This window comes from Carassius auratus, unplaced genomic scaffold (assembly GCF_003368295.1).
Source record: "Carassius auratus strain Wakin unplaced genomic scaffold, ASM336829v1 scaf_tig00217246, whole genome shotgun sequence".
Taxonomy (NCBI): Eukaryota; Metazoa; Chordata; class Actinopteri; order Cypriniformes; family Cyprinidae; genus Carassius; species Carassius auratus.
The window spans coordinates 1-259,163 of NW_020528962.1; the positions used below are offsets into that span (position 1 = coordinate 1).

Here is a 259,163-nt window from a genome sequence, read left to right on the forward strand (position 1 = left end):
GCAAGTGTTTCAATGTGTATTGCAAGTGTTTCAATGGGTTTCGTCTCAAACGGCATCCAATAGGATATCTTTAGCTTACCACTTTGAATGCCCGATGAGGTTCCTGTACCCTTACATTTACAAATTATGCTAATTGTACCTGACAGTTTGTCACGTACGGCCCCTCTTGGTTGACACCTGCTTTTCCTGTTTCTAGTGCCTTTCAGGGAAACCTTCCTACACAAATCGCCGGCGCGTGACCGGAGGCGATCTACTGACATCATCACGCTTGCTGCCTCGCTCCGCCTCCGACAACAATCTGAACAACGTGGCTGACACAGGCCCCGCCCACTCGCCCGTGCCGTCTCTGGGAGCCTGCCCCTCTGGGCACACTGGGATCGACCGCGGCGGCCGACGGCAGCCTGCAGAGCACAGGCAGCTCGCTCTCCTCACAATCCCGTTCACCCTCCCTCCAGCGCATCAGTCAGGAGCCCGGCACGCAAGCAGTACGCCGACACAAACGCCCCTCACGCACTCCCACAAGCCGCGGACGCCTCAGGTGAGCATCGCACATCCCCAGTCCTGATTTGCACCTGCAGATTTCCACCCGTCCCAAATTGCCTGCCCATTGGAAGTTTGATTACTCAATATTTTGCTAATTTGATTATGCATTTCATTATTCTTCAATACACTATAAAAAAAGCTGTGTTTGAAAACAACCCAACCCAATTACCAACTTAGTTTAAAAGAGTTAAACAAATTGTTTTATAAAAAGTCTATGAAAATGTTTGAATGAGCCAAATTTGACCAATTGTTTTGTGGATTTGTTCTTTTCCGCCATGAGAAATAGTCCCCACTACAGGCAAAAGCCTCAGGCTTAGCCTCTAAGAAACACACAGGCTAAAGTTAATACAGTTTCCATAGCCAGCATTGGGCTTGAAAACAACCCAGCATTTTTTGTGTGTACTAGTTTATTCATCTTACCACAAATTGTTCCATGTTTAATATCCATTCCATCAAAACAGTTCAGAAAAGTCTGTAGATTCAGTCTGTGTTTGGAATATTTACTCCTCCAGCAACGTCACTGTCAAATGCAGTTATTAATTGTAATTCTCAAACATATCAGTCAGACATCGGCCACCGCAAGAGGGGTCAGGACAGTGACAAACTGTGATTCGATTTCTAAAGCATTCACCTGAAAAAAAAAACAAGTCCTTGTGGAGGCACCATGGTTCAGTGTACCATTGGATTTGGACTACGGTATTTTTTTCCCCTGCTCAGGTTGAAACTATTAAAGGAGTAATTTGAAAATACAAATAGTTAATATATAATATAATTATTAGTACTGTCAGTAGAAAAAAATTGAGGGGGGGGGTGTTCTAATCAGTATATTTGTCTTGTGTACTAGTCAATTTTCATTTAAATTTCCTTTAAAAATAGAAATTACTTTGGTACTTTAAAATATACCATGGTACTGAAATTCATGTTGAATGCATTAAACATGGTATTTCCAGAAACACTGTTATAGTGGCATGCCCACATGTTATTGTATAATACTATAATATAATACATAGTGTTAAGTACCATAATACTTTGGTACTTTGAAACATTACCATAGTACTTCCAAGAACAGGATACCTCTACTCAGGAACATGTTCAAAAGTACCATAGTATTCCATTCTTCCATTCCAGTATTTCCACCACTGTACCACATGAGCAGTCAAAAGCTATTTTCTGTAAGAGTAATGCCATGGTAGTGGCTAATCATATTCACATACCATTGTACATGAAAGATACTGTAAGATATTTCATGGAATCCCATGGTATTTATGATTAAACAGCTTGTTTTCCATGGATGTGTTTTTATGATAATACTGTAGTGTTTTTCTAAGCCGGTTATGTGTATAGTTTTGTGAGTGTGTTTTATTTATGAGCCCTTTTTATTTATGGCTGCTGAGACCTGTATTGAATGAAGTCACTCGGATTCCTCGTTTCTCGTCCATCTAAAACACTCACACTGTTGTAATCTATCACATCTTCATGAAGCAGCATTCGATCGGCATTTGCTGCTTTTAAATTGTGCTATTCAAATATTTAATATATATTCTGATTAGACAGAGCTGCAGGACATCGCTGGACTCGACTGTGTTTTGGGACTCCAACAGGCCTTTTTTGAATTTCTCAGCAATATTGCTCTGAATCTCATATTGTGTATTTATTGCAGGGAGATGATTGACAGGTTTTTTGACAGTTTTTATAATTGTCGCTTATAAAGGGAAGAAAATGTGAAACTTACTTGGATTCATTTGAAATTCAAACCTTTAGTGTTGGCGTCTGATGTAAATAAGAAATACTTTGAATTCTAGCAAGGGTTGGTGAGTACTGGGTGTTTTGCAGCGCTAATCAGCACAAATCTGTCATTGGAGACGCAAAGAGTGGTTGTTTCTCACCACATTGCCTTTTATAGCAGGTGTGATTTTTATACTTGCTGAAACACTCATCTGGAATGTACTGAATCACACCATTATGTGTAGGGTTGTCAAAAATAGTGACTTCAGTACCAGTCAGTACTGAAATTAAATAATTTGAGCGCTGAGGAGTGGATAGAAGGAAATAGAAAATAACACAGTTTGCACAGTATTAAAACCATTATGCCTATGGAGAGTCCCTGTAAACCACATGCTGGCATGTGTGTGTCGAGAGCATGTCTGTGGTGCCTTAAAATGTTTCCTAGATAGGGATCTTTCTACAGTCCTAAACAGAATATTTCAAAATGGCTGAAAATTCAGCAGGATAGATCACGCTGTTTTGTAGGTTATAAGAGTGAAGTCTACTTTCTGAAGCAGTTCTTCTGTGCTGTTAACTTCACTTCAGTAAAACGAGTGGCTTTGTGTGCTAATTTGGACCTCAGGACTCTAATTTTACCAGCAGGTGTAAGTATTTCTGCCGCAGAACAACACTTTAGGGCTCACTCTCTTTCTTTGTGTGGCCCTGAGGGGCGTTTGCTGTGTTCTGTTCTTATTGTCCATCTGTCAGTATTTCCTGACATCTGACACTAATAATCAGAACAACCAGTGCCTGTTTGTGTGTGTTTGTGTTTAAAACACACAATGTGATGATACCAGCCTTCCTTGGTGTCCGGTGCTCTATAAAAGTCCCCTCTCTTTCTCTCTGGTCATTGGCTTTTGTCTGGCTGTGTCCAGCTGTGACTCCCTGAGGAGAGCGTGGTGACCAGGAGAGTGTTTAATTAATGCCGTAGCTGTGCGGTCAGCACCGGCCGCCCACTTCCTGTTCAGGATGAGATCTGAGGCCATGACACATTGTACTAAAAAATGTCGAAGGGAATTTAGAGATCACAGGTCGCTGAGTGCACAAGAGGAATCAAAGGTCAGAGGTCAAATGCAAGTGTACAGTATTATATCAAGTTAAATTTGGCCCTTGCTATGATATGAATCCTTAAGTTATGAAAAGAAAATATGAGGTTTAGTTCCAGGTGATGTTGTCACTGAATACATCTCAAACTGTTTGCCTGTAGCTCAAAGTCCTTGGCAAATATTTCAACCACCATAGTTGTTCGTGTTTAACGAGCTAGAATAATATAATAATGAATTGGGAATATTTTCTGAAAAATCTCATTTCAAAATCAAAAAGACTTTATGGTGAATACCAGAAAAAAATATCTGCCAGTGGTGTAAGAAAAATAAACAAAGAATCTTATTTGAATTGTTTTTCTTCATATCCCATTAGCAGATATTTTATAAACTCACTTAAAAAACAAACAAAAAAACATTTTAATATCATTTTGCTTCTCATAGAAATTTATCTTGATTTAAGATTGTTTTTGAGAATATATATATATTTTAATAATGTACTGTATCTTTTTTATATAATATAATGCAGCTTTGCAGCTAAATGGAAGTATTTCTGGAAGCTAAAACCAAACATGTTTTTCAGGACTGACTCCTGTGTTCTTAAACACACACACACACACACACACACACACACAATGCTAGTTTATCGGATTCATTCCTATATTTAAATGTCATCGTCAGTCCCTAAATGTTGGCCCTTTAAGCAGCTATATAATATAATATATGAGACAGCATCTTGATGAAGTCTTTCATAGACAGAGTGTTCAGAAATAATGAACAGTCTGGGAGATTGTTTTTTTGGATGTCATTGAATAAGTAAAGGTGACATGCACATTACACATTTTTGCTCAGCTCAGTAGTAGCTGTTTGAAATAGCTAGCTGACGACAGCCATATTGGTCATATTGTTGGTTTAGAAATTCATCTTTGTGAGTGAAAAAAAAAATTCTCATTAAAGCTCTGAATATCTGATGCAGTGTTCCTAATGAATAATGCACAGTGAAAACTGTGTAAGTTTTCTTTCCTGTGAAAATATGATTATAAATGCATTCCGGTGGGCCGGTGTGACTGAAAGGTGCTCATCACTCATCATTACCCTGTCTCTTTTACCACCAGTTAAGAGGCAGAAATTTAGACCTCACCTTATTTCTGCTGTTTCATTACTTTGCCGATTTATCAGCTCTGTTTAGAGAGGAAAAAGAGAGAGGGAAGGAGAATTGAGCGATTTATTGATGGCAAAAGGGAAATCATTTTGTTTGTGCAAGGCAGGTAAATGAGGTGTCACTCTGAAAGAGCATGCTCTCAGTCTGGAGCTTTCCATGATGGATTCCTTCCTCAGGACATCCAGACCTGCCCCTCCCTCGACACCCACCTATAGACAGGAGTGCTGGGATTAGAAGAGGGAGCCTGCTGATTTCCTATTGGACGATGGGAGATTTAAGAGGCAGTGATGAGGTCAATATCATCTGTGTTACTATTTTTGTTTTTTACCTCTGACCTATTCCTTATCCACACTTATGGTCATTCTCAGTTTAAGCTTGACATTAACAGACAGTTTGAAAACAAAGAAACAGTATTAGATGCATTTCTTAATGGGTGAATCTCACAAGTAAAAAAAAAACACGTCAAGGTCACAATAAATACAGCTTATCAGATTTAAATATAATATTTCTGTATTTTATTTTTATAAGAAGTAGGATATATGAAATATAATTATGTATTATAAAATATAATAAATATGTTTTATTTCTATTAAATATTTTGCATATTAAGTAAAGTCTATTTTAGTTTAGTTTAGTTTAGTTTAGTGAATTATAAAGCACATTTAAAAACAACAGATGTTGAAACCAAAGTGCTATACAGGAAAATAATTATAAATTATAATAATGACATTAAATCATACTTTATGATTTTACTTCTGTGGCATCGGTGTACATCCATACAAAAAGAAAAAAGAGTGAAAAAAAACAACAAAAAAACATTTTATTTGTTTACATTTTTTATTTCTATTATTTTCAGTGATAATTCTCATTAAATTCAATTTTTACTATTAACAGTAAAAATTAAGATAAAGCTGTGATACTGTAAAATGTGATTGTTTTTATTTAAATTAGTGTAAATCAATAATAAATAAATAATTAGTGTAAATATCTTCAAATAGCTCACACTTTTGGTTTTCACAATCAGGAATAAGAGTACAGTTTATTGATCAATGTATTTATTTATTTGGATTACATTAATCTGAATTTGAGGTAGAAGTATTATATTTGGTGTGAAAAATGTCAATGCGAATCAGCTTAATGACTCATTAACTTATTAACATTAGACTTATATATCTATTCTGTATATTGTATTTATCAGTACAATATGTTTTTGTATGTGTGTTAGTTTTTTTGGTTTTGGTGTGAAATATGTCCTTTCTTGACAAGTTTCAAGTGATTCACCCAGGTCCCCGTCTGATAGAATGACTGTCTTTCTCATTGCAAAATATTCTGAAAGTATTAAAAGTGAAAAAATGACATGAAGGAATTGAGAGAAGGAGAAGAGAAAGAGTCATTTTTTGTAGATAGTGGTGTCTTCAAAATTGCTGGGAGGATAGGATGACCCAGTAAACACACACAAACACACACATTTATGCTCTGTCTGAGGAAAGGCTTCACACCGACTCAATTACACTCAATTAACCCCTAAAAGAGGCGAAGTGAGAGAGATTCAGAAAGAAGAATGAAAGAGATGATGAAAGAGAACGAGACATAGCTCATTTCAATCTTTCATCCTAGTCTGTCCTCAAAGACTATTTTGTGCACTCATGCAAATAACCGTTTGTGAGATAATGACTGATTCTGATGCTTTATTCTGTTATTACAAAGAATTTGAGTCTCTAATTGTGGCTGGACTGGTTGGTCTTAACATCATTTTCTCAGAGCTCGAAGGGTCATTTATTACAGATTATGTCTTTTATTTTTATCCCTATTGTTAAGTGCAGATGAAAGCTGTTTAAAAATTGTTACAAAATTTCTATAAAAACCTAGTTTGATAGCAGCACGATACAGCTGATGGCAGAGTTGTGCTAAAAAAGCAAGTCACATTGAATATATTTTTGTGATTTAAAAGTGCCAATGACATTGATTTTTCTTAATAACCTTAGTTGTAAAATATGCTAAATAAGCCATCACAACAAATGCACAAATATGTTTCCCTCAAGTACTGCAAAATATTTCACATGGATTATTTTTTAAAGCAGTCTCTGTAGCTTGAGAATAGTATTCTATAACACAAATTTATATTCTAAAATTATAAATATATAATACTTTATTTTAAATATTCAGTTTTGTAATTGTAGTTATTTTTAGAAATTGTGTTTCAATGTGCTTGAACACTATAATTTTCTTTCATGTTCAGTTATAGATTTATCTTTCTTTTGAAATATAGTTACATTTGGAAATTTAGTTCTGATGTAATTTTCTTAGTTTCTAGTTTTTTAAATATTGATATTTCTATAGGTTAAGTTTACATATTCATCTAATATTAATGTATTATTTCAGCCTTATTTCAAACAAAGAAAATGAGTTTTTATGAATAGTTTGAGTTAACAAAAAAATATATATATATATATATATATATATATATATAATTTTGTACAAAGTGCACTCTCAGGAAAAAAAGGTACAAAAGCTGTGACTGTGGTGGTACCTTTTCAAAAGGTGCACCTTTGTACCTTTTAGGCACTAATATGTACACTTTAGGTACTTATACGTATGTATCTTTAAGATACCAATATGGACCCTTTAGGTACAAAGTTGTGCCTTTTGAAAAGGTACCGCCCCAATGACAGCTTTTGTACCTTTTTTCTGAGAGTGTGGAGAAAGTTGAGATGCTTCTGTCTGTGACCCAGATACCACACGTATGACATGTGAGTTTGTTGAGTTGTTCACTGCATGATGACAGCATGGAGACTTTAGTCTGTGACTTTTGATCAAGCTGCTGTTTCCTAAAGAGAGAGAAAGAATCGTGAGAGACTGCGGAAAAGAAGCCTCTGATTCATTGTTGACGCGAGCACCCGGTGAATCAAGACAGTTGCTTTCAATTTATCTCTCCGTGATGGCAGTTGCCAGGGTTACCGAAGTATAGTTGGTGTCCAAGGAGGCAGGCGAGAGGATGCTCAGGAGAGGTATAGTGCCAGTAAATCACTTTGTCACACCCTTCAACAGGACACTGTATGCCTGGTGGGTTTAGTGTGGTCGATTAGGGCAAGGTTGTTGTTGATGTGTGTGAGAGTGTGTGGGGTTCTGCGGGTTACATTTGTCTGTATTTGTGAGTTTATACGTAAAGGTGCATGTCAAGAAGTTTGAAGGAGCTCAGACCTTCATTTATGACCATAACAGGAGTTTTTTTTAATGTTTTAATCTAACATTTTAGCCATCATAGACATATTTAAATGTCTGAATCAAATGTAAGTTTGAACATTCAAATTAAATGTTTTTAAAATGTAATGCATTTTTTGTATCATATGCATTATCTAATTGCATACTTTTAAATCCAACCTGTTTGGGCATTATTATAATGCAATATTAAAAAAGTCTCATTAGTTAACTTAAATCAATGCATTAATATTAACTAACAGTATTTGTTAATCTTTGTTAACACTAGTTACTAAAAATACAACTGTTCATTGTTAGTTCATGTTAGTTCAGGTCTATTAAATAATTCTAACATATACAACTTTACTAAGATTAATAAATGTGACCCTGGACTACAAAACCAGTCATAATTAGCACAAGTAAATTTGTAGCAATAGCCAAAAGTACACTGTATGGGTCATAGTTATACTTTTTTTATGCCAAAAATCATTAGGATATTAAGGAAAGATCATGTTCCATGGAGATATTTTGCAAATAAATTTCCTACTGTAAATATATCAAAAATGTATTATCATTAGTAATATGCATTGCTAAGCACTTCATTTTTACAACTTTAAAGGCGATTTTATTTCGATTTTTTTGCACCCTCAGATTCCAAATTTCAGCCAAATATTGTTGTATCCTAAAAAAGCTTACATCGATGGAAAGCTTATTTATTCAGATGATGTATAAGTCTCAGTTTTAAAAAAAATGACTCTTATGAATGATTTTGTGGTACAGGCTCAAAAGTTCTATCTAAGAATCATGTGTTTGGTTGTAGAGATTAAATACTTTCAGACTGAATGATTGAATCAAATATTTTTGGGTTTCATAGGTACACCTGAATGTTTGAGTGAACACATTTAAATCAGACATTTTTGGACATCATACACGTTCAAATCATTTATGAAATTCTAGTGAATCAAGCACAGTTAGACTGAATGTTCAAACTGTCTCGGTAGGCAGGAAGCTCACTAGATTTTGAGTTTTGAAACTCAGCACATGTCTTTGTGGATTCACACAGCCTGTGAAACTTCCTCATGCATGGGAAGAGTCAGATCGGCCTGAGATCAGACAGAGAGGAGTGCGACATTAATGTCATCTACAGGCTGCCGTTCCTCAGGCGCCGCTGCACTGCTTCAAATCTATCGTCATACAAATGTCCTAAATAAAAAGAACACTTGTCAGAGGCTGTGTATGTCTGTTTTTATGATGATTGATGTGTGTGAAATATGGTATTACTGCAGATCCCGCCGTTGATTTTCAGTGTTGTTTATTACAGGCTTGTGGCGGCTCTGTCTGATCAGTACTGAGTCAGAGGAAACTGTGACGACAGGACTCCATACCTCTCTGTCTCTCATCCATTCTCTCACTTCTTACAGCCTCTGTCCATCATTTCTTCTTTGCATTACGGACCTTTTCTTTTCCTCTCTCTGTTTCTTATCATCTCTCTGCCCTTCAGTTCCTCTCTCTTTCTTGTTACTCTGCATCTACATGCTGCAGTCACTCTAGCCTCATACCGCTGCAGTAATTGGAAAGCCGTCACTGAGCTCGATGAGCGAGGGATAGATGGAGAGAGAGAGAGATAGCTGGAAAGAGTGCGTGAACATGCATGTGTGTTCGGACTGACTGATTTTGAACGTAAAGGCACAAGTTTAAGGGTTACACTTTACAATAAGTTTCCAGATTTGTTAACTTTATTTAACATAAACTAACAATAAAAAAAATACTTAATAAAGCATTTATCAATCTTAGCTTGATTCCAGCATTTACTCATACATTATTAAAATCAAAAGTTGTATCTATTATTATTTAAAGGACCTGAGGTAACATGGACTAACAATGAACAGCTGTATTTGTATTAACTAATGTTAACAAAGATTAAGAAATACTGTAACAGTGCACTGTGCATTGTTAGTTAATGTTAGTTAATGCTTTAAATAAACAAATGGAACATTTTGGTAAAGTATTCACGGTTTTAAGAATTTCCTTGCTCATGCTGGAAGATATCAACTTCCTTTGGAGATATATATATATATCTCCAAAGGAAGTTGAAGTTGGGGGGGGGGTTTGCTGTGTGTGTTTTGCTGTAATTCTTGTTTCGTTCCTGACTGGTCTGAAAACAAAATGTGTGTGCGTGTGGAATGAATGGGTGAACGATTTTTGATGAATGAGAGAGACAGGGCTAAAGCCATTGTACCTGCAGCTGTATTAACATTCAGAAGCTGTCTTACTGAAAGAGAGAGAGAGAGAGAGAGAGAGGGAGACAGGGAGGGCAGAGAGACATTGGAGGGAGTGAGGGAGGGAGAGGAGGACTTGGAAGGCAGGGAGAGGGAGAGAGAGGGGAATAGGAGGGGCTGTTGATTACAGCACTGGGAGAATGTGTGTGTGTTTGTGGGTGCAGGGCTGTTTTAGGGGGGTGAGGTGATTCGTGCTCAACCCCCCCGCACACTAATCAATCCGGACCCCTGGTGTTGTCGTCGGCAACCATCTGCGTACAGATAGAATGTTCAGGGTGGGAGCGCGCCAGCCCAGCCACGGGAAAACGGCACAGCCGCGTCACAGCGTGTGTGCGAGTGTGTGTGTGAGAGCCACGGGGAGTGAACATGCCCCACTCGCGGCGAGTGCAGCCCGAGCGCTCGCCACCGTTCGCGACAGGCAGCCGTTAGCAGGAGCGAGGGGGAGGGCGGGAAGTGCTCAGAGGGAGGAGAGGTGGAAGAAAGGAGGAGAGAGGAGCAGAGGAGGAGAAGAGGGATAGGAAAAGAGGGAGTGAGCTGCTTTCACCTGACGGCCCTGGCCGGTTCGGGAATATCGAGAAGGGGACCCGCGCATGCACGCACGCTGCCGCCTTCTCGCGGGACCATGTCGTTGACCACTGGATTTGGCTACCAGTTGCCGGGCATTACCACCGTAACCTATGTTTTTGTTTACAGCCCGGGGACAGTCCAACGGGACCCCAGCCCTCCTCCCGCGGGGCCCTCGCACACACTCTCAGGAGCCCGGGGCCCTAAACGGAAACTCTACAGCGCCGTGCCGGGGCGCACCTTCATCGTGGTCAAACCGTACACACCACAGGGAGAGGGAGAGATCCAGCTGAACCGCGGAGAGAGGGTCAAAGGTGAGTGCCCTTTCCCTGCTAATCACTTTGCACCTGACAGCTGTCAGTCATCTGGAGAAGGGGCGGGGTTAGGCCAAGTATGCTCTGTGATGCAACAGTCATGGTTTGTGCATTGCAATGTGTCTCTCTTGCTAATGTGGTTGATTTGTTGGTTCTTTATCATTTTTATCAGGCTGTTCGGGAAGACTTGTGACGTTATTTTCCCAAAAAAATGTGCTTTTCAAATAATTGTGCATTGGCCCCAAAAAAAAAAAAAAAATGCTGTTTAATTTATTTGAGTTGAACTCAGTTTATTTTTAGAAACTAAAACAGGGAAATATTGGTTATAGGTCGACATCAACATACATAATACACAATATTCTGACTGAGGACCCAATATGCTTACATATAATCTGTTGCATACAGTTAAATATAAACAGAATATGATTTGAGACAGCCTGTAGAACTAGATCTGCTGTCTAAGTTATGAACAGGACTGGGACTTGGATCCACAGTGACCTACAGATTGTCTGTTTTGCAAGATGCACACGATTTTCCATCTTTTTACATGTCATCTGCACTGGTATGTCTCAGAACAGGGAGACGAAGGTTGTCGTCAGTCAAACACTGCTCTCTGGAGACCGTCTCTCAAATCACACACACACAGGCACACCGGCTTGCTCACTAGCTTACATGCTCTAGCTAGGGAATCTTGATCCAGAGGAGCTTCAACTCATGTATTCATGTCTTTATGTTGTGTATATGCATTGTTACTAAAATATGTGGTTGTAACTCAAACTCATGTTTGAAACTCTGTGTGAATGAATGCTGTAGAAGTGTGTTTGTGTGTATGTGTATGTGCTCATGGCTTAGGTTCATGGCTTATGTCTTGTTCTGTTCTTGTCTCCATTCATGCCTCAAACCAGACTACCACTCAAACGCAGTGGAAGGTAAAGAACTCTGCATCCATCCCACAGCCCTCCAAGTGTGTATCAAGTGTGTGTGTCCCGTTCACAGCCCCCTACAGTGGTGTTTTTATCCTTCAGTAACTCTTTCTTTCCACTGTGCTCTACCTGCATGCTCACACACCTGTACCCAACACCCCGAACACATACATGGCAATGTGACTGTGTTTCCTTCCTCCCGTTGTACGGATAAATATTGAACATATTTTGATATTTTGATCACATTTAATGCTTAAAGCATTTTAATATAGTCAAATTTCCTCCACTTGTACCCAGAGTCTGTTATTGCTCCGAGGTTGCTCAAGAGTAGCTCAGAGAACTCAGTGGCGCTTCAAGTGTTAACTTTGTCTCAGATGTTTCTACTAAAATTGCTTCTGAGAAATCCAAATAGACATGCATTACAAAATTATTTGTATGTAGTACGAGTAAAGAGTTATATAATTATGCTACTGGAAAAGCTCAGATCATTTGGTTTTGAAAGAATTTGAATGTGATTATTAATGCTCAGATGCTGCCTTTTATTGCTTAATAAATGTCCTAGTTATGCTGCATTTAGATATTAGCTTTGTCTTAGATTTTTCCCTATAAAATTCCTTGTGAGAAATACAGATAGAAATGAGATGTTGTATATTTATTCCGCTGGCAGAACTCCGATCATTTGGTCTTGAAGAATTTTAATGGATATAATAATATTAATAATTATTATTATTTTTATCATTATTAATAATGCTCTTTTGCATTAATTAAACTGTCTGAAGGTCCTAGTTATGCCACATTTAAGTATTAATTTTGTCTAAAAATGGAAACAATTAAGTCAAAAGTTTACATACAGTAACAGAACAAAACTATAAAATTCATGTGGATTGAATAATTCATTTGATTTGATTTTGGGTGGATTTGATTAGAAATGTTTGAGATCATATTGAGATCTTTGGGATCTTGAAAATATTAGCTTAGTTTGTGATACTGCTGTGATCTTTTCTGAATGTCTTGAGGAAGCGTTACTATCTCTTTCTTCTACTAAAAAAATTAGCAGACGTCTCAATTTACTTTCTGTTTAATGTCATTGCTGTCTGGGAGAAATATCTGAGATATCATAGAGATCTTATTTGTAATTGAACTGTCCTATGGGGCATGTCATCTTTTAGTCAAGAATAGCTGCACGTATGCTTCACCTTCCGAAAACGACATCCTGGCTCACATTCCTGTGCTGGGCAGCAGGTGCATTAGTGTCCGTGAAGTGCCAGGATGCCCATGCTGGTGGAGATGGAGTTGCCACTATAATCTGATGGCACCATGATCATGCTGCTTGTGCCAGCTCAGAAACTGCCAGGACAAACCATATGCAGGACCCACAACACATCTCTGACGTAACAGCACCATATGTCAAAAAACATTCATATTTCCTGTGTACTTTCTGTTCTTGTGGCACCTTTGCAGCCTTACAAAGAGACTAGCGAGCAACCAGCAGTCTCTCTTTGACTCCCAGCTCCTGATATATTCATGATGTCTCACTGATGTTCATTAATGTAGGAGTCACTGCTGGCAAAACAACATCTCGTTTTCAGATTCAGCAAAGCTATCTATGCAGTGAATCTCATTCGTTAACCTTTAGGTTTATATAAAATGTATTTTTATAAATATGTATATATATATATAATATATTATTCAATTATTTATGTTAAGTTATCACATTATACATTTGAAATGTATTTATTTTTGTACATTATTTTTTTAGATACACTACCAGTTGTTTTTTTTTTAAATAAGTTTCATATGGTCATCATGGCTGCATTTATTTAATCAAATTTCATAGTAATATTGTGAAATAATATTAAAATGTATAATAATTGTTTTCCATTTAAATATATTTTAAAATGTAATTTATTCATGTTATTGCAAAGCTTAATTTCCTGCAGCCATTTTTTCAGTCTTCAGTTTCACATTTTCATCAGTTTAATGCATCCTTGCTAAATAAAATGATCAATTTCTTTAAAAAATAAAATGTATAGTAATAGTATAAATGTATAGTATTGAATAGTAATTTATAATGCAGGGTGCATCTCAAACAACTGAACTATACTAAGAGATGCCTGCTATTTTTACTCTATGCATGGAAATTTAATTCAACTCAAAATTAAATTTTACATATTTTTTGTCTGTAATTATCTGCATAAATGCTTAAAACATTTTGATTTACATGAGTCTAGAATATAGCAAAATTCCACTTACTGAAATAATTTATTAAAAATATTGAACCTGTACATAATATGTTGTAATATTTCAATATTTGAAATAATATTTATTGTGCAAAAAAAAAACTTACATGGACATGGTGGCTGTGTATTATGGTAATTAATAACTGCAGGCACATTTTTCCTCATCTAGAATAATCCAGAGATTTTGTGTAATCACCCCAATCACATTAGTTCACCTTTGGAGACTCTCACTCCCTGATAAAATCACATTTGGGTGCACAAATGCCTACTAGACCTTGAGGACTGAATAAACCCACTCGTGACCTGAAGTTGATAACCTTTAGCGTGCTCATGTGAGAATGTTTGCATGGTCCTTTGCCTCATACAGATGTGAAATACATTTAAACTGTGTGGTTTCAGTTCATTGGAGCTTACTAACTTCAGCCTTGCTTTGAGAAGAGGGCTGGAAATGTATCCCCCTCACAGGGCTCTGGCCTGCTACTGAGGGATGATATTTTTAGTGTAGCATTTTTAGGGCAGATTGAGGGTAAAGTCACATCTCAAGTGACTGATACATTTGTATAAAACCAAAGGTTAGAGCATATATTTTTACCCAACAGCTTCTGGTGCTGAGCTAAGTTACATTATAAACGATATAAAAACAGGTTGCATGATATTCACTGATATATGCTTTGAAATTATTACATAATTTTAGTATGACAATTGAACCAGAGCATTTGATATCCTTACTTCTGATTACTCCATACTCAAGTTGAATACAAGAGTTAAGAACCAATCTATAATTACTCAGTCATCATAAACATTAGACATCAAATTTGGAAGCACCAGCCAAGGACTTCCAGAATCAATTCTGAGGAGTATAACTGACTTTCCCAATAAGCTCTTGTCTTTCTGCTCGTTTAAAGAGACAGTTCGTCTAACACTTTATCTCTTTCTGCCTCTCTTACAATGCTGTTTATCTGCGTATCCTTCAGTCTCCATTTTCTGTCTTTACTTTGACTTTTCTTTTCTTATCTCTCATTCCTTTTTCTGACAGAAGAGAATGTTTATCCTCTTCACAACTCTATGAATAGCTACAGTATATGTGTAAACTCAGTAGATATTGATAGTACAGTCATAGTTATCTTTAGAGCATAATACACTGGTAAAATCAGCACTGGAGACCCACAAATGCACACTTTGTCTTGTTGTAGAGCTCTGATGTACTGTATGTGTGTCATCTCTCCCTCTGGCAGAGTCTATGAAAAAAAGTGAAGAGGAAGGTAAATTCATTAGTGTAGAGCTCTGTGCACTGTGCGGCTCCTGCTGGGCTCTCTGTAGACTGCTTTAGGTCAGACAGAACCAGTTTGAGACTGCAGACCACCATAGAATGAAGCTCCCTGGAGATCCAGTGCAGTAGGTTCCTAGGCTTTAGTGAAAAAGGATGGAATGATGGATGAGGTTTGTAACAGTATGGGCCTCTGTGCGTGCACTGGTATGGGTGGTTTTTGAGGACACAAATTTGTATAATGACATTGGTATGACACAGGTATAACAATATGATGTTTTTTTTTTTTTTTTTTTTGAAGAAAAATCCCTGTAATTCAAAAGGCTTAAAAAAACTTTAGGTAAAAGAAAATACCGTTTGTACAGTATAAAAGGGTACAGTACATTTTAGGAAGCTTACCATTATATGAAGGAAAACGACTTCATAAAGGCATTGACTTCTGTAATATTTCACATGTAAAAATCAAACAATCAGGGTCCTGGTTTGGGCAAGGTTAGTCTGTAGTAATTATATTTGGCTAAATTAATATGGCAGATTGTTTGTCCCTAACAGGCTCAGGTTTAGAACCAGCAGAATATATATATATATATATATATATATATATATATATATATATATATATATATCGGTTTTTCTGGATTCATGGGTAGTGTAGTTCTTCACCTGGAAATTAAAAATTGCTGTGTCTGTAAAAAAAAAAAGAGAGAGAGAGAGATTTTATTTCCAAACGTAACTGTTGCATATTTAGCCTGTGTGCTTTAACAGCGAGAAAAAAAAAAAAAAAAAAAAAAACCTTTCAGAGGAAGGCCATGTTATATTAAATTTTCTTTGAAGATTTAAATAAGTAATTTTTTTATTTCATTTTGACCATGATATTTTGTTGGGCGTTGTAATGGTGTGTCAATATGGTTATATTTTTTAATTTTCTGTTTTATATCCCAGTGCTGTTTAATTTCATTTCATTCATTCATTTCATTTTTGCCTTTTTCCTTTATTGTCATCAGCAGAATCTCCCTATGTAGACCATTATGTAGAGCATGAAATTAAGGAGGAGGATGACCATGGTTCTATGGATGATAAAGGTAATTTTACCCATGTTGCTCAGCCGCATTTTCTTAGAAACAGTAGGTAGAGAAGTACGCTGTAGGTGTACTGTAGATTACAATAGATTTGCTTCTGTTTTCATATCTGTGATGTTTAATATTTCTCCATCTCTTAATGCTGTCCTGCATGATCTTGAATGCATTCCCTGCTCACTTCATTCCATTGACATCCAGGTAATATTAAAGGTTGTATCCTGTTAAACTCAATCAGAATGTCAACATCAATTTGTTGGCACTCGAGAGCGAGCAGATAAACATGGTCGCTGGTCTTACAGGTTTTGTTGTTTAACATTAGTGGGGTTTGATGCATGCGATAGTCTTACAGCGTAACGGAAACGTGTCTGTCGCACACATCATGTTGTTAATATTCTATGAGCATTGGGAGTGTCCCACAGCCATTAATCATGTTTGTGAATGTCTAATCTGGCTGTTATTTGCAGCAATTCCATTTTCATGCCTGTCTTAAAGATTAATAAGGAGAGGTGTACGAGACTAGAGTCTGCTGGGAAAACATGAGCTCACATTGATAATCTACTTTGTGACAGAGTCATGGCTGGTTCAATCAGGACCACGTGACAGTATCATTTTAGAGTTCAAAGTCTCAAGGGCAGTTTGAGTTACACATCTTCACCTGAGTGGGAGCAAAGCTGTCAAGTTTCTTTTTAAATTGGCCTTTATCGAAGGAATGGATAAAGAAAGCCTTCCAAAGGACCATAGCAACCCTTCAGATTCTGTAGAACATAATTAATAAAATATTTAATGGCTACAGCACTTGTTTACATATCAAATTGCACACTTACAAAGGTTTGACACTTTTAAACTATTTTAAATCAGAAACATAGGAAGTCTTTGTAATAATTACAAAGAAACAGTAAATACACATTGACTTAAACATCCATTTTTGAAGTAGAAAGACTGAAATAGTATTTCATTAAAAACCTACTAAAATAATTTTATTTAAAAATTTGAAAAAAAATTATAATTTTAAAGTGTATATCTTCAGAGCTGGCAACAGCAAAGTCATGTGTTTGTATTTCAAGGAATGCATGAACTCATAAAATGTATTAAATGCAATAATGCCAAATGTAATATAATTTTTTATACCTGTAGATACAGAATTAAAAAAAATTCAATTTATTTATTTATTAGATTATTGATTCATTATTATTGAAGATAAAAAAAATTCCCAAGACAAACATTTGATCTTTAGAATTTTCTGATGATTCATTCACCATAGGACCAATAATGTAAATATGGATTTCATGACTTTAATGATTGTCTTTACTCACACTGAGCATGGAAAAACCTCTTTAAACAAAACAATTCAAATAGAAATTGCATTCATAGATGGGCCACCAGTGTTTGATTAGCTCCTCTAACATTTTCTCGTGTGCTTGTCCACCTCATTAAAGATTTCCCATCGGCCAACAGTAAAACTGTAATTCTTTTAGTCAATTAACTTTAATTGTGCTTCTCCGCTAGTTTTGAGGCGGTGTTGCCATGTGGACGGTTTGCCTGAAAGAGTTCTATTACTTTTTAAAGCAGCTTAATAGAATTGGTATTTGAAGAGGCCACTAGTTCCTAGTATTTGTCAAGAAGTTTGTGTTGCTGTGTTTAAAGTGAACATTTGTAAACAGCCATTCGTCCTGGCAGCCCGCGGGCAAGATCTAGCACTCTCCGTGCCAGGAGCACGATCTCTTGCTTTTCGCAGTTGGTACGCAACTGTGTCGAAGGCAGCTGCAGTTATTCAGGAAACAAGAGCACATCTGGCTGTCTCTTAGCAACAGGTGTCTGTGCTTCACTATGATATGTGTGCTTGCCAAATGATGTGGCGTTTCAGTGTCAGAGTTTAACTCTCAGTGATATGAAAATATTTGTGTTCCCTCGAACTCTGCCAAGTCGTGTGGTGTAGACACAATGACCTAAATAAATACCCACAATGCACTGACGCTCTGGGCGATGCATGTTCGACACAGTGTAATCGCGCTCAAATGTGCCACATGTATAAAATATTCTTTCCCATGCATGCAATGTATGCATAAAAATATGACCCAGTTCTGCATCCAAAAGCAGTCAGGAAACGATCCCGTCATCTGAAATGTGATTTAAAGTGTACATAAATACAGATGTTTGCAAGTTGGACTAGTCTTTTGCAAGGTCATGTCGCAGATCAAGCGGCAATTTTGGATTTATGTTTATCCGTCTTTGTTTTTTGTAGATGTTTTATGGTGTTTGACATTGTAATGGATGACGGTTTTGATGTAGGTTCCTTTTGTCCCGTTGCAGCTTTAGGGAGCCCATCTCATCCTGCTTATGGCAGTAAGAGGCGTTCTGCTGACTCATGCCTGTGTATCAAAGGCTCTATGCATTTGTGCTGACTCACTCACAACTTTTATTAAGGTGACAGAGTAGAACATATGTTGCTTTATGGTGTAGATACACTGAGTCTGAACATCTGCACTTACACACTCACTCAAAGCTTTAGGATATGTACTAGTCTACTAATTGTGCAGCTTCACAAGGTATTTGGCCTTTGTAACTAAGATTTCAAAATATACATATGTACTGTATATGCTGACATAAAATTGAGTAAAGGCATGTGTATATAGATTGATCTAGATCTAGATATAAAAATATTTTTCAGCTTTAGTATATGCCCCTGTTACAGTGTTTTCTGTCAGACTAAGAGATGATGCAATAAAGTCTGATGAAGCATACAGTGTGTGTCAGTGTGTACTTGTTTTTCTATTCTGGTGGGGACTTAAACCTGAATACACACAGACTCATGGGGACTCGTGTCACGGTGGGGACCTAAATTGAGGTCCCCACGGGTAAACAAGCTAATAAATTACACAGAATGAAGTTTCTTGAAAATCTAAAAATGCAGAAAGTTTCCTGTGAGGGTTAGGTTTAGGGGTAGGGTTGGTGTAGGGCGATAGAAAATACGGTCTGTACAGTATAAAAACCATTACACCAATGGAGAGTCCCCACAAGGATAGCTGACCAGACATGTATGTGTGTGTGTGTGTGTGTGCGTGTATCATTCTGGCAATTTGAAAGACATCTTTAGCCTTCTAAGCCAATTAAATTGGAGATGCATAACAAACACACACACACATTTGTGTGTCCCTCCCACAATACCAGTAAAATGTGGGAATATCTGTTGTTAGTTGATTTGTTTATTCATTGACTTCTCAGTATGACTATTGCAACTTTGTCAAAACAGCAAGCTCTATTTGGGGTGCCATGTGCATTTGATTTGTTTATGGAGGACTCCTACTGCTCTAAGACTTTAAAATCAGTCATTGCTATCTACCATCGAGAACCTTGGATACATATGGCAGCTTATTGTGCTGGTGTTTGGTAGTCTAGTTCATGTACACAGGCTGGTGATCTGTGGACTTTGCATTGGGGGCTTTCTAAAATAAGGGCTAAACAGTTGGCAAAGTACTGTTCAATCTCAGCAATTATAAGGAAGCATGTTTATTTGGAAAAGGCGAAGTTTCCTGTACCCAAAGAACTGTATGATCCATAACAATGAAATTACATTTGACTGTAATGTGGAATCAAATAAAGTATATGAAATATGTGTGTGTGCTTGTCCTTCTGCCATTTTGAAATATATATTTAGCCTTCTAAGTCAATTAAATTGAAGCTCCATAACAAACTGACACACATTTGTGTGTTCTTCCCACAATACCAATAAAATGTGTGAATATCTCTTGAGTTGTTTATTCATTGTTTTCTTAGTATGACTAACAGCAAGCTCTAAACTGATTGGCTGTAGTTTCTGAATGCACACGGTTTTATCCATCTGACTTTTGTTTGAGACACTTAGTAGCAAGTATACAGGGTATCTTTAAACGCACCTGGATACTCCTCTGCTTTGTATTTTAAACTGCGATTGGATTACATCATGGAAATGTCGGCCTCCTGTCTAAGTGGGTGATTCTTGGCCAAAATAAGCTGCACTTTGAACTGCATTTGTTTCATATGATCAGAACTTTGGCTATGAGAGTTACTATAAGGAAGTACATGGTAGTTATCTCTGAAAATCATTTCAAATGTCAGTTTTTATATCTGAGACACTGATCAGTGCTGGTGTATGTACTTGTGTTAAGTCTGCTTATAATGAGTCAACGTTTCACTTAAATCAGCTTGTGAGTGTTTGCATGTGATATCTTTGATCCCAAGGTTAATGCGCCACTGACTTTTTTTTTTGACTTTTCTGTCACAGCTGACCACCTGTATTCTTTCTCTGTCACCTTTACCTTACCCCAAACTTTTGCCCCCCACCATCCAAACCACCTGTCTTGGCTAACACACAATAGCCTTCTGATTATAGCATGTTGTATATGCACTCTGTCCTCTCTATGATTCTATGATTCACTCACACTTTGAGGGTGTGTAATTAGAGGTTTTATCTTGTGAAAATCATCTAGTGTTTTTTAAAGACCTCTATTTAAAGAAATCTTAAAATAAATAATAATAAAAAAAAAAAAAAAAAAAAAAACAGTTTTTCAAATTTCTGTTTTTCTTTTTTGGAATAGAAGCATTCAATTTAGCATGTAGACAAACATTAATATTCATAATTAAAGGCTGCAAAAAGAGATTATTCTAAATGTACATGCTTGTGACATACATAAATTAAAAATTATTGTATTTATACTGTATAATGTATTGATTTATTTTTGTCTAAATTAGTTTATTTTGTGTAAACATTTATTTATCCATTCATTCATACATTAAAATACATTTTGTACCATAAAATAATTGACTTACCTTATACGGCTTTATTTATTTATTTATTTATTTGTTTGTTTGTTTGTTTTTCTGTAACTTAACAATAATTAGGTTATATTTTATTTAATTTTGTTTGAATTTATTTTAAATTTTGTTTTATAATTTATAATATTTATTTATTTATTATTTATTTATAAAAAAAATTTAAGTCCCATCTAAAAAATTTCTCATTGAATATACTTGGAAAATTCATTGGAAAATATCACATTGTGGATGTAAAACTGATTGTAAACAGTCGACTTGTTGACTTTTAAGATGCAGCTGCATATTTAGTTGGAAAATGTAGAAAACTGTCAAGTAAAACTATAATATAAGACCTTGTTTAATGTTAAAAGTGGGTAGAAATATGACAGAATATAGTAAAATATACTTTCATACTGCCAAGAAAATGGTAGAATAGTAGGATATAATTTTTAAATCCAGTTTATCTTTATATCCAATAAAAATAGTATAACAGGTAACATGAGCAAGTTCTTTCACCCATACCTTTATGATTACACACATGATATGCTATTGCAACAGGCTTCTGGAACAAGGCTGTGTTGTTGTTTCTAAATGGTTAGAGCTCATGTGAAGGCCCATTGTTCCCGAGGGCAGTCTGAACACACCAACAATACGCCATCGACCAGGAGCTCATGATTGATGTTCTGATAGCTAGGGACTAATCAATAGATTGAAGCAGTGTGTGAGTGTGATGGGGCAGAGAGGGGCTTCCTCTGTCACTGCTGCTGACTGCACACTCCCACCTCCATCACAGCAACACTCCTGAGTCTGACGGTGATGGAGTCCCTCCATAAACAATCTGTTGTTTGCTGACCTGAACCTGGAAAAACTGTGCTGACAGTGAATGCGAATGAGAAATAGTTCACCCCAAAAAGGGAAATTCAGTCAGTATTTATTCCCCCATTATTTAAATCAGCATTATTGTTATTAACATTATTACATTGTAGTATACCCAATAGTTGTCAATGATTTAAAATATTCTTGTAAACTGGGATAGGATAGGATCCAATTTAATTTGGATCCAAACCCAAACACTCGCACACCTACAGTACAGCCAATAATGCAACAACATGAAAAATCATCAGTCTCACACGATTCTCTCAGCACATTGTTTTTCACCTCAGATCACTCAAAGGTGAACTTCGCAATCTTTCTCTCTGATTAAATTCATTAAGCAGTCACACAGTGTTAACAAAATCACTAATGCAGGAGAATGCAGGGGCAGGGATGATGGACAGAGCATTTCCGTGGGACTATTGTACCTGTCGACCTGCTGTCAGAGAGAAATGCTTTAACTGTGCGTTTAATCTTCTCTAACTTCTTTTATCTGGTGCTTTCAGAGAGATGGAGAGGTAAGAGAGTGAAGCTGGAGAAAAAGTGGCTGCTAATAATGTTCTGGGTCTAGCTGTTTTAAATAAGGTTGCTTTAAAGGTTGCTTCTGTACTATGTTGTTGTCACGATAGGTATTGGGGAAAAACACAAAGAGAGGGTAGATCCAAATGCAGGTAAGGGTTTTATTTAAACAGAGGGGTAAATACAAAATAAACAGTCATGAGAGACAAATCAAACAAAAAGGGAACCGGATGAAACGGGGAACTCGGAAGAACGGAAAGGTAGAGGAAGTCTGGTGGAACGAGAGAATGAGACACATAGGGTAAGACAAAGCAAGACTGATGGACCTGAAACACAATGACATCAGACAAGGACTCCGTGACATAGACTAAGACAGACTGGGTATTTATACACAGAAGGATAATTGGGAAACAGGAGACAGGTGGGGTGAACAATCAATCAGGTAACAAGGAGGAAGGTGACCATATAAGGGAACAGGAAGTGATCTGGGACAGGCACCGTGAGAAGGAGGACATCTAGTGGAACCCCGGGGAACAACAACCCAGACACTGTGACAGTACCCCCCCTCTACGGAGCGGCTACCAGACGCTTAAAGACAAAACATGACACAGAGACCAGGAGGGAGGCGGACAGGTGGAGGCTCAGGGGGAGGGACGGAGGGCCAGAAAAGGAACACATGGGGGACAAACACCAGAAATGATACATAAAACCGGGAGATCAGGAGGGAGGAGGACCGGAGGAGGTACAGGGGGAGGGACGGAGGGCCAGACTAAACTAAAAAGAACAGACAGAAACAGAACTCAAAAAACACAAAACATAAGTCCATGAAGGACATGTTGAGGCGTCCACTAGGACGGAGCAGATGACCACCACAGCCGTGTGGTCAAGGCCAGAGCCCTCCAGGGCGGAGCGGAAGACCACCACGTCTCTGTGGTCGAGGCCGGAGTCCACCAGGTCGGAGCAGAAGACCACCACGTCCTCATGGTCATCACCAGAGTCCCCCAGGGTGGAGCGGACGACCACCACGTCCTCGTGGTCACCGCCAGAGTCCCCCAGGGCGGAGCGGATGACCACCACGTCCTCGTGGTCACCGCCAGAGTCTCCCAGGGCGGAGCCGAAGACCACCACGGCCTTGTGGTCACCGCCTCGGGAACTGTAACGGACACCGCCCCGGGAACAACATCGGGCACCGCCTCGGGAACAACCTCGGGCACCGCCTCGGGAACAGCATCGGGCACCGCCTCGGGAACAGCATCGGGCACCGCCTCGGGAACTGCATCGGGCACCGCCTCGGGAACTGCATCGGGCTCCGCCTCGGGAACTGCATCGGGAACTGCATCGGACTTCGCCTCGGGAACTGCATCGGGCTCCGCCTCGGGAACTGCATCGGGCACCGCCTCGGGAACGACCTCGGCCTCGGGAACAGCATCGGGCACCGCCTCGGGAACTGCATCGGGCTCCGCCTCGGGAACTGCATCGGGCTCCGCCTCGGGAACTGCATCGGGCACCGCATCGAGCACCGCCTCGGGAACTGCATCGGGCTCCGCCTCGGGAACTGCATAGGGCACCGCCTCGGAAACAGCATCGGGCACCGCCTCGGGAACTGCATCGGGAACTGCATCGGACTTCGCCTCGGGAACTGCATCGGGCTCCGCCTCGGGAACTGCATCGGGCACCGCCTCGGGAACTGCATCGGGAACTGCATCGGACTTCGCCTCGGGAACTGCATCGGGCTCCGCCTCGGGAACAGCGTCGGGCTCCGCCTCGGGCACCGCCTCGGGAACTGCATCGGGCACCGCCTCGGGAACTGCATCGGGCACCGCCTCGGGAACTGCATCGGGAACTGCATCGGGCACCGCCTCGGGAACTGCATCGGGCACCGCCTCGGGAACTGCATCGGGCACCGCCTCGGAAACAGTATCGGGCACCGCCTCGGGAACTGCATCGGGCTCCGCCTCGGGAACTGCATCGGGCACCGCCTCGGGAACTGCATCGGGCTTCGCCTCGGGAACTGCCTCGGGCTCCGCCTCGGGAACTGCCTCGGCCTCGGGAACAGCATCGGGCACCGCCTCGGGAACAGCATCGGGCTCCGCCTCGGGAACAGCATCGGGCACCGCCTCGGGAACTGCATCGGGCACCGCCTCGGGAACTGCATCGGGCACCGCCTCGGGAACTGCATCGGGCACCGCCTCGGGAACTGCATCGGGCTCCGCCTCGGGAACTGCATCGGGCACCGCCTCGGAAACAGCATCGGGCTCCGCCTCGGGAACTGCATCGGGCTCCGCCTCGGGAACTGCATCGGGCACCGCCTCGGGAACAGCATCGGGCTTCGCCTCGGGAACAGCATCGGGCACCACCTCGGGAACGACCTCGGCCTCGGGAACAGCATCGGGCACCGCCTCGGGAACTGCATCGGGCTCCGCCTCGGGAACTGCATCGGGCACCGCATCGAGCACCGCCTCGGGAACTGCATCGGGCTCCGCCTCGGGAACTGCATAGGGCACCGCCTCGGAAACAGCATCGGGCACCGCCTCGGGAACTGCATCGGGAACTGCATCGGGCTTCGCCTCGGGAACTGCATCGGGCACCGCCTCGGGAACTGCATCGGGCTCCGCCTCGGGAACTGCATCGGGCACCGCCTCGGAAACAGCATCGGGCACCGCCTCGGGAACTGCATCGGGCTCCGCCTCGGGAACTGCATCGGGCACCACCTCGGGAACGACCTCGGCCTCGGGAACAGCATCGGGCACCGCCTCGGGAACTGCATCGGGCTCCGCCTCGGGAACTGCATCGGGCACCGCATCGAGCACCGCCTCGGGAACTGCATCGGGCTCCGCCTCGGGAACTGCATAGGGCACCGCCTCGGAAACAGCATCGGGCACCGCCTCGGGAACTGCATCGGGAACTGCATCGGGCTCCGCCTCGGGAACTGCATCGGGCACCGCCTCGGAAACAGCATCGGGCACCGCCTCGGGAACTGCATCGGGCTCCGCCTCGGGAACTGCATCGGGCTCCGCCTCGGGAACTGCATCGGGCTCCGCCTCGGGAACTGCATCGGGCACCGCCTCGGGAACTGCATCGAGCACCGCCTCGGAAACTGCATCGGGCACCGCCTCGGAAACTGCATCGAGCACCGCCTCGGGAACTGCATCGAGCACCGCCTCGGGAACTGCATCGGGCTCCGCCTCGGGAACTGCATCGGGCACCGCCTCGGGAACTGCATCGGGCACCGCCTCGGAAACAGCATCGGGCACCGCCTCGGGAACTGCATCGGGCACCGCCTCGGGAACTGCATCGGGCACCGCCTCGGGAACTGCATCGGGCTCCGCCTCGGGAACTGCATCGGGCACCGCCTCGGGAACTGCATCGGGCACCGCCTCGGAAACAGCATCGGGCACCGCCTCGGGAACTGCATCGGGCACCGCCTCGGGAACTGCATCGGGCTCCGCCTCGGGAACTGCATCGGGCTCCGCCTCGGGAACAGCCTCGGGCACCGCCTCGGGAACTGCCTCGGGCTCCGCCTCGGGAACAGCAGCTGCCTGTCTCCTCCTCCGCCCTCTACGATGGGGAGTCGGTGGCGTTGAGTCGGCCATCTTGTGCTGTGGTGCTGGGCTGGCGGCCATCTTGGGCTGTGACGCTAGGTTGGCGGCCATCTTGGGCTGTGGGGCTGGGCTGGTGGCCATCTTGGGTTGTGGGGCTGGGTTGGCGGCCATCCTGTGCTGTGGGGTTGGGCTGGCGCCCATCTTGTGCTGTGGGGCTGAGCTGGCAGCCTTGTCTGGACACTCTGGTGTGGTTGTTGCATCCCACTGGGCACGATGGTGCAGGTAATTGGTAAACCCCCAAAAGTCCAGTATCTCTAACCCCTTCATCTCCCATGAAGGTAAAGGATCATCCAGGCAATTATTAAATAAATCCTTTAGTGCTGCATCATTGTAACCTAGCCCGACTGCCATAGTCCAAAACAATTGCGCCAGGCCACCCACCTCACTTCCCTCTTGATGAAGGGTGATTAAGTTCTGGTATCTCCCCCTCCGTTCCTCCATGGTGGCTGGGGAACCGATTCGAAATCCCACACCGCTGGATCTAGGCATGACGGAGTCCTTCTGTCACGATAGGTATTGGGGAAAAACACAAAGAGAGGGTAGATCCAAATGCAGGTAAGGGTTTTATTTAAACAGAGGGGTAAATACAAAATAAACAGTCATGAGAGACAAATCAAACAAAAAGGGAACCGGATGAAACGGGGAACTCGGAAGAACGGAAAGGTAGAGGAAGTCTGGTGGAACGAGAGAATGAGACACATAGGGTAAGACAAAGCAAGACTGATGGACCTGAAACACAATGACATCAGACAAGGACTCCGTGACATAGACTAAGACAGACTGGGTATTTATACACAGAAGGATAATTGGGAAACAGGAGACAGGTGGGGTGAACAATCAATCAGGTAACAAGGAGGAAGGTGACCATATAAGGGAACAGGAAGTGATCTGGGACAGGCACCGTGAGAAGGAGGACATCTAGTGGAACCCCGGGGAACAACAACCCAGACACTGTGACAGTTGTTGGTAGACGGGAAGTGTGCTTGTTAAACAAGATGGACCGATTGTTCTCTAATAATCATGGTGAATTCTATCATTTTATATAAATTAGAATATTAAAAAAATTCTGTTGTATTTAGTGTACAATTTTTTCATGATGTCATTTTAATTGTTATTCATTGATCATTTATTCAGAAACCTTTATTATTAACTCTTTCCCTGCCATTGAAGGAATTTTCCAGCTTTTCTGTGTTTTCACCGATGTATTGTGTCTTCTGAAAGAGTATTGAATGTCAGTCAAAACACTGCAAAGAAGAAGCAGAAGCAATTGATAGCGTATAGCAAATGCACGTGTAAAACAATGCAATCATCAAACATTAATCATTAAATAAATCAAAACTGCCTAACATCACAAGATGAAATGGCGATCCAGAAAGTGGTATAGAACCATGCAATCTATTCCACCTTTGATTTGATCGTCGATCTGAATCTGATCTAGATGTAGTTTTTACATCGAACTTTTTGTTTAAAATGTTGCTTTTTTCATGAAACTTACCCACATTCAAGTGTTGATAAAAATATATATTTATATTGCATAAAGCTTGAATAAATTTTTTTTGTTGTTGTTGTTTAAAAACAGAGGCTCTGTTCTTTGCTTAGACATTTGTTTAGTTTAAATTTAGTTTAGCTACTTTTTGTTAGTAACTTTTTGTATGGCTTATTGCTTTTTTGTGATTTGACAATCTAATGATGACCAGTGGGATTTGCAGTGCATCTTTACTCATTAGTTTTACAGAGCGACAGTGACCAGACATGAATGTTGTATTACTGCGAGCAGTTAGAGGTGAGACACAGGAGCTTTTTCTTCATTAGGACATCACTATGATTGCAAACATGCCCTTCGCAGCACGCAGCTCTCTTTTTCCAGCTAACCCAGAGCTGTTCATAAAACTGTCCAGCTTCCAACACACTGCGATTTGCTGTAAAGGCTGGAAACAAAAAGCAAATCGCCTAAATCCCCTCCATGGGATTTCTGTCATTAACTCATAGAAGAAAGCCTGTCGCTCCGTCTGCCGGTGCACATGCTGTCCGCTCCCCTTCCAGATCTTTCCACGATGGCAATTAGGTTTAAGAGAAACACGCTGTTACACATCCGTATATTTACATTTACGTGTCCGACTGTGCAGCCATCATGACAGTTTAGGCGCTTAAGTGAGAGATGCCGTGATTTCATAGTTCAGGCGATCATCAAGGTCGGATTCTTACGGAGTCGTAGATTGTAAACATAGCCGGTGCATGTGTGGGTAAGTCAGAGGCTGAGAATAGCTCAGAATTCCCAGAGTGTGTCCATATGGCTTTTATTGGAAAAGAGTGGAGTCATGCGCAGGTGACGGGTCCGACTGTGATTAGATTGAACCCAGTGTAGAAATGCTTTGATAAGCCTCCCCATGAAACAGAACAGTGTCTGACTCATCAATGAAGAAAGCTGCCCAGAATTAGTGAGAGGACCAATTACACATAACAAGATCAGCTCAATATAGAGAAACAAGGAAAGATAGGAGGGAGGAAGAGGGGGAAACAAAAGGTGTGTTTGTTTGTTTCTGGCTGTGATAGTTCATTAGCACGCTAGTAGGGGAGAGGGCAGCTCTCTGGGCATGTAGCGTGCCTGCAGACCTGATGAAGCGCATCTTTTATATGAGCCAAATAAACAGCTTCTCCTTTGTGTGTTATAGGACACCTATGCATGATATGATACAGTAAATGCATATTATATAAGATTCAAAATTAAACTGATTGCTGGTAAGAACATTCTTGTAAATGATTGTCACAAAGCTCAGCCTGATTGTTTTAAGCTGCTAATGAAAGCAATGGGACTGGTGATCATGCATGGAACAAAATGGTCATAAATCTAGCAATCCAAAAAATTATAATATTTGTGTATTCAGATATTTATTTAATCATAGCATGTAGAAGTAATCATTTGCATTTTTTTTAATTAATATAAACCATAATCAAGGCTTTAAATGAGATTAACCGTGATTAACCGAGATTAACGAGATTGAGTTAACTAAAGTGAGTTATTTCTATGCTAAATATTTTTCCTCTTCGATTTTCTTATCATAAATTGAGCTTTTGTTAAACATATTAAACATATTCATAATAACAGACATATTAAATAATTACATCATTTACAGTAGGTTTGCCAGCCTGAAAGTTTCTGATGAGATCAGCTACAGTAACTTGCGTCATACTATTACTACAGACTATTATTTTAACCATTTTTAAAGAAGTTTTTTCAAGTGTTTGTGTCAAAATGATGAAGATTAGCTCCCAAGAAGATCTTATCCAGTAATCTTAAACAACTGGGAATGTCATGGAAATTCATTGGTCAGAAGTGATGGGAACTCCTTCTATAATCTCATAACACACTCTGGCCTTACATTCTGATTAGGGATGGGCATTCGATTAAATTTTCTTAGTCGATCGTCGGGAGAATTAACGATCGACTATCGATTAATCATTAATATTTTTTTTATAATATAATTATTAAATTTTTATAATTAAAAAATGCAATGAATACAAAAATACAGCGTGTTTTTCCTCGGTGAGACCTTTATTACAAGATCAACTTGTGGCAGACAGTTAAACTACGTTCAGGCAAACCGAACATATATCCGCGTGCATATGCTGTGCTCTAAAGCAGCGGAACCTGCAGCTGCTAGCAGGCGTTCTTAAACAGAGACCTCATTTGTTCCAAAACAATAATAATGATAAAAGAATCATGTTAAACAATAACATAAAAAAAACATTATAATACTTAGATCTGACAGATTTTGTCAAAATGTAACTCAAAACTATCCAAGCCAGAAGAAAAGGCCAGATATTAGCCTTCCTAACAATTACGCTAACGTAACAAATTATGCTACTTATAGCCTCATGAATAATAACTAACTTTAGTAACTAGCATACAAAGGCTACGGATTTTTGTTGAGAAATACCGTATAAGCATGTTGATATGATCTGGTGTCAGACGCGACCGCAACCATGGTGACCGTCAGTCCAGCCGCCGAAAACACCCGCTCTGAGGGAACTGACGTTGCCGGGATGCACAGGTACATCATTTGAGTCGTGGCCGAGTTGTACTTAAACACCCCATCGCAATGTTTGTAGTTAACTAGTTCGCTTTTTAAATCAAAATGGTCCCACGCCACACTTAGCCGTGACATCTTCATGATTACTCTTTGAAATCAAAACGGAAAATCACAGATAACCGAGTAGGGTGTCAAATATTGCACCCTGGTGGTAAAATATTTAATTGCTGCCACACAGTGAAATTCATGTAATTTGCTTCAAGACTCGTACTACGCAACGCAACCTGCATTAGATAAAAAAAATGCTTTAGATTAATCGATAACAAATTAACATGATCGAGGAAAATCTTAACGATCAATTATCGATCGTCGATTAATCATGCCCATCCCTAATTCTGATTTTAGAATTTTCTGTAGGAGGTAATCATTGGTAGCATTAATAATCATGACCACCCAGCGGCAATGTGCATGCAGCTCTGAACATTTTCAGTCTTCAGAATGAGAACAATGTTAAAGAGGGTGACTTTGGGGTATGCTGTTGTGCTGGGTTGCTTTTTTGAGGCTCATGGGCTTCGTGCTTTATTTTAAAGAGTTCTCTCTGCACGTCCATTAGAGATTGCTTCACAAAAGAACCTTCCCAGCTGCTCGTCGCGCTTTCTTACATGCTTTCTCCTCTCGTGTTCCATGTGTTATGTGTTCTCCCTCCAGCTCCAGCAAATCCATTGCTTTGATATGCAACTCATGTTTGCTTTTTAAGGGCACTTTCTCTTCGTTTTTCTCACAATCTTCTCTCACCTTCTCTCTCCCTCTCTATCCAGCATCTAAACGTAATTGCTTGGAGTGAATGTGGTGGAGACGCAAGCTGAGTAATGCAGAGTGCTCAGAGACACTGCAAGGAGACTCGTAATTATTACCAAACCCTCTTCCCTGATGTGGACAGATAGCCTGTCTCTCTCTTTCTCGTCCTCCCTGACGTTTTCTGCTTTCTGTTTCTGTGGCTTTAGGTTATGTGCTACATATCATTTTATTTTATATTTAATACATATTTGACTAAAAACAAGAATGGGATAGAAGTTCAGTGTCTATTGGGTTGTACTGTTGTATCCCATATGCAGCACCCATTTACTTTCAAACGTATAAAACTAGTTTAAAGCTGAGTATTTTTGTCCAGTTGAAATGACCGTGTGCGTATGATTATTTTGTGAATAATATCATGTGAACAGAGATCCAGTAGACACACACAGGGTTCCTTCGGTGCACAAATAAAGACTCCAGGGACCTGCAACCCCCTGTGTGACATTGTATGTCATCTTTTTGTAGCAAAATAAATATTTAGTTGAGTATTACAGTTTAACATTGTTTGGTTCAGTTATATGAAATATAATCTTTTCTTTTCAAATGACATCTTCCAGATTCCATGTGCTGATTTGATCCAATCAAATTATAGAAGTTCAGAAAATGTTTAATCATTTTGAGTAGTTTGCAGATACCCTTTGTAAGTAGCTTCCCAACACTGATCTCAATATTTCACATCCAGTTCATTAGTTGTGTGGTTATCAGTGGCTCCCAATAGCCCAGCAGCCGTTGTTCACATCTCACATCATTCACTTTATTGAGTTGTTTGTGTGTGCGTGTGTGCGTGTGTGTGTGTGTGTGTGTGTGTGTGTGTGTGTGTGAAGGAGAGGTGGTGTCGTGAAGTTTGGGCATGCAGTGAGACTCTGAGGTTGGAGTAATAAAACTTCCAAGCCAGGCTATTTCAGGCTGCACCCCTGGGGCTCCAAGAGAGATGGAGGGAAAAGGTAAACACTGTAAAAATAGAATGAAAGAAAGACAGAAGGAAAGAGATGAAAAGAAGAGGGATTCCTGGACATCCAAATCACTATTTCAGTCCTAGTGCCTTTAGACGGCTGATGATATCATTGAGAAATGCTATCATTCTCTCTCTCTCTTTCTCTCTCTTTCTCTCTCTCTCTTTCTCTCTCTCTCTTCATTGAAGGTTCAGCATACCAATGAGCACAGCGCTGCACCACTGCACTTCTCCTCTGTGGAGTCGTGACTCTCTCTCATCTCTGCTGTTCACTCTTTACCTCAGTGACACTCGCTTCTGTGCCTTCTGCTTAAACTCCGTCCCAGTCAAAGAGAATAGGATTATTGTTTAGAGAATTAAGAGAAGTATTGTTCTTTATTGTGTCTTCTCTTTTTACCACTTACTGTATCTCTTTTGTCTCTTCTTTTATATGCTCATCCCATTACTTCTTGGCTCATCTCTTCACATCTCTCTTTAAAGTGCTTTCTTTCTTTCTTTAATTTATTATCTCATAGTGGATCGTGTATTTTAGTCTCATTCCTCATCTCATGTTGAATCATCATCTTGTTCCTCATCTCCTTTCTTTCTTTCTTTCTTTCTTTCTTTTCAAATCTCATATTTGATCAGGACTCTCATCTCATGCCTCATCTCCTTGTCTCCTTTCTCTGCACTTCTCATCTTCCTTCTTTTCATCTCATCTTGTCTCTTCTCATATCTGTTGTATATCTATTCTGTTGTCATCTTGTCTTATCCTATATTTGTCTCTTCTCTTCTCTTCTCTTGTCTTCTCTTCTCTTCTCTCACAGTCTCACACCAGTGAGTTTAATGTCTTCTTTCTATTCTGCTCTTTTCTGTTTTCGCTGAACTTCAGTTCCCATAACTCCCTCTGCGACAGGCTCTGATTTCACAGGGAGTTATCATCAGGCAGTGTATGGCATGTGGGCTTGTGGATCAGCGGATTCATTTCATAAGACCCCAGCAGTGGTGTATGTGAGAAAGGCTGTCGGGGTTATTGAATAAAGCACTGAGCTTGTTGTAATGCGCCGCACACACACCACCAGAGTCAGCACTCTGCTGCCCACCGCTCTAACTACACAACACACACACTCTCCATCCGGCCCGCTTCCTGTTAGCTTTTAATTATGATTGTATGCAAATGAGATTATTACATACACCAGTACTCTCACTGCCAGACACTGCAGATCTATTAGATTACAGTTCATACATGCTGTACAGACATGACGCCATGGACTGCAGTCAGCTGTACCTCCAGCTACATAGGAAAAAGGGAAAAAAATGTTAACGAGTATCAGTACTATTATTGACACAGTAAATCCAATTATCTCTGGCAAACCATTAAATCAGCAGGAAACTTTCCCTAAACAAAGTGTCCTTGGGCGATGCTGGAAAATGCCCACCACTGCATTCACAGCCAAATGAGACCAATAGTCTTTAATTATCACAATCTGGAAAACAGATATTCTAGTGTTAATAATCAAGCAACTGGCTAAATATGTGAGGAAGTATTTTAGGACCGTCTGTTCTGAGGGTTGGTGATGTAATGCATGCAAATATTAAAAACACTCAGTCACCCGCAAGTTCTCAGTAGTGTGCATCGCTAGATATAATAATCACTGAAAGGATAATCACGTATGGAACAGATAGAGCCAAGAACACTAAATTGAGATGCATACTCAACATAGCCGTAAACTGTTTGGCACTTGCAATAGGCTCAGTGCGGCTTTGAATTTCTAAAAAGATGTAGTCGGAGATACTGTACAGAGCTGAAAGAGAAAGGCCCTTCTGTGCTTTCAGACAATACGGCCCAAATACACCGAAATGATCACTTTCAAAGATAGAGCAGTGTCTTTCGAGAGTTTTTGGTTGTGAAAATGAATGAAGAGTGTCTATTTATTCATTTAAAGGATGAATATCCGTCTATCTATCATTTGTTTGTTTGTTTATTCTATCATTTTATTGCTCTGTCTATATTTTGTTTGTTTGTTTGTTCATTCTATCATTTTATTGTTCTAGCTAACATATATCATATATCTATCGTTTGTTTGTTCATTCTATCATTTTATTGTTCTAGCTTTCATTCTATCTATCTATCTATCTATCTATCTATCTATCTATCTATCTATCGACAGACACAGTGGGCGTGGTGTCAGGCTTTTATTAACAGAAAATAAAACATAAAGTGGGAGTAAAAATGGCCAAAGTGGAGAAGTGGCAAAAACATACAGGGGATCTGGTGTCCTCGCTGCGGGGTTTGTGTGGGTCGGCAGTGTTCATGGAGGAAGGGTTCAGTCAAAATTTCCAATCATTTTATCAAAAGTTCAAAAAGGTTCTGTTGAGCTGTACTATTTTACTTTAGTAATATAACTACAAAGTACTCTTGAATTAAATTGGAAGAGAGACCATCAGCGAGCACTTTGCCATATCTGTCAGAGGCAAGTGTGTGTGTCGTGTGTGTTGCAGTAGAACACTTCAGGCATTTTTCTTTCATTAACCGGACGGACAATCAGCCGGAAAGCCTTCCACTGAATATCAAATATCTCTGATCATTTGGCAGCTCTCCCAGCAGGTGTGTGAGTTCTGACTGCCTGTCTGCTGATCAGATGTTATCATACTAACTGTGCAATATAGCAGTCTGTGTATGAGAGAGAAAGTTTGACCTGTATTTAAAGGTGCATCTTTCACTTAGCTTCACACATAAAAAGATGATGACGTTTATATCTTTATAAAAGACTTCTTTGATGATTCTGGTGTGACTGAAGTGAGCACAAGTCATCTGATATTTCAGTGGCTCAGAGCATCGTTGAGGCTTTTATAGAGTTGTGTTTTCAGCTTATTGCGTTCTTTAAGTGTTTCCGTTTGGAAATGGTTTTTTGATAAATGCCGAAGCGCAGGTCAAAGCACTCTCAAACTCACTCACACACACACACACACACACACACATATAGGTAATGGGACTGGAGTACTTGACTTTTTCTAGGATTTTTACATTTTCTAGGATTCATACTCTATTTTCAATTCATGCAGATCTCACTTTGCATTCATACTGATCTGGTCTCCATTTCTATTTACCCAGTGTTCATTCATTCCACTGAGTTGTTTGTTTGTTTGTTTGTTTGTTTTGTCCTTAAAGGAATAGTTCACCCAAAAAAAAAAATTCCCAAAAATGTACTCAACATCAGGCCATCCAAGATGAGTTTGTTTCTTCATCAGAGTAGATTCTTCATGAATGAATCCTCTGCAGTGATTGGGTGTTCGATTTTCTCTTAATTAGATGTTAATTGATGGACTGAATCACTGTGATTATTGTAATGTTTTATCATCTGATTGGACTCTCATTCTGACGGCATCTATTCACTGCAGAGGATCCATTGATGAGCAGTCTGATCGGATGAAGAAAAACTCATCTACATCTTAGATGGCCTTAGAGTGACTGCTTTTTCAGCAAATGTGGCAAATGTCTGTAATGTGAAGGTGTGATGACAGGGTTGGATCCAAATGCAGTTTTGTCAAGAGCATAGTCAGACAGCCAGGGTCAAACACCAGCAAAACAGTCAAATCCAAGGCACAGGCAAAAGAGTAATCCAATACACAGGCAATGGTCAGGGCAGACAGTTAGGGGTCAAAAACACAAAAAGGCAAAGAAACAGGGAAACTAGGAAACACGGAAACTAGAAACATGCTACAGGATATCAGTCATCACTGGTACTGAGTGCTCATGAGTCTGGGCAAAAGGTTATGGGAAAAGTCAGGGATGGAGTGCCCTCTGGTGGAGCTCATAGGCATTCCAGTTGGTGATCATGACCCCTCTGGGGTCAGAGGTCATTTTCGGATCCTTGAGATGTTTTGACATGCCCTGACATTTGTGCTTATTTTAACTACGTGGAGACTGGGAAGACAGAAAGTGAACCCTGTTTGTTTTCTTCATCTAATATTAGTTAAAATAACATTGCAGTTAACAAAACAGCAAAGTTAAACCAGAAATATTCAAACATTTCTGCACAAATACAGTAGGTCAATGTCTTCATTATGATTGGATCATTTGAAACAATCATATTTTCTCAAAATTATTCTTGTTCAAAAAATTTTGCTATACTGTGGCAATATATATACGTTCCAGCCCACCTCTTTTTTTCCAGGTCCGTAATTACATTAATTCATGAGAACATTTCTGGTTTTACGATCCTAATTTACACTTGTTTGTGTTTAGGTTTTTTTCTTATTATTTGAGTGATAATTTCAGCCAATTAGGTGGAGCCGTGTCAGACTGGGACAAAAATGCTGTAGCCTTTATTTCAGGCACAAGATTTGATTGGTTCAGCGAAAAAGCATTACTTCACCTTGCACATATTGCACATTAGTATAGTAACAAGAGCAATAAGTAAATGTAATCACAGCCTGTTATTGAACACAATTACTAAGTTATGAAATCATACCATTACTTAGACATTGTATTGTACTGTAATTAGTGTGAGCAAATGCTTAATGTGACCTTGCTTTTACCCATCAAGCTATTTAATGCATAAAACAAACCAGATATTAGACTAGACATAACCTTCCTGAGCTGGTAGTTTTTGCAGTTTAGCATTTGCCATTTAGCTTTTGGTTGCTTTAATGAAAGTTATTGAGCAATGGGATTCATTAGAGATATATGATTAGATTTGATACACCCTGTCTCTCTCTCAGAAGAAGAGGCTTATCACAGTTAAGTGGCCTGGAAATTTAGAGCTGCGGCTATCACTCTATTTATTAAAGCTAAAGAGAGTGCAAAATTGAACCCAGTTGATTAGCATGTGACTGACGTGCATCTCAACTCAGCTCAACCGGTGATGTGGTCACACAGATTAAACTTTATTACATATCAAGTTAATAAGATGGTTAACAGATCGGAACACACATACACACTTGCTTTCATATACTGACACACACATGTACTTCATACTAATACTCATGAATGCAGACATGCATTAAAGTATAACAAAAAAAAAACATCCCAGTACAATAACTCGTACGAGTATATATATATATATATATATATATATATATATATATATATATATATATATATATATATATATATAGCATTTAAAATAATGTACTGTACCTGTGAATAATGTATTAAAAATGAAAGAGCTGAATTTGACTTCAAAAATCATTATAATAAGCTTCTTTGCTGCTCAAGAAAAAAAAAAGCATATTTTTAGCCATGTTGAAACGGTTTAATATTTTTGTGGAATCCGTAATAGAATAGAAAGAAACAAGAAAGAGCAGCATTATTGAAAACAAATCTATTCGTATTTAAATGTCTTTACTGTCGCTTTTGACCAATTTAATGTGTCCTTGCTAAATAAAAGCACAAACTTCTTTTTAAAAAGGTTTAAATTGTTCATAGAATGATAGTTTATATTCATTTAAAAAGTTGTCCAAAAAACATCATTCCAGTCATTCCATAGCCCTCCTCCTTTTATGTAAGCTTTAAAACTCTCTTTTTGTGTCTGTATCGATCTTTTCCTTTTAACATCTCTTTCTGAGCTGTAGCTCGTTCATGTGTGATTTGGCTCAGTTGTGTCATTTACCTGTGAATGAGCTGTAAATGACTGAATGAGCAATAGAAAGTCCTAACAGAAAGTCCTTCACTATATCCAGCTACATTCATTCACTTCTGATTTCTGCTGAAAAGAAATGAACGAATTGCGCTCATTACACTGTGTCTGTATTTGTTGAGCTCATATTGTGCACAGTTGAAAAGTTCCTTGCTGGCTGAATTACTCATTTTCCTTTCATCTTTTTTAAGACTCTTTGGGGCTTTGAAGCTGATAAGAATGGAGATTTTTGATAGTATCTCAACATCCGAAAAGCAACACTCTCCTGTGTGCTTATACACACACACTTCAGGCCCTTCTCCTCAGAAACAACGGTCCTTCTGTCAAGAACTCGCCGTGGCACTTTGCCTCAGTCGGCTGCTGGTTGATGGTCAGGGACTGACACTGAGAGCTTGGCAAGTGTTTCTCCCATGGTGCTGTTTTCTAGTATGTGTGAAGGCCTGTTTTCAATATGCCAAGCGTGTCCGAGCACACGGCAGAGCAGGAGAGGTCTGGTGGGCCCACTTTGTTATTAACACACTAGATCGAGTCCGTTGAGTGATCAGTTATGTAAGACACACGCAGATCTAAAAACGTCTACACAGACCTGCTGTTCTTTGCAGTCATTGTGGATGAAAGAGCATGGGTTGATCCTTCAGGACACATCGAAAGGATTGCACACACTTCACTTATGCTTAAATATTCTGTAAGTAAATTTGTGGCTTTTATTTTCTGTAATGTTAGCTTCTTGAACCAAAAGCAGCCATTTTTTTTGGACAATTTCTATGTTCCCTCTCAGGCTTAAAATGTAACTAAACTCTAAACTTAAATGAAATACTTGGTTAGAAAGACCAAGTCCATAGGAATTTTGGCATTGTGTGACATTGTGTTTATAAATATGTTATAAATATGGTGACTATGATGTAAGAGTGTGTGTATAATGTAAAATTCCAGCTGTAATTGAACATTGTTTTACAGTTATTGTTGTTAAGAAATAAATAAAAAAAAGATTGATTAAAAAAAAGTTGCTTAAAAGTTAGATCTTAATTTGTCTATATAATATATCTACATAATTTTAAGTGGCTTATATATATATAGAGAGAGAGAGAGAGTGTGTGTGTGTGTGTGTATAAATTATTTAAAAAGTACTAAGATATAAAATAATAATAATAAAAATATATATAAAACTAAAAAATGTAAAAAACATTTCTTATAGTTCTGACATCATGGTGACACATTTTGAATTCAGCTGTTTATTTCATGTTCATATTTTCATATTTTAAAGATCTGGCTTCTTACCAAAATGTACTGTTCTGTGTTACTCGGGGCAGTTGTTTCCACACACATCCAGCAAATCTGTCTATGAAACACTTATATTTGCAAAATTGCCTCTTTTCATGCAGCATGCCCAATTTTTCTGCCTAATATCCATAACTGGTCAGTCTGTGTGGACTGGGTTATGGGCAGATTGTGTTATGAACATTAGATTACGTTGACAGCACATCAAACTTGAGGAAAATCCTGTTTTCCATGAAATGTCCCCTCAACACAATAACACACTGATATCTCTGGACACAAATATTGAAAACATTCAAATGAGAAGCACCACTGATGGTGTGCGTATTTTTTCCTCCTGAATTTATTACAAGACAAGCCCAATTTACACAGGTGTTTAATTGTGACATGCAGCACAGAAATCCATTTGTATGTGTCTGGAGGCACGTGTGTGTGTGTGCGCGTAACCTCAGTCACTAGCATTGAGGTGATAGTTTTCTAATGGCTGTGCTGCCAGCTAGATCATCACTAAATCCACTCAAAGAACTTTGAATCTCTTTTTTAGAGAAATTTAGATGATTAGCTTTGATTCTTTCTCAAAAGAAAATTTAGTGTGTGTGTGTGTGTGCTCTTGTTTTTGTGACATATCAGGACACAATTCTGTATAATGACATGGGTTTGACACAGCTATTACAAGGAGAGGGTGACTTATGAGAACATAACCCATGTCCTCATTTTTCAAAACGCTTATTACTGAAATGCACCGAAACCCGAACCGGCGACCTTCTGGTAACTAGAACAGCTCTCTAACCATTAGGCCACAGCTTCCCCATTATAAATCATACAGAATGAGTTTTTTTGAGAAAGTAAAAATTCACAAAGTTTCCTGTGAGGGTTAGGGTTAGGTGTAGGGTTGGTGAAGGGCGATAGAATATACAGTTTGTACAGTATAAAAACCATTACACCTATGGGATGTCCCTGCTTTTCACAAAAATAAACGTGTGTGTGTGTGTGTGTGTGTGTGTGTTGAGGAGTAATGGAAGTTTTGTATTTCAGTTGAACTTTGGTTACACCTTAACTAAAAGGATTTGTATCATGCTTTTTCACTTTTTTTAACATTAGTGTGTAATGCTTCTGTTTGAGCAAAAAAGGTTACTCCAAAGGGACATATTCTCATTAACATAAAACATCTCAAGAACTACAACAAACATCTCATTCTGACTACAGGACTCCTGTTCTGGATGCTGTGAAGTCACAATTTCATTTAAATAATTCCCGCCCTCGGAATATGCAAAAACAGGGTCGAGACCATAGACTGTAAAACAAATTGTAATGGCATAATTGACAACATTATTAATATTTACAGCTGAGCAGATTAAAATAGGAGCCCTTTAAAAGTATTACTGACACAATCATGCCATGGCAACTGTTTGCCTCTGTTAAGGTTTTTTTTTAATTTTCTATAAATTAATAATTAAAATAATGACAATTCTGTGTTGATACAAAACTCCAGTTCATTTCCTATGGGATGTTCTGAAGGTGAGCATTGGCCTTAAAGGATAACACTTCAAGAGCAAGAGGAACGAGTACTTCACTTAGAGGCTGAAAGACACACTGAGAAAAAGTGTGTGCTTTGTGTTTGTTATGTGCTCTGTTTAAGCGGGGTTTCACTTATATGCCATTTCCAGTTAAAGATCTACTTTAGTAGATCTATACAATACACAGCACATGCTTACTTATTGATTTATGGAATTCAAAATTGCCATCCTGGTTTTTTGCACACCTTACACATTGGATAAACACACACACACACACAGACTCGTACACACAGTTCTTTTAAACTGCAGTATCCTAGCAACTCCAATGCTGAAGGACTTGCATGTAACTTTATATGTTTTTAGCGTGTCTGGTGAGGTCACACATAATTAATTGTGTTTCTTCAGTTAGTGTAGAATATCACTATATGAATCAGTTTCCGGTTGAACACAATGTTCTGCACTGTCTCAGAGTTCACTGGTCATTCAACTCACGTCACAGAATATTTCATCTATCGGTTCTCTCTCTGCAAGCTTATTTCCGAAAGCAAAAAGATGTTTGAATGCTTACTGAGATCACATTCATGCACACACCACACATCTAAATTAGAAATGTACCATAGACTTCTAATAGTGTAAAGTTAATTATAACTATTTCCATAAAGGTAAAATGTTTGCATTTTCAGAATAAAAAACAAAACTGTTTGCTTGATACAAATGTTTTTCCAGTTGATGTAAATTCCATCAATTACTAATTTGATTGATTGATTCATTGTTATTATCCAGGCATTAACACCTACAGCTAACTTTTACAGGGATCTATGTCTGATCAACAGATAAATGTGTGTTCATGGGATAATTATATAATAATTAATGTCTCGCTCTGTGTCTCTTTCTCCGACAGTGTTAAGTATAGGAGAAGGGGGTTTCTGGGAAGGGACGGTGAAAGGAAGAACCGGATGGTTTCCTGCAGACTGTGTGGAGGAGGTACAGATGAGACAGTTTGATCCTCGACTTGGTAAGAAGTGGCACACAATTATACGTTTGCATACAAATACTGGCCAATATATTCCATATTTATACTGTATTAAATATTTTTCTGTAGGCAAAATAAATCAACCAACATTATGAGAATTTTTATTAATTTTACATGTTTTTTTGCCTTTAGAACTGTGCCGGTAAACTAGTTTTTTATCCGTAATTTGTTTGATTAATTTCTGTGAATCGGTTCTTTAAAGTGTAAATTTCATTGAATCAGTTTAAAATGATGCATACTCAAGAATTTTAAAAGTGGTCATTTATATTATATTGTTACATTTTATTATACTTTTATTGTGTTAAATGTTATATTTATATTATATTATTACATTATACTATATTTTAGGGCATTTTTATGCATTTTTTTGTAGTAGCTCCAAACATTTTGAATCTAAATGCTGAAATAATAGTTTAAAATCAAACTCTAGAAACTCTAGATTGTCTACATGCCTAAAGTTGTTGTCTCACATGCATGGTTTTCAACAGTACAGTATCTCTGTAGATAAAACTTATAATCATATAATCCACACAAATAGTCCTCTCTCCGTGTGTTTTACTCTCTTCTGTCTGTTCGATCGTGCTCCCTCCCTCTCTCTCTCTCTCTCTCTCTCTCTCTCTCTCTTTCTTTTTCTAAATGCTGTTTTTGGAGGTGTTTGTCATTTTTAGGGCCATTTATTGAGATCAGGCAGGCAGGACAGTGTCTGTACTAAACATCCCATTTAAATGCATTGTGAGAGTGTGAGAAAGAGATGAAAAATTCTCACACACCTTTTCAGACTTGGCAAGTGTCCAATAATTCAAACACGCACACATAAAGAAACAGGTTAAAGGAGAGCTCTGAGTGATGTATTGCCTCCATCCTTTGAGAGCTTTCTAGAAATGAAAGATCTAATGATGCCAGGAAACCACTGGCAAGCCCCTGTAGATGTGTCTCCTGTAGAGCACCAGGGTGTTTCCCCATCAGCAGAGACTGGTTATATAGCAGAATCCTTCCATTTTCATCATGTAAACATGTACAGTAATAATAATTCCTTACGGCAGCCATATTGCGCCAGAACGCCCACCACACACCAGCTTATTGGTGGGGAGGAGACAGCATGATGAAGCCAATCAGCAGATATGGGGATTGTTAGGAGGCCATGATGGTCAGAGGCCAATCAGCGAATTTTAGCCGGGATGCCGAGGTCACACCTCTACTCTTTCCGAAGGACATCCTGGGATTTTTAATGACCACAGAGAGTCATGACCTCGGTTTAACATCTCATCCGAAGGACGTTGTTTGTTGACAGTATAGTATCCCCATCACTACACTGGGGCGCCAGGACCCACACAGACCACAGGGTGAGCACCCCCTGCTGGCCTCACTAGCACCTCTTCCAGTTTTCCCATGAGGTCTCCCATCCAGGTACTGACCAGGCTCAGCCCTGCTTAGCTTCAGTGGGTAACTGGTCTTGGGCTCCAGGGTGATATGGCTGCCGGCATGTATAAATTGGCAAATCGACTAGTTTTGGTTTTATGCTCTGAAGGAGCATGTGTTTAGGATTACTATTTAAAAACCACAGATATATAACTATATAATATTTCACATTTGTTTCGGTTTTTACAGAATTTTCGCTCAAATACATGCATCCAATACATGAGCATACAAGAATTCTTTTAAAAAAAATAGACCGACCCCAAGCATTGTAACGCTGTTGGTTTCTCCTCTCTCATTTCCTGTAGTTTCATAAGAAAACAGCATCGATTATCCTGAGAGCAAATATTGTAACAACCAGTAAGATCCCTTGAGACCACACTTAATTTGTAATGTGTCTCATTTTTTTCCATTAGAATTAAATTAACAGTTTCTCTCCTTTTTAGCTTCAGATCACATGTATACACAGACACACACAGAGTTGCAATTTATGATGTCTTTCTAATGGAGCATGCACTGCTTGTTTTGCCATCTACATCCTCTTTATGGGCATCTGTGTTCACATAACTTTGAAGTATGTGCGAATATAGTGATTATCAGTGTACACAGGGCAAATCTACACACACCCTATGGAGTCCTTTTGGATCCATTAAAAAAAAAATCTAATTTTAGAGGGGGTTTTATTTTAAAAACCAACATGCAAAAATCTCTGCTAGAAAAACAAGCATTTGTGTATTTGGACCTTTAACTTAGTTATTACCCGCTATTACTACTTACTACCCTGCTGGTAGAAGTTGTAACTAAACCATTTGGACCCAAAAGACATGCAATTTAGAGCTTAATGGAGTTACACACCAGTTAGAGGTGTTTCCCCAATTTGTTTTGCCTGTTTTGTTTTTTAGTAATAATGCACATACAGTTCAATGGCTTGTCAGTATTCTCAAGTCATCAGCCATTGGCATGTGTGGCAAACTGTAAGTTTAAGGCCCTGCTTACAAGCTATTCTGCTATCCTTGGCATGCTAACAAGCAGCTTTCTCCAAGTATTCCGGTGCTGTTTGAGTTCCAGTGGTGTTTCAGCACCAACTGTGGTGGACAGCTCCCTGATTTTACTGGACAGCTCCTGCATGTCAGGAAACTGGAGACTAGTCCAGAACTGCAGAACTGCAGTGCTTCACTGTATGACAGATGTACTGTAAAGTGTGTGTGTGTGTGTGTGTGTGTGTGTGTGTGTGTGTGTGTGTGTGTGTGTGTGTGTGTGTGTGTCTACATCTGCACACTCCAGTCTCTAGTATCTCTGCTCTAAATCTGGTAACACTAGGGGTTCTGTAATAGGGATTGCATAATGCTGCTTATGATAGTGTGTTGATGTGTGTCAGTGTCCAGACACTCGTCACAAGCTATCAGTCAATTAAACCATGTGTGATGATAGACCTGTCATCTGTCCATCTCCATCAAGACCTGCAAGTGTTAAAATGAGCATGTATGTGTGTCTTTTGTGTTAGTGTTTATCCAGCAATAACAGATGAAAGCTCTTTGACAGTGGAGGCAATATGTTTCACCTCAGTGAAGTGATGTGTACAATTAACTTACCCAAACAAATCCCTTTATGTGCTTTGACTGTGTGTTTTTGTTTGTGTGTGTGTGTGTGTGTGTGTGTGTGTGTGCGCTCTTGTTTTTGTGACATATCAGGACACAACTCTGTATAATGACATGGGTATGATGACACAGGTATTACAAGGAGAGGGTGAATTAGAAGGACATAATCCATCTCCCCGTTTTTCAGAACGCTTATAAACCATACTGAATGAGTTTTTTTGAGAAAGTAAAAATGCACAAAGTTTCCTGTGAGGGTTAGGTGTTGGGTTGGTGTAGGGCCATAGAATATACAGTTTGTACAATATAAAAACCATTGCGCCTATGTGATGTCCTATGTTTGTGTGTGTGTGTGTGTGTGTGTGTGTGTGTGTGTGTGTGTGTGTGTGTGTGTGTGTGTGTGTGTGTGATTTAACATCGATTACTGAAGCCATTTCAGTCATGCATGTCATATTCTGAAGCCTGAACTAATGTTCATTCAGATTTCTCTCTGAGGTCACTGCTGTGTCGTGACTCCAGTGACATTAGTCTCGTTCTCTTGAGCTCTCTCATCCTCTGTCTTTCTTGTTGGCTTCTTTTCATCCCTCATTCTCTGTAGTTGACCTCAGTACTGGAATTTTGAGTTTGAATAGACTAATAAATAAATGTGTGTGCATTCTGTATATGATTTGGTGATAAAGACTGCTTGATAACGTCAGATTGCACATCATTACAACAATACTTACCATATTATTGCAGATGATGCTGTATTGCAGACCCCTGACTTGACTTGAGTGGGAAATGAAATCATCAGCTGCTGTGCGCAGTGCGCTCTTGTTTGCACGTGAGAAAAGGTGTTTTTTTGGGAAACGCCAGACCCCTGATTCGTCAAATTTTATTTAGGAAGTGTAGTGGAGTAAAAGTTGAAAGACTCCACCACATGAAATGACAATGAATACATGCACTCATCATGGCAATTCATCTTTTACTTAATTAAAACAATTAGTTCATTTACTTGAAGTCTTTAACAAGGCATTCATTTTAATAATCTAAATAACCTACATTTGTCAACTGAAATAAAATTCAACATAAAAGAGTAGAATACTTATTTTGAGTGTAGACTTGATTTAACTTTTAACTCAGAAAATAGTCTTATTTAAAGAACTGCCAACCACATTCATCTTAGCAGACGGTCTGTGTACTGCTCTAAAAGGAATTATTCCAGACTTATGGCTCTGAAATGTTTCCTGATACCTGCACACTATTTAGAATGCTGTTCAGCTAGTGTATATTGCATTTATACACATTTACCAACAAACTAGAATTTCCATCAGCGCTGCTGCAGTGTGCAACGGGATCTGGAGGACATGTCTGGAATCAGTAAACGCCTACAGATCCACACAGACTCTCTCTCTCTCTCTCTGCCGCTGCCTCAGTTGATGACTCATCCTTCTGAATCACCCAAATAGTTATGTTGCTATTTTAAGTCTCATTTATGGGTTTGGGTGCAGAAACTCCCTCAGTTTTTTTCTTCTTCTTCTTTCTCTGGTTTGATGTTGTTTTAGCAGACTCTCATGACCCCTCTTACGTAGATGGCAGTCAGTTTTTTATGTTTTCACATATTGACTGAGTTTAAAGGGTTTTTTATGGTGCCTTCTTGTGTCATTTGCAGAATTTTTTTTTTTTTTGTTCACTAAGGTAAGCATCATTGTTATTATTAATAATAGTTTAAGTTAGTGATTTTAAATCTTTAACTTTAAGTATGTACAAGTAGCGTTTAACATCCTGCACCATTGGGGCTACAGACTTGAATGATTACCAAAATCATGCCACTTAAGATGTGCCATTACTTTTCCAAACCATCAGACCTAAAATTTTCACTTGTGGGCAATGGGGGGGGGGGGGGGTTCCCATTTACTTGCACTAAAGAAGAGACCTGATACATTGCGAGAGACCAGAATATCAAAGAGACACACAGTAGTTACATTGGTGCCATGACCCGGATGGGAGTGAGGTTTAGGAGGGTGAGTGTAACGGAGACCAGCTGGTAAGAGCTACACAGGCAAATCACACTCCCCTAATCTCAAGGGGTGCACTTGCAACTAACATTAGAGGCTGCAGTCTTTAGCATCCCTGTTAGTGTGCCCGCCTCCCACGCCAGCAGCCCAGGTTCGCATCCCGTTCAGAGCAGGGTGGTTAGGACAGGCAGGGTTACACATAGAGTGGTGAGCTCTTTTGACTGAGGTCAGTAAGTAATAACCAGAAGACCACATAAAAATCTTAGCAAGCACCCAGAACATCCTAGCATATTGTTTTCTTTTTGTGTTTTTAAATGTAGTTCATCTTGTAATTGTGTAATTTTAGAATGAGTGTAAGTGTCTAAATATGGTACCTTTAAATTAATTCAGTTCTCCCAGCAGGGTCTCTCTCTCTCTCTCTCACACACACACACACACACACACACACACACACACACACACACACACACACTGATGCACCTCAATTGATTTCAAATTACAGTTACTTTTAGGTCTTTTTTTTTTACCGTTTTACTGAGCAAAATATAATACTTTTATTTTTATTTTTAATATATGACCCAAGAGCATGATTTATAAAGCCATCTACAGTAGGGCAGACCATGACCAGATTTCTGGATTTAAAAATCCAGAAAAAAAGTGTATTTCTAATTCAGATGTCAATATATCATTAACATTTCAAGTGTATGATAAAAAAATAAAATAAAATAAGAAGTTCTTTACAAATAGTTTATCCATTTGAGGTCATCTCAGCATTTCCCCAATGGCTTCTCAGCTAGTGTGCAGTGTGTTGCTGTGTGTTGAGGGTTGTAGGTTCCTGGTCCGTTGCTTATATCTCAGCTTCTTACACATGAGCTTTGTTCCAAACCGTGCTGAGATGTTGAGTCTACTGCATACATCAGCAGCTGTCTTCTAAGGGATCAAATTTACTGAAACGGAATCTGATAAGTGTCTGATTTGGAATGTGCTACATAGACAACAGCGCTTAGATTCTGTGAATAGTGCCGTTATTACATTACATTGGGTAATATTACAAATAATATATAAGTGTAGCTCACTAGCTTTTGGAACAAAGCTATTACACTGGGGAAAAAGGTGCGAAGACTGTTTTCAGTCAGAAATATCTAGTAAATCTCACAATGCAAAAGTAACACACTGAATTAAATGTGAAATTTTTAAATAGAACAACTAAAATGCCATTTTCTTGTAAAAAAAAAAAATACCCCAGTTACAACTTTTGGGAAATCATTTTTGATAGTGTATGTGAAACACTGAATATTGAGATAAGCATATCTGTGTCGCACACACACATACTGTACATGCATATTTTCTCCAGTACACGGAGACTTATACATTTTCTTGAGTTAATGTTTTGGTCTAGAAGATAAGTTTTAAAATGTATCATTTTTTCTTTCTGCGAGGCTAAAAACAGTCAAGGGGGTTAAATTGTCTTTCGTATCACTGTCACTCTGTTAAAATATGTCAGACCCAGTCAGGTTGTCAAAAGGATTGTCAAAAACATACTGAGAAGTGTTTGAATCTGTAACATTTTTTTTCCTGAACTTTTGATAGAGAGTTCAAGAAAACAGCATTTATTTAAAACATAATTATTTTGTAACAGTATTTATGCTTTTTGCTTTTGATCAACTTAATGCATCCTTGCTGAATAAAAGCATTAATTTCTTAGAAGACACCATACTGTTAAATGGTAATGGGTTCGAACACTCGGAACACTCATACTGATCAAATGTATATCCTGAATGCACTGTAAGTCACTTTAGATTAAAAATAATAATAAAAATAAAAACTTCTGGCAAATGAATAAATGTGCATTTAGAAAATCAGGAAGGATGAAAGAGAGACAGATATCATCAGTAAGTGAGAGAGAAGTTAGTGAGATAACAGCAGGAATGTATTCCATTAAAATTAGCTTTCATGTTATTAATTTCTTTTCTGCAGGTTAAATGTGATTTCATTGTACGGTGGCTGTTTTGCATACTACTCCGAGATAGTTACCATGGGAAACACAGGATAGTCTGAATATGGATGTATATGTTTAACCATGCTTATCCTGGAAGGAAAGTTATATAACAGATCCAACTATATTTGTATCTATGTACTGCAATGTGGTTGCAAGTGTGTTTCAAGTGGTTGCTAAAGCATTTCAAGATTGTTAGGGTGCTCTGCATGGCTGCAGAAATCAAGAGAAAAGAAATGTGGTGTAAAAATAATTTTCACTCAGAAAATGACTAGTAAGTTTTACAATTAATTACAAGAAATGGCAAGTAACATTGAATCAAATGTTGTTCTTAAATTATGTTCTTATAAAACATACTACAGTGATATTTGTTACATTATAACTTTGAAAAACAATTTTTTACATTGTGGGTTCTTTGATATGGCTTTAGATAGGAATAGTGATGCTGGCATTATCAAACACCACTTATGATTATGTGCCTGGCTGCACAGCCTGAAGTGAAGTGAATGAGGTTTGTCATATGATCAGATGTGTTGAAGCGTAGACAGGTTTGGCTTGGTGTGACTGTCGAGCAGGTGAAGGTGAGAGCGTGGAATCTAATGAAGGCCTGTAATCTGCTCTGATGCATTTCTGGGAGGTTAGAACTCATTCCCAGGGCTCACAGTGCCGCTGTTGGTGATTCTCTGTTATTGTGTTGCCATGCCTCCAGAGTTACCATGACAATGCATTTGATGAGATAACAGTCCTGGATTTTGACAGAGTTACACTTCTCTACACAGACACACACACACACACAAAATAACATAGTGCTTGTATATACAGTGTAGTAGACAGATTGATTGTAAACTGTCCTTGAGTTTTCAAAGGGCTCATTCTAAACACAATTAGTAGTAGTAGTAGTTGAATAATAAATGTAATAATAACTTTGTTTTTAATAACTTTTTTCTGATATAATCTGTGTAATGTGTAAAGTATCCTTGAGTTTTGGAAAAGCACTATATAAACAGTAATTAATATTACATTATTTTTACTTCTGCTGTTATTAATAGTAGAATAATAATATACTTTTTATTAATTAATCTGAGTGTAAAGTTTTTAAAGGATCCCTGAGTTTCGTAAATAATAATGTGCCTCATAAATAATAATAATAATTATTATTACTTTTTATGAATTAATCTGACTAATCGTAAACTATCATTAAGTTTTAGATAGGCCTTACATAAAAAGCATGTATAGTAGTATTGTTTTTTTGTTTATAAAATGCAAAATAATATTAATAATAATAATATAGAAAAAAGTTTTTTATAGACCTATTTTCTGCATTAGCATACATTTTTGATTGTTTGATTGATTAATTTTTTTTTCTCTCTCTGTTCACACAATCATTGTCACATCAGCAGAAAAGTCATTAAGTGACAGAGAAGGGTTGATTAAAAATTATCAGCCTTTTGCCAGAGATAAAAATTTAGGAATTTCTGCACATATGTTCAGTAAGTCTGGTAACACTTTATTTTAAGGTCCAATTGTGACTATTAATAGTTGCTTATTAGCATGCATATTACTAGCATATTGGCTGTTTATTAGTACTCATAAAACACATATTAATGCTTTATTCTGCATGACCATATTCTAGATTCCTTTACCCTACTCCATAGCCCAACATCTACCTTATAAACTAATTATAAGCAGCAATTTAGGAGTTTGTTTAGGGAATCCTCTTATTTAATAGTGAATATGTGTTCCCTATTCTAAAGTGTTACCATTAGTCTCCTTACATAGAAAAGCTTTTGCTGAAGTGCTGCTTACTGCTCATGTGCACCGCTGTATGTTTTTAGTGAAGGAAAGTCTCCTAGATTCATCTCTCTCAGGTCTCACCATTCATAATCCACATCTTATGACTTGGGAAAAATGGGCTGCTTGCTGTAAGAGAGACAGTCAAACACAGCAACCCCTTTCTTTCATCTCGGCACAAAACAACTGGGTCGGCTCCATGCAGGGCAGCCAGAGGCCATAGAGAGACAGAGAGATGTCTGGGAGAAAGCAGGACAAATGAAAAAAAAAAGTGTCAAGGATGGAGGGAGAGAGTATAAGCGTGAGGTAATGGCGAAATCACATCAGCAGCTATTGTACTTCTGAACACTCTGCTCAAGCGTGGAAAGAGACCTGCCGCCCCATTGATCTAACCTATTTACTGCACTGTGTGTGTGTGTTTTAGAGTAAGTGTGGTTTGTTTGAGTCTAAGTGGACTATCGTCTTGGCTTTCTAAACCTTGTGAGTCTCCGTTGGCCAAAGCTTTTGAAATAACAGGACAGAACCCACTCAGAATAAATCACGCGTCTGTTCAATTAATCATCTGATATTTGGTAGAGATTAGCAGCAAATATCAGTATAATATTAAATATTAAAATAATATAAAATATCAATTTGTTTTTTTTTTTAATCTGCATATTAGACTTCTATGGCTTTAAGTGTGCTCTCATTTCAAAATCGCATACCATCTGTGGCATATGGACAGTTCATTTAAAGCATAGTGCTGTTCATTTAAAATAGGAGCATATTTTACTAAAGCGTTTAGCACATTAGACTGTTGAGTATGAGGGTGAGTGTGATTGGTTAAAGGCTGCAATATGCTGCAGTCATTGATCATGTCACCAAATTACCACAATGAAGCTTTGAGACTCTGAAGACCTTTGTATCAAGGCTTTACAGAGAGTCATTTTTGCTTCCTAAGTATGTGATTTGCCATTGAAGTCATTGTCTGCTGACTGGTTATTTCTCCCAAGGTGACTTGATTCTCCTGTATGCTGTTGTTTTGCTCTATTCTTATGCAGGAGTGTTTGTCAGGTTACTCTTAATTTTTCTGACAGCCTTTTTATCTCACTATGAGTTCAGTGAAGCAGTGTCTTGTTGTATGTGTGTGTGAGATTGTCTTCATTTGGCCACTGTATTGGAATAAATGGTCTAGTTTTTCATTTAGCTATCTGGAATGGATGTGACTTAGCTGTGCTTTACAAACTTTTAATCTCATTTCCGGATCCTGTCTGTATATGGCCATTCATATGACACAAACAACTGCATTAACATATCCCATTCCTGAAGAGATAATAGACTGATTCATATACAGTCTGTGTTTATGTAGTTTGTCATTTGACAGATGATTGCTGCGTATAGCCCTCAGAGATCTCTCTGTCTTTCTTTTTTTTCTCTCACTCCTCTTCCTGTAAGAATGACAAATGTTTGCATTATTCTTACTCTGGACAAAGATGGCAGGGACCCGTGTAATCACCTGCGCACACATGCACTTGTTCATATGTTGATTATATATTTGTGCAGTTATTTATGAGTAAAGATTATGCATTATGTGTAAATCAGATCAGATTTTCGTGTATATTTAAATAACTTGCTGTCACTGACAGCACATTGTATTATAATCATATTTTTAATCAGATATTTATTTATATATAGTTTTTTTATATAAATATGTTTTTTATAAATTAGTTGTATAAATTTGATCATTTATAATTAGGTTTATAGTGTATTTTATATTAGAATGTATACTTTTTAATCATTTCATTTTTTTAATATATATTTTTATGTATTTATATTATCCATAAAGTTTGTTATATAAAATGTATATAATTTTGTATAGTGTATTATATGTAAATTAAATTAAATTAAGGTATAATATAATGTATAATTATAGGTATAATCAAGAAACACGCCTTTGCAATGTCATAAACATTTTTAGTAGAAACCATTATTACTTGTGGAAAACCCAAAGCAATGCTAGGATGTGCTGGTTGGTTGCAAGGACATTGATAATGGTTACAGTAGAATGTTGAGGGTGGTTTCATACTCGTTCAAGTCAAAAAGTGCAAGCTTACAGACATATTTTAAATGTTTTTGGTTCAGTCTGTGTTCAAATCCCTGTAGGCAATAATAATACCAGTGCTTATATGTGTGCTTATACATCACCCTCTTTCTCTCTCCTGTGAATTTGATCTGTGCATCCTTCCTTGCCTTCAAGTCATTAAAATGCTAATGTATGCTTTAACTTCTCAGTTCTGTGGTGACAGAGTAGGACACTGAGTCAGTAGATGTAACTCTCGCTTCTCTCTCTCTCTCTCTCTCTCTCTCTCTCTCTCTCTCTCCCTGTCTCTCTTCTTTCTTTTGAAATGTAGTCAATTATCAATATACTGTAATGTAATTATTAATCACATTAGTCTGAGTGAAGCGACTAAAGTGTGAGCATAGCAGGCAGATTTAGACTTAGTTATGGAATTGTGAATTAAGAACTGTTGTGTTAAAAGAGCTCAGTTATTTTTTAAAGCAAGTTTTCCTGTTTGCTATCAACATCTATTGTTGTAATTTGATTTGTATAATTTATAATTTACAGTTTTTCTATTCTGTAATTTAGCATAAATTATTTGTCATTTATTTATTTATGATTTATGTAATTATATTTATTTTTATATGTATATAAATTAAATTTAAATTTATGCATTTAGCAGACACATTTATCCAAAGTGACTTACATTGCATTCAGGCAAAGATTTTTTCCTAACATCTGTTCCCTGGGATTCAAACCCCCAACCTTGCTCTACCACTTCAGCTACAGGAACACTAGGTCAAACTTCCTTCATACTTTTTGGTTAATAATATAATGTATGATATAATAAGTTTTTCATGACCATTTTTCATCATCTCTCTCTGATCCTTTGTCTTTTGTCAGAAGTAGAGCAAGTCATATGCAACATGAGGTAATAACGTTGGGTAGCATACCACATTTTACGTGTATTATTAGTTTTAACTGTATCTTTAAGTATACGTATATATCCAACTTTCACCTTTTTACCTACTGTAAACATCACCAAAAATGTAGAATAAATGTATGCAGTTGTACATACAATGTTCAGCTTTCATTCTTTTTTAGGCTGAAAGAAAGTTGAGTTTTACATTATGTTTTCATAGTACACTGAACCTGTTTATTTCAGAGCTTTAATTTATTATAATATGACTAAATACACTCATGACAGCCGCAGAATGTCACATGAAGAGAGGACTGAAGAAGAGCAGACATGTACAGAGGGAATACTAGAGTGTGATACAGGAAGGAATGGAGAAAGGGGACGGAAGAAAAAGACAGAGGAAATATGCATAAATAATCAGACCAGAGCAAGTGGGTCAATGAGTTTATTAAGAAAGGGGAGAGAGAGAGGAAGACATGTTGAATTCGATAACACTGAGAGCAAAGTGTAATTCAATAACCGCCGTAACACAATTTCTAATGTATCAAGGAAAGAAATGCGTGTGTTTGACTGTTTGTTCTTGCCAGAAAATGTTTGTAAGATTCATTATTTGTAAGATTCTCGGGGTGTGTTTGTGTATGAATGTGAATGTGTGTATACGTGTGTCAGCAGATTGGACTTCTGTAGGGAAGCGACGCATTGATTTCCAAGCCCAAAGTCCAATCACATAAATCTAGTCTGGCTTGAGACACCAGCCCTATTAGCCAGAACCTCAGACTGGATAAACGAGACTACATTCTCTCTCACACATACAAATATACAGTTGACCTTGCCTGTGCATTTAATTAAGATTGTCTGCATTTTTGCACATAAACAAACACCCACATTTTCACAGAAGGCTGATTAGAGACATGTGATCGGCTCTGAAATGCATTGCAAATATGATTAACGGCACTTAAAATGAAAAATATAGTTGTTATGATGATTAATGCCAATTTGTGTCATGTTTGTCTTTCAGAGACGAGAGAGGACCGAAACAAGAGGCTGTTCCGACATTACACTGTGGGCTCCTATGACAACTTTACCTCATATAGGTAATGTTTATACAGTATGCGTGCATGCATAAATAATTATATAGGCATTTTGGTCATCAATAGTTCAAGCGTAACCTGTGAAGTCTGTTATTTGAAGGATCGAGTCTCTACTGCCATCTATAGGATATAGATTGTGAACACACATTACGTCATGTTTTTGTTTTTTGCCACTCATATTTGCTTTTAATTTAAACACACGTTTAGTCCTCATTTCACGTTTGAATGCATGCAACATATTTCTTTTCAGTTTGTTTTAGAGTGCAAAATAAATGGTTAAGTACTCGATTCCCTTGAGAACAGAGAACTATATTAAATTCTACAGCTGAGTGTAATAAACAACAGTCAGAGCATGCTATTAAAGAAGAGGCCATGTTTTACATCATGCGCAGTGTTACAGTGTAATAGGATATGCAAAGCTATTTGTGAATAATATCTACTGTGTTTCAAGGGACGATCAAATTAGGTGATATGAATGCAGTTTATTCTGTCTCACCAATAAATATGAGGAACAAGATATGATGTCATATGCTTTAATATAATAAATAATAAAATAAATGTATTTTCTATATTTTATACATCATTTTATAATATTATTTTATCCATTTACTTTATTCAAAGTCAATACATTTTGGTATCTACTACAATTTCTCACAACATTGCACAAACAGCTTCTCGTTTCTTTCTTTTATACTACAAAAGTAGTAAAGGTTTGTATATTGTGAACTTATATTGTTGCAAAACTGCCTAAATGATTTGATTTACACCCAAGAAGTCTTTCCACTGTACAAAGTTGCAGGTCGGAGTTGTGAAAAAAAAAAAATCATTGTGTTTGAGTTCTATGCAGCTATAGACCTTGATCAGACTAGTGCATATTTAATTTTGAAGGTTCTACTAGTATATTAGACCGCAACACATAAGCTAGTTTTTGTTGCTGTTATTGTAAGTCCGTTGATTCTGCATGTGTAATATATTTCACAAGTGTTTTCGAAATTAAAGACTGATGTGGGACACAGGAGGAGATAGGATGAGTTGTGGAATAGAGTAAGAGAGAGAGAGAGAACCAGAGAGGATTAATTACTGGAGTCTCTCTGTCAAACTGATACTCCTCACTCCATACGTCTTCTCTTGCCAGGCTGCTCAACAAAAGCAAACAGGCCTAGAACAGCCGCCTAAAGAACTGCACCCAGTCAAATCAGTTACCTTCTGAAATGGACTTGAAACACACAAGACAAATGGTGTTAAAATCATAAGATATGAATAAATGACCATCACTTTACTGAAATCCTCTGTGAGATGCGTTTAGACCAACAGTGATTAAACTGTTGGAAGTTGCAGAGATGGCGATTCAACTGTGAACTCCAAATTCATTTTAAGCTTAAAGTTTTAGGTTTAAAGTCAAATTAAGTGTAAAGTCTACTATTTAATTTAAAATGTAAATATTAGTATATGAGTATGCCAAACTGTGTTCAGGTAATATGAGAAGCCTGTATTTCCTCAGCGACCAGCACAGATCAACTCTAGGCATGACGAAGCGAATATCGTCCTCTTTAGGAAGGCCAGACAAAGTAGTTTTGTCACACACAGCATCTCCACAACACGGCGGCACGGTACAGCAACAACAATACTACAACGAGAATCAAAGTTGTGCCTTCTTTCTTTGCGTGAACATTTGGGTGGCATTATGCAAATCTTCTTTTTTTAAAGAATTTTATAAAAAATATCTCTTTGGATTGGAGACTTTAGTCTTTGCAACTTTACAGATCTTATTTATGCAACAGGGGCTTGTAACACTCCAAAGAGAAATGAAAAATGTCAATCTCATCATATTACCCCTTTAAACCATAAATGTTAGCATGTGAGTATGCCAAACTGTATTCCGCTAAGTCTGTTCATTCAGAACAAGTTAGCGAACATTGACCTAGCTCTGAAAAGCTAATGCTGTCAAATGTGTGCTGTCAACTCCATCTTCACTCTCCTCCCAAGTATTCATTATATGTGAATGTTGCTGTACAGAGGTGTATCTTCATTGACATGGGAAAAAGTGGAGCTAACATACTCATGCATGTTCCCCTCGGCTCAGGAGATCATTTTAGGGAGTCCTGTGCACTACAATAACAAGAAGTCAGCGCTACAGGAAACCTTCTTCCTGAGGTCTAATGGCCATTATACTCATTTTCACACTTGATTCTCTTATCATTAGGCACTAAATTAGCTGAACTTGGCTGTGAGGGCTTTTGTAAGTTTATAACAAATATTTGAAATGTTTAATGCTTTTATGTAATTGAAATATTACATAAGGCATGAACCAACCCAGACATGTACACACACACACACACATACACACACACAAACACATATATATTGTGGTGGGAGGAGCAAACAACAGACACAGTGGGTGAGGCATCATGCCTCAGAGAGGCTTTTATTTAACAGAAAATAAAACAAAATTATTATTCCAAAATGGAGAATAAATAATCCAAAGGGGAAGGAGTGTCCAAAATAAACGGGGGGTGGGGGGGTTGTCCTTGTTACCACCAATAAATGTGGTGTACTTGTTGTGGTGGGATTCGTGAAGGAGAGGCAGTGTTTAGAAAGGAGGGGTCCAGGTAAGGGGCGGAGTCCGGCGGCCGCATGCACTCCTCTCTGTGGTCCGGGGGCATGAGAGGTGGTGCCTACATTACAGTGGCTCATCTTCCTTGGCCCACAGCACTTGAGGGGATTATCAGTCCTCTCACACACCCACTGCTGTCAGGAACCTGGTGCTGGGCAATCAAAAAGATGGAGTGTCGATGATAATTAGCGGGGGCAGCCGTTCTATTACTTAATAATATATATATATATATATATATATATATTAGGGTTGTAACAGTACGCAAAAATCACGGTTCGGTACGTACCTCGTTTTTAAAGTCACAGTTCGGTTCATTTTCGGTACAGTAAGGGAAAGAAATGCAAACATTAAACTGCAGGTTGTTTATTACTATAAACATTTTTTAACAATTTGTTTACACTTTTTTTAAATACTTTTTAATAAAATATAAAATTAAAAAGAATAAGAAATAAAATACTGCTGCAAAGTTCTCCACTAAATAAAATACTCTCAGTCTCAAACCAATATCATATAATAAAATATAATGTAATAATATAATTTTTAGTAGGGCCGGGACTTTAACGCGTTAATTGAGATTAATTAATTACACAAAAAATAACGCCTTAACTAACATGAATTAATTACAGAAAAAAATTCCCGCATTTTAATAATTTATTTTTGCATCGCGGAAAGTTTCTCACTGGATGAGTTTCGGCGGACCGATTATACTGGAGCACCAACTAGCGTTAGCATATCACCGTAGCACATCGAGCCTCAAGTATCACCTCAACGCAAAACATATAGCAGCTAGCGTGGACTTTACACATTATGTTGAACTATGTATTATTGTGTTGGTGCAACAGTTTATGTTGAACTCTTTATTGTTTTGGCCAAGGTTATTGAGAGTTGGACTTAGTATGTTATGGCTTCTGAAGCAACAGAGAGATGTTTTCTAATAGTCAGTGTTTCCAATGTTCTGAATGTAATTGACAGTATTGTGTTTTACTTAAAAAAAAACTATTTACAGAAGGTTCCAGCACCTATAAGCTTCCTGAATTTCTGAAATGTACTATTTCTAAATTGTTTCTGAATATGCTATTGTTACACTTCAAGGCAAAAATTGCACTGGTCTGCTAGACTTGGTTGAACAAAAATAAACAATATTTTGTTGCTTAAGCTTATGTATTCAGTCATTAATCAATGGTATACTATAAATCCATGTGAAAAAAAATTACTTCTCACTGTTCTCAGGTCAAATATTTATCTGCGATTAAAATGTGATTAATTACAAAGCCTCTAATTAATTAGATAAATTTTTTAATCGAGTCCCGGCCCTCGTTTTTAGACCTGCTCAGATTTCATTATTGCGTTGGCATTTATTAAGAACATAGCATTTGGTGTTGAGACCAAATAATTCAGTTTTATTCTAGTCCGTCCATAACACCTTTTTCCATGTGTCCTCAGAATCTTCAAGGAATGTTTTGGCAAAGTTCAGTCATGACTGCATGTGGCCTTTTTTTGAGGAGTGGCTTTTTTCTTGCAACCCTCCCATACAAGACACACTTTTGGAGAATGTTTTGTGATTTTGTCACATGCACACAATGACCACTCTTTGACATAAATTCCTGCAACTGCTTCAGAGTTGCTGCAGGCTTCTTGGTCGCCTCTCTGATCAGTCTCTTCCTGGCTTTTTCATCCAGTTTTCATCCATTTTTCATCAGTCTGGAGTGATATTCTGATCCAGGGACGGTCTGTGCTGTACCAAATACATTTCAATTCTTAATAATAGACTTCCCTGTGCTTTTAGGCATTGATAAAGCCTTTGAAATGTCTTTGTATTCATCTCCACAACTTTATCTGGAGATATTTTGACAGTGCCTCAACATCCATAGTTCATTGTTTGCTTAAGTTGCACTACCACGTACTGAAATGCTCCAGGAAATCTGTTTTCATGCTGAGCTAATCAAAATGTGCACTGCTGATCACAGATGAAAGTCAAATGGCCTTGTTGTGCCATTGAGAAGGTGATTAGCTACACCTGATTGAGTATACAAGTCAATTTTAGGAGTGGGTGATCTTTTTCCAACTCATTGATCGGGTGTTTTTTTTTTATTTTTATGGTATGTTGATGTTATATCTTTCACTTGGATGGTATAAGTTGCGGGTAAATACAGCTGGGTAATACAAAAACTGTGTCTATCTTCATTTCAGACTGCAAGTGTTTACTTGTACATTTATTAAATAGATAATGGGAAATGCAACCCAAATATTCCACTGTCCCAGTTTAATGCAGCTTTTTCATAAACAAAGCCACAGCAAATGAAAGTTCCAGACGCCCGACCCTACACTGATGTTATCACAGCCGTGACTGCTGTTCTGTAGGACAGAGCATTTCGTTAACCCGAGGCGCTAACGACACCGAATCATCTGTAATTTATCTAATTGATTATCCACTGCTTAATTACATTCATCACTCCTAATGCATCAGTGATGAAGACCCTCAGGGTACGATGAAGAAAGAGAGGGAGAGAGATGAGCTTTCTTCTTATAGTTTGATGACACAGACACCAGTCGTTGCTCTGGTCTCATGTGATCACATAGACAGCTTTTAGTCATTTTGTGATAATTATTCTGCAATCAGCACACAAACAGCTGTTCACAAGGACTTTAATATGCTCTGTTTATGAAACAGATTTTTAGATGGTATTGGGTGTTGTTATAAATGAGGTGATGTGTTTTGTGTTTTCATATATCATTCACCTGATTTAGAATTGAAATCCTTAAAACGTGTAAAAAAAAAATAAATTCAGATATCTGGAGTAATAAAAAGAGAAAAAACATTCATTCTAACATGTTCACAATGAATGAAATATTCAGTAGTCTGATTTCTGTTCAAGTAATGTATGCAAATTGGTGCATATTAAATTGCATAATGCCTCTTTTGCAAATACAAACGTAACATTTCAGAAAACTTGTTATACAGAACAGTTATCTTAATGCACAGCGATTAATCATCTGTGAAAAGTACAATGAAATCTGTCAATTACATTTTTTTTTTTACCCTTTTCATCTGTAGTGTGTTGCCTTAAGCATGAGAAGCCCAGTTGTTTTATTTAGAAGCGTCTGCCACGTAATGCAAATGTAGAACAGTTAATCATAGCAGTGAGGTTAGTGATGTGATATTTGTATGTCTAGAGCACTGTTTGTATGTGTGTGTTGGAGGGGGGCTGATGGTGTCTACAGGCGGGTTACTGTGGCTCACATGAGTAAGGAAGAACAGATTTGTCCCTGCTGTTCGCACTGATGATAACTATCTCAATGCATCCAGGCAGATGGACCATGTATGTGTGTTAGGGGGAAGAGACCACCATAGAAAAAGATCCTTTGTGTGTCTCTGTCTCACTTTCTTTTTTGTCAGTGCTCATCCCATCTCTTTATCATTGATGGGCTGCACTTTAAGGCATAAATGCAGGGTTAAAACTGTCCTCTTACATTTCTGGCTTTTAAAGGACGTTTTTTGTCTCTCTGCTGCATTCGGATTTGGACACGGCCCTCGTTTTTCTTTTCTTTCATTTAAAAGCATGAGAGGCTGGATATTAGCATTTGGTCCAATCTCCTAATGCAGTTAAAGAGGCTGCGCTGGAGTCAAACAGAAGGACAGGAGCTTCCACCTGAGCTTTTTCATAGCATCCACACTCTCACAGCCACTGCTTTTAACCTGATTGGCTCATCAGCGGAGCAGGACAGGGATCAGGGAGAGTAGCTGTGTGGGGGTACGTCCCGGTGGTCCAGGCGTGAAGTGCCCGGCCGTGGTGGTCCTGATACAGGCATGGTGCTGGAATCTGACCTCACTGTCCTGCTCTCTCTTATGCTCAGTGATTACATCATCGAGGAGAAGAACGCTGTGCTCCAGAAGAAAGAGAATGAGGGATTCGGCTTCGTCTTGCGGGGAGCGAAAGGTAAGACATGACTGAGTTCATGGCCTCAGTTTGCTCTTACAGTCAGAGTTGCAGCTTCTTTCACAAAACTGGGTTACAGTACACACTGTTTTTGGGAATTGATTGGCTTGTGAAAACTGACTAATCCGAATAGAGCCAAACTTGAATGCAATTTTACTTCTATCAAGTTTAAATAGTTGTGGTTATGGATTAATATTATCCAACAGCACATCTACATTTAAAATAATGAAATAATCACATAATAGTCTAAACTCATTGCATATCAGTAGTGCAAGAGTGTGTGTGCTTTACACATGCAGTTCAGTGACGGCATAAATTTAGAGATAAGGGAATAAGTGAACTTCATTACTCACAGTGTTATTAGACAGTTTGTAAGTTGTGTGTGTGTGTGTGTGTGTGTCTATGTGTGTGTGTGTGTGTGTGTGTTAGTGCCCAGAATCTGGGGTGGCACCATCCTGTGTAGGAGTTATGAATTACTAATGCCATCTGTTACCCACATGGTGCATTAATATCTCTTACTAATATGTGTGTCAGCAGTCTCTTTATTGCTTTCATAATTCCTATACTATGACTTCCTCAAAGATTAAGAGCAAAACACTTACAGATCTATTTAGGCATATGTTTATATTAATAGAATGGCTCATCAAGGGACCATGAAATATTTGACTGTTACTTATCCCAGCAGAATTATGCATAAGCAAGCCATTCACTGACTCCTCAACGAGTCTAAACACCAACAATGTGATATTGCATGTGTTTCTCTGTGTTTGTGTAGCGGAAACACCCATTGAAGAGTTTACACCCACACCTGCCTTTCCTGCACTCCAGTACCTGGAGTCTGTGGATGTTGAGGGCGTGGCCTGGAAGGCGGGGCTTAGGACTGGTGACTTCCTCATTGAGGTATATGATTGGTTTTATATACCATATCTTTCTGTATCTATTCATCATGTTCCACATTTTCAGCACATAAAAATGCATTAATATTTGTTGCAGCTGTGTAATGACCTTGTAGACTGAGTGTAGTATGAGATGCTGGGAATGTACCAGTGGGATGAAAAACACTTATGACTTCTCTGATTTTTTTCTCTCAGGTAAATAGTGTTAACGTGGTAAAAGTGGGACACAAGCAGGTGGTGTCACTCATCCGGCAGGGTGGGAATAACCTCTTGATGAAGGTAGTGTCAGTCACACGCAAGCCAGAGTCTGAGGAGTCAGTCAGAAAGAAGGGTAAGTTTGTTCATGTCAAACAGAACTGTTCTGTCCTAGATAATAACGCTGCTCTATGTTATGTTATATATTATTATTATTATATTTTGTTTATTTTATATTTTCCTTAATTTTAATTACATTTTTGATTTTATTTAATTTGAAAAATAAATAATTTTATTATATATATATATATATTAGGGGTGTAACGGTTCACAAAATTCACGGTTCGGTTCGATACGATACACTGATGTCACGGTTCGGTTCGGTTCGATACGTTTTAGATACAGCAAAATGTAAAAACATCTCAACTTTTCAGAATGCCGCAAGCGCACCGCGGGTCATGTGACAAGAACTAACCAATCAGCTTCATCCTTTCCCGTAACAACGTTGAGAGCTCAGCCAAGATGAAGGATCAGCTGATCATAGTTGTATATGGATTGCAATTTTGAAATAAATTTAGTAGCAGAGCTACTGCAAGCGATTTTTAGAGCTGCAAATCCATTTATCCTTCGCTGAAATTTCCGCGTCTCATGGAGAGAGCACGTCATTGTTGCTTAGCAAAGACAGACGCCTCATGAGCGCTTCTGCCCGAGCGCTTTGGAAAGGAGGAGAAAGACGCGCTTAGCGTTTTCCATGCGTTTTTAGGCACGATATGTGAACGGCCCCTAAGGCGCTCGCTCACTCAGCACGCGCTGAAGGCTCGTTGCAAAATGTCGAATGCCTTTAACAGACCAGAAATATAAGATCCTAAAATAACCAACAGGTCTGGTGTTTGGGTTGGATTCCCTGTAAGCTATAGTTTCTAAATGCTGCAGGGATAGTTTGCTGCGTGCATGTTTCTCCTTTTTTTCGTCTTTTCCCAGATAGTACTGACGCATATATCCTAGATATTCACGCTGGTGTTTTTTTTTTTTTTTTTTTTTTTTTCCCACTGGTGTACCCTGTCATGTTGCAGATGCGACATACCGTTGTTTTTTTATCCACCACTCTCTTGCCATCACCATTATAGCTTAAAGGGAATCCAAAGTGCACCCAAACACCAGACCTGTTGGTTATTGGAGGATCTTCTCATTTCTAGTCTGTTAAACGCATTGGCTATTTTGCAACGAGCCTTCAGCGCGTACTGAGTGAGCGAGCGCCTGCTGAGTAGCCTAACATAAACATATAAGATGGTGTTTTTTTCTTCTTCGGGAGTGTCAGGGGCGTTGCCTGTTACGTTGTTTGGGTTATTGGGCTACCTTGTTGAACGCATATCATTATATTTCTTTCTCTCTCTTTTTTTTTTTTTTTCAAATATAATTAATTACTCCAACGAACCGTTCGGTATACATAATGCGTACCGCGTACCGAACCGAAAGCGTCGTACCGAACGGTTCAATACGAATACGCGTATCGTTACACCCCTAATATATATATATATATATATATATATATATATATATATATATATATATAATAAATGTTTAATAAAATGTTTTTTAAAATGTCTTTTTCGGGCAGCATTCTGTGTGTACAGATCTAATTTAAATTTTGGTTTTCAACATAGCATTTAAAAATACAAAACCATTCTTTTTTTTCATCATGGTTAAAAAACAAAAAACGAATGGGCGCAAAAGTACACGAACCGAAAATGCAAGTATTAATTTTTATTTGATTTAATTTAATTTTAATGGGTTTTCCAGCAATCAGGGTATACAGGGTATGTAACTTAGAAACAAGGTCTGCCGTTTAATACATTGCATGATTATAGTTCATATGTGGTGTTGTAGTTGAGTTATAGGGAATGTGCTGACTGCTGGTTTTGTTTGTTTATTGTGGGCGGGGCTACTGCAGTCACACTGAAGAGCTCTTAAAGGCATTGGTTGCTGGGAAACCAGTCTTTGATGCTCTATACTGTATGTGATGATCAGACTTTGAGAGATTTCTCTCATAGTCTCAAACATGAGGAAAAGAAATGCTGCAAGAATGAATCAAGAAGTGAGTGTAATGATCATAGCCGATTGTGACGGTAATGCCTGGGTTTGTCCGAGGAGAAAATGTCAGGAGCATTAACTAAATGGCAGGGTTGCTTGTCACCAGGAATTGTGATAACTAAACAGACTGAAGGGTTTTCTGTGCAGCCTTTCCACATACACACATTTGTGCGTTCCTACTGTACACCCACTCAATCGATTAGCAGCTCAGTGAGTGCCGATAGAGTTATTAGAACTATAGAAAAACCTCAAATCCCAAAAGAAGTAATCTATTCAGTATCCATGTAAACTATCAACTCCCACACAGTATCTGAACCCTTCACTGACCTGTGTTTGCCTTTAGTGGATGATGGAACAGCATAGTAAGACAGTCGTTTAGCAGACACTTTTATGTCTTACAGAATAGATTGAATTAGGATGGTCGACTATGTTGATCCATAAAAATAATAATAATAATTCAAAGCACTTAAATAAAACAGATAAAATGTAAGTTCTTGTATTCAATATATGTTTTTTTGCAAGTCTCTGTAGAACCATCAGACATGCTGTCTTTTCAGTATCTCACTCAATGGATATGTGTAGGATGTGTTTTATTATTATTATTATTTATATATTTTAATTATTTAGTTGCTGGATTTCTCACCAAGGAATATTTATTTATTTAATGGATTTAGTATTAATAACAATAATCCACAGCTATATGCTTTAGTGTAGTTCATATATGTAAAAAAAAATTGTCTTACTACTCTTAAACTGAATGCATTTGGCAGATGCTTTCTTCCAAAGCAAATTTTAAAAATCTTTTAAATTTTATTTATGTATTTACAAAGGTCATGGGTTTTTCTCCAAATAAACCATTTAACATGCTCCTGAATCATGTTTATTTATATATATATATATATATATATATATATATATATATATATATATATATATATATATATATATATATATATATATATTATTTTTTTTTTATTATTAAGTTAATTTATTGCCACTGAAAATGCAAGTATTATTAACAAAGATTGTAGCTTATAAATAAGATCCACAGCTTAATATATTGCTTAAATGTGCAAAATGCATTCTATTTAATATGCATTTGTAATTACATCACATTGAAGTTATACACTTGATTTGTTCCTGCATTCCCTGGGAGTCGAACCCATGACCTCAGTGTTGCTGGCAGGTTGCTCTACAGCAGGGTTGTCTAACTCAATTCCAGGAGGGCCGGAGCCCTATATATTTATATTCAACCCTAATTAAACACACCTGATCCAACTGATCAAGTCCTGCAGGCTTATTTGAAAACTACAAGGTCTGTGTGTTGAAGCAGAACTCTAGGAATTGAGTTTGAAACACTTGCCCTACAGCATGTAACCGAAATGAACTATCCCTGCGATCAGATGGAAGTGATGTGTTGCTTATGCCCCAAAGACAGATCCTTACCCTAAAATCTATAAGAATATTGTTCTTGACAAAATCACGGTCACCTGCAAAGTTATTGCAGGGTTATTGCATAACTCTGGGCTATGCAAACTACCACACACTACTGATGAAGTAATAATAGAGTGTCTGTTGTTAGTTTTGTGGCTATATCCTCCCCCACACACATATTCTCACAGTTGAAATGCACAAAACCCAGGCCTTGCTCCTGCCAGAGTTGCCATGGTTACTACAACGCATGTTTGAAGTAAGTATTGCATTAGTGCCTTGGTATTTCTCTCCTCGTCTCTCTCTCTCTCCAGCTCCACTCCAGTCTGAAGGTTGTTAGCTGAAGGAGTGAGGAGTTTTACACCGATGTTACTGAGACAACAGAAGTGTCTGATTTTCTGGAACTCTGATCGTTTTCTTGTTGCTTCTTGTATCACTCCTTGGAAGTTCAAAACATGCTTTGGACATAGCAGCAGGTTTCATTTCTGAGAGACAAAGGGAAACTCGCCCACCGTTTGCATTGTTAAAGGCTGAATGTGATATGAAGGGTTTTAGGAGACGAGAATTGTTTTCTACTATCGGAGAGCCACCAAGAACGGAAGTTGCTTTCTGGTCGTGCAATTACACAGGAGATGTCTGATAGTCGCATGATTCTATGTTGCATGTTTGAGAGAGAAAGACGGAAGGAGAGGGTTTAATCGTGGTGTAGCTGTGTGGTACCGTGATCTTCAGATGAAGATGGTGAAGAAGCGCTGGCAACTGCTGAAGGGCAGCAGCCGTGAAGGCCCATCACCACACCATACTATCTTCTCATCTACTCCTTGCCTTTCCTCCACAGCGCCCCTGCCTCCAAAAAGAGCGTCCAGCACCACCCTCACCCTGAGGTCCAAAAGCATGACTGCTGAGCTTGAAGAACTAGGTAAGACACCCACAAACAAACACATGCACTATGTTGTGAGGTTGAATAGTTTTTCTAAATTGTTTAAATTTTTTGTGTTGAAAGGAATCGTTCATCCAAAAATGAAAATTTGTTGAAATGTACTCCAAATGTAGGTTATTCGCGAAGTAGATTCGTTTTTTCTTCAACAGAACAGATTTGGAGAAATCTGGTTCAACAGTGGATCCTCTGGAGTGAATGGGTGCTGTCAGAATGAGAGTTCAAACATCTGATAAAAACATCACAATAATCCCAAAGTAATCCACACAATTTCAGTCCATCAATTAAAGCCTTGTGAAGGGAAAAGCTGTGTGTTTGTAAAAAACTGATCCATCAAGACATTGAAATTTAACTTAAGACTGTTGTTTCTGGCTAAAATATGAGTCCTATATCCATAATACTACTTTCTCCAGTTAAAAAAAAAAAGCCATATCTTCTGACTCAAAAAAAAGACCAAGCTTTGTTTACAAGCGAAAATTGTTCTAAACAGTTCTGAACAAATGTTGGTGTTTTTGATGTAAAAGGACAATGGGATTTTTTCACTATTATGGATTATGGACTTTTGACTGGAAGCAACAGTTTGAAGTTAAAATGACTTGATGAATTTGTTTCTTACAAACCCACAACATTTCACTTCACAAGATGTTAACTGATGGACTGGAGTGGTATGGATTACTTTTTATCAGCTGTTTGGACTCTCATTCTGATGGAACCCATTCACTGCAGAGGACCCATTGGTGAGCAAGTGATGGAATGCTAAAGTTCCAATGAAGAAACAAATGCTATAATTTACCCTATTGAAAGGCTGTACATTCTTGGATCCAGTGTGCAATTTTTAAGACTATGTGCACGTGTAGATGGACATTTTCGGGCAACAGGGTTTCCTCCAAGTAGTCAGATTATCATTCGGATTATGAAATAGACGATTAGGAAAATAGATTGTTTTACACATCCACACACACTTGGATGCAACATTTAGTCTCTATCTGTCTCTCTCTGTAGTGTGTTGCTCTTTCTTGTTTATTTATTAACTACGTCATATCCCTTGTGCAGCCATTTGGGCTGTTCAAAACATCAGCTTTCTTTTCCTCTCTCACTCTATCTGTGTACTGCGTTTACTGAATTCATTACACACATTCACACAGACAGACATATTCGATAATTTGCTGATGTGAGACTTTACATTTATTGCTCTGTACATTTATTTCATGCTCAGCCTCTGCAAGGAGGAGAAGAGGAGGTGAGTTATACATTGAGGTTTTTAGAATCCAACAAAATCACTGAAGTATGCAACGTGTATCCAACAATCTTCACCTTGCTCATGCTGGAATATGATTTATTTAGCTCTGTTCCAAAACCTAGTGAGCTGCCTACCTAACCGATATTTTTAGGCATTCCCAACACAATGGCAGTAAAATTATGCTCTACTTTAAAATATCTTGTTTCTGATGTCCCATAATGTTTTGAAAAAACTCAAATATTCAAATTGCTATTCTAAATTTAACATGTATTGATTAATTTATAAAAATAAAAAAGTGAATTTCTGTGCAATGTATTTTTCATGCTTTATTTAAATGTAATCTTTTCCTAGCAACATGTGCTAATGCCAAATTGGAAATCTATTGTGAGTTCCACTTCTCATGTGCTTCACACAAGGAATTCTATTTGTTACAAATGAGTCACTTACGGGGTTCTATTTCAGTTAGAATGCTGCCTTAGGGACTCTTTACACAGGATACATTCTTGCCTCCATCTGTGATGTTTTTTAATTGTTTTTCTTTGCAAACATGCATTAATATACAAATGTATCCTGTCTATGGCACTGCTCAAGTAGACAGTAGACAGCCAGGAAGGTCTATGGGTTGGAACCGAGCTTGTCACATACAACTTTTGCATAAAATAAGGAGCAATGATGCATTGTGGCATTGTGTTAATGTCATTAACATTCCCATTTCAGGTTTCCTTTGTCTTTTTTATTTCAATGCATGTGATCAAATGTGATCCATATTGCAAACTGAGGAGCACTATTTGTGTGGGTGTGTATAATTAACATGGTTTTATATGTGTTTCTTAACAGAAAGGCTAGATGAGATTTTGGCCTCTCAGGAGACAGTACTGAGGCCAAAGGTAGAAACAGACTACAGAGCAGCCACAGTGAAGCAACGTCCTAGCAGTCGCCGTATTACACCAGCAGAAATCAGTGTAAGATACAGTATGTCTTCACACTCAGATGATCAGAAAGTGTCCTATTTAAAGCTTCTCACAAAAACAGTAGCCAGTGGAAACACTTTGTTGAAAATTTGTCAAAATATTCCTGCTTGACCCTTTTAAACATAAAAGTTTTCTTTGTGCAGTCTCTTTTTGAGCGGCAAGGACTTGCTATCCATGGTGCTCTACACCCAGCGTTGGAAAAAGCCCACATGCAGCTGCCAAAAAGCATGACTAGAACAAAGTCCTTTGGTAATTCTTCAGGGATCTTTTACATACACTCCTCAATTATTCTCCTCGATTTTAAATAGCAGTAAAGTGCTAGGCTTTGTTCTAGTTTCTTTTATCTATCTGTCCTTTGATCCTCAAATCTGAATGCAATGAAATGCAGAACTTTGACACATAGTTACATTTGTAATGCCAAGAATAAGGGGAGATGTTAAAGGAAAGAGCAAAGATCAAATCTTTAAAATATTGCATACTTGTTCATCATCAAAGCTCAGCCAAACCCAAAATACATTTTTATAGATCTATCTGTCTCTCTGTGCAGGAGCAACTGAAGAAGATCGACTGTCTGCCCTGGCAGCGGAACACAGGTTTCCACGGAGCTCCTCCATGACGGACAGCCTGAGAGACAGCCATAGTATCCCTCCACCTCCTCAAATAGCTCCCCCACCTCCCCCATCGCTTTACTATCTAGATACTGGACCCCCTCCATCGTTCTGCCCACCCCCTCCTCCTGGCCGCATTCATGACCCCAGCCGTTCCAGTTTCAAACCAGGCTCTGAACCAAGACTGCACATTTTGCCACAGACAATGTCTGCTGAGCTGTTTGAGCCGCCTCGCCATGCCTCCCACATGGATCGACAGAAAAAAGCCCGTTCCATGATCATCCTGCAGGACTCCACCCACCTTCCCGTGGAGCCTACTGACATCCCCAGGCCAGGTCCAGTTTCAACTCCACCCGAAAGGATCAAGCGGAAAGGTCGAGTAATTGATAACCCCTACGCCAATGTGGGCCAGTTCAGTGTGGGCTTATTCACGCCCCCTCCGAGCAAGCCACAGCGGAGGAAGAGCCCACTTGTAAAGCAACTGCAGGTGGAAGATGCTCAGGAGAGAGCCTCGCTAGCACTGGCATCCATCCATGCGAGAGAGCACTCTCCCTCTGGGCGCCTAGCTGCCCACCATACCAGCAGGGCTGATTTCTATCAGCAGCAGAAGCAGCTGTTGCACGAACGCAGTAAAGCTCACGCTGAGGGACTGTTGCAAGGAAAGGGTCCTTTTGCAGCAGCCATTGCTGATGCAGTGAAAGACCGGGAACGTCGTCTGGAGGAGAGGCGGAAATCCACAGTCTTCCTATCTGTGGGCACTATGGAGGGCAGTTCGGCACCACCCACAGAAGCCCCTTCACTCACACCATCCCGTTCGGTGGATGAACGAATGCTCACACGTGAACTTGGTCAGTTGCCTCCTCCTGCCTTGGCATTGCGTCCCTCTCCTGGGGGCACCACCTTCATTCACCCACTGACAGGCAAGCCCCTGGACCCCAACTCTCCATTGGCACTTGCGCTGGCCGCAAGGGAACGGGCATTAACCTCCCAGAGTCAGTCCCCTTCAAGCAGCCCTGAGCCCAGAACTAAACATGAAGCTGCTGGAGGGATGCTGTATATGGAGACCCAGACCAAAGAGACTGAGCGGTCAGAGCGTGAGGGGGATTTTGCCTCACCTCCCTTTTCCCCTGCCACAAAACGAATTTATGAGACCTCCGCCCCCACCAGCAAAATTCAGTGGGGAAGTCCCATATCCACCAGGAAAGAGTTAGAAACAAGGACAGAAATGAAGGAAGAAAGGAAAATTGAGGACAAGAAGAGTATGATCATCAGCATCATGGACACATCTCAGCAGAAAACTGCTGGACTTATCATGGTTCACGCAACGAGTAATGGGGAGGCAGTGAGGCCCAGCCCAGAGCACAGGGTCTCCTCTCCTAAGGGGTCATTGTCAGAGAGCCCGAAACCCATGTTGGCCCAAATAAAAAGAGCTAAGTCCCCTGGTCCCGATGCTCCTTCGAGATCCACCCCACCTCCAACCACAGCTCCATCTTCCCACCCACCTCCCAGCCCATCTTCAGATAAAACCCTGGCACAGGGTAGTTCTGAGGAGGACGTGGAACCCTATACGGTCACATTGCCACCTGCCATGCTTTCTTCCAGTGATGAGGAGACACGTGAGGAGCTCCGTAAAATCGGTGTGGTTCCTCCACCAGATGAATTTGCAAATGGCCTTCTTGGAAAGACAAATGCAACTGCAGTACCTCCTGCCTCTATGTTGGCGCAGACCACAACTTCTGCCCTGCCCTCAGCTCCACCCCCATCCCCTGCCCCTCCAGTAGCGCTTGCCACAGCAACACAGGTCCCCGCTAGCAGTGGCCCACAAGCAGCCTCAGGGAAGCCATCTGAGTCCCACCTGGGCCCAGAGTCTGCTGCTGACTCCGGGGTGGAAGAGGTAGACACTCGTAGCTCCAGTGATCACCACCTGGAGACCACGAGTACCATCTCCACTGTCTCTAGTATGTCCACACTGTCCTCGGAAAGCGGCGAGCCCACGGACACCTACACCACCTACGCAGATGGCCAGACGTTCATTCTTGATAAGCCGCCAGTGCCTCCAAAGCCAAAGCTCAAGTCCCAGCTCAGCAAGGGCCCGGTGACGTTCAGGGACCCCCTGCTTAAACAGTCATCTGATAGCGAACTGCTCTCACAGCAGCACGCGGCTGTACTGGCTGCTGCTGCTGCGGGAGCCTCAGGCCTGGCCAGACCCCGCTACCTCTTCCAGAAACGCTCCAAGTTATGGGGGGACCCCGTGGAACCCTGTGTACTTTCGGGGGCAGAGGAAGGAAAGCCCACTGTGATAAGTGAGCTCAGCTCACGGCTGCAGCAGCTGAACAAGGACACCCGCTCACTTGGGGAGGAGCCGCTCGGAGCTTCACTTGACCCCGGAAGAAAATCACCCGTGGTCGGTGCAAGGTAAGGTGTGAATCCTGGATAAGACCGAATGCAAATCAACTTTACAACCAAATCAAAACTTCCATTACAAAAAAATGAACACCTTTTCTATAGCAAAATCATAAAGAGAATACAGATATTGGCTGTTTATACTGAAAAAGTGTTATTGATTAAATGGCAGTAAGAACACTGCAATTCTTTTCCCATATCTGAATAACAATGTTTAATCGAAACTGATGGTTTGTGTTTAGTAATATGGAATAAAATTTACATAAACAATATATTAAACATCCTCATGAAAATGACATCTCAGAGAATACCAAAGAAAATCACCTGTGTCTGTGTTCACAAGATTTAAAGAGCAGTCATCTTTAACTTTTATTTAAAAGTTAATTCAGAACCTTAAAATGTCTTATTCATTTAAAAGAATTAAATGTTAATGTTTAACATGCTTTCTTCATTGAGACGATTGAAGCCCCAGAACTATCTCAACATTGGACGACCACTGGTAAGTAACGTAGAACGTCCTGAGGCTGATCTTACAGCTCTACCATATAAGCCAAAGACCATAGTTGAATAATAGTTTGATGAAATCGACCAGAGCTACAGGGACAGTTTGAGTTCAAATAAATGAAGTATCAGTTGGAATAAGTAATGTTTTATATAAAAGAACAAGAGGCGATGTTTTTTCTGTCTGGATTTTTTTAAAGCACCAGCTATATTCTATTTTGCTTATATCCTCAAATACAGCTGAAGTCCTTTATATTTCAACAGATGTGACAAGGACATGGAAGACAGTAAACCTTAGCTTTTAGCAACTAGGGTAAATCAAATGTCATTTATTTTCTATTCTTTAATATCCACTAATCCCATATTCAATCACTATTGCTGGCATTGCTCTGGGTTTTATTAATCACTTCTGCAGGTTCTGTGTTCCCTTGTCCACCCTGGCAAATCAACCAAAATGTCTGTCCCTTGTGACAGTATCGTCAAGTATTCTCTGTGCATCTGTTTTGGTCATCGGTTATGTCATCTTTTTCAGTAAACATGATGTGACTTGAAAAAACATTCTTGATGACATGCAGTAGGGTAATTACATGACATGAATCTAATTTTAACCATGAAGCACTTCTTTTAGTCCCTCTGTCTTGCCATTTGGGTGTTCACAAGGTTACAGATGGCCTGAGGGCATGCAATATCTCAAGCTTTGACCTTTCACCTTCCAAACTCTTGTTACATCTGAGCTTTTTCCTTGTGACCTGCTTCTCTACAGCAGGGGTTCCCAAACTTTTCCCTTCCACGACCCACCTAGACAAGCGTAATCTATTTCACTCCCTACCAAAATATTTAAGAAAAAAAATGCTTGACATTACTTTAAGCCTAATCTTACTTTTGTTTGATGACAGAAATTATTTAAGAAAAATAACCATTTTATTTTAGAGTACAACTGAAAAATTTCACTACTTGTATCTAAGTTTTCATTTTTGTTTACAGACGTCAAAATATGAAATGTCCATAAAACTGTGAAACAGGCTCACTCCAGTGAACTGTAATCTGCACTGCTGTTTTGTTGCAGAAAATGCATTCATGATCCTTCCGTGTGTGTCTGCGAAATGGAGCACAATCCAACACTTTTTTAGAAAAGCATAAGAAGCAAAGCAGAACTATCTAAAGCAGTTTGGAGTTAAAAATAATTGTGAAATAGGTTAAAAAAATAATAATAAACAGATGTCTCGTTAAAAAAAAAAAACTGGATGACAGTTAAGGCAGAAATCTATTTTTGCAATGGTTAAATGTTCAGCAATATCTTCAAAAGATTTCTGAACTTTGGCCAATTTTTCTCTAAATAGAGATGATACGTCAAGGAAATATTGCAAATTTTTTACATTTTGTCAAGTGGAATTGTTTAAATCTTGTAGTGTTACAATTAACCCTGCGTTTGTGCCCTGCTCACCCTGTACTTGTGAAATGCTTTTTACAAACCGTTTCCCGAACAAAGACAGAGTTAGAAGCAGAGTTCAAACAGAGGATAGAAATGAATTAACATGGCCTACATGAAACCGTTTTTGTAAAATTAGAATTTTCTGGTGTATGCAATCTCCTGCAGAATATAGTGTATTGAAGTGAGCAATTTTTTTCTCTTTAGTATTGCGGACCGATTGAACCTTTTAATAACATTGCTCGGAGACCTTCACTGTTATTATAACTCGTGCGCGCCCGCGCTTCAAAACACGCACCGCACGCGGACTAAATTGCAATTCGAAAATCACAGATATTCCTTTTTGTAATTAATGTTGGTAGACTATATCGTGCAGCCCTAGACTGAACTTTGTAAGTGTGTGTGTCATTGAAATGCAAATTTAGCTGCAGGCCAAGTGACTTTGTGCGACCCACCTTGTTCCATTCTGTGACCCACAAGTGGGTTGCGACCCACAGTTTGAAAACCCCTGCTCTACAGCACTGTGCTAGCAGTATGTATGTGGGTCCTTGTGTGACTGATTTTTTATTTTTTATTTTTTTTCATGCAACATCATATGATAGAATGTGTTTGACCCATGTTTATCAAAATAATTTTGAGCTATGAGCTACTTGTCCAACCCATTTGTCCAACGCTCGATAAAGTTCTTTTAAAAATGGATTGTATTTAAATTAATCATACCATCTGAAAGTTGTCATTTTTCACTGGATTATCCAATATAAAACTAACATATGCATCACAGTGTCATCATTATAATAATTTACAACCCCAAATCAGAAAAAGTTGGGACAGTATGGAAAACGCAAATAAAAAAAGAAAGTAGTGATTTCTAAATTTACTTGTATTTCATTGCAGACAATATGAACACAAAATATTTCATGTTTTGTCTGGTCAACTTCATGTCATTTGTCATTCAGACCTGCAACACATTTCAAAAAAAGTTGGGACAGGAGAAATTTAGGGCTAGTAATGAGGTAAAATGGTTAAATAATGATGTGATTTGAAACGGGTGATGTCAACAGGTGATTGTAATTATGAGCGGTACAAAAGCAGCATCCAAGAAAGGTCTAATCCTTTAGGAGCAAAGATGGGCCGAGGATCGCCAGTTTCGAATACGTGAGAAAATTATTGAAATGTTTAAAAACAATGTTCCTCAAAGAAAGATGGGAAGAGATTTGGATATTTCACATTCAACAGTGCATAACATAATTAAAAGATTCAAGGAATCTGGAGGAATTTCAGTGCGTAAAGGACAAGGGCACAAGCCTAAGCTGAACAACCGTGATCTCCGATCCCTCAGGCGGCACTGCATCAAGAATCATCATTCATCTATAAGCGATATCACCACATGGTCTCAGGACTACTTTGGCAAACCTTTGTCAAGTACCACAATACGTAGTTACATCCACAAATGCCAGTTAAAACTGTACTGTGCCAAAAGGAAGCCCTATGTTAACAGTGTCCAGAAGCGCCGTCAACTTCTCTGGGCTCGGAGGCATCTGGGATGGACCATCACACAGTGGAAACGTGTACTGTGGTCAGATGAATCAGTATTTCAGGTATTTTTTGGGAGGAATGGACGCTGTGTGCTCCGGACCAAAGAAGAAAAGGATCATCCAGACTGTTACCAGCAACAAGTCCAAAAGTCCCGACCTTTCTCCAATAGAGAATTTGTGGCGCATTTTGAAGTGCAAGATGCGACTACCAAGACCCCGTACTGTTGCCCACCTTAAGACTTGTTTGCAAGAAGAATGGGACAAAATTACACCTGAAACACTTCATCACTTCATGTCTTCAGTCCCTAAACGTCTTGTAAGGGTTGTGAAAAGGAATGGCAACATTACAAAGTAGTAAATGCTTTACTGTCCCAACTTTTTTTTTAAATGTGTTGCAGGTCTGAATGAATGGAAAGGATGCATATTTACAAATGACATGAAGTTGACCAGACAAAACATGAAGTATTTTGTGTTCATATTGTCTGCAATGAAATACAAGTCAAAGTAAATTTAGAAATCACTACTTTCTTTTTTTATTTGCGTTTTCCATACTGTCCCAACTTTTTCTGGTTTGGGGTTGTATCATTCCTCTGTGTGTTTGTTATGTTTCTGTCTCTCCATTCAAACATGCTGTCCAAGTTTACTGTGTTTGCTAAGCGTTTCATTTCTATAGTTTTGTGACACTTTCATCCTTTAATCATGCTAACACTTTGATCGCTCCTGCTTCTTCTTAGAAAAATGGTTGTACATTGTAGTTTTATGCATTTCTTTTATTTTTCATGCATATTTGTTCATTTTACTAAATTTCTGTTTCATTTGACCAGAATGGCACCTTACCCCAGACAGAGGATGTAATGAAATAAATGCTGTATTTGATTTCACATCATTGTTAATAAAAGTCAGTCTTTATTGATCTTGTTTATATGTGCACGTTCCACCATTGAAAGCTGATGTCTGGGGCTAGCTGCGCTCTGGTCTGTGTTGCTATACATTTGGTTTGCATTCAATTGACATTGTTGAGGATGTGAAGTGTGTGGTGTTTGTTTTTGTTCTGTCACGGACTGATGCTAACCGACCACTCTCTCTCTCTCCCATTGCCCCTCACTCTCTCTCTCTCTCTCTCTGTTTCTCCATCTCCCTCTCTCCCTCTTTCTCTCACTCTCTCTTTGCATGCTACCCAGCTCTGTCTAGAGCTGAATCTGAGGCTAAGCCCAGAAGAGCCGGGCACCTGTGTAAGTGCGCATGAATCATCTCATCTCTCTTTATTCTTTTTTGTTGTTGTTGTTTTTCTACACCCCTGAGTCAAACCTTGATCATCATCCATCCTTCCTCATCTACTGACCCACCTAATGCTAATTTGGTCAGGCCTCTCTCAACCCCAGCTTTTCCTTGTTTTTCATTGGCTGCTTAATTCTCCTCAATCATCAAGTTACATAGGCAAAAGGATTTAAACAATATAAGTATAGGACATTAGTTTTCATTTAGATTTTTCATAGATTGCTTTTACAGACATGATAGGTAATGATCAGAGCTTGCATCTATATTGCTAAATAAGTTCTGTTCTCTTCACCCAGGGTGCACCCAGAATGGATAGCCATGTAAAAACTAAATATAAGGGCACTTTCACTTAAGATTCTTTTATTATTACTGTTTCGGCAAGTCAAAATAATGAAACCTATATATTGTTATATATATATCACATGAAGTAATTTGAAGGTTGAGATGTTATGCATGTCTCCACATCTGTCTTGTGTTATTTCTCATGTGTTGCATGTTTGGTTTCGCTTTCAGTGTTCTGCTGTAGTGCTCATAAAATTGGTGTAAATCTGTCCATGTTTTATTTTCAATTCAAATTGCATTTAAACTCATGTAACACCTCACTCATTACCATTGATTGTTAACAGAATTACATCAGTTCTTCGCTTCATTGCTCACAGAGGCAAGTTCTAAGTGGAGAGCGAGTTTCTTCTGCCTAGTTACATTTGTAGTGTGCAGAAGTTGATTAACACTTCAACTTTATACACTGCTTTTAAAACAATCTTGATGAACATAATAAATTAATGAATTTAGTGTCAAAAGCTGAAATTTTTATTTTTATTTAATATTGATATGCATCTGGTCAGTTGTTCTGAATTTAGTGTTTCTCATTAACTAAATTGCATTTATACATGCAATAATATAAATAATACATAATACATAATCTTAAATAATTTAAATTAAATGAAGCTTTTTGTCTAATTTTCTTAAAATATCTAAAAATCCTTCAAAAAAGAAAAATTTACTTGAGAAGCAACACACCATAAAATGTCTTACAGTATTGGATATTTTAGTAACACTTTGCAATAAGGTCCCATTAGTTTACATTGGTTAATGCATTAACTAACAATGATCAATACATTTGTTACAGTATTTATTATTTTTGTTAATGTTACGACTGTTCATTGTTAAGTCAAGGTCCATTAAATGATATTAACAGATGCAACTTTTAAATAATTAATGTATTAAATGGTGAGTGACATGAATATCTAACATTTAAAAATGATTAAGAAGTTTAGATGTTCATGTTAACAAATATAGTAAACTAATGTTCACAAATTAAATGTTATTGTGAATTGTTCCCAGTATTTTTAATTAAATTTATCTTAAAATCTGCCAGTGCAGTAAGAGAAAATACACTTTTATTCAAGATACAATGCATGAAAACATTAATATTATATGTGGTTTGCTTCACAAGTAAATTTAGGATTTTTTTTTATATTTTCACTGGTAAAACAATCAAAAAACTAATTAAGAAGTCATTTTCACATTGTAAATAGGGTGAATTCTGATGTCATGTTGACTAAGGAGAAAAGACTTTAAATAAAATTTTAGTTGTATGACTGAACTATATCAAAATAAAAATAAAAAATCTAAGATCGATTTTATGATGTATTCTCTATCTTTGCTCCACTATTGAGGCTAAACGCATTTATTAAGCATCTCACTAACTCTAGTTTAGTGTGTTTGCCACATCTAACTCAAAGAGCATAGAGTCCTAACATAGCTGATGCTTTCTCTAAAACTGGGCGAGAAAGAGCCACTGAATTTCTGTTGTTTCGCACAAAAAAGAAAAAGTTGTCTTTCAATCTTTTATTTCTTCTGTTCCCTACTTTTAGACTCTTCAGCAGTCTGGGGGAGCTCCATACTATCTCTCAGAGAGGCTACGGCACCACCTACACCATCAGACCAGGTAGCCGCTACCCAGTGACCCGGCGGACACCCAGTCCCGGTTCCCCGGACCGCTCGGATCCTCTGGGACCCATCCGGGGCTTTGGTCTGGCCACTTCTCCCATCACACCCCCCACAATCCTTAAGTCGTCTAGCCTCAGTCTCCCTCACGAACCTAAAGAAGTGCGTTTTGTCATGAGGAGCTCCAGTGCACGGAGTCGTTCTCCCTCGCCTGCCCCCTCCCCGGGCTTGCCCTCCCCCCTGCTCACTCTACGGCCATTCCACCAGAAGCCCCTCCACCTGTGGAACAAGTACGATGTTGGCGACTGGCTGGCCAGCATTAACCTGTCTGAACACCGGGAGCAATTCCAAGAGCATGAGATCGAGGGCTCCCATCTGCCTGCTCTGACCAAGGAGGAATACGCTGAGCTGGGCGTGACGCGCGTCGGTCATCGCATGAACATCGAGCGCGCCCTTAAACAGCTGCTGGAGAGTTGACCACGCGCCTCCCTCTACCTGTAGCTAGTCTCAACACAGTTTTCTTTTATTTTCTTATTTAATTTGTTTGTCTTGTTTTTTTTTGTTTGTCTTTTTCAATTCCTGAGCTTTACATCCGAAGTGTGTCATTTCGATGTTAAAACACTTATCCTATTACACACTTTTCGTGAAAAACTATCACTGGGGTGGTACTAAAAGATATTAATATCTACCATTAGGTACTAATATGAACATTTTTGGTACTAATATGTAAGGCAGTGGTGTCTAAATTTGCTCTTTGAGGGCCACTTTCCTGGAGTTTAGCTCCCACCAGTTTCAACACACTTTGTTTCTAGTGATTCTTTAGACCATCATTAGCTGTTTCAGATCTGTTTAACTGGAACTAAAGATAAACTCTGCTGACAAGTCGCCCTCCAGGAGCAGGATTGGACACCCCTGCTTTAAGGTACTATTATGCTTCCTTTAGGGCTAAATAAGTGGGTTTGGAAAGAAGCAGTACATTTTGAGTCATTGCAGAAATTTTTGAAACTTTTAGGAATTTTTTGAAATTTTACGGAAATGTTATGCCCCTTTAACCCTGGGAACCCTTATGCCCAAAGGTTTACCTTTTGAAAGGCTACTGCCCCAGTGACAGCTTTTGTACCTTTTTTTACAGGAGTGCAGTTTAATATTCCCCTTTAAACATTGCTCTGTTTATTTAAACATACCAACCAATCTGACACACCAACATTTGACCAACAGTTTAAACACAACCATTTTCACAATTTTCAATCGCCCAAGAAATTACACACTTCAGTTTGGAATAATTTCGCTATTTCCTAAATCCATCATTAGTGTAGTGGGTGTTTACTCAATGCTGTTTTTGCAGCACTATCCTAAGCCCCTCCCACACTACCACCAGCAGCCAATCACATGGGTGCTGTTTGTTTGGGAGGGGCTGTGAATTTAATGATTGAATTGGCTTTGTTCACACTGCACAAAAATCAGATTTGTTTATCTACAATTGTGTCATGGTATCATGCTGCTGAAATCATGATACATTAAAGTATTTAATTCATTTATGCAAATACTGAAACTGCTCATTGATTACTATTCATTATTCAAAATTTGTGTATTTGCAAAGTAAATCTCATCCCAAATTAAGAGATACTTGAAATTCAATTAGACAGTTCACGCTTTATTTTAATTCGATTTCAAACCACCTATTGTACAAATGTGGCTTTAAACAGTTTTTTGAGTCCAAACTACAAAAATACAATAAAAATAGATTTTTTTGCTCTGTCTGAACAAAGCCTAATGAAAATAATATTAGTTTCATTAGCATGATAAACACCCTTAGTCCCAAAACCAGTTTTTCTATTTTCTTTCCACTGTGTCATTCATTCAAAAAAGGAGGGATGCTGTTGAGAAAAGGAAGTTCAGTTGCCTTTCAGAGTATTTTTTTAGGAGTGGATGAGCAGAGTGGGCGTGGCCGGATCCTCTCTGTTTACCGCCTGCCCCCTTCTGGCTGAGGGAGGTACTACACTCGGAGAATGTTTAACCAACACTAGTGGCTTTTTCATAATCAGACTCTTAACTTTGGGGTTCCAAAGGAAATATGACAGTAGATAGAATATCTCAATGTATTTAAATAGCTTTGAAAATGGAGAGAGACAGCAAACAACAGAACGGACCGTTCTGTCTCTCTCCCTAGATGATTTATTCCACCAATAATTTACCAGTTTTTACCAATTATATACATATATATTTGACAGAAAAAAAGTATATAGATATATGAATATAAAATTTTTTTCATAAATATAAAACATATATATATATATATATATATATATATATATATATAACACTCTTGAAAAAGATTTTTGGTTATCCTTTTATGATGGACTGTAGCATGAAACGTTACATCACCATACGGAATGATGGTTGACTGGTTTGTTCGATTTGCATTGTACCAACCCCTTTTTTGCTTTTGTTTGTTAAAGTTTTACTGAACCTGGTCTTCCATCTTTAATTGAACATCCCACAGTGGGCTGTCACACACACCACTTGTGTCTGTTATTCGTTTGTAGTTTTTTACATATAAATCAAAAAAAGTGTTCCCAATATAGTTACACACTTTCATGCACACAGCCAAACCAGTTTCTTATCCAAATTTGATCTAAACGAGTCTTCTTAATTTGGTAATAAGAGATTCTGAATAAGAAACTCTGCAATAAGTGTGCATGTAAACAAGTGTGTGAACAAATGTGTGTGAAGTGTGCATGATACGACCACTGTGGGACGAGAAACATCTGGAATATTGCAGCTCATCTGGATGGTAACGACTTGTGTTCGACATCTCATTAAGAAACTAGAAGACAGAATCTATAATTGTAAAAGTTTCCACCGTATGGCTTATATGTTAACCTGCTGTAAGCACTGAAGCATTTGGCCTATTTGTTTTGGCCTTTTTGATTTCTTTATTTTGATTTTTAAAAAATTTCTTCTCCTCATTGGTGGATTTTGTAGCTTGTGAAATATGATGCTTAGAAGAATTTTATGAATTCATTTAGAATTCATTTTATGATGACAATTAGTTGAAAGTAAATGCTGAGGACAAAAGATTGAATGAAAAAACATCAATGAAAAAGATGCCCAGAGATCCTGCAGCTGTATATATGGACAAATTACTAAAATGTTTGCTTTTTATATCAATCACAAGCAATGTATATATGATAGTTTTCATATAAATTTTTAAAAATCAAAAAATATATAGATCTATATATGAATGTTTGGCATATATGCATAGTTAACCACCTGTAAAAAAAAAAAAAAAGGTGAAGATTTTACTCTTTGTATGGAGCTTGGGGGTGATTTGCACAAAACAAGGTGCTAGCATTTCAAGCCATTCATTCCCACCCGTCCCATTCAACCCTCTATTAGGGCTCAACAGATGCATATATGACCTGTTTGCATATTTAAACGAAACCTGGGATCCAAACACAGACACACATATGCTAATTTCTCTCCTGTGCATCATCAGTCCTGTTTTTAATACCTAACGTATGTGTGTGTCTTAGACTGTAACAGCAGAAAGAGTTTATGCTTCACCGTTGGTCATCTCTTCTCTTGCATCTGAAATCAGGCCGCACAATAACAGCCAAGGATGACGAGACCTCAGTGCATCATCAGATGAGCATGCCAGCAACACTGTGTAGGAAAATTCCCTTTTGTAGGAGCAGCATTCAGTCGGAGTAGATGCCATATTTATCATGACATGAGCTAAGAGAAGCTGTGAGGGACTGAAGTACAGCCTGTTCACACTGCAGCTAAGAACAGATGTCACTCCTCTTCTTAATGCTGTTCTATACAGACTGTTAAATATGGGAGTGGCATTCTAAACCTGAATTTACTAGGGATACAAAACCAATTGTGATTTTAGGCATTATAACACATTGTACAGAATGAAAAATGGATATAAATATTGGAATTTTCTAAAGATCGTATTTTACAGTTATTAATTTATTACTGGTAAAGATTCATTTTTAATAGTCCTATATACACATATATCTATATCTATATATACATATATATATATATATACACAGACACACACTAGCAAAATTTTGAAGGTAATCTTTTTATGTATTCTTTTTTTTTTTTTTTTTTTTAAAGTGACAGTAAATACATTTATAATTTTATAAAAATATATATATTTTTAATATATGCAAATATAAAAAAAATTATTTTAAATTGTAAAACAAAATATATATATATATATATATTACGATTTAACTGTATGTTTTGATCCTTAACATGCAGCTTTAGTGACAATAAAAGACTTCAAATGAATTAGTTTTTCTTAATCTGATAACTGATATTGTGTTGATAGTGACTCATATATATATATATATATATATATATAATATATATGTATGTATGTGTATATATATATATATACATATATATATATATATATATATATATATATATATATATATATATATATATATATATATATATATATATATTCCAATTGATTGACATTTAAAATATACAAATATCCAGCATAAAATAAAGTGTGACCTATGACTGAGCAGACTGTACTTTTATAACCTCATTTCTGTTCTGTAAATATGGTGTTTACTCTTTAGATTACATTTTATTCTCCCATCCTAGATGAAGACTAGTTAGTATGTATCACATTAACAGAGATCCTGCCCTCCCATCCTAAAGCAGCCGCTCTGTGTTAAACCGTCAGTCTGTCTGACTTTACAAGGGCTTGAATGAAGGTGTTGAGGGGCCGTTTGGAGTCGGGCCCCAAGATAACTGTGAATTACTTACTATATCCTCGGATGCAGATGAGCCCGGAGCCTACTACACACAGATTTCTTCATTCCGTGGTAGACTTGTTAAATCCACTTAGTTTTTTTTATTGAAATCTTACAGAAACGCTCCATTTTCAGTTTAGACCTTTTTCATTTTTCATCTCACTCAAAGTCATGTTCCAACCTTCAGCTCATCCAGAAGAACAAAGGCAAGCTTGCGTGTGTTTTTGTGAATGTCGTCCCACTCTGGAGACTTGGAACTGCATTTCTGAGCCGTATGTACCACAGTTTTCCTCTTCTCATCTTCTGAAAACTCGCGAGCTGAGATTTTCAGTCTATACACATCACTTTCATCTTTCATAATATTGGTGTTGCTACATTATAGTTGTTCTAGCAGGAGATGAAAGGACAACAACATGAACAAATTTGCCAAAAGATGATTATCGTTTTTTAGCTTTTCTTTGAGGTTGATTGGAACTAAACGCTGTTTGAACCAGCACTAGGGTGCCACCTCCTGGACATTGTGAGACCACACACATGTCGTGTTTCTTTTTGCTCTCTGGTTATGAGTTTATGTACATTTTTTATGTTTTTCAGTGATTTCCATACGTGGCCCGATCTATTGTGTTTTTCTTGGGCACATTCATGTCTGGATTTAAGAATCTGTTCTGTTTGGCTTGAATTCCAGAAAGTCAATTAGTGACTGACTTGCACATTAGGTGGACACTCTCCCTGACCCTTGCCCTTTACTCTCTCCCAATGTAGCGCAGACATCAGTTCTGCATATTTAACCAGAATGAAAATTGCAGTTGATTTCTTTGTGATTTTACTCAACCGATGGCAGGACGAAACATGAAATAAAACACATCATTTACATGACTGCATTATGTTATAGGGTTGTCCATCTTGTTTTCTGACCAACAAAAGCACAATAAAAATAGCAAGAAATGCAGTATATACTGCTTGTAATGAGCATTGTTTTCTGGTGGGTTGGTTGCTCAGTTGAGGTTTATTTCACTCAGTATTAATGTATTTATGTATTAATGTATTACTTAACAAAGAGAGAGAAGCACTTTCTACAAAGATGTGTAAAAAAATATGGTTGAAACACTGAAAAGTTATTCATTTTGTAACTGAGAGACTATAGAATGCTTAACCTTCAGAAAATATTTTTCCACCTCAAATAAATGTAAAATAAAACTTCTCGTATAGTATTTCGTTTTATAGGTTTGATTAGTATTATATATATAAAATCATGAGCATTAAATATATATATATATATATATATATATATATATATATATATATATATATATATATATATATATATATAAAATCACCAGTATGGGAAACAAGGTTGCAGATTTCACTGGTTATAGTTTTGACTTGAATGCTTATTTTTAAATGACTTTTCACATACATAAAAATACTTGATCTTACCATTTTTGTATTGTATGTACATTTTGTTTTTTTCTTGCAAAAAGATACTTTTACAATTCACAAATTTTATGGTAAGTTTCAGAAGAGTATTGGAATGGTTGATGTTTGATATTAAATCTAGCAACTTCTCATGCATAGATCATTTTCTGTTGTCAGTCATGGTCCATTCATGGAAAGTGCTAATAATTGCTGAATGTTGTCATATGTGAGATCCTGCTTCATAATTCTTTAATATGAACACCATTCTGCTCACAGAACAAGAAAATGACTGTACATAAAAACACCTAGAGGCTTCAGAAATAAGAACATTTTTCTAAAGAGATGTAAGTTGTTTCCAGTTCATTTACACACATTCATGTTCAGTACAAAGCTGGTTCTATTTCAGTTCACCAACACAGATCTATGTTTGATATATAAAGCACTTGTGCAAAACATCACAAAACACGAACTAAATGCAATAATAGAAAAATAAAACTTCACAGTTTGTGCAATATGAATAAATGCTCTTTACAGTAATGATTATTTCTGATTTCTAAAGGGGAAACTCGTGAATAAATATCTGGTTCATGTTTTACTTCAAATATAATTTTGCATAATGAAATTGATTAAACGTTGATTTTTTGCATGATGTATTTTGGACATAGGTTGCATTTTTATGACAATCCCGCATGACAAACATCTGTCCAAACATAATTGTTGACCTAAAAAAAATCTGCACCAATTCATTAGAGAACAAATACTTTAAAATGTAAATAATTTACAATCAGTAATTTAAAAAATTTTGAGGGATGGTGTGTTTTGGTTGTGCTGTAACATGATAGGAGTGTTCTTGACATTTCTTGAGATGTACTCCTGAACTTCCCCCCAGTTTCACTGGACAGCATCAAACAGTTGCATGTGGAAGTGGCAATGAATGCTTTACAATTGGCTTGCATGTCCATTTGACTCTCTTTGAGATGTCCAGTGAGTGGGTCAAAGAATGAAAGCTGCACATTATCAGGTAAAGTAAACACAAGTCATTCGTCCTCTTTTTAAGATAAAAGTCTGGATCTGTAACCTGAAGGTTTTGTCAGTGATCATCAGAGTAGTCACTGCTCTTTATTTGCTCTGGTTTTCACAAACACATTCATCCGCTACACTGAGTTTGCATCATGGCTGTCTCATCCATTCCTGAGAAGAGTTTGATCCTATTCTCAGATATTTTTCTAACAATCTGCTTTAATATAAAAATCAGGTTAATTGGCAAATGGGATGAACATAAAAGTTTGCGTTTTGTAAATGTATAAGGAAACATGCTTATCCTAAAACGGTATACGGTAATTGTTTCAGCTTGTACAGTATAATCAACTACCCTTGTACAAAGATCAAGTACTTTATTGATACCAGTGAGCATCACCAATTGTTACTTGAAATGTGCAAATGCTATAAAATAGTACACTTAAATCTCAGTGGCTCATAAATTTTTCACCGAAAATTTCACCTGAAATCAAAAAAATGTAAATTACAAATATTTCATGTTACATTCGGCACAAAGCTTCACATTCCAGAGTTTTACAAGTTTTAGATCTACATGCTAAATCTGCATGCTCCACAATTCGTATCAAATCAAAGTTCAGAGTGCATTGTGATTCCATCATGTCCATCATCTGTTAATGCCAGCTGTACATTCACCGAAGCATAATTTATTCCAAAATCAGACACACTTTGAGTGGTGTGAGGTAGAGTTCAGCTGTTCAGGATGGTGAGAGGACAGCCATGATCTGAAGATCTCATCAGTACAACTGCAGAAGCAGTGAAGACAGAGAATAAGAAAGGTGTGATGAGTGGTCACGCTGAGTCCAGTTTTCCCTCTTGTGTCTCTTCTTTATCAGATGATTCTTCTTTACTCTCTAATTCAAAGTTCTGCAAAATAACATGAATAAAATCGATCGGTAAACTGCATCATGAAGAGTAAGCATTTACCTTCAAACAAAAACACACACACCTCTAGCTCCCTCATGACTTCATCCATGAAGTCACTGGAGTTCTTCTTGTAGGACAGAGCCATCTGAATGGCATCTTTAAACACCTGTGAAACATTTACAGGACATCAGAACCTCACAGTTCTTAAAACATTCAAACTATTTTTTTGTCCATTCCTCAATTTAAAAAAAAATAAAATAAAAAATAAACGACCAAATAAAATATGTAACAAATAAATAAATAAATGTGTGTGCACTATTCATTTTCATAGAAAAAAAAAAATTTAATTAAATAAAAATAAAAAAAACAATGTGTGTGTGCTATTCACTTTAATACAAAATAAAATGAACAAGAATACATTTCAAATTGCCCACATGTGATGACATATAAATGACAATGTAAAGGGAAAAAAATTACTAGCAAATCCTGAACACAATTAATTTACCTAATTAAAGAGACCTTAACTGGGGAATTGTCATGAATGGAATGTCAGATGAAAACCCATTTTATATGAAAAATATTCATACACCATAGTTACAAGATGAATCCAAATTCATCACAGCAAACAATGGAGAATGTATTTAATCCACACGTCAGACTTAATCAATCTGTTTTAAGAATTCAATAGCTAATGCAGTTTTTTTTATTGCATTCTCTCCTGATATCGGTTTACTGTATCTGTCTAGGACGCTCTGCTTTGCATCCTCACCTTGACCACATTGGTCCCATCGGCAGCAGATACAAAGTAGAAAGGCAGACCTTGTTTCTTAGCGAAGTTGAAACTCTTCTGGGTGACCTTAATGTCAGCTTTTGAAGAGCAGAGAACATAAAAGGACAAAAGATAAGAGACATGCAGAGCGTAACACTGGCTAATCAAGCTCTCATCTGTAATCTCACAAGCCAAATTTACCGTCTATCTTGTTAGCGACCACCAGACAGGGAATCTCTGGACGGTACTCCCGCAGTTCTTTGTACCAATTTGGGAGATTCTTATATGTGATTTTCCTCTGGACATCAAACACCTGGCAAAAGCAATCTTATTCATTCTGAGAGCTTTTTGAGATCTACTGTCTATAAAAAGCAGTAATTAAAAAATAATAATAATACAAAATCATAATAATAATAATGACCTACACCAATTTTTTTCCAACAATTTTAATTTCTACTTATCATTATAAGAGGAGGTGAGTGTGTGTGTTGCTGTTAAATGGCTATTAATCTAAACTACGGCAGCATATAAATAAATATTTATTTCTCTGATTCATGCAAGTAGTTTCAACTTAGTTATTATTTACTAAACATAAAAACTAAAATTAAAGCTAAACAAAAAAAATTTAAAGCTACTACAAATTGAAATTATATCAATATATACTATAGAAATAAAAGGTCATTCAAAATATTAATAAATAGTGGTATTAATAACATTAAATAAATTATACTAAAATAAGACTGAGTGGTTTGCGTCTGTCTCTTACCATGACACAAGCATGAGCTTTATGGTAGTAAGACGGGTGCATGCTTCGAAAACGTTCCTGCCCTGCAGTATCCCAGAAATCTGTCGTGCAGATCAACAAATGCTTCAGGGCTCAGGTTAGACACAAGCATTAACGGCATTAAAAAGTCATGACTTCTTCTCTATAACATGAAAAACAAAAACACCTGGCATTTCTAAATTAAAAAGTCAATTATGCAATACGGCCAACTTTGCAATCATTGACTAAAATAAGACACTTTTGCATGCCAAGCTTACCAACCAGGACGGTTTGTCCATTGATGGTGGTGGTGTATTTGTACAGAGTCAGAGCGTATGTGGAGAGCTGCTGAGGCCGACTGACACATCATTAAGAACCTGACAACTCTGAATCAAACACTGGCACAGAGAGAGAGAGAGAGAGAGAGAGAGAGAGAGCAAGCAGATCTGACTGACATGAAAAAACACAAGACAAAGGATACTATCCATCCATAAGGAATCTCTCCATGAGCCTGAAAAAAAACGATCAAAGCCTTTAGAAAACAAATCGAAAACCCCTTGGCAGTAGTGAAAGAGAGCATACTTGGATTTGCCCACAGCGCTGTCTCCGAGGCAGATGATCTTGACTTGTTCATCAGCGTCATATTTGTCCAGGTCTAGATCAGAGATGCCTCCTGAGTCCATCGCAAGTCCAGCAGGGATGTAAACACTGAGCGTTTTCCCGCACCGGGATTAGATTAAGTTAGATGAAGAAAACAGCCGAAACACCGGGATTAGATTAGATGAAGAAAACAGCCGAAACACCGCTGCTTTTCTCCATTAAATCTAGAGATTGCGTTTAGTTCATCTTCACAAGCCGTAACGCGAATAATAAAGTCTATTTTCCCAAAAATACGTCGAGCGTGTCTGAATCTCGCTTTGGCTAACTGGCTAATTAGTTAGCACATTAGCCTGATAACCCAAGCTAAATCTAAATCATTATTCACGGCAGAATATTTTATAACAATTTAGTGCAGATATGTTTAAAGCACGTCGTAAATTTGTTCGCATTCACGACTGGATAACACACTAGACAAACATCGCTATTTTGTGAATAAAATTTTCGGTTTGTTTCCACAAAAATTTACTGTGGAGATGCGCGACAACAACGCGTCTCTAAGCAACGCCAGGACCCGTAAAGGTCGAGAAAGCGTCGGGCTGTCTTCGAAGGTGCCTGGCTTTTTGATTTTAAAGTACTTTATTCTAAAGATTGCTCTAAAATTAATACAACTAGTGTGAGTGGCAGAAAGGAAATACTGTTATTACTGATAATAATACTACAAAAAATGCAACATAAAATGTAAATGGATGATCACCCGTTCACCCCGTTCAGTTGTCACGAAGGGACAATTATATATATAGACCAAAATAAATAAAAAAAAATTGTACCAGGCTGTAAACGTTTTTTTCTTTTGTAAAGTTTAACATGAGGAGTCTATGGGACTGACTCTCTTTTGGAGACAGCCTCTAGCGGCCAGTCGATGAATTGCAGTTATAGTCACTTCCTTGTTGGTTTCGAGAGGGAGTGGAAGGTTGCCTCTTGATCTAACGTGATTATTTTGACGTGATTATAATTAATGCTGTCAAATCAATTAATCCAATCCAAAATAAAAGTCTTTGTTTACAAATTATACGTGTCTGTGTTTATATGCATGTAGCCTATATTTATTATATAAATACACACACATACATGTATAGGCTATATTTAGGAAACATTTACATGTATACATATATACATATTTATATATAATTTATATTATACATAAATATATATTACATATATTTCTTAAGTATATACATGGTTACATACCAATCAGCTATTGAACTCAAAACACCTGCAAAGGTTTCCTGAGCCTTCAAAATGGTCTCTCAGTTTGGTTCACTAGGCTACACAATCATGGGGAAGACTGCTGATCTGACAGTTGTCCAGAAGACAATCAATGACACCCTTCACAAGGAGCCACAAACATGCATTGCCAAAGAAGCTGGCTGTTCACAGAGTGCTGTATCCAAGCATGTTAACAGAATGTTGGGTGGAAGAAAAACTTTGGAAGAAAAACTGAGGACTGAGGCTGGGGTCAAGGCATAGAGACGTGTCAAGGAATTACAGCTGTTGTATTCCTCTTGTTAAGCCACTCCAGAACCACAGAAGACGTCAGATGCATCTTACCTGGGCTATTGAGAAGAAGAAATGGACCATTGCCCAGTGGTCAAAAGTCCTCTTTTCCACAGTCTGTGATGATTTGGGGTGAAATGTCATCTGCTGGTGTTGGTTCATTGTGTTTTTTGAAAACCAAAAGTCACTGCATCCGTTTATCAAGAAATTTTGGAGCACTTTATGCTTCCTTCTGCTGAGCAGCTTTTTGAAAATGCTGATTTCATTTTCCAGCAGGATTTGACACCGGCCCAAAGTTGGTTAAATGACCATGGTGTTGGTGTGCTTGATTGGCCAGCAAACTCACCAGACCTGAACCTCATAGAGTATCTATGGGCTATTGTCAAGAGGAAAATGAGAAACAAGAGACCGAACAATGCAGATGAGCTGATGGCCACTGTCAAAGAAACCTGGGCTTCCACCTCAGCAGTGCCACAAACTTATCAGCTCCATGCCAATCCGAATTGAGGCAGTAATTAAAGCAAAAGTAGTCAATACCAAGTATTGAGTACATGAACAGTAAATGAACATACTTTCCAGAAGGCCATCATTATAGTAAAAATTATTTTTTTTTTTTTTTTGGTCTTATGAAGTATTCTAATTTGTTGAGATAGAGAATTTGATTTGAGAATTAAATTTGAGCCAGAATCATCACAGTTAAAAGAACCAAAGGCTTAAACTATGTACTTCAGTCTGTATACATTGAATTTATTTAATACAAAGGAACTTTGAACTTTAATAAATTAACTTTTCCACGACATTCAAATTTATTGAGTTGCACCTGTATTATGTACGGTACAATTTGACAGCACTAAGTTTTAAACATAATTTTTCTCAATTATTATTCATTTCTGTAGATGTAAACTTTGACCTATATTTGTGCTTTCCAGGAAACGAATCCAGAAAACAATACCAAGAATGTCTTCTTTGACAAATTACCTGTCAGTAATATCAAACGCAATTATCTTCCCTACTTACTTTTGAGTGTGAGAAAGCAGCAGCACATTACAGAATGTTGTCTTGGTCACATTCTTGACACGGGAATACACAGAACAGAACAGAACAGAAAAACTATAAATCTGCTTGTCAGATAGGATGACAGAAAAGGCTTTTTTTCTTCTTTCCCCCAGAGGTCAGAGAGTACATGACTAGAATAAAATAAAAAAGCTAAAAAACATAATGAATCTAGATGGTTCACACAAATTCTATACAATATGATGCATGCATTCCTCATATTAAATATTTATTTTTTTAGTTTTTTTTAGTTTTGAAATAAAGCCAAACAAGTTGGAGTACTAAAACTGAAGATAAATTAAATTTAACTTAATTATATTAACTTAATTACATATAAATATATTAATTTAATTGATATAAAGTATATTATTTATATAAAAATAAAAATGATAAAAAAGACTAAACTTTAACATAAAAACTGAAAATATAAACGTGTGCTTCAAAATATTCATAAATACTATAACAGAATATAAATGATACTAAAAATAACAGAGATACTGTATAAAGACATTCATATTTACTATATATATATATATATATATATATATATATATATATATTGTAGCTACATATTTTATGCATATATAAACTAGTTTTGGTCCATATTTCTTTGTCACCATATATATAAATATATATATATATATATATATATATATATATATATATGTATGAGAGCGAGAGAGAGAGAGAGAGAGAGAGAGAGACTAGCACCACGTGAAATTGCACTTGGTGAATTGGTGAATAAAGAGTCTAAGTCTAATTTATTATTGAAATTAATAGGGTGTTACTGTAGAAAATATTGAATGCTATGAACAATAGATGGTCGTGCTGAAATGCTGTCTTTGCTCTTATAAGCTCCTCCCTGATTTGCAGTCGTCTGGTATGTAAACACAGCTGAGAGACACTCTTGTGCTCCAAGACAGCTGGACCAGACACAGAGAGGGAGAGCCAGAGAGACACAACTTTTTAAAACATTTAAATTGAATAGGAGGCAAAATGGCCTGTAGACTGTCCCTTACAGAGGAGGATTTCTGTTGCCCCATCTGCTGTGATATCTTCAGGGATCCCATTCTTCTACCCTGCTCTCACAGCATCTGTAACGGCTGTGTGAAAACCTTCTGGAATCGGCGAGGAAGTCAAGAGTGTCCCATCTGCAGAAGGGTGTCCTCCAACCCTAACCCACCCATAAACATCGTGCTGAGAAACATGTGTGATCTAATGAGAGAAACAACAACTGAGGAGCCTCCTGTAGAGACGGTGGAGGTCTGTAGTCTTCATGGAGAACCTCTTACTTTCTTCTGCACTGAAGATCAAGAACTAGTTTGTGGGAAATGCAGAAATGCCAAATCGCATAAGAACCACTGCATCCGTTCAACAGAGGACGCGTCACAGGAACTCAGGGTAAGAACTCAGAGTGTCAGATAGTATGGAAACAGTTTTTAACAACAGTCAATTGCTTGGTTGAAATAACTTGTAGACTCTAGTCAGATTTCACTGATTGTTTGTGTCAGATTTAATGGACCAGAAATGGGTAAGATATGAAAGCTGTCTTGTCAAACAGGTCTTATCACACTAATGGCCCTTATATGACACTCATTCTCAGACTCACAAAAACAAAACATCCGTGGGAACTTTGCTGATAAGTCAAAATCATCAGTCATACCACTGACACATCAGTGCATCACAGGCTGAAGTGAGCACAAAAATAAATAAACAAATGTGTGTGCTGTATAGAAATATTTGTAATATTACAAAAGCACAGAACAAAATTACTAAAACTGAACACAAAAGTTAATTTGAAATAGTAATATTATATATGGTAATAGTATATAAATAATAAAAAAAATAACATACGATATAAAAAATATCCCTACCCTGAAAGAGCTTAGTTTAACCTAGTAAAAATTACAATGTGCCCCAAATTAATTTGTCTCTTCTTTTTCTAACATTTTTTAGCAAGCGCTCCGGCTGAAACTAAAGGCCTTTCTGGAGAAACTCAGAGTCTACGAACAAATTAAACAGTCCTGGGATGAAACAGCAGAGTATATTAAAGTGAGTACCGGGAGCATATTTCAACATTAAAACAGTTGAACTATTGTATGGATTTTGCAGCCTGAATTTGCTGATATTTTGTGCTTAGAATCAGAGCAAACAAACCGAGACTCACATTAAGGAGGCGTTTGACAAGCTGCACCAGTTTCTAGAAACTGAAGAGGCAGCCAGGACGACTGCGCTGAAGAAAGAAGAGGAGCAGAAGAGTGAGATAATTAAGAAGAAGACTGAGGAGATTCGATCAGGGATGTTATCTATCTCACACATTATTGAGTCCATCGAAGAACAGCTGAGAAGGAATGACTTCACATTTCTTGTGGTAAGAATCCACGAGTTTCTTGAGCAGAAAATCTGAATATTATAATGATTTCTGAAGCATCACGTGACTTGATTACCTTTTAAAATGTATAAAATTTGTAGATTTTCTAAACGCATAATATCGCTTCATCTTTGTTTTTATCTACATTATTTCTAGAACTACAAGGCTACAACTGAAAGGTAAGATTCTCACCCCCACCCCCGAAACCCAACCCCCCACTCCCCCCACCCAAACTTCTGGTGAAACCAAACTCATATCAGTATTGACTATTCAAATTTGTTTCAGAACAAAGTGTACACTGCAGGATCAGACCGGACCTTCAGGAATGCTCATCAATGTAGCAAAGCATGTGGGTAACGTAACCTTTGAAGTATCCAAGAAACTACAAGCCAGCATTCGATACAGTGAGTACTGAGTAGATAACATAATCATCTGTACTATTAGCCATTCACACAGAGATGCAGAACGTGTTTTTGTTTTGAAAAACTGCAGATGCAGAATCAGAATGTGAGATATAAACTCTGAATTATGAGAAAAAATTGAGCACTGAAAGACATAAACTTGACCGTTAGTTACTCATTCTCACGCCACAAATCATGTTCTCAAAATAAAAATAAAAAAAGTCAAAATTACCTTTTTTTATTTTATTTATTTTGTATTAATGGCCAAAAATAACTGTGAGATGTACTTTTAGAATTCAGAGTGAAAAAGTCAGAATTGTGAGATATAAATGATATAATCTTGCAAGTCGGAAAAGAAAAAGTCAGAATTGCAAAATGAACTAAATTTTAAGATATACAATAAAGAATTCAGAGGGTAAATTGAAAAACAAAGAAACTGTGAGACGTAAACAATTCTGAGAAGGAAAATTCAGAAAATGTGACTGTTGACATTTTTTCACAGAATTGGGATTTTTTTCTGAGATTGTATCTCAGAATGTCAATTAAGGAAACAAAGAAAACTGGAGGTCAGAGTAGATGCAAATAAAAAGTCGCAATTATCTTTTCTTTTTTTTATTCCATGCTGAAAATGGGATTCCATAGTTCTAAAAATGTGCTTAAAGTATTAAAGATTAAAGAATCATTAAATGTGTCGTGACTTTGCAGTTTACCCCAATTCCACTGCCAGCGTCTCACATTTCACAAAGCAAAATGCATTGTGTGTGAATGTCTTAAAAGTGATTATACATCTCTATCTCTTTCTCTCCAGCCCCAGTAACCTTTGACCCCAACACCGCCCATCCTTATCTGGTCGTGTCGGATGATCTGACCAGTATAACTTACTCTGATGAGCACTTCCCACAGCTTCCAGCAAACCCAGAGAGATTCGACGGCTACACAAGCATTCTAGCTTCTGAGGGTTTTAACTCGGGGACTCACTGCTGGGACATTGAGGTGGGCGACAGCACAGCTTGGGCCGTGGGAGTGATCACAGAATCTGCATACAAACACAGACTGACCCCCTCCAAAACAGGCTTGTGGTATGTGGGCTTCTGCAACGGGAAATATGGGAAGGGCTATTCTCCACAGATCCTCACCCTTCTACGGGTCAATCAGAGAATTCAGAGGATCAGGGTCCAACTGGACTGGGACAAGGGCAAAGTCACATTCACTGACTCAGGTCGCAATATCGGCCTGCATGTGTTTAAACACACGTTCACTGAGAGAGTGTTCCCTTACTTTTATAGTCACTGTATGCAACAGCCAATGAGGATCATGCCAATAGAGACAACTGTGGAAGCACACATTTAGGGGCAAAACTACTTTTAAACTGGTGAAGTTAAGCTGATAGGTTAACTGTGAATACAGTATCGATAATACAGCAATATAAAATCATCCTATGGAGACAATATCAAGAACAGTTCTGCAATTAAAGGTTACCATTTGACTGCAAATGTTCAATCCACCTACACTACTCCAAAACACAACAATGATTCTGCTTTATTATTTTTTTTTGTAAAGAATGCTTAAAGATTTACCTAATATTCTTTGAAGTAAGACTGCATATGTTTTTCAGAGAAAGTGTATTTTATTAAGAAAGACTCAATAAATGTATTATAGCATGAAGAAAAAAAAGTTTTGTAAAAAGACTAAAAATAGAATGTAATAATGAACTACTGCACTGTCCATGTAAATATTGTTCCTGCTTTTGTCTGCTTTGCATTGAGCAAAGCTTACATTTTCAGTTGACTGAAGAAAATAAAAGTTACAACAATAAAGTATTTTGATTCAAAGATTTACTTTCTTTCTTGATTAACACAGTAATCATCAGTGCCGTTCGTCAACATCATGCCATTCCAAAACTTTGTGAGCAGACATGCAAAAATTCAGCTTTGCCAATCACAGAAAGAAATCATATTCTAGAATATATTTAAACAGAAAACAGTTATTGTAATTATATTTTCACAGTATCACCGTTTTTCCCATATTTTTGATCAAATAAATGCAGCCTTGGTGAACATGAGAGAATTTAGATATTATTGTATAACTAGTTTGTTTTTGGGTTTTTTTGGGGGGGGGGTAACCTTGTTTTTTTACTTGGACTGCCATTATGAAAGAACATGGACTCGACAAGGTGCAGTCAGACCAAGAACTAGTAGATTGTGTCTCTGATGTGTTAAAATGCTAGTCTAGGTAGACTTGGTTCACTTAGTTTTGGAATGGAGCTTATTTCTCATGTTGTGGCAGCAGCACAAATATGCATCTTGGAGCCTTTTTAACTGAAACACCATTAATTCAAGTTATGTTTTAGCAATATTAAGACCTGATATGAGAGACCGTAACTTGCTTAACAGAATTCACAAGGACAGAACAGACCCATTTAATCAGCCCCATCCACAATTATGGGAGCGATGTACTCGGAGTGACGAATTCCAAAGGAATAGCTGGGAGCTTTGGTTCCTGTGAAAGTAACCTGTGGAGAGAGACAAAGGGAATCATTTTAGTGGACTAATTCTCATTCATTTAATCGTAGTTTCAGTAGACAGCACTGCAAAGCTAGAAACTAGAGTTCAGAAGTTTGGGGTCAGTGGGGTTTTTTCTTTTGTCCCAATTGGATGTTTACTCTTTGGCATCTTCTTGAACCATTGAATTGGCTGCTTGTTTTTAACTGCAACCAAAAGCAGCTGTGGCTAAATAGAACTGCTGGATTCAACAGGCATGAAGATGCTAGTGAAAAACATAAGAACCAGGGATACAAGTAATGAGAAAACTAGTGCTAAACAATTAAATATGCTTAAACTCTATCATGTGTCTGACTGCTGCTGATTGAGCAGAAATTCAGTGTGTGTGTCATACATATAAAACATGGATGTCAGTGCTGGTGGTCTTGAATTTTAAATGTACAGACCTTTTCTGGATGGTGGGCTCCAGGTCCAGGTTTCTTGGTAAAGTCTCCAGGTGTGAAGTTGCGTCCAGTGATGCTGTACTCAGGGGACTTGTGTTTGTACACACATGAATCCACCACTTGGTAGGTCCCTGGGCCTGGAGTCTGAGAAAACGAATGTCACCATCTTTGCAATGTACATACAAAGAGGTAATTACTGTAATATTATGTGTCCACACCTTCCGTAGATCTTCATGGAAGCTGCCGATAACACTACGACTGCAGAAGGAGACGTTTGGGGCGGATGCTTTATTCACAACTCTTGGCCCCAATACTGGGGGAAGCATGTATGCAGCTGGACCTGGAGACAAGATAATGCATGAAAGGAAATGGACCTGCTCCAGTAGTGTTGTTGTGTGGATCTGTGGGAATCTACCTGGTGTTTGATCATTACGGAACAGTTTAGTCCTTGCAGACAGAGAGAACGCAGGAGCCAAGTAATAAGTGGTCTTTGTTGCATTTTCAGGGGAGTAACTTCCTGAAAGAATTACAAAAGCCAGCTTAACTTTACTCTGTTCTACCATGTACTACATTACAGCACAGCTACTTGTGTTTATGTTGTTTAAAAGACCTGGGCCAGGAGTCTGGAAGGGCTTAATATCCTTGGGTCGGCCATAGACAGAGTATGCAGGGGTTCCATCCCGACCCACCCTGGTGATGTTGGAGGGAACGAGGTAACTGGGACCTGGGGAAGAGTTGGTCTGTAAGCCACGATGACGTGTGCCGAAGCTAAATGCTGGGCCTTTCTGCATCCGCGGGTCATGGTTGTTTATTCCTGTGTAGGGCACAGAATTGCCTCAAAATCACAGCAAGGCAATAATTTTTCACTTAAAAAATTACATTTTGAAAAAGTTACAGGTCCTCCAAATTGGAACTTTGTCTTTTCTCTTACAGGTCTTTCCAGATTGCACAAGGAATCCAAGCAAGGAGAATATCACACAAGTAAGTAGTGATTAGCAGTCCTAGTCACTGATGAGACCAGACATGGCCCGTGTGTAGGTGATAGCCAAGGAGGATTGTGGGAGATGTAGTGTGCAGAGGTGATAGGTAAGGTGACTGGTGATCCTGACTCTGGTTGTTTTTATTGTAAACTTTGTATGCATGTACCCACTAAATATTTTGTGGACAATTTTGTTCCCAGAAGTGATCTAAACCTTCTTTTTGGAGACGCAATTATTTGTAACAGTATAAAAAATAAGTACAAGAATGTTTTAGAAACTGTGAAAAAATGTCAAATGTTTTCTCATAGGGTGTGGATTAGGTTATTGCATTTATTAATAGCTGTATATAAAAACATTAGAATCTATGCAGTGTACCCATTTGTGTGTGTGTGTCTACCTGTTAAGCTACAGTATACTTAGGGCCAAATATCCTCGTTTCTATAGTAATATAAATGTCAAACAACAAGTGGTGACATTTTAAATGGTTTCACTAGACTCACAAAGCAGTCAAATAATGTTTATATTTTTAAATCTGCTGATTTGCAAAAGTTTCTGTGAGGGTTAACGTTATGGGTACGGATCTGGTCAGGTTAGGCTATATATCATTAACCTGATATTAAAATTGGAAGTCTAAAAGATGTCTTCATTAATATAGTGAATCCAATGTGTGTGTGTGTTTGTGTGTGTGTACCAGTTGCCCCTGGCAGAGCATATGTTGGCCCTGGACTGTTATACATTGCAGCGATGGGGCCCCTTGGTCTGTGTGGCCTCCAAGGACCCACCCATACTTCCACAGGTGACATGATATCTGTTGGAAAAAAACTTAATTATTATTATTTACAGAATTACTAAATCTGCTTGTTAAATAGTAATAATAAAAACTTAAAAAGTGTTAAAATAATAGCACGTGAATATCAGCATTTTAGCCTTTAACTTGACCACATTTACAAATAAGTAGTAAGGTAGTTTTCTGGAAGTGGTGACACATACGAACAGGTTACCATGACACTTTTTTGTTAGTGTAGGCAGCTGCAAAACACTTAATTTGCATTTAGCCTCATTTAATTTGAACTGTATTTTAATAAAATTATCATACAGATACGTAACTGTTGAGAGACATGTTTTCTGTAGCATAAAGCATAAATATAAACACCAAACGAAGGAAGCAACTTACCTTAAATGCAAGATATTAAAAAGTGCGTGAATTTAATAGACTGCCGAGTGAGTTTGAAATAAATGCTCGTTTTAAACCTACCTGATGTAATATTATCTCTTAGAATGTTTTCAGTGCGTTGATGATTTTTAGATGCGAAACGATAAAAATGTACACTTAGATAACTGAAAACGACAAAATTACGATCCAGACGTACAATATCTGCACAAAACTATATTATTGACAAATAAAAGTACAATTAAGCAAAAATGTAGCTCGTGAAGAGCTCTTATCAAACTCTCAGCTGCTGCGACTGTGTTTGATTGTTTATAATTGTTTCTTTTGAATCTCTATGACGCCGTCGCCCGGGAGATTCTTTGATGTCCTTTTGAGTGACATTCCAGCGGCTCTGCATGCAAATCCAGCGTAATCCGTGCAGTACTGTTAATTATTTGACAAATTAAGGTATAACTAAATTCAAAAAGTGAGATATTTCAAATGCTAGTTTAATACACATACTGTATTAGGTTCCTCTGTCCTAAAACCAGATTACACTACTTTAAAACACTTATAAAACATATTCAACAGTTTCAAAGTAACAACAATTAGCCTATATACTAAAAAAGTATCTAAAGTAAATCAACCAACACTTAATTAGTGAATGAATAAATAAATAAATAAACATTAAAAATTAGATTTCTAAGAAATCACAATATATTAAGTTTAGAAAAGGGAAAGAATATTTTCTTGAATAGTTTATACTATATATATTTATCTTTTTGCCATTAGATTTTTGTATTATGTCTTAGTTTTGTAAAATGTTGTTTGGAAAAATGTATGGAAAACCAATGATGAATTTCAAAATATCTTAAGTAGGCCTATATATTATTTGATGTGACGCTTCCAAAGAAAATTAATAAATAAACATTTCACAAAAATATGTTTTAATTGAAACCGCAGTCCTCTTTAGCAAAAATGACTAGAACAATTAATTTGGCAGATTCTCCTTGGTTTGAGATTTTGTTAACTAATGCAAAAACTTTCAGACAGTTTTACATGTGATATAATAAGCGTTTAAATGTTTAGAAAGAGTACTGTACACATTAAAATACAAATCAATAACTCAATCAGTCATTCAGATATACCATCAAACAATGGTTCTTTCTACAGAAATCTTTATTGGTTTCATTAGCTGAACCACTACTCCTAGCACTTTGGTGGTTTTGTAGTATTTGGGTAGTGGTTGTGTAGGTACTGCTCTCTCATTGTAGCTCTGAGGACCCGTGACAAGATGTTGTTTCTCTCTATTTCCTCTGGAGGGCGCTGTTGTAATACAAAATCATGCAAAAGTGACTTTAAAATACTTCTGTTATTTATTTTTTTTTACAATCTCTTTATTTGGGAAAATTAGCACATGCACAAACACACTTACTCTTGTTAAAGCTCGAATGAGTCTCTGTAGTATAGCATGTTCAAACTGAGGACACTGAACCGCCACATGACCCACACAGTCCAGCAAACAGCAGATGGTGTGCCGCTGATACTAAAACAACACCGAATTATAACCACATGAAGCTGTCAATTGATGTACAAGTTGTAAATACTGGAATATGGAAAAACTATTTAAATTCTTCTACTTCTTCGATTCTTCAAAATGCAATTTCTTTGTAATTAATAATATTAGTTATTAATATTTAGCTATTTATTAATTATATATTTTTTGTCAAATTTACTAACAAGTATGAGTGAAAATTGTTTTTTCAGTGTATAAGATGTGAAATATGTCTTGCACAAAAAAAAGTGCAACAGAAATGTAAGCCATTTCTTGTGGTTTTATGCTTACAAAAATGTATTCACAAATTGTATATAATAGAGTTTAACATCAAACCATGTTTTGTAGTGTGTTCTGTCACGAGTTGAGACTTTTTTCACCTTTTGCAGTGAAATAAGGGGGTTTTGCACAGGCCAGGTTGAGGTCAGCCTCTCTATGTCTTCTTTATTCAGAACAGGATCCTGTTATGATAAAGTGCAACAGCTAAAATACTGCATACAAAACAATGACCAAAACGTAAAACTTCTTAAAAGTTTAGTTTTAAACAGTTCTTAAGCATATTATGTTGTGTTTTTCTAAATCTAGTACTTGCATCATATTGTGTCGTAACTACAATGGTGACCACTGACCTTTAGTTTTTCCAGCCAGATCCATAACAGTGTGCTCAGAACATCTGGATCTGTTTCCATGACAAGTGTAGCCCAGCCACATTCACTCAAGTTGAGCTCTTCCTGAGGAGCATTAAAACAGGGTAAAGAAAGTGAAAGTTACGTGACATTCAGCCAAGTATGGTGACCCATACTTGGAATTCATGCTCTGCATTTAACCCATCCAAAGTGCACACACACAGCAGTGAACACACACACACACACACACACACACACACCCGGAGCAGTGGGCAGCCATTTATGCTGCGGCCCCCGGGGAGCAGTTGGGGGTTCAGTGTCTTTTCTCAAGGACATCTCAGTCGTGGTATTGCCAGCCCAAGACTCGAACCCAAAACCTTAGGGTTAGGCATCAAACTCTCTAATCACCAAGCCACGACTTCTCCACTAAAGTCTCTTACATTAACACAGCATTCACTGAATGAACTGGCTGAATATGGGATAAAACAAAATGATATTATATCAATTATGAATTCCTTTTGGTTACTTAGAAAGAAAAACATTTTTCAAATATGTAAAAAAATGTTTTGAATAATTAAAATTAGAATACAGAATACAACAAACAAACTTCTAACAAAACAATGATGGTAAAGTCATACAGACAGAATAAGGACACTGCTAGATAAATATTATTAAATGTAAAAGCTAATATGGTTATCTGAGCAATTTTAAAGCAACAAAAAATAAATTAATAAATAAAAATGAAAAAAAGAAAGAAAGAAAAAAAATACAGATTATATACCATGATTTTTAAAAATGTTTTTAAGCATTGTTCTGTGTAGACCATTATGCAGTCATATGACCAATGAAGTGAACCTTGAAACTCTTTTTCAGTCCTGAAACTAACAAGGGTGTGGATCCATGAACATATTCTACTTGTCAAAATCAAGTCAAACATGCTTTACCTGCAAAACCGCTGCTTTTCTCAATACAGTGTCTAGTGGAAGGCGCTGTTGTGCCATTGCTTCAGCGACGGCTCTTGATAAAGACGATTGAACTGATGTGTGATAATCCAGCCGCAGCTTAAAATAAAATATCAACAACATTTGCACGGACAAGAAGTAATTTAATACAAAATAAAAGTTCCCAAACCCCTTCAGGCAGTGATAATGGTGGATATTTTATTTGATCTCACACTGACCTCGATGTTTGAGCTGTACTTTAGGTAAGCTTGAGGTTTCTTGGTTGTGCATTTTGTCTTTTTATTCACAGTCTCATGTTGTGTGTGAGGAGTTGATTTTGGATTAGGAATGCTGGTCTCATTGCACTGGTCTGCCATTGGGGTGTGAGGAATCTTTTGGGATTCTGTTGGGATTCTCTGATCTTTTAATGGACCGATTTCTCCATTGCTTAATTTATGGTGTCCACCAGATTTAGGAGAGTAGCGTGAGAACATAAAATCCTGGGAGGAACAAAAGGATTTCATATATAAATATATATTATATTTTATAGCAGTTTTTCTGAAAACTGATTGGTTCTCACCTCAGTGATAGTGATCTTGCTGAGATCTGAGTCGCTGTAGCTTCGCTTGTTTAGAAGGACGTCTCTCTTTCTCTCCAAGAAGCCAAATGGCTCGTCCCAGGACTCGCAGGAGTACGCTCTGCACGAGCCTCTCCTTTCCTTCAGAGCAGGCAGGTTTCTCTTCAGAAGTGTCACCTTCACTGCCTTCTTCAGAGTCAATATTTTCAGCCTCTTCTCCAGTTCTCTCTGGACCTCTGGAGGACTGGGAGCCCCCTGGGTGAGAGCGATCAGCATGCTGCAGAGGACGTGCAGGATCTTGGGCGTGTGTTTGAGGGTTCGGGCCTCGTCCCCGTGCAGCAGAAGTGCCTGACGAAGGAGATACTGCCGGAGACTGAAGGAGGAACCGTGACGCATGTTCAGACATGGGTATTGGGCCAGCTGAGGGCCCACCAGCCGGGCAAAATCAAACACCAGATTGATCTGGGATCGCGTCTGGATTGAGCGAGGCCTTTTGATCCGAACATAGTGGACAGCTTCACTAGCGCTGATTCGACAGGTGTAGACCAGATAACATGCGATAAGAACACCTGCAAAGCAGGGCAGATATTAAGCACTACATTCAAATAGAATATCACTAAATTTAGACTTAAAGTAATAATGCATGAGTTGCAACTTGCCAGTCCTTCCCAGTCCAGCATGGCAATGAACAGCCACCTTTCCTTCCTGAACAGAGAAGGCCAAGACCTTCACGGCATCCAGCATCCCCTCCAGAGATGACACACCAAAATCAGACATCCCAAAATTATAGAAGTAAACTGTCAGACAAAAGGGAACATGATTCAATAATTCACCAGTTCATTTATTGCTCAACATTCAGGTATATTTAACCTGAACAAAAAAAAATATTTTGCATGGCAATGGCATGGAGAAAAAGAGCATTCATATTTGAAGGACCAATACGTATAGCTTTCCATTGTGACGTGATAATATATATTAAATATGATAATATATACAAAGTATAGTTTTATTTAATATAAATTAACTTGTATTCATAAAGGATGCATTAAATTGTTCAATTGTTTTTTTATTATTAAATAAATGCTGTTTTTCATGAATCATGAAAGAAAATGTATCACAGTTTCCACAAAAATATGAAGCAGCACAACTGTTTCTAACAGTTGATGATAAAAATAAATATTTTCTGAGCAGCAAATCATCATTTCTGAAGGTTCGTGTAACACCTAAGACTGGATTAATAATGCTGAAAAATCAGCTTTGCATCACAGGAATATATGACAATTTAAAATACAGTAAAAATTTTTAAAAAAAAAACACATTCTGACTAACCACAGACATTTGAACAGTAGTATATTTAAAACTTGATATGGTAATGAGAATTAGGAGTGACACAATGCAAAACATCTTCAATTTCTTATATAATGTTTTAAAGTATTATTAATGTTCTTTCATTAGTTTTTTTTTTCATTCTAGGGTGTAATATGAAACGGACACTTGCTTGAGAGATTTTGCGAGAGGTTCACACTATTATTAGAAGTTCATGACTTTGGCTCACTTTGGCTGTCCATAAAGATCTGAGGTGAATATGTGAATCCACTGCCAGGGTCCAGAGGAGGGCCGCAGTGAGCATGTTCCCCGGGGAGCTGCATATTAATGATGGATTTGATGTTTAACCTAAAAGCAAGTCAATTATTAACCAGAAACAGACACACACACACACACACACACCCTGCCCCACTGCAGAGCTCAAGTAAATATTAAATCTTTTAAACAAAGCCTGTATTAAATAACACTCACTGTTTAAACTGATCTATGATGCAGTATCTCTTGATGAGATATGTAGAAGGTCGTGCCAACGCAATGATGTCATCGGTCACCCTAAATACAAAGTGATAAACACATGCAGTAAATATATAAATGGCTATTTTGTAAGGCAAAAGAAACAGGGTCTGGATCAATTCGAAAATCTCTCTATATTTTATTTGGGCCTTTCATCCACACTCGCACAATGTTTTTGACCAACAAAAACAGCTTTTTGAAGATGCTTTCCCAAGTGTGTAAACACTTTTTTCATTCTGCATTTGTGGACTGTGGAAACAGCGGCATTCGAAGATGGTTGTTGTGCCTGCTATTTGATTAATAATCATGTTGCTAAAAAAAAAAATAATTGGCAATTGCGTCTTTAGACAATACATAGATCTTAGTCACAGTAATGGCACCATATTTAATTTTTTGACAGGAATGAAAACGAAACTGAGGGAATTAAAAACTGTGCGTTCAATGGATTTTACTTTTGTTTTACAATATACCGATTACTGACGGAAATTATTTCCAAAAAACTAAACCCCCTTTAAGCTAAACTTTAAAACTAAAGTTTTGAAAATTACATGACAGTGTGCGCCATTAAAAAGACTGAAGGCTAAGCCTATTCTTCCTGGACTCATTTTTTTTATCTGTATTCAATTCAAAGTGGTGTCTAACCTGATTAAGGTCTATGGAATGGTGATTGATATTTGCTAATAAAATGATCATGCCAGAAGAACATCATGAGACCTTTATCATGTCTGGAAAGTCTCTATATTATCTCACTGAGCATTACACTTTATCCATTCGCAGCAAGATCATTTAAGTGTTTTCAGACATATCACTATGAGCAACTTCTGGATTAAAAATGCTAGTGTGGATGGAAAATGTCATTTTCAAATACATCAAGATTAATGTGGATGTCGCCCAAATCATTCAGACAATAAAAACACTGTAGACCTCACCAGCTAGAGAAGACCCCTTTAATGGCCTGTTGGCTCGTGCTCCAGCACGCCGGACCCTCATATTGGCAGTCTCTCCCCCCACAGGCAAAAAGACAGATGATCTTAGAGGGAATAGCCTTCACTAGACTCTCCCTGGCTTGAGAATATGATGGTCTGGGTACTGGAACCTGCGGCGTCATGGAGGACAGAAGAGAAACTAACAGCAAATGCCTGGGTCTATATGCACTAATGGCTTAACATTTAGCAGGCTGCTTTGTGGATGAGCTGTGCATTGGGAAATCAGCTGAGGAACATGGCAAAGAGATAGAAAACATGCAGTAAGTGACCAATCAAATTCCACCTACAGCCAACATGTCAAGAAATTGATCAAAATTATAGTACAGCAGTCACGCTAACGCACAATAATTAATAACTGCGCCGTCGCCATGATAGCTGACCTACATTTTAAGCCTCTTGATATATTCATGGCCCTGTACTTTTATTTTTTGATAATTAAAACTGACTTACCCATGTGGCTCCATCCAAATAAAGGGTTAAAAACTGAAATGTTTACATGTAGATTCCATAAACATGTAGAGAGAATCTAAAATGAATATGCTGCATACAGAAACATGTTCATGCCTCAAAGCTGACCCAGCAATTGGTGTCTAATCCTTATTAAGTGTCATTAACACATCAGTGGATAGATTCACGATTCATAGTAAGCCTAATTATATAACGCTGAGTCTGGCAGTCTGTACATACAATATACCTACCAAACGAAAATATCTCACGTACACGTTTTTTTTTTAAGCAGTTTTCTTTGGTCTTAAAGGGTTAGTTCACCCAATAATCAAAATTATGTCATTAATAACTCACCCTCATGTTGTTCCAAACCTGTGAGACCTCTGTTTATCTTTGGAACCCAGTTTAAGATATTTTAGATTTAGTCTGAGAGCTCTCAATCCCTCCATTGAAGCTGTGTGTACGGTATACTGTCCATGTCCAGAAAGGTAAGAGAAACATCATCAAAGTAGTCCATGTGACATCAGAGGGTCATTTTTTAAAGCATCGAAAATACATTTTGGTCTAAAAATAGCAAAAACTACGGCTTTATTCAGTATTGTCTTCTCTTCCGTGTCTGTTGTGAGAGAGTTTAAAACAAAGCAGTTTGTCATATCCGGTTTGCGAACTAATCATTCGATGTAACCAGATCTTTTTGAACCAGTTCACCAAATCGAACTGAATCATTTTAAACGGTTCGCATCTCCAATACGCATTAATCCACAAATGACTTGAGCGGTTAACTTTTTTAATGTGGCTGACACTCCCTCTGAGTTAAACAAACCAATATCCCGGAGTAATTCATTTACTCAAACAGTACACTGACTGAACTGCTGTGAAGAGAGAACTGAAGATGAACACCGAATATAAAAATGAACAAGTCTTTATATTAATCGAACAGCAACAACAAAGAAATTACTCACTTTAAAAAAGAAAAATCTTTAATTTAAACAGTCCAATATGCAATGCTCTTTTACATTTGATTACTTTATTTATGCTAGACCTACCTTCAAAAAAAACACTGAAAATCAGTGTTTATTGTTTGTATCTTTGTTGTATTTATTTGTGCAGTTGGATAGAATATTCTTCTTTTTTTTATTAGAAAGTATAGTTTTCCATAAACATATATAGCACATACCGAACTGTACTGAAACCCGGGACTCACTCACTCACTCACTATATATATATATATATATATATATATATATATATATATATATATATATATATATATATATATATATATATATATATAGTGTTCCCTATTTATGGAATTGGTGCTCTGCATTTATCCCGTCCAAATGCACACACACAGCAGTGAGTAGTGAACAAAAACACAGCTTGAGCAGAGTGCAGCCATTTTTGATACTGTTCAGTTGACCGAAGTTGTTAATTCCAGCTGCCATCTGCTGGATTGATGCAGTAATGCAACTTACAACCTACAGTACAACTGAGACATTTTCTGATTTGTCTGTTCTTGAGAAAATTATGCTGAACATTGAATGGGTGAAAACACAAATCAATTACTATTTGTCGCTCCCCAAAAGTGGAACATCTGAATTTAAAATCTGCATTTAAGAAGCAAAATAGATTGATCACATTCAACACAATAATACGTTCATGATTATGTTTTATTCTAAAACAATATCATACATAATATATAATACACAAACAAATTTATCATGATAATAGGGTAAAATAGATTGTATCTGTTACACATCCGTTTAGGAAAGCAAACAATTTCAACCAGAATTGGAATTCATCAATACATAAAGTTTTCTTTCAGATCCAGACATAAATAATGTGAAGCTCAAGAAACGCCTGAGCAAAACATTCCACATGGCATGACGGACATAAAACACATCAGTTGATTTCAACTTTAAATTATAAATGGAAAGAACTGAATTGCATCGAAGAATATCATGTTCCCTTTAACTCTGGGGGGAGGGGGGGGGCTCTAACCTAGTAATAGAAACTTAACCATTTCATGCCATGTGCTGTTGATGAGGAGAATTTCAACCAAGATCCAGAATGAAGTAAACTCATGCAGACAAGGATAATATTAAGAAGGACCACAGGACTCCATGGCACTACAGTGGATAATATAATTTAACAAACTTTACACAGCGTCTTATCTATAAGTACTGATGGAACAGGCATGGCTTTGATTCGCCAAGCATCTCCACAGATAAAGTCCAGTTCCGAAATATTACTAACCCCAGAGATTTTCCAGTGAGTTTGACAACAAATCCACAGATAAACAATGCTGATCAGACTAAAGCAAAACCAATAACCCTGTTTACTGATCAGAGGCTCCAGTGTTTTTGGCTTTGCATGAGAAACTGAAAAAGCCACAGTGAAGGAAGGTCCTTCAAAACATTTTACCTCTCACAAAATTTGATGGATTTAAAACAATAATAAGAAGAAAAGACTTGGGCAGAGAAGTATATTGTAGAAAAAGAAAGCTAAGACAGCCGCAGAGTGTTTGATGGTTTCTCCCCAGTTTCCAGCCGTTTCACACACTTAAATATTCTAAGAGGAGTCTCTAGCCTTTCCATTGGTTCATATGCACCATCTCACCTCTAATAGGCTCTCTAGCGTTTGGAGAGCTCGTTGGATAACCAATCCAGTCCTTCATAGAGTCCAGTGCCCTGTGTAGCGCAGGTCGCTTGGACATACCACTGCAAAGAAGCCCAGACAAAGAAGAGAGTTGCTCTCAAGAAAAAAAATATATATTTTTTAAATGTCATGTAAACACACTGTACCAGCTCAGTTTCAGTTTTCATCACAGGAATATATGACATTTAAAAAATGTATTCAAATAGAAAACAATAAAAAAAATTTTTTTCAATATTACTGTTTTAACTGTATGTTTGATCAAATAAAGCCTTGTGAGCATAAGAAATGTCTTTAAAAATAAAAAAATCGTACTGCCCACAAACTATTGACCGGTAGTGTATTCACTTTAATTAAAAGTTAATCAGACATTGTGCTGTTTAATCAGAGGCTGGCTCTGTTGAAACTAGAGAATAGGTAGTGCATGCTGGTGTTAGTGTGTACCGTTCTACTGCGTAGATTCTGCAGTCCAAGTTTGTCTGTGAGTTCACTGACGGCCATGGCGTTAGGCAGATCCTGTTTGTTAGCGAAAACCAGCACTACGGCGTCCCTCAGTTCATCTTCCTGCAACTGCACAAACACACAGGAAAAGACACAGATGAAGCAACTCAACCACATGAAGCGAAAAAAAAAAAAACACTTCCACAAATGTCCTGATTCATTGCCATTTCAAAAGATCACAAAGATATATGCTTACCATTTTAGAAAGCTCCTCTGCAGATTCGGCCACTCTCTCTCGGTCATTGCTGTCTACCACAAAGATCAGACCCTGAGGACAAAGGGAAAAACAGAAAGAGCATTAAGTATTTTCAAGGACTATAATAAATGAGCCTGAATACTCATCAAGATCTTACCTGTGTGTTCTGAAAATAGTGTCTCCAGAGAGGACGAATCTTATCCTGGCCACCCACATCCCACACAGTGAAGCAGATGTTCTTATATTCAACAGTCTCTACATTAAAACCTGCCCAAAGGAATACAGTGACAAAGTACACTGAGTGGTATAGTTCTGCTTTTTCGTGAAACACTGGCTAAATATTGTAGTGGTGTAAGACAGGACAGTCAAGCAATCACTGAAACCACATGATTGACAACAACCAGTAGAAGTTAGCATATCATAAAGGGAGACACGTACTACAAATTCTGAAAAATTCCCTGGGTGGAATATAAAATACTCATATGACACAGAACACAACACAAGACAATGACCTCAATCTACCCATGATAACTGCTTCAAGACCACAGTCCTGTCCTCTTACCTATGGTTGGAATGGTGGTCACAATTTCTCCAAGTTTGAGTTTGTACAGTATTGTGGTTTTACCGGCAGCATCCAGCCCCACTGTAAAACAACAAGTATTCATGATGAGAATAAACTTTCTAAAAACATAAGACAGAAACAGCCTAAAAACATATTACTCTATAGCATACTACTTTATGTACGTCATAAACTAGAGCATGATTTAAACTGTACTTGTACTATATTTATAAATATTAAAATGAAAAGTACACTAATATATATAAACACTAGTATCAGCCATGTGCTTTCATTCAACTAAAATTTAAACAATTATGCATACGCAAATAAAACAGAAAAATAACAGTACAGAAAAACTACAAAAATACAAACATTACACATACATACACATGGATACGCACACACACACATACATATACACATACATATACATATATATATACATATATATATATATATATATATATATATATAATAGAAAATAAATCAGAATAAAGTCAGGTATAAAAAAGTAAATATTTTGTAAAGCTGCGACCTTTTAGTCTTTATTCTTAGTTTTATTTATTTTAAGTCTTATTCAAATAGTCTCTAATACTATATTCACTCTTACTTCAGTCAAAAAAAAATTATAAAAAGTTATTTTTTCTATTAGTAAACATGTATTTATGAATGTGGAATTTGTCCGAAATAATTAATAATAATTTAATAATAACTTAATTGCATTTAAGTATTTTTCTCTCTTATTTAAAACATTCAGTGAAGACAAAAAAGTACATTTTCCCATGAAGTTAAAGAGGTATTGGAAAATGAATTTGTTCGTTGACAAATTTCTATATCACACGAGTACAAAATGCTCAAAAAAACGAAAGGAGGTTTCATGAGAGTTATTACGGTAATTAAGACAATAAAGTATACTAGAATATAATGAAATATAATATACGTTTCGCTCGAATTTAAATTATACTAAACGTCAGGTGGCTAATCTGTTCCTGCTCATGAACTGACGTTTAAATTGTTCCCAAATTCAAAGATATTTTAGTAGGTAAATAAACGTCCACTTGACTTAGCCGTGTCTCTGCATGGTAAAGAAAAGCATACATTGAATTAAAGCAAAGGAATCCGCTAAAGCCTTTGTATTTAATCGGTTATATTCCAGAGAATGACAGAACTGCGAAAGATGGCTAACGCCGCTAGCTTAGCTAGCATGAAGACTCAACACTCACCCATGAGAATTCTCATCTGTTTCTTCCCGAACAGCCTGCTAAAGATCGAGGATATAGTCAGGCCCATGATGAAAGACACAAATCGCCTACAACTACGGGGTTTATCCTAATGTCTGAAGATTTTCGGTGTGATGCTCGTCGAGTGTCAGGAAATCTTGTCGGCTGTGCGCTTGCGTAATGCCACGTCACGGCCGCCGTGGAAGAAATGACGCCAAGCCACTTCCGGTGAACACATTTTAGAACAGAAAGCTTGTCTAACTTCACGTGAAGAAGAAAATGAGAAAACCGAGCATAATGATACAGACAGGTTCACATACTGTTATTATCATTAATAATAATACAATAATTATAATTATTTATAAAAACATTTTTAAATTAAATTAAATTAAATATGTCAGTCAAAGGTGTGACGGTAAACGTGATCAATTAACGGATTAAAGATATGAGAAAGTACTTTGGTTCTTACGTATTACAGTTAAAAATAGTTTAAACAGTTGGCTTCTTGGCAGCCTTCATTATTCTATTGTTGCGATTTCGTAAATGATATATCCTAGTAGTGCCAGAATAATTATTTTATTTACTAAAATGTGTTTGGAACACATGCAGAAAGTTTTAAATAAACCACCAAAATTAATCTCTAACAAGACGTGCAATATCAGAAGTTTGTGAAATGTAATATTGATCCATAAGGGTTGAACTATAGGCCAGTGCCAAAATATGTTGTTATGTTCTTATAAATGTACAATGTCATTTATATTGTATTTACATTAAATGTTTACAATAAATAATAACTGGAAAAAAATATTGAAAAAAAAATATATAATATTGTGCCGTCTACATTACTATAGACAGTTTTCTATTTACTTTAGAATTGTATTGGAGTCTTACACACATGCTGTACAGTTCATCTGAGTCGTGCATTAATTGAGTGGCTTGATGGAGCGAAAATTTGACCATTAAGTCAATTTTAATTAATGCAGTCACCTGACAAATTTTTTTCAAAGATAAATTTAAATGAATTGCTAATTACAGCATTGTAATAAAAAATGTAGATCATGTACAAATACTAGAAATCGTGAATTTAAATAATTATGAGTCATGTAAAAAAAATGTATATATATATATACACATTATCGCTGCACTGCTGATTGTTGTTTGAACACGAGAACGCGCTCTAATCTCAGACAACTTAATCCAGATATTTTATTCAAATCAGCAAATTAATTTAAAGAACCAAATAAGCAAGAGATCAGTTATCACGATGAGAAGATCTGGCATCTTTCAAATCATCCCAGATGTATTAAGCGAGGTACGAAGAAGGGGCCCTGGTGTCCTGTGTATTACCTTGTAGATTATGGTGATATTTTTATCAGCAGTTTGGACTCTCATTCTGACGGCACCCATTCACTGCAGAGGATCCAGGGGTGAACAAGTGATGCAATGCTGCATTTTTCCAAATCTCTTCTAACAAAATTGAAACAAACTCCCCTACAGCTAAATTAAATTTTGGGGGGAACTATTCCTTTAAGAATGGAAAATTCCAGAGGTATGTCACCAGAGTATTTAAATGAAAAACCCGCAAAGTATCGATTTAGTTTTCACCAGATCTTTATTTTCTCACAGGGGTGGACCTTGTGGCACAGTCGGAGCAAGAGTAGGGCACTTGCCGCAGTAGGGAAGTGTACAAGATCATAAAATCCTGCGAAGGAAATGAGGACCTTATTGGTTTACTGGAGCATCCCATACAAAATTCTCACCTAATGCACCTCTACGCTGATATTAAAGGTGCCAGCATACATACATACAGCCGTTTGACATGAAAAGAGAAAAGAAACATGGAGGAGCAGATTGAAAAAAACGATTCATCCTGGTCCAATCTACCATGTCCAACCCACCTCAGAAAAATAAAGCAAGGTACAATGATCTGTTCAAATGCTTTCAACTAAAACATTTACTCACATATTGTTCAGTGGAGGTATTAAACAGAGATCATTAGGCTAATCAATCACAGATGACTCCTTATTGCTGTCAATACTTCATGTACCATTTTGTTCCAAAGAATCCGTTGGTGGCAGAGTCCCAGGAACAAGACTTAGGAGGTCTTGCAACAAAAGTTAATGTGTAGCTTTGTAAAACAACCCCCTGGAATCAAATCAACTGCCGTGAAGTGGAATGTTCATGGAGCTGCAAATCCTGCGACTCACTAGTCGAGTTAGGCAGCACTGCAACCGGGATCTCGTAGTGAGCGTCAGTGCACAACGGCTTCTTCCTGGAATTTAACTCGCTCTTAAGCTACAACTACTCCAAACTCAAACGAGAGGGTCGCCTCGACCTGGAATTCCTCCCAAACTTCCTTTCTGTTGTGCCATAATGCTCTCACAGTTAACAAGTAAACGTGCAATTAAAGCATTATCTTACAGTCATGAAAAAAAAAAGATTCTAAGAAAAATATTTAAAAAAGAACATTAGTAAGAATACAGCATAGAAAAAGACAGATCAGATAGATTAGACATGATGCTGAACACTTGATAGCCCCTTCACACACACACACTCACTCAAGTTCTTCAAAACAGAGTCTATCAACCGGCACACTCCATCTTTTTAAAGTACACACACATCTCGCCACTATCAGAAGGGTCACTAGCGTTTGGAGAGCTCGTTTGATAACCAGTCCAGTCCTTCATAGAGTCCGGTGCCTTGTGTAGCACATGTTGCTTGAACGTACCACTGTAGAAGCAGACAACACACAATTAAAATGCAGTCAATGTTTAAGCAAGTGCATGCTAGAGTCAATCGAGTTAAGTGTGTGTGTACCGTTCTGCTGCGTAGGCTTTGCAGTCCAAGTTTGTCTGTGAGTTCACTGACGGCCATGGCGTTAGGCAGATCCTGTTTGTTTGCGAAAACCAGAAGCACGGCATCCCTCAGTTCATCTTCTTGCAACTGTATAAATGAAAAAAGGTTCAATAAATCAAGACAATTTACAGAGCTCAACAATAAGAATGGCGGAAAGAAAGCATGAGTTGCAGGCCACCCAATATACATTAAATAACTAGTATTTTTCTAGACATTTCCAAGTTAGTTTTATTCCAATGCAATTAACATTAACTAACACATTTGGGACGCTAGTCACGACCAGAACACAACATGGGTGTAAAAATGTCAAACACAAGTGTCATGTCTTTTTTCCACCAAGTACATGAATGCAAATGTAAATACAAATGCAAAGATAATCGGGCTGATTTTGGGCCGATTTCCCTCCTTCCGACAATCCTAGCTATGTCCCAGTTATCTTGATGGTTCTACAGATTATCTCATCAGATTTTCTCTTGGTGTAAGGTGTCCGAACCTGATCGGAATAATGTCGGAGCCACCCCGATCACGAATCATTAAACGTTTAATATTTACGATCTGACATCCTGATGTGTGGGGGGAACCCTGAGGACAAACACGCGCACGCTCTGGAGATTATCACGTGAAACAAATCAATATCCAATCAGAAAGCAGGATGATGGAAGACGGAAGCATTCATGGCACAGCACAAAGTGAAACTGATGTGGACAGCAGAGATAGAGGATCTGCTTGTTGATTTGTGGCAACAGCACAACACAAATGTGTCGTGTATTTTGTGAGAAAATCATTCCAAACACTATCATTGCAATTTCTTCCTGCATATCGTCCACCATGCTTATTCTGAAGTCTCGCGACATTTCCTGTGTTCACAGTCGAGACTCAGGTTGAAAATCTGTTTGTGTGTGGTGTGCGGTCTTTGTCACATCATGGCACACCACACACTATAGGAGCAAAACGGTTAAATCTAGGATTTTTTTATCCTCATGTTTGTGGTCGATCACATTTTGAAAATCTAATAAGATGTAAACAAATCTTTTGGGGTGTACCCAGCATTAGGTCACTAAAGATGACAGGTTCTTGAGCATTATACAGATTTTATGTAATATCTAAAAATTAAACTGAATGCTTTAGACAGAGCAGTTCTTTACCATTTTAGAAAGCTCCTCTGCAGATTCGGCCACTCTCTCTCTGTCATTGCTGTCCACCACAAAGATCAGACCCTGAGGACAAAGGAATAAAAAAATATAATTAAGATGCTTCAAATGAATAATATTCACAAAAGCACTTGATTACAAAGATTACATTGCATTTCAACGAATATCTCTCTAAAGAGAGATTTCACACCAGGATTCTCAAAGGGCATGGTCCCTGTAACTGGTCTTTCAGAAACAGCTAAGAGGCACTTTGGCCAGGTAAATGGCTCTAAATAAAGATCTTACCTGTGTGTTCTGAAAATAGTGTCTCCAGAGAGGACGAATCTTGTCCTGACCGCCAACATCCCACACAGTGAAGCAGATGTTCTTGTATTCAACAGTCTCTACATTAAAACCTGTCCACATGCAGCAAAAAAAACAAAAAAAAAACATGCATAATAATATCAAGTATTTTTGATTGGCTACAATGAGATTTGTGATATCATAAATATATCAGCCAGAGCAGTTCACTGGTTGATATTTGGCTGTTCAATTATCGCAATCAGATTATGACTGTCTAATTGACACTTTGGTCCATCAGTTACTATAGTTCATCAAGAAACAAAGTGAAAGTGCACCTGAAACAGTTTTACCATATTATCTAATGCGGCATAGAGCAACAGTTTTTTTTAAGGCGAGGCTTAGTGACAGGTATATTAAACGCACTTATGTCAGCTCCAATACCTACTGTAACACTTGTCAATGGATAAAATACACTGTATTTTCAAATATTCTGATACATTTTGAATAAAAAATAAAAGTTTATTTAAATGTCAAGAATTTCATTTTATTATATATGCTGTCAAATAAGTGATCAATGCTGTAAAAAGTCGCTGATGGATCACGTGATACTGAAAATTCAACATATATTCAAATAGAAAAGTTATTTTAAAATGGTAATATTTCACATTAATACAGTTTTTGGATTAAATAAATGCACCCTTGGTTAGCAGAAGACACTTCTTTCAAAAACATAAAAAAAAAAAATCTTAATTATTCCAAACTTTTGTCTACCAGCTATGTTTTTTATAAATAATAAATCACACAAATGTTAGTGCTAATCATCATCAAGTGCAATTTCTCCGCAATTAAGATATAAATATGGTGGCAGTGACAGTGACAGAGATATTGGTCATCAAAATGATTGGAATCTTAAAACATATTGACATTAGTCACAAGTTAAGTTCTTATAAAATAATCAAGGAACAATGACAGTAATAATGGAGTAATCTCACCTATAGTAGGGATAGTGGTCACAATCTCTCCCAGCTTCAGCTTGTAAAGTATTGTGGTTTTACCTGCAGCGTCCAAACCCACTGAAAAATAAAACAAGGAAGAAAAAAAAGCTTTAGCTGTCAGATTCATTACAGGGTTGTGATTTATCTCTGATTTCATACAGTTATTCATACAAGCTCTATCTGAAGCTAGCAAGCTAACAATAGCCATTGCCCAAGAAATATCACATTAATTGTTGAATTTCAATCCGTAAGTTAATAAAAATCAAAAATTTTCAAGTCATTTAATCTTACACTCAAATATTAACGTTACCCCTTTTGGCTCAAAACTGAATATTCATCACAGAAACACATCAGAAAGACTGTGCTTGAAACACTCACCCATCAGTATTCTCATCTGTTTCTTGCCGAAAAGTCTCCCAAAGAGCGACGAGATGGTCAGACCCATGGTGATTTAAGAGAAAAACTAAAGCCTAACAACGAGCGAAACGGTAAAGAAAATGTGAGAATGTGTTTTAATGAATATTCTGTCTCTTTGTGCTCGGTGTCTCGCGGTCGCTTGACGCGTTGCCACGTAAGAACAGAGGAGCCACCGTGGAAGTCTTGGCGTCACTTCCTGCTGCACTCGCACTCAGGGCAGTGATGTCATAATTATTCATAACTTCAGATATTTTCTAAAACGCCCACGTGTTTTTTTGATCATGGGCAACTAAATTGGTTCTATTCTCAGTTCTTTTTAAAATATAATCCCAGTGTTCACGCCGAAATCTGAGTGCACTGGACATTTTTTGTTATCTTATTTTATGTAAAAAAAAAATAATAATAATAATAATAATCCATGAAATAATAAATTCCTTCCTTCATTCATTCATTAAATTCATTAAAATCGTTAGTACTGTTGTTGTTATTGTTTCAATGATTAATGTTGGTCTTCATTTTCCAACAATTATGTTGTCAACAATTAAGTTTTAAATGTTTTTAAATTATTGTCGTATTTTTATATTATTTCGAATTTATTTTATATGCTTTTTGTAGACATTACAAAAAGAATGTCTCGGTTTTATTTTCTCAGTTTAATAATAATATTTTATAGTATTTGCACTGGACAGCAATGATTTCAGTCAAACTGTTGCAAAAGTCTTTTTGACCAGTAGGGGTCATTGCATTCTTGCATTTGGGTCCGAATATTTCCAAGACATCAACACATATACACACACACACACACACACACAGAGAGAGAGAGACAGACAGACAGTCAGACAGACACACACACACACACACACACACACACACACACACACACTTGTAAAGCTTGTAAGCTTGTAAGCTTGTAAAGTATTGTGGTTTTACCTGCAGCATCCAAACCCACTGAAAAATAAAACACGGAAGAAAAAAAAAGCTTTAGCTGTCAGATTAATTACAGGGTTGTGATTTAATTCTGATTTGATACAGTTAATCATACAAGCTCTATCTGAAGCTAGCAAGCTAACAATAGCCACTGCCCAAGAAATATCACATTAATTGGCTGTGTGTGTACACACACAGCACTGCACAGACAGACACACACACGTTTGTTTTTGTGAAAAGTGGGGACATCCAATAGGCGTAATGGTTTTTATACTGTACAAACTGTATATTCTATCGCCCTTCACCAACCCTACACCTAACCCTAACCCTCACAGGAAACTTTTTTTTTAACTTTCTCTCAAAAAAAAAAAAACTCATTCTGTATGATTCATGATAAAGCATTTTGAAAAATGGGGACATGGGTTATGTCCTCATAAGTCACCCTCTCCTTGTAATATGTCATACCCATGTCATTATAAAGAGTTGTGTCCTGATATGTCACAAAAACGAGCACACACAGACAGACAGACACACACACACAAACACAGACAGACAGACAGACAGACAGACAGACAGACAGACAGACAGACAGACAGACAGACAGACAGACAGACAGACAGACAGATAGATAGATAGATAGATAGATAGATAGATAGATAGATAGATAGATAGATAGATAGATAGATAGATAGATAGATAGATAGATAGATAGATAGATAGATCTTTTATGTTGTATCTCCATGGTGTCACACACCACACAACACGAATGCAAGGCTATGAAAGACATGAGAGGAGCGCAGGTGAGACGACAGACGTCACGTGACCAGAGGTTCAGCGTCCAGGTGAGACAGCTGCAGTACACGACAGTTGAACAAACAACAACGAGCTGGCATGTAGTTCACGGCATAAATATTTTCATCATGAATTCAAGCGGTGGATTATCAGATGATGAAGAAAAGGTAATTAATCACTTCACAATTAATTATTTTCCTGAAGTCAAGGCGAATATATTTTAATGTGGGAAAAGAGCTTAGTTGCCACTGCACTGCAGAGACTGACGACCGTCATTTTGATTATTATTAATAACCTATATATTAAACCTATTAATGTTCTTCATTTTCGCCTTGGTTGCACAGATTACGGTTTTGTCTTGGATCTACGTTTCGACTTTGAGTTTAAGGTGAGAAATACTTGACTGATTTGATTCTAGCGTTGTTTTAGGTTAAGCGCTTGCGATCTTTTGCTTCAGGACGCGCAAAGAGAAACTATTACTTGCAGCTGAAGTTATGCATTTGATTTGTGAGACAGTAACTCGCCTGACTCTCAGTGTGACTTCTGAAAAGTGAAGTAAGGATTTGGGAAATTTACATCTGACATAATAATAGGAAGACACGATCTGTTCTATTATTTAAGCACAGTCCCCTGCAGAGCCCGTAAATCTGAGCTAAATAAATATTATAATTTAATTGACATTACATTTTATTATAAAACACTGACTTAAAAAATATATATTAATTTTCAATTTACAATTGAGTCAGTATGTATGCAATTTGCATTTTCTGTAAACATTTTACAATATGTTAAATATTTCTAAAGAATTAATCCTTTTCAGTTTAACGGGAAAATACATAGCCAGAAATCACTGCACAAACCATCATTTAAATGTTTAGATGTATTTTTATTTTTGTTCTTAATCATGCAGATTATATGTGGCATTTTATGTTGTTTACGGCAACACCATATATCATTATATCGTGTCATGTTGTGTCTTTTAAAATCACAAAGTAGAATTCTTAACTTGTATCACATGTGTGCATGTTGTGTTAGACTTCATTACATTTATCACATTGCTGCACTCATTGTTCGCTGATTGGAATCTATCTAGGTTTATTATTTTAACCACTTTTTCTTTTTATTGCAGTCTGATAGGTAGTTTTTCTGTCGTGGTGGTTTCCGTCATAAAGAGAAAGCATCTCAATGAACAGGTGAGTCACACAGAAGAGAAAGAAACGTTCTGTTGCTGTTGTGCTTGGCATCGGTATATCTGTTTCAGTGTTCAGTATATATATATATAAAACGAGTCACTAGTTAAAAAAAGGTTAAAAAAGGTTAAATGTTTAATCGATTTTAAGGATTTTTTTTTTATGGTTTCAGTTTTGGTTAACTATAACCCTGATCTGTATGCAATGGGGAAATGAAATCTTGATGATGAAATCTGATTAAGCCACCACACTTTAAAAACCAGTTAACAGAACACTTTCTTTGTTTTTTTTTTTTTTTTACAATGCAGCCTCTAAATAGACAGGTAAAATACCTATTTAAATATTTCCAGCAGATAATCTGAATTTCTGAGTGGACAAATCGACTGAATTTGATGGAGCTACTACATTCCCCAGCTAAATGTAGAGTACATACATTTCCCACTATTGCTGCAAAGGTCAACAGTGATGGTCAGCAATGACTAACAGTATGCCAGAGCACTTTAGACACAAGCTGAGAATGAAAACGAAGTCCTCTGATTTCATCGATGCATACAACTCTCTTCATCAGCATCACATGCTTTAGATAACTCTTTTTCAAAGTTCACCAAAACATGTGTAAAAATATTCCATCAACAGTCTCATTAAATCAGGCCTCATGCAGCATGTTCTTCATGTTTTAATGTTTCTCTGTCATTGTTTTTGTGTAACAGGCAAAGCCTCTTCTTCAGCTGGCGCTGGCAGATTTCCTGGCATCACTTGTGTTGATGATCACCACCTTAAGTAATTTAACCGATGAAATTTGGCCGTTCAGTAAAAAGATGTGCAACCTCGGATTGCCTTTGTCTTTGGTGAGAAACTGCTGACAAATAAAGCTGTTATCTAATCAACACGATTTAGGATAACCTGCAATAAAGTCTGACAGTAATTGTCAACATCTTCAACCACTGCTGGGGATACTAACACTACATACTGTCATGATTCTGCCCTCGTGTCCTTGATTTTTCCCTAGTCTTGAGGCAGGATCATGACAGACCCGTGTTTTGTGTACAAGCTCATGGCCTTGTCTTTGGGCCATGTGCTTGTGTTGTTTCGTTCCCTTGCCCCGCCCCCCTTGTTATCCTAGTCTTGTCGTGATTGTCCTATCTGTGCCACCTGTCGTGTCTTAATTAGTTCCCCTATTTAGATCTCCTAGTGTGCTCTGTCTTTCGTCGGTTCATTGTCCCACATTTGTGATTGTTTACCAGATCGTGAGTGTCTCTAGATGTTTCTGTATCCTTGAACTCTTTGTATAACCTTGAGTGTTTGTTTGTAGTTAGTGTTTAAGAGTTTGTTTATCATGTCAATCCTGTCCTGTTAAGTTGTTTAGTTTCTGCCCTAGCCGTTGTTTTCCCCCTCTTGGGTTTTGTTTTCCCTTTTTGTACAAATAAATCCTTTGTTTAGTTACTTCCTGTCTGCACCTGAGTCCCTCCTTGCCATACCCTGACACATACGCCCATTCAGTGTGGAAAAATAAATATCTCTAGTGTGTACGACACTAACCCCTGTACAATGAATTTGTTGAATAATTGCCGTTAAGCAACAACTTCCTTGAGCAGCTAAGAAATATTTCTGTAACAGCGAGATGTTGGTGTAGAGTTACAGACTAGATGTGCTTTGTGTGCTTTGGAGATTTTCTGCATTATATATATTCTACAGAAATCCATGCACCTATGTCAAAGCTAATCTGAAGCAATGCAACATAAGCCTTTGAACTGAAATTTCAAAACAAATTTGTTTAAATTGAGCAGAATCAGTCATGTATGTCCTTCACTGTGGATCTGTACAGAAGTTGTGATGAACTCTCTGTCTCTCCTCAGGCCTTCTACTGCACCTCGTTTCTGCTTGTCATCATTTATGCCTACGAGTCAGCACATGCGTTTCAAGGATGGAGAGAAAAACCAGTGCAGGAAGCTTTTGAAACCCAGGTAAAGCAGGGTTTCTGCTCATTAACATTCACTCTCCTGCACTCTCGGTCACTTTTTTTCTAAATCAAATCAACGTCACTATTACCTAACATCACAGCAGTTATGAGTGTTTTCTGATGCAGCAGATTGAAACCAGTCAGGCTGTGCCACATTCCTCCTACATTTTCCTTTATGTAGTCACAAGCAAATACCTCTGTGCAGTACTTTTCTTAGAAATACCCTAAGGTGTTGTTCACACCTGATCTAATCCTAGAGCTTTTTAGTTACCTAACATTTATTTTTATGATTGTTGTCTATTAATCAAAATGATTGTCATTGATTAATTTTATACATATTAAAACACACACACACACACACACGTTCCATTGTACTAAATCTTATGTACTCATTCAGTTCACACAGTTATCACGCAGAAGGAGGAAATTTTGTCTGACCTATGTTATTGCGTGGTGAGTAGTTCCAGTTTGCTTTCATAAATGCATTGAAACATGATTTATGTAAAACTGTAAATATGATCAAGCAATGCTTTCAATTTCATTGCAGTGTATATGATCTGTATGTGTGCATATCATTGCTTTAGGCTTGTACCAATAATTGGATACTTCATCTATATTCATACCGTCAGTTATGTTGAAGCTACTATTGCACCAGAAGAGATACCAACACTGACAACCGTCAGCAGAGATCCCGTCAGGTTCTGCAACAGGTATGTGAGCATCTGTACCTATATGTCAGTGTCATTTCACTTAATTCATGTCCGATTCCTCTTGCAGCTGCATTCTCTTCCTGCGTCTCATAAATGAATCCTGCATAACATTGGTAAGAAATGTACAGACACCATCAAACAAGTTCAGCTAAATCACATCTGAATGTGTTCCCATCACGCTGTCGTTTGCCCAACAGGATCCAGGTCATGCTAAGTTCATTCAAATTTTCACATTGAGCAATGTGTTGATCGTCCTCATCATCTGCACAGTGAGTACACATGTTCATGAATAATACTGACCACAGTATTACAGATATTCTATTATTTAATGGAATGACATTCAGAAATGTTTAAGTGTCCAAATACTTTTGTTCACTGTAGGTGTTTAATGTAAATAATCTCCTGTGATATGCATCTGTCATCCTGTAGGTGTTCTACTGTAAGTTAGACAGCTCTTATAGGCATTATGCGAACACAAGGATGATCACAATGACACGGAGACATCGAGGTGGGATTTGGTCCTCGGCTCGATACATGATCCTTGTTGTCATTTTCTGCTGGACACCAGGTCAATACAACAACACACACGCGTTCTCAAATGCTACATGTATACAATATGTCATATGTATTTAACTGAAAGGTTAATTCTTTTATTAACCTAAATGAAATGTTTTATTTTTCAGCGCTGCTTCTCATTTGTCTGTCTTTCGCACAACCTAAGATAAAATATCTCTTCCCTCTCTATGTCACGCAGGTAAAGCATGTTGTCTAAAGCAGAACATATTATGTTAAATAATAAAATATACACTATTTATGTAAGATAATGCATTAGTCATGCATCTTTGCATAAGAACTGGGGATTTTTAATGGATTCTAGCAACTTTATGATTTAAAAATCACTTTCACAGGAGTGTCCCAGCCAAAATGCGCAGCAATACAATCAGTTTCATCACCAATTACCAAAACAAAAACAAACTAAGATCACTTAAAGGTGCTGTAGGGAACTTTTGTAAAAAAATATTTTTTACATATTTGTTAAACCTGTCATTATGTCCTGACAATAGAATATGAGACAGATAATCTGTGAAAAAATCAAGCTCCTCTGGCTCCTCCCAGTGTCCTATTGCCATTTGCAGAAACTCCGTCGCTCCCGGTAAAAATAACCAATCAGAGCTGCGGTCCGTAACTTTGTTTGTGTTCAAAATGTAGAAAAATGTATATAATAAGCGAGTACACCATGAATCCGTTTTCCAAACAATGTTTTTACCTTGTCCTGAATCGCGAGGGTGCACCTATAATAAGTGTTTATATTCGGACTATTTTAGATTGCTTCTGGGGTACCGCGGCGGAGTAACCCAGTACCTTTGTGATTCTTCATAGACATAAACAGAGAGAAGTAGTTCCGGCTACGATGTTCTTCCGCAAGACGCAAGCAGTTCTGTTTATTAACCGCTAGAGCGTCAAAAGTTCCGTACCGCAGCTTTAAAACAATTACAATTATAGTAAACCATTACATCAGTAGGTGGAGACAATCTTTTCTAATGAGTCATTGAATCATCCACTCAACCAATTCATTTAAAAATACTGATTCAAGTCATTGAATTGTCCACTCAATCGATTTGTTCAAAAACACTGATCGGTAAAGTATCGAAACAAGTGACTTTCTTTTTGAATAAGTAATTGAATTGTTCACTCAACTGATTCATTTAAAAAAAAAAAACAGCCCTGTCTTTCAGGAACAAGAGTGACATGCTGAACTCGTAACCCCATACTAATTAGTCTTACTATTTTCTACATGAAGATATTGTAAAAATATTAAGAGTAGTATGCTAGTACGCAGTTCTGAATTTAGCCATGAGTGAATTATTGAATCATTCACTCAACTGATACATGCAAAAACGCTGTCTTATGCAGCGACAACTTATGAGTGACTCATTGAATTGTTCACTTAACGGAAAAAATTTTAAACATGGATTCGGTCAGGAATTAAAAAAGTGACTGACTGTATGAGTGACCCCTTGAATCATTCACTTAACCAATTTGTCCAAAAATGTTGATTCATTCTGGAATTAAAAAAGTAACTGACTGTGTGAGTGACTCATTGATTCATTAACTTAACCAAATTGTATTACAAACTCTGATTCATTCATGATGACAACATTTGTGTTTACAAAGCAAGAAACAAACCAATTAAATATTGTGTCTAAAATATACAGTAGGCCTGAGTAACTCAGTTCAAACTTGAACTGTTTCTATAATATTGTTTGAAATTCATAGAAATAGATGCTAAATTATAGACGTTTTATTTTCTCCCATGTGCTGCTGTACAGGCGCTGTCAGTGTCACTCCAGGGTTTTCTGAACAGTATTGTGTACGCATGGAGACGACGCAATTTCAGAGACGCCGTGCTTGGGGAACGTCTGCCTCTCATGGCCTACTCTAACAGAGCCTTCTTTGACCAATCATTAAATGAGCCATCATGAAATCACAGCATGAAATCATGTACGTGTTATGTGTGTATAAAATACAAGTTTTCTTTTACAAAAATGTTTGCTTAAATGATTTCTTTTTATTTATATATAATTATAGGAAATGCTATATATTTGCTGTCTGCAGAACAGTACTTTCCTTGAAATGTATAAACCAATAGTGGAGCCTCAAAAAGACAAATTATTAGTTGTTTTTTTTCAAACCATACTTTCACCTTAATTACAATAGTGATATTATATGGAAACTGTATATTTGATGTATCAGATATTCAGCTTCAGTTTTGTTCAATAAATGTCTATGTACAGCCATGAGCCAGTACGTCTAGTTCTTGACTGAATGAGTTTGCTAGCTCATCTATTACCTAACAATGACAAAACCACATGCCACAGGGCTGCGGTAGTATAATGTTTCTCCTGTGTGATCTGATAAGTTTTTCAGTACAGAACAGTCAAAATTGTGCTAAACAGAATGATCATGTCACATGTCGCATATGTCACATGAGTCTACATCATGCACATTGCTTTGGTTTCAGAGTGCAGATTATCCAATACGAAAAAATAAGTTGTGTAATTGGCCAAAATATACTTTATCTTCATGGATGAGAACTTTAGAATAAAAGTACTTGAACAAAATCAAAGAATGTGAAAAAATGGTACAAAAATCTGATATATGTTAGAGAGAACCAGAGGAGGGGAAAGGGCATAACATCTCTGTACAGTTTGGATCAGGACATAATGACATAAAGGTTATCTACAGTCATCTTTTGGTCATAAAAAAGTCCTTTGGCTGCACAGTGATGTCAGACAAGTCCATAAATGTGGAGGATGTTTTCAAATGCATTTGGGAAAAAGAATCTCTGAAGAAACTGTTATTATATCTCAATTATCTGATAACATATTTCCTGTTTATTTATTTAATTATTGAAAATAGGCATTTTACATTACATATAACATTTCCATTACAATACATTTATTCATTTAGCAGAAGCTTTTATCCAAAGCGACTTACAAATGAGGACAATGGAACCAATCAAAAACAACAAAAAGAGCAATGATATATAAGTGCTATAACAAGTCTCAGTTAGGTTGACACAGTACACATAGCAAGGGATTTTAAATAATATAATAAATAAAAAGAAAACAAATAGAATAGGCTATGTAAGAAATTATAGTCTGCCTCGACCCAGCTTCCACTCCGTAATATGTTTGATCATGCTCATTTCCCAAAATGGCTTAATTATTATAGAGAAGAAGAAAGTCAACAGTTATGTTGTTTGTAGACCATTTGGGATGATCACATCCTGAGCAAATGGTGACCAATCATAGAATGTATGGTGTGTGACACTGAGAACCACCTCAGACAAAGGGGTGTTAGAACTTAATTAACACAGAGACTTCAGCTGTTACAATATGACAAATATGTTACTTTGTCACTGCTACGCTGCAATAAACATCAAGATCTTCAACGTGCTCCTCACTTTTTCTTACAAATAGAAAAAGAATAGAGCAAGCTAGTGTTAGAGGTCTTATACACACACACACACACACACACACATTATTGCATAATAAATTAAAAGAAAATAGAATACAATTTTTTTAGAATATAATTAGAATAGTGAGTGTTAAAGTTAGAGGGTCAAATAAAGATGGAAGAGATGTGCTTTAAGCCGGTCCTGGAAGATGGCTAAGGACTCGGCTAAGGACCGGCTGCTCGGATTGAGTTGGGGAGGTCATTCCACCAGGAGGGAACGTTTAATTTAAAAGTCCGTAAAAGTGACTTTGTCCTTCTTTGGGATGGCACAATCAAGCGACGCTCACTTGCAGAACACAAGCTTCTAGAGGCCAGATAAATCTAAAGTAATCAATTTAGGTAAATGGGTGCAGAGCCAGTGGTGGTTTTGTAGGAAAACGTCAATGCCTTGAATTTTATGCAAGCAGCTATTGGAAGCCAGTGCAAAATTGATAAATAATTATCACAATAATAAAAGAATGTAAGACTAAGGGCTGTTGTTTTATGTGAAGAACTTCATACTAAAATAAAAAAAAAGACAGAAACAGTAATGTTTAAACTGCAGGTTTGCATGTAGTTTAAAATCGATAAAAAAATACATAAAGTTAAAAAATTAGGAAATAAAGTACTACAGCATGTGCCATGTGAATATATTCATTAAAAACATGCAAATAAATATCACAATATAGCATGACCTTGGGTTCCTTTTATGAAGTTTTTTAAATTAGAAATGTCAGTAATATAAATATTTTCATAATTTTTGTATACCTTAAAAAAATGCAAGTGTTATTTTAGTATCACTGAGCTACCACTAGTTTTTTAAAAGGTATTATATTTTTTAAAGATATAAAGATTTTTTTGTCTTTATATATATATATATATATATATATATATATTATGTCTTTATATATATATATATATATATATTATGTCTTTATATATATATATATATATATATATTATGTCTTTATATATATACATATATGTGTGTGTGTGTGTGTGTGTGTGTGTGTGTGTGTGTGTGTGTGTGTGTGTGTGTGTGTGTGTGTAAAAAAAAAAATTCAGTTTTATTTCCGTTTCAAAAAACATTACTTATATATTTATTTATTTTTCAGTGTTTTTTGTTTTTGTTTACTGAAATATACCCTGATTCAAGAGGTGGCCAATGAAAGAATAATTTGTTGAAACATGAGGTTTATTTCCACAGAATGGTGTTTCATGTGACAGTCCTTTCAGTAATCCACCATGTACAGTAATATCTACAGTACGTCATACGTCACACAACCACAACATCAAACATCACAGCACACTCCAAACTAAGTCTGATGAGATCGGTTCAAAGAAAAGGGGAAAAGAAAGCAAAACTGAATAAATACAGACACAATCCACAGTCCTTCCCCCCACCTCTCATACAAACCGTCTACTAAAGAAACAACTTTTACTTCACAAAGAACAATTTCTGATGATTTTTCAGTGGTTCTATCTCTAGAACTCAATATATACACTATGATATGATATGATATCATATAATTTATTTATCAAATGTGACAGTAAATATTATACATGTTATAAAATATTTCCATTTCAAATAAATCTTTTAAATTTTAGATTAATTATAGAACAATGAAAGATGTATCAGTTTTTATGCAGAAAATTCTAAAATAAATTACATTTAAAAATATATTCAGATAGAAAACAGTTATTTTACTGTACCACAAACAGTTTGAATGGTAGTGTAAGTGAAAAATTCTTTGCATTAAACTATCAAAATTAATTTATTAGTAACAGAATCTTCTGGCTCATGGTGACATAAAGACATGACCTGCTGGTTATGAATATATGCAAAAAATATGGACTAAAAAAATAAGACCTACATGTCTATTTTATATAATATGCTTTGGGAAATTAGAATAACACCGATAAAAAATGCTGGACTTGGCATAAAACCAAGTATAGGAATGGCAAAGGAGGTACTGAGAATGAGAAGAAAATCACTGAAATAAAATATAAAAAAAATAAAATAAAAAAGAAGGTGTGGGTAAATGTAAACGTACAGCTATGAATGATATTATTTTTTCACATGACAAATAAAGTGTCAGCTGACTTCCGCTCCTCTCAGAAGTCCATAGAGAGGGAGCGGTGTTGGACAGGGTTGGCATGGTTCCGTTCCATCACAACGTTGTGTCCACGGGTGATTAAATCATTGTAGCCGATCTCCTCCATCACCCGTCCCTCCAGCTCCTCATTTTCAAGTGCCTCTTGCAGACTCTGCGCGCTGTAAGCGTGAGCTCGCGGGTCGTCCGTGAAAGCGTGCGAGTGTGAGCTGCTCCTGCGTCCATGGAAACTGCCCCAGCCTCTGGCTCCAACAACCGTACTCATCTCATCAGACGGCTGAGAGAGACGATGGACTCTACTTGCCATGACATAGGAGGCAGCGCTGCTCGGAGCGCCACAGTGATGCTCGTGGACGCAGCGGGACACGCTGGAGGAGCGGCGGAGTTTCTGCAGACTCTCCAGCTCCTCCGACAGATCCTCCGACAGCTCCGCTTCCCTCACGGAGAACAGCTCGTACTGAGGAGGCTCCAGCACTTCCTGCAAACCTTTACGGCTCAAAACCTGCAACAGATATGTACACATCAGCAATGTCCCCTTCTAAGTTGATCCATGTAAAATGTTCATGCATCAAACAAATATGAAGAGATTTAATGCTTAAAGACAGTGCAGATTGACATTCACAACCCATTCGACTTTGGTAAATTTGATTTCATATATTCAATGAGAAAAAAAAACATATAAATGTATGGTTTTGATTTAAAGGGATTTGTGTCATGTAAAAAGGAAGTTTTAATAAAACATGTTCCATATTTTCCGGACTATAAAACCCACTTTTTTTCATAGTTTGGCTGGTCCTGCGACTTATAGTCAGGTGCGACTTATTTATCAAAATTAATTAGACATGAACCAAGAGAAAACATTACCGTCTACAGCCGCGAGAGGGCGCTCTATGTTGCTCTCTGCTCCTGTAGCATACACTGAGCAGCATAAAGCGCCCTCTCGCGGCTGTAGACGGTAATGTTTTCTCTTGGTTCTTGGTTCTAAATAAATGCGATTTATAGTCCAGTGTGACTTATAGTTTTTTTTCCTCGTCGTGACGTATTTTTGGACTGATGCGACTTCCGAAAAATACGGTTTGTAAAGATGTTGAGCATCACTGAGCATGCACATTTTGAGTGGGACTGTGCATTAAATATATAAACTATGCATTTTGTAATTGTTCTTTAATTATTAAATTTAATTAATTACTTTTTTTCTATTATTACACATGCTGCTTAGTTTGGGCAAAAATCATAATCATGATTATTTTGGTCAATATTGAGTTCATGTTTATATACCAATATGAATACTTATATATTTATATGCAGTTTATTTACCTCATTTTTAATTCCATAAGTTTTAAGGTTAAATTACATTATATTTATAACTGCCCAGGCTTACACAATGATGTTTTTTTTTTTTTTTGGAATAACATTTAGTGATGCATAATTTACAATTAGTTCAGGAGGAGCATGTACTTTTAAGTCAATGGTCAGTTTAATTACTTAATATTTATGTTGACATTATTTAGCATACTAGTGAAGTCCTTTCAAACTGCAAAACTGTTGTTTTTCCAAAAACCTGCCCTTGCCCAAAGTCAATATTGCTGTGTCAGGAAGCTCAAATAGATGAATGCACTAGTAGTGTTTAGATAGCACCACAGTGTTTACTTGTTCCAGGACAATCAGTCTGCAAAATTTTGTGTATTTGTAGCTGACGCATAAAGAAAACAGAACATAGAAAAGGTATATAATCTGTACGTGTATTTCTGACCCCTGTGGGAAGCTGTTAATGTCTCATTCTAAATGGTGATTTCTCTATTTGAATAGTAACCTTTTTTCTTGGCTGCTTCATTTGTATAAATACAGATATGATGAGAAGAAGCAAGACCACGCCAGACGCCACTCCAATCACAGTGCCATGAGTTTTATTCATATGTTGGAAGAAACTTTTGGACTTCTTTTCTGTGAGAGACAAGGACAACAAAGGCAAAAGAGAGCAGAGTAAGAAAAATGTAGATTTCTCCAGCTAAATGAGAACAATGACAATAAAACTGAATTTATGAATAGTTATTACTGCTTTACATAACCAGGATTCATAACATTTCTGTACTCCATAATAACCCTTTAACCCATGACGTCCGTTCCTTCATAGAATAATAACTTTAGTATACATGTGCTTTATACAATATTACATTAGCGAAGATCAGTCTGTTGAGGTCAAACCCCTGAAGAAGGGAATTCAGTACTCTAAAAGATATGGAAAAAAGCATTTGCTTGCTAAACTATCCTTTCAAATTCTCTAGAAAGCTTTCATTAGCGACTCTGGAGGGAAAACTGGCATGTGAACGCACACTTTTACCTTTACAGTTGTTCTCATCCCAGGGGAACATACAATTCTGAACGCCGTTACAAACCAGAGTGTTGTTGATGCACATGTTACTGTGACAGAAGAATGTGTTGGCCAAACACGGAGCTGCAAAACAGAGTTTTGTAATGAGATGAAAGCCATAGAAATGCAATACTAATAATGTCCACATGATGGACCTCTCACACAACATGTATGAAACAAGTATTCCTAGACAAAGGATTGAAGCTAAAGCAAGATTTCATCCAAAAAGTTTAAACATACAGAATGGAATATTACATTTTTAAAAATCTCCATTTGCATTTAATGGACAAATAACAGCGTATGGGTTCAGAACAACATGAGGATGAGTAAGTAATGACAGAATTTCCATTTCTGGGTGAGCTATTACTTGAATGAAATTGCAGAATTTAAAAAGGTAGATGAGCACTTACGTTCAGCAAAGACCGTGAAGAGCAGACGGAAGCGGCTCATTTTGCTGCTCTCGTCGGCCCACATTCTGACCACTCCCACAGTGTTGTCAAGCGTGACGTCGTTGGCAACGGTGCTGCAGTACTTGGCCTTGAGGTCTTCAATGGCATTACTGCCTTCATAGATTGCAACAAAGTTCTTCTTACACTCATTTGAGTTCTCCAGCTGATAGTCCAGAAAGCGGAGATAGATCTGTGTGTGAGACAGAGTGTGTTTTCACACGCCACATATTTCTTGCATATCAGTGCTAGTTTGATGCCTCTACAATCACTTTCCTTTTACATATTAAAATAATTTCAGCATATTAATTTATTTATTTATTTGGTAAGAAAATGTAATTGTATTATTTATTATAATTTCTTTAAATTTTTATATCTATATTTTTATCACATTTTATCTACAGCTTATTTGTATTTTTTATATATATATATATATATATATATATATATATATATATATATATATATATATATATATATTTTTTATAATAATATAATATAATTTCTTATAGTTAATTATCTTATTTTTATTTGATTTGTTTTTCAGCTGAATTATGTTCAAAGTTCAAGTAAAGCCACTGTTCAAAAGACAAGTTCAGTCAAAGACAATGTCCAATAAATGCATGATGTTCCAGAGTCAATAAGTAATTGTGGTAGATGCTTGAGATCTCAATATTGACCTAAATAATTATGACTGTGTTTATTGCCAAAACTAAGCAGCTGTACTTGACAGCATGGATAATAATGGGGAAAAAGGCCATTAATTAATAATTAAGAATAATTCAAATGTTCTCAATTTAAATATTCATTGCAAACACCAGTCATATTGTGCATGTTAATTGAGCACTTTGAAGGAGGAGTTTATTTTATGATATATTATGAAAACCAGCTGACTATATATTATCCTTGACGTCAGTGTCTTGACGTCAGTGACTGTACACGATCCATAACAAATCTATGTGAGAGCAACAGATGTTTCATCAGGGCAGCATTACTAACCTTAGACATCGGTGGAGCTCGTATGGTCCAAATACAATCCAGTGCTTCCCCTGATTTCACCTTATTTTCCTCCTCAACTTGACTAGATCTGATTATACCATCTGATCCAGACATTTCAAACTGACAGTCTGACGGGAGGAGACAACAGAATAGACAAAGACAATTAAAGAGCATCATAGCATTAAAATATTACAGCATATCTTTCAACTACTTGAGAAAGAGACCTGAAAGAGTCTGCAGACAGCAGCTGGGAGAAGTAATATTAATAAGTTCTAGGACACTGAAATATTCAGGAGTTCACATAACTGATGCACTAAAGATGGAATATACATTTATATTTGTTGGATGCAGTAACCATAGCAACTGAAAAGAGGGTGAATGAAGTGTCATTCCAAGAGGTAGCAAAAAATTACGGCTTTCTTAAGAAAAAGCCTTTTTGTGCAGGACTTGCCAAATCAGGTTTAGAAATAGACCAGTATTAAATTTCAAGTGAAAACAACCTACGAACAGTTTACTACTAACATCACAAACTTTTTTAACAAATTAGCACAATTTCAAACCATAAAATGTATGATTCTTTAAAAATACCATTTAAGTAGTTTAGTGCAGAAGCTTTTATACAAAGATATTAGCAGACTCACACCCTGGAATAACCACCACCCTCCCCATACGACATAAATATGTTTTTTCTTTTTACCTGGAATGGGATTCAAGAGTCCCCCAATATGGAGATGAAAGTCAGGATCTGGATGCAAGAGAGGTTTTTCAATAAAAAAAAAAAAAAAAGTGTATAAAACTAAAATGAAGAGAACTGAGAAAAAGAGCATCAGAGATTCTAAGATCTAAATGCATGAAGAACCGGAACATGTATTTACCTGCAGTATATGAATACTCCACCCTGAAGCCCAGGCCCTCCAGCTCCTCATCGCTGGTAAACCTGATCCACATGAAGCGTCCGGAGGAGGTGACGATTCCTGGACTCTTTGCTCCGCAGTATCGATTAATCAACGGAGAGAAAACAAACGGCCCATCACGGATTTCAACGTTATCAAAGCGGCACTCAAAGGACGGCTCGATGTAGTAGATGTCATCGAAGACAAGTTGTATTCTCTTCCGTGGATGGGCTGATGTAGACAAGAAACGCAGGTTACCACATGAATAACTGTTGTGACTTGTGCTGCTTTATCTAACTTTTTAACTTTTGTTTTTTTACATGTATGTGCTGTACATGTGGAAGGATTTACAATAAAGCAGACTTGACTTGACTTGAGAAGTATACACTACTGTTCAAATGTTTGGAGTTGGTAAGGTTTTAAGAAAACTGCAGGCCGGAGCAGTGGGTGTGGTGAAAGATTAAGGCAAGCAAAATGCTAGGGGAGTGGATAAAGGTCTTTCTAATTCGTTTTAGGGCTTAGCTTCTGTTGTAGTATTCACCTTTCAGCACACCACCTTTAAGCATCATTACTCCAGTCTTCAGCGTCGTATGAACCTTCAGAAATCACTCTTAATATGCTGATTTGATGCCCAAAAAGACTGTCAAATTTCTTATCATTATCAATGTTTCACACAGTTGTTCTGCTTAGTATTTTTTTTTTTTTGATACAGTTTATTTAAAAATTCATTTCTTGCTATTAACACACTATTAACTATGACTTTTCCCTCAATAAACTGCTTATTAATCGTGAGTAAGGTAGATGTTAAATTTAGGTATTGGGCAGGATTGTTTGTAATGTTCGAAATGACATTTATAAATTTAATGCACACAAGTTTAATGCATCCTTGCTGAATAAAAGTATTAATTTGACAAGAATTTTTTTTTTTTTGCAATGCATGTTTTAGTTAAGCAACAGCTAGGAGAAGTATCTGTGGAAGGTTGTGGACTCATACCCTCCAGTATGTACACGCACTCCTTGTTTGGTGGGTAAGTGTTGGGGTAGTTTGGAGAACTGAATGATCCTCCATTTGCCGTCTGGATCATAGTTCCGCAGTGAGCAGGTTTCTTATCCTCAACAGCTACATTCTGAGGCAAAGCTTATAGAATACACACAAATATGATGATCTGATGGTTAGTAAAGCAAAACAGATGGGAAAGACTCATTAAATGTTCATTTCAATTTATTTTTTCGGTTATAATCTCTCTCACACTCCAAATTAAACACTGGCTTTGCATTAAAGTTCCAACTTGAACCAACCTTGAGTTTTCTGAGCCAATGCGAAACCCTCCTCTATCAGGATAAGCAGAACCAAGGCTGCAAGAAAACAAAAACGGGGGATGTTCACAAAGTTTTGGAAGACTCTGAGTGGTCTTGGACATCCAGTGAACTTCTCTTAACAATATAGACACCATGAAGAAATCAAATACAACTCTTTACATATATTTTCTTTACATATACATTACCGTTCAAAAGTTTGGGGTTGATAAGAACTGTTAATGTTTTGAAAAAGTAATTTATGTTTACAAGCCTGTAATTATTTGATCAATAATTTAGTAAAAATGGAAAATATGGTGAAATAAAAATACAGTTTAAAATAACTGTTTTCTATTTTATTATGTGTAAATGTAAACTGTACAGTTTGCAAAATGCAACCAAAGTCTGCACTGTTGTCATAATGTAAACATCGTAATTACATTCAATCACCTTACTAATTTTTCATTTAGCTTGTGTTTATTGCTCTGACACCGCATTGATTAACTTCACAGCTGCTTTTAATGCAACTTGTGAAGAGCTGGATGAATGAAAAGCAAAATTCAGACAAAATTATATAAAAAAATACTATGGTATTACCATGTCCATGGCTCCACTGAAATACCATGTAAATATGCATATTAAATAACATATATATAATAACATGTTTGACATTTGTACAAATAAGTTGGTATCAGATTTGCAAAGACACAAGTAGCATTCATTAACAATTAAGCAACATCCTTAATTAAAAAATGAACTCACCCTCATGCATTTCCACTTTCACCGAACACTTTTGCTCTTGTGAGATTGTTTATCTACATTTTCAATGGCATCAAGTCAGACCGTCTCAACACGCCTCTGCAACAGATTTCACGAATAAAGAAGTATCTCCTTCCTGCAATAAATTCGAAAAAATCCATTTGAAAGCAGTAAAAAAAGCACCAAATTGAACTGAATACGAGACTTTTGCAGAAACCCCTTAGCGCCACTCTTCTGAAAAGCCAGTTCTCATTCTCATTATAATACTGAGGAGGCAGAACTAAGGCTCGCCTCATGAATATTAATTAATTCCATGACCCAAGCCACAGTACGTACAGCTGATTGGTTGATAGGCGCTAAATCTGCACAATTCAATATATGTTTGTGTGTCTGTGTGTACATATATATATATATATATATATATATATATATATATATATATATATATATATATATATATATATATATATATACATATATAAAAATGAAATCATAAATCAAATTTGAAATTACACACAAAGTAAATTAGAAAGTAAATAGACTCAGCAGCATCCGAACTGCTTTAGACACTAAGTCAGAGCTGCTATATTTTAGTACTACTAATGTTTTGGTGCACTGCTCGTTTTTGGGTGTCTCCCTTGGTGAACGGACTCATTTCAGGTTTTGAACCCTCTATTAATGAGCTGATTGGTTATGTTAGATTACAAGGCATCTAAGATGTACAGTACTCCAGCCAGGACCAGGATTGGAAACCAACCACATCTCTAGGAAGATTACAAAGAAGCATCCACATGACCTAAGTAATATTCACAAGCTAAGTCTTGATAGTCGGATTCGTAATATTGCAGATGGGGTCTGCACAGCTGTTGGAAACAAGGGATTTGAGACTTAACACTGGTCTCTCGGAGGGGTCTGTTCCACCCTTGAACGCCTTATAAGCAGTAGGGGACTGAACTGATGAGGCATGTTGTAGAATTGAATTGCAGAGCTGATTACATGGTCACTGTAAGGAGGGTTATGAATTCTAATAATCTCTTTGTCAATAGGTTTGTCACACACATGTGCACTAACTTGGCAAGCATCACTACTGTTGTTGATCATAAATCCTTGATCTTTGTATTAAACTTTGTAAGAGATCCCACAGTGTTTGTGGTACAAACATGAATGGTGCCTCAAATCATGTGGCTCTAAGAGATCAGATTTATGATCATTGCCCATAATGTTATAGAGGCTTAGAGGTGGGGATAATCTTGGATCCATCTGAACAGGCAAATGTTACCAGATATTTCCCATGATTGTATTTTGAAATATGCATTATCATTTTGATCCTATGCATGTTAAAACCCTATTTAAGTCGGCACCATTCAACTATTAATTAAATATGTCATGTCATGTGACTGTTACATTACGTTTTTTAGCAGAAGTGAGTCAGCACAGAAGTTGCATCTAAAACTACACATATGAAAATGTGCATTAATGAAATTTATTTTTTATGAAATAGATGCATTTAAAGCTACAAAAATCATATTAAAACTTGACCCTCTGTGTTAAAGGAATAGTTCACCATTACTCATTACTCAACAACATTACGTACCCTCAGGCCATCCAAGATGTAGTGTTTGTTTCTTCATCAGAACAGATTTGGAGAAATTCAGCACTACATCACTGTCTCAACAATGGATCCTCTGTAGTGAATGGGTGCCGTCAGAATGAAAGTCAAAGCAGCTGATTAAAACAGCACAGTAATCCACAAGTAATCCATCCCCAGTCCACCAATTAATGTCTCTCATTGTTTCTGGTTCAAACATGAATGATGCCTCAAATTATGTGGCTCTAAGTGATCAGATATATGATTTTTGCCCAAACTTGGATGGGGATAATTTTACATCCATCTAAATTACTAAATCTATTTCCCATAATTGTATGATAAGGCCAGCTTTTTTTAACCTTAGGCTACAAGTTTCAAAAGTAAACTTTGGCACTGTAAACTAAAAACGGAAGAAAAATAATTTTATCAAACCCTTTTGAATCAAGCTCCTCACCAGTTGAAATATATGCACTGCTTAAATGATCACAGAACAGTTATTTTCCATTTTTGGCCCAACAAGACCATGCCTGCTGACAACTAATATAGCTTTCATAAAATAAGCTGCCAGTCAAGTATGATGGCACTTATTTGCAATTCAAATTAAGATGAAACCCCCTTTCATCTCTGACAGAGAAGATGAGATTCTTACCTGAAAATAGAGATTTTGCCACATTCATTTACAATGGCCTAGATAAGCCACTCTTACTGTGCTGAAGTCTACATATAACCACTGAGATATATAGGATCAGATTTGGCCAGTGCGCATCTTGTTTAAAGGGTTATTTACCATGTATTATACTTTATTTATTACTGTAGAGTGATATAACCACTTTTTTAATTGATATAGGCTATTTTGGAAAAATGGGTTGCGACCATCACATTGACACTTTGGCACATCTTGTGTATTTAGCTTTTTTAAAAGAACAAAAATTTATATTTAATAACAGTACAACTACTGTACTACTGGGGTGCACTATTCTTTAGTGTGCATTGAGGTAATTACAATGTGATATTACAAAAAAAAAAAGTAATGTAATATAATCTGAGTCTGCATTTAAACATTTATATGAAATCATATTTATTTGGTATAACACTCAAAAAGAGCATCAGTTAGGCATGGCATTTGTTTTGCAGCAATATTTGTCTGCATGCAATAGCAGATCTAAGTCAGACTTGCTGTTGCATCTGGTTGAGTGTTGAGGGATTAAGAAAAGAGTGAAATCTTTTTGTTAATCTGGTGCTTTGTAGAGAGAGAGAGAGAGAGGGAGAATTTGCTAGTCAATTTCCTGTCAGCAAACTTAATTTCAAGGAAGAAGAAACAAGGAATGTGCTGTTATGTATGAGTAAACCAATGTTTATTGTTTTACTTAATTATGTTTATATTAATAAACATTAATATTATTATTTTTTTTTTTACTTTTTATTAGAATGTCAAAAGAACACACATAAACATACACAAATACACAAAAAATAATAAATAAATGAAAATCAGACAAAACTGAACAAAACAAAGATAAGAAACAAATTCTGTCAGCACTACTTGCATAGAAGATGAAAATTTAAGATGACATAGTAATACCCTAGATATGGATACTTCACAGTTCTAAGGAGATACATCTACATCTCACTACCTAAAGAACAGGTCTCCAATAGATTTAACAGCTCTTTGCCAGGCCTGTACTATATAAACATGAATATTAGAGAACACTTATGTTTGTGTTGAAATCTATATGCGCCAACTGGATTTTGAGAGTGGAAGAAAGACAACAAAAGACAAGTAAACTTAATACAAACAATTATGACAGCCATATGGCCACACACACACACACACACACACACACACACACACACACACACACACACACACAGTATGTTAAATCTTTTACATTATCTGAGAAGCTGTTTAACAGAGCAACCAAAGGTTTTGCATCCTTCAGATTCATCTAAAGTATCTCATTCTGTCATCTTTCTTTCTAACACCACACAATCAATATGTAGTCATATGTTAATCACAATATCCTCTTATCAGAATCAGTGACATTACATGCTTCAAATATGATGCTTAATATCACCAGGTATTTTAAATATATATGTTTCAAACTTACAGCACAGAACACATGGTACACGTGTATGAGAATTTGAAGGGTTAAATCCAGGAAACACTCTGGATTAGACTTTACCATGTGACAGAGCACACAATCAGACTGATTCCAATGTCATCGAAGATACAAGTGATTTTCTTTGCAATGCCCTCAGAAAGAATGGTTCTTCAATATTTTTATTTTGTTTTAGATTTTATTTAGAAAAATGCATTATTTAAACTATAGGTCTAGTTTAGCAATATTGCATATGGCATTAGTGCAGATTACCTGTATGTGTATCTATAGCACTAAAAATGACACTGAAAGAAAGAAATGAAGGCAGCTGGCATCTCTCTGTGAGAACATGAGGAGGGAGATGGACAGAATCTTTCTGACCGAGGTCCTGATGTCAAGCAATCTAAGACTTCAGTAAATCTCTCAACATCCCTCAGACTAAAAATAACCTCAAGATACATTAAAGCCATCAGTAACCCACTCACACACACACCACAGAGGTCAGAAACACATACTGATCTTCACTGGATTCACATCAAATTAGAAATCAGCAGCTGTCTGTATAAAGGATTAATATAGGTAACTTCTTTTACTAGTCTAACTAACCAGAAAATACAAATCCCCAAAACTTTTAAGTGATGTCCTTATTTACAACAGTTTGTGAGTTTATAATCTCGAGATTTCTGAAACTGGACCTTGGTGGAAACACAATGATTTGTGTAGGAATCTTGATGTCAGCTCTCAGTCTGTTAATAAAATTCCATGAGTTACATCATCGGATACGTCTGTGGCTATACATGTGATCAAAGACACAATGGATAAAACTCAAGGCATTATTATTACACATTTTCTGAATGATAGTGAAACTCATGTCTGGCCGGACTGGCACATTAAAAAGTTTTGATTTTTTTTTTCTTTACCACACAATAACAGAAACATAAAAAGTGTTCCTGTAGCTCAATTTGTAGAGCATTGTGCTGTCAAATGTAAAGTTGGGGGTTCGATTCCCCGGGAACACATGATAGGTAAAAATTGATAGTCTGAATGCACTGAAAGTCACTTAGGATAAAAGCGTCTGCTAAATGCATAAATTTAATTTAATTTACATAAATGCACGCTGTGTTAATCTGTTTTTAGAAGGAACTCTATGTGTCTGTTATTTCCTTCTCAAGAGAAGGAAATGTATAATCTGAATGTGGTGAGAGAATCATTTCAGAAGAGCAAATCCAATCCAAATTACAGAGTTGGAAAACACACCACACTAGTATTCCAACTGTGCTACTTTCTTTCCTTCTGAAGCATATGTTTCTAATCAGCCCTGGGTATTTACTTTCTGTGCAAAGAGCTTCCTCTAAAAAAGGCGAAAGAGCATGCCATGACACTGAGCGAGGAATTAAAATGAAGGGATTGGCAGTCTTAGGTGTGATAACAGCTTCATCTCTCTGGCTCAAACACTCATTAAACAAGCAGCTAGTTCTCACAGCTCTGCAATTACTGCAAATAACAACAGCTGCCATCATCTATAGAAAAAAACAGATGACTGCACACGATAAAGAGAGAGATGAAGTTGCATTAATGTTGTATTCAGAATATTTAAAGGGTAGATATAAAGAAATGTTTTAATCTCAGAGCCATATGGTATTTATAAAAAACATGAAGCAGTTGTTAAAAAAAACACTTAATATTCAGGGTTTCATCCGATTACTGTATTACACTTCCAAAATGATCCACAGCTCTTTGTCTCCATCTTGTGGATAAAAAAGTATAAAGTAGGCTATAAAAGTAAAAAAAAAAAATAGATAAAACTTAACACCAGCAATATTGGACTGTGGTATTATGAAGCATTATACAATATTACGAAATATAATCAGTCGGATCATTAATCGTATTTATTGTGTCAGTGTAACTCTCAGTGTAAATATACAGCTCTGAATGCCTGGGCATCATTGAACCGTTTGTGTAGTCAACGAGGCAGAAAATGACTCACTTTAATCAATAGTTCCACATTTTAAATGTTGAAAAGGAGAGCGGGCAGGGAGTGTCTGTGCGGAACACGTACATTTCCAGCAGCCCTATTGACGGAGGGAGTCAATCACGGGTAGCATTAGTTCCGATTCGATTTTACGACTCGGTTCGTCTCAGTGAACCAATTCAAAACGGATTCCACGAGTCGTCAAGTTTTCCTAGAACTGCGGGATTTTGTTGTTTTCTACCTATGAATAAAAAATTCATTTGGTCATTGAATACAGCGTGCGCATTATTCTTTGCATTCCATGGTGGTCGACTTGCAAAGACTTACTAGCATTTTATGCCGCGCAATCTGTAAATCTCGCGAAATTAGCATGGTCAAACGTTAACTAAAGTCTTTTTAAACATGGACCAATACTTCTGTATTACAGAAACTGGTGGTATCTTCTTTGAAAACAGTGTGTTTAAGGTGCCACACAGCCCGAATGCAACTGCTTTTCGAATCGGTTCAAATGAATCATTAAAAGGAATCGGGTCAAAAGAGCGATTCGTCTGCAAAACTGCATCACTATCCTGAGAGTTTTCCTCCCTTTTCACAGTCAGCCTCTAACATTACATCCCAGATACTGCCTCTGCTCGCGTGTCCACGCTTTCACTGTTCAACAAGGGTATGTGTTTACTTAATTGATCACTTGATTTGCCACGCATGCATAATTTGTAATGTTAAAGTTTTGGATTAGTACAGTAAAGAAGTGTCCTGCTTATCGGTAGTCTGACTCTCAGTAGGACTTTTTTTTTGTTCCTCTGTCTCTCTGATGCCACGTCAGTGGTGAAATTTATAACGGGGTTAAGCTCCACCATTATATTTCAGGGTCAATTATTTTAAAATCTTCTTTGACAGTATAAGTTGTACTTGAAAGTTTTTTCCCAAAAGTGTGGTCTCCAGATGAGACCCATGATCAAAGCACTTCCTAAACTGGAAGGTGTGGCTGAGATAAAATAAAGAGTTTTAATTGTCTTACAAATAAACTTTATCTATTTAAAAATAAATGAATACGGGTAAATTAATGAGAAGCTTTTTTTCTCTCTAATGTCCAGAGTATGCAAAAATCTCTTTGTGCTTATATTTACATAACTGCCCATGGAAGCTGTTCATATCCATCAATGTGGGCTTGTAGCTTTTTCCTACAGTGGTCAATAAAACCACAAAACCTTCTGCTGTCTAAAACCAAAATGTGAAACCAGGATGCTTCTAGTGTTTCAGCATCATAGCTCAGACTTTTATCCAATATATTGTTTTTAAAGATTTTTTCTTTTCACACACACACACACTTGTATGTAAAGTGCAGTAGTGGTTATACTTGTAAATTCAAGTAGGCTTATTCAGTGGATTTTTGTTCTACATGTTCCATTGGCTGATGTTTTGCATAAAATATATGCAAAACACAATGGCCCCATGATATCTATTCATGATAACGTTTACAAATTGTGACCAACAATTCTCGATTTAGTTGATTATTATTATTCATTCAATTTGTCATTCCTGTTAAGGCAAACTTCCTGGGGCCTTCCTTTCCATTACAATGTGATGTTTATTATAATGTCCAATTTATAAGCTGAGACCATCACCATGAAACTTTTGGCCTTGGTCCAATGACAACCTACTAGGTTTCCCTAATATTGGAGAAACGAGTTTAGACTGGTTTTGTATACATGAAAATAGTTGTGAGCTTGCTTTAATAACTGGATATCTCTCTATATTGCAAGAGGGCAGAATGGGAGCAAAGCTCAGTCGGAAGAAGAGTGAAGCAGGGATAGGAGCAGAGACGACAGGTCCAGCTGTGCAAGAGACTGAAACGGCAGAGGGCTCACCTGTGGCTGACAATGCAGAGCAAAAATGTTCTGAAGGTGAGATTCAAGAAGAGAGCAAGCCTGCAGAAGAGAAGTCCGACTCTTCAACCAGTGTTCTGCAAAGCCTTACACAAGCTGTAGGAGAAACGGTCACCGCAGTCACTGAACAGATAGCCGCACCAGTGGAAGATGTTGTAAACAAAGGTATCGAGGCAGTGGAGTCCGCACTGGCCTCCGTCAGCCTGATCGAGAAAGAGCCTGAACAGAAGTCTGAACCTGTGGTAGATCTTGCTGATTCTGATGTTCTCCAAGAACCCAGCCTCTTGGATGACCTCCTGAAATCTCCACTTTCAGAAGCCCTCATTTCTGGAGTCACTATGGTGAGTGAAGCCATAACCAGTGGGGGAGTGGAAGAGAAAATTAGTAATTCTGCACCAGCTGAGAACGAGGATTTGTTGGATTGTCTAGGGAAGATGGAGACGCCCTCAGTGGACCTTCTGGACTGTAAACTGACCAATGAATCCACAAAACCTAACTCAGATCCATCATTTACTTTGGAAGATATGGGACAGAACGCAGCTGAATAAACCACTACACTTGCCTCTAGAAAACAGTAGCAGCTGGTAGATCATTAGGTGTAAGTATGTCAGTACAATATTCAAGAAATTAATGAACAATTACATTTCGTTGTTTTTTTTTCCTGAGGATGTAGTCATGAAACAGGGTTGTGTCATTCAGAATTGAATTAAGGTAGCAAACTGGATGAAGAATTTCAATTCAAATGTGTATGTTAGAAATAATTAAAATGATTTTAAAATTAAAGGAACTTCATTTTATCAAGAATATTATCCTGATAAAAAAGAAAGCTTGAACCAAAGTTTTAAAAGCCTTGATGTTTTGAAGGTTTATATTAATCAAAAGATCCAGTTCTTTATTTCTGAATTTTAGTTGAAAGTTACATGTAAAACCAGTCACCTCAGATATATAATAAACATTCCTAAAGGTATGCCTACTGAGTCGTTGACAAGCAGCAAACCAGCCATCTGATATTTGTTCTTCCTGATGGTCTGTATTCTTCCAAGCTCTTGTGTATGAACCGTTCCGCCAGTCTCCCATAGAAGAGGAAAAGAATGTATGTTAAAAGAATGATTGTAATAAGGAAAATAAAGACTGTAAAACATCACAATGATATTGTTCCTTGATCTGTATTTTGCATTTAATCAAATACGTTTGTGGTATGCATTCCTACAGTATCTTCTATGTACTGTAACATATGAACAACACATCAATATGTGATAATAGCTTGATTCAACATTACTGCAGTGCCGCTGGAATTAGAAATAATTTGGAGAACAGACAAAACTCAACACACAGAAGTGTATGAACAATCCCAATACATGGGAGTTTCCTGGGAAGTTTCTGGTAAGATAGCATATACCATCTCTGTTTTCTCAGCGAAGCTTCTGGGGAAAGGGGCAACATTCTTTCCAGAGAAAAGGGGTCTCATGGGGACAGGGTTTTTCTTTTTTCTTTTTTTTGAGGTTAACTTTCTGGATCTTTTCCCAAGAAACTTTGGCTTTATTATAAATAAACAACTTTCAACTGAGTTTCCTGTACTGAACGTGTAGCAGAGTTTTTGATGAAATATTAAGCTGCTTCCATTTGCTGAAATCTCAAGGAAATGCCATGCCTCATTATCCTTGTATAACAGAGCTTTGTGTATTTCAGCCAAAAGAGGAATGAATTTAGATGACATGGCCCTAGGGAATCTACTGTTGCACAACAAGTAAACTTTATACAAATATACATATAGTATGGACTCCCATGCAAATAAAGTGGATTTGACAGAAAATAAATAAATGGGTAACTATGATACCCATATGACTTATTTTTCAAATAAATTGAGCATGGGGGAAATAAACTTTCAAACTAAATCTTATTTTTCCATTTCTCTTTAGTGCAAACAACGTATTTTTTAACACATCACCTATTTAGCAAAAGAGCACAATTATACAATCCAATAACAAAAATATACAACATAACTCTATTTAAATAAAACAACATAAATAGTGATGTCTGAAAATGAGTTCAGCTGGTGATGATTTATTCGTCTCCTGCATCAGACAGATCCTGTGCTTTGGCTTTCTGTCTGTAAAAGAGAGAAAACAGAATCAGGATTCTGAAAGGGCAGTAGTGGGGAAATGAAACAGGAAGTAAAATAGATATCGTGAAGGTAATGACATAGCAATATAATGAACATCTGATGGCCCCTAGATCTCATTGAGCCATATCACGTTTGTCATGTTGCTATTTTGAACTGAGAAAGACAACCAGAACAAAATGAGTTATGTAACAGTGTGACAACACATACCAAAGAGCCCACAGTTTCTGTAGCATTTCCTCTTAGTGAGATCATTCTTTCACCGTGAGTCTAATATCAGTTTAATTCATCATTACTATTCACTTTCAGTCAGAACATGGGCGCATCTCATAAAAAAATATAATAATAATAATATTTCACCCCACACAAATTTACTAGTATTCAAAAGTTTGTGTATTGTTTTTTGTAAGAAGTCTCTTACACTAACCAAGACTGCATTTATTTGATGATAAATACAATAAAAAATTATATTATGAAATAATTTAAAATGACTGGTTTTCTATATGAATTCTATCATTAAATTGTGAAATGTAGCACTCCCCCAGTTTATCACCACTGTAATGTAAATCCTGGATTGAAGCATAGAGTGATTTTGATGTTAAATATTAAGTGAACGTTCTTGGCAGCCTTTGTTAGATTTACACACAAGTTAAGAGTATTTAGAAAACTGCTCTTCATCACCATTGGTCATATCATGCCTGTATGTGTTGGTACTTCTTGGCCAGGTCTACATTGGTGCGTCCCGACTGGAAGGGATACGTCCAGAGGATGGAGTTCCAGGAGTGACCAAACCTCTTCACACCCATGTTGAGGTACTGCAACTCATCAGCTGAAAAGTTCCTCCTCTTTCTGTGTCTGCCTGAAGACTAAACAAGAAAACCTTTTTCAAATTCACACATTTAAATGAGCTACAGTAAAGATGATTTACAGTAATGTATGCATATGGGTGCACAGATATGAACGGTTCATAATAAGTTGATATTTATAGTCAATGTGAATTGTTTCAGAGGAAAAGCAAGTTAATGGATTTTACATTCACATTTTTTTTATTATGCTCAGAAGCCATTGCATGTCTGTCTGCACTATAAAAAAGCACTAAAATAATATAGGGTGTTTTAGTTTCAATTCAAGTGTGAAATCATGGTATAATTCATCTAATACTAAGAGTACCATACATTTTTTGGGAGACAGTCTTCTGAGGTTTTCTTGAGGTGGTTCTTTTTTATGCCTGGGCCTGAGAGAAAAATAAAAGAAAGAATAAGAGAGGCAGGGAGTGGAATTAAATAACCAAATGATTTAGTGAGCAGTCTGTGGAACTGTACTCACAGTACTGAACCCTGTACTAGTATCCTACACATCACATACACACTATTCTTCAGCAAGACATTCTTCTCAGCATGAAGGCCATTCTTATTTTAGTCACACTGTTCGTTCCACCAACTCTTGAGAGGAACAAAACCCTTTGTGTGTGCATGTGTGGATCTTTATCATTTACTTGTTTAATCCAGGCATTTAGAGTATTAAAATAATACATTATTGTATTTTACAGATAATATGAAATAATTAAAACCAAATATAATTGAAAAGAAAATTAAATGAAGAGTTATTCTAGTCAACTGTAGTCACATGCCTTTCAAGAATTCTTGTTCCTTTTTAATCAATTGCAGCACTGAGTTCTAACGTATTTTTGCAAAATGGCTGCTTAACTGTAAATTGCTACTTTTACATCAGCACCAATTAGAATTGCTTATTTGTGCCATGTTATGACTAGTAAAAATGTAAAGTAAAAAACTTAAGGTTGGGTTCCTGATCCAGGTTTGATTATGGATAATGACTGGATGACATTACATGACCCTTTACTTGACAATTATAGCGAGAACGTTTCTAGAAAGTTCAGTGAGTAAGTCTCGAGGTTACAGGAAAGAAGCCACGTCGGAACAACTGAACAGCACTCAGAAACCACAGCTCAGCAATAGAGGGAATGGAATGAGTGAGACTAAGGGGAAAAAAACTGAGAGCAAAGATGGAAAGACATTTCAGCAACATAGACAAAAGTCGAAAGCACAGATGAGTCTTGTATTACATAACAATTTATTCAATAATATAACCTGGCTCTCTGAAGGCATATGCACCATTTATCAAATATATTGGACAGTTCGTTTTATAGTGGCACAGGCATTATGAATGTTACCTATCCCCAAACCTCTAAACTATTAAACGTCTAGGAGCCACAGTTCTCTTTTGTCCTGAAAGAGAAAGAACACTATTCTTACTGTATATTTCACTCGGTCTTCTCAAGGGTGTGAGCCTAATACCTGAAGAAAGAAACATTAACAATTAGAGAGAAGAAAAGAAACACCAAATGCACTAATGTTGCCATTATATCATGTGAAGATATTCAGTTGTTAAAGAAAAAAGAGGCTGCATCCCAATTGGCATACTTCTATGCAATAACCTGGACATAATACATCATACAATTGCATCTCAATTCCACACACCATTTGTCTCATTCTGTTTGAATTTTAATTATCTATCTTAATACAGTTTGGATTAAATAGAATATAAAAGGTTCATCAGATTTTGTATGTAATTATAAATTCCCAACATACATCGTTGCTTTGGATGAAAGCATCTGCTAAGAGCAATTCTTCAACAATCCTGAAGACACTGTGAATGACCATGTGGACACTGTCTCTTACATCTGTCTGATGGTTGGTGACTCAGCCTGTGTTTGTCCCTCTTTCTCATCTCTGTTTCTTCACTAGTGCTTTTTCTGTTTTTGTCATGTGTGTGGATGTGACTGTGTGTCATAGTGTGTCTAGTCCTCTTTAACTGCTGGTTTCTCCTAAATCGATCCTCAGCCTCCTGCAGGACCAGGTGAAAGTCACACTGAAACCTGCAGCTACCCAACACAGCACCAAATGAATGACTGTCCATTTCATTTATATTTTTCACACAACCTGAGGAATGGAAAACAAGAAAAGGAACATGCAAGACAAAAATAACAATGAGAGGACTGAAAAAAAAAAAAAACAGAAAATGGCAGTAAGTATTGCTTATATTATCTAATGTGTTTGTGTGCATTTATACAGGCACACACCTGCACAGCGTAGAGTGCTGGGTTTAGAGGCAGATGACAGCTTCCGAAACCGTTTAATTTCTCTGTCTAACAGCTCGGAGCACAGAGACATTTCATCTGAAATCAGCAGCATAAATTCATGATCTAAAACTTCAAATGAACAGCAAAGAACTTCATTCCTTATATAAATCTGTAGGTGAAGCTAAATCAAAGGTTTTTGCTATGACCTAGCACAAAGTGAACATGATGTTTAAGTAAGATTTACCATCAGAATGACTGTGTGGGCACTGGCTTCTCTTCATGGGATCAGGATGTCTGAAAATATCTGGGCTGAAACCCAAGAAAAATAAAACGGAGAGAAAAATGTCACCCCTTTGAGATGGAAAATTTGCTCTCTTGAAAAGACACTGACATGAATTTTGTATCTGGATTTAATGTGAACATCCTAACACTGAATAAAACAACTAGGAATGAGAAAAGAAAGAATAAATCATACTCATATCACAGTTTTCAAATAAAAAATCTATTTCTTTCATTTTTCTTTCTGGCCACAAATGTATGATATTTTTCTGAAAGACATTGATTTGAATGATTTATTCATCAAATCACATGTATTTAAACAGTATCTTTATCTAGCAAAACTGTAAAAGCAAAACACAATAATTTATGATGCTAACCCCTGTGTATCTCTGCCGCCCTCTGTTGGTGTGCTGCAGTGCTGTAAACGTTTTTGGCCATCTTCATCTGAGTCTTGATATATAATTTTTAATCTCTTTGCCCCTCTTTCAGACTGTAATTTCCTCTCCATGTCTCTCTTTTTCACACATCCCTGTGTGCTTGTCTCTTGGTTGCCAGTTCTCTCAATATTCCTCTCATTCTCTCTCATTAGTTCATTCCCTCTCTTGTTGCCTTTTTCCCAGCTAGGGCCTTCGAAGTGAGTGACTTGGGCAGGACTCAAACACTCTTCAGTGCTGACACACTGCTACTTACAAACACAAAACAAACAATGTTATTTTTACACTAGTTATCTCAATTAACACAAAATACTGTATAGTATGTTGCTGAAACGGCTGTAAACTGATGCAGAATGCTTAATATTTACACATTACTTTCTGTTAATGTGTTTACATGTCATTCTCACCAAGTTCTCTTTACTGTATGGTATTTCATTTGGGATTGGTCGTTCCTGCTCAGTTCCTGCAGGGGTTGTGTGTAACTCCCCACATACTCGATGGTAACCTTTCACCTTTCGCATCACAGAACCTTCCCACCATGCCTCTTTACATTCCACAGATGAGGCTAACTTCTGATTGCTGGGCTGCTGGATTTCGGTGTCTCTTTCCCACAGTTTCACACCAATCTAAAAATCAAAATACAAGATTAGGCTAATAAACATATGGTTTGTGTGTGCGTTCACATATAAAATGTGAGCATGCTTGAGTTAAAAAGTTTTAAAACCCTACTAGGGCTGTGTAACGGCAATAATCTGGCAATACGATACGTGTCACGATACAGGGGTTGCGATACAATATATTGCCATACACTGCGATACTGTAAGTAAGGCGATATATAGGGATATTTCATATTTAGGAATAGGATATATGGATACACTGGCATCTGCATTTGCAATAATCAGTCCCTGTAACATTCAACGCTATTGAACCAATTTTTTGTGCAGTATGAGTAAAGGGTAAATGAGTAGAAAAATTGAGTAAAAAAATTGTAAAAACAATAAAATAAATACAGATGTTTAACATTTCTCAGAACCTTTCTACTTGGATTTCACAGGTTTTTCAGTTTGTATTTATGTTCCGCGTGGAATTACAGAGAACGCAACACATGCACCTCCCCATCTGCACAAAACACCCCCATCAGGAGAGAAAGCTGCAGCCATGCCGTCACATGGGATGCGGCAAACGGTGGCCGCACCGCGGTCCCGGGCAGACATTAGCACAAAAGCCCTAGTAAAGACGGCACACTTCAGCTTTGTACACCGAGGCGGGAACTGGAACAATTGTCTCATCCTCCATTACTGTCAGCGAACTAGTGACGTGCCTTAATGCTAGTATTTCCTGTCACTGTTTAAGTTCAGAGATGAAGACTGCCATGTAGCAGTCTGGATATAAACTCAAAACAACTGCCATGAATCTTGTATGATTTTTTTTGTTTATTTAATTTTTTATAAATATGGATATTACGTTTTTGAGAATCGATACAGTATCGGCAAACAAAATATTGTGATACTCACGTTTATCGATATTTTCTTAAACCCCTAAACCCTACAGTACTGACTTTCACACATTTCTTATCACATTTCGTCTATGGTGTCATAACATGCTATCAGATCTGGTTTCATTTTGTTTGAAAGATCTCAGCACTTATGGACTAAATAAAACAAGAACACTCTAGGAAAAGTTAAAGAATAAAGTATATTAAAAGGGATTGTTCAATCTAATGCTGAGGGGTTTTTTTTACATTTGGAGTGTCCTAGCCCCTTAACAAACTGCACATGGAAGCCCTTGGTGAAATACACAGCAACTGAAATATCATAATTCAAAGACACAAGCAGAAAAACCTTTTTCTCTAGGAGCTGTATTCTCTGGAGGATTTCTCCGGCGGACTGCCAATGACTCTTCATGTCACTCTCCTCTAGACTCATTGTTGACATGCCTGCGCCTAATGATTCAGCTGTGTGGAGAAGGAAAAAAAAACATCAAAACCTCATGTGCCATAGTCTCAAATTAAATGGAAACAGGACATGAAAAGAAGGGCATGGTTACTAAGTGCTGTGATGTGGAGCACCCGAAATGAATAGCATATCATCGCCACTGGCGACAATTTAAATCTTGAAGACAGTTATTAGCATTTTTATTTAAAGAAAAAGGTTTGTCACAACTTATTGCAGAGTAACAATTTTTGTTACCTGCTAATGACTCTTTTGCAATAACGTCTGCATGCTACAACCGACATATAGTGTGAACATGTACAAAAATTAAAACATCTAACTCACTGATTCTCTTGCAGGTGTGCAGGACGAACATGGCTGCCTTTCTAACCTCTTCATCACTAGCCTCAGTGAGCAGAGAAATCATAATAGGCAAACCTCCTGTCGACAACAACTGAGATTGATGCTCTACTGCACAGACAGAGAACAGACAAACTGATTACAATAATATTCAAGCCATGCATTTCCCAAAGGAAACACCAGCAAACGGTGTGAGGTTATTTATAATTGCAGTGTAAAAGCAGCCACATGTGGTTAAACAGATGAAAGAAACTATACTTTTGTGAGAAAGAAGAGCAATCGAAACTAAAAATACAAGTACAAACATGCTCATTTTAATTGACTTTCATTTATTATAATTTTACATCTCTTTAAAAAAATATATATATAAACTATCTACAATATAACATTTGAATGGAGTATGCAGCTGTATTTGGCTAAATTGCAGAAATTCACAGAGAATGATACAAAGAAATATCAGGAATTTGAATCTAGAGCTTACTTTACATGTATGTGGTAGAAAAATTCAAATGTCATTTAACTTCCATCTGTTACCTACAAACTCACCACAGGCATCTGTGAGGTGTCCAATCGTCAACACCACAGCGAGCTGGTCCTGTGGGTCAAGGTTTGGGCTGGACAACAGACACAGCAGTCCTGGGATGACCATCGACTTTGATAAAGAAGGCACCAACTGCTCTGTAACAGAAAGACAAAAGAAATGGAGAATCCAATACAACACAGTACAGTTATCTTGTGTGTGTCTTACCGTTGTTCGAGATGCAAGCAGACAGTGTTTTAGTGATTACTATGGCCACCTTACAAGCAGGAGCACTGTGTGCCGACTGAGACAAAACTCTTGTAAGAGTTTCTGAGAGTGAATCTAGGCCTCCCACTGACACAAAATACTGCTGAGCACAAGCTGAAAAGCACATATTCACATGAGATGAGAAAATGAGTACATACTGTGGCATTACGTTATTTTGTGCTGATGCTGTTTGTGCTCACGATTGTTTGCAACAGTCATGCCAATAAATGAGCATATAGGCTGTGCCAGCTCTGCCCTGGGCAATGCCACTTCCTGCAGCCAGGTCTTCACCAGGGGAAACACATGCATACATGTGTTCTGATTCTCTTCTGTCATAAACAAACACATTGGGAGATACTTCAAGTTTTTATTTGCATGCGTCATGGTACTCGTGAATAGCGGCACCTTAAATGTGGTTGTTCTTTTGTTGTCTATGGAGGGACAGAGAGGTCTGGATTTCATAAAAAATATATCTTAATTTGTGTTCCGAAGATGAATGAAGGATTTACGGATTTGGAACGACATGAGGGTGAGTAATTAATGACAGAATTTTCAGTTTTGGGTGAACTATCCCTTTAATTATGGTAAAGGGGTAGAGAAGGGATGGAGAACATAACCATACCATTCTGAGGATTGTTGACAGAGCCGCAGAGAGCACTAGACACAGTGGCCCACAACTGTAGCTGCTCATAAGATGCGTTAGGATCTGGAAAATTATGCCTGAAAAGTAGCATAAGAAAGAAAATAAACTGAAATATGTTTCTTTTGAGCAGCAGGGAGTGTTTAAGCGAATTTTCAGATGTTTATTAAAATTTCTGTGATTCACGTCAACAAAACACCAGACGGTGTCTGAAATGTTACCCCTCCGCACTAAGTAGGAGCATATTATACTTTGTTTTGGAATGTTTTCATTTGTCCAGGACATTGACTGTGGTATGTTTTACATGAAAATTATATTTACGTTTATATAGTTCACAATCTCATGTTTAATTCAACGTGTTGATTTCATGTTTCTTTGTAAATTGCTCAATTGTTCAAAATCTACTAGCATTTTTTAAGCAGAACTTTTTTAGTTTTTCAGTGAGTGGAACACAAAAGAAAATTAACAGTTTAAATATACTTAAGAAATAAAGTCATACAGAATAAATAAAGGCAGAATTTTCCGTTTTTGGCCTACAAATCTCTTTACGCAAAAAGCCACTGGACTTTGAAGATTTTATAAAAATAAATTTTCAGTATACAAAAACTCCATAAAATAAGCTGTATACTGTTTTAACACTATGTAGATGTCTTCAATACATACCTATAAGTAGTTTAAATCTAAAGGTATTAAAGTAAAAATAATACTATGATAATTATGCATACCTGAACAAACTGAACTTAATGTGTGTACCTGAACAAATTGAGCAAGGTTTCGATACACCTGGAGGTCTTAGCAAGAGTCTGTCCACATCCTAGAAAGCAAAACACACACGCACACAAACACACACACAACACAAACCATTTGTGAATTGCCAACCTGTTCTCTCCACACTCTACAGTACAAAAACACAGTATCATTACAGGAATGGTCTCATTGGAGGTAAGTTTTATGGTGAACTTTACTGTTGTTGGAAACCAATACAGACAGCATGTACACTGCTACTCTTTTTTCCGTCAGAGGCATTTTCTGTTCCAGATGCTGCGCTAAGTCACAAAACGTCTCCTCTCTGCACAGTGACTGCTTAACGCTCTCTGCAAGTAGAATATGTTCATAGTCAAATGTTATATTTCAAATATGAACTGTTTAACAATACAATTATAAAACCACACACAGATCCAAATGTATGTATAATGATAACTGCATACACACCATGTAATTCAGCCAAGGATGCAAGTGTAAATAGAGCAGTCTCTTTAACCTGAGAGAAAGTGCTGGACTTTGACAGGTTATAGATGAAGGTAATTCCCCCAATCTCTCTAAAGAACTCCACATACTGACCTAATAGGAAAATCAAAAGGGTCATTAAAATTAAGTACTTTTAGGTTTGTATGAGGCAGTTGTGAGCGGTACTTCAGACCGTTTTGTTTGCAGATTGAGATGATAGTGAGAAGAGCTTGTTTCTGTGATCCAGGCCATTTCATCTGGTATTTTAGACATTCCAGTAACAGACGCAAATCTGTCTTGGTAGCTGAAAACATGATGACTGTTAAGTCCTTTAGCTTATGAAGCAAAATATGAACTTAGATCTGTACAACAGATGTGTTTTGTGCTATAAAACACAATACAATATTAATATACATTGTATCTTTCCACTTTAACAGAACACAAACTAGAGAAAGTGAAGGATTTTAGTAGAACTATGTCGTGATAGTAATTCAATACATTGCTATTAAAACTAAAATAAAATATATTTTATGATATTATGCTGACCTTCCATTTTTTGTACTCATTAAACCATCCTTTTCACCAACACAGTTAAGGTATCACTATATCCTGCAAAAAAGACGATTGTTTTTAGAATTTAGTAACGTTACATTAACTGTCAGTAAATAATAACGATAAACAAATATTTCTCAAACGTCGCTGAACGCCATAATATTTAACTTGAATACCTTCAGACAGTAGGGTTTGGTTGGCTACAATTTATATACGACCCAATCCTAAAAAAAATTATAAAAGAAACTTTAAATATTGTTGATGATGCCAGAATTATTAATGTTAAAGACCAACGACATTTCAACGGAAAAACTTCACAATCCCGCGCTCAGTAACGTGCCGCTTTTTTTAGTCACGTCAGCAGATTGGAAAGACGACTTAGTTAATGAAATTGAATAATTCGTTATTAAGTGGTTTATATTATTTATTTTTATATGTGTATAATATTATATAACATAAATCAATTAATTACTAATTAATTACTTTTTTTTTCTTTCATATAAAAAAGTCGGAGCTGTGACTATTGAGTACGCACAGGACTGTAGGGGGCGCTGCGAGCTGAACGTTTGCAACCACTCAGCTACGACGGGACTGAAAAGCAGAAGAAGAGAAGATCATTCAGCGAGCAGTAGCAGGTATGTGTCACTTTAACTCGGCTTTTACTCATATTAAAGTTGTCTTTTGTTGCGCAGACATTTGTAGATTTTGTGTTCAATTACTCAAATTTGCAGGAAAACATCACTTAGTTATAAAATTGGCCATTAGATTTGCCACATTTTCACGAAAGCCGGTATTTTAGCTTGTAAGGCTAGGACGTTATACACTAAAATCAAGAAATAAATCGTGTTTATACTGGACGTAACCTATATAGATTTTATTTGACCCTGACACGTATGAAAAAGCCTTGATGTTGGATTATTTACATTGCAAACATGGTTAGATTTATATTAAGAAGATTCTGCATGATCTATGAGTATATATTAACTATGTCATATTAATACTTCTTAATATTTATTGGTTATATCGCTGATTTGAGCATGCAAAACACAACTATTTCTGCAGATTTTAATCTGCACTTACTGTAGTTTTTTTGATCAGTTTAAGACTGCCTGTTAATCTTGTGATTTCTCGTTGTGTTTTCCCAGATGCTGGAGTTGTAGTTGTAGACTGATTTGATCACTGCATCCAGACAGTAATGTCTGGCTATTTGCGTTCAAGACTCCTCCTTTACACTAGTGGAAAACATCTGACCAGTTTCTTTGCACCCAGCCAGCATGTTTTATCTGATAAACGGTGTAGAACCTGCTGCCCACATCCTTCTCAAGCCCGGAGCTTCTCTTCCCGTCGTGGTCGATCGGATGGAAGATCAGGACAGGAAGGAGAAAACACACTGCATGCTCCAAGACGTGAAGTAGACTTCCAGCTGAGCCGGCTGCAGATCAACACAGTTCTGCGTGCTAATGAGCAGGCTGTTCGTATTCCAGAGTTTGATGGCCGTAGTGGTTCCAGTCCAGTGCTGAGGTTTGAAAGTAACCAGCTTTCAGCCAATACTCCACTAGAGGACCGGCGCAGCAGTGCCAGCTGCCTCCAGACTCGTGGCTTGCTTTTTGGCGTGTTTGATGGACACGGTGGACATGCATGCGCTCAAGTGGTCAGCGAGCGTCTGCCTTATTACATTGCTGTATCGATGATGTCAGAGTCCGTCCTGGAGGATCTAGAGGCTGCCATGGAGACCTTACGACCCGTGCCGCCCATTCTACAGTGGTACAAGCACCGTAATGACTACAACTACAGGGAATCAGCAGCCCTCTATGTTGATCATTTACGTGTTTACTGGCAGGAGCTTCTGTCGAGTGAAGAACATGGAAATGGCATGTGTCCCGCAGATGCTCTCATCTATGCATTCCAACGACTGGACACAGATCTTTCTCTTGAGGCACAGGTGCCGCTCGCAAATGACCTGATGCGGAACACAGCCATCCAGGCCGCCTTCGCTGGATGCACGGCTTGTGTGGCTCACATTGGACCAGAAGGTGTGCATGTTGCAAATGCAGGAGACTGTCGGGCAGTTTTGGGCGTCCAGGAGCATGATGGGAGCTGGAGTGCTTTGCCACTCACACAAGACCACAACGCTGCCAATGTAGCCGAGGTGGAGCGTATATGGCAGCAGCATCCGGCTAGTGAACGGCATTCTGTAATCGTAGACGACAGGTTGCTCGGGGTCCTGATGCCGTTACGTGCGTTTGGAGACGTTCGCTTCAAATGGAGTCGTGAGCTGCAGCAGAGTGTTCTGGAGAATGGAGACTCTGATTCAGAAGCACTGAATCTTTATCAATACGCTCCACCTAATTATCTCACTCCACCCTATTTAGAGGCGACTCCAGAAGTCACCTACCACCGGCTTCGACCCCAGGACCGGTTTTTGATTTTGGCTTCTGATGGGCTCTGGGACGAGATGACCAGTGATGAGGCGGTCAGGCTTGTGGCAGAACATCTGACTGGTATTCATCTGCAAGCTCCAGTTTCGGCCAGCCAGCTCAACTTGGGACAAATGCACCAGCTGCTGCTGCAGCGACGGGCCAGAGCAACACCCGCTTTGGATTTGAACGGAGCCACACATTTGATTCGCCATGCACTGGGCACAAATGAGTATGCAGAGATGGACCAGGAGAGACTGGCAACCATGCTGGCTCTGCCTAGCGATTTAGCACGCATGTACCGAGATGACATCACTGTCACCGTGATTTATTTTAACCCTAATTTTAGCAAAACCACAAACTAATAAGTTCCTTACTGTCTTTTATATTGTTGCGTATACTTAATGTCTACAGGTGACGTTAATTTGAGTTTGCAACAGATGCTTGCATTTTGTTAAGGAAAATGTGAATGCAGACAATGGTTTGAGTTCAGTGACTCTAAATGACACTTTATGGGTTACAAATGTGAAGGTAAAGTCTTAATCTGTTTATTTAGTTCTTTCAACAGATAGAACTAACATGCAAATAAAAAATGTGTCTATATCATAGAGGCCAGTTATTTTTCATCCTCTTGCAAATGTTTTAATTATCTGCTTTTCCTTATACCTCACGTCTTTTATGTCTCTGATGAGTATAGATCTGTTCTAGACTGTTTTGTTGAAATAGTTCATGTCTATGCGTCTTTAATCATAGTTATATTGGGTTTGTCTAGATCTGTTCAAAGAAGTTGTCATTTAATGTGTATTTTTTACAACACTAGGATTAGGATGATAAAAATTCTTCTAAGTTATTCTATAGATGTTCCATAAGACATTAATTTTCCTTGCATATTAAGCACACTTACTACTTCCTACTGTATGTTGTTTTTTCTCTGCTTGTGCTTTGAAAACATTTTCACTTTGCACCTTGTTGTGACTGCAGGTTGTGTCAAAGTGCTACAATGAGTCACAACTAAATTCTTGTCAATGCTTAAACTGATAATATTTGCAGTGCACAGTATGAAGGTCATAGGGGCCAATTTTATGGAAGGTTGTATTATACATTACATTTTACATTAACATTACATTTTAAAAAAATGTATTTAGCGAAATTGATATGTGGATTTATGAAGTAAACCTGGTGCACTATGTTTCCTTACAGTAAACAATGTTTTGCTTTATTGTCTATAATGTGAGTGAGAGACTTCAAAAACTCCTCTTTTGAAAATTTGTGAATAAGATCATATATTTTCACTGCAGAAATCTAATATAATCTGCCTCTTTGGTTATTAAAAGAGATTTAATCCAGATTATCTTGTTGATCTGTTTATTTCAGAATGGGACAACGAAAGAAGCAACACAGACATTTAAAGTCACATTTTAGTCACTGAACACGGAAATGTTGTTATGACTTCTTATTAAAAACAAGGTTGTTAAATAAAATTATGCAAAAACACCTCAAAATGTTTTTTGTAAGTAAAATTACATTTCTGATCCAAATTCAGTAGTAATCACATTTGTAGCCAGATGTGTAGAAAAATATTTGTTCTTTGCTTTCTAATGAGAATTATGATTTTTCTTAAGTTGATCGCTTAAACGTATCTGTTATACAACATCTAATGAGATAACAAGTAAAAGGGAATTTAACATACTTATGGACACTGCTGTTTTAAAGTTTGTGATCAGTAAGATTTTTTTAATGTGTTTTAAATAAGTCTCTTCTGTTCATCATGACTGCATTTATTTGACCCAAAGTACAGAAAAAAATATTATTTAAAATAATGTTTTTCTATTTTAATATTCTGTGATGCAAAGTTGAATTTTAATTACCATTGTGTCAATTACCTCAGTGTCACATGATCCTTCAGAAATCATTCTAATAGTCTTTATTATCATGTTTTATCGATTTATAACATCCTTGCTGAATAAAATCATTTAATTTATTTCTTTAAAAAAACAAAAACAGCAGCAAAACTGTTTCCAGTATCGATAACAAATCAGTATATTAGAATGATTTCTGAATTATCAAGTGACACTGAAGACTGTAGTAATGGTAATAAAAATTCAGCTTTGCATCACAGAATAAAATATATTTTAAAGTATATTAAAATAGAAAACTATTATTTAGACACTGAAGACTGGAGTAATGGCTGATGAAAATTAAGATTTGATCACAGGAATAAATTATATTTTAAATATATATATATATATATATATATATATATATATATATAAAGCATTATTTTAACTTGCAATAGAATTTAGCAATATAATTTTTTCCCCTATATTTTTGATCAAATAAATGTAACCATGATGAGAAGATCCTTCTTTAAAAATATTGCAAGTTTTAAACGGCAGTTTAAGTATTGTTGTTCAAATGTATTTAAATCCTCGGTCCACAGGAGCGCTCTATGGATAGACCATAGATAGTAAAGAAGGGATAGACCTTTCTTTTACTGTCTATGGGATAGACCTTAGACCTCTGTTGAAGTTCTGCGCATGCGCGGAGCGCCCGCGGAAATTCAAACGCTCGAGCTCAGCTGACAGACGCGGACGTTTGAAAACTCCACCAACTCTGCCACGGTTATTTTACTGAGGTAAGAAATATATATTTTATCCATAAAGCTGAGAAAATAGCGTTTTATATTCAAACTACTCTCTACGACTTCGACCATTTTGTATTTCGTATTTTGTTTTTGTTTAACAGTGATTGGTATCTTTAGTTAGCTTTAGCAGCTCTTTGGCCTCAATGTTTCGTTATATGAAAAATACATATTTGTAATCCTTAGATTAACAAGTCATCTCGTATCAACAACAACGACGTTCGTAGTTTATTGCTGTTGATATGAATATTTTAAATGAATCCATGTTCTACAGGACTGTATAAACAACGAACGTTAGTAACACTTCTGTAACTTATATGATGAATTGCAATTTAAAATCAGTAACCTATACGTCACATACAACTGATGTATGACTGTTTTAAAGTCTATATTAAACTTTATTTCGTTAATCTTGAAGATTTTTTTTTTTTTTTTTTTTTTGCTGACAGGTCATAAGATGGAAAATCCGAAGAGACCTAGAGATCCATTGGAGGAAAACACTTCAGCCTCTAGTGGTAAGATCTCGTCTGTCACCTCCTTCACTCATTAAACACACTAACCAGTGAATTAGTGTCAGTGTTTTGAACTTTAATAGTTTGTCAGTTGTTGCAAATTCTAAGATATGTCAGCTATGTTCTTTTGTAACTGAGTTTTAATATTATATGTGATGTTGTCAGATTAACAATTAGGCCGTATAATGATATCAGTGTGAGTTTTAAGTTCTAAAATGTTTTGCAGAACTTGAAAATGTGTTGAAGAAAAGGCGGCTGGCAGCAGGGGGAGAGGAGAACCTGGACCCCAAGAAATCGCCTTCCAGGACACGCTTGCGATTGGCAGAGCTCGAGGTGAAATCAGACACTCCTGCCATAACCTCTATCCGCTCCAGAGTCCAGCAACTCAGCCAGAGACGAGATGGTAAGAATTCAGATTTCCTGTTGTAAATCACTCTGCCACTTCAGGTATATTTAAACTATTTATTTAAAAAATGTTTTTGCGGTTTTCCAGTACATTTCAAAATCATTGTGAAGTGAAACTGGCACACAATGTTACTTGATAGTAAATATTGCTTTGCTTTTTACATTTGTGTTATTTGCCAATAATGTTACTGGTTATTTTGTTCTAATGTTAGTGACTGACTAAAGACCCTTTTTTGGCAATCTGGAAATGGAACACTACTCCGTGCATAATGTAGCATTTTTATGATGCCCATTTTAATCAGCCTTTCTGGTTATTAAAAGATGTTTAATCCAAATTATTTTGTTCATACTTCAGAACGTCACAATTTTATATATATATATATATATATATATATATATATATATATATATATATATATATATATATATATATCATATAACTAAAGGCTATTAAATACATCTGTTAATAACATACATATTTCTAACATTTCAGTTTTTTTTGTTGTTTTTTTTAATTTTGTATTGTTTTTCTTATTTTTATGTATTTTGCATGGAGGTTGCATGGAATATTTGTACTTCTAAAATGTAATTTGACCCATTGCGTGGCTATTCAAGAGAACTGCAAAAATAAGTTTGAGAAAAAAAAAACTACTAAATGCATTTTTCCTAATATGTAAATTTAAATGTAAAATATTTTTTTAAATGGCCATGTTTTTTTTTTATTAACCATCGTTCATTCTCTTTCATGTTGCACTTTATAATTTTGTTGTCTCTATTATGAGAATTGTGCCATTGATATGTTTATGTAGTGTAATTATATTTCCATAATTTAGTAATGAATTGTCATTTTCCTGTGTTGTCAGGTGGGACTGGGTTAGTCCAGCGCTGTCTGTCAGACCCGGGGTCCGAGGGTTGCACCGACAGCATGTCCTCGCAGATCTGTCATATCGGTGAGTATTTTCTTCCACCTAGGCTGCTGCAGCTTCTTTTACTGCATACTTTATTAAGTCTTTAACTGCGGCGAGCTGAATGTGCATTTTTATGAAAGGTGAGGGAGAGTTTAGCTCTCGCCTGGAGTGCTTCAAAGCTCCGACTCCACTGAACAGCCCCGGTCGCTCCACACCCTGCACACGCAATCTCTCCAGCTTTGTGCATGGCATCCAACAGCAGTTGAACGCTGCAGTGACACCCAGCAGTAAAGAAGCCTCCCGTATCCGCCAGGTAGATCTGTCCCACCCATCTCACCTTTTTTCTGACTGTTGCTGTAACAAATCTCTAAGAGTCCAACTCTCTTCAAATACAGGCACGTGAGGATGAACTACGTAAGTTGAAGGTTCAGCCAGTGGCAGAAAACATATGGTTGAAAAGGAGTCTGTCTGACTCTTCCCTCACTGAGGTGAGCCAGTCAGGTTAAGATGTTTGTCAGTTTACTGTGGATTCTTGTCTGGATTTTGAGCATTTACAAGTTTAGATCAAAAGTAAATAATCCCCGTTTTCCCAGAGGCCATCTCCATCCACATCCTCTCCCTGGGTTTACAGGAAAAATCAAAAACCCCAGTGGCCTCCGTTTCAGCCTGGGAGTGTGAGCATGTATTTGTGACAATTTGTTGAAATTAATTAATTAATTAATTTATTTATTTATTCTCATTTGTCTGTTTCGTCATACTTCTTCACCCTGAGGTTTGAGGTTCACCCATAATTTGCTTATGGTCACTAGTGTAAATTGCAAAGTTTGCACAAACTTACTTGGGGAGAACAGTTTTTTTTTTTTTTTGTATATATAGTGCAAAACTTAATTTCAGCTTTTATCTGTTCTTCAGGAAGAGTTAAAGGGATCTGAATTCAGCTCCTGTGAGGTTGACAGTAAGGTATTTGATGAAAGTCTGAACACCACGCCACTATGCTCTGTGGACATCCGTTTCCCCAATGAAGAACTTTATACGTCTATAGGTAAATGTGCTTGCTAAAATCTCTTGGATCTTACTTCGCTACTGTATTTACCACATTTTTTTCTGTAACAGAACCTGAGGCTTTGAACACTTCCACTCTAATTGACAAGATGTTTGAAGACGTCCTGCAGCATGCAGATACGGAAGGTGAAGGTGAAGATGGAAATGAGGAAGAGGGGGTGGAGAAGGATATAAGTTATTCATCAGAGACTGTAAAGGAAGACAAAACTGAATCCGACACAGCTGAAAAGGAAGACAAACAGGAACCAGTCACATTAAATAAGTATCCTCTTGAACAGAGTGAGATGTGTGAAGAGAGTGAAGAAACTCCTGATTCCATGGATGAAGAGAAGGAGCTCCAGTCTGTTGATGATGGTGAAGGAAAAATGGAAGAAAAGCAGGAGAGTACCCCTATGGGTGATGAGGACTTTCTAACCCTGCCACCCAGCTGTATCCTCTCTCCTCTCAGCAAATCTGTGGAGGCTGTTGTCACACCACTGGTATTGTTCTGATTTTTATGAGATTTTAGTTGCTGTTATGGTGACACCCAGTAAATGAAAGAAATTGCTTTAGGACTTTAAGAGTGTGTTTCGTGTATATTGTTAAATATTATGTCACCAATGAAATTCAAGTGCTTGTCAAAAATGTTTTTTATCAAAATGGCTTTTAGTATAATTATGCCACTTTCATATGAAGTTATGCCAGGCAGTGTTTTACATCTGAGTTTTCCCTTGTGTAAATGGAAAGTTCACAGGTACAGATACATGTACCTTTCAGTTACAGTGTATGAGTGTAATAAATTGCATAGATATAAAAGTATTATTTTGTTAAAAAGACCATAAATGTCTGTTTCTGAATGTTTTCATTTTCAGATTGAAATCACTGTGTCTGAGCCATCAGTACAGCCGCCCTCACCTGAAGAAATGACAGCTGGTCCTGCTGACTGCGATCAACCTTTATACAGGTGCACTCACTTAAATAATAACAATAATAATTTGTCAAGAGACTTGTGATTCTGTATCGCTGTTTGTCCAACTTGGTATTTAATACCTGAAGTGCATGGTTTTTTCTATTATATATATATATATATATATATATATATATATACATATATATACATATATATGACAAATCGGCCATTTATTTAATCAAAAATACAGTAAAAACGGTAACATTGTGAAATATTTTTGCAATTCAAGTTAATTTTCTTTTTTTGAATAAATTAAAAAAGAAAATTTATTCCTGTGATGGAAAAGATGTATTTTCAGCATCATTACTCCAGTCTTCAGTGTCACATGATCCTTTAGAAAGTATTCTTATATGCTGATTTGGTGCTCAAGAAATATTTCTTATCAATATTGAAAATATTTTTTGGGAAACTCTGATAATTTGTCTTTCAGCATTTAATGACCCGAAAGCTCAAAATAACAGCATTTTTTTTTTTAAATAAATCTATATATATTTATGCATATCCGTATTATGTCACTCAGCTGTCTATATATTGGTTAACCACTTAGATTTACCCTTTTACCCAATTGTTTTTCATACAATTGACAGCATTGATGCCTACCGCTCACAGAGGAAAATCCATCCCCCTCTACTCCGAGCTTGACCCCTGGAGTTCAGAAACCGGTTCGAGAGAAGACTTGCTTAAAAAAGCCCATAAACATCAAGGAGAGAATTAAGGTTTGCAGATTTTTACCGAGAGACTTACTGGACTATTTTAGGAGACTTAATGCTTGCAAGATCTAATGCAAGTGATTTTATTTGGGTCATTAAGGCTTTAAATGAGGAGGCAGCCAAGTTGCAGACAATCATCACACAGACACTGCAGGCTCTGAGCTGCTGTAGTGACGAGGAACATGGGAAAGGTTCCCAGCAGGAGGCAGAGGCTGAGAAACTCCTGCTGGTCTCCAGTAAGTGAAACATCAGCGAGCAAAGTGCATTTCTCTATTTGATCCTCCCTGCTTTGATTTGGCTTTCCAACATCTGTTTAATGTAGGTGAAAAACGAGCAGCCTTACTGACAGAGGTCAGCAGGCTGAGAGAGGGTAACGCTGGTGAAACAGACTCCCAAAATGCACCTCTGCAGCCCTGCAGAGGCACAATCAGCATCAGCAGCATCCAGCTGCCCTTAAAAGTGGATTTTGTGTGCTCTGCTCGCACAGGTAAGCATTACTACATATTTATAAATGGGAGATGATGAATTTTCAATGCACAAGGTCAGTGTTCTCACACAATTCGTTTGTTATCTCTCTAAAGGTCGCCCAACACAATACTTCTTAGTTTTGATCCGTTATGGCCCATGTAATATTGTGGCAACACCTTTGGCTACAGCTGCTGATGCGCAAAATGGAGACACCATCACCTTCCCAACTTCTATTACATTGTGAGTTCACACGCTACATACAGGGCTTCTTTGAACTGATGTCAGAGTTTGAAACTGTGCAATGCTTTTAAAATAAGGTTTTTAAATACAAACAGCAGGGATTTACACTAGTTTTAATGATTTGCTTCCACAGACAAGACATTCGCTCCAATTTTGAGATTGACATTGAGGTCTACAGTTTGGTAGGTAGAGTTTGGGTGCAACCAAATAAGTTTAAAAAAAATATATAAAATATTTTTTCCTCAAGCTTTAGCTTATATTTTTAGGTCATAATTTGGGTCTTATTGTGTATTCTCTGTTTTATAGTCCAGTACTCAGAGTACTTCCTGCAGCATGAATACTCAGCAGATCCGCAGCTCAACAAAGTCAAGGGTTTGTACACTTTCACACATTATGTTTAGAAAGCAGAGTGTTTTATTACTTTTAGCAATGCACAGTTGCAGCAAAATGTTTGTGTTTCTAGGTGACACCCAAAAAGATTCTCCACAGCATCACAGTATGTATCTTCTCTGTTTGTTTCCTTACCGTCATTAGGCTTCATTTATGAAACATGAGCTAAACAAATGTGTATTTTCTGTTATAATATTCATAAAATCTAACTTTTTCTGAATTGTCCCATAAGACACGAGAATACCGTTACAAACAATTCAGAAAATCATAAATGAGTATGTTTGCATTGTAAACATTGTATGTTTACATTTGTTGAACGATAGACCGCTTTAGCTCATCCAAATGTCTATTTTTGTTTTTCTAGAAATCTAACCAGAGTGTAATGTGTAAGTATTCATCAGTTACTCACTTTATCATTTGTTGATTTGGTAATATCAGTTATGAATATTTCTTTACCATCCATTATAGCTGCTACTCTGCCTGGTCTGAGTGCCCAACGCTCTAGTAACTTCACATTAGTAGGCTCTCACAAGATTACCCTGAATTCATTGGGACAGAGCAAGTTTCCTCTGGACAAGGTATTGATTCAGTAAACCTGTGTTCACATTAGAGAGAACAAGGAGATGTGTGTTGAAAAATGTTTGTGTTGTTTTCCTCACCTTTACGAGCACTTATTGTATCACTCAATGATTTATTTATTTTTAAAGACAGTAAATTTTGTGTACACACTTTCACTCTTAATTTTCACTAGGGGTGCTCCGATCACGATCGGCAGATCGTTATGCGCATCTCGTCAGTTAACAACGGCTCTGTGTAGTAACAGCTGCTCTATGTGGAATCACACACCTGATGGAATTAACCGCTGATTAGAGAACCGGCTTTACTGACGAGATGCGCATTAACGATCGGCCGATCGTGATCGGAGCACCCCTAATTTTCACAGTGGTTAACCAGGAGATCTGTGGTTGTTCTGTGTTGTGTTTGCACTGTGGTGGGAGTTGTGGAAATGTAACTGGGTCTCTGTCCATCTCTCCCGTTTCTCTCCACTCAGATGAAATTTGCAGGCAAAATCAGGCGACTCCTTGGAGATGAGTTTCAGGAAAAGGTGTCACTCTTTCCATCTTATTCTCTGATTATGGTTTAGTGGGCTTTGCACATTTCCTGTGTCGCTGTGTGTGACAAGGTACAATACTGGCCATTTTGTTGATCCATTTGCTATTAATGAATGCTCTGGCCTGTGCATTCATCACTTGTTTTGAGACAAATCAAACCAATATCCCCACAATTACCCTCTTTTGATCTCTTAACATCCTGCATTTTATTATGGAGATATTATGGAATTTTACAGTTGTCTTTCAGACCTAAAAAATTTATTTTTTCTTTTTAATATTTTTCATTTATAATTGAAAGCATTTTAATAATTTTTCATTTCAGTACAGCCTTTGCCTTTATTTAGTAAAGGTGCATTAAATTGATCAGAAGTGATTGTTAAGACATTTATAATATTGCAAAAGATTGTCAAATAAATGCTGTTTGATCTTTTGAAACTATTCATCAAAGGTTTAATGTTCTTTGAATGTTATAGTTTTAAACAATTAACTTAAAGTAAACCATTCAGAAATTGACATGCACATATGTTGTTGTTTTTTTTGTCATGACTAACCCATTTGTTATGTTGTGTAGGTTCCCTTCCTCTCTCCTCTAGAGGGCCACATCTATTTGCGGTTGCACAGCGAGGGCCACTCCAAAGTCCAGCATCAGGGCTTTTTAGTGAGTTGGTGTATATGTTTTCCAGAACTTGACCGATGTTTTGTTTAGCTTGTTTTATCATATGGAAAAGGCACTTAGCATATCTGTAGTCCCTTGATTAGTTTGTATAAAGCTAAGGAAATGTTTGAAAATGGCTTAGGACAGAAGAATATTTTATGTGCTGATATAGAGCTACTATTTAAGGTTGTTAACAGGTTCTCTCTGATTACATTAGTACTTCATTTTGTGATTTTAAAATATTTATTTCATTTGTGATAGTTTGTTTTTAACATATTCTTTTGTAATTGTTTGTGCTTTGTGACGTGTCTACAAGAAATGTGGTGTTTTTGTGAAATTTATGCTGCAATTTTGTTTTTTTCATAGACAATGTTTGAGGATGTGAGTGGCTTTGGAGCTTGGCAGAGGTTCTATTTCCTTCTGGAAGGAGGACAACTTCTCTACTGGAACTACCCAAATGAGATGGGGAGCAAGGTGGGATTGTGCAATTGTGTGTGTAAAAAATGTGTACCCTTCTCCTCATTATTTTTTTAATCCATCTCTTTCTTTTCCAGCCAGCAGATGGCAGTCTCTCTCTCTTTAGCTTCTGCAGTGTCAGGCCTGTGGAGCGAGAGTGCTGTGCACGGCCACACACCTTTGAATTAGTAGAGACAGATGCACTCCAGCAAGAACACAACCAAACCTTGAAGAAGTAATGCATTCATGAATTTACTAAAGAAATAGTTAAGCCAAAAAGTTAACTTATGTCGTCACCCTAATGTTGTCATTTTTCATGGAACACAAGGGAGACATGCAAAGTGACCATGTTTGCAGATATGAAAAAAAAGACAAACATGTAAAACTAGAAGATCCTCCATCTAAAAAAGGTGGTTTAAACCTTACATGAAATGAAAATTCTGACTGTTTTTTTAAATGCATGTTATAGATCTTATTTTGAACAATTCATCCATGCATTTTTTCGAAGTAATCAGTTTCACTCAAATTTACATCACATTATGGAAGAAAAGATCTGCTACTTCTTTACATTAAATGACTGACATTTAGTATCTGTTTACAATAGAGTATTGGTTTAAATTTTTATGTAAATGATTTTTTGTTGTGCAGGTGCTGGTTTTCAGCAGATACACGAGAAGAGAGGTCTGACTGGATGGAGAAACTGAATCAGACCTTACTGGATTCTCTAACCTGGAACAAGAAGCCTGTCTCCAACGATAACAGGGCCAGCACATCCTCTAACACTGGAAACTCTCGTGAGAGCATCCTGTAACACAACACAAATGTGAACCCTCACCATGTAACGCTAAGAAAGGAGATCTCGGAGAAGATCATACGTGACACTAAAAAAAAGGACTGTTTTATATAATAATGCATTACAATCTACATATTCTACTACTTTATTGGATGCTTGCATAATAGTGGCATTTTTAAGATTTTTGATCTGTCATTGCATCCTATAGATTGTGCTATATTTTAGAATGGTTTACCACATTATAAGGATAGATGGTTTTGCCATTCCAATTAATTTTCAGGTAAGCCATGTAGTCAGAGCAGATTGGTTTGAATGCATGGGGTAAGTAAGTTTCCTAAGTGCCTATTTATCTCCTGCCTTATTCTGACAGTTGGCCAACTGAATCAACTGAATAAACTGATCAACTGAAATGCTTTACATTTTAATGCAATAATCTGTAATGGGTTATGCTTATGTATGAGGGTGTCCTAAATTACATGATATGAAGTTTACTGCATTAGTAGGGAATCGATGTTTGTCGGCTTTCGACTAAAGCTTTTTTATTTTCATTTACTCTGGGAACAATTTATATGACTGTCAAACTGCAGTCTTCATCTAGAAGGGAGAATTGTTTTTATTTGAATGTACATTAATATATGAAATGCATGCAGAATCGTATAGCTTTGATTTTTCTGGGAGGACAGTTTCATAATGTAGCTCTTTATGATTTGATTTTGAAAAATACTGATGAATTTTTACTTCAGAAATTATTTTGGGAATACCTGGCCATGCGTTATACCTAGTGAGGTTAGAAGACAAGTCTTGCCAACATAAACTAAACGGAGTATACTGTACTCTGATGGTCGTTTGGGGTTCTTGGGTTATATTTTGGAATGTGCAAGTATAAGAATAGCACTACAGAGCTGTCAGTCTGAAAATACTGTGATAATTCATGCAGGGGGAGCAAGTAATGTTTAACCTTATGAATTCTTTGAGATTTATTTGAAGCTTCAGTAGGTTATATCTGTTTGTCTTGTAAAAGAATGTACTGTACACTAGAGACTGTGAAATTGATGGGAAGTGTTTTTGTGCCATGTTTTTCCCAAGTATGTGTTTTTGCCAAGGGTCTCATATGCTATTTCTGTGTTAAACTATAAAAAACCATGAAATATCCTGGTAAAGATACTGTAAAATAAATATGGCTGTTAAAACCGTAAGTGTTTGTTTTTCTTTGAAACTTGACAGCAGTATTAGTTTCTTCTTGTGTTGAACACAACCAAAAGGGATATTTTGAAGAATGTTTGTAACCAAGCAGCTTGTTTTAAGTCTGGTGTGTGTACAGAGAAGCTGCCACACACTAATCTACTAGAATTTAGAAATGAAATTAGTTCATGGTCTCTCTCTCAGCGCATTGGTTTGTATGTGCCATAGATTCATGTCCATCCTCCAGTATATGTTAGCAGCCAAATACATGCTCTTTCTGATTTGGAGAGGTAGGAATCCTACAGCACCTCTACAGACAGGACTACATCAGCGTAATCCAGGTACAACATTCACACAAATTACAAACCCCAAACAATATTTGCACATACTTTACAATGCATTCAATACATATGCATGTCATTTGTGAGGATCACATGGTCGCATCAATGATTTTGTGTATTTACAACTATGTGGTTATTAAATTGTGTCTTGAGATGTTTTTTGTGCCATTTCTGAAAGTCATACTGTTGATTCTGTGAAGACAACATTAGGACCACGTTTACTTTCTTAACAGCTGTTAAAGGGTAGTTCACCCAAAAATGAAAATTCTAATATTTTGAAGAATGTTAGTAGCAACAGTTGCCGTTAGCCATTGACTTCCATAAATTTTTTCCCCATGGATGCCAATGTCTACCAGCATCTGTTTGGTGTTTAAGGGTCTCATGCACAATTCATTAGTGGACATTATTTTAAAGAGAAAAATAATTATTCAAATGATTGCATAATCAAAATGTAATAACTTTATCCATTTATGAAATGACTTCTGTATAAGCAAGGAAAATAATATCAACCAATAATGTCAAAACCTTCTTTTACACTAATCAAACACCAATGGATTTTGTCCTGGTTTTCATTATTTATGAATATTCGGTTTTACTCAGGAATATGTTATCATTACAGATGTCGCATTGTGAATGCTGTTTGTGTACCTTTAATACATAATTTGTACATTTTGCACAAATACTGAAAACTGAAAAACAGCACAGCTTAATTTCTTTGTCAGTTCAGCATCCACGTCTAAAGACTTCAAACTAAGGTCATCTGAATGAAAGAAAAGAAAGAAAATATCAAGATGTTTGACTGAGTTTAACACTTCTAGAGAGACGATGAGATAAGAGAGAGAGAGAGAGAGAAAGAGAGAGGAGCATCCAATTGCAAGCTGTGCAGCAGAGGGGGGAAGGTTTTAATGAGGGATGATAAAAACAATTTGAAAATTAGGGGTCACATTAAGATACTGATACTGGTTATTTCTGGTTATTATTAAATGTTTAGAGGACATACATAGGCATTTCTAAATTATGGCTGCCCATAAAATCCACTGTCTTTAAGAGAATATATTTGGCTCATGTTTTAATTTTACATGCTGTTTTAAGAGCATAAGAAATATAAATTATTATTTATTATGGTTATGTAATAATGTAAAAAATGAATTGATAATAAATATTTATAACGTATATATGTATTTTTTATGAGAATATCTGTTCATTCAGCAGATTTTTGTTTTAAATGTTCTATTGAACCTGAAATGCTGAAATCCACTAGGTTTTATCCAAATATATCAAACCATTTCAATCAATAAAATATAGATGTTCGTTTTGTCATGTATTGTGTATTTCAAGACGTCTGTCCGGTAGGTGTCAGTATATTCCGTCATGTTTACAGGAAGAAAGCTCACATGAGAGAAGAAGTGCGTCGCCTGGATACTGCACGAAGCTTGAGGATGTTCAACAGATTAGAAGGTTATTATCGTTTCCAGATCATTTTACACAGTTTTGTTGGGTTTGTTTTGCTTCAAGGTCTTTGGCTTCGTCTTTTCTTGTTTCTTTTGTATATCCAGCAGTGTAATGATAGTAGTATGACGAATATCACGGGTGTCTTATGCTCGGAAGTATCACTATTTAGATAAATGCAAACAAGTTTGATTGTTATTTAGAAATAATTTACTTGCAGTGTGCCTGTCCTCATATATTGTTTGTGTGTGTGTTTTCGTTTAATACATTAGTGTTATCATACATGTGTTAACGTTGTTGTTATCTGTGCGTGCGTGTCCGTGTGTGCGTGCGTGCGTGTAGATGCAGGAGGAGTGTGTGTCTTTGCAGGTGTGTGTCAGTGTGGTTGGAGCTCTGGAGTGTGTTGTCCGCCGGTGTCTCGGTCCAGACGGTGGAAGTGTTCTGTTCACACGAGACACAGGAGAATCTCTCATCAGCAGACACGGACGACGCCTTCTCAGCACACTCCAGCTGCAGCACCCCATGGCCAGGTCTCTTATTTTCAAAATAAAAAATGCAGTAAAACCAGTATATTTTAAAATATGTTTTATTTATGTGACGCAAAGCTGACTTTCCAGCATCATTACTTCAGTCTTCCATGTCTCCTTATACTTCAGAAATTATTCTGATATGCTGATTTGCTGGAACATTCCTTATTAGTTTCAGTGCTGAACACAGTTGTGCTGATTATTATTTTGTGGAATAATCACAAATTTGATTTTAGGATTCTTTGATGTATAGAAAATTCAAAACAGTTTTTTTTTTTTTTGTAACAAGTAAAAGCCTTTACTGCGACTTTTGATAACAGATCTTTAAAAACAATTTACTGCCCCAAAAAATGTAAACAATTGTGTATATATGTGTATAAATATACAAGCACAGTGGGTGAAGAAGAGAATCATCCCCCTTTAAAATAACATTTTGTTGCTTTGCAGCCTGAAATGAAGACAGGCACAGTTTTTGTTTTATTCAGTTTTAGTTATTCTGGTGAAATTTATAACACCAACCAAGATGTCAGAGAAAAAAAGAAGAAAAAAAAAGACAGATTCACTGGTCTGTTGGAAAAAAGATCACCTCCTTGTGTCAGTATTTGTCTCTATTAACTTTGAACATCTAGACTTCATTTGCTCATTCTTCACTGCAGAACTGCTCAAGTTCAGTTAGATTTGATGTTGAGTGTTTGTAGATTGTAGTCTTCGAGTCATTGATTTATGAAGGGTTCTAGTGCAAGTCTAGTGGGCTAAATTAAAAGAAATCTCTGTGAGGTAAATGTATTCATATTTAAAAGTCAATACTATACAGCAGGTGTGCCCAACCGTGTTCCTGGCGATCGACTGTCCTGCAAAGTTTAGCTCCAATCCTAATCAAACACACCTGAAGCAACCAATTAAGGTCTTCAGGCTCACTTAAAAATTAAAGGCAGGTGTGTTTGATTAGGGTTGAAGCCAAACTTTGCAGGATAGTCAATCGCCAGGACCAGGGTTGGGCACCCCTGCTATAGAGGAACTAAAGATTCTATATGAATTATATTTTTACATGAAAATGATGTGGATTTAATTAGCATTTATTATCTTTGTTCTTTAGGATGGTGTTGGACTGTGTGTGTGCACATGCTAAAGCTACTGGAGACGGCACAAAATCATTCCTTCTCCTGCTGGCCGCGCTGTTACGAGGAATTCAGGACTCACACATGGAGCGCAAAGGATCTCTGAGCATCCCTAGTTTTCAAAATCTTGCTAATCGCCTGTTGGCTGTGAGCAGGAAGGAGTTGGAAGATGTCGTAACACACAAACTCACCCCATATGCCTCAATGTACTGTAGTCACCGTAGTTACAGACTGGAGGGCAGCATTCTTGATTTGTTGATCGGTGGGTTTATTTCTGGAAGAGTGGGGATCGGCCAGGCGGATGTACTGAAACGAGTCCTGTGCGAGTTCTACCACAAAGTCAGTCAAGATCAAAATGCAGTAGAAACGATCTCATTCATACAGTCACACTTCTCTTTTCTACATACGGCCGTGACAGGACTTCCTACTGCCTGCTCAGAGGTGATTGAAGGCCTGGTTGTGACCTGTGATTGGTCCGTGTGGACTGAACTGCAAGGACCAATAAAAGCACTAATTGTATATGAGAGTTTTGGAGCTTCCTTTGTCACTGTAGGTGAAAACATATCCGTGTGCATTCAGAAGGACTATCTGCACCGCTCGGAGAGCGTCATGAAGCAAAAGTTAGCAACTTTATTGGACTTACAGGTGGATGTGGTGCTGTCCTCCGTGAAGCAGCCAGAAAGAGTGTCACAGTGGGCTCGACTGAACCATGTTTCTTTACTTGAGTGTGTCGATTCAGCCCAGCTGGATTTTCTTTCACACATCTGCGCTGCAGAAACACTCTCTCATCCACCGCTTCAACACCTTGTGATGCTCAAGTACTGTAGACGTGTGCAACTCGGCGGGCATCGCTATGCCTGTCTGGGAACGTTTTTGCACATGCACACGCTTGTTCTTTGTGCACCAGCGCCGGGATTTCTTGACCAGATTGTGTGTGTGAGCCAAGGTGTGTTTGCAATGCTGCAACATCTATCTCAAAGCTTCTGTCAGACACTGGCATCTGACCAATCACAGAGTCCTTCTTCGGACCAGTCACAAAGTGTGCTTTCATCGCAAGACCTTTGGGGTGGTATTCTGCATGCAGGTGGAGTGCTTCCTGTTGGCGGCATGTTTGAGTTCTTGCTACATCATTTTTTGTTGAACGAACGTAACTCTTGTGACCCAGAGAGCTGTAAGCTTCTAGCAGAGGCTTTGCTGTGCTTGCCTAGAACGTTGTATTCTCACAATCACAGACGGTTTCTGAATATCCAGACACGTTTCTTGGATGATCTTAAGCAATGGGAAAAGACAAAAGAGAAAAGGTCAGAAATGCCTGAGTTGAAGTTTGGGTTTGGTTTCGGCGAGAGTTCTGTACCTTGTCTTGAGTCGGTCAGTGGGAAGAAGCAGCTGGTTGTTTCTGTCCTGCAGTGTTTGCACAGACTCTTATGTGTAGGGGCTATTTTACACACACGCTCTCCATTACGCACCGGCCCTCAAACACACTCTGAGGAGGATGAGGAGGAGGAGGAAGAGAAGCTGAAGCGTTCAAATTCTACTCCGTCAACGGAGGGCTGATCTGTTTACAGTGGCCCTAAAAAGATTCTATTCTCAAGTCATGCATGTCTGAATGTCAAAGCATTGAATAAAAAATATAAACCAGAGTTGCATCTGCAAACAAATGCTTCTCTCAAAAAGCCATGTTTTGTTTTTAGTTGTCTCAAGTTCACAAATCTGTCCTTGCAGAATAAACCACTTTAGTAGATCATCATATTAATTACATTTAAAGCCTACTTTCCTTTTTCATTTATTTTTCTTTTAAAATAAAAGCCACTTGCTTTGATATTTTTATATAAAAAAGACATTCAGGCATGTTTGAGAGTCCACATACTTGTTTGATGTAATATATATTTATCTACTGTATATAAAATTCAGTAATTGTTGTAACACCTTCATAGAATATACAAATTGTTTTGAATATTTAAATATAGATTCTAAATGCATTGTGTAATTTTCTAGAAACAAATATTAGGCATATTTGTAGTACAGTTATATTTGCAGTTAACATTTATAATTAGTTTTACAAAAAAAAGTTGTTATTGTTGTCTGATGTTTCTGACGAGATTACTTTTTCACTGAAGAAAGCTATATAGATTAATGACTCATATTTTAGCCAGAAACAAAGGTTTGAAGTTAAAAGCATCATAACTATTGATCTGTTTCGGACAACACATAGTTTTTTATGTCATAAAATGCTAATTGATGGACTGGAGTCAAATGAATAACTTGATGATTATTGTGACTTTTTATCGGCTGTTTGGATTCTCATTCTGACGGCACCCATTCACTGCAGAGAATCCACTGATGTGCAAGTGATGAAATGCTACATTTAACTGTTCTGAAGAAACAAACTCATCTATGTGGGTGGCCTGAGGTTACCTTTTCATCAAATTTTCATTTTTTTGGGAGTGAACTATTTCTTTAAATAAAAATGAAGACTTGTTTAAATTCATCCCACAGCAATTATGTTCTGTGGAAATCAACAGCATGTAACAGCTTATCTTATATTTAACCCAGAATATGCTGATGTTGCTGGAGCATAAACCTAGTGACTCAAAAAAAAGTCTTTTGAGTCTTTGAAAAAGTCTCAAAGACCTCCAGGAAATGCAATGGATTGATGATCTTAACATAACAAGTCTCGGTTAGCCTAATGCAGTACACAAATAGAATAGAAAAAATATAGAACTAGCGTTTTTTTAAAGATAAATAGATAAAGTAGAATTAAAATAAAATAGAAAGTGCTAGAGTTAGAGGGTAAAAATAAAGATGGAACAGATTTTCCAAATTTTGCCTCATTTACCAGTTTGTGTAACTTCTTAAGCTCAACCAGCCTCTTACTAATATTCTGGTCTGAATTATATATATATATTTTCCAAAAATATATAAAAAATGTTTCTAAAGATATGAATACAACTCTTCAAAACAACTCATAAAATTCATGTTGATATTTTTTGTTTGGCTTTTTTTTTTTTTTACGATGAATTTAGGCAAAAAAAATAAAAAATATATATTATTCTTAAAACAACAAATAAATAGTGCAGGATAGGTTTTCAAATTATTAAAATGCAGTAACCCCAAGAAACCATCATGTTATTCAAGACTCAATTCATTATTATTTAATGTCATGTATTCAATGTGTTTATAAAAATGTCATTGATTTTTACTTAATGAGTGCACTTGACCATAATTAAATATTCAGATATTTTTCAGAAACCAATGCAGCATTTTTATTAAATGTTTTTGTCTACAAACATGATTCATGCATTTTTTTACCAAATTTGTAAAGTATTTCTCCTTTTCTTCATCTCTGACATCCTTGTGTGTTATTAGCCCAGGTGTACAGATATCCTAAAATATAATGACACATTACTTATGCGCTAATAGAGAACTGCTTATTGATTACTCAATTGATTAAACACACACTATTTAATATAATATAATTTGTAACTCGTGACTCATAGCTGTTCTCACTCACGGCCTACAGTGTGCTATACATGCACACGTTTCCATGGGGACTGTAAAATCATCAGGAATGTGTCGTGACTACATTGCTTATATGTGTGTGAAACACACAACAAGCACCGTACTGATGTGTATCTTCACTATCACACACACTCATATTCACGCTTCATAATCCTAAGAGGTTGTAACACACTTTCAAAATGAGAAGACAAGCAGTAAGAGTATAAAATATCAACCCAAGTTTATTCAGCTAGCACTTTTATGATGGGCATTCAAGTAAAATTTTAATTCCAGATTTCTAAATGCATTTATAGGCCTACTGTGTATATGGAACTAAAATAAATGATTTACACACAGCAGAAAGGAAACTAAGATATATATATATATATATATATATATATATATATATATATATATATATATATATATATATATATATATATATATATATATATATATATATATATATTTCTACATAACAGATTTCTTCTTATTATTTCAGTGTTTGCTAATTTAATATCCAAGAAATTGCAAATGCAAATTTTAAGGTTCAAATTCGAGACATTAGATAACATGATGACATTAATGTGTTTCATAAAAGTGAAGTAGCCAGCAAACTCCTAGTATACACAGCCCAAGATCAGTCAGCCAATAGGAAATACTGTAGGATGAAGAGGGAGGGCCATAGTCCCACCCAGGGAACCAATCATATCCTGTAAAGAGAGACATCACAGTGTATGTGAGCAAGATTTATGTTTGAAAGGCGTCATACTGGTAAATGTATGCAAAGTGAATATAAATATGGAAATAAGTATAAAAACATTAAATTGGTATGAAGATATTAAGATACTTGAAATATTCACATAATGACTGTCTGAAAAGCTACTTTTAAACAATATACAGTATTCTGTGAAATGTGCTATACAAATTAAATCGACTTGGCATTGTAGTGATGTACTGTTAAACTTACTAAATATACTGTGAATTTTGTTACATCTAAATTAATTGGTTTTATTCAAGCCAAATACATGATTAAAAGGGGTCATATGATGCAATTTCATGTTTCTCTTTTTCTTTGGCTTATTAAAGTGTGCATATAGAAGATCTGTAAAGTCACAAAGATTAAAGTCTCAAACCCAAAGAGATATTCTTTATAAAAGTGAACACTCAGTCGCACTTTCCTAAAACGCCTAATTTAAACACTCCTCCACATGCCAAAGCGTGCCGTGCCGTACCGAACCTTACCGTACCATGCAGTGGAAAAGCGCCATATGTCACTATGTGGGAAGATTTGCATAACACTCCCCAAATGTATATGCAAAGAAAGAAGGCATGACTTTTATTCTCACTGTAAAATTGACACTGTATGTTTCGTCGTGAAAGCTAAACTACTTTGTTTGGTCTTACAAAAGAAGGCACAACTAGAAATCAGTGGTTAAGTCATATTTACAACACTGTTGCAGAACAGTACAACCCAAATATTCGAGCATGTGCAGCGCATTTTATCTGGATTTTATCTGGATATCTGCATTTTAAGGGGCATAATGTTTGTTGGTAACACTTTATTTTAGGGTCTCTTAACTAGGTGCTTATAAGCATGCATATTACTAGAATATTATTTATACTTTTATTAGTATTAAGTAAGCACATATTAATGCCTTATTCTACATGACCGTATTCTACATCTCTAATCCTATCCAATACCTAAACTTAACAACTACCTTACTAACTATTAATTAGCAGCAAATTAGTAATTTATTCAAGAAAAAGTTGTAGCTAGTTGTGAATAAGTTTTCGCTATTCTAAAGTGTTATTGTTTTTTAGCAACGTCATATGACTGACTACATTGTAAAAAAAAAAGATAATTTGAGTATGCTTTACAAGACTCAAATTTCACATATAATTACATTTGCTTGCTGTTTCATTGTATTTAATTGTGAAATCTAATAGCAAACACACACACATTAAAAAAGAGAAAGGTCTGACTTTGAATGCTGTCATTATCACTTCATGTCTTCTTGAATATCTGTTTATAGAAGGTGTGAAAAGATAAACCCAAGTTGTTTCATTCTGTTTCTTTGATGTTTTATTGTGAAAGCTCTTACTACAGACGTTGTCTCGGCAGATCTCTGACCCACAACCACTGCAGGCCACACCTGCTATACTTGGAGTTACACCATGAACATTTCCCCTGTAAAGGCGCATGTTACAGTAACATTAATAAACATCACCACAAGAGGCAGACATAGTGATATTTTGACCTGCACTGAACTTTACTGTATCATTGCAAGTATAAATCAAGCAAAAACTTTACAAAATTCTAGAATTTCCCTCATTACCACCATAGATATAAGGTGGATGTGTTCCTATAATATTCAGAATAATGGTAAATATATACACTCTAAAAATAAGGGTTCTTAAATGGCATCAATAATTCCATGAAGAACCTTTAACATCCACAAAACCATGTAAACAGTTCTTTATAGTAGGTAAAAGGGTTCTTAGATTATTAAAATGTTCTTCACATTTAAAAAAAAAGGCTCTTTATGGAACTGTACACTGAACGGTTCTTTGGGAAACCCTAAAAATTGTTCTTCTGTTGCATTGCTGTGGGCAAAACACACACTCAAAATAAGTGTGTATATGTGACGAGTGGGGCGGGGCAAATATAAAGTCTTAACTTACGTGTCTCCGTAGTTGCAAACAAAAATAGTGGATTCTGGGTTAGTGGAGAAGTTTTCGATTCCTTTATTGCACACATTTACAGCACAGCCCAGCTTAAAGCTTGTAGACCACATTAACTGAAACATACAATGTGCACAAATCCATAAGGCTGATAAACAAAGGTTTCTTTGCTATACAATATTCACAGTTGAACATACCTGTGCATAGTGGCCACACAAGCGTGAGCAGTTGTTATTTTTGAGTGAGTAAGCTCCTTTTCTGCTCCATCCGTGTATGGCGTTCTCCACTGAGAAGGCTGAAAACGGAGCCCCCAGCCAGATGTTCTCACCCATCCACCCGAACAGCGGGTGCCCGAAATGTGCCAGCCCAGGGTGATGAGAGGCTTTACAGTGTCTTGCTCGGTCTCTTGCACCCTTGGCCAATCCATTATCCCAGGACTGTAGACAAACACACAAACAACAATCCAAATCAATTTGAATTACAAAACACGATATGACTTAAAGGGGTCATATGATGCGATTTCATGTTTTCCTTTCTCTTTGGTGTGTTACAAGCTCTTGGTGCATAATGAAGATCTGTAAGGTTGCAAAGACTAAAGTTTTAAATACAAAGAGATATTCTTTATAAATTCTAAAATCATGCATTTCAGACGCCTTTATCCAAAGCAACTTACAGTGCATTCAGGCTATCAGTTTTTACCTAACATGTGTTGCCTGGGAATTGAACCCACAACCTTGTGCTGCTAAAGCAATGCTCTTGAGCCACAGGAACACTTATAAAAGTTTAGACTCATCCACACCCTCCTAAAATGGCTCGTTCTAACACGCCCCCACATACCTCAATATGTGTGAAGATTTGCGTAACGCCGCCCAGATGTTCTTCCAAAGAAAGAAGGAGTGCATTTAATTTTCGTTGTAGTATTGTTGTTGTCACCGCCACCATGTCGTAAAGACACTGTGTGTTTTGTTGTGAAAGCAAAACTACTTTGTTTGGCCCTCCAAAAGAGGACGATATCTGCTTCTTCATGCCTGGAGCTAATCCGTGCTGTTCGCTGAGGAAATACATCAACCTTGCACTGTGGATCACCGGATCGGCTTTCACCATGGACGAAGCGGAGTTTCATTGAGAAAGTAAAACTAGGCTATATATATATACATATATATACCAAATAATGTTCTTTTTAGTGGCATCATATGACCCCTTTAAGATACGACTAACAGGATTGAATGAACAAGTGCCACTAAAACCTACATTTAAGCCCCATTCTCACCAAAAACCTTAACTATAATGTCCACATCAATGGGGAAAAAAAAGGTTTTGCTTGCTATAAACGTGTGCTGCAGTTTTGTCGCCACTACACGATCCAGCTATTTAAAGCAGGATTGATTCTGATTGGCTGTCCATGTTTTTATCATTCATCACCTAAAAAAAAATGTTCTGAAAGTGATTCTAACAATATCGTTCCTTTTTGCCGTTTTCATTATAGTTATGAATCACTTACCTATTCTCAAATTATTAGACCGATTAATAAGTAAAGTTTTAATAATTCAAATTATTTGCGAAAAGGTAAGGACAACGGGCCATTAGAATTAAATCTGTAACTGAATAACCAACTTTGTTTATTCCATGTTAAAATATGGATTTTTAACAAATTCAACTACAATAACTTATATTTACAACATTAAAAAAACAGGTTATTAAATAAAAAAAATAAAAATAAACACAATTCATATGATCATTGATGGAGAAATATCTGAGAATATCCTTCCAGAACTCTCTTCAGGCACCATCCCAATCAACAAGATTCTTTGTTTTCTTTTCATTCTTCCCCTTACAAAATAGGTGCAGATCAATACAAACACAATAGGGAGCCTAGTAATATCTTTATTGCCATAGCAACCACAATGATTGTTGTACATATTTTTTTTAAACTGAAACCAAATACTCTGAGACAAAAACAAATGGCATGCTGTTATTGAAGCGAAATATTACCACGAGCATTTAAAATGTGAAACACTGAGACAATGGGTAAACACACACAGATGAAGATGAACGTGACTAAACAACATGCTAACTGCGTGAATGATTATGAACACATAAATACTATCAGAAATGATTAATCTAAAGCGAAACACCAAACACCTGCGTCCTGAGCACCTGTCTTACCATTGAGCGCGAGCTGGCCGCAGGTGGAGTGGTGCGCGAGCGCTGCGCGTTATGTGCCAGCACACACCTGCGGATGAACTCCGGTTCCGTTATTTCCGGTAAGAGAGACAGAACGCCGCAGGAGCCGTACAGAAGCACCGATATCCGTAAGAGAAGACCGCCGAGAGAGTCCATAGCAGGAGCTATGCTTCGATCTAGATAAATGAGTCAATGGAGCATCACTACAGGAGACGCGCTGACCTGTGCGTCATGGTGCCGTGGATTTGCCCACTCTCTCTCACCCTCTCTCTTTCTCTGTCTGTCGCTGTCTTTCTGCGTCTGTCTGTCCGTCTTTCTTCGCACAGGGAGCTTTTTAAAGGACTAAAGTTGAACAGCCCACCGTGTCACGAAAAAATAAGATGCGCGTGACTCTACGTCTTCATCCCTCACGCACAAGTTCACGCGCACGCACGCACACTTGTTCAAATATAAATTAAAGCGTACGACAAAACTACTCACGTTGACATATTTGGCCCGTTCATATTTAGAATGTATGTTTTAAAAATAAATTTTTAGAATTATTTTTTAGATGTCCGCTCAATATAAATTTACGTTCATTTATTTTAGATTTACCCGATCGTGTATTTAAGTTTTTAAGAAAAAATATTTAAAAGCATTAATAGTGGATATCAAACATTGAGAACGATAATGGTTGTTCTCATGGAATATTGCCTTTAATCACAATTTTTTAATCACAATCATTTTTTCTAGATTTGCCCTGTCCCTAGGAGTCTGTTTTAAACTGCCCTCGCAGAGAACGTCTCCCCAGCTGCAGTCTGTTGTTTCTTTGGTCGCTTGTTGAAATTCAATAGACACTGGAATGGAATGGCTGCCATGTAGAGATTCTGATTTAAAAATAAATTTGGAATGTTTTTTTTTTTTTTTTTTCAGAGCTGTATAATATTTATCTGTAGAACCATGAGTTGTTCATTAATTATTTATGCTAGTTATTTAATAATTAAATATCTCAGAGTTCCAGCGCTAAAGTTAGAGACCCTGCAAGACACGGAGGAGGAGGTGGGATAACAAAACAAGACATGATGCTGTGTAGATTATTGATTTAGCAAATAATGTCCAAGTGGATTTAGTATTAATATACATGTCATTTTGAACAGCATTTCAAGATTGTCCCATGAGAACTGACAGTATCATCTAAAAATCACAATCATGTCATATAGGTCTGTTTTTCAGTGGAACAAAGAAGAATGATTTTGAAGTACTGATATTTTTCTACAGTACAATTACAATGAATGTTTTCAGAGCTTCAGAGCTTTTTTTTATTTTTTATGTTGTTATGTTTTTTCCCCACATAATAAATCGTTACTTTTTTTTAATATCCTGAATTTTATTTCAATTAACAACATTTTTGTATGGTTTATAATTACCTATAATAACCCTGCTGTATATAACTACAAGTGTGTAGATTAAGCATCTTGAGCCTTTCGCACCCGTTTTTTGTGACCAAGATGAAGGACTCAGGTGTTTGCTGTGGATCATGGAGAATTATTACAGCTGAACCACAGAGTCCAGAAACAGAGAAGTTCACTGACCAGTCACAAACTCAACCTGGATTGATCTCATTTTACCTGTAAAATCACAGCACAACCCAGTTACAGCCAGTCCAACACTGTACTGCAAGCCAAACAGCAAGAGGAGGGGTGTGGGGAGATCTCTATAAACTCAATGGAATAAGCACAATGGACAAGATGGATCATGTTCACTTTATAAATAAATCATATACAGCACCCTTACATCACAAAAACACTTTGTAAACTTTATGAATTAGTCCTTCTTGTCATTCCAAAAGGAATGTCATGGAAAACATGCTGGATGCTACTGAATATGCAGTCAATGTATTATTTTATTTTATTAAAATTTTCGACAAAAAGCAGTTTGAAACTATTTCCATATTATTCTGTCCACACATTTATCATGTTTCTACACAAAAGTAATATTTTATTTTATTGTGCTTTAATTTATTACACACAAAGAAATTAATATTTTATGTTTTAACATTTTATATTTTTTCCCCACACATTTATTGTTCTTACACAAAAACAATTTATATATATATATATATATATATATATATATATATATATATATATATATATATATATATACATACATACATACATACATACATACATACATACATACATATATATATATATATATATATATATATATATATATATATATATATATATAATTTTTGTCCACACATTTATCATGTTCCCTGACAAAAGCAATTTCAGATTTTTTTTTCAAACATTTCCACACAAAAGCAGTTTAGTTTGTTGACCTCCATTCATTCAGACCAAACATCTTTTACATGGTTTTGTTGTCTCCCCCTGGCGGAGGGTGTTTGTTATGCTCCAGAAGTCCTATGGGAGCAATTAATGTGATTGGATGACCTGTTTAATTGTTTGTGAGTAGGAGGAAACTGCAAGCAGTAATTGAGCAGGATATGGTGGATCATCTGTCAAGGTCAGCATCCGTTTCTTTCTCGCTCTGTTCCATTTTTGTTCTCAGTTTGTGTTGAGTAATAACATTGTGAGGGTTTCTCTGAAGCTCACCCAGGGCTGTCATTAGAACAGAATGCTGTGTCTGTCAGTCCCATGAGTGTCCCTCCACGCTACAGGAGAACTCTTCCCCACACTAAGTAAAACCCACACACATACATGACTCAGATACTAAACGCTCTCTTTCTCCCCTTCTGTCTCATACTCATTGATTTTTTTTTTTAGAAGGTCACAGCGGTTACATCCCCACTTGCATTTTGTAGTTTTATACAATGTTTTTGCTAAGGAAAGCATCACTGTTATTATTGCTCATACTGATTTGAACAAAACTACTCATCTTAAACTTTGGCAGCCGTATATATATGCATGCAAAAAAATCACTCTGGACACCTTCACAAGCACATAGCAACTCATTTGCAACTACCCACAAGCACTTAATAATCGTGATGGCCAGTTTTGCAAGTACCACTCACATTTTCTTTAGAAAATATAATAGCATAAAAACATAAAAGTTCTCAGTTAGAATCTTGCAATTGTGTTGTCCAACATAATATTTGAAGGGAAAAATATACATTTCAAACACACACACATACATATATATACATTTACATTTTGATTTTACTGCTTTAGGTAAAAGCACCTGCTAGATGAAAGTTTCCCAAGCTGGGGGTTTGAGAAGGAACTGCAGGGGGTTCAAGATTTGATGAAAAGCTAATCTTTAATTTATACAAAATGTAAAATTTATGTTTTTAAAATAAATAATTTCAAATGAAAACTAATAAAAATAAAACATTTATTAAAAGATTAAACATTTGAGTTGTTTACCTGTATTTTGGGGACCATTAACTGGCATCAGAAAATGGTGAGCATGCAAATGTGTTGTTAAATTATTGAAATATTAACTTGAACTCTTTATTTTGAGTATTTGAGGTATTTCAAGTATTTTGGGGTTTTTGAGAAAAAATGTAAGGTCAAAAGGGTTCAGCTGACAAAAAAAGCTTTTGAACTATGTTGTTGGAAAAGAAAGAGACAAAGAAAGAAAGAAAATTATTAAAGCAGAAAACCTCAATTTCACAAACAAAAATGATTAATCATTCAACATCATTTTCACTTATCCTGTCTTGAAACCGATCTAAAATTCTGCAAGATTGCTGTTTGTTTGTATTCTATTGCCATTATCTAAAATGCTACCAGAAACTCTAATTAAATATCAATAACTCATCTAAAAAAACCACAAGTTACATTTACAGGAAAAAAGGAGGGGTGTTGTTGAACCCAAAGTGCGACAAAGAATCATTCTAGTTCAGTTTAGTTCATATTTGTTACCACTACACACACACACACACAAAAAACATCCATTCACATGCTTCTATTTTGTCTTTGGTAAAGCCAAAGTGTTTTTGCTATTTAGGTTTTCATTTTATGTCTGCAGAGAAAAATCTCAGAAGTCTTTAATGGAGAACAACTTATCCAACAATTATCGTGCATGGTGCTTGAACAGAGGGAGGCTGTACTGCCTGCAGGACATCTCACAGGTTCACCACACTCATCTGTCACACACACATGGACTAAAATTAATTCATTAACACTCTGCCTACATCACCCAGGCATGACGTGCCAATTGGTAAGGTTGGTAAGATTTTTACACGTTTTTTAAATAAGTTGCTTGTGTTCAAACATAAAAACAGTAATTGTTTTAATATTTAATATATTACATTTAAAAAGTAATTTATTCCTGTATTTTCAGCATAATTACTAAATGTTCAAGTCCTGCTTCACATTTTTTATATTTACATATTTTTGTGGAATCTTTTCTAAATAGAAAATATAAATATATTTATTGACACTTTTGATTATAGTTTAATGCATAAATGAATGTACACATAACCGACACTCTGGTCTTGCACCATGAGCATTACATTTTTAAGATGTCCTGTCAGGTTAAATCCTTTAAAGATTCACATCGCTACTGAATTAAATCACACACTTCATAAAGTGAGCCACATTCAATTAACCAATCACAGAATTGGAATGAGAGCTCTGATTGGTGCATGTTTTGCAGGCGCAGTGCATGATAGGCTGAGAGCTAAGAAGAGATTTGCAGAACTTAGATCTAAAGGTTGATAGTATTCAGCAAAAAGAGCAGCTCAGACAGACTCTGATGTAGCAGACATTGAACTCATAAGATGTATTTAAAAATCTAAAAGGTAATTTCAAAACAAGTTAAAAATCAATCTATCTATTTATCTTTACAGCAGAAATGATGAGGCTGGAAAGCATGTTGGTGTACAGTAGCTATGTGAGCGTGTTGTGTCGTTACATAAGCGGTGTGGAGGATTGAGAATGCGCGTGCGCTGGTGCTGATGAGATGCGTGCTGTTACCAGGGAGATGAGCGAGAATAGAGAATAGAAAAGCCGTCTTCCTGAAGGTAACAGAGCAGTCGGACTGCTTTCGTCCTCCAGAGGACGTCGTTGATCTTTGTTACTTATGTGACGTCAAAATAGAACAATATGCGTATCTGACTCCGTTTTCCATAGCTATGTTTGTCAGTTGCGATGTTAAAATAAATCTTGCAACATGTCAACTTGCAGCTCATATTATCCTCTCACCTCGTGCAGTTATAAAAATTCAGCGTTTTGACTGATCCACTTCTGCTGCACGAGAGGAGAACACTTTTATAATTTAAAAAAGTGTAATGAAAGAGTCTGCTTTTGTAAGATATATACTTCTTTCTTTACTGCAAAATGTTTGCTCAGTCCAGATGCACTTAAATCTGCAATAAAGAAGTTCGCGTTCCTGTCACGTTTCACACGTGCGCACTTCAATAAGCCGACAGAAAGCGGGTTATTGCGTTCAAATGCCGCGCGAAATCGGGGTAAAGGGCAAAAAAAAAATGTTGATAGGTTTATGCAGGTGCCGTTTATGACCTTACTCCTATAAAGAAAAAAGGTTACCGCGTTTACATGACCACGTATAAACTTTACTTGCATGTAAACGCGTCTACATTGAGTTTCCATTCTGGCCATTTGCTGATGTTTTGAATATTTTATCTTTCTCTATTTTTTTTATTATTATTTTTTAGGTTTATTTAAAGCTTGACCAAAATAAAACGGCTTCATTTTCCTGAGTGATATTGGAAAATTCGATAGAGGCAAACGAGAGTTTGACACAGCTCTTGTTGAGCCACTTAGCCGATCATTTAGTCTGTGGCTTAAAGGGCAGTAGTTTATTCAGTGTCAGTCAATATTACATGACAAATATTGAGTGTTAAACTTATGGTACTATTAATTTCCAAAAAGGCTGTACAGAGGTCATTTTACAGATACGCTTAGGAAGCTCTTGCATAAGCTTATCTGAGCTTCACCCTTGCAACAAACTTTTTATAAGAGTAATAATACTGCATTGACCACATGAATGATTGATGTTTATGAATATATTACCATTCTTGTGTTAAACTGTTGATAGAAGCCGGTATGAACCCTGACTTCCTGGCCTTTGTACAGGAAGCAGGAAAGGTCACCAAAACTGTGCCCTACGCTGAGTTTGAGAGCCTGACCCTGATGACGAAGAGTACATCAACAACCTGAGAGCTACAAGGAGTATCTTAGAGTATCTGCCTTGTTTTATAGAATGACAGTTTGTGAATCTGAGTGAAATAATGAGATTTTTAGTTTTTTAATAGTGTTTACCAATATATATTTCTCTTCATATTCATATTATATTATTTATAGTATGCAGTGTTGTATAGTGCATAGTGTAGAATGCAATTAGTAAGTTCAGGGTCAGTAAGACTAATAATTTTATTCAGCAAACAAGCATTCAATTAATCAAAAGTGACAGAAAAGTCATTTTGAAGTTACAAAGGATTTCTATTTTAAACAAATGCTGTTTGTTTGAACTTTCTATTCATCCTGATAAAATGTATCACAGTCCGCACAAAAATAAGCAGCACAACTATTTTCTACATTGATTTGACTATTTTCACAATATTACAGTTTTTACTGTATGTTTGATCAAATGCAGTCTTGATGAGAATAAGAGACTTCATATGGATAAATGTAGCTACTGTTTGGATTGGCACATGCTGACGAGTTTTCATTCATAAATTGTTGTTTACAAACGTTAAATCACTGTTAACGTGAGTAATAATTTGTATTTCATTTATAATATCTGTACATATACAAACCTTAATATGAAAGGCTATGTAAAAATGAACATTCACAGATGAATTGTGTCCAATATGGACATATATGCATGCTTGGCATCAAAAAGCTATTTGTGGAAGGTCTCCCCATGTCAATGGCCATTAGACAGTCCGTTAACAGATCCATTAGAGTAGGTGTGTTTGTAGTCTTCGTCAGAACCCTCCTCATCCTCTTCTTCATCGCTGCGCTCATCGCCCTTCAGCTAAAGAGAATGAAAGATAACTAATATTGTGCTATTTAAATGTAATAAAGTTACTAAAATGCAAATACTGATTTATTAGTTATTTTATATGAAGAACAATATACTCACTTTGCCGAAAAGAAACTTTTTGACCATGCGGAGGATCAGGGAAGCCCAGAACATGTGCAATAACAGCAGCACCACAAGCATGACGTTAAAGAAATAATAGCCGAAAAAGGGTTCAAACTGGTCCAGAGGATACACCCACGTGCAGTGGATCAACCTGTACTCACAACACACACACAATTTAACAAACGTAACCCTAAAATCTCCCACTCATTTATCTCTGTCACACACTTACCAGAAGGGGAAGATAATGAGTCTTGTCACCATGAAGACCAGAGCGAACACCACAAAGATACTGTTGCAGGTCGTCTCCCATCCAGCATAGTTGAACATCTTAGCAGACTTAGAGAAACAGAAAAACAACAACACAAGACACCCTATACATACACATTCAAAAGTTTGGGGTCGGTAAGACTTTTTTAATGTTTTTGAATTAAATCTTGTGCTCACCAAAAATACAGTTAAAACGTAAATACTGTAAAATATAATTTCAGTTTAAAACAACTGTTTCATATTATAATATGTTTTAAATATTATTTATTCCTATGATGCAAAACTGAATATTCAGCATCATTAATTCAGTCTTCAGTATCACATGATCTTTCAGTAATCATTCTAATATGCAAATTTTATCATCTATAATATGCTGAAATAGAAAAATATATATCCTACTATAAATACAATTATCTCCTTTAGGGTTCCACAGAAGAAAGTCATACAGGTTTGGTAAATGTTCATTTCTGGGTGAACTATACTTCCTTTAAGACATTTTTAACTCTTCTTTCACTGTTTAATCGCTCTCTCACCTCGAGTAGGACATCCGATGTGTCATGCACCAGCATGACCAGTGTGCCAATGCGAATGTAGTTTGCACACCAAGAGAAGGACAGCAGTGTTAGTGTGGCCCAGTGATGGACCAGCTGCTCCTTAAAGTCCTACAAACCGCCACAGAGAGAAATAGAGCAACATTGACATAGAAAGGCATACAGTATCTCTCAAGATATTGCAACGTCATATTCCCATCAAGTTTTCAGTTATTTACAATTATTGCTTACTGACTGTTTTATAGCTGTGCTACCTGCATACCTTGATGTGACCTTAATAATTTAATATACAAAATCTTTTAGAGAAGGTTAAATAAAACTAATGTAATGAAAATAGTGCATCCTTACCTTACGTTTTACATCTGCAGCCACACTGAACAGTAAAGAACCATAAAAACTCATCTCAATGATATAATACCAGTACTGAGAGTCCAGCAGTGACTGTACACACACACACACACACACACACACACACACACACACACACACACAAAACAAACATATTTAAAAACCAACCACCATACAAGCATGCTTGCACAAACACAACCCTCCCAGAACAACATGTAGATTTTCAGACTGGTTTTCACTGTGCTACGTACATTATATTTGTTTTTGTAGTGGGGGGTTTTCCCCCCATAGGTTACACTTACTTGTTTGGGAAATCCTGCCCACACTTCTCGTAGATCATAAAACCACGGTTTCTGTCGCACAAAACAATATCATTCAGAGTTTATTTATATATTTTTCAAATAATCCCATGGAATAAAATTAAAACATTAATATTTCAGTCTGTGTATTCGAGATGAGGATTTTTTTCCCTCGTAGTTGCATCGTTTCGCCAGTAGGTGGCGTCAAGTGAATGAATCTTTGAATCAACAGATTCGTTCAAAACATTGATTCATTTAATAGGAATGAAATACTACGGTGTGTGTTATTCGGAAATACTCGACTTTTGATTAAAACAGTTCCCTGGTGGAGCAAAAATAATCAAACTAACCGTCAATACTGCATCTAAAATGTAAGTTACTTAGCATTACCTTCTCATTTATTGAACTATAGTATAAAAGCAATTTCATAGGATACACACAGACATGCCATTGGTCTGAATATCACTTTGAAAACTGTATGTTTGCTCTTGTGAATTTGTAAATTATTGGTACGTACTTCAAAACAACACATTTATTTCTGTGTTCAAAAGAGCCCATCCATCATTCTTGGATATAGGATTACATGCCTAAATTTTATATGTTAGTATAGTAATAGTGATGCTTGTCTTAATAAATTAATGTCTGTGTGTGTTTGGGTGTGTGCAGGGCCTGCCCATGCCTGTTATTGTCCCCGTTTGTGGATCTTTCTATCAGACTGGCGCTGTTCACGGTTGGGAAAATGTTACTAATTACCCCAAAGGCATTTCTCACAAACACACATGCTGATTCAAGGTCTGTCCTGAGAATCTCTGCATGTGTTACAACACACACACACACACACACACACACACAAACACTTACATCATATAAAGCCAGCACTCCCCCGAAAGATGAACACAGATAAAAGGCAAACCGCCAACTACAGAAAAGGAAATACTTTTGTTAATAAAAGACATTACAGAGGGTCCAAATGTCAAATATTGCCAAATACGAATGAGTCAATCTTGAAAGTTTGTTTAGTGTGTGTAAATATACCTGGCTTCTTTGAATTTCTTCAGTAGTCCGGGTCTGTCTTGGTTCCTCCGTTTGCGGAACCAGCGCTCCACCTGCCTTTCCGACCAGCCCACCTTTTTACACACACCTTTTATATCTGCCTAAGTACATGACACACACAAACATTACTAGGCACACAGACTTAGTATGTCAATACGTCCTGGCCCTACATATATACATATGAATAGGACATATGTTTCTATTAGTGGTGCTTGCTGAAGCCTGTTTTTGTAATGCATTACAAATGTGTTCAAAAAGTGTTCCAAAGGTACACTGTAAAAAATTGTTTTTCAAAGTTGTAAATAAAACAAAGATTATTAGGGTATTTAACAACAAGGTATGTTTTCAGTCTTTCAAAATTGTAAATTTTATTCAGTGTGCTGTTTGCCATTCTTTGTAATGAAATTTCAATCAATTTCTGAATGAAAATCCTTTCAAAGCCATCTTTTCCAGTGTGTTTATAATACATATTGCGAGACATAATATATTTTCAGAAATAACTGTACTACGATTATAAAACAGTATAGTATGTACATGGTTACTCCTGTAAAGAATCGAATGCATTTTAAAACTTGGGTTTAATATTTGAATTTAATCATGTGTTTTAATGCATTATATATTTAATCTTCTATTATAACTTATTGCCAACACTATTACAATAATTTAGAGCATAAAACTTATTATAAGGTATATAATTATACACTGTACAGAATTATTTTTTAGGGTAAATTTCACAGAAACATGGCATATATTACGTATAAATGGAAGTTAACAAAGTTTAAGAATTTGGGGGTAATTTGCTTAACTGTCAAAATAATATCCTAATGTAATTTTATTTTTTGTTATTTTTCGTCTGATTTTAGGGTGGAATGTGATCCGAACATGTTCTGAGATTTAATGCAATTGGTGAGAATAAATACATTATATGAATGCATTAAAAATACATGTTTTAGGGGTTACCTGTGTTGGATTTTTAGAGTGGGTTTTGTAGTATTTTTCCAGTATGGGGTTGTGTGACACTCTCATGCGAATTTTGTCTTTTACCCCAAGAGCCTCAGCGACTGGCACCGCTATCAGCCTGTTGATTGAGGGAGAGTGCACTTCAGCAATTATGAGAACACATAATACAGTATATGTTGTGTTTTGAAAGCTGGCCATTTCACCAGACTTATTAATTAGCTCAAGCAGTAAAGATTCCTTGAATAACTGGCTTTACCAGCTCAGTGTTCCTGATGAAAAGCATGGATATACAATTTCACCAGCACTTATCAGCCAAAACCAGCTTGTAAATTGATGCTGATGTAAGATGGTCTTTTCAATAACATTTAGCTTGTGTGTGTGTGTGTACCTTTCATATAAAGCTCTTAAGCCTAGCAGCAGGACTGCTACAGGTAGAGTGGTGTACAAATGGGATGCACGGGCGTAGACACGCCCCTCACTGTCCTGTAGGTCCGCCCACATCACCGGCCTCGGCAACCACAGCCGATCCCACCAAAACCACTCACTGAGCATTGCCCTGTGAAAAACACAATAACAGTATTTACAGAATTTAGAAGCATATTTGTGAGTAATAGATGTGTGTCAATCAAATCTGAAAGTGAATGCTTTTCCAGTTTCTGAATTTGAATTGGAAACATGATGCAGAATTGGAATTCAAATCTGTAATTTAAATGTACGAAAGCAGAACGAAGAATTAATGGAATGAACTGACTTGCAAATACATTCATGTAACTGTCATTTTTAACTAGAAAAGCAAAGTTTGTCAAGACAGACTTAGAAAAGGCTTGACAGACATGAAATGTATATGCCTTGCAGACAGACAAACAGACAGATAAACACACTGTAGATAAATCAAGGCATTAAGTGGATACAGTGATCAGTTAAATAATATTTCTTAATATTAAAACCAGTTAATTTAGATGTTATCATTTTTAGCTTACCATTTTTTTCAATAAGATAGATACGTAGATAGATAGATAAATAGAAAGATAGACAGACAGACAGGATAGATAGATAGATAGATAGATAGATAGATAGATAGATAGATAGATAGATAGATAGACAGATAGATAGACTGACAGAGACAGAATAGAATATTTGGGTCTATTTTCCCAGGCTGTTATAGTGTTAGGCATTAGCTCCTGTAATAGGATACCTGAGCACAATACACAATAGAGACAAATGAACACAGGCACCTGCAAAATTCATTGGAAAATTATGTTTACTAGTTTCTGTACCACTTCAGGACCACACGTTTAGTCCTTCAGAACCCCGAGGCTTTTTGCAACAAGGAAAATGTGACTTGTTTAACAGTGTCAGAAACATTAGTGGCAGACTTAAGTAATTAAAGATAATTGGCATACAAATACTGAAATCTACAATTATAAGCAGGAACAGATTGTGAAAAAGAGCCCAAAACATGTTTGAACAGCTCTAAGAAGAGCCATTTATGAATCTCACTGGGAGTATCCAGCTGCAGTACGGATCTGGACATAAAGTCATTCAGACCCACAAGTCCAAGTGACCCAGTCTGGAAAGCCGGCAGCTCAACAGAACAATAGTATCTGATTAATGTTGTATTACACATAAGGCAAGTTGTATTTTATTAGAGATAAAGCAGTGTAGCTCCAGTTATTGCATGTATTCTAAATAGTAAGTACTGACAGTTTATTGTTACCATGACAAACACATACACATAACGTCCCCTTAGACATGCCAAACAGAAACAAATCCACCCATACCTTCTTTCCCCTCTCAGATTTGTGTCCTCTTCTTGTTTTACACGCTCTGCTTTTTCTGTCGTAATTCACACAAACCTTTAAGTTGATCCTCCAGAGTTGTGCCCTGTCCTGATGAATCCACTAACAGAACAAGGAAACTCTCTCCCTCTCATGCACACACACAAACACTTTCACTGCATACCTCAACCCCCCACAAAGAGCTCATTGAACTGTCTGTGTGTGTCTTGAAAGGGGGCCAGAGAACTGGATATGTGGGAGGGGCCACAATCACCTCAGGTACAGTCAAAGAAAGGCAGAGTTAGAAGGAGAGAGAGAGGACATTAACCTTGAAATATTGCATGCCCTAAACAAGTTAATAACTCACAGGTTTAATTAGAGAAATGTTCTCTTTGTTGTGACATTCTTACTGGCAGTTAGTGTTTGAGTTCTTATTTACATTTATGCATCCTGTAGACGTGCTTTTATTCAGAACGACTTGTGGTGGTCAAGCTTAACATTGTTTTTAAGTATTATTATTATTATTAATATGCAAACTGAATTACAGGAACACTCTGTGAGTGGTATTCTGTAACTTGTGAGTGATTTGGTATGAAAGCATCTACTTACTCTAGCCAAAATCCTACAGAATCCACCTGAAAATTATGTTTTTTTTTTTTTTGTTTTTTTTTTACAGGACTTCAGCAAAGCACAAACCAGAATCTTTATCTTTTAGAACACATACTGTAATTTGTGTTTTTATTCTTAACAGTCAGATAAAATGCCCATGTAAAACCTTTTCATTTAAAGAAAAGTCATTTAAAGAAAATTAAGGATTTTAAAATTGCTAGTGCCCCCTGTGGTATTTTAATCTATACATTAGCAAGCAAAGCGTTTAAACAATTTCTGTGGTGCAATTTAGATTCCAATGGAAATGAACCAAATCAAACTGAAAATCCTACACGATCCTTGAACTCTTACTGGATACTGTGTAATCTTTATCAGAGCATGTCTTACTGGATAGATAAAGGAAATCTTCTGTTATCGTCTAATGCTTCTGTTGTCCTCATTGTAAGTCGATTTGTCTAAAAGCGTCTGCTAAATAATTAAATGGAAATCCTACTGTTCTTTTAATTCCTTTTAAAATCTTATTATTATAGTGGTTCATACTGGTGCTTTTAGTAACTACATCTAGTTTTTACTTTTTATCAGTTTACGTTAGTGTTGGTTCTAAATTATGATCCCGTATGAATCCTGTACACATTCTTATAGGATATTGAAAACTGTTATTAATGCTTTTTATGTGTTTAAAAATTAGAACATTTCAGTTAATGACTTTTGATTCTTGAGAAAATTCCTCTTTAGTATCGGTTCCTTAAAATAGTTCCTTAATAGTTTTACTAGGGGAAAGCCCCGTGATAATGCAGGACAGAAGAAATCTGTACTTTTATGTACAGTATTATTCTTAAAGTGTATGAATCGCTGGCTCAACCTATACTCATTAGTCTGTGCAAGATTTGATTCTGATCCTTGTCCTTTGTCTCACTTTTGTCCCACCACTCATTGCCTCTTTGTTTAGGTTTGCTGTTGTCTCCATCTAGTGGTGTTGGACAATACAGCACTTAGAGAATCAGCTGGTAAGCATAATCCAGTAAGCCCCTGCTGGTAGATGCTGTAACTACAACATTATGAGGGATAAAAGCACATTATCCATTGACAGCAACTCAAAGGTAGCAGTGCATTCTGACACAACAAATAAAAAACAGAATATTCTTACTTTCCACTTTTTATTATGAACAGTAATTTTTTTTTCATCATAATATCAAAATATTGTCAGAGTTTTTCAAGACCTCTAGAAATAACATGGACATGAAAGTTCTACTTGAACACTGGTTTGTAACATGCTCTCAGCTAATTGATCCCTGTTAGCACAATGCATATCATACACACCTGTCATTCAACATATACAGAGGCCATGTCCACACTGTAGCTTAATTCAGTTGTCAACTCCAGTTTTTTTAATAGTTCACCCTAAAATTTGAGTTTGAGTTTGTCACACAGGCTGTTGTATGGCTTCAGAATATAGGATATGAGTCATCTGGTCTACTGTTATGGTAGTTTTTGTCTTTTATTGAGTTTGTAAAGTATAAATACCCATTCACTTTATTACATCAATGACAGAAGCCAGGACTCTCTACATAATTTCTTATTTTGTGTTCCGGGGATGAACGAAACCAGTATTAGTAGGGGTAAAATCAGGGTGAGTAAACGATGACATCATTTTCATTTTGGGTAAACTGATCTCTTAATCCTGTTCTGTACACACAGAGTTTGGTTATTAGTGACAACTAATGAAGCATTAAAAATGTCTAGACGCTAATACATCTCAGCGCACTAATATTAGTTTGAGGAAAAGTAGAAAACACCAAAAAAGACTGAACTGCTGGCACATATCTTTCATGTTTACAGCTGCAAGACATCAATTATTGCTTGTTTTTAAGTTGAGTTTTTGAGTAGGATTCGCACATGTATTCCGTGCACAAATGGAATGATAACTCAGCTATTTATTCCTGGAAATAAATGTGTTTGTCACTTCAAAAATTTGGCAGTGTGAACGTGGCCTGTGCACATTCAACTTTAAAAGTGATGATTGGGTCAAAATCCCTGAAAACCTCTTCACAGTGACTATAGCATGCTTTGCATTAGCTTTAGCTTTGCTAGCATAGAACTAAATGGGATTGTGTAAAATAATACAATGTGTTTGCAATGTACAATGTAACTGGCGTTGAATCCATTTCAACATCACATTTCTTTATCATGTCATGAGTGTGCTGCCAAGCTATGGGCTAACTTGCCGTGTGAATGAGACACTACAGATGTTGCCACCAAAGACAAAAAGACAATTCCACAAACAAGTTGGCTTATTTTGAAGCTGACGTATTGTGTTAATAAGATCACATTTAGTTATTCTAGTTAAGTACATGTAGCAAAACTCATGAAAGAACACACCACAAAATGAAAGTTTCACTTGCTGAGTAACAAATCGTATGGACTGCAAAGCCCTTTGGCCCATATTCCTAAGCCTCTCTCTCTTCTCCCCTGTTCAGGTTAATGAGATTTGGTGTGTGTATATCCTGCGTATGTCTGTACAGGAGTTTATATGTGAAAGAGAGAATGGCAAGTCACAGTATAAGACAATGTTTAAGAGTCATCGAACCACGTCAGATGGCTCCATAAAAATACCAGAATGCACAAGCCGGACTTGTCAGCACCAACTTTCCAATAAAGTTGGTGATTCTTTGCAAAAGAAGTCCCCCTAGTTAATGAACCAAGTGAACCTCCACCAAGCCACCAACAATTGATCTACATCCAGAGTTTATAAGATGCTTCTTCGGTCATTAATGAGACACTGATGAGTTGTTGATGGCATGGGTTGCCTGGCACAGAGAATGGTGATCGGATGCAAGGTGCTGAAAATGTGGAGTGTTGCTCCACTTCATCTTGTCGCACTCATACAGGAGTGTTAGGTTTGAGATCTCTCGGTGAGGGGGGGATCTGTTGACTGAGGTTATTGAATGTGGTGGAGTGACTAGGTCTGGTCTCCGTCTCCCCAGATGTATCTGAGCCTCTATACTTTGGAGGAAGAGTCTGGCATCGGCCCTTAACGTTCGAGCCCGGATCACGAGGTGGAAGCCCTTTTGTTGTGCTTCCCATCAGCTCTGGTTTGGAGGGAGGGCGTGGTAATCCTGCTGACTGCCTGGCCACAAGTTCTGGTTTGGAAGGAGGACGTGGCAAGACAGTTGAAAGGCTGCTAGCAAGCTCCGGTCTGGGTGGTGGGAGAGGAAGTGCTATGGAATGGCTGCTTGTAAGCTCTGAATCCAGTGAATCTGAGACAGACATTTGGCTTTCAGAGGGCTTGGTTTTAGATGGTCCTCTAGGAGTGAGCTCACAAGATGATGGAGGAACTCTCTGGTTGAGATGTGTGAATGTCGTCGAGTGGCTGGGTCTGGTTGCATGTGCTTCTGCTTCAGGTCCTCCGTGCCTTGGCGGAAGGGTTTGGCAACGGCTCTTAGCCCTGGAACTTGGGTCTCGAGGTGGAGGTCCATTCGAGTCAAACTCTTGATGCCGTGATAGTGAGCCGGTTTTGATTGAATGAATGGACTGGTCTGAACATGCTAAAGGTGTGTTGAGTGTTTCATCAAGACAGGCTATCTTAGACAGGGACTCTGAAGTTGTATTGAGGCTTTCACAGGTCGGAGGTCGAGGTCTATCAGGCAGATCACTGGTGGATGCAATTGGTTGTTCCTCAAGCTCTTCCTCCTCTCTGTCGGTCAGCTCTTCATCTGACTGGCTTAGCATTACTCCACTGCAGACAGGCAGATCTTCTGGTGATCCCTCCTCTAGACCCTTGATGACTACATCATTGTTGGTAGTAGTCATTGGGTGTGACTGGGTGCACTGCTTGTCCGCCTCCTCAGTGAGCAGAAGATCCATCAGGAGTGCTTTCTCTCTCTTTAGCTGCTCTTTCAGAGAACGAGGCATGTCTGGGATCAACCATGCCACCAGCATACTGAGAAACATGGCCAAGTTCTACAACACAACAACATACAGAATCAAACATCCAGTCTGGTCTTACAGGAATATTCTGTGTTATATACAACTTAAACTCGGATTTGGACCAATTGGACAATTTGGATTTGCCTCTCAGCTTACTGTACAAGAAAATGAGAAAAGCCCTATACAATAATGCACTTACAGTGGTCTGTAGGCGGTGTTAATCTTGTCAGTGAAATGTTTTCTGACCAAGGTTGTTGTTTTTTTTACTTCATCAACAAACCAGATATATGTAATTAAAACATATGGTTTCTGCAGGTTTTATTTCCTAGATGACGTGACATACAGCTAAGTATGGTGACCCATACTCAGAATTTGTGCTCTGCATTTAACCCATCCAAAGTGCACACACACACACACACATACACAGCAGTTGGCACACACACCATGAACACACACCCGGAGCAGTGGGCAGCCATTTATGCAATTATGAAATATAGATTTTTATCATAAGAAAATATCAAATGACTGAAACTGCCTATGTGCCATGTTGGGTTTAAAACAGAAGAATGCTGCTTTATTTAGTCATTTATTTATCCAGCTTTATTTACTCGGCTATAAAGGAATCACATTAATTCTTCATTAAGAATTTTTGATAATACAGTTTAGGTGGATGTATTTCTAGTTAAGCAATATTTATGTAAATACTATTTGCTGGAATTTGCTGCATATGCATATGGAATTCTAAAATATGCATGTGCATCTAATCTGTAAATGTCATTTAGCTGCTTTTATCACTTATGTCACAGTTCTTTAGGCATTCCCCCACCTCCACCTTTATTTCTAATATTTCAGCTCTATTTTAATCTCCTACTTGTAGGTTAAAGGAAGGGAAATTAGAGTTTGAGCTCCCTTATTGCAGATGACATGGCCATGACACAACAACACTGCACAAGCAAGACTACATTTTAATAGTTGACAGAGCATAAGTTGTATTTAACCTGCAATGTTCACTGAACAAGAAGAAAAGCAGTTTAATAAAGACTGACCTGGAAAAAAATGACAAAAGCCAGGCGTGCAGCGAGCACAGACCAGTACTGCTTAGAAAGCTGGTAAGACTCGGGAGACCAGGGTGGATCTCGATAGTCTTTGTACCTGTGAAGACGATGAATTGTTGAGCAGAAAAAAGAATGATATCGGATAATATAGGTGAGTAGAGTTAATGAGTATGAAGGTATTGAGTGTTTTGTGTGTACCTGCAAATACGGAGTTGTCTGTCAAAGTCTGTATCATGTGGAGCAGTACCAGGTTTAAAGTTGCTCGTGTTGAAATAAGCCAGTGTATGGTTGGTATAACCATGCATGGTACCAGTCTCACTGTACAAATACTGATACACCATCCGAGGAATGAACTCCGATGTAAAGGAGATCACAAATGCCTTGGGGGAAAGAGAAATAGCAGGAGGAAGAACCTTAAAATCTCTGCATGCAATGAGATAAATCATATATCAAACAAAGCCAGCAACTAAATATGAATTTTGTTTCATCGTGAGTCACAACACTCACATTTGTGATGACAGCAAACTTGCTGATTCCACTCAAGATGTTGTACCATATGCCTGGGAAAGGGAAAATAAATATGTGATAGTGAGACCATTATTTAATAACAGTTATGTTAAGTGTAACCACATACACACATATTTGGTGCAAAATTTCATACCAATCTCTTTAGCACTGACTGCATCAGGCCGGCGTATTTCAGTGACGAATTTTGCCGCATCTAGTCGGATTTCAATGATGTTATTAAGCAGAGCGAAGACTGGTGCCAGCGGGAAGGAGGCCACAAAGAGTGTGACAAATCCATACTGAATAACTGCAGACAAACAAACACACACACACACACACGTATACAAATATGATCCATGTCCTTAATCAAACCCAGTTCCTCAAAGTCATCGTGGGCCTCTTTAAACACAGTTGCTAAACCTATTCTAAGGAAAAAGTAATAATGGAGTGCATAGAGCAGGTGTTGGCATCCGTTTTAACATTTTTATATTACTGTGCTACTATGGCTTACTCCTATACAGCTGTGTGACCACAGTGAAGGATTACTAACATATTTTGCCATACAAATGTGTAGGATTTCAATGTAAACAATTAAATAAATGAATATGTTTATATTCCTCTCCCTTTGTGACACAAGGTTACCAACCACTGTCAGAGTCTCTGAAGTTGTAGTTGATGTTGTGATAGACAGAAAAGCAAAGGAAATATATTGTGTGTCAATCTTTAAGGTGTACAAAATGTATTGACTCACAGAATTGGCTCTGGTAACTGTTAACCAACATGACCGATCCAATATACCACTACTGGGTTAACCCGTTTAACATTTATTGACATCTATCATAGGACACTTTCAATATGATACTGTTGTATTGTTTCCTTTGACCAAACTGTATCTATGCTCTCTCTAGACTCTCTCTAATCAAGATTATTCCTTAAGTATCACAAAGCTTAAGGTCTGTTCACACCTACATAAACTAAAATTTGGTCCGGTTTTCATGTACATATTCTCTATTCAGACCTATGAGAAAAAAACAACAGACAGGCTGACTAAAAATGCACAGACACATCACCATACGGGACAGAATCACAACTTTAAAGCCTTTACAACAACATATCTTACACTGGAGGTGGGAAGAACTGATTCTGACAGCTGGATTGCTTGCCATCGGATTCTGTTTACCCAATATTTCTAATAATAGGAGATTCAAATATTTCTGAACAAGATACTGGTTAAGATTCATCACTATATGGGATAAAAACAACAACAAGCAACTATTCCAATATGTCTCTCCATGGAGGTGGGGGGACAGATTTTGACAGCTTAATTGCAGGCCATTGGATTCTGTTTCCCCCATGTTCCTTTTCCAGAGAGGTTCACTTAGCGAAATACAGTAAATAACAGTCTTATGTTACTGCAGTGTCATGTGACTGAAATCGCAAATCTTATTAGTTGGGCAACCTTTGTGTAGTGATATAAAAAAATGGTTGCCTTGATTGATGCAAATGTTTATGGTCTAATGTTTTTTATTTTGGGTGTTTTGCCTTTATTATGAAAGAGCAGACAGAACGCAAAGTGAGAGAGCAGGGGGGGTCGGGAAAGGTCCTCAAGCCGTATTTGAACTCAGGACACCCGAAGCACAACAGCGTTATATGTCAGTGCACTACCCACTAGATTATCAACGCAGGCAAAGCTGTCTAGTTTTAGGAGCCAGATCCTGCTTTCAATATCAACATTTTCTAAACCAAATTTAGAGTAAGCTTCTAGCTAACTAGCTGTCCAGGCTACTGACATCTGTGTAACAGTTTCAGGGGCTGGCTACATAAACTGTTAATATTAGTCTTAAAAAGTTACTGTCATCAAATTTTTTTATTTTTTTTCCAATCAAGACGGGTCATAACTGTTTGAAATCCGAAAAGTAAGACAATCTAAGGTCAATCTAGTTCACATAATGGCTTTGTTTATGCAACTGGCCCCAAAGAATGCAAAACCTGAGATTAATTCTGATTGGTCTGTAGCAATCAGTACATCATGATGTTAAATGACTAACAGGGCTACTTTATCACTGTTGCTGCATGTTGTATTTTATGTCCATGAGTACAAATTTTAACAGGGAAAACCCGCCAAAAACATGTATTTAACCCCCCCTGGGGTGCGATTTTTATTGGGAGCCCCCTCAAAATGTGATTGGGCTAGTTTTGAGTAATAATTGGGCGGGTTTTGTTGTGAAAACCTGGCAACCCTAGTATTCACACTGTACTTTTGTGATGGAGCAAATCAAACGTTTTGAAGAAATCTTAGGAATTAAATACAATGATGAATTTCTCAAAATTAGAAAAGGAACATGTATTAAGAAAATAATTGTTTTGTCGACAATAAAGAGCAATTTTGGGGGAAAAAAACCCCTTTAAGCCACAACACTTAAACAACCAAATGAAGCGTTAAAGTCGCAGGTGGACTGCATTTAAACACATAGAGCAATGAAGGTGATGCAGTACTCACCCATCTCCATGTACTCTGGGCTCAATCCCTCATATGGCTCCAGGTCGTAGTCCAAATCCCAGCGCTGTGGTTCCCGTTTGGAATCCTTTTCCTCCTCATCTGCCGATCCATCTTTCTCCTCCTTATACGTGCGATACATCTTCTTCAGCTTTCTGTAATGTCAACAGATGTGTTGTTTTAAACACTTCTTCCATCACTCCCTGTTCACTGCATTGGTATTGTTAAACGGTGTGGAGAATTAAATTAGAATTTAACAAGTTAACGAGTTAAGGGTTTCCTCTAATAGACTGGGGGTACATTGCGGAATCCAAGTAAATTAGCAGAGGGACCACAGGGAAGACTTTGAATGTGTGTATGTGTGTAAAATACTTACGGAATGGCAATCTCAAACACATTATTCTGAATGAGCTGTTTTCCCAGCATAATGATTCCCAGCTGAATACACACTTCAATAAGACAGCCACCTGGAGAACACTAGATCAAAAATACATGTACATGCAAATTGTTAGTTGCATTATGCCAAAACAATGATGACAAAAATATTATCATTTTAATAATTACCTCTTCCATGCGGAAATCCTTAAAGACATAAACATAGTCACCCGGACGACCGGCAAACCTAAATTAGCACACTAGAGTTATGAGGGATATTTAAAAATACGGACAACGCTACTATTTACAGGAGTAAAGAATTCTAAACCAGAAATTCAGCATTTTGGTGCTTGACACTAAAGCCGCTCAAACTAAACTACAACATAATGTATGTGTACTGTTCAGCAACACAACACTATATGGTCATACAACAACAATACATGTAACACACAGACACCACAAAACAGGCGTTTATAGATTTATAATTTGCATCTGGAATTTAGACATGAATTTAAAAAAAATTATTCATAAAATATGATTATATATTTTTTAATTGAGTAAAAAAGGGGTAATTAATTTTGAGGAAAATAAATTTTCAAGTGCACAACATAGGACTTGTATACAATAATTATTAAAAAAGATCATATTCAACAAGTGATATATAGTAAAAAATATATACATGTATAAAATATAGAAATATAGAAAATTCCTCTAAAGTATCATTTTTGCAGCATTTATATATAATATATTAACTAAGATGAGCAAGGTGTTACTGTGCTTATTAAACTTTAACATCAATAAAAATGCTTGTTAGTTCAGGTCAATTAAATAATATTAACAAATACAACTTTTGATTTGTATAATATGTGTATGCTGAAATATTAAATAAGATTACTAAATTATTATTCATTGTTAGTTCACGTTTACTAGTTTAGTTAACTAATGTTAACAACTGGAACCTTACTGTAAAGTGTGTGTAAACAAATTTTTTTTTGTTTCTCAGTGTTTTTAGGTTAACAATTTATATATATATATATATATATATATATATATATATATATATATATATATATATATATATATATATATATATAAATAAATGTTCCTATGAAAAAAATGCTCACTGCAAAATGATATATACACACAATACAGATGAACATAGATAACATTCTCAACAATGCTGTACACAGGACAGTCCCACAACACTACAGTAGACACTAGTGTAGACACAACACTACATACAAACACAATACTGCAGTAAGCGCATCACTACACTCTAACTCACTGGACATGATAAACAACTACAAAGTACTTTATAATAATCCAATTATCATTGCTCACAACAGAGACAAAACGTCACGTTAGTTTGGGTGGGTATGCTAATGGGATGCCATTTTACCTGCCCTTAAAGAAGGCCACATAGAAGACAGGTGCAAATGCATTCATGCTCTTCAGCAAAAAAGCTTTCAAGATCACATGCTCCTCAAATGTCGATTCAGTCTTTGGAATCTCTGCAAGTGTGACATTAATATCATATTCATAATAATCATCATTGGTAATGCATGATCTTTTCTTCGATAGAGTCACCATTTCATCAAGAAAACATTTTCTGAATGCAACACATTTTATCTTTTGTCATGTAAACACACACACAAACACACACCAAGCTCTGTAATCCAGGCCGCTATAGCACCGTAGATCTCATCCAGCACCAGAACCACCAGCAGGTTGATGATGACAGCGGTGGTTGTCACGGTTACGCGCACATTAGCCTTGGCCTCGTGATCAGGGTTCATTGACATAACAGCAAACACAATGATGCGGTAGAGAATCACTCCAGACACGGCAGAGAACGTCACCCCAATCTGAGAAAACAGATAAATCCGATTTTGAACCATAAAAGCAATGACGAAAAAACTGTTATGGGGAAAGGTACCCACCATAAGGAGGATAGAGGATATGTTGATGCAGTATCCTGGCAGGCGGTCTGTCCATGACAAAGTCTCTGAGGCAAGCTACAAGAACAACAGGATGTTACTTAATGCTTACCATATCACCTGGTTATACACTAGCTACCTGACCACCATAATCACATTTTGCCTGAAACTAATACCTGTAAGCAATAATGATTTTGTTATGGCAATAACCAATATGATGGTCTATACCAGGGATCCTCAAATCTGGACCTCGAGATCCACTTTCCTGCAGAGTTTAGCACTGTAATAATAAAAGCTTCCTAATCATCCGGAAGAAGGAGGCGGGAACCGGCGGACAATCAAAACATTTTAATAATTCAAAAATAAACAAAAAACAGCGCACCAGCCCCTCACGGATGACAGGTTTATATCCTTCCATCTCCTACGTGGGACTCGATACTGGCGGTGGGGCGCAGGTGTAGCTCATCTCCAATCACTACACCTGGCCTCACTCCTTGTTCCCACACCTCTCGGCCCCGCCCCACTCGCCACAAGCACTAACCCTAATCAAACACACCTGAGCGTGCTAATCAGTGTCAATCAATGTCTTTGGGATCATTCGAAAATTGCAGACAGGTGACTTTAATCAGGGTTGGAGCTAAACTCTGCAGTGCATTGGACCTCCAGGGCAAGATTTGAGGAAGGGGGGTCTATACTAAAGTCTTTACCAAAGGTGTCCAATCCTGTTCCTGGAGATCTACCTACTATACCTGCAGAGTTCAGCTCCAACCCTGATTAAACACATCTCAACCAGATAATCAAGGAGCATTTGATAAATACAGACAGGTGTGTCTGATCGGGGTCGGAACTGAACTCTGCAGGCAGCTGGGTCTTCAGGAACAGGACTGGTCTATATTGGTTTGTTCTTTTAAACCAGAATAATGTAATAAATACTGTAATAATACATGTAATTTTAGAAAATTAGAATAAATGACCTTCAGTTTTTAAATATTTAGCAAAATTCTTGGTAAATTCAACCTATCAATTGGCTACTTATGGCTAAAAAAAATTATATAAAAAAAAATGCTAATATTGACCATTACCAACGTGGCAAGTTATTTAGTTAAAAACCTAACACTATTGAATATGGGTTTACAAAATCTACAGATGTTGTAGTGGTTTCGTGCATCAGAACAGGAAATAGTTGGAACTAACTAATCATTGGTATTAAGTACAGGTGAGATGACTGAAGTAATGAAGTTAATGAACAGTACGGATCCAATCCTCCCCCAGACGCGGACGTATGAAATCTGAATTAAAACGAAATACTCTCTCAGGTACACACACGTACACAATGAACATGTGTCTTTGATTAGAAGAAGGACACTATTCTAACTTGTGTGTTTTTAATCCAGCTCTGACTCTAATCCTGCATAATCTAGTGTGGAATACCCAGAGAGGTAATCTGCTTTGAGTGCCGTGTGTAGTAAGCGTGTATGCCACAGATAGTGTTTGAGCACATTCGTGTGTTGTTTGTACGCGCCACAAGCCTGACACTGTGTACAAGGGCATAATGGCAGTAACAAAAATCCACAAAATCACATCAAGTGAAATTGCAACCAAACTGCTCATTTGACACAAAAAGTGCTGTCCAACGGACTGTGTAGTTCATTATCTAATTAATTAAATTGTCAGAAAGAATGAGAAGGAAAAGATAAGAGAGTGCTAAAGTAGGGTGTGATGAAAAAGATAAAAGATTGACAGGTTTGACAGGAGGGGTCCTATGGAGGTCAGTGCAGTGACCACTCGATTACTGACAGCTGAGAACGAACTGCATTATCCCTGAAGCCCTGCCTCTTCTGGTTAAGTTGATTAGCTCACTCTCTCATAGACAGACACAGTAAACTGTCAAATTATCTCCCCCCTCCTCACCGGTGACTGTCCTCCTTTAGCAGACAGTAGCTTCTCTCTTCCTTTGTCATCCGTTCCTGTGTCCGGCTAGAACACAGAGCAGAGATTAAAAGCAACGTGCACACGCACTCATTCTCTTACATCTACCTGGAAAAATGTGCAAGGTATTCCAGGTACTTCAGCTCAGTGCATTTTTACGCAATAATTAAATTAAAGTGAAAATTAAGACTTCACCTTGAGATCCTAAATTGAAAGCGGTAAGTGATTAATAGCAAGCAAGCAAGCAGATTTTAATTATAAACCACTTTTCTAAACAAGTTAATGCAATTCAAAGTGCTTTACAGACCTCAAGAAACTAAATGAAAATGAACAGAAATAAAACAAAAAATTAAATAAACCCGTTAAAATACACATATAAGAATAAAGATATAAAATTTTAAAAATGAAATATACAAAAAAAAAAAATGAGTTTAAAAATGAGGCAAAGCAAAAAGACATGAAATATATAGAGGTTTTATAAGTCTTTACAGAAAGGCCAGACTAAAAATATGCACATCTCGTTTTCAGCACATCTTATGTTCTCTGGAAGGTTGTATCAGAGGCGAGGAACATTAACTGTTAAAAGCAGCATCTCCAAATTTTTTGTTCTGCTATGATTTAGATTTAGTAGAAAAGAATCAGAGGATCTAAAAGTCCCTCTAAGTTTCTGTGATGCGGAAAAAGCGGATGGAATCCCAGAATCCTGTCATAAAAATGGAATTCATAGTTTAACAGTAAAATTAAACTAATTAATTTTCATTGGTTTGAAAAGCAGCTAGGCTAATTATGTCTCTATTAGTTTCTCAGTTTTGTCATAAGATTTACATCCCGTGGTAACTAGGATTTACACAAGCTCCAGTCTGGATACAAAACACCTGAGAAGATAACGCAAACCCCCTAGAGGACCTCAGATGATGCTAACCCTGAAACAACACACAGAACTAACAAATATTGCTGTAAATTTGATTGCATCATAAAATAAAATTACTTTTAATAGTGTTCATCGTATGTTTGATTATGTCTTTAACTGATTTTTCCAGTTATATGCACATAAACTGATAGTCACCACTGATAAGCTACTACTAAATATTGTATATTGTATTGTAAAAAGCGCTATACATATAAACTTGAATTGAATTGAATTAACTACGGAATGTCACAGAATTTGTAAAATTTTGATTGAATTATTTTAAAGTAGGTCATTACACTTAAATTGAATCAAGATATGGACTAGTATCTTTAAGCATTAAGCCACAAAAGTCTGTGAATCCTGTATAACATACTGAAGCACGTGTGGCGCTCGCGGTGATTTCAGCGTCTGCCGTCTCACTAAATGAGGATGTAAACACATGGACAACATCTCCAGAACTGCTCTGAGAGTGAGTCACTTTAATGAGCATTTGACTCGAGTAAACTGATTTGAGTAAAACTAGTGTCATATAACATACACAGAACTGTAAAGGTTTTCACGGCAACCCGTCAAAATAAAAGTCCTGTTTGATTTGAAGACATTGTGCCTATTACTATTTTTCAGGAGAATGTACATAGCCTACTACTACTACTACTACTAAAATGAAACAAACATTATAACCCCAAAAAATTCAATACAGCACAAAACCTCTGAGGGAAAAAATTCATAAGACTACCTAAGAAAAAAAATGAATAAATGAAGTTGTTGTATGCATTTAAGTAATTAGACATGCTAAAACAAAGAATTTGGTAAAAATAAAAAAATATGGTGAGAAAAAATAAAACATTTAATTGGATCCTAAACATGTAATTTTTGTTAAACTTGTAATAAATTGATGTGAAAAAGCATAAGTTTCATGGTTTTAATTAATTAGACATGCTTTTTGATTAATAAAATCTAATGTAACTATTAAAAAGGAGTCAAGAAAAATTTTCAATGAAAAAAAAAACTGAATCCTGAAAAATTCAAAAGTAAAAAAATTAATTATATTTATAATATATCCAGATCAAGAAAGTATGATCATATAACCCTAATTTTACAATCGTTGTAAAATTACTTCCTAATTTTAAGTTCCTTATCAGTTACAAATTATTATCACCTACCTATAAATCCCTTAATGTTTTAGCTCCTTCATACCTTACTGGTCTTCTATCATGCTACAAACCATCACCTCCCTAAAGTCGCAAAATTCTAGACTTTTGGTAGGATAGCAAAGTCTAAAAGACGAAGAGCTTTTTCATATTTGGTTCCCAAACTCTGGAACAGGGGTTCAGACACACTCTCTCTGTTTAAATCTAGATTAAAGACACATTTCTTTAGACAAGCATTCACATAATGTATCTCATAAACTTCTGATCAAATGCACATTATCATTCTTTGCTTGTTTTTCGGTTTGAACAGCAGCTATGCTAATTTTAGAATTTCTCTATTTGCTTCTCTGTTTCTGGATTCAACCCTTACAAAGATCTGAGATGACTGAACACCTGAGAAGAGATAAATACCAAATTTTGCTATAAGTTTGCTATATTAATAGTGTTCACTGTTTGTTTGAATACAAGTCATTAACTAACTGGATGATTTTTAATATATATTTTTGCCATGTGGACATACCTTAACATAGTCTAATGATTAGAAATATAATATATTATAATTATAATTATTACTCTTTCTGAGTACAATCTTTATAAAATTATCATTTTTATTTATTCAGTAATCACAAACAACTGAAAATGTTAGGGAAAATCATGTAAATGCATTGGTCAAATGCATGCGAGAACCTTAGTTTTGTACATAAATGTGCAGTTTACCTCTTCCTTCTTCTTATTCTTTGCCTTCTTCTCTTGTTTCTTAAGGAGAAAGTCCTCATATGCTGGTCGTAGCTCATTCTGTGATATACACACACACATAAACATCAAGCTCAGTGATAAAGGACTCTAAAGTGTCAAAAAGCAGCAAATTCAACATCAGTTCCATAGACATGCATAAGTAAAATGGTCTCCATAGAAACAGGATTCACAAACACATGCACAAACAGAAATAATTATCTTGGTTCCACATTAAACCATTTTTTTTTCTTGTCTTGAGGCAATGATGCCAATATGGTACAAGTTCATTATAAAGCATTTAACCCACAGGGCTTTTTTGGCTAATGTATGAACACATTGGGGTATATATTGTAGTTGTACATTCAACACACAATTCTTAAGCTGATATATTTATGACACAGAATGTGTTTCAAGCAGACAGTTAGCATTTTCAACTCCATAAATAAGGTTGTGATTATCTGGCAAGAACACTGTGGTCAGGATTATGGCATAAAATCAGAGTAAAGGATTCGCTGACACACAGGTTACTACAAAGTTAATCCACTGTAAATCTCCCCTCTTCCTACGAATTCAGGGTTGATTCATCAAACAGCGTCACCGTGCACCATACACACAATTGACCTTCCTGCTGAGCAGAAAAATGCAAACGGGAGATGGAGCACTGATGAGGGTGGGGGACGTTTGGGGGATGCGGAGAGAAATATGATGTGCACTTAAGCGTGTCGGGAACAATATAGAAACAGAGAAAGAGAAGGAGAGCAGGAGATAGGATTACCTCAGCCCTTTCCTATCGGTGAGCATGAAAGCAAAGATAACATGGCATTAGACACATATTTACACTATTTAATATGCAGAGTAATTGAAGTTCATTATCGTTCACATTAGCATGTTGCTCAGCGAAGTTTTTCATCCACTCAAGCTCAATGCTTTAAGCAGAACACAATCTCATTACTCAGACATCCACGCCACCATCTCCCACCACTTGCAAAACACACACACACACTACACACACACACTTGAGACTGGATCAGTTCCCAGGTGAATGGTTCAGACCCTCAAGAACATTGAAAGCTTGAATTTTCATAAACCTAATGAAGAGCAAGCCATCAGCAGTCCGCACGAGGGTAGTTTCTGATGTGGTTTTTAATAGGGCAGCTACATTATAGAATGTGCATTCTAATGATCGCACTAATGATAAAATTAAATGTATAGTCTGAATGCACTGTAAATCGCTTTGGATAAAAGCATCTGCTATTTATGCTAAATGCATAAATTTAAATGTAATGTCAGCTATTTTGCCAGTTCAAAAAAAAAACTGATTTTAGAGCTGCTGCCATTGAATTCATTAATGTTAGAGATGTTCTGTGACTTTGATTAAATGCTTTGGACTTTCCTCACCTCATCGTCTTCCATGCCTGTCAGATCCCAGCTGTGCTGTAAACATCGCTGCCTCCTCTTCCAGTGCTCTAGAAACACTGCCGCTAAACACACACACACACACACAATTATCACAAAACAAGCTATTCCACTTTAAAACACATTATTTCTTCTCAATATAAATGTACAGTAAACACATAGTTTAGCATCAAATGCACATATTCATACAGCTCATACCCCAGAGGGACATAAATATGGCAAAGCCCACGGTGGCGTGGTTATCAAACAGATAGCTGGCACGTGCCGTACTGCAGATACTGCTCAGCTGCCAGTAATCACACACACGATCACACAGAGGACACATGGTGAAATTAAGATGCTCATCACACATCTCTTGACTGAAAGAGAGAGAAATAAATGATCGATTGTAACATTTTACACTAGTGAAACACATATTTTGGCTTCTTAAAGCAAATAAATCAATGTACTTAAAATAGAAATAATCCAAAATACATAGAGTTACGGTTTATTTAAAACATTTAGCTTATATTAAGGAAAAAAAGACTTTACCTGGGCACATTGGTGTCTACGGTGAGGCAACCGTACAGGAATACTGCGACTCCTAAAGCCGAGGCTGGAATCAGCAGCTGTGTGTACACTCCCAACCAGGCAAAATACAGGCCAATCTTCTCTCCAAAGTACTTCCTTTTATACACAGATGAACGGGTACAGAACTGTTATGAATTTGACTTGGTAAACAACACAGAACACACCAGCACATGCAAAAAAACACTGCTTTCCAAAAATGACTGCACTGAATCTGAACCTGCAATTGAAATTGAATGTCATTCACAAAGCTTCACATATCCTCCACCTCTTGTATATTTATTTCTTAAAATATTTTGGCTACTTTGATTATGCTTTCAGCTACCAATACAAATTTTAATTAATCTAAATCTGGTGATTTTCCTCATAATCAGCTCGGAAAATATCAGTTTGCAGCTTGCCATTACTTGGTAAGTAATACGTTTACTATAATCTGACTATTGTACTGTTAAAGACATACTGTCTGCTGTGCTGTACACAGCATGCATGCTATACAGTGGGCACGTATTTAATATTTGTGATATCCAGATGGCATATTAAATTCACCAGATGCAATGCAGCTTCACTGAAGCTTAATAAAAGCTGTTATAGGTCATTTTATGTTTTATTATCCTAATAAATGTAAACATCTATGCTTATTTTATAAGCATTTTGGGATAGGCAGAATAAGATTCTTTTTTTCCAGGTGTTTTATCACCTCCCAGGCAGGAGAAAATCTTTAAAATGAACAGTGACACACCTCTCCTCAACAAACGATATGATTCAAGGTCAAACTATTTATAGCAGTCCACAAACACAAATCTGACAGTTCTCAGAAAGGAGAACCGGTCAATAAGCATCTGTGTACTGAATAACATCTTTCACAGAACCAGATGGTAGTGATGCACATCATGTCTGATACCTTATGAGGTCCATTGGCTGATATTTGTAGCAAGCTCCATAATTGGCCCATTCCTCATGCAACATCTACAATACACAAATATCATTAAATTCCTGTTCAGTTATTCTATTAAAAAAAACGAAAAAATGTGTATCTTCTTAGAGATTACACACACAAGTATATCTTACAGTAATAAGCAGCTTATTGTGATTTTATCAATCAAATAAAAGCTGTGTGACTTGCTGCCGTTCAGGATTCACCTGTCTGTCGTTGCGATGCTCTTTATCTTCTGAGGTGTCAGAGTCTCCCTGCAGCAATGACAACACATGAAGCTTTACCTGAACCTCATCACACATTTACACTGAACAAACAGACGAATTACAAGTCAGCTGTATTAAACTGGGCAAAATGCATTACTTACATCATGCAGAGGGAAGGCAGAATCATAAACCCCTTTAGCTAGCAGTGAGGAAATACCTGAGACACAAAAGAGAGGGAATTAGAATATCTGTAGTCAAATATTTAATGAAACAAATGATGGTGTGTTTGTGGAGTTGGCATCTCCAGGAACATACCCATAGTTTGACAGGTCTGTGTGCAGGCAGTGCGCCTCAGAATTTCATAAACCTATGGAAGAGCATGGATGCAACACAGTAATACATTAAAAAGTAAAATAGTTTTATAAATAAATAAAAATAATTTATAAATAAATAAATACAAATAAAAAAATCAAACATTAATTAATAGAATAGTTCATCCAAAAATGTAAATTTTGGTCTTTTCTTATTGCATATCTATTTTAATATAATGAACATGGACTGTGGATGTCAAGCAGAAAATTATATTAAAAAATGGCCTATATGGAATATGTATTAAGTCGTAAGATATATACATTTTGTGTGAGAGACAGACTAAAGTTGAAGATGTTATTCACTGATCATTCAGCTCAGTTTTTCTGTGCATGTGCATGTGAGTTCATGAGCTATATAGTAATGTCTCATTCATAAATTCTTTTACAGTGAATTGGCTGACAAAACCGATTTGAATAATTCCATCTCGATTCATTCAGCTCGCTGACTCAATACAGACATACAGACATACATTTTGTCTGATAATGAATGGCATACAAATGGTTTAATGAAATGTTTGAGGTGTTTTTGTGTCATTTTTTAAGATTTAAAGCTTAAACCTTCTTTCTATGTGAGAATTTCTCCCTTTGTGTTCCACAGAAAAACAAACCTTTAGAACAACATCATTTGACATAATTTTTATTTCTGGCTGAACTTTTGCTTTAAAATGTGTCCAGATGTGTATAATCATTCTGTTTTGTTTATACCAATACTTACAATTCGACCTCGTATTGCATTGCTGAACAAGCTGTTTTTCGACTTTATATCAAATCTGCAAAATGAAAGAAAACTAATTAGGCTGATGTGCAGGCTTGCTAATTGTAAATGCTCTTTTACGACAGTCTGGCTGTCTGCGAATGTTGGCACTCACAGGTGCAGCTTGTCTCTGCTGAACGGCTGGGACAGCACACGTGTGCGTGGGTCTTGGGTCTCCGGTACGCCCGGCTGGAACGGCTGATTGATCTTTGTCCAAAACGTGCTTATTATGCCCATGAGCCCCGTCTTCTGTTTCAGCTGATATGTCTGGAAAAACAACCATAACGGTACTGAAATTAAACAGAGATTAATAAATTTATATCCAGAGCTTAAGAGACGAGACACAATTGAAGTTGAAACCAGGGTCAGAAGATTTAACATCACAAATGTAGAATGGAAATATCTTTTTTTGTGGGCAAACAAACAAATGTGGGATGTGGGTCCATATGTCTACATATATGTGTATATAACATGCAGTGAAGGTTTCTTCATTAGGGCGATTGGGCGACGCACCACCAAAGGAAGGGAGGGATTTTTTTTATTTTACATTCAACCACAGTGTTACGCTAGCTTTCACTTTTCTAGACTGTTTGTGCTGCCTCTATATAGTCCAATCAGCGTCGAGTCGCATTTAAACTGAGAATCGCCCTGAGTGCTCTCATAGACTTCCATTCAAAGATCTTTTTTTTCTAACTGCAGGTACTCCAATGCAATCTCAATGAGTTCTGGGAGGGCAAGCCCTAACGTGCTTTCGTCACCGTGCGTAACCTTAACTTGTGCAACAACTGGTGGGAACAGTGACATCCAATAATATTTAAAAACTATTTGGAATTTTAATAACAAGACAAAAAAAAAATACTTCTATATTTTATCAAATGTGAAAAATAAATAAATAAATAAAACAGAGAGACCGGGACAGCTATGCCTTTGTCAGCTGAACTTGATCGACATCACAGTGAAGGTTACCTCAGCGCAGATTAATTCTATCATGTAATTGAAAGAAATAACATTCATTCGTCGTACCAATAATGATAAATTGGTAATTAAAGAATGAGGACAACCAAGATGACATTTAAACATCAAACAAGTATCTACAAAGGGCAGGAAGTCGTATAAACGAGGATTTTTGAGGACGTGTTATGAGCGGAGAAAAAGGCTAATAGGCTGCTAGTAGATGACGCTTTATTCTACTAATTTACCGCTGCATTTTGTTACATCGCGAGAGCGTGACGGACATTGCATGGACAACTACAGGTGTCACCGAAATGCATCATCTCTCGGAGAAGTTGAAAAAACACGAAACAGCAAAGATGCATATGGCTAGTAGGGAGCAGTGTAATATAAGTGAGGAATGTGATATAAATGAGCAGTGTAATATAAGTGAGTTGTGTAAACAGTGATTTATGTGACTTCAGTTATTTCTTATTAAACTAAAATCGAAAAACTACATCCTGGTGTCAGTCTTCATTCGCTGCTGAATTGTGTTAACTCGCATATAGAAACATAAGGAGAGCAAGAGATTGATTCCTAATGTCAGTTTATTTTTAATTAATACTATAGTAGTTCAGTTCCCTTTACATCTTTAACTAGCCGTTAATTTATCAATTGAATGGGTGACCTTTCCTCATTAATCAAGAAAACTTTTGCCCCCTTCTGAGAGAATTAGCAGGAGCTGCCTCTGAAAACGTGTAGTTTTGGTCATTCAGATTTTATTTCAAAGTTATTGAATGGTATTAAAAACCTTCCCATTCGCTAATACAATGTGAAATATCCTAGCATTGTACCTACACTGCAAATGACCATGAGTTGCAGTGTGACAGCCTGAATCTGTCAGAACACCAGACCAATCAGCCGTTAGCTAGAAGCGAGACTCCATCATCAGTAAAATGAGTTAAACTTAATATTCAACTTTATTTTATTTTCAAGATATTGGTCTCAAAATGAACATTGTATATTTTAGAATAGCAGTGTTTTTTTTTTTTTTTGTGTGTGTTTGTGTGTTTTTTTTTCTCAAAAGATTATTTAAAAAGTCTGTGAGGCATCATGAGCTGGCTTTGATGAAATATCAGAAGTAAAATACCAATTTTTTTTTTCAATTAAATCAATCTATTAAATTTATATACATAAAAGGGTGTATATAAATGTATATGTATATAAATTTTTTTTTTTTTTTTTTTAGAAGTCTCTTTTGCTTACATAGGCTGCATTTATTTGACCAACGATACATTTATATTTTTAAATATGACTACAATTTTAAATAACTCTATATATTTTAATATATTTTAAAGTTTAATCTATGCCTGTGATGCAAAAGCTAAATTTTCAACATCATTATTAAATCCTTCTAACATGCTGATTTGCTGCTCAAGAAATATTTCTTATTAATAATCAATATTGAAGACAGTTGTGCTGTGCTGCTTAATATATTAGTGCAAACTGTGATGCTTTTTTTTCAAGATTCTTTGATGAATATAATGCTCAAAAGAACAGAATATATTTGAAATAAAAGCATCTGAATGTCTTTACCATCACTTTTGGTCAATTTAATTCATCCTTGCTTATTATAAGTATCCATTTCTTTAAAGCGAGGCAAGGGTAAATGGAATCAGGACATGATGCAAACTCAAACTTAGGTCCCTGAGAGCTTTATGAGCCTCACAATCACGCATTATACACTGCATCAAAGCTCTGACACATCTTTATATTTTATTCTCAAATGGCAGCCTTTTTATCTGTCTGTTTCCTTTTATAGCAACTCACCTTTTTAGTCGGCACTCTGATCTTAAGAAGTTCTGCCTCACGACTGAGAACGGACCAGGGAACATGGAGACGGGTAAACCGGACCGTCCTCATCTTAAAAATAAAAATAAAATTAGTTTAAAGAGTTAAACACCATTGAATAATGCAGTCAATTTGGTTTGCAGGATGCAATTGAAAACTGAAAAGATAAGGTGATTTAGTGACCTTAATTAACACAAGCAGAGATGCAAACATGCACATACACTTACACATAGTTTAAGAAGCAGCTGTTACTAAAATGGTCTTATTCAGCGTGGATGAAAGACACACACACACACACACAAACACATCAAACACAAACACCTCTGGCAATGAGGATCAACCATAATCTGCCTTTAGGCTGGAGACAGCAGCACTCAAATATAATCCACACTAACATAACACAACTGATCTACCACCATCACACCACCAACAATCAAACGTACACCCACGTCACAGCTTTCACTCAGGATTTCACTCTCATCAGTCAATCTTTATGCTAAAATAAACCCTGGGGCCAATTTCATATCAGATCCATACGGACTTCAGAGATAGGAACAAAATCTTTGCATTTCAGAATTAATTTACTATTATAGATAGTTATGCAATATCAAAAACAACAACCATAAACGTGTTTCACTTACAAAATAATTTGCAAGTATACAACATGGTAGAATTTGTTTTAAATAAAATTTTATGGCGATTAATTAAAAACACTGTTCAGGAAAATTATTTTCATTTCATTATTTATTATTATTATTATCATGGAAACAAAAACAAAAAATCATAGAGGTCCTGAAAATGGGCTTTATATTCTTTATGCAAAATATAATTTATTTTAGGTTGAAATAAACAGACATTTCTTCATAAAATTCACGCATAAGCATGTAGTTTATTTTAAGGTGTACTCAAACCTGCATAATAATAGCTTTGACTCTATTTGGATTCATGAGGGTATTGCCTGAGTATAAGCTTTTTTTTTCTTTTTTTTTTGGAAAATAGCTGCATGAAATAACCAATCTACTCCTATTCAGAAACACAAAGCTTTCCCTGCTTCAACTTGGGAAAAACCATGATGCAGGGGGAACTGATCATCTCTTGTGATAACCACAGTTGCATCTGTCGCAGATATATTGCTGGGGGGGCAACTACTGCAGCAAAGAATTTTTTTTTGCCATCTGTTAACTAGAACTGAAATATGCTGCATTGCTTGAAAATGAAAACTCCCCCTTCAAAAAGATAGACTTTTCTTAGCGTGGGAGGGTTTGGGATTTTTCTAAACTGGGTCCCCAATTCTTAAGTGCCAAGTTCACCTTGGGAATCTCTTGATTGTGTTCATTCTGTAAGTATTATACTCTAAACTGCGCTCATCCCTGGTTATTCATGGCTCGGCACATGAGATGAATACTGAATTTGTTTGCCAGGAAAATTATATAGAGACATGCATAGGCAGACAAGTACCACACACAGGTTGTGTTCCAGAATAGCATACTTCTATGCTACTCACACTAATTTTGCAATATGCATTGGCATATTTTAAGCAACTTTTTCATTATCTTATCAGATTAATGGAATTAAGACATTTTACACAAAATGGATTTTAAATTAATGCAATATATATATATATATATATATATATATATATATATATATATATATATATATATATATATATATATATATATATAATTTCCAAAGATTATAATTGGACACAACTTATACATAAACTATATTTCAAAAGTTTTGACTCAGTAATTTTTTTCTTTTAAATAAATTAATTCTTTTATCCAATAACAGTGCATTAAATTGATCAAAAGTGCCATTAATATATATTTATAATGACTGTATGTAAATATATTTATTTATATTTCAAATAATTTTTGTTCTTTTGAACTGTCTATACTGTACATCAAAGAATCCTGAAAAAATGTAACAATTAAAAAATATTTTACAATTTAAGGGAGTTTCAAAAAGATTTTTTAAATTTTACCAACATTTGAACATTGTGTATGCGTATAAGGATATCATATGACCACAATTAAGCATACTACTGTTTGAAATGTTGCAAAGTGCATTGTCTCTTACATATCATTTAAGAACTAAAAATAGTAGGCAGTATTTAGTGTGTACTGCATAGTGTGCAGTGGGCTAGTGTTCTAGCATTCTGAACATAACCATGCACACATAAATACAAACCTCTTTGTCATGTTCAAGCTCCAAGCCTTCCTCCTGAAGTCTTCTTTCAAATTCCTCCCTGATTTTATCTTGTAGTTCGTTGGGGGGTTCCATCCCAAGCCCCGCCTCCAGCACCGCCTCTGAAATATCGCCCTTCGTACTCCGGCGTGATGGGGTCTGGCTCTGAGATGGCACGTTACCGTTAGAGACAACAGAGTGGCGGTGTTGGGACTGACGTCTCTTGCAGTGATAAACAAGAACGTAGTCCACTCTTCTGCAGCCGTCTGCAAAACACAGCCCTCCTCCTGGACCAGGGCCTGTCTCCTCCTAAAAAAACACACAAGCTTTCTTCAGCTCAGTAACATCTAGACACAATTGCATAGCTGTACAGATTCCGGGAGCTCTCTGACAGCTGCATAGCATGTAGCTGGCAGTTTCAGCATAAAAATTGAGGATCTGGGACATCCACTGATTGGCGGGTGGTTCAAAGCAGTTGGATGTTTACCGTCATACTCATGTTTCATTAGAATTCTGCTTTTGAGAAAGGTGCATAACTAGGAGGGTCCCTGTGGTTTGCAAACTAGAGGATAAGACAGTCATCAGAAATTGCCATTGTGGTTTTCATAATGTTCTTTTCACACTACAAAAAGATCCTCTAAAATATGATTTTACCACAAAAAAAGAAAAGAAAATATGAAAACTTATATTTTGCAAAAATATATATATATATATATATTTTTTTTTGCATTATGAGATTACTGACATACACCCAATTCCCATAAGCAGCAAGCTATTTTTTTAAACTAATTATAGTTACTGAAAAGCAAAAAAGCAATGACAGCTTACTGCAAATATGCATACGTATTTAATTCATGGGAGTAAGATTTTTTTCAATTATATTTTTTTATAATAAAAATACAAATCTAGATAACTAAAAGTCTTTAAAATATATATAATTTTGAAAAAACTTCACAGTTTTAAGGTGGTAATATTTACAGGAGTTTTATTGTGTGATAAAGAACTTTACAATAATCAAGTAGATTGGAATATGAATGTTGTTAAAAGAAACCGCCCTGGATCACTAGGAAATGAGAAAGTCTGGTGTGAATATTAAACTGTCATTTAGTAGATGCTTTCCAACGTGATATTTTCTTCACCTTACTTGACCCCTGGGGGTCCGTGAAGGTACTGCAGGGGGTCCATTGAAAAGATGTACATAACATATGCAATGTGAATATTTTAATATGATCTAACCACAACCATTATTTAATTTAATAATATTATTTAATAATTTAATATAACGTGCTATAAAAATAATACCAGCATTTCATCTGAAATCCAACATTAGACAACGCACCGTGTCCTCAGCAATGTCACTGGCATCATGCCCGCTGCTGGCCTTGCCCTGCTGACCCAGTTCAGAGATATCACGGGCAACGCAGCGGAGTTTCTCGCTCTGCATTGAAGAGGACTCACTCTTGACAGCGGAAACACGCATGCGCTCTGGAGCCCCGTTCCAATTTTCTGTTAGAGAGATATTCACAAGTTAATTTTGATGTCTAATAATATCTTGCTGAAAGTCTTCTTTTATGGCATTTTTCTCTTATGTCAGATAATTTGTGTGTGCATTGACAAAATGCATGCAAAGCAATCATGCCAATAAATTGCTGAAATATAAATGGAATTGCGAGAGAGAGAGAGAGAGAGAGAGAGAGAGAGAGAGAGAGAGAGAGAGTCTATTTAAATGTAGAGACCAAAAGCTTTCAGCACTAAGGACAGCGACATAATTGAAGGCTGTGTGTCAATGCATTAAACGGACTCTGATGATAGAAACAGCGACACGTACACCTGTAGTCCTTTTAAATATTCTCACACCCCGACTAAAGCGTCACTTAAATATGCCTCATGCCTTCAGGTAAACAAACACAGGGATTCATGACTCTTGGAGAAATCTAAGCGCATTTAGACCACCTGACCAAACCATGCATCACACCATAGTCTATTTGTGCATTTATTTCCCAGTGCTTTCATATCAAATCAGTTTCCATTCTGTCGTCAATGTAAAAATAAAAAGAAAGAAAAAAAAGATCATACATTTTTTGATTGTTATGATAAAACAACACAAGGCGTCAGATGGCGCTTGAAATAGCTCCAGCTTATTGCCCCAGCTAATTATACAAACCCCCTCCGACACACTTAGCCATCTTATTGTTTTCCAAAGCAAAAGGATGAATTCTTACACAATTAGTTACAACGTTAACGAGTGTTAAAGTGTGACAGCCCGTCTGAAGGGGCAAATAATGGCGCGCGCCTCACTGCAATTAACATGAACGACCAGTTTGGTGCCAATCAAATTTTCAGTTTTCACCACATCAGACTAATTGACTATAAATATCCTAGTACATGAAATAGCATGCATGCGTTTGCAACAGTTGAATAAAAATCGATAATCAAACAAGCCAATTTATTGAAGTGCCAATTTTTACAGACAAACACCAAATGCATTTTCCCTCTGGCTTAGCAAAACCAATGCACGCGCGCAAAAACAACAACATCAACAAACAACATGAACCGGAATGTCAAGGCTGGTACTTACCCGTGTCAGAGGGAGACCTGTTCAGTGCCATGTTCATGTTCCCGGTGAGATGGTTGACAATCCGCTCGCGGCCCCGCGCAGCTTAACGCGCTCGTGCTGCTTCCGTTAATTCCGTGGAGCGCTCGAGACGCTCAAACTTCCATTGAGAGTCGGACACAGCGCGCGTGCACCAAGAGAACAGTGACAGCCGACACAACCGCCCTCCCCCTCACACACACAGGTGTCTCTCACAAACAGACGCTAAATGCTTAAGTCTAATTGAACTAAATATTTTAAAAATAACATGTAATATGTTTTATTATGATCAAGCTTCATATAATACATAAAGCAATAGTTTAGAAAGGAATGAAAAAGCTGTCGTCATGTAGGCTACTCACCCTCACGTTGTTCTGATTAGGCAGAATCAGAGTCTCAATCAAATGATTCATTAAAATAGTCAAGTCACCTTTATTTATTTAGCACATTACACAATACAGATTGTGTCAAAGCAGCTTTAATGTTAAATAAGAATATGTGTCGATAATTCAAGACAACAATAGTAAACACTCAGTTTTTCAGTTCAAGTCAGTTCATCATTGATCAGTGATGTCATCATCCAGCTGAGTTCAGTTCAAATAATGTCTGTGCAATCTAGTTGACAATAATGCCAGAAATTAAGCATCCTCAACTAAGCAAGCCAAATGCGACAAGGAACCAAAACTACCAAAGGTGACAGAAATGGAGAAAAAAAAAAACCTTGGGAGAAGCCAGACTCAGTCGGGGGGTCAGCTCTTCTCTGGACAGACAAACTCAGCATGGCATGGTTTAATTCCAGGCTGCAACACAAGACAGAATTGTGCAGAGGACTTGTCTGGTTCCAGTAGTCTTGTGCCAGTGGCTGTCTAGGTTACAAGGTCTTCGCAGGGGATCGGTCTCTGCGGCAGATCTAGTTGACATGGTCTCTGCTGAAGTGTGCTATGGGTAGTGTTCCCAGTTCCCGCTGACCTAATTAATGCAGCCTATCAATTTCAATTATAGAGATGTGATAGTGTGTTATGTGTAAACCAGATTAAAGAGATGGGTTTTTAATCTAGATTCAAACTGAACGAATGTGTCTGCCTCCTGAATAATCTTAGGTACGTTGTTCCAGAGTTTGGGGACTAAATGATTAAATGACTAAAATGATTTGTCACCCGCAATTGATTATCAAATGGCCAGAGTTTTGAGATCGTTTCCTAGTTTACAGTTCTCTATATTTTCACAAACTTTTTAAATCTGACAGCTCCTCTCATATGGCTTTATGATATAGTGAATTCATAATTCTAGCTAGCACATCATCCGGATATTGTTCGCCTACTACTTTACTATTCAAATACCGCATAGTGGGATGTTACTTATTTTATGTACTACTTTTTGCATGCATTATACTATGGTATACGTGGGAATTGACTTGTAGCATAAAGACGTTTTCATGCACCATATTTGAATATACATATGCAAAAGAGATTTAAATGCTGTAAAGGAAGACATGGAATATAGCGCATGAGTCCTAGGGACTACTTTAGTGGCAGGTATGGTGCTTTATTGTATCTTTTCGAGTTTGGTAACCTTTTACTTTCATTGAATGGGAACTAAATTTAATTAACCATTTTAATTGTGAATTAATTGTGAACTGAGTCTATAAAGATAAAGAGTTATTATATACTTTGGAATAAATATCTAAAGGCTGTTGACATTTAAACAGTAATTTTCTCTATTTAGCTTATGCTTTCTATGTCCAAACTGATTTGTAGCCTATTGTCTGCTTGGATAAAGCTAGGGTTATGTGCTTTGTTTAAAAGCACACTGACATTTTCTTGAGTCATATCTTCTCTGAACTGAACCTGCAGTTATGTGTTAGCAGTTATCAGCCTTAGCAGACTCAATTATGTGTATTTTACATTGCTTATTCAGTCAGTTCATTTAAGAGGAAATATTAAATGGTTGTTAATTAGAAAACTAAAGCAATCATTTAGCCAGCAATTTGAAAAATCGGATCACTAATAGTGTATTAAATCCCACCAGTGAATGCATGGAGCAGTCATACACTTTCATAATTACCTTTAAAACACATCATAATAATGCAGTGACTGGTTTAATGAACAAACTTTCGGACATGATTTCCAGATGACTGTACAGGTATTATTAAAGTCATGGCAGCTGGAATTGACACATATTTTATAGATTTAAATATTATTTAAAACCTTTCAGAACATAAAGATGCTATAAAACCAAAGATGTGTGGAAATGTGCAGAAATGCCATACATGGAATGTTTTTTCTTTATATTACTCAATATTTCATGAGGCCGACAATGTAATAACCAATATTTGATTTGTGAATCATGTCCTCCACATGTGTGAATTGCACCCTTCAACACCCTTCACAACTAACTGACTGCTCAGTATTCTCCATGCACACAAACACTCTCACACAAATGAGTTCAAGTGTCTAGAGCTACACTGAGTGGTACAAGTCGAGTACTTGTTCTTTATTGTAGGTCAGTCTATAAACACCCATAAACTACAGCAACACATAATAGTCGTTCAGGATCAAAAATATATTTGTATAGACAGATTTTTTATGGCAAGATGGGAAATCAGAAATCAGAAATTATTGTTTATTGATTAATGATGAGTCTTAATAGTCTATATGTTGAAATAAAAACAGATATGTATGATAAAGTGCTCAGTTATTATCTGTTACTCCACTGAGCAACTGAGCAAACTCCACTAAGCAACATACCGGATGTAGATACATATACAGTGTAAAAAAGTATTGTAGCAATTTTTCACTTGTATGCTATTTTATCAAGTGTGTGTGTCTGCTTTTAGTCGGTCGGACAGGCATGTGACATGCAGTCGCAGCCAGTGACGGCAAGGACTTGGTGGTGTGTTTGTGTGCCGTTAGCGCAGCGCAGGGGAACATTCATGGGCACGGTGCCTGTAGCTGAGCAACATACACACTCGCTCTCGACCTTGTGCTTGTCCAGAGAGTACATAGACTTGCTGCCACACTTTCCCTGTGGGTGAGAAAAAATACAGATAAATAACACTTTCATAGCTTCATGGTATTGTTATTGTTATTAAAATGTATCGACATACCTCGCAGTAAGTGAGTTCTATCTTTTCTTCTGATTGGCAGTCATCCACTCTAATGTAATTCAGCAAACCCACAGTCCTTCTGCATTCTGGCTCAGTACCTAAACAGACATATCCACACATCATGTTCAGATCAGCAGGATGGAGTAGGGCTGCATGATCTCAGAGAAAAATGCCGAATTTTTTTCTGATAAAAATTGATAAAAAAAAAAATTGGCCCAAAAGTGATTATATATAGATATTGCTATACAATAATAGTAATAATTAATATTAATAATAAAATAAAACCACTCAACAAAATAAGAAATATTATTCTCCTACTATTTCACTGTAATAGAAAAAGTATCTAAGAAAAAATATATTGTTTTATTTTACATTACAAATAAAATTAAAATACTAACATTCGTTATAATTATAAAAAATTATTTTGACGTAAAACTGTGGGGATTTGTTTTTAACTGTATTTAACTTGGAGCTTCTCTTTTATTGATGAGCATTTCATTACAAGTCTGGAAAGTTAAAGTGGGCAACTCAAACTCAAGAGCAGCAATGGAGTTTGTGTAGAAATGAGTTAGAGCGAACCGAGCAGCTCTGAGAAGCTGAAAAACACATGACCATGTCTAAATGAACACTGTGATGTGTTTTACTCTTAAACACACGTGCATATATTTAATTAAGTGGCTGTCTTTGATAATCTCACTAATCCATATTGCGATTTTGGTTTAATTTTTTAAGTGAATCGGGCAGCCATAGGATGGTTTATAAAGTGAGCAGGATGTATGAATGATGGTTTTGGTGGTTGTTCTTACACATCTCACAGCAGGTGTCTCCAATCTGGCTTATTTTACCCTGTGGATAAAGAATACATAGTTTCACTTTCGTTATTGTGCAATACATTAAATGTGGTTTATTAGAAGTAGAATATGTTCCTGGATTGGTGTTTAGGGTTTGGTAGATTTAGGATTAGGAATGGAGTTTGGCATGCAATCGTTTGATAGCAATGTTGCCGGTTTAGGATTAGCAAAGTAGAGTGTGTGTGTGTGTGTGTGTGTGTGTGTGTGTGTGTGCATACCCCATGTTCCAGACAGTGTTTGCGGTCAAATGGAGGACATGTTGTCACAAGCGTCTCCAGAACCAGTTCTTCATCCTTATTCACACTGCATGTGTGTTTAGTGCAGCCATCTGTACGTGTTGTATTTGCCTGAACACACACACAAATTAATGCATTTATGACTCTATCTGAAAATTGATAGAACATCTGAAGCATTTACAGCAGGGGTCTCCAACTGCTGGCTCACGGCGGAAGATAGTTTCATATGACTCCTCCTCAAGCGTTAATAGTTGATTTTTAAATGTAGACTGCAGATCACTTCACTCTCTGCTTTTTGGTTTGGTTTTCCTGTAGTTTTCTTAAATAAACTGTGATAATATGCTGTATAAAATCATTCAAAGGTTTGGAGTCAGTTACATTTTTTAAATGTTTTTGAATTGCCTTTTCTCACAATGGCTGCGTTTATTTGATACAAATATAGTAAAAACAGCAATATTGTGAAATGTTTCAAATAATGGTGTCCTATTTTAATATATTTTAAAATATATTCCTTTGATCAAAGCTGAATTTTCAGCATCATTCCTTCAGTCTTCAGTGTCCCATGATCCTTCAGAAATCATTCTAATACGAAGATTTGCTGCTCTTTCTTATCTGATTATTATCAGTGTTGAATGTTTTTTTTCAGGATTCTTTCGTGAATAGAAAAGTTCCAGAGAGCAGAGTTTATTTGAGATAGAAATATTTTGTAACAGTATGAATGTCTTTACTGTCACTTCTGAACAGTTTAATGCATCCTTGATAAAACAAAAAACATTTATTTTAAATGATAGTGTATATACTCAGTGGGTGCATTTGAAATGTTTGAAACAGCTCTTCCAAGCAAAGCTGCAGATCTTAAGCTTGCTAAACATATGGCTGTTTTATTCTTTTGGCCATCAACCATGTTCATTGGCACATAGAGGTAGTTTTTGGTGAGAGGAGGGATTCAAACCTGAATCTTCCCCACTGATTATTCTGGCTATTTTGACATTGACATTGATTACTTTCAGAGTGACCAGCTGTCCGTCCGGTCGTCGGATGTTACATTCAGTTGCTACACAACGGCCACAGCAAGCATTAGGTATCGGCTCCAGCGTATATCCCTATAAAACAAAACACACATGTATTCATACATATAGGGCTGAGAGTCCTTTCCATAGAAATGAAGACTCGTCATCATGCCATATTTAATGACTGTCTTTAATGACAGTCTCATTTTCTTATTCAAAAGGCGTTTGAGAACCATGCCACATCAAACCCGCCACATTTTGGTGCAGCATATCCAACATAAAAATGTGAATGGAACTGAAGAGCTGCTTTTTAAAAGCTGTGCTCCTTTCATTGTTTTTCATTACATGCAAAAGCATTTTTTGGGTGAACTACCCCTTTAATAATCTTAAGAGCAAGGGTTTTACCTCTGAGCAGGGTGTGCAGCTCATCTTCCTGCAAGAGAGCCGATAACTCCTCTTATCTTTCACACACTCGCAGTGTGTGCACACATCCAGCATCACTCGCTCTCCAACCTACTCACACACACACACAGAGTAAGACCCAAAGTCAATCTGTTTTGCACCAAGACATCTGCACATGGCACATTAGTATTCTGTATGTTAACTCAACGTCTTTACCGCAATAACAGTTTGATTCCGCACACAGACATCCATTGGAACTGCAGAAAGATAAAAACAGCATTAAAGATGACAGAGAGCAGCAGTGAATGGGCAATGTGTGTGTGCAGAGTCCAACATGAATACTTCAAAGCAAATAAAGCCTCTTCATGTTTTTTCTACTGTTAAGAATCAACAGCTTTATTCAGAAAATTAATTAATGGACATTTTTAAAAAGACTAAAGTAATGTTAAAATATTTATCAATTATCAACCTGAAAGAGCTCATACAATAGCTATATTGCATCAATGTTCAATGTAATGTTTTTTTATTTATTGACGTTTCATTATGTTTTAATTTTTACATTTCAACTATGACTGCCTTTGCTGCTTATTTGGCATTAAATAAACCAAGAAATAAAAAAATTACAAGAATCGGATGCGTTTCTTATAAATTCTTTCAATAAAACTCAATTGAGATTCTCCATTTATATTCAATATATCCAATATTGGCTTTTGTTTATCAATTAACCGATTGTGTATATATAATTGATGCCCTCTTTATTAAGATGATCATGCAACACTCACCTAAAAGAACAGCGATTATGGCAAAGATTTAACTCTTCAAATGTCTTGAGTTCTTTTCTTTTAAGTGCGCAATAGTGTGAATTCCTAATATTAAGTGTTTTTTGCCACCAACATGCACTAAGCAAATCAGCTAAAAAACTCCACTGTCATGTTTTAATAAATATTAAAATATATGTATTATAATTAAAAAAAAAAATTAAAATGTAAAAAAAATGAAGTATTGTAAAATATTGTTTTATGCAGGTCAATTTGACCAGTTAATCCACCATTGTGTGACATTAAATTAATGTTCTGTGTTTGTTGTGTGTGTGAATCTGTGTACCACAGTGGCAGGTCGGGCAGCAATCATCTACTGTATTGCACTGGAGCTCTGTGCCCAGAGGACAGGACGGCGTGTCCATGAGGTGGCAGGACACGTTTATATGCTGGACGAACACTTCCTCATTGATCTGTACACATTGGCTCCACACACATCTGTCCTGCGGAGACATCCACTGCTCTCCCACCTGCACACATGTGGAGTTAAAGAGAATGTCTTTCAGATGTAAATGCACAGTATTCAAACACAGACAGAGAGTAGGAGGAATAAGACATGAAATACTTGCCTGTCTCAAATGTCCTCCTTCCACGCAGCTGGATTTACGGCAGTGACCGCAGCACTCATCATTTGAGTGAGAGTATGTGGTTCCCTACAAACACAAAATCAATCTGAAATCATAATCAGCCCTTGTTTTCTTAGCTATAAATGTCCATGGGCTTATTGTGGACGACTCATCACTGCCGGTTATTGTAAGGGGAAATTTATTTGTTTCTTTCTTCAAAATGTAATAGCTTTTTAAATTGGTTCCTTGTTAACATGTCCAAGGGTTGAGGAATATTATATTAAGTAGATTTTTACGTTTTCTGAACAAAGTACTGTTGCAAATAGCTTCCTGGATATTTGGTTGCTAAGGTGCCAGACAGGTTTACTGACTCTATTCAAAAGAGTCGATCATATTTTGGTCACTTTATGGGAGTCTATGGGGTTATATTACAAAATATTCCACCATGCCTTGCCAGCATGAAATGAAAAGTCAACCGGTCTATTTTCTAGTCTATTTTCTAAATGCTTGTTATTGGTCTTAATGTGAATGATTGATATATTCTTATTTTTTTTTAACTAGTTTGTTAATGTCAGATCTACATAAATCAAATCAGATAATTTAGTCCACTTAAACCCTGTCTCGTTCTTACCTGCTTTCCCCATTTTTAAGTGCAATACCAACATCTCGAAGTCCCCACCCTTTATTTTTTTTTTCAAATAATCCATTTGACTAGGATGTATGACAAAATATTGAAGATATGTTTTTACTTCCATTTCATTTGTGGCTTTGAATGAAACTAATTTGAATGGTTTTTGTCAATTTATAAGTGCATTAAAGTGTAATACCTAAGGTTAAGATTTAAGGTTTAAGATTTTTTTTTCACAATATATGAAGATTGTTATATACAGCAAAATAATAAATAAATAAATATACAGCATATGTATAATTATTAATGCACTTATAGAAATAACAAAAGCAGTCAATTTTTAAAAGTTCCCCTAAAATTAAAAAGAAACAAATATTGGGTTTAATCCAGCAAATATGATGCAGGGCAGTGATATTTATCAAACAGAATGATAGAAAATAAATGTATTTTAGGACGCACCAGAGGACAGATCTGGTTGCAGACGGGGTCCACACACTGAGCGATGTGCAGGCCGGTCTGTCTGTCTGTTTGCTCCGTGCAGGTGCAGGTTTTACACTTCTCATCCCACCTGCTGCCCACCTGGTAGACCACAGTGTCCACCACACACACCTGCACAATTAAATAGTCGATTACATGCTGATTGTAGAGTATACTCATCAGGACATGGAGCTGCAAGGCCAACGCCAAGTGAATAACACATGCACAGCGAGAGCGCTAAAGCGTGCCGACCTTGTCAGGCGTGCAGGTGACCTCTATGCAGTTGCAATCATTGGAAGTTGTCTTCATGATGTAACCGGTGGGGCAGGTGCGAGTGATGTTCTGACAGTTGCACACACATTCATATGAATCGCAGCACTTCGACGGTGTGACCGACAGCTTCTTGTATGCAGGGCAGGATGGTTTTGTTGTCACAGGACACTGATCCTTTTTGCAAACTGAGAGAGGGTGGTGAAACAGATTGATATGATTGAAAACCATCTTTGTGAAACGAATGAGAATGTGTGTGTGTGTGCGTGCTCTCACCACACTGGTAAACTGGCAGACAATCTCCAGGGTTTGTGAGGACGACACTGAGCCCGTGATCACAGTGAGGGGGATCTGGACGCTTACAGCTCGGGTCACACACTACAAACACACACAGCAGAGCGTAGCAATATTGAAGTAGTGGCATCAGATGTCATCATATCTGTGAGTATGGGCAGTGAAAACATAACATATCTAGGGCCCTATGATGCAGAAAATGCAGATTGAATCACGGAATCCAGTCATAAAAATGGTTTTACAGTACAAGACAAATTTTGGATGAATAAATCAAAAGTAGGCATGTACACTTGTAAATCATAATATGGACTAGTGTCTAAATATGAAAGGACAAAAGACTTTGGTTTAAATATGAAAACTGCATATTCTGCATGTCTCTGTGTGGCACAGTTTTGTATACTCAAGCACAAAATGTAGTGATTAAACAAAATTATTAATTGTTACAATTTAATTAAACCATTAAAACTAGAAATATTTTTTTACACACACACACACACAACTATATATATATGTGTGTGTGTGTGTGAACTTTTGGTATATACATTATATATACTAAATATATTGTATTTAGTATATACATATAATATATATACACACATATATTTACGTTATTTTTGGGTTCTCTGTGTTAGATGTGTATTCTCAGCTCACCACACTCATATTCAGGGCAGCACATAGATTCCGTCTTCTCCTGAAGAACCTCACATTGTCCACACTCCGGGGCTGCAGCACAGCAACAGTTGCCATGACAACACACATTGAGAAACCACTTCAAGAAATAAGGCTGTTAATCGTGTAGTGCACAAGAGCGATAGTGAGAGAGAATGTATACACACTTTGTCTTTACCTTTTGCGTTGGTGCAGGGTAACGCCGTGCAGTTAATGCGCTGCTGATCCAGACACACACACAGAAGGCAGGGGTTTTCCTCAGGATTCCAGCTTTCCATAAACTGAAGCACGCACACACACACACACACACACACACATACACACACACACTAATATCAGGAGACTGACAGAGGCTTATTGGTTTTATAAAGTGGTGGCAATAGCAATATCATAAAGGCATGATGTTTAATAAATGGAAAAATAAACATACCTTGTAAGTTTTCCCATTGTGGTCCACGCACTGGCTGCAGGTTTCTTTGCTTACACACTTATCTCCCATTAACACGGACCCTTCAGTGCAGAAACAGCCCTCTGTGGGAGTGTTCAAGCACAACGATCCATTGCCCTTCATTAAACCATCACCCATCATGTCACCACGACTGAACTGGCTCCGTCTACACTGCTCCAAACATCCGGTTCGACAAGCGTCATATTCCATTGAGTCTGAGCATGACATGGCTACATACAGAAAATGTGAAATTCAAGTATTTGACACTTTGATTCCAATAACATGTAGAACACAAAATTATTAATGACATGAAATGCTGTTCATAATGTATTTAATTCTGTCAATGCAACATTTTCCAGTCAAAAAAAGAGAATATAGAGTAAGAAATTATGAGGGGAGAGATTTAATTTTGTCCATCTGGAGAATAAATATTTGGATATTACGTCATTGCAATATCATATTTTCCCACATGTTTGACTTGGTTGCAATTAATCAATTAATCACAGAAGACTCACGGCAGAGGGTGGGCGTCCTCCAGTCCACACACACTCCCTGCTGACGACACATACTGCTGTATGCAGTAACAAGGTCACACACCGCATTAGGCTGGCAGGCCACAGTCCGACAGATCTGCATATAGTCCTGCGGGGGGACCAGTGCGTGACAGTGGCTGAACACCTCAGAACTTAACACATCGCAGCCCTTCGACACACCTGCAGCACACGACACAACCTCCTGATGCTGGACACACTCGCCCAGAGCCCATCCCTTCAGATACATGTCAGGGTCTGTGGTCACACTGCCGTCAGATAACACCAGACCCGTCTGATCATCAGAGCAGGAACCTGAGAGAGACACGGACCAGTTATGTACATCACACAGTGGGTGGTTGGGAAAAATTTTATGTAAAAAAAAATAAATAACAAAGGCCCTATTTTGATTCATGCTTCATGTTAAACCACAGGATGTTGAATTGGACTTTAAATTAAAATTACAGGAAGAGGATGTGCAGTTTAAAGAAATTCGGTATAGTCACATTTTATTTGTTTTTTTCTTAAATAAATTATTAAATTAAAATTAAACATTTGAAGAAATAAACATTTAACTATTAAAATAAATAAATATATCAATTTCTAGCATGTATATATATATATATATATATATATATATATATATATATATGTGTGTGTGTGTGTGTGTGTGTGTGTGTGTGTGTGTATTATATTTTATAATACATTACATATAATACAATATTATATATCTTATTATTAAAGTTAAATATAATAATTTTAAAGAAATATACATTTGATCTCTTGATTTAAATACAAATTCCTACAGGTGGCATTACATTGATTATTCTTATATGACTTAGGTGTAACCAATCAGATATCACATCATTATTCTTATGGCACAGCTGATTGGTTTCTTTTCACATCTGCAGCCAATGAGCTTGCTGCTCAACATTCAAATAGTTGTCTAGTGCTTACTGTCACACTTGCAGTGCGCTTCAGAAACCCTCACCTTCCCCAGCTCCACCTGTATAGATCTGCTATGGGGTGATTTCATGTATGTTATATATGGGTGTTATTTCATGTTTGTGCTGCAGCAGTATTTCCTACACGCTCACAGCAGTATGCCTGTGGATGTATTGGCAGTGGCAAGTCTCGACAGTAGCAGAGTAGCAGATCTATTTCACCAAGACCAACACATTAGCATTGACATATATCTTACCATGCTAAACTTTCTGAGAGTTTTCATGACAGAAGTGTTAATATCATCTAATAGAAATGCCCCAGATGATTACGAAAAACAACAACAAAAAAACCCACAGAGCTGATATATGAATTTCTTTCAATTTCTTAATTCGAAAATTTCTTCAGATTTGTATTTGACAGTTTTTCCATCTTAAATCCCTTTTAGATAAATTAAATGAAATTTAAAATAATTAATTTTAAATTCCACGTGACTTGATACAGACAGACTAATCCTCCTAAGCAATCAAACTAAAAAAATTACTATTGTAATCTTAAAGGAAGTGTATTTACCACATAAGCCAGTGGTGTTGGGCTTCATGGAGATGTCCATATTGACCAGGAACTCATTGCTGTGTGGAGTGAAGGTGAGTGTGAAACCATGCTGCTCTGATCTCAGCTGGTGCAGTATTGCACCAATTTGTGTCACAGTCACTCCCTCACTTCTGAATGGCACTGCCGTAATCTCACCGCCTACAGTCACCTGCAGTACAGAGAAACATGTTGACCCTCTTTTGCTAATTTAGTGAACTTTTTCACTTTGCATGCTTCTGCAGTGTATCAACCTTCATGTCATCCTGTAGTACCACACTCGTTCCACCCTCCCTCAGCTCCAGACTCTTCATGCAGATCTGATTGGGTGAGCTTTGACAGGCAGCTGTATGCAACACTAGCTCCAGCCCTCCTGAGCGAAGCAGCAAATAGGAGCAAGCGGCTTTCAGTTTCAGAGCTGCACCCGAAAATGACACAACGTGACTAGTGGAGCTGCCCATGCAACTACCTGTAGGAATAGAAGTATGCATGTTTACAATTCATGCATTTTCATTCAGTTTATATAATGCAATAGTCAGCAAACAACTTTTTAAACAGTAGAACATTAAATTGTAGTCACTTGACTTCAATGAATATTTAATTAATCTTCAACTAGTTATTTTGCATTTTTAATTCAAGTTTGTTAAGACACTACTTTTGGCAGTCAAATCAAATAATGAGACAAGAAAACAACTGATGACTCAACAGGTGATATTGCTTATGTTGCAGTGCATACAGGTGATATACAGGTGCTGAATGTGAGATTAGTAACAGGATTCTTTTCTGTATAGTGAGGGGTGTGTTTTTACATGGACAGGTCCAGGTACAGCCACAGGTGTGATTGTAGCGGAGGGCTGGAAGGTTGTTTTTGCAGACGGGTGGCTCCATCTTCTCACAGTTGATGCGGTGGCTCTGCACTGTTATCGTGCCTGATGGGTTGCACAGCACTGAGTGACAGCCGTCTGGCAGCAACCATGTCTCACCGGGCTGATGGAAAGAATTAATCAAAACAGATACTTAGATGTACAAACCAGAACATCAGGAGCCTTTGTTAGTCTGCGGTACACGCTGCATGATTAATCAAAATAAAACCGAAATCACTAAATGGCTAAGAGCAAAAATCAAATAGAAAGGCTGCAATTTATTTTCATAAAGTAAATGTGCTGTGTATTTCAGAGTGAAGTGCTGCACTGTGTTTTTTACTCATGATCCAGTGTTTTCATTGTCTCAGAGTGGCTTGTCTCACAGTAAAACCATCTCTGCATCTCCTCTAAGTTTGAGTCATTTGTAACATGCATTTGAAAATGCAACACAAGTCAACCATCTTCCCAAACTTGTGAAGAAAAGTGCTTATGCAAACCTGGAACTTTATAACCTGGAGTTTTATAGCACTATAAATTGCAATTTCAGAAAAAGCTCAAACAACCCCAATTTGTCCAGCCGCAGACAGGCTGAAACATACTCTATGCAAGTAAAGGACTGCAAACACTTCTGTCGATGTAGGCTACGGTGTGCATTTGTTGTATTCTGAAATGTGGTGCTATAGGGGGCATTAGTATAAACTTTTTTCTGTTGTCATTTTTCTCTTTCAGGACATCTACTGAAAAACAGACTGAAGAGACTCTTTAAAAGCAAGTTGGTTTAAGTGTTGACATTTATAGCTGTCTAAATAAAATCACATTGAGGTTTAATGGCTTAAACATTTAAATGGAACTCTATCGCCCCCTTGAGTTCAGAGCTTATGTACTGCCATTGCCAATGCTTGCAATGCATTGGCCAAGAATTCATGTTTGCATCCGTGCATCGAATATGTTACTAGCCTATTATTCAATTATTCGTTAGCAAGCAGCTGTAGCTTAGGTTTTTTGAGAGATGAAGTTAATGGCCCATAGTGTATGGTTCAGTGAAAATATTCTGGATCTCGAGATCCAGTGAAAGACAGACTGTTTTTGGAAGGTTTGCATCAGATCAAGAGTTTGAATGGTAGAAAATCAAAAGGTTTTAATTAAGTTTCAATGAGTTTGATGGAATGATGGGGATTTTACATCCTACTAAAACACAGCTCACCTTCCGTTCATTCCCGTCATCATCCACACACACTCCAGGAGGACCCGCTGAGGGACATCATCATCATCATCATCACTATAATCAAACTGCTACAGTATTCCTGTTTTATTGTGCTATGTGTGTGAGTGTGTGTAGACGTGAGTCTCACCCCTGCAGAGTTTGTCTGTGAATGACTGGTCGAGTGCAGCCATGGCGAGCAGGTACTCTGTGCTGCTGAGCCGAATGATGTTGTCCTGAGCATGCTGTCCCGCAAGCGTGCTCAGTTCAGTCTGGTCATACTGGTTACCCAATCCAATAGGAAACACAGACACACCTGCATGCAACAAACACAAGCTTCTTGTAAGTCATAATGTTACGTGAATAAAATCATGAAAGTAGGATTTTAAATGCATAATATTGTGTAAATAAAGTAGATATGTAGTATTTACTAACAAAGAAATCCTTGGTCTATTGCTGCATCAGCAATAATCATTTCTATATATAATTATTAATAATAATAAATTAATTAATTCTCAATAATAAATAATAACTCATCCCTCTGCTTTAAATAATCCCTCATTGTAAATAAATAGAAATAAATCACATTTCATGCATACAGTAAATTTTTTCAAACAAAAATACAAGGTGCTTCTTGCTTTTAAATCGGGAATATCTTGCCCCCATAGACTTTATATGCATTACTGTAACACAGGCTTTTATGCATTACACAGGCTTGTTTTTTACAATCTGAAGGAATTTAAATTGGAGTATCAACAATGTACCGCAAATACTGTTAATAAAGTTAAATTTCTACTGAATCCTGAACATTACTTTAAAGACCACTTAAAAGAGTGCATTGATAAAGCGGTAAAACAATTTCACCCACCAGCGGTCAGAGCCTCGTTTGCTGCCTCTTGCACTGAGTCTATTGACCTGTCAGTCACCACCATAACCACAGCTTTAGGGATGCCCATCCGTCCCCCGCTGGTGGAGGAAATAGCTGTCTGCACGGCCAATCGCAATGCGGATCCTGCAGAGACAGAGGAAGGAACGCTCACATTTATGTAGCGAGGCATATATTTTAACTGTCAGGCTGTACTGTATCTGCAGCATGTTTACCCAGTCTCGGTGTGTTGTCTGTCTTGCTGTGTAGGGTTTCTAAAAGCATGAGAAGGTTGTCTTCTGTCTGTTCATCACTCCATGTGACCGCAACTGCTGATTTTGCCCCATACACTATCACCGCCACCTGTGTTTCATTGCGACCTGCAACACAGATAAGTACAACTCTAGAAGTAACCATTAAAATGTATAATATACATGTATGTCTTATGGAGACTTACCGATATTTGTGCCCTTTATAAAGGTTCTCACAAATGTTTTGAAGTCTTCAAACTGGTTATCAGAAGATGCTCTCAGCAGGAACAGCACATCCATGGGCTTTGAACAGGGCACTGATCAAACACACACAGATAGAATTACAAAGAGAGCATGCATGTATTCACTTCTTAAGCATTGTTCTGGTTGGTAACTACGCAATGGTTGCTAGATATTTGCAACAGTGTTCTGAGTGATAACTAGGCTCTGTTGCTGTTGCTATGATATTATGGGTGCTTGCTAGGCAATCACGCGTTCAGAGTGGTTTCTGAGATTTAAGTATTTGCACGGTTGCTGATAAGGAGTTATGCATTGTTACTTGTGATGGTTGCTTTGGTGTTTTTGTGGTTTCTTGACAGTTAGACAGACAGATAGTCTAGACAGCACAATCTGTCATGCTTACACTACTGGAAAACCAGGATATATGCAGTAGCCTAATTTTAAAGGGTTTAATTTTTTTTTTTTTTTTTATAATTACATTTTATAGCTCATTTGCATTTTCATATATAATAATGGAAAATAAAAGTGTGATTATTCCAAGCTAAATACTTTACTGAGTAAAACTTATTATTACAAAAATGTTTTTAGAAAAAACCATTTCAATTATAATCCAGTAAATCATAAACAACTGAAAAAGTAACAGGGTCTTTGAATATTATTGTAAATAATGGTTGAGAACTACTGGTTTAGTGTGGTTCTCACAATCGCAGTCAAATTTTTACTGTTGTAAAGAAAAAATATTATTTATTTATACATGAATATATTCTTTTTTTTATATATAGTTACGTTATTATTTTAATATTAATAATATTTTAATTTAATAAAAAAACATATATATTATACATTTTTATTTTACAGTTATATTAATGTGTAGGCCTAAAAAAAGTAGAGCAAAATTTAAATAGCTTTTTTTCACAGTTAAATCCCCTAAATCATGCAGCCCTAGAATGTGACAATATACAAAAAGAGTGTAGCGTTGTTGTATCTGACCTGAAGGGGGCAGCGTGGCTCTGGGTGGCAGTGTGGGCAGGACAGGCCTTCTGATGGTTTTACTGATATTGATCAGCATGGGCCGCAGTCTCCTAAGATCCGAAGGATTATCCAGCATGATCGGTTCATCCGGGAAGCTCAACTGCACCAGATCCTCATATCGAATCTGTTGGCCGATCCCAATCGGATACACTTTTTTATGAGTGGAGTTCGGAGGCCGCTGAATGACGTCCGTCGGAGGGCTCTGTGTGATGAGAAACACCATCTGGTCTGGCGTATTACTGGGTGTGTCTGTAGTGACAGTCTCATACACTGAACGAATGGCATGGCCTGTGTTGACCTCCGCACCTCTGGTCCAACGTAATTGTCGCATTCTTTGCAACACCTGCTCCCTGTGCTGCAATTCCATGCGGCTGATTACCACAGTGACCGTGTAGGAGTACTGCATCACCGTGATCCGTAGATTCTCCACCTCCTGTTGATCAAGCGAAGCAACGACATCGACCAAAGCATCACGTGTTTTATTGAAGCCCTCCTCGCCAACTGCATCTGAGCTTTCCAACAGGAAGACGACCTCGTATGTTGTTACTGTAGGTGGAGGAAATGTTGTTCCAGGGCTGGGGATGCTGGGGAATGTGTTTACAATGGCAGCAGTTGGTGGAATTGAGGTGGTGGTAGTTGTTGGGATGACCGAAGTGGTGCTGGGCTTTGTGGTAGAGGGTGTCTTTGGGGATTCAGGATCCATTCCCAAAGTGCATAGGTAGTCTGTGATGGCCAGAGCTTCGTCGTCCAGATCCGTCACGCTGCTCATCACGTACGAGCGACTGCTGGGTGTGGCTTTGGTGATCTCATTAACCTGTGCCATGTTGACGTCAGGCCCTAGAGCCACCGTGAGGATGGTGATGTCTTTTTTACGCAGCAGACGCTGAGTACTACGCATCGGCCGAGGATTTGCACTTGCCGTCAGCAAGATAGCGACGCGGCCTGCATGCTCACGCTTGTTTTTATCGTAAATGTAGACGGCTAGATATTTTATGGCCTCGTCCATGAATGCAACATCGCCTCCAGTGTAATGCAGATCACGCACCATCTTCTTGAAAATCCACTTCTGCACCTGCATGTCATAACTTTTCACGCCGGAGTGAAAGAGCAGGACCGTAGCACGAGTGTGGGCCGAACCCATGCGGAAACGCTCCACCACACGGAGGATGAAGAGCTTGACCAAGCCAAAGTCTTCTTCACTCAGAGCAGAGGAGCCGTCCACGAGGAAGGCCAGGTCCATCGCTCTGTCGCAGGCATCGGCAGGCACCGGGGTGGAAAACGGGAGCGGCGTGGGGGTGTTGCTGACGGTGGTTGGTGCTAGTGTGGAGGCGAAACCAGTTACAGGACATGGGCCGCACGTCAACATGTTGCTTTCACAGTGACTGAAAACATAACAAACATGACAATATTACACACTTAAATTGATTAATTTAAACATTTTATATATATATATATATAATAAATAATGTCATTTACTTTTAAATCGTAAAATATTTAAACATCATGATTCATAACTCATAATTCCAGAGAATGATACTGAATGATATTTTTGCTTTACATTAATGCAAATTTGTGGTGAAATCATGAAAATAATGTACAAATGCAAAACAATTTCATGGCCCTAACAACAACAAAAATTGTCTTATGTAACATTTTACGTTTTTTTTTTAAGTTTGAGATTAAAACTTTTCTTTGTGAGATTCTCCCACACGCTGCATACAATAATGAGTAATGGAGATAATAAACAGAGCATGGAGTACCATATCTGGCAGAGATGAGGATCGTCATGGTTAAGGATGAAATGTTTTCCATGGGAGACTCTCTCTCCGTCATGCATGCACACCTGACACTGTGACGGTTCCACACACTTCCTCAACACCTCATCTAAAACTTGCCCTGAGGAACAGAAGCAGACAGAATGTGTGAATGAAAGTGAACTAGAATTCTATGAAGTTAATTTGCTCACGAGCATGTGTGAATTGGCACTACCAGGTGGGCAGACAGCATGGCATCCCTCCACACATGTGACGGGACAGCTCACAGACTCAGGGTGCTGGCAGGTGGGAGGGCAAGCGCTTCCACAGGCGTTATATTTCCACTCACACTCCACCCCTGCGTCCTTGTTCAACTCCTCACAGCTCAGTGCTACAAGTAAACAGTCAGTTACAACACACTGTTCTACAGTGATTTACAGTACATAGCATTGTTTTGCCCCTTGGGATTAAAGGGCTAGTTTAACCATCAATAAACATTTCTTCTCACCAGACTCAGAAATTAGCCAACATTAAATATTTGTCATTGCATTTAGGCCTATACAGTTTACAGTTACAGGTTAACTGCAGTTTTATGTATTTATATAATTGTATATATAATTTTATAATTTTTTAATTATTTTGTATTTTATTATATTGTAGTATAGGCCAATACAGTTAGCAACAGAGTTCTATATATTTTTATTTCCATAAAACAAAATGTTTACACTTTACACACACACACATATACATAAATACATACATACATATATACTGTATATAGATAAATAGAGTGCAAATGTGAACAACAGTGCAGATGAAAGATTTTTAGTGCAAAAAAAGCTTATTTAGTCTGATTTAAGTGACAAATGGCTCCAGAGCAGTTATTTTATTTAACTGACTGATGAGGTAGTGGAATGACATCAGTTACATGCTGAATGAGGTAGTGAGCAGACCAATGCTGCACAAAGTGACTGGTGCATGTCATCATAAATTAGTGGAATATATATATATTTATATATATATATATATATATATATATATATATATATATATATATATATATATATAAATCATTACAATTATTATTTGAATGTCAAAATGGTTTGTTTAAAAAAATAATGTATATTAATATATATTAAAGTTAACTGTAAATCAGACTCTTAACTCGCACAAACACTGGGAATGCTAAAATTTCTTTGCCCTTTAATTTTTTATTAATAAAATCATATTTTCACGACACAGAACTATTTAACAGTTTAAAAGACTTGGAACACTGTGAATGATAGATTTGAACTACTTTTAGGGTAATTTTACTGTTTTTGTCATTTTCTGGTGCTTTACAGCTTTTATAAACATCCACTTTTATTGTATCAAAGAATATGAACAATCTGTACATGAAATGACATGTGGGTGAGTAAATGAGTAGTAAAACTCACGGCACAAATCGTTGGATCTCCAGTTCACCACCAGTCCCTTCTGAGCACACTCGTGAGCGTAGGCAGCAATAGTGTTACAGAAACATGCACAATCACCCACAGACGGACACGAGCATGTGTCATGAGTACAGATGTCCCAGTACGGCTCAGGGTCCACCTGACACAGACAGAGAAATAAGTAAAAAAAGAGTAAGCAATAAGAGTAATGACCACATGGCAATGTATTTTCCTAGTTTTAGTTGTGACTGTTGAGTATAAATGTTACCAACCACACTATTGCACTCCCTGAAGATGGTGCTAGTGAGCACACGACAGGACTGCTCCACCGTCACCAGCTTCACCATGTCTGTGCTGCACTGAGACACAACCTGCACACACGTCAAAATATGAGGTCAGTTGATGTTTCTATATTCTGAGTCGCTGTAAGAACGCGCTTTATTTCAGGCCATGAACTCACTGGAACAGCATCAGCACAGCTGGGTCGAACTTTCCACGAGTTTCCAAAGTCTGCAGCGTCCACCTCCATCTGGTTACCGCTGCTCAACAGGTCATTATTCTGAATGGCATCAAAAATTTCCACAAAGGCCACAGACTTTCCCCTTAAACACACATACATAAACTTATTTTAAGCGTATTCATAATTAGAGACGCAATTTGTGTAAGCAGAGAATGTGTGTGTGTGTGTGTTTCTTTTAACTGCACTACGGAAACAACTTGGATTTGTTACAATTCTGGAACATTTTCAAAGGTAAAAATAATTAATAAATAATATTTAATTCGTACATTTTGATTCATAGACGATTTTTGTCAGGGTTAGCCTTTTGGTTATTATTACATCTCACTTTTTCACGTATAAAATCTTTTTTACCTTTTAGAGTTAACTTGACAAAGGACATGCTCAAAGGTAAACGATTGTTTATAAAACATTCATAAAATTTGTTTTATAAATCCTTTTCTTTAATAAAAACTAAGGTCAAAAACCAAGGTCAAAAAATCATTCATAAATAGCTTTCATTCATAAAATTGAATTCAAAAGTCCTTATTTAACGCATTTTTAATTGTGTGAACTCCTAATAAATCGGACATGCTTAAAGATAAAATAAATAAATATTTTTTTATTCATAAAATTGGATTCATAAAAAAAAAAGATATTTTAACATAATTTTAAATGATTTTTAATTGAGTTAACTCTTTAACTCTTCATAAATAACTAAGTCTATGGTATCTGCTCATTTAAATAGCTAGGCAGATGAGTGTGTATGACTGTTTGTGTGTGTGTGTGTGTGTGTGTGTGTGTGTGTGTGTGTGTGTGTGTGTGTGTGTGTGTTACCCTGTACTGTCCACTGATCTGCAGTGAGATTCGGGTTCCTGTGTCCCAGGTGATGGAGATGTGTTTACCCAGAAGGATGATGTAATACTGTCCCGAGCGCACAATCTCAACAGCTGTCTCTTTCAGCACAGGCCTCTTCATCCTCACCTACAGAAGAAGAGGACAACAGCGTAAGAAAGACAAAACCTGTATGCTTTTACTTCACATTTAATGCTTACTGTAAGTAATATTTGTTAACATGGTGGAAGAATAACAGAATCAGTGCACTATACAAAATATGTTCAATATTTAAGCAGTAATTATTTAATCACAACCTTTCTGATATTATAAGTTTGATTTTATACAACACATATTTATTTATTTATTTAAATAATATATTTTAATTTCAGACTCAATATGACCAACAATTTCCAACAAAAAAAGCTGTTGCTGTATTGTGTTGAAAAGTCATCATCCAGGACTGTAGATATGTGTTTATTAATGTAAAATATGACTCACTGAATGTGTTTGTTTTACCTCGTTGTGTTCCATGACAATCAGTCCTCCCATGTACAACACCGTGATGCTTTTACTGCAGCGGTAGCCTGCGATCCCACAAGCCGAGTTCTCCACCATAACCCTAAATGTGCCCTCCAACCCGTTACAGTAATCCTGCTCAGACAGACATAGGAATGAGGCGAAACTGGAGAATATGAGGGACAGAGGAAGAGAGAGAGAATAATGGCTTTACCTGAGCTAGCACATATTGGCAAGGTCCAGGAAAGGAAAACTTCAGTCCATCGAAGCTGATGTAGTGTGTCTCTCCTATCACACGACACACACCGTCACACACACGCTGCGTACATTTCCACTGACGCTTCTCACAAACACTGGGACACACAAAGGGAAACGTAATTGAAATAGAATGATCGGAATGTTTATACATTTAACAAAATGACGTTACAGTGTCAGGATGAGCCCTGATTGGCTGATTTACCAGGTGTTGCAGTCCACATTAATGCTCTGTCCTGAGGCATAGGGACGGTTGTTATGGTAACAAGGGCACTGCTCTTGAAGAATGCATTCTTTTTTGTGTCGAACCTGCAAACAGCCATTAAATCAATCCTGATTATTATTTTTTTATTTTTATGGTTTCAGAAGTATATTCCATTAAAAAGTTGCAAACTGAACTTTTTTGGATATTAAAATATTAATTTCTTATGATGTGCATTTATGATATAACCCGTGCTCCTCCTGCAGGCAGGCATTTGACATACTATATCAAACTTCACACATGAGTTTATGTATTTAGAAGATGCAATGAAGTTGATAGATGTAAATTTCAAAAGTGTCACTTGGATTAATGATGCTGAATATTCAGCTTTGCATCATAGGAATACATTTCATTTTAATAAATATTCAAATAGAAAACAGTTATTTTGAATTGTAATAATTTTTCACAGTACTACTGTTTCATTTAGTTTTGATCATAAGTAGTTATTATAATGCAGCTTCTGTCATGATGATTTATGACTTTGACCTTTGACCTTTTGACAGGTTGAACTTCCGGTAACCTTATGATGGATGGGCGGAACTTTCCGACTTCAAGGGTTAACCTATGGCCTTCCCACGCATCGATCATGCGTTTTTGACAGAAAGTTTTACCCTATTGACCTGTTAGTTCTAAATCATGGTTTTGACGGCTAGTTTAAACGGAAGATGAAAGACTCCTCACGCATCGATCATGCGGTTTTGACAGAAAGTTTTACCCTATTGACCTGTTAGTTCTAAATTAAAACGGTATATGAAAGACTCCCCAATCATCGATCATGCGGTTTTGACAGAAAGTTTTACCCTATTGACCTGTTAGTTCTAAATTAAAACGGTATATGAAAGACTCCCCACGCATCGATCATGCGGTTTTGACAGAAAGTTTTACCCTATTGACCTGTTAGTTCTAAATTAAAACGGTATATGAAAGACTCCCCAATCATCGATCATGCGGTTTTGACAGAAAGTTTTACCCTATTGACCTGTTAGTTCTAAATTAAAACGGTATATGAAAGACTCCCCACGCATCGATCATGCGGTTTTGACAGAAAGTTTTACCCTATTGACCTGTTAGTTCTAAATTAAAACGGTATATGAAAGACTCCCCACGCATCGATCATGCGGTTTTGACAGAAAGTTTTACCCTATTGACCTGTTAGTTCTAAATTAAAACGGTATATGAAAGACTCCCCACGCATCGATCATGCGGTTTTGACAGAAAGTTTTACCCTATTGACCTGTTAGTTCTAAATTAAAACGGTATATGAAAGACTCCCCAATCATCGATCATGCGGTTTTGACAGAAAGTTTTACCCTTTTGACCGTTAGTTTGTTTGAAGTGTGTGCCAGTTGTTTGAAGTTTGTGTCAGTTAGTTTGTTTGAAGTTTATCACAGTTATAAGGTTATGTGTGTGTGTGTGTGTGTGTGTGGTTATAAGGCTTCTCCCCCCTCCCATTACATTTATGAGCGGTGTATAAATGGGGTCGGTGTGTTCTACATTTTTATATATATAAAACATTATATAATTTATATAATCTCAAACAATTAAAGATTGAAAATACATTTTAATTATTTCACATTTATATATATAAAACATTATATAATTTATATAATCTAAAACAAATTTTAATTATTTCACATTTATATAATTTATATAATCTCAAACAATTAAAGATTGAAAATACAGTTTAATTTATAACCTTTTTTTAAAAGAACAGAATGTTTTTTCAACCTTAGTTAAATTGTTTTTAGATTATGTATATTATATAAATGTGAAATAATTAAAATTTGTTTTAGATTATATAAATTATATAATGTTTTATATATATAAATGTGAAATAATTAAAATGTATTTTCAATCTTTAATTGTTTGAGATTATATAAATTATATAATAACCCCATTTATACACCGCTCATAAATGTAATGGGAGGGGGGAGAAGCCTTATAACCACACACACACACACACACACACATAACCTTATAACTGTGATAAACTTCAAACAAACTAACTGACACAAACTTCAAACAACTGGCACACACTTCAAACAAACTAACGGTCAAAAGGGTAAAACTTTCTGTCAAAACCGCATGATCGATGATTGGGGAGTCTTTCATATACCGTTTTAATTTAGAACTAACAGGTCAATAGGGTAAAACTTTCTGTCAAAACCGCATGATCGATGATTGGGGAGTCTTTCATATACCGTTTTAATTTAGAACTAACAGGTCAATAGGGTAAAACTTTCTGTCAAAACCGCATGATCGATGCGTGGGGAGTCTTTCATATACCGTTTTAATTTAGAACTAACAGTTCAATAGGGTAAAACTCTCTGTCAAAACCGCATGATCGATGCGTGAGGAGTCTTTCATCTTCCGTTTAAACTAGCCGTCAAAACCATGATTTAGAACTAACAGGTCAATAGGGTAAAACTTTCTGTCAAAAACGCATGATCGATGCGTGGGAAGGCCATAGGTTAACCCTTGAAGTCGGAAAGTTCCGCCCATCCATCATAAGGTTACCGGAAGTTCAACCTGTCAAAAGGTCAAAGGTCAAAGTCATAAATCATCATGACAGAAGCTGCATTATAATAACTACTATCATATATATGCAGGATGGTGAGAATAATTTTTTTCTGAAAAAAATGGCCAATTGTAGTGTATTTTTCAAAAGTATTTTCAGAAATGTTTATGAAAACAGTGAAAAGTTGTAGTTAGTGTAGTATAGATAAGGAAAGATAAAGCAGTTCTAATCTGAATTAGTCTGAAACCCTGGCTCATGAATATTAATGAGTTTCATTAATGTATACACATTTGATTTTGATGAGAGAAATGTCCAACAGTTCGTCACATTGTTTCCTAGTGTTCGCTCTCAGACTAACCGTTCCAGGTGGACACATACAGCCAGACACACATCCCTGACTGACACACTCCAGGTCCAGATTCTGGCAGGTCCTGGCACACTCTATCCCAGTATCCCTCGCACTCTCACACTCAAACCGCTGCAGAGGAGGAGGACAAGTGATAGAGCGCCGCCCTACAGGTGAAAAATACACTCAAATAATTCATTATATGTGTATATGGCTACTTTTGTATCACTGATGTGCAACTGAGCAAGTGCACAGAGATGTGAAAGTGAGGAGGAACACCTCTTGAAGAAGAATGTTCGTCAAAGAAGAGGTCGGACAGAGTAGATCCAGTGGCTTCGTTAGAAGTGCATTTCATGGATCCACTCTCACATACACTAAGAGAAAACAAAGACAGGAAAACATTACCACTGACATTTAAAACAACAATGAATACACACACACACACACACACACACACACACACACACCTTTGATCAAAAATACAGTAAAAACAATCATATGTGAAATATTTTTTTTTACAGGTATTTGACCAAGCATCTCGCTACCAAAGAAAACTGACGTGCATCTGTTTAATCAATAACCGTGCTGTTTTTTCCTGCTAACCAGATAGAGTGATGGTCCCCAATCATGTCGTTTGGCTCAAAGATCTCTCCCTTATGGTGGCACGAGCAGTGTTCGGGGGGCACACACTCGCCCGCGTCGCTGAGGAACAGTCCTTTTGCACAGAAACAGCCTTCCTCGCAGAAGCCTCCACAATCATCGTCAGGCAGCGACAGAGAGCGGCACGTCTGATTACACACACTCCCACACACCCCATACACCTGGTCATCCGGACAGGTCAGTTCTGTTCAAACACACACACAAACACACACGTGTTTGCTCCTTTGTCCTGAAGGAGGCCTTCCATTGACTTTTGTTATGTAAACCTTCAAAATGCATTTACAGATTTTCAATAACACATTATTTAGTATGTTCATTCGGCTGTTTTGCTGTCTTAACATACAATACACTGCAAAAAAAAAAAAGATATTCTTATTCAGTATTTTTGTCTTGTTTTCTAGAACAAATATTTAAACATTCTTAAATCAACATGCATTTACAGTACTTTAGAAGCATAATGATTCAACTTTTTGTAAGTAATCTTATACTTATTAAAACAAGAAAAAATTATACTTTCAAAAAGTAAAACATATATTTAAATGTACATTTTATTTTATTCTTGATAACACATTAATCATAATTTAATAATATATAATAAATATATTTTAATAATACATGTAATCATTTACAATTATTTTTCTTTCAACATTAGCAGATATTATTCTTGTTATAATCAAAAATGTACTTAATTTTAAAATATATTTAAGATAACAAGACATTATCATCTTTTCAAGTTCTTAGTTTCAGAAAGAAAATATATTTCTACTGAAAAATAATATAAAATACTAATCAAAAATTAAATACTAAGAAATAAAAACATATTTCATATGGCATTTAGACACAGAATGAGATGTACCGCAGTATCCATGTCCCCTCCAGTTGACTAGCACTCCCTTGGCTGCGCAAGCGGCTGCATAGCTGCGAACAGCATTGCACAGGCACACTTGGCCGTCTGCGCAGGAGCAGACGTCATAGCGGCAGTTTTTTACATATGGCTCAGGGTTGACCACATAATGACAGGGATCAAACTTCACAGAGAGCAGCACGGCACAGGCCTCTTCTGCAAAACGTACTGTTGACAATACGACATGTTATCTGATGGTCTATGTTGCCCTCTAGTTTTCAGTGCATATATAAATCATGATTTCATACTGGCAGCATTGAAGTTAGATGGTAATTCCTAAAAGTGCATTTATACGCTTTAAATATGCATCTTTACAGGGCTGTAACCATTAATAATTTTGTGTTTTCGTATGGAAATTCTTTAACTTTTACATGTGGTGCCCCTGATTTTGAACATTGTTCATATACATGTATCTGTGTGAGTGTGTGAGTGTTTATACCTCTCTTAGGGTTTAAAATACATGGATCTGAGGGTTGCAATTGAACATTGTCACAGTCTGCGTTCATCTTCCATGCGTTGCCGAATCCTTCGACGCGTGTCTCCACCAGCCCGCCTACTGTTAAGAAGTCATCTCCTTGGTTACCATTGTAATTACCGCACAGACCGCACGTTTTCCCGGCATAGGCTGGGTTTAGCTGCAAACACACACACACACACATATGCTCACATATCAGGTTTGCAGCACAGGAGTATTTGATACACGTCCCAGATTCTGCTTTTCACACACAGACTCTATTATAAGTGCATGGGATATATTTATACATTATGTTCAGCACCTAAAGCTCCCAGCATTCTCATACACATCTGATCCTGACTGCTGGAAATTCCAGCTAAAACCAGTTTAAGGTGGTAGGTTGATTTACAGAACATTAGATGGTCGGTGGTTGTTATCTAAATCAAACTGGTTTAAAGAAGATGCTTAGCAGAATGTTCACACTGCTTTTTTCATACAGTGAAAATGAATGGAAACAGAGGCAAAAAAATGTAAAAAGACAAGAAAACACCACTGATATCATAGTTATTATACAGGTGGTCCATTAAACTGTACGAGGTGCAATATTTGAATGTATTCCAGTATAAATCCATTATAAAAAATATTGTCCATTTCCTCATACAAAACAATCATATGGTTTCAAAAGATTAAATACTTCACAAAAGCTTTGGTCGTTTTATTTTTAGATTTTAATTTAGCTGTTTATTTGTTGAGTTAGTTGGCAGGGCAAAATTTCTAATTTCAAGTTTTAAAATATTTCATAGAATATTTATATTTTATTCTATTTCAACATTTTTAAATGACTTAAATTTAACAATTTAAGTTATCAATTTTAGTTTTTTTTTTACAATAGTAACACTAACGATGACACAATTTTCATTTATTTGCTAAACTTTTATTTTAACCTGATTAGAGCTGGTTGAGCTTGACCATTTTACCAGCTGAATGCACTTACTCTGAGCAAAACACGTCCTCTGCCATCCCAATCCAGATGAAGATTGTCACCATAACGCAGTCTCACAGATGACAATGCAGTATTCTGAACTCTTAATGCCCCTACACACAATCACACAAAAACACATTATTGTTATAAGGTGCTATGATATTTATACCTCTGTTATTACATTACACTGCTCTTTTATTTGAAAGAAAAAAAGCATCTGAATGTTCTGTGTATTTCATGCTGACAAACCATTAATTAGAGGTGTCTGCACGTCCATTCCATCCACAGAGACCACGCCCCCATGCTTGAGGCGAACCGTCTGATTGGGCAGATCATGGAACCTCAGTGTAACTGATCGTGTGCAGACGGCATCTTGGTCATCAGCACACTTTAACAGAAAAATACAAACATAAGCAGACATCCTAACAAACAAGCACAAGTGCATATACCACAGGGAAGATTTCAGACCTGTGCAGTCTCAATGATGACAGAAAAAGAGTTGCTCTGGCAGTCTTTGGCCAGCAGATATTGACAAATACCACTGAAGGTGAAGAACTTATTGTCAAAGGTCTTATAATGGGACTGTCCTGTCACCAGACACTCCCCTAAGGAGACACGGAACAAGAAACAGATAAGATAACAGTCTTTGTAAAAAAACATTTTCTCTTAAATAAAACTAAATAAGGTTCAAGTGAAGTAAAAAAAAAAGTATTTATTTCAATAAAATTGAATTCAAAATATTAACAAAAACTATATAACTATATTATACATCCATAATATATATATATATATATATATATATATATATATATATATATATATATATATATATATATATATATATATATATATATATATATATATATATATATATATATATATATATATATATACGCTATTTAGTAATTTTGAAAATTATATTAAATTAATAGTTAAGTTACAAATTCACATTTACCGGGGCATTCTTCATTGGTGCATTCCCATGATCCATGGCGACAGACACTGAAAGATAAGGTCAGTTAAGTTAAGACAATGTGTACAGATACAGCAGCCACAAATATTAGAATGCATTGTTTTGTAAAGTGCATGTTTGTGTTTGTGTGTGTGTCCCACCATGTGTTGCAGTCCTGTGATATGGAGGAAGCAGGAGGGTATCGGCGTCCAGCATGCATGCAGGAGCATTGAGAGACATCAACACAGCGATCTCCATCCAGCACCTTACCCGCTGACACACACAGTTCACACATTCAACACTGAGCAGGAAGATGCACACTACAAAAATAACCCTTTTTAAGATTCTTGAATAGGAAGTTTAAAAGAGCAGCATTTATTTGAATTGGGAATCTTTTGTAACATTATAAATGTCTTTACTGTCACTTTACTGTACAAACTCTTGTAGATTGGCGGACAGGTGTCTCTCTCACCTGGACAGTTGCAACCATCAACACAATCCTCCTTACACACTTCCTGGATGTTTATATTCTGACAGGAAGTGGAACAGGTCGGGGTGCAGTCGCTGTACTCCATGCCAATAGGACACTTAGGGGCTGAGCAAATGGAACCATGTATTTATTTACACACAGTCAATATAAGACTTATGTGAAATGTATGTATATACATGTATTACTCACAGCACTGGCTCTGTACATGCCAGTTGGACAGTGTTATGCCACGACTGGCACAGGTACGGGCATATTCCAGCATGGCCTGGCACACGCAGTCATCTTCTGTACTGCAGTGACAGGCATCAGACTCGCACACGGACACAAACGCAGCCGCATCCACGAGGTGAGCACAACGCAGGAAGAGCGCAGAGCTTCTCAAGGCTTCACACCGTGACATCTGATCCTGAAACACACACAAGCACACTTAGAAATCTATACGATAAGGCACACAGAGGGTTGTTTTTGTTTTGCAGGCGAGCGTCTGACTTTAGCTGACTCTCCGGTGCTGTTGCAGCTGTGAGACGGTGGCAAGACGCGTTTACAAGGTTCATCTGCTCCTTTCATGGCCCAGGAGTTTGCAAAGTCATATGGTTCATCTGCCAGAAAACCTAAAATACATAGCTATATTTAGTATTTTGATATTTTATTATTATTTTCATTGCCATAATGTGAAATTTTTAAAAAAAATATTATTTAGACATATTATATATATATATATATATATATATATATATATATATATATATAATATATATATATATACCTTATTATTACATAAATACACTGTAGCAGGTATAGTGTTATAACACGTACTATACAATAAAGTGATACATAAATGTTTTATTTATTATTTTCATTTTAGTATTTTATACAATTTGTTTCATTCATTTATGCTCATTTTAATTTTATGTTGAAACTTTATTTAACTTATTAGAACAAACGTTACAAGAAAACACATTATTACACAATATTAAAAACAAAGATATTACACAACCACTACTGAAAAGGAAAGAGGGGGGATGGGGATGGCGAACAAACAAAAATCGCGAATTAATTAAATAAATACTTAAAGAAATACAAACTAAGTGCTCATTTTAAATTAAAAAAATAGATTTTGTCCAGACAGGAAAACTCAAAAATAAATTATCCAAACACATTAAGTTAATTATAAGTTTGTTTGTTTGTTTGTTTTTAGAAGCCAACTTATCAAAATTATGTTTTATATTTAGGGTGAAATTTGACCATAACACCTTCTTAGTTTTCACCTGTTCAAACGTGTTATCTTTCAGCTCTGTTATCTCTTAGTTTCCCTGGCTCTCCTTATCATGTGCTTGACTCATGTGAAAGATTATGTTCTAAATTTAAACAGCTGATAAGTGCACCATCAACTACAAAAGAACAATGACAGGGCACTAACATACTGTACCCCTCAAACACACACACAAAGCTCTGAAACAAAGAGCTCTCTACTAAAACTTTCTAGTGTTTTGTCTTCAGGATGAACACTGACGCCACCTATTTCCCTAGCTCTTATTAATCAGCATCCTGTGCAATGCTTTTAACACATGATCTTACCGAAAGAGAGTTTGAAAGGTATGTTTCTGGTTCTTTCCTGCATTTCCTGTCTCACCTTCTTGTGCTGTGTATTCATCCTCCATCAAATAATTGTAGTTTCCACACAGGCCGCACGTACGGTTGCTGTGCTGCTTGGCGAGCATTATTTGGATGTTATGCGAGGGATCTATACGGATGGAGAACCCGAACTCTTCACTCCATAACCGAACATACCCCAACTCATAGCCTGCGAACACAGAGCTCGATGCATACGGCAATGGGAACCTGAAGGGGGGAAATTCTGAATTATATTTGATATGCGCTATTCTGATGAAAAGACTAACTAGTAGTGTTTTATATGCTGGTGCCACAAACCAGGCTGCTTAACTACTTTAACCAGCAACAGTAGCACTAACCAGCATAAACCAGCCATGGTTGTCTAAACTGGTATTTTCAACAGGGTATAGGGATATAAAATGTATATAAAAAGAATGCTAAATGAATTGTTAACCTGATTTTTGACTAAAATAAAAATCAAATAAGGGAAGAATTTTTGATGAGTAAATGTGTGACCCTGGACCACAAAACCAGTCTTAAGTGTCAATTCTTCGAGATTTTGATTAATACATCATCAGCTGAATAAATAAGCTTTCCATTGATGTATGGTTTATTAGGATTGGACAATATTTGGCCGAGATACAACTATTTGAAAACCTGGAATCTGAGGGTGCAAAAAAATCGAAATATTGAGAAAATCACCTTTAAAGTTGTCCAAATGAATTCTTATCAATGCACATTACTAATCAAAAATGTATATTTTTTTATATATTTATGGAAGGAAATGTACAAAATATCTTCATGGAACATGATCTTTATTTAATATCCTAATGATTTTTGGCATAAAGGAAAAATCAATAATTTTGACCAAACAGTTTTTTTTTTTTCTTTTTTTTGGCTATTGCTAAAAATATAACCAAGCGATTTAAGACTGGTTTTGTGCTCCAGGGTCACATTTGACAAGAAAATACTATTTCAGTCATTCTACTTAAAAATTTCATGTTTACTTATTTAATTATTCATGAAATTTACAACTTGGTGGAAATTTGCTAGCGATTTTTGTTCTCCTAGGAAATGTACAACTTGTACCTTTCTGCTCCTTGTGTCAGTGTCCCATCAACAGAGAGGTGAAGCTCGAAGAATTCTCTCAGAAATAAAGTCACTCCTTTCCTCTTTCCATGAGAGAAATCACCTAGACATAAACATACACAAAAGAAGGCATTTTATTATTGACAGTGTACAAGCTTTGCCATAGCTTGTTTAATTCATAAAAACCTATGTTTATATGTGTATGTGTGTGTGTGTGTGTGTGTGTGTGTGTGTGACTGGCTTTTACCCAGTATGGAGAAGCTTCTGTCTTGACAGTCTCCCGCCAGCATGTAGCTGCAGTCTCCAGGGAACTCGTAAATCACACCATCAAATGTTTGTATATGCTGCCGGCTAAACAGACTACAGCGACCAGAGCCCTCGACTGACACCAATCCTACAGATCAAAGAGGTGAAGAGAGTTGAGCACTTGCACACTATTTTAATCAAACTAACAACTAATGTTCAAAGGTTTGGGGTCAGTAAGATTTGAAATGTTTTCGAAAGAACCAAGCCTGCATTGTTACTTTATATTAAGTGGCCTTAACTACTATGTACTTACATCAAAAAAGGCTACTTAATAAAAAGGGGGTCCCAAAAAAAAACATACTGTAACATTTAAGAAACATCTAAACAAAACCAACAGACAGGAGATAAAAAACAGGCATAAGCATCAATTCTAACCTGAAAAATTCAAGATGAAAACCCACAGGATAGGACTCCATCCTTTCCATCTGCACGGTTCCATCTTGATTTAAGAAAGAGAAGGTAATCAAAAGAGTCAATCATAAGTTAGTAATCACCTTCAACTACCCAGAACACCCTAGAAAGCATACAATAGATTCTACATTGCAATGTTGAGGGACCCTGTACTTTTTTCCCACAAATTGTCAAAGTCTAATGCACAATTGCTGGCCATCAACAATATACTGAGGTGAGCATGTGGGGGTTTCATTTGGTAAAAAATAAGAGCAGGAGCCAAAGCAAGAGTTCAGCTGGAAGTGAAAAACAAAGCAGAAATCTCTGAGCACCTACAAATCTGTCAAAGAGTTTTAGAATGCTATTATTCTTGAGCATAAGCTTAGAATGGGAAAACTGATCACAATATATTCACAAACATGCACTGTATATTACCATACATGCTTAAAGAGCAAAACAGAAGCCTTAAATAAGAAAACAGATGTGCAATGCTTCAGACTCGCTGATACAAGAATTTGACAGAATCACAGAAACAAATGCATTTTTAAGATAGTGTGCTGATAGTGTAACACCTGTTACCTTTGACCTCTGACCTCTGTCCAGCTGCAGGCTCCCAGCAACAGGTTCTCTGAAGTGCTTCGCTGTGCAAGGTCTTCGGTGTCCAGTGTCTCACAATCCTGAAGACATGACTGGAATCCAGTCTAGGAGGAAAGGACTGCTTTATAAGAATGAGAGAGGGAGGGATGGTGTGATTTCCGTTTCTAAACTCATTTAGAGAGGACAATAGGAGGAAGTCTGGGCATTGGAGGAACTGAAGGATTAGTCTGGCAGTGAAGAGAGATAAGACAAACCAAAAAGAGTACATTAGTGCCAAGCCAAACAGCACACACACGCACACAAACTGCAGCATATGAAGTGAGTTCGCAGCCTCTCTGATTTAACCCTTCTCTGAGATTGATGGATTCATTGTTGGAAAAACTTTACTGCAACAGCGTAATCAGAGCATGTTCACATGAACTCCATGTCCATGTTTCATTCTACCTTTCCTTGTTGACCCTGAATTTACTGGCAAAAATATGAGTTCAAGTCTTACATCATATCCTTGCTTCCAGATTATTTATTGTACTGAATATTAATTTGAACATAGGCCTAACAATATATTAACATGTTAGCATAAAATAGACTGTATAGGAAAATTCGCAACTTTAAAGGAAATTAGCTGAAAAATGTATTACCCTCAGGTCATCCAAGATGTAAATGAGTTTGTTTCTTCAACAGAAAAGATTTGGAGAACTTTAACATTCCATCACTTGCTCACCAATGGATCCTCTGCAGTGAATGGGTGCCGTCAGAATGAGAGACCTATCAGATGCTGAAAACATAATATCCATAAGTAATCCATGTGACTCCAGTCCAACAATTAACGTCTTATTAAGTAAAAAGCTGCATGTTTAAATGCATCATTAAGTTGTTTTTTAACTGCCTAAATTGTTGTTTTTGGCCTAAATACCTAAAATATTCCATAAAAAAATATTAGTAACATCATCCTATTATTACAACATCATATCAATTCCTGTTCTTTTTTCACATCAAAATCCACCAACATATTTGTTTAGAACTGTTGATTTGATACAGCTGAGGGATGCCAGTCTTTGATGGCAATACAAATGTTAAGAGAGAGAGAGAGAGAGGACATATGCTATTTAACTTTCACTCTCCTTCACAACCATACTTAATAAGCAATGTAAAGGAGGACATACTACTTGTTTTGATATAACTTAATTATAAACACTAACCCAGTACTACCAATGTGTGTGTGTGTGTGTGTGTGTGTGTGTGTGTGTATTTGCACATTCCTGACCTCTATTCATCAGATATAAAATGTGTGTGGATGCATATGAATACAAAAATGCTGTTGTTCTTTATTATGAATTCATGTGTGGGGGGATTGTGACTCAATGAGAGCTGCTGTGGTGCTCCAGTTGTTATTTATTATTTATTTTTTAGTATGAGAAATGAGTCTGGTTAAATTAAAAGTGAAGAAGAGTAGAAAGTCAGTTAGACAAATGCGAAACTAATGTATGATATAAAATGAAGAAATGGACATAATCACAATGATCTATCTGAAGTGATTCAGTAAAACAAAATTATTTTCTATTATAATTAATATTCAATTAATCTTCATTTCCAAAAAGTGGGCAGGTGCTGTTAACACCCACATATTTATAGATTGCTTAATAAAGTTCACAGGACATGCAACATTTAAAAAAGCCTTATAAAAATCAATGATCAGTGGAAGAAACCTTTTTCATTGTTGTATTAAACATATATTAAAATAAATACATTTACAGCTCAAAACAGATTACAACAATATATATATATACAGTACAGACCAAAAGTTTGGAAACATTACTATTTTCAATGTTTTTGAAAGAAGTTTCTTCTGCTCATCAAGCCTGCATTTATTTGATCAAAAATAAAATCAATATTCAATTCAATTTTAAAATCAATTTTATTCAGCAAGGATGTGTTAAATGGATAAAAAGTGATAGTAAAGAAAATATATTATTAGAATGTATATTATTATAATTTTTTTTATTTTTAATAAATGCAGTTCTTTTTAACCTTTTATTCATCAAATATATTAGACAGCAGACCTGTTTCCAACACTCATAATAAATCATAATATTAGAATGATTTCAGAATGATCATGTGATAGACTGAATGTTACATGTGACACTGAAGACTGGAGTAATGATGCTGAAAATTCAACTAAATTCAACAAAATTCAATATATATATATATATATATATATATATATATATATATATATATATATATATATATATATATATATATATATATATATATATTTAAGTATATTCAAATAGAAAACTATTATTTTAAGTTGTAATAATATTTCACAATATTACTGTTTTTTCTGTATTTTTGATCAAATAAATGCAGGCTTGATGAGCAGAAGAAACTTCTTTCAAAAAACATTAAAAATAGTAATGCTTCCAAACTTTTGGTCTGTACTGTCTCTCTCTCTATATATATATAGACAAAACAACATTAAGCCAGGGGTATATGTAATTTAAATTCAATTCAATTCAAGAACAAACAAGAAAGAGAGAGAAAACAACCTTTGCTAAATCCTTGCCTCCCTTATACATCCAACACATAGTCAATAACATAAAAAAATAAAGCATAAGTATTATTCTTCATGCACAACCCATGGCTTCAACATTGCTGGAGAAGAGATAGTATCCAACTATTTCAGATCTTTACAATAAAAAAAAAAAATCCAAATAGAGGTATAAACATACAAAAAAATGCATTTATAAAGAAAAACGTATTTAGGAAAATAAAAAACGTATCTAGAAAAAAAAACATCTGGGCTTTGCCCTGACTGTGGTGACGTCATTCCAGCATGACGTAATTACCATAGAATAAAGAGCTTGTGGATTTTCCTATAAAATAAATTGTAAAAAATAATATTAATAATAAATAAAAAGGTTGCCTCGCAAAACCCCCCAAAACATTACTAAATAAAGCGTATGTACGATTTTCAGTAATCTTCCAAAAATTGCAACTGGGTCGATGCAAAAGGTGTTCGACCTTTGGCACGCTCGGTTTTGCCTCACCGAGCAAACAATTGCAAAGTTGATCTTTGGCAGGAGGGATGAGGGTGCGTGTATCTTCTGGTCATTCGATGATGCAGTGAGTTTGTCTTTCGGGAGTTTTTCCGTGCACGCGCTCTACACACTCACAGCGCGTAAAGTCACACACAGACACTGGGTCACGGACGGACTCTCTACTCTTTCATTCAGCATTGTGTGAGAGAAGAACAGACTGCTGTGATGGCGGCGTTGACCGGGGGAGAGATGTGCGTCAAGTATCTGATGTTCGTCTTCAATTTTATATTCTGGGTGAGTGAGAAATGATTGATGTGTGCAGATGTTGGTCCGCGCTGGACGTTGTTTTATGATTGCTCGCGATTTTCCTCAAAGGTTCATTGATAAATCCGTGTACACACAGCGTCCCGTTAGACTGTAATTAATGACGTAGAGACGCCTGTGTGAAGCGATGCAACGGGACTGCCACCATTTGGCTGACCTAATTTGAAGGTTTTCAGCTCGGATTTCAGCACCCTGGTCGTGTAGTTAAAACAGGGTTCTGTGTTTGTTTGTGAGAGTCAGCGTGCGTGCGTGTGGGACAAGGACTGAATTTTGATAGTGTTTCCTTTGACTCCCCACTGTTCCGTGTTTTGTATGTCAGCTGTTCCCTCTCTCGACTGGACAGACGCGTTCTCGTGAGCAAATCCTTTTGAACCGGTTCTTCTTAATAAATGAACGATTCTCCAAGTGTTCAATCTCTTGTATATTGTACACAGTATCCAGTTTTTTATAGTGCGTAGCAGTCGGGTTCTGGAAGTAAATCTAATTTATTTCTACATATTTAAATTGATTCTAAACAGCTCCGAGGTTGTTGATCCATGCTTTTGTTGAAGACATCAATTTGCATTATTTCGAATTAAATTTAAAAATAATTTAGCATTTTTTAAATAGCTAAATTTCTGGTGAAAAACAACATTACTCAGAAAATCACAGTGAGCAAAGTGTGCTGATTTCCAAATACGTTTTGCTTTAGATTTATTACAATTGTGATTAACCTTGTAGCCGGTTGATTATAATGTTTTAAGGAAAACTTGAATCCCTTTGGGAAAAAATTAATGATAAACATAGTTCAAAAAGTGGCAGACATTAATGCACTCTATTATCATTCTACCATGTGCAGTATGCAACCAGAGCACACTTTAGAATAATGTATCCCATAATGCAATGCAACTGACCTTTAATTCCATTTTCAGTGATATGATGAACAGGTAAAGTAATATCAGTCACACTTTCTGAAATCTGCTTCTTGACTCAGTTTTGTTCAAACAATTATAAGACTTTTTTATGCAAAACTGCATTATAGAATATTTGTAATCTCATCTTAAATCAATTAAAGTTGCACCAGTGGGAAAATGGCCACACAACATTGCCTTTTACTCATAGTCTGGAGCTCTGCAAACAGACCAATGATTTGGTCTCTCCATAGTGTTTATACATATATAGGAGAGCCAGCCTACGGATAGCTTATTTTTTTCTGTTCACTTTAAACTGGGAAAAAATATATATATTTAAACATTGTAGTGAAACAAAAGACTAGATGAATTATTGAACCATTCCATTGAAGTGAACTGATTCTCTAAATGAATCACTACTTCATCACACAGTGAACACAACCCAGAGCCGTATGTGTGTGTGTGTGTGTGTGTGTGTCCAGCCGAGGGTTTATGTGAGCTCACGTCCTAGATTGTCTTTAATCTGCCCGCCATTTATAGAGCATGATAATCTCATGGATAAACTCACTGTAAACTGCATTTTTTTTTTATGGGGAATAATATGTACATCATAAAATTGTTTTTGTGTGTTATGTGTGAGTGTGTTGGTTTTGGTCTCATTCATCTGCTCTCTGTAAATATTACGTAATATCATCATTACTTAAAACCTTCTTCTAAGCACACAAACACCACACACACAACACAACAAACACACACACACACACACACACAACACACACAACGAACCTGCAGGTCTATTGAACTGTCGCATTAATGAGGAATTCATGCTCTCCACGGGCTCTTCAGCTGTCTTTCCTACCTGGATAGAGACTTAACTGCCCTATTATTTAGTGACCAGAAATTTTAACTTATCATATTTGTGACATAATGTTTTTAATATAGGATCAAAATGCATTTACACTCAACAATTCATTATTTACTCTTCATTTCACTGGTAGTAGTGATATGTGCTTTTATTATATATATATATATATATAATATATATAT

At 37.0% G+C, this 259,163-nt stretch overlaps 17 protein-coding genes and 1 pseudogene across 26 annotated transcripts; 7 read left to right on the forward strand and 11 right to left on the reverse strand.

Annotated features, from left to right (window-relative positions):
• Positions 1–10,070: 10,070 nt before the first annotated feature.
• Positions 10,071–78,956, forward strand: LOC113100316 (SH3 and multiple ankyrin repeat domains protein 3). 4 transcript variants are annotated; one of them, XM_026265107.1, is made up of 13 exons: positions 10,071–10,867; positions 16,305–16,379; positions 41,314–41,427; positions 54,216–54,291; positions 60,758–60,840; positions 61,616–61,740; positions 61,932–62,067; positions 66,292–66,372; positions 67,607–67,630; positions 68,468–68,592; positions 68,745–68,850; positions 69,149–71,624; positions 78,233–78,956. In XM_026265107.1, exons 1-13 carry the CDS (start codon positions 10,612–10,614, stop codon positions 78,780–78,782), a joined length of 4,227 nt encoding a protein of 1,408 aa, XP_026120892.1. In that variant the 5' UTR covers positions 10,071–10,611; the 3' UTR covers positions 78,783–78,956. The 4 variants fall into 4 exon arrangements, with proteins under 4 accessions (XP_026120892.1, XP_026120893.1, XP_026120894.1 ...); XM_026265108.1 differs by lacking the exon at positions 67,607–67,630; XM_026265109.1 differs by lacking the exon at positions 16,305–16,379.
• Positions 78,957–84,735: 5,779 nt separating this feature from the next.
• LOC113100325 (rab-like protein 2A) lies at positions 84,736–89,124 on the reverse strand. Its single transcript, XM_026265126.1, has 8 exons — positions 88,546–89,124; positions 88,445–88,474; positions 88,242–88,321; positions 87,967–88,046; positions 87,402–87,513; positions 87,201–87,298; positions 86,514–86,597; positions 84,736–86,431 (listed from the first exon to the last, which is right to left on the reverse strand). Exons 1-8 carry the CDS (start codon positions 88,644–88,646, stop codon positions 86,357–86,359), a joined length of 660 nt encoding a protein of 219 aa, XP_026120911.1. The 5' UTR covers positions 88,647–89,124; the 3' UTR covers positions 84,736–86,356.
• A 2,924-nt stretch (positions 89,125–92,048) lies between these two features.
• LOC113100327 (tripartite motif-containing protein 35-like) lies at positions 92,049–95,456 on the forward strand. Its single transcript, XM_026265129.1, has 6 exons — positions 92,049–92,571; positions 93,127–93,222; positions 93,311–93,541; positions 93,698–93,720; positions 93,827–93,945; positions 94,751–95,456. Exons 1-6 carry the CDS (start codon positions 92,167–92,169, stop codon positions 95,290–95,292), a joined length of 1,416 nt encoding a protein of 471 aa, XP_026120914.1. The 5' UTR covers positions 92,049–92,166; the 3' UTR covers positions 95,293–95,456.
• A 72-nt stretch (positions 95,457–95,528) lies between these two features.
• LOC113100328 (outer dense fiber protein 3-B-like) lies at positions 95,529–99,360 on the reverse strand. Of its 2 annotated transcripts, none has more exons than XM_026265130.1 (7): positions 99,122–99,360; positions 98,558–98,674; positions 97,497–97,700; positions 97,302–97,403; positions 97,105–97,226; positions 96,890–97,030; positions 95,529–96,454 (listed from the first exon to the last, which is right to left on the reverse strand). In XM_026265130.1, the coding sequence occupies exons 2-7, from the start codon at positions 98,667–98,669 to the stop codon at positions 96,362–96,364; spliced, it is 774 nt and encodes a 257-aa protein (XP_026120915.1). In that variant the 5' UTR covers positions 98,670–98,674; positions 99,122–99,360; the 3' UTR covers positions 95,529–96,361. The 2 variants fall into 2 exon arrangements, with proteins under 2 accessions (XP_026120915.1, XP_026120916.1); XM_026265131.1 differs by having other exon boundaries at positions 99,041–99,360.
• Positions 99,361–100,065: 705 nt separating this feature from the next.
• LOC113100332 (protein tyrosine phosphatase domain-containing protein 1-like) lies at positions 100,066–106,241 on the reverse strand. Its single transcript, XM_026265136.1, has 12 exons — positions 105,991–106,241; positions 105,484–105,766; positions 104,513–104,593; positions 104,271–104,389; positions 103,375–103,512; positions 102,719–103,284; positions 102,378–102,638; positions 102,142–102,258; positions 101,201–101,302; positions 100,952–101,032; positions 100,452–100,562; positions 100,066–100,342 (listed from the first exon to the last, which is right to left on the reverse strand). Exons 2-12 carry the CDS (start codon positions 105,660–105,662, stop codon positions 100,226–100,228), a joined length of 1,872 nt encoding a protein of 623 aa, XP_026120921.1. The 5' UTR covers positions 105,663–105,766; positions 105,991–106,241; the 3' UTR covers positions 100,066–100,225.
• A 1,405-nt stretch (positions 106,242–107,646) lies between these two features.
• On the reverse strand, positions 107,647–111,340 carry LOC113100330 (ADP-ribosylation factor 4-like). Its single transcript, XM_026265133.1, has 6 exons — positions 111,122–111,340; positions 109,902–109,982; positions 109,497–109,606; positions 109,340–109,411; positions 109,087–109,212; positions 107,647–108,707 (listed from the first exon to the last, which is right to left on the reverse strand). The coding sequence occupies exons 1-6, from the start codon at positions 111,186–111,188 to the stop codon at positions 108,621–108,623; spliced, it is 543 nt and encodes a 180-aa protein (XP_026120918.1). The 5' UTR covers positions 111,189–111,340; the 3' UTR covers positions 107,647–108,620.
• A 1,371-nt stretch (positions 111,341–112,711) lies between these two features.
• On the reverse strand, positions 112,712–117,005 carry LOC113100329 (ADP-ribosylation factor 4-like). Its single transcript, XM_026265132.1, has 6 exons — positions 116,781–117,005; positions 116,400–116,480; positions 115,411–115,520; positions 115,120–115,191; positions 113,936–114,061; positions 112,712–113,848 (listed from the first exon to the last, which is right to left on the reverse strand). The coding sequence occupies exons 1-6, from the start codon at positions 116,845–116,847 to the stop codon at positions 113,762–113,764; spliced, it is 543 nt and encodes a 180-aa protein (XP_026120917.1). The 5' UTR covers positions 116,848–117,005; the 3' UTR covers positions 112,712–113,761.
• Positions 117,006–118,556: 1,551 nt separating this feature from the next.
• On the forward strand, positions 118,557–125,192 carry LOC113100320 (transmembrane protein 116-like). Its single transcript, XM_026265118.1, has 12 exons — positions 118,557–118,705; positions 118,883–118,926; positions 119,668–119,731; positions 120,439–120,576; positions 121,585–121,692; positions 122,086–122,141; positions 122,273–122,398; positions 122,466–122,511; positions 122,596–122,667; positions 122,828–122,966; positions 123,082–123,152; positions 124,729–125,192. Exons 1-12 carry the CDS (start codon positions 118,667–118,669, stop codon positions 124,879–124,881), a joined length of 1,056 nt encoding a protein of 351 aa, XP_026120903.1. The 5' UTR covers positions 118,557–118,666; the 3' UTR covers positions 124,882–125,192.
• Positions 125,193–127,627: 2,435 nt separating this feature from the next.
• Positions 127,628–135,451, reverse strand: LOC113100333 (neuropilin and tolloid-like protein 2). Its single transcript, XM_026265137.1, has 10 exons — positions 135,279–135,451; positions 134,520–134,576; positions 134,215–134,358; positions 133,203–133,451; positions 133,025–133,072; positions 132,328–132,455; positions 131,293–131,521; positions 130,853–130,966; positions 130,325–130,455; positions 127,628–129,013 (listed from the first exon to the last, which is right to left on the reverse strand). The coding sequence occupies exons 1-10, from the start codon at positions 135,286–135,288 to the stop codon at positions 128,513–128,515; spliced, it is 1,611 nt and encodes a 536-aa protein (XP_026120922.1). The 5' UTR covers positions 135,289–135,451; the 3' UTR covers positions 127,628–128,512.
• Positions 135,452–141,439: 5,988 nt separating this feature from the next.
• On the forward strand, positions 141,440–143,961 carry LOC113100319 (uncharacterized). The gene is made up of 2 exons (XM_026265117.1): positions 141,440–141,595; positions 142,695–143,961. The coding sequence occupies exon 2, from the start codon at positions 142,703–142,705 to the stop codon at positions 143,363–143,365; it is 663 nt and encodes a 220-aa protein (XP_026120902.1). The 5' UTR covers positions 141,440–141,595; positions 142,695–142,702; the 3' UTR covers positions 143,366–143,961.
• Positions 143,962–144,069: 108 nt separating this feature from the next.
• Positions 144,070–154,569, reverse strand: LOC113100318 (telomere repeats-binding bouquet formation protein 1-like). 4 transcript variants are annotated; one of them, XM_026265114.1, is made up of 21 exons: positions 154,426–154,569; positions 154,244–154,306; positions 153,891–154,001; positions 153,683–153,811; positions 153,436–153,564; positions 153,224–153,284; positions 152,453–152,550; positions 152,031–152,159; positions 151,792–151,944; positions 151,590–151,721; positions 151,029–151,154; positions 150,594–150,706; positions 149,160–149,378; positions 148,696–149,000; positions 148,284–148,348; positions 148,040–148,135; positions 147,639–147,899; positions 147,213–147,254; positions 146,115–146,173; positions 145,638–145,805; positions 144,070–144,927 (listed from the first exon to the last, which is right to left on the reverse strand). In XM_026265114.1, exons 2-21 carry the CDS (start codon positions 154,248–154,250, stop codon positions 144,898–144,900), a joined length of 2,433 nt encoding a protein of 810 aa, XP_026120899.1. In that variant the 5' UTR covers positions 154,251–154,306; positions 154,426–154,569; the 3' UTR covers positions 144,070–144,897. The 4 variants fall into 4 exon arrangements, with proteins under 4 accessions (XP_026120899.1, XP_026120898.1, XP_026120901.1 ...); XM_026265113.1 differs by having other exon boundaries at positions 154,417–154,569; XM_026265116.1 differs by having other exon boundaries at positions 144,070–144,923; positions 145,621–145,805; positions 154,417–154,569.
• Positions 154,570–154,796: 227 nt separating this feature from the next.
• LOC113100323 (pyruvate dehydrogenase [acetyl-transferring]-phosphatase 2, mitochondrial-like) lies at positions 154,797–158,014 on the forward strand. Of its 2 annotated transcripts, none has more exons than XM_026265123.1 (2): positions 154,797–154,884; positions 155,395–158,014. In XM_026265123.1, exon 2 carries the CDS (start codon positions 155,445–155,447, stop codon positions 157,029–157,031), a length of 1,587 nt encoding a protein of 528 aa, XP_026120908.1. In that variant the 5' UTR covers positions 154,797–154,884; positions 155,395–155,444; the 3' UTR covers positions 157,032–158,014. The 2 variants fall into 2 exon arrangements, with proteins under 2 accessions (XP_026120908.1, XP_026120909.1); XM_026265124.1 differs by lacking the exon at positions 154,797–154,884 and adding an exon at positions 155,117–155,184.
• A 1,179-nt stretch (positions 158,015–159,193) lies between these two features.
• Positions 159,194–169,163, forward strand: LOC113100322 (anillin-like; annotated as a pseudogene).
• A 1,705-nt stretch (positions 169,164–170,868) lies between these two features.
• Positions 170,869–174,440, forward strand: LOC113100331 (Bardet-Biedl syndrome 10 protein-like). The gene is made up of 3 exons (XM_026265134.1): positions 170,869–170,948; positions 171,282–171,469; positions 172,563–174,440. The coding sequence occupies exons 2-3, from the start codon at positions 171,282–171,284 to the stop codon at positions 174,136–174,138; spliced, it is 1,764 nt and encodes a 587-aa protein (XP_026120919.1). The 5' UTR covers positions 170,869–170,948; the 3' UTR covers positions 174,139–174,440.
• A 2,184-nt stretch (positions 174,441–176,624) lies between these two features.
• Positions 176,625–181,377, reverse strand: LOC113100324 (GLIPR1-like protein 1). Its single transcript, XM_026265125.1, has 5 exons — positions 180,934–181,377; positions 178,965–179,204; positions 178,768–178,883; positions 178,188–178,273; positions 176,625–176,795 (listed from the first exon to the last, which is right to left on the reverse strand). Exons 1-5 carry the CDS (start codon positions 181,105–181,107, stop codon positions 176,665–176,667), a joined length of 747 nt encoding a protein of 248 aa, XP_026120910.1. The 5' UTR covers positions 181,108–181,377; the 3' UTR covers positions 176,625–176,664.
• Positions 181,378–187,635: 6,258 nt separating this feature from the next.
• On the reverse strand, positions 187,636–193,501 carry LOC113100321 (ceramide synthase 2-like). Of its 2 annotated transcripts, none has more exons than XM_026265121.1 (11): positions 193,351–193,501; positions 191,883–192,050; positions 191,495–191,612; positions 190,517–190,635; positions 190,343–190,400; positions 189,485–189,535; positions 189,183–189,275; positions 188,817–188,945; positions 188,246–188,352; positions 188,014–188,167; positions 187,636–187,905 (listed from the first exon to the last, which is right to left on the reverse strand). In XM_026265121.1, the coding sequence occupies exons 2-11, from the start codon at positions 192,044–192,046 to the stop codon at positions 187,795–187,797; spliced, it is 1,104 nt and encodes a 367-aa protein (XP_026120906.1). In that variant the 5' UTR covers positions 192,047–192,050; positions 193,351–193,501; the 3' UTR covers positions 187,636–187,794. The 2 variants fall into 2 exon arrangements, with proteins under 2 accessions (XP_026120906.1, XP_026120905.1); XM_026265120.1 differs by having other exon boundaries at positions 193,276–193,500.
• Positions 193,502–195,091: 1,590 nt separating this feature from the next.
• Positions 195,092–219,623, reverse strand: LOC113100317 (anoctamin-1-like). Its single transcript, XM_026265112.1, has 26 exons — positions 219,463–219,623; positions 218,127–218,432; positions 215,913–216,005; positions 213,268–213,419; positions 213,114–213,168; positions 212,343–212,394; positions 212,189–212,244; positions 212,028–212,075; positions 211,789–211,853; positions 210,852–210,986; positions 210,519–210,679; positions 210,303–210,385; positions 209,680–209,691; positions 208,887–208,964; positions 206,091–206,156; positions 204,183–204,257; positions 203,906–204,107; positions 203,642–203,753; positions 202,432–202,489; positions 202,244–202,344; positions 201,871–202,022; positions 199,525–199,677; positions 199,371–199,423; positions 199,062–199,243; positions 198,855–198,960; positions 195,092–197,841 (listed from the first exon to the last, which is right to left on the reverse strand). The coding sequence occupies exons 1-26, from the start codon at positions 219,601–219,603 to the stop codon at positions 196,762–196,764; spliced, it is 3,777 nt and encodes a 1,258-aa protein (XP_026120897.1). The 5' UTR covers positions 219,604–219,623; the 3' UTR covers positions 195,092–196,761.
• A 3,547-nt stretch (positions 219,624–223,170) lies between these two features.
• Positions 223,171–253,984, reverse strand: LOC113100326 (von Willebrand factor-like). Its single transcript, XM_026265128.1, is given in 53 exon segments — positions 223,171–223,740; positions 223,823–223,920; positions 224,629–224,668; positions 224,892–225,020; positions 225,914–226,012; positions 226,325–226,432; positions 226,538–226,578; positions 227,426–227,609; positions 227,709–227,792; positions 228,793–228,942; positions 229,063–229,268; positions 229,357–229,458; positions 230,026–230,097; positions 230,222–230,324; positions 230,474–230,721; positions 231,007–231,336; positions 232,537–232,726; positions 232,809–233,023; positions 233,364–233,541; positions 234,622–234,668; positions 234,770–234,934; positions 235,487–235,630; positions 235,720–235,863; positions 235,941–236,051; positions 236,965–238,388; positions 238,767–238,902; positions 238,996–239,151; positions 240,197–240,353; positions 240,466–240,564; positions 240,654–240,767; positions 240,769–240,795; positions 241,527–241,673; positions 242,043–242,177; positions 242,257–242,395; positions 242,503–242,606; positions 245,436–245,590; positions 245,703–245,797; positions 246,027–246,267; positions 246,940–247,155; positions 247,427–247,622; positions 248,436–248,536; positions 248,673–248,811; positions 248,892–249,028; positions 249,379–249,425; positions 249,537–249,648; positions 249,848–249,970; positions 250,055–250,271; positions 250,355–250,476; positions 251,499–251,707; positions 252,569–252,671; positions 252,816–252,962; positions 253,250–253,313; positions 253,844–253,984. Coding segments are annotated over 52 exon segments (8,442 nt in total). The 5' UTR covers positions 253,844–253,984; the 3' UTR covers positions 223,171–223,548.
• Between the last annotated feature and the right edge of the window lie 5,179 nt (positions 253,985–259,163).

Coding starts and splice junctions, on each gene's coding strand:
- LOC113100323 (XM_026265123.1), top strand. CDS start 155,445: ATGTCTGGCTATTTGCGTTCAAGACTCCTCCTTTACACTAGTGGAAAA.
- LOC113100329 (XM_026265132.1), bottom strand. CDS start 116,847: ATGGGTCTGACCATCTCGTCGCTCTTTGGGAGACTTTTCGGCAAGAAA. Junction 115,521..116,399: donor GACCACTATCCCTACTATAG/GTGAGATTACTC, acceptor GCATGTGGACAG/GTTTTAATGTAGAGACTGTT. Junction 115,192..115,410: donor ACTATTTTCAGAACACACAG/GTAAGATCTTTA, acceptor CTTTGTCCTCAG/GGTCTGATCTTTGTGGTGGA.
- LOC113100320 (XM_026265118.1), top strand. CDS start 118,667: ATGAATTCAAGCGGTGGATTATCAGATGATGAAGAAAAG. Junction 120,577..121,584: donor TCGGATTGCCTTTGTCTTTG/GTGAGAAACTGC, acceptor GTCTCTCCTCAG/GCCTTCTACTGCACCTCGTT. Junction 122,668..122,827: donor TCGTCCTCATCATCTGCACA/GTGAGTACACAT, acceptor GTCATCCTGTAG/GTGTTCTACTGTAAGTTAGA.
- LOC113100325 (XM_026265126.1), bottom strand. CDS start 88,646: ATGGACTCAGGAGGCATCTCTGATCTAGACCTGGACAAATATGACGCT. Junction 88,322..88,444: donor AGATTCCTTATGGATGGATA/GTATCCTTTGTC, acceptor ATGATGTGTCAG/TCGGCCTCAGCAGCTCTCCA. Junction 87,299..87,401: donor GGTCGCTAACAAGATAGACG/GTAAATTTGGCT, acceptor GCTCTTCAAAAG/CTGACATTAAGGTCACCCAG.
- LOC113100318 (XM_026265114.1), bottom strand. Junction 153,565..153,682: donor ATCCTTGGCTGAATTACATG/GTGTGTATGCAG, acceptor TTCTACTTGCAG/AGAGCGTTAAGCAGTCACTG. Junction 151,945..152,030: donor CATGACTGTTGCAAACAATC/GTGAGCACAAAC, acceptor TGTGCTTTTCAG/CTTGTGCTCAGCAGTATTTT.
- LOC113100321 (XM_026265121.1), bottom strand. CDS start 192,046: ATGCTCAGTGAGTGGTTTTGGTGGGATCGGCTGTGGTTGCCGAGGCCG. Junction 191,613..191,882: donor TTAAGAGCTTTATATGAAAG/GTACACACACAC, acceptor CTCAATCAACAG/GCTGATAGCGGTGCCAGTCG. Junction 188,168..188,245: donor CTCATTATCTTCCCCTTCTG/GTAAGTGTGTGA, acceptor TTGTGAGTACAG/GTTGATCCACTGCACGTGGG.
- LOC113100324 (XM_026265125.1), bottom strand. CDS start 181,107: ATGGACTCTCTCGGCGGTCTTCTCTTACGGATATCGGTGCTTCTGTAC. Junction 178,884..178,964: donor TGTGTGGCCACTATGCACAG/GTATGTTCAACT, acceptor TGTATGTTTCAG/TTAATGTGGTCTACAAGCTT. Junction 176,796..178,187: donor CTGCCGAGACAACGTCTGTA/GTAAGAGCTTTC, acceptor CTCTCTTTACAG/GATATGATTGGTTCCCTGGG.
- LOC113100333 (XM_026265137.1), bottom strand. Junction 134,359..134,519: donor ATTGGCTCAGAAAACTCAAG/GTTGGTTCAAGT, acceptor GTATTCTATAAG/CTTTGCCTCAGAATGTAGCT. Junction 133,073..133,202: donor GGAGTATTCATATACTGCAG/GTAAATACATGT, acceptor TCTTGCATCCAG/ATCCTGACTTTCATCTCCAT.
- LOC113100332 (XM_026265136.1), bottom strand. CDS start 105,662: ATGACGCCGCAGGTTCCAGTACCCAGACCATCATATTCTCAAGCCAGG. Junction 103,285..103,374: donor TGCTGGACTGGGAAGGACTG/GCAAGTTGCAAC, acceptor CCTGCTTTGCAG/GTGTTCTTATCGCATGTTAT. Junction 102,259..102,377: donor AGTACAGCTCAAACATCGAG/GTCAGTGTGAGA, acceptor TTTTATTTTAAG/CTGCGGCTGGATTATCACAC.
- LOC113100330 (XM_026265133.1), bottom strand. CDS start 111,188: ATGGGCCTGACTATATCCTCGATCTTTAGCAGGCTGTTCGGGAAGAAA. Junction 109,607..109,901: donor GACCACCATTCCAACCATAG/GTAAGAGGACAG, acceptor TCCTTTGGGCAG/GTTTTAATGTAGAGACTGTT. Junction 108,708..109,086: donor AGAATCTACGCAGTAGAACG/GTACACACTAAC, acceptor GCTTCTTTGCAG/TGGTATGTCCAAGCGACCTG.
- LOC113100319 (XM_026265117.1), top strand. CDS start 142,703: ATGGGAGCAAAGCTCAGTCGGAAGAAGAGTGAAGCAGGGATAGGAGCA.
- LOC113100331 (XM_026265134.1), top strand. CDS start 171,282: ATGCAGGAGGAGTGTGTGTCTTTGCAGGTGTGTGTCAGTGTGGTTGGA. Junction 171,470..172,562: donor CTGCAGCACCCCATGGCCAG/GTCTCTTATTTT, acceptor TTTGTTCTTTAG/GATGGTGTTGGACTGTGTGT.
- LOC113100316 (XM_026265107.1), top strand. CDS start 10,612: ATGTCGTTGACCACTGGATTTGGCTACCAGTTGCCGGGCATTACCACC. Junction 60,841..61,615: donor CGTCTTGCGGGGAGCGAAAG/GTAAGACATGAC, acceptor GTGTTTGTGTAG/CGGAAACACCCATTGAAGAG. Junction 62,068..66,291: donor GGAGTCAGTCAGAAAGAAGG/GTAAGTTTGTTC, acceptor TTTCCTCCACAG/CGCCCCTGCCTCCAAAAAGA.
- LOC113100327 (XM_026265129.1), top strand. CDS start 92,167: ATGGCCTGTAGACTGTCCCTTACAGAGGAGGATTTCTGTTGCCCCATC. Junction 92,572..93,126: donor ACGCGTCACAGGAACTCAGG/GTAAGAACTCAG, acceptor AACATTTTTTAG/CAAGCGCTCCGGCTGAAACT. Junction 93,721..93,826: donor TACAAGGCTACAACTGAAAG/GTAAGATTCTCA, acceptor AATTTGTTTCAG/AACAAAGTGTACACTGCAGG.
- LOC113100317 (XM_026265112.1), bottom strand. CDS start 219,603: ATGCGTGTTTCCGCTGTCAAGAGTGAGTCCTCTTCAATGCAGAGCGAG. Junction 212,395..213,113: donor ATGCAATACGAGGTCGAATT/GTAAGTATTGGT, acceptor GCTCTTCCATAG/GTTTATGAAATTCTGAGGCG. Junction 199,424..199,524: donor AGTCAGTGCTAAAGAGATTG/GTATGAAATTTT, acceptor TCCCTTTCCCAG/GCATATGGTACAACATCTTG.
- LOC113100328 (XM_026265130.1), bottom strand. CDS start 98,669: ATGTCACCTGTGGAAGTATGGGTGGGTCCTTGGAGGCCACACAGACCA. Junction 97,701..98,557: donor TGCTCTGCCAGGGGCAACTG/GTACACACACAC, acceptor TGCCCTACACAG/GAATAAACAACCATGACCCG. Junction 97,031..97,104: donor TCCATGAAGATCTACGGAAG/GTGTGGACACAT, acceptor TCGTTTTCTCAG/ACTCCAGGCCCAGGGACCTA.